Source organism: Cryptomeria japonica, chromosome 7, assembly GCF_030272615.1.
Source record: "Cryptomeria japonica chromosome 7, Sugi_1.0, whole genome shotgun sequence".
NCBI lineage: Eukaryota > Viridiplantae > Streptophyta > Pinopsida > Cupressales > Cupressaceae > Cryptomeria > Cryptomeria japonica.
In genome coordinates, this window is record NC_081411.1 from 107,628,323 (window position 1) to 107,916,680 (window position 288,358).

At 38.6% G+C, this 288,358-nt stretch overlaps 1 protein-coding gene across 2 annotated transcripts; it reads right to left on the reverse strand.

Moving 5' to 3' along the window:
* Positions 1-10,669: 10,669 nt before the first annotated feature.
* Positions 10,670-131,160, reverse strand: LOC131055004 (uncharacterized). Of its 2 annotated transcripts, none has more exons than XM_057989606.2 (11): positions 130,797-131,160; positions 118,389-118,994; positions 117,030-118,250; positions 116,606-116,933; positions 108,933-109,179; positions 108,551-108,767; positions 16,999-17,342; positions 16,142-16,681; positions 11,808-13,122; positions 11,331-11,681; positions 10,670-10,983 (listed from the first exon to the last, which is right to left on the reverse strand). In XM_057989606.2, exons 1-11 carry the CDS (start codon positions 130,914-130,916, stop codon positions 10,885-10,887), a joined length of 5,388 nt encoding a protein of 1,795 aa, XP_057845589.2. In that variant the 5' UTR covers positions 130,917-131,160; the 3' UTR covers positions 10,670-10,884. The 2 variants fall into 2 exon arrangements, with proteins under 2 accessions (XP_057845589.2, XP_059063781.1); XM_059207798.1 differs by lacking the exon at positions 130,797-131,160 and adding an exon at positions 119,618-120,159.
* Between the last annotated feature and the right edge of the window lie 157,198 nt (positions 131,161-288,358).

Consider the following 288,358-nt stretch of genomic DNA (forward strand, 5'->3'; position numbering starts at 1 on the left):
GGGCATTCTTACAATCAGTAAGGAGCTAGTGGTTTGGAATATGAGTCTTATCAAAGATCAAGCACAACATTCGTCCTTCAAACTTAAAACTTAAATGCTATCTCTACTAAGAGTGATTCAAGAAGATAAACAACCATGAAAATAGCCACAAGGATTGCAATAAAACACCATAACTTCAATATTTTATTGATCTCATAGCCAAATAAAACAACAATTGTTCAACTTTCTCTCTTCACTACTTATTTCTCTGCTGCTGACAATATTAAACATAAATTCTAAATCTCTCTCTCTAACTCTCTAACTCCTTGAAATGAAATGAGTGAGGGCTTATATAGCACTCTCAAATATAATGAACGGCCTGGATCAAAAGAAGATCAATGGCTGAGATTTTGACACCTAAACCCTAATTAGGGTTTGTTACAAAAAAGTCCCCCATTTAGATAAACATTATCAATCCATACCCAATAGGAATTGGCACAAATAACGAGGAGACATAGCCCAATAGGAATAAAGTTGCCACATCATTTTATAACAACTTTTCATCTAGGAGTTTGTTCCCCTTTCTATGCTCTTTTCTAGCATATTCAATGAATGTGGACGCAATCGTCTCAATCTCAGCAATGGGAATCTCCGAAAGATTCTTCATTCATTCTTCCAAGTGGAGGACTTGATCAAAAGCAGCGAGAAGAGTCATCTCCCACCCCCTCTAGCCCTTTTGCTTTCTCAATCAAGAACATAGTAGAATACATTTGACCTCGCTGCTCCTCTGTGACTATGTTCTCCTCTTTGCAAAAGATGATCTTGATCATGTCTTCCAACTCTTGGACATCTACATCTGTCTCAATCTCAATCCTTCTGTCAAGGATCGTACACAATACCTCAAACACCTTGTCTTGAATTGGGTGGATGGTGCCTTAAACTTTGGTTGCATCTAGTGTTGATGTCTTCGAAAAGAACTTCCTTCATCTGGAGCAAAGTTGACCACTGCAGGAGGCTATGGGTTCCTCCATCCATTATCTTTTCTTGTGCTAGAATCTGTCTTGGCATCCTCCTTATCACTTGCAAGACCGGGATGATAACGTCTCTAGTGTGAGTGAATGGATCCACAGTTATCATTAGATTATGGATGATCTCAAGGACCTGAATAGCTCGATGGACTGTCTTCATCATTCTTGTTGCAAATTCAATGGCTACCTTGTAAGATACATCAATCCAAGAACTCATGAGTTGGACCAAGCTCTTTACCCTTTCTGCCTCATTTATTGATTCAAGGGGAAGTGCATGCAAAGGAGATATTGCTGGATCCTGTCGTCTCAAAGGTTGATTAAGATGGCTAAAATAATTCCTCCAAGCACTGACCTCTCTTTCTAGCTTCTTATTCTTTTCCATTTCTTCTTTGAGTTTGTCATTAAGTTCTCTCACTGAATCAGTTGCTTCTTCCATAGCCTGCTCGGAGGTAAGTGGACTAAGATCAACTGTCTCTAGATCATATTCTTCTGCTAGAATCTCATCCTCATACTTGTCTACCATTGGTGTAGCTATCTGTACCTTTCTGCATCCTGCTTCATCTCTAATTACCTGTGACATCTTTGTGGCCTTCCTCTTTTCGATCTCTTCATGAGAACTTAATATGAGACTTTCCAAGTCGAACACTCGTTCTTCCTCTTCAACCACAACTACCCTTGTCAGCCTTTCTTTTAGCCAATCTGGAATGGAAGACTTCCTTTCCCTCACTTGTATTTCTTTAGGCAGAGGTCTATCTTCCCTGAAAGGAGATGTTGCTTCATCATCATTCTTTTCTTCTTGTTGTTCATTAGCACCAACCTAGAGAGATTGATTCGATGAATGCTGAGGTGTCTGTCCTTTACCTTGTTTATCATTTTGCACCATGGATTCCATAGACTCATCAATTTCATACACTATCTGCCTTTGATCTTCTCCTTGACTTGCTTCTTTTTCATGCCTAGAAGATGTACTCGGTGGATGATCAGGATTCACCTTTTGTTTCTTCTTGGAAGGCTCTCTCTTCTCAGGTCCTTCTTTTCTCTTTAATCCCTTGGAATGAGAAGTATTCTCGCTCACACTTGCTTCTCCTTCTTTTGTTCTTGTTTCCAAGGTGAATGTCATGGATACACTCTGCTCTTTCAACTTTTGATGTTGTACATCCACCCATCTGTGAGTGCAAGATAAAACAGGAGCCATCAAAGCTCTTAGGTCCGAAACCTTTGGCTCATTCCAATCGATCTTCACTTCTTTATCCTCCTTCTCATAGGACGATTGGGGATATCTACCACTGTCCGGGGCTTGATTGGCTACTCTGTAAACCTTACATTTCCTGATGAGATCCAAGGGTAATCTGGAATGCATCTTTCTTTTGACCTCTACATCATCTTGAATATTCATCCAGAAGTCCTCTACTTGAAACTCATGCTTGTATTTCTTCCTGACTATCTCTTCCATGTGACCATGAGGGTCAAAATTCTCCCTTGAGGCAAAGGATGTGAATGAATATAGAGATAATTCCTTTTCTGCATCCTCTGTGGCTTGAGAGTTAGGGCATACTTCAATTCAACTCCCTAGAAGAATAGGTACAGGGATTCCATTTCCATGCTTATGTCTTGATGCTCTAGCATAGGCTGCCAACTGTCTGGTCACTTCAAGTAGTATTATTCTGTCTATAGGATATCTCGGCAACATATAGGGAGGTGAAGGGCATCCATGGACTCTGATGTATGTGAATTTTGGAAACTGAATGAACCATGCACCATGCTTCTTCACGAGCTCCTGCGCTTCCAGAGAAAATCGGTGATGAATCCCTCCTTGCAATGTCCTAGTGATATACATCATGAAGGTGTCATTGATTAGCTTGTAATTATTCCTTGGCGGATGATGTAGTTGAACATAAGAATCACAAGCCCTTATTTCTCCGAGTCCTCTCCCAACAACCCCTCTGTGAGGTAGCCCTGCATACTCAAAACTCCTGACTAGGGAATATATAACATATGAACTCATGTGAAATGACTTGGTAGGGGTTAGCCTCCTCAACTGCACATCTAGGTTGTTGCTAATGATCCTAGCCCAATTGAGCATTCCCTTTCCTTGGACGATCACTTTTATAAAGAAGAACATCCACTTGTCGAAGAAGAAAGCTTGAGAGGCACCAGTGACCCGATTGAGCATGGTTATCAAGTCCTTGAATTCTTCTTGGAAATCAATTATGTGCGGCGTATTGGGAATCTTGTTCAAGCGAGGTCTACTCTTGAGTAACCAATTCTTGTTGATGAAGTTCAAACATGTATCAGGATCATCTTCGTAGATAGATCTAGCTCCTTCCAAGATCTTGTAGATCATGTCTCTCTGTTCTAGGAGATGAAAAGCTTCGCTTATAGCTTCTTCTGAAAGGTAGGCTAAGATAGTTCCATACTTGGCTACGATCGTCCTCGAATGTGAATCATAGTGTCGGGCACATTCAATCATCAACTCGTGACACTTGACTGCAGGTGGGAAACCTGCGGCCTTGATGATGCCACTCTCAATTATCCCCTTGGCAATAGGCGACGGCTTGCCGATGTAGGGCGCTTCCCGAAACTTCTTCACATTGAAGTTTCCTAGATTGGTGTCTCCGATATTGCTCCCCTTGGACACGATCCTGGTTTCCAATTCCTCATTCTTCTGATCCTCCTTGATGAGAGCCTGTTGGGTAGTGGATCCATTGGCTTTGGGGGTCGTCATCTGATACCTACAAGAAATGCCTAAGTTAAGTTTGAGCATGATATCTTAAGATAGGAGATTTGAGACCTTTCAAGGAAATAAGAAGATTACAATTTGAAAATAATATGATAAATCTTTAGAGTTATGAATTTATAAATTGATGTTACTTATGAATTAAATCAGATTATACAAGACTTATGCTTACAAAGCATTGCCATGGAAAACCAAATTAAATCTTGAATAAGCTTTCAAAAAAAAATCTGATTATACATACCCTTTCCTTTACTTTAGCTATCAACCTTGAAAAAATGGATAAAGGAAAATGGAGATCTGCTGGACAAAGACCCTTAATTTGAATTTCAGGTCCTTCCCTTTGATGGCTTCAACCTTCAATCAACCTTCAAGCTTCCTCCAAAATCTGGAAATTCGCCTTCAACTAGCTCTTAATCAAGAAATTCGCCTTCAACCAGCTGGAATTCGCACTTATAGGTCTGCTCTCCAATTCGCATAAGAAATAATGAATGAATGATTTAAAAAAAAATCAAAACAAACCTTTCCTTTATAGGGCGCTCACCTCATTTTGCCATTAGGCCGACTTGGCAAATAGGTAAATAAATAAAATAAAATAAAACCTCTACAAGCTGGCCGACTTGATTTTAAACAAAAATAAAATGCTTTGAGCACCAACGTGGGGATTTTTTGATTTTTAGGATAATTTGAAACCCTAAAGGTTGATTATTTTACTTTAAGGCTTAAAATTTAATTAATCAATTTTATTAGTGCCTTAGCTCTTGCGAATTTGTCTTATTTTCATAAGTGAGGTTTAATTAGCAATTTAATGGGAGGATATAGGTAGGCCTAGTGGATGCTAAAGTTTGATCAAGGTTTGATGAAGGCACATCCTCCATAGGCACTAGAATGCTCAAAGTATGAGGGAGGCTTAAATTATTCCAAGGAAGCTTGCTTGAACCTCTCACCTAGGTTTATTCACTCCATTAATAAACATCCTCACAACCTTGATTTGTCATCACTTCATGTTCTTATCATCATAATTTTGGAACTTGCCTTTGACTTAGTCCAAACAAGGTGAATAATAGGTATCCTCAAGGATTTCGCTCTGGACCCTTTGGAAGGGTCAGGAGCGATTTTCTTGATTAGGCCTTAATTACCCCATTTTTTCACTCCAAAATTCTCCAGAAGGTGAGCATATGCTTGTTTTAGTCCAACAAAGCCTAGGGATCCATCCTTTTAGCTTCTCACATGGGCAAATTAGGTGATAATGGGAATTTCGCTTTGGACCCTTTGGAAGGGTCAGGAGCGAAATTCCTTCTTTAGGTCAAAACTTACCTTTGCTTGATTGACAACCTTCTCTAAGGCAATCTCTAAGATCCACTCACCTTGATCACTGGCTTGGCTCAACGTTATCTTGGAGGAAAACATGACTTTTTATGAATTTCGCTCTAGACCCTTTGGAAGGGTTAGGAGCGAAATTCACCTTTTAGGCTTAATTTTTAATCTCCTTCACTTCAACTCATCTTGAATCCCTCATTTTGAATCCACCTCTCAACTTGGCAACATTTGTTTGATCTTCACAAGGCCAAAAAAGGAAAATTCGCTCAAAAACCTAGCCAGGGACAGGACCTATCCAGAATTTCGCTCTGGACCCTTTGGAAGGGTCAAGAGCGAAATTCCAGTTTTAGCTCAAAATTTGCATCTTTGGTGATCAAGAGTCTTTCCAAGGCAATCCAAATGGCTTCTCTCACCCTTTTCTAGGCCTGACTTCACTCAAATTTTGGAGAAAAGGGTGGTTTTAGGGTTTTCGCTATGGATCCTTTGGAAGGGTCAGGAGCGAAAATCTTGTTTTAGGCTTCTTCCTCCATCATTTCATCTTGAATCAACTGCAAAAGGAAAGAAAAAACTTCTCCTAACTCATCCAAGCTATAAAAACCTAAGTTTGACTTGATTTTGCTAGGAAAATAAATGATTTTAGGAATTTCGCTCTGGACCCTTTGGAAGGGCCAGGAGCGAAATTCACTATTTGGCTCAATTCCTTCAAATTTAATAATAATTAGCAACTTGAAATCATTCCTAAGGACTTCTTTAATCTTGATCCACACTAGATTTGGCATAAAATTAAGGGAAAAGATAGGTTTTGCACAATTTCGCCTTGGACCCTTTGGAAGGGTCAGGAGCGAATTTCCCTTTCTAGGCTTGATTTTTCATCTTTTCAATCTCATTCTTCTTTACAAGATAGATTTCATCATTTCTCACCTAAGGAACAAAGTCTTGAGCTCAAGCAAGGTCAAAAAACTAGGTTTGCAAGGAATTTCGCTCTGGACCCTTTGGAAGGGTCAGGAGCGAAATTTCCATTCTTGGTCAAAATCCTCACTTTTCAATGCTTTCAAACATTTCCAAAGCCAAAAATATGTCCATTCTTCCTTTCAACATACCTTGCAAATTAAAATTTGGTCAAACAAGGAAGGGAATGAGGTCTGGGTAGATTTTCGCTTTGGACCCTTTGGAAAGGTCAGGAGTGAAAATCATGATTTGGGCTTGTTTGTTCAATTTTCAAACTTTCAATCTTATTTTGGGAGAAAACATAGATCATTCTTCACCTAAGGAGAAAGGTTTCAAGCCCAAACAAGGGAGCAAATGAAGTATTTAATGGATTTCGCTCTGGACCCTTTGGAAGGGTCAGGAGCGAATTTCATCTTTTGGGCAAAATCCTCATCTTTCAAAACATCTAACTCCCTCTCAAGGCAAGAACACACCAATTAATCCTCCATCATGCCAACGCCTAGCCAAAACAGGGAAGAAAATAAGAGCTACAAGGATTTTCGCTCTAGACCCTTTGGAAGGGTCAGGAGCGAAAATCATGTTTTGAGTTTGATCCTTGAATTTTCCAACTCCAATCCTCTTTGGGAGGCAAACATATATCCTTCCTCTTGCATCTCCACTAAGATCCTGACTTTGGCTAAGGGAGAAATGAGAGTTTTCAAGAATTTCGCTTTGGACCCTTTGGAAGGGTCAGGAGCAAAATTCACCCTTTAGGCTAGAATCCTTCATTTTTTCCACCTTTACTCGTTTCCTAAGGCTAGAACATTAAAAAAAAACCTCCAAACATGCCTTAGAAACTAAGAACTTGGCTTAGACAAGGAAGAAATTGAGGTCTCCAAGGATTTTCGCTCTGGACCCTTTGGAAGGGTCAGGAGCGAAAATCACTTCCCAGGTTGATTTTCATCTTCCTTTCAACTCATTCTCATACAAACTTGGTCAATTCAACTTCCTTTCATCGCAATCAAGACAAACCTCCATCCAACTAGGTCCAAGCAAGGTCAAACTAGGTTTTAAGGCCAAGGGAAGATTTCGCTATGGACCCTTTGGAAGGGTCAGGAGCGAAATTCTTCTTTTAGGTTGATTTTCATCATCTCAAGGTCTAAAACCTCCTCTCTAAGGAAAAGTTGCATCAAAACTTCTCAATAATGCCTCAAAAGTCTACAATTTTGGTCAAATCCTTGAGCAAAGTGGAGAAAAGGTAGATTTCGCTCTGGACCCTTTGGAAGGGTCAAGAGCGAAATTCCAATTTTAGGTTGATTTCACACTCAATTCCACTCCTTCTCAATCCAGACTTGATCAACTTCATCTCTCCATAGTACCATCATGTCTACTTGCCATCCACTTGACTCAAAAAACTTCATTCTGCATGCCTTAGGCCAAAATTGGGGGTCAGGTGAGGATTTCGCTCTGGACCCTTTGGAAGGGTCAGGAGCTAATTTCCTCTTCCAGGCTAACTTCCATTATTCTGATACTTCAAACCTTGGGTATCCTTTCAAAAATCCTTCAATCATCATCTAGTGCATTTGCTCATCCACTTTTGAAATTGCCACTTCCATATCTCCCTGACCACTGACTCCACTTAATCGACTCGGACCTAGAGGAAAACAAGACTCTGGCAAGAAAACCATCATTCCAGACCTACCCTGACCTGAGACCTACCTTCTCTTTCACTCAATCTATCCATCTTCATTCCCCTAAAAGGAAAAGCCCCACTAAGGCAAACCTAGGGTTCCAAGCAGACAACTAATGACCTCCCAAAACCAAGCTAGACTCAGCTTGAAAGAAACCCTAAGATGAGCTCTCGGAAGAAACCCTAATCTACCCAACCCAGGCGACCACTCACTCATTCCAAACCTAGCAAGTAGAGAGAAAACCTAACTAAGGGAAAGCAAAACCCTAAGAAAAAAAAAGGGGTCCCCATTCTAATGGGGCGATGTGTGAAATGGTCACAACACTACCCAAAAGTGTTATCATATAGGGATTGATTAGTGCCTTTGGTCATTGCAATTTCCCTCAAAATCTTTCCATTCATATTAATGACAATCTTGACATCAATTCTTTCCTTTGACATCAAAGACAGTTAATCCAACAATCTCATCCATACCTTTTGACATTAATGACAACTTTCAACAATCTCCTGTTATTTATCAATGATAACAATAATGAATACTTCTTGACATCAACGACAACATTTCCAACAGTATTGTCCATTGTGAATTTGCAAAAAGTAGAAAATTTTCAGTTCAGAATATTATACTATTGTCATTCAAATAGTAATCTTATATTGGGGTAGGGTTATTGTGTGTCAATTCCTTCCATACACCAAGTAATTTGTGTTGATCACTAGCTATATTTAAACCTACACAATTATTTCTATAAACTCTAGATTGTGAATTTACTTTTGATTGCTATTGCAATTGATATTCTTTGATATTGAAGAGTTTTAATCGAAAACATCAACCACCATGAAGGATAAAATAAGATCTAAAATATCCATTAGTAGAATGCCCAAGGATAAAGAGGGCAAGTTGGACAAATTTAGGAGGAAGAAGAGTACTCCTCCTTGAACCTTCCATAACATTGAACACTCTATGGCTCATAATATAAACCATATAAAACTGGAAATATCAAATACAAATTTATCCATTAACAACTATTCAAAAGCATTAATTACAATTATTGACAAAACTATTAGAATGCTTGTCATTGATGTCAGAAGGTTGCAGAGCAAACAAATGAATTCATACACAGTTTGCATATAGAAGTCATTGGATTGAGATGACCAAACAAATGTATTCATTCACAGGTTTCGGAAACACAAGATGATCATATTTCTGAGTATCCGTTACTTACAGACTCTCTGAAGATTCTATTGATTTGTTTTCAGGAACGTATTTTTGAGTATTCCATGCTGTTGCAAATCAGGTAACATATCGGGTTCTCAATTGTACATATCCACACAAGAGAAATAACTTATGGAAGTGAGCATATTATAGAATTCTGATGCGTAGAGATTGAGGAGTCATTGCCTGCATCTATTGAAGAAGTTTGCATCGAATCCTTGGGATTGTTTATAATATTTGATCGAACTCTTTTTCAGGTCATTTATATCTGCATCGAACAAAGGAATCAAACAATATGTCTGCGATAAATCATCATGCAGTGTCTATAAGTAATCGGGTTATTTGTGGAATTCATGTAACTATTTTTTATTGGTTTTTGATGATTGTGTTTTGGTTGACAATAACAAACTCATATCATCGTAAGCTTCCTATTGCTATTGAAAAGATGGGCATGTAAGATATACTGAAGACTTGGATTATGTATAACTGATGCAGTTGTTGACAGATGTGTAAGTCAGTTTAAACTTCCCAACTGATTCCAACTTCTTGGTTGGAAAACTTCTCTTTCCAACTTCTTAGTCGGTTGGAAAACTTCTCTCTTTGTTGCCAAGAGAGTTAGAGATGTTTATTTTGAAGTCGATGGTAAGAAGGTAATGTATGTATGTAATGAAGGTGTGAAGTGGGATTGCTGAGAAGATATATTATACAAGCCCGATAAGAAAGTGTGTGGTTGCTGATATAAAGTACAACAAAGACATTATGAGTATCAGTCTAATGAAGGAGTTGTGAATGGAATTCATCACGAGAAGTTTGTTGCATTTCACTTTGTTTCTGTGAATAAGAATCACTATGCAGAGACATATCATGCAGATTATAAACCTGATGAAAGATAGTTGTGCCAAAGTTAATTCTATGAAGAAGATGTGCCAGGATCTATGTTGAAAGGTTTGAGCAGTTTGTTAACAGTGTAAATATGTTTTTGCAGACATCAGTGTAAATAGAAGAGAATAGCGTATATTAGAAAGTTGTTTTAAGAGAGCATTGGTAATGTTTATGAATTGTAATGGTTATTGAAAACAACTGTAATTTGTATATTCTTAAAGTTGGTGTTTTTTGAATACTGAGTGGGTGGTCAGATCAGAAAGAGTTGGTACTCTTAGAATAGGGGTTTGGTGACTCTTTAGGGTTGGTGCCCTTAAACATTGTAATTGAATTTATTCGTTAGGCTGGATTAGGATAGTAGATCCTAGTAGCATTTCTCACCATGGTTTTTCCCATCTTAGGTTTCCACGTATCTTTTATGCATTGGCTTCATTGTGTGGTTGCGTCTCCTTCTGATTTCAGTGTCAATTCCTTTCAGCTTTAAAGCATAAGATTTGATAAACTACATTAAAAGTTTATTTGATAAGAATCTAAGATTTATATCTTTTACTGATTCACCTCCCTCCCCCCCCCCCCCCCCACTTCTCAGTCGAAGAATTGTGTTCTACAAAAATGTCAAATCATGAAACAATGAACTAACACATCCATTCTTACAAGTCATCCATCTATTTAAGAGAAGTGTGCTGCCCCAAAGTATGGGACATTCATGACATTAACTCAATATTGTTGTAGTACTTAAATTTCTCTAGACCAATTTTCTTGCACTACTTCCCTAGAAGGTTGGTTTCAATTTATGGTGATATATATTTCAAATGAAATGAGCATCTCAAGCTCTAGGTTCACATAACCATCTTCACAAATTACAAATAGAACCATGGAATGGTCTATCACATAGATAAACTCTTCTTTATTCTGTCAAGCTTCTTCATGATTTTATTAACTTAAGTTCAATAACAATATTAATCTAATTTTTAGTTGCATTAACCATGTTGGTCAGTTAGGAGCTCACATCAACTTCAATTTCTTTAGAAAGAGGCTTTTGAAGTTGCAAACCAATGCCGCAAAAATGGCAGTTTTGCATATCTTGAAAGTGTGACTATGACAAATCCACTTATGGTAGTTGTTTGGTATAGCCATCAATCAAATATGTGTCTTTCACCATTGAAAATGAGGGAATTTTTGGCATAAGCAACCAAAGATGATGCTCAACCTGCACAATTGTTTACAGATTTGATATCCTCAGTCTCATTTCATTACTTTTTTTTTTCAATGGATATCACTTCTGATTTGATAGTTCTAAATGACAAGATGATAGCATCAAAGACACAAGAAGACATAGTGTTTTGATATCAATATTACAATTTAAACTAGTAACTTCTGCAATAAATCACTTGTTTTTTTGCTTAATGAGTCCTTAAAATCAAATGCCTAATCTGAAACTGACCAAAAACATAACACTACAAAAATTAGGTTTGAAAGAGTATATATTTATAAAAGCATAATTTTAATGTAGACAATATAACCACAGCCAATTGTTCTGTTATGCAATCCACATACCTGAATGCCACGCTGCTTCCAATCATCACAACTACTAACAACATGCATTGATTCCACCATGGACTTGTCCAAACATGTGAATCTTATAATGCCCATTTGTTTCCAATAATCAAGCATTGGTTTAGCATATTGAGGGTTCTCATCATAAATCCACAATCTTTGTCTTGAACGGGTAATAGCAACATATAAATGTTTCACTTCACTGCACAAAAGATTATGCTTGATATTGTCAAACTTGGGATATTGATTTTGCTCACAGCTGTTGAAACCTTTCTGATTCATGAAGTCATATATTACCCGCCACTTCATGCCCAATGGAGAGCCACTGAAAAAATTATATAGCAACACATCCTACAAAAAGTCAAACCAGAATATTAATTTCAAAATTAACTTGTCTATATTTAATACAATGAAGATAAACATAAGTGTCAAGATATAATGTTCTTTCTCATAAATGTACAAGGGAGGAAATATAACCTGAAATTCAAGTCCTTTGCATTCAAGTATAGTCAACACAAGAGACTGCTTCCCCACTTGCTCAAGGACCTGCACTTTCTGATTATCATCTCGTACTAAAATTGCTTGTTCAGCACCAAACTCATACTTTGCACTTCCTATGTTTCCTCCATTACCAAAAATAGTGGTAATAATACTTTCCTCTTCCCTAGTATCCAGAACTGTTGGAGCTTCTCCATATATTAGACTGGTTTCTGGGTTCAATTTATCTACAGCAAAAGGAAAGAAATGATACAGCACCTCCATGACACTTTGTGCTAGTTTGGTTATGCCAGTATGAGTTCGGAAATTTTGGCTCAGCTGAAATAAGTCGGGAACAAATTTTGTTTTGGATTGATCGTTGTCTGTTTCAAGGAACTCTTTGTAGAACAAATTTCTAACATCTTCAAAACGAAAATAAACACCCCTTGCAATTGTTTGGGCAGTGTCGCCAGCAAAGATAAAGCCCTCCCTAACATTTGAGCACACATATTTGAACAAAGAAATTTGAGCCATGGGAAGATCCTGAACTTCATCAACATAAATAAAGTTCAGTTTCTTCCCTAAATATCCAGTAGATCTGATCTGGTGATGCAAGTGATTTACCACATCAGCTATGTCAAAGTTGCCATTCCTTTGTTTTTGCTTTTCATAATACAAGAAAATCTCATAGATTGCTTCTCTTTGTTTCATACATAATGTAGAAACACGACTTTCAGCTATTGCAACGTAGTCATCCCGGCTCATCTTAAATTCTGGATAACTAAGAGATTTTAAACTACCTTTGATGTGTGAAACAATTTCAGTGAATACCACTGAAGAGTCAAGCCCTCTTCTTAACTCGACATTGAAATGAGGCCAATAAACTGAGTCAAAGCATTCATAGTTGACTTCATTTTCTCTAATGAATTGCATATATGCAAGAGATCTTTTATAAGTGGATCCTTTCGCACCAATAACAAATTCCTGATTATCAATTATGTCAGTAGCTTCATCACCATCGCAGAAGTCCTTACACTTCCTGCCTGATTTTTTTGAACCCAATTGCTTGCCAATCTTGTCATTTGAACAATCATCTTTCTTTTCCAACTGGTATTCTTCAGAACATTTATGTTGGAAGAAATGGTTCCGTACACTCCCATCTAACATTGTCAAGAATTTTTGAAATGTGATAACCATTGGAAAATGCTTGTCATCTATATCAATAAAACTATCTGGAATACTCTGAAACTCCTGCAGATTATCACTGCTGTCATGAATTACTAGGCAGGGAGTACAATCCTTTCCCTGTACAAAACTGAGAAATAGAAAAACCCTTTACAGTGAGCACGTATGAAATTTCAATGGTTAGCATGTGCTCAATATAATATAAAACTTCTATTTAGAAGCTTGTTCTAACATAATTGTCAATATGTGAAAGAGATTTTAAGATACATGGTACCTCAACAGTACATGAAAGGAATCTATGTTGTCAATAGCAATGTAGCATGAAGTCAATCTATACATTCAAGGATAAGTTTTTGATATACTTTTAATGACCTAGTTTGGCCTTCCATACGTATACACTCATTCTCCTTTAAATTGGTATATGGGGGGAATAATTCGAGCAAAAATTACTTTATACTTTTCCTTTTACGTTTTAACTTCCAGCACTTTAGTAACAAAGACTAATAAATACCTTTATTTTAAAATACTGTTTTCAACACTTTAGCGTAGACTTCTATGATTCAGTGTTACCCGAAAACGCGTTTCCACCTTAAAGGCACATGTTTCGGAAATGGAAATGGTTTCGGGGATGGGGGGATGGCCGGAAACATTTCCAAGCTATCCCCGATCAAGCAAAATTTTCGGAAACCGTCCCGGATACTCGAAAATGATCAACGATTTAGTTGAAGACCGTTGACTGTCCCCTGGTTGGCTGGGCACAAACAAGCTGTCCCCCGACCCTCCCGGGGACGAACGGCCATTTCCGGCAGCAGTAGGCATTAAAAAACAATTTTTTTTATAAAATCTATTTTTTATTGCAGCGATAGTCAATAGAATTAATAATTTAATTATTAAATTATTAAATTAAATTTTAATATCGATATTTCTTATTTATTTTTTTATTTTAATCAATAGAAGTGATATTCATATGAAAAATGATATTGATTTGATGCAGCGATACTCAAATCAATATCCTAGTGACTGCAAATGCTAGTTGCTCCACAAATATTGCAAATTAGTGTTGTACAGCCATCCAAAAATGCTAGTAAAATGGTTGGGAATGCTGGTTGGTGCTCAATTGTGCGCTAACTTGTATGGTTGTGCCCAAAAACAAACCCTCAATGGTACAGAATTATCTCAGCATGAAAACACTCCAAAAATAAATGATAATTCAGCAACAATAAATGTAGAAAATTTTGAAAATGTAGTGATGATTTGAATCCCTTTAATTACAATAAAATATTTGCTTGCAAATCAAAATGGCCACATTCTTGAAGTATGCGTCAAATCACCAAAATTCAAATAAAAAATTTAATATAATAATTTAATAATTAAATTATTAATTCCATTGATTATCACTGCAACAAAAAATAGATATCCTATGTTCTTATTCTATGATGATTCGGTTTGATTCATTTGATGCTATTATCTTAGTTCTATGATGATTCGATGGATGATCATTGATTCAATGATTTTACATTTAGAATCTAGATTCTGATTTATAAATGTTATTATGTTGCTATGATGAATGTTTACTATGTTACAATGCTATATATATATATATATATAGATATAGATATATATATTCGTCACCTGCTGTCCCCTGCTCCAGGAAAAAAAAAAGTCCCGGAAACCCATTTCCCCACCCCGTGTCCCAGAAACTCGGGGTAACATGGCTATGATTCCCTTAGTCTTACAACTAGAATTTGACTAGGACTTTGACACAGCAAAGATTCACAGGGCAGCATTTAGGTTGTTTTGTTCTTGCCCCACACTGGAACAGGATGCACTTGTTGCTTCCTTTACATTGATTGATTGCATGATTCACTCTTTGATGCTTCTATTTTTCTTTACAATTTTTGCAGGAATTTTCTTCTCAGCAGTCAAGTTCACAACAGAGATATTCTTTCAGGACTAAGACTGCAGTTGAGGCACTTGGTGGGCTCCCGCACTGATCATACAGTCCTTCTAATTTGGCACTCCTCTCAACACAATGGCCTTGAATCACATTGAAACTCCGTTGCCTCTCTATTTCTTCTTCTCAGCGTGCAATTATACTTGTATTCCACCAACAAACTTCTCTGTAGAGTTCAATCTTCACTAAGAGATTTCTATGTTGCTTTTTCTTTGCATAAGGCTTCACAGCTTCTTACAAGGAACGATTGAAGTGCTCTCATACCATAATAAAATTGTTGTGGGCCAACAGTGTTACCGATCAAACAAGAAACAAATACAAAGGATGTCAGTTAAGAAGAACTGGCCAACCATCTAAAACTTTTTATTAAGGTTAATAACAACAATAAGGATTACTATTGTTAATAACTATTATAATGATGTAATAAAATATTTATTGATTTTAACAAACCCTTCCACATCTTTGTGATTTAGTCAGTTCACCCCACCATAAGAATATTTAGAATACATTGTTATGCTTTTAGCTTTAGGTTTCAGCTGTACGCTAGTGTTTCTTTTAAATGTTGGCTCTCATTTGTGTCTCCTCTTGCTATTCTCATTCATCATACTTTTTAAGTCCTGTTGATCTACTTTGGTCATTAGTGGATATTAGTATATTTTCATTATTTCTTTCTTTTCTTGGATGGTGCTTGTAAGGCCTTTCCATACTGCCCCAAGAAATCAACTTTTATTGCACATTAAGAGTTGTACAAAATTCAAAGAAAATTATATTCAGCACTAACGATAGCCAAATTCTCCTCCTCCCAACTTGCACGTTCTTAGATAATTTATTCCTCCTTCACATCATGTTAAATATATCGAGGATATCCAGAACATTTCATGACACAGAAGTCCACTTTCAGAGGAAAAAAAAGCTCATAAATAATTATATGTTCCAAGCAAGCTGAAATCTACCATGCATTAGATGTCAAATTCCACTCTTACAACATTTAACCCAAATCTTGAAGTTGAAGACAAAATGAAGAAACTATTAAAGACCATTTATAATCTTTCTTGAATGACATATTGAAAGAAACGGGTTTCAAATATTTATTATTAGCCATTTAAAAATTTATACATTATTAAGAAGCTTATCATTCTATTTGAGATTGAATGTATTGCCTCTATAACTCATAAATGAAAAAAAGCTAACCTACCTGTCAATGCGACTGATGTGATTCCTTATTGCTGAACAAAGCTTTGGACTAACAGTGACAAACATTTGGCGAAGCTTTGCTGAATCAAGATGTTCTTGTTGCAAATGTTTCCTCCCAATTTTACTTTCTACTTCAGTCTGATTCTCCTGTGAGAAACCATAAGTAGCAAGACTGAATTGTTGTTCCTTCTGAAGAAGTCTGGTTGTAAGTACAGTTGTTTTCCCTGTACCAGAGCGTCCAAGAATAAATGAACTTCTTGGAAACCTGATTATTCGTGATTCTTCCTCATTGACCTCAAACTGAAGGTCAATTTCTGATCCATCTTTGGCTGTTAACAATTGATTTGCAATGCCAGAAGACAGAGAATAGAACTTCATCAGTAATAAGCTTTCTTCAACTTTAGCATGCTCCAATGTAACAGTTTCCTTATCAAGAGCTTCACGATGAAGAGATTCAACCATTTCCGGTTGCTGTAGAGATCTATACCAAAGAAACCCAGGATCATCGTTCCATCGGATTGGCAGTACTCTTTTTTCATCCCTGTAACAAGCTTGCATTCAGATATACAGATTCAGATAAAAATTTGCCAACAATGATCAATAACTCCATATTATCTCATCCTTCTCTTATGGTAATAAAGACATGTCCCAGGGATTAAGTCATTATTTTAGCTTTATTTTAAAAAACATACTAGAAACATGATTTATTTCTAAGCATTATCACATTAGCCACCATTCACCAACCAATGTTATTTCCTCAGTGGAAACCATCTTTTAGAAACATTAAAATGAAATGGATACAAAATTCATTGAGAGTCTTTTGACAAATCAGCCAAGTAACAATAAACTTGAGCATACTTATCCAAACGCTTTGTTTTGCACCGCGCAATGTACTCTGAAGTAAATGTTCTGAAAATATTTTCCAAGCGTTGTCTTAGGGTAGGAACTTTTTCAAGGGTAAGAACATTCCATATTTTTAATACTTGGAATACTCCCTCCCCTCGTTCAACATCAGTTGTCCACACCAAATATAAACCTGACGTTGCATATTCATTTATAAAGTTTTCCTGAGTAGAACCAGCATGTTTCCTACTTTGTCGCCAACCATTAGCCAATTTCAGTATTTTATTGATTATATTTTGCCGCACTTCTAAACCCTTTAACTTGGTAAATGATTCTTTGAACTCATTGCTGAACATAACCTGGAATATTAGAAATGAAAGAAATTAATTCATATTCAAGTAAAAGACTCCTGAAACATGAACCAAGAAATCATCAAAAGGTAAAGATCGGTAAAATAAAGGAAGCTGTGAGAAAGAAAACTAGCAAGACTATGTAATTCTATTGGTGGAACTAGAATCAAAACAGTATCTTTTACAGATCCCTGGAATAAGATATAACGGCCAAATGCAGCTTTCTTGGAAGTCCGTCTCCCCAAGTCACAGAAAATGTCAGGTAATATGTTACAAAAGACATATATAACATTTGTAAATTCAAAACCATTTATTTTCATTATTGCAAATGTATCACACTCCCTTCCAAATGACTCCACAACGAAATAAGAAATTTCACAAATGCTGAAATCATCTATGGTGATGGATAATATGTTAATCAATCATAGACAGTATATATCTTCGAAACCATTTTCATTACTTTGTAAAATCATGCATACAATATTTTGCTTCAAGGTTTTCACCTTCCAAGTGGTATGGCTATTATTTTCAAACTAGCAGAAAATTTTTGTTGCTATTATTTCTCTTGTCAAGGGAAGCCTTTGATCTAAAATTCACCCCTGACTAACAATTTCTAATGCAGTCTATTCACCAAAGAACAATAGAGTCATCACTGACTTTGTTTTCCCGAATTTGTCAAAATCTATGTCTCTATCTTAATAATAAGCCCTAATCTTGATATTTTTATTCCACATATTGGAATGTCAGCTCCTTTTGTTCATGCATCATTATTTCTTCCAAACGCTCCATTGCCATGCATTTAAAGGCATTTTTTTTCTTTTGTTTTACAACAGAATACATATTCCTTTAGTAACTATATCATTCACCTTACCATGGAGTAACCACATCATTTGCTTTATTATTCGGGATTTTATGCATTTTTCTCATCCTTTTATAACTAGCATTTCTCATGTGCTAAAGTTAATTCTTTGTTTGTTACATAAATCTTATTATGTGTATGTCCCCATTTTCCTATCATACTATTCTATGAGCATTGGCTAGTTTTTGAGTTGTGAGTTTTTTAAATGAATTTGGAGAGTTCCAATGCTCTTAAAGAGCTTAGTTTTTGTAATGTCCCCTTTTCCGCTCTAGTTTGTTTTGGGGACTGTTGGCCAATTTCGAGACCCGTTGGTCAGTCAAAGGCAAAATTAGGGCTTCCTATTTTCTAGGAGGATTCCTTGGTGTTTTCAAGGGTGTAATTGTGGGATTTTGACAGTTTGGATTCTGGAGTCCTTCTGGGTTTTTTGAGAGCTTCAAGATGGTTTGACATGCATCTGCATCGGGTGACTTTTTCAGACTTACTATTTTTAGTAAGTATGACTGCTGCTCAAAATGGGGTTAAAATCACTTTGGAAACACTTAGTATTTTTAGCAGTATGTTATTTTTAGTAAGTACTATTTTTGGCAGTGCTATTTTTGGCAGGTTGCAGTGGTCATTGTTCAGATGCTATTTCGAGCAATGCAGTTTCAATATCTTAGCCCAGCTTACTTGGCAGTTTTCTCAGTTTGATCCCCCATTTCCTTGGAGCTCATTTTGGCAGGTTCAGAGTGGATTGAAGACAATGTTGCAGATTTATGTATTAGTTTGTGATTTTTAGAGTGCTGTTAGTGTGTTCAGTTTGCTGGGTTTTGTATGGTTGTAGCATATTTTCATTCATATCTCTTTGCCTGTGCATCCGTTCATTTTGGGTATTGGCTTAATCTCTCTTTATGCTATGGGTGAACTTATTTGCAAGTTTGTAGCGCCTATCTCTGAGTTTCCAATTTTTAAATGCAAGTCGAAGTTCATATCTGGTCATACCATGCTGTAAGTGCCTTGGGTTGTGTGCAAAATTGTTTGGGGTCAGTTTGCAGTGGTTTGTTGTTCTAGGCTTGATCGCCTACCTCCTTGGAGTCATATGCTTTCAGTATCATGTCATTCCGTTAAGATTTGAATGAGTTGTGAGTGTTTTAGTGGGTTTTGGTGTTGCTGGTCTGTGTGTTTTCAGCGTGCTGGAAGTTTATCAGATTTAGAGTTTTTTTGAGTTTGGGGTTTTTTTCTTGTGTGGAGTGTTCTTTGTACCTTGTGGAGCGGATTGAGTAATAGGTGCAGTTGTACTCAATGATTTATCCTTACTTGTAGACATGATGATTATTGTAATGCTGGATAGTAGTACTATCAGCAAGATATATTTGTAATTGCTCTTTTTGTCCCACTGAATAAGTGGAAGAGGCTGGTTTACCGCCTGACATTGTTATTTATCTTTCTAGTTTCAATTCTCAGTTAATAATGTACTGCTCCCACTGCATAAGGTTGAGCGATCTATTTCATTATTGTAATTTCCAGTCCTCCCACTGAATAAGTGGTTGAGTGATTGTTTGCTTACTTTCTTAGTTTTTTTTCTTGGCTGGTTTACCGCCAAGTATTTTTGCATTTCTATCACCCACTGGATAAGCGGAAGGGGTTGGCTTTCCACCCAAGCATTGTAATATTTCCAGTTATTGAAGCTAACGATCCCCTCAACACCGTATACTCCCACCTTCCCATATTGGGCTCTTGGTGATCAGAAAGTGGAAGGGTTACAATTCCAGTCTTATTGTATTTCATTTCCTAACCTTAACGGGTTCTTGGTATGTTCGTAACTGGAATTTAATTGAAAAAAATTGAGGGGGATATTACAATTTTTGGTTCCCTCAATATCCCATGATGGTTTTGTGTTCACTTGGCTCATAGGTTTGTGGTGACACTCTTTGTAGCATGTTGGGCCTTCTGGGTTATTCTCCATAGTTCTAGGAGGACACTGCTATTTTTATTAAGTGCTTGTTTTGGCACCTGGCATCATCATTATTCAATGTCAGTACCTTCATAGCATGTTCAATTTCAGTTTTTGATGCCTTGATGGTGCTTTCGGCAAAGTGGTTCAGATTATTAAATTATTACACTAAAGTTATTAACATTAAAATATTTACTTTAGAGTTTTAATTTAATAAATTTATGTTTTGTCTCCCTCAAGGGAATGTCTAGGGGAAAGAAGAACATAGGCATAAAGTTATTTTTTTAAAGTACAAAAGGTTTTTGAGGGAAAATAATTTATTATGCATTTTAAATTCCCCCTCTTCCCTCCAACTCAACATAAAGTACAACAATCATCTGATAACACACGATATAACAGCTTCTATGAAGGCAAAATAACTTATCTTTTATTGATTTGAGACAGTGTACAGCAGTATACAAGTCTGAAAATTGAGTTACAATACATAGTCTACAAGAAAGACATCATTCCAGGTTACAATACTCACCCTCAATAACAAGAACTAACTTAGAAATTAGCCTAAGGTTGTGCTTTATATTTGTGCAACAGCTTGCTACAACAAAGAAACATGTGCTGAGAAATAAATGACATTTGTTACATTACTTGCGAAGTCAAACTCCTTTGGGCGTCCAGCTAACGAGTGGCTATTTTTGAGGCCTTAAAAGTGCTCCAAAATGGTGGAAAAATGAAGAAAAGTCTTCTACCTTGACCCATTTATTGATGGTGCTCCTAAATCAGCTCCTAGATGCTTTCCAATGGCTCATACTAGGTCAAAATGCCTCCAAAATCCTCTCAACCACTTGAAAAAGTCACCAAACTGCCCATATTCTCTCTTCGACTGCTGCAACTACTTTCCATGATAATAGGCTATGTATTCCTCATGATTTTGGAGTTGAAAAAGTACTGGGGTCAGATGCAAAGAAATGGATCATTGAAGACATCTCAAACTGCCCCAAAATGGTCTTTAATGGTCTAATACTGCTCCATGCATGTGCTTCTATCCTTGAGATGCCCTTATACCAGCAAAAGGGCACCTAAAAGTCATCATACCTCCTTTTCCTAGGTGGTATTATTGCTTTCTTGGACTGTTTTCAGCATTTTCATGGCTGTCCTATATCAACATGGTAGAATTGACTCATCAAAAACTGTCCGTGAACACCAGCTTGATGTTGCAGTGTTTGTGCATGGTGATACACCTTCAATTTCAAGGAATTCACACATGTCCATCTCTTCATATTCCTACATATCATACCACTTGCATTTGTAGACCTTTCTACCTTCAGAAACCTTTGCCATGCATATTCATTCAACTACCTTGTGACATTTGTTTCCACATTAATGATATCTCGTCATTTTCTTCCTCTATGTCTTAGAGGAAGATTATTGTCACACTCTCCCTAAGATTCTTGCTAACATAGTGTTGACGTGTATTTTGTACACTGCCTAACACAGAATAAAATAACCAAGGGTACCTTATCCTCTCTTGAATAAAGCCTCTGATTGCTGAAGATGTCGCGAGAAAGGATCAATCAGGATGACTCCAAGGTTCTTTGATGTAGGGTCTTTACGTGTGGATAAACACCAGTGGTCGTTGTGAATGTTGTTTCATCAAGGGGCCTTACGTATCCGAATTTGCAAGAACAAAATTTCCTAATACTAATGAATTCCTAAAAAGGTCAAAAGGTAAGGTTTGCAAGAGATAGATTCTAATCTAATCCTAAGAATGACTCAATGTAGGCTAGACTTGGCAGGATTCGACCAACTTCAGTATTGCCAAGGAATTACAACTTTACTGAAACTGATGCGATCTTCTAAGGTGAATAATGATTTTCAAATCATCAAGAATCATAGGCACTACCATGAAGGTACATATCAATGATTCAATAATGAGTGAAGGTTTAAGCAATCCAAATATTTCCAATTGACCACACAAGGCGTCCTTACAATCACTAAGAAGCTAGTGGTTTGGAATGTGAACCTCACCAAAGATCAAGCTCAACACTTAGTCCTTCAAATTTAAATACTACTTCGACTGAGAATGATTCAAGAAAGTAAACAACCATGAAGATAGCCACAAGAATTGCAATAAAACACCATAACTTCAATATTTTATTGATCTCAAAGCCAAATGAAAGATCCCTGATAGATCTTTGTTGTTAACCTGCTGTAATTTTTTATTTTTAATTTTGTTTTCCTGTTTATTTAAGTTTTTCTTACAGAACTAGACAGAAGTGCAGAAAGGGTTGTTTGTTTTTGTGTTTTTGATTGTTTTATAGCATAGGAAGGAATAGATAACAGCAAATATGAAGCAATACTGAAATAAATGAGGCATACAGCAAAAGTCAGAATTATTGCAAATCGTACCAGGCAGATTTGTCTGAATTACAAAGCCAAACAATGAATCCAATGTATTTCCCAAGCTCTCATACAAATTCGAAGTCAAACTGGAAGATGAAGAATGTTCTCCAACCCCACATACACTGGAAGTGAATACAAGCAATACCCTATACACCACGTGGTGTATTTGCTGCAAATGGCATTCCTCCAGCTGCAATGAACCACGTCTCCACTGGAAAGATGGTAGGCTATGCTGAAACCCTACTGAGAATTGATGCCTCTGTCCTTAATCACCACGCACAATGCCTTATAAGTCCGGTGCCAAAGATTGTTGAGGGCTACGTCCCAGCCAATCCTAATCCTGGGGTTTGCGTCCCAGTCTAGAAATCGCTCTCCAGAGCAAATTCATACAAGTTGTCAAATATGCAAAAGATAATCATAGAATGAAGCTCCTATCCCCTTATAACCCCTCTCAATTGCAAATCAAACCCTAATTGTCTCCAAGTGGCGTGGGCTAGAACTCGGCCGAATGAAACCCATATCTAATAGTTCATGAATTGTCTTCTCAATTTCATCCTTATAAGCTCTAGGATGACGATATGGGGTAGTAATCACTGGCTTTGCTCCCTCCTCTAACTCTATACCATGCTCAAAACCTCTATCTGGTGGCACTCCAGGAGGTATATCACCAAATACTCTACCATGACGATCCATCACTGACTGAATGTCCACATGAAACACACGGTCATCCTGGGGTGTGGGTGTTTTGGACTTAACCAAACAATGCGTAGCCCAGAGTACATCATTATGCCTGAGGATAGTCTCCATCCTGCGAGAAGTCACTTCCCTAGGTCCACCATCTGAAGCTGCCCTCAAAATCACTTTCTTCCCTCCAGACAGAAACTCCAACTGCATATGGTGGTGATCAATAATGTAACGCCCAATACCCTGTAACCACTGCATGCCCAAAACCACATCATAATCCTCTATAGGAAGCACATAAAAATCATCAGTCAAAGTATAATTCCCCATCTGAATACTAAGCTGTGGAATCCGTTTGGTGCAACCCAAAACTGCACCATCTGCCACCTTCACTCCAAAACCACCAAACTCCTCATACTGCAAGCCACGCCTCTCGACTAATTTCTGATCAATAAAGTTATGCGTAGCACCTGTGTCTACCAAGCTGGTGACCCACTTACCCTTAAGTGTACCTTTCAACTGGAAGGCATGAAACTTAGGATAACTGGAGAGAGTAGCCATAGCTACTTTGGCTGACGCCAACGGCTCAGGGATGTCTAGCTCCAACTGTGTCTAAACCTGCTCAACATCCTCTGTATCATCCTCAATATCAGTATCAAGAACCTCCTCATCTCCTAACTCAGAAGTCACCTCAATCAAATGAACCTTTCCTTTACCTATGCAACGGTGTCCTGGTTCCCAAGGTTCCTTGCAGGAAAAACATAACTTTTTCCTCCTCAATTCATTCCTCGTTTCCTGATTCATCCAAGGGGTTTTCGCTGAAGTCCCTTCTTTGTTCTGGGATGTATTGGCCTTCTGTGCAGGCCGTGAATCTCTAAATGGTTTCTTGTCTGCCTAATAAGAAGTGGGAACAGTATCTAGTCTCAATGTCACCTCAATAGCCTCCTTAAGAGTTGCTGGTTGGAAAGCACGCACTACTCCCTTTAGCCTATCCTGCAAGTCCTCAATGAACAACATCACACTACGTCTCTAGGGCATATCTGGTACCATCACTGCAATACGTTGGAACTCATTAATATAGGCTTCTGCATGACCGGTTTGTCTAAGGTGAGCCAATTCCCTGTAATAAAGTTCTGTATCCTTACGGTCAAACCGTACAATGAGACGCTCAGTGAACTCAGTATAGGAGTGAACTAAGGTGTGATCCTGGGTGACCAATCCATGGTGCCACCAATCATAGGCAATCCCCTCTAAATGCAATACAGCAAACTAAATAGCCTCACGCTTAGGCATGGGCCTCAATGAAAGATATATGTCCAGCTTGTGGACCCACGCCCGTGCGCTAGTGTCTCTTGTGCCATTATATGGGGCCAATGTAATCTTCCCAGTAGCTCTATTCAAATCATAATTCTGCTGCTGCTGGTGTGGTCTATTACCACGATCTCCCCTGAACCTGGTTGTATCTCTACGCTGTGCACAATACTGGGGAAGAGGGAAAACATCCCTAACCTCAGGGGGTAGAGCTCTCCACTCAGCTGTGCCTGCTAAAACTGACTCCTGGAACCCAACCTCTGGTGGTTCCACTTGTGCTGGTTGTTCACCTGGTACGAACTGAGGAAGCAATGGCCTATTCGTAGTAGGTGTACGATGGCGGTGCCTCCTGCTGGAATGATGGGAACTCCCAACTGAAGATTGGGACTGATGGCTGCGGTGACTACCAGCCACTGAAGGTGACCTACCACGCCTACCTCTATGTCCATCCATATCCAAACGATCCAAGGTATCTTGTAACCTATCTAATGCCTGGGCGATCCTGGGCTGAGTAGTGATAAGAGTCCTCATCATCTCTCCCTCTTCCTCATCCTGATTTCTTCTGTCGCCCACCTGTTCCTCAGCCATGACTGGATCCTGTTCTATCCCAAACTCACGCTCGTACTGAGCTCTTCTGCGTGTGAAATACCTATTTATATCCGCTCTACCCGAATGCATAGAAATAAAATCTGATTAACCCCACAGGCTGGCAGAATACATAGCTCTGATACCACTGAAAGATCCCTGATAGATCTTTGCTGTTAACCTGCTGTAATTTTTTATTTTTAATTTTGTTTTCCTGTTTATTTAAGTTTTTCTTACAGAACTAGACAGAAGTGCAGAAAGGGTTGTTTGTTTTTGTGTTTTTGATTGTTTTATACCATAGGAAGGAATAGATAACAGCAAATATGAAGCAATACTGAAATAAATGAGGTATACAGCAAAAGTCAGAATTATTGCAAATCGTACCAGGCAGATTTGTCTGAATTACAAAGCCAAACAATGAATCCAATGTATTTCCCAAGCTCTCATACAAATTCGAAGTCAAACTGGAAGATGAAGAATGTTCTCCAACCCCACATACACTGGAAGTGAATACAAGCAATACCCTATACACCATGTGGTGTATTTGCTGCAAATGGCATTCCTCCAGCTGCAATGAACCACGTCTCCACTGGAAAGATGGTAGGCTATGCTGAAACCCTACTGAGAATTGATGCCTCTGTCCTTAATCACCATGCACAATGCCTTATAAGTCCGGTGCCAAAGATTGCTGAGGGCTACGTCCCAGCCAATCCTAATCCTGGGGTTTGCGTCCCAGTCTAGAAATTGCTCTCCAGAGCAAATTCATACAAGTTGTCAAATATGCAAAAGATAATCATAGAATGAAGCTCCTATCCCCTTATAACCCCTCTCAATTGCAAATCGAACCCTAATTGTCTCCAAGTGGCGTGGTCTAGTGGAAATGTTATAATTTCTTATTTTAAAGTGGTCATGTTACTAGAAAATGACCTTTTTCCCCATAGACAAAAATCTGCTCACTGAATTGCCCTGAGACCAAAGAGAAAGATTTAAAGAATTTCAAGATCTTTCCAACGAGCTATCACACAATAGGATGCGCATCCAGATGAGGCCAAAAATCCCCTTATTACTCCAAAATGGCTAACAACTTAGCCTTATTTAATTATTAAACGCTAACTTAGGAAATATTAAAAATATAACCCAAATAGCCACAAAATGCCCAACTGACATTACAAACCCTAAAATCATCTTGTCACCTGTCTGTGACTGAAGTCGGAAATCAAGGATTCACTGGTAGTCTCATCCCTAAAATCTAGGGATGCTCCTAAAATTTAGGAAACAAGCCCAATCTCTCTAAAACTGAACCCAAAGAGGCATCTCATGGAGACCCAACCTTGGGCATGATCAAACCTCCTAAAAAGTAGGAACTGCCTCCTAAAAACAAGGAATGTCTCCCAACTGATCAATAACTGCTAGAACACCAAGTCTCCAACACTAAATAACCAAACCAGGTCTCTGTCCAACCCTGTCAGCCTACAAGACCCCATAATAAGCTGACTCACATGTCTCTGCTAGATTGAGCTAGAGTGGGGACATGACACCAAAATAGACAACAATTGCTTGGAATTCTTTCTTCAATGCTCAATCTTGCTATAAAACAACTTTCTTCTCTCTAATATCTAATATCTCCTCTAATCTCTTATTTTCTAATTTCTCTTATCACAAAATGAAAATGAGTGAGGGTATATATAGCATCCTCAATTACAATGAACGGCCTAGATCAAAAGATCAATGGCTAAGATTATGACACCTAAACCCTAATTAGGGTTTATTACAAATAGTCCCCTTTTTATTGAACAATATTAAATGCATAGCCAAATATTTAATTTGGCACAAAAATCTAGGAAACATAGACCAATGACAATTAAGGTGCCACATCATCTATAACAACCTTTCTTCTAGAATCTTATTCCCTTTCCAATGCTCTTTCTTAGCATATGCAACGAATCTAGACACGATTCCTTCAATCTCAGCAATTGGAATCTCGGGAAGATTCCTCATTCGTTCCTCCAAGTGGATGACCTGATCGAAAGCCTTGAGAAGAGCCGCGTCCCATCCAGGTTCAAGTTCTTTGATTTTCTCAATCAGAAGCATGGTAGCAAACATTTGATCCCTTTGTTCATCAGTGATAACATTCTCATCTTTGCAAAAGATGACCTTGACTCTTTCTTCTAATTCTTGAAGATCCACATCTGTCTCAACTTCGATCCTCCTGCCAAGAATAGTACATAACACCTCGAACACCTTATCCTGGATCGGATGGATGATCTCTTCAACTTGATTGCATTTGGTGCTGATGTCTTCAAAAAGAACTTCCTTCATCTGGAGGAAAGTTGACCATTGGAGTAGGTTATGAGATCCTCCATCCATTATCTTTTCTTGTGCAAGGATCTTCCTTGATGTTTGTTTGATTACTTGTAGAACAGGAATGATAACATCTCTAGTACGAGCGAAAGCAGCTACAGTTATCATTAGGTTGTGGATGATCTCAAGAACCTGGATAGCTCGGTGGATGGTCTGCATCATTCTTGTTGCAAATTCAATAGCAACTATATGGGATTTGTCAATCCAAGAGCTCATAAGCTGGACCAAGCTCTTGACTCTTTCTGCCTCACCAACTGATTCAAGGGGAAGTGCTTGCACAGGAGACACTGCTGGATCCTGACGCCCCAAAGGCTGATTGAGATGGCTAAAGTAGCCTCTCCATGCACCGACCTCTCGCTCAAGCTTTCTATTCTTTTCCATTTCTTCTCTAAGCTTGTCTTTTAATGCCTCAAATGAATCGGTTGCCTCGTCCAATGTTTGTTCAGCAGTGAGTGGACCAAGCTCAAATGTTTCTATATCATATTCTCCTGCGAGGATTTCACCTTCATACTTGTCCACTGCTGGTGTAGCTATTTGCAATTTCCTGGATCCTGTCTCATCTCTTATCATCTTGGACATCTTAGTGGCCTTCCTTTTCTCTGTTACTCCCTGAGAATTCCCTACAAGGCTCTCTAAGTCAATCACATTATCTTCGTCCTCGATCACAATCACCCTTGTGAGTCTCTCCTTCAACCAATCTGGAATAGCAGATCTTGTCTCTCTAACTTGTATCTCTTTAGGCAATGTTTCTTCTTCTCTGAGAGGAGATGTCACTTCATCACCATCCTTGTCTTCACGTGGCTCATTGACTTGGAGAGACCGACTTGATGAACGTTGAGGTGCCTCTCCTTCTTCGTGCTTATCATTCTGTACCATTGATTCCATAGATTCCTCCATTTCAAGTGTCCTCTTCTCTTGTTGAGAAGATGTACCAGATGAGCGATCTCGATTGGCCTCTTGCTTCTTCTTGGAGGATTCCTTTTTCTCAGGTCTTTCTTTCCTCTTCGAGCCTCTAGGATGAGGATTGCCTTCACTTGCGCTTCGAGGGTTGCCTTCGCTTGTGCTTCTGGGATGAGGATTGCCTTCACTTACACTTGCTCCTCCTTCCCCTGGTCTTTCCTCCAAAGTAAAAGTCATAGATATGTTCTTCTCTCTCAACTTTTGATGTTGCACATCAACCCATCTGCGAGTACAAGACAAAACTGGAGCCATCAAAGCATCTAGATCCAAAATTTCAGGCTCATTCCAATCTATCCTCACTGCTTTGCTTTCTCGGTCATAAGATGATTGGAGATGTCTGCCACTGTCCTGAGCTTGGTCGGCCACTCTGTAAATTTTGCATTTCCTGATGAAATCTAAAGGCAATCTGGAATCCATTTTTCTTTTTACTTCAAAATCATCTGAGAGATTCATCCAAAAGTCCTCTACCTGAAATTCATGCTTGTACTTTCTACCGACTGTCTCCTCTATATACCCATAAGGATCAAAACTCTGTCTCAAGGCAAAGAATGAAAATGAATATAAGGCCAACTCCCTCTCTGCATCATCCATGGCTAGAGCATTAGGACATACCTCAACTGAATTTCCTAGTATGATAGGTACAGGAATTCCATTTCCATGCCTGTGTCTGAATGCCTTTGCATAAGCTACCAACTGTCTAGTCACCTCAAGTAGCACTATCCTGTCTGTCGGATATCTCGGCAACATGCAGGGAGGTGAAGGACACCCATGAACTCTAATATATGTAAACTTCTGAAATTGGATGAACCAAGCACCATACCTCTTTACAAGCTCTTGTGCATCTTGAGATAGCCGATTGTGAATCCCGCCTTGTAATGTCCTGGTGATGTTCATCGTAAAGGTATCATTGACTAACCTGTAGTCACTTCCAGGTGGATGATGCAAATGGACGTAAGAATCACAAACTCTGACTTCCCCGGGTCCTCTTCCGATCACTCCTCTGTGAGGTAGTCCTACATATTCAAAACTCCTGATCAAGGCATATATGATGTACGAGCTCATGTGGAATGACTTGGTAGCCTTCAGTCTTCTTAACTGCACGTCCAAGCAATGGCTAATCATTCTAGCCCAATGAATTGTTCCTTTTCCTTGAACTATCACTTGGATGAAGTAGAACATCCACTTCTCGAAATAGAAGGCTTGAGGAGCCCCTGTAACTCGGTTGAGCAAAGTTATCAAATCTCTCTACTCCTCCTGGAAGTCAATCCTATGTGGTGTGTTGGGAATCTTGCTCAGGCGAGGACGACTCTTGAGTAACCAATTCTTGTTGATGATGCTCAAGCAAGTGTCTGGATCATCTTCGTACATGGACCTGGCTCCTTCTAAGCTTTTGTAAATCATATCTCTATGTTCTGGAAGATGGAGAGCCTCACTTATAGCCTCCTCTGAAAGGTAAGCCAAAGTGTTTCCTTCCTTGGACACGATCGATCTTGACTGTGGGTCATAATGGCGGGCACACTCGATCATCAGCTCATGGCACTGGACTGCTAGAGGGAAACCGGCCGCCTTGATAATGCCACTTTCAATTATTCTCTTTGCGACAGGTGATGGCTTGCCAATGTAAGGGACTTCTCGAAACTTCTTCACACTGAAGTTTCCCAAGTTGGTATCTCCAATGTTGCTCCATTTTGACACGATCTTGGTCTCCAATTCTTCATTCTTTTGATCTTCCTTCATGAGAGTTGGACGACTAGTGGATGCTCCTGCCTTTGGGGTCGCCATCGTGACACCTACACAACATTTCATAATGAGTAACATGTTCTGCAATGTAGAAATATAGACTAGAAAGGAAGATTGAAGTTTTAAATTAGGAAACTTCATGATAAATCTTTGAATTATCATTTCCTAAATATAGCTATGCAATTTGGAATTCAAAATTCAAAATTTCAATATTAAACTAGGAAGATCTCGCCATACCTCCACTTGAGAACTAATTCTAAGAAATAATGCAAAATTAAGAAAGTTCGCTAGGCAAGATGGTAAATCGAAGTCTTCAAAATGTGCTTCCTTTATCAACTTCACCACCTCTAGCCTTCAACGCCTTGGGGAAAATTCGCTCCACCTCTAGCCTTCAACTAAATTCGCTCCTTCTTAGACCAAATTTCGCACACCTTTATTGCTTTTCCAAGTCGCACTTGAGTGAATGGATGAATGGTGGATTAACATTGTTCAAAATACCTTTCTTATATAGGCGCTCACCATTGCAATTTCCCATAGGCCGACTTGGAAAATAGGCCAAAAATAAACAAAAATTAAATAAAAGGAGAGGCCGACTTGATAAAAAACATTAAATAATACCCCAAGCGCTCTAATTTTATTTTTAATTTAATAATAATTAATTCTAAATGCCTTTATAATTAAAAATTTCGATTTTTTAAAGGCTTAAATTAATTATTAAATACCATGCGCCTTTATTAAATGTCAATTTAATTTTTAAAATATCTTGGAGTTTTAGCGAAATTGGCATTTAATGCAATTTGAAGGATATTGGCGCCCAAGCATGGAAAAATAATGGACATCAACAAGATCGCTCTGGTCCCTTGGAGAGGGACAGGAGCGCCTATACATTTAGACCTCACATTCCTTGTTTTTTACGTCCAACACCTCATCTTTGACGTTCAAGATGGCATTTTTACTTGGAATTTCAAGTTTAATTCATGTGATCTTTGGGAGGAGCTTGCCTTAAAACAATTTCGCCCTGGTCCCTTGGTGAGGGACAGGAGCGATTTCATCCTTTTGTCCTTGGTCCTTGTTTTTTTAAATCGCCAATTCAAGTTTGGAGGTAAACAATGATCTTCGTTGTTCGTTCTATGCATGTTCAACTTGCTTTCCAAGACAAAAATGTTCCTTCCAAAGATTATCGCCCTGGTCCTCCAGTGAAGGACAGGAGCAATTTTTTGGTTTTGAGCCTAAAATTGTCGATCTTTGGGGGCAATTCCTTGTTCATCATCTTTTGAAAGACATTTCTCACTTCGTACAACATTGCCTTGGCGTGATTGTGGAGGGATTTGATTGATTTTAGGAATATCGCCTTAGTCCTTGAGTGAAGGACAGGAGCGCCATTTAGTTGATTGTGCAAACTCTTGATCGTATCATCCTTGAATTACTTTCTAGACGTAAAATATCACTCCCCACTTCATCTTGAGTCTTTGGAAATGAAAGTAGTGTTCCGAAATGTCAAGCTATTAGGCATATTGAACATTTCGCTCTGGTCCCTTGGAGAGGGACAGGAGCGCCCTAGCCATTTTCATCAATTTGGTGGTCTTTGTTACTTCATTCTTCCATGAAACCCTTTAAATATCATTTTGACCTTGTGTCTTGACTTGGATTCGTCCAAATTTGGAGAGGAAGGTTAGCTAATGTGTTTTTCGCCCTGGTCCCTTGGAGAGGGACAGGAGCGATTTTGCAATTATAGGCTCACTTGTGTTTTGCTAGCTTCGAAAATCATCTTCAACGAATCGATTGTGTCTTCCTTCACCCACCTCAAACGCGAAACTTGCTTTCCTTTTGCCAAAAACTTGTCTTGAGGGAAAATCGCTCTGGTTCCTTGTTGAGGGACAGGAGCTTCATTTGAAAATCGCCCTGGTCCCTTGGAGAGGGACAGGAGCGCCTTGGCCATTATGAGCTCATTTATGCCTTGCTAACTTTCAAAACTATCTTCAATGGGTTGATTACGCCCTCCTTTATTCATCTCAAACATGAAACTTGCATATCCCTTGCCAGATATTTGTCTTGTTGGAAAATCGTTTTGGTTCCTTGTTGAGGGACAGGAGCTTCATTTGAAAATCACCCTGGTCCCTTGGTGAGGGACAGGAGCGAACTTGTCAATTAGGTTGATTTTCTCCTTCGTAGCCCATTCAAGTTATATTCAACGAATAAAACATAATTCTCTTGATCTCTCCAAGTCGCGAAATCACTTAAATCTTATGAGGATAATGCAAATTTGGAATTCAAGCTCCGGTCCTTCAATGAGGGACAGGAGCGATTTTTGCTCTCAAGGCCAAATCCTTTTACTTTTCACTTCAAATTTCCTTCCCTGAGGAAAATATCATCTTTTTACATGCCATGAATAAGAGCCCAAGTCCAAAAAAGGTCCAAGAAGGTGTGTACAAAGAAAATCGCTCTGGTCCCTTGGTGAAGGACAAGAGTGATTTTGTCTTGTTAGGCAAAAAGTTCAACCGTTCACCGCTTTTGACTAAGTCTGGATATTCAACTATGCTCATTTCATCCTTCCTTGGGCCTTCGACGGTCCAATTTGATCAACCAAGGTCAAGAATGACCCTGATAAGCCATTTCGCCTTGGTCCTTCAGTGAAGGACAGGAGCGATTTTGTCTTAATCACTCAAAATCATCATCTTCAAACCTCAAAAAATCCTTAAAATCTTCAGTTCATGTCCAATTGACTCCCCTGGCAACCCTGCACAAGACAATTTAAACAAGTTAGAGACAAATATGCATTAAATAATATTTTCGCCCTCGTCCCTGGGAGAGGGACAGGAGCGAATTCTCCTTAAACCTTCAAAATTTCATCATTCAATCACTTTATCATGCAGGATTAGGTCATCTTCAAGGCCAGGGTCAGTCATCTTGCTTCCAAAAATTTGGTCAAAACTTACCCAGACAAAATATACAATTTACCCTCAAAATACTAGCACTTAGACAAAACTTTGAATTTACCCCAAACAGAATCCTGACTTGACCTAAGACAACCCTGACTTCAGTAATCCATCTTCAGGAGGATGCGTAATAACTTTCAAAAATCAACTGGACTTGTCTTAAAAACACATTCAAAAGAAACCCTAGGGGTTTAGACCTAGTCCAAACAGACCTCACTCAAAATCCTAAAAAGCAGAGAGAAGAGCGGGCAAAACCAAGCGAAAAAGAGGGGGTCCCCATTCTAATGGGGCGATGTGTGAAATGGTCACAACACATAGATGACTAATAGCCTCTTTTGCAACACTGTCAAGTATTGCTCTTACTATCTTACTCATTGATAGCTGTGGGCTGTTATGGTGGTTCGCAAAGATCCTCAGATAGCTCCTTCAATTACATCACAGTCACTTCAAAACCCTTACATTCTTCAAAATTTTGTTGCTTGTCATTTTAAAGTCTTATCACCTATTAACAAGAATCTATGTCATGTATTCTTTATGTCTGTCATAGATTCTTGTTAATAGGTCTGCCATATTCACTCTCTAAGACCACAGTCTTCATGACCTTGTAGTTTCACTTTGATTGTACTTGGAGATCCCTGTCATGAGACACATCACTCTTGAAGTCACTCATTACTCACTGATAACACTGTCTTGACTTCATACTTTGCTTTGTCATCACTGATAGGCTATCACAGTTACTCTCTCACTGTCATATTCATTACTTTCACACACATCACTGTCATTTTATGACTGTGGCCTCAGTGTGGACTGTTACTGAGAAATTTTGCATCACTGTCATTTTATGACTGTGGCCTTAGTGTGGACTGTCACTGAGAAATTTCACATCACTGTTAGACTCTATGCACCCTTTATAGAAAACTGTCCTTCATCACATGACTGTCTTTTCAATAATGACTGCCTTTATTTGGTCTACATGTTGCCCAAAATCATCCCTTATAATGTCATATATCTAGATAACTTGTCATTACAGTAAGTGAGCAACTGCTCTATCATGTACCCCTTGTCATATGTCGATTGGAGATGGCAATGACTACTATAGGCTATCTTTCACTCTTTTAAAGAGTGCCACAATATGTTGTGAAAACTGTCCTATTGTGTTGCAATCACAATGACTATCATACTGTATATAAGACTCTATTTTCTGCTATAAAACTTTTTTTCAGTGCATTGTCACTGTGGTTTAGAAATGTATTCTATTTATCCACACTACCTTCTCTTCACTTGATTGTGCTTAATTGTTCATGGCCTCTTCACTGTCCACCTAATCTCAACAGCATACTGCTTTCTTTTTGCTTATCATGCCTCTTTCATTGCCAATGCAACCTTTGCTATCTTCATCTATGCTGGCACTGTGCTCCTTAAACTCTGTCATGCTTAAAATCAACAAAACTATCATATTTGCTCTCAAATCATGCATTTGTAATGCTTTATTTCTTTCCATTTCATATCCTTGCAGAGCTGTCATACCTCACTTTGGAAAGTTTCTTTTCATGTCTTTTGGACAATCACTAACATCTCTAGAAAAACACTTACAACTCTGTCTTTTCTTGGGCTTTCCTACCTCTTTGCTGTTACTTGTTGCATACTGTCACCATAGGACTGCCTTTGTTCATATAAGGACTATCATCTATTGCTCTCCCCAAAACTGTCTTTTCAATCTTTTGCCTCTGTCAATTAAAACATACTGTCCATTAATTGTTTGTTAGCTATAGCAGTCTGTTGTGACCTTTTCATACATCACCCCATCGCAAATGGGGACCCCCACATTTTGCTTGTTAGCTTAGTTGTCTTAGTTAGGTGTCAGTTCTTAGTCTTTAACCTTTTAGAGAGAGAAGGCTAGCTCGAGTTGTTATGGTAAGTCAAGGTCAAGATTCAGGCATTGTGGTCAAGAATTTACATTCCAATGACGAAAGACATTCAAATGATGAAGAATGAAGGGGATAAAATCATCAAAAATTTGGGGATGAAAATTTGACTAAGTAAGAATCTTGCTCAAGCCATGGTCTTTAGCTCTGGCTTGCTCATCAAGCAGTATTTGTGCAAATGGACCCTAGAAATGCACCCATGCTAGAGAGGCAAGAACCGTGAAATGATCAAAAGACAATGCTAGCAGGTGATCAAAATTGATGAATTTGGGTGAATATGAAAATTTTGACTAAGTTAATTTTTTTTTGCATAGGGCTCACCAAGGCCAAAGTTGTGTGAATGGAGCAAGAAATGCCACCAAGATTCTATGAATGGAGCAACAAATGCCACCAAAGTTGTGCGAATGGAGCAAGAAATGCCACCAAGGTTGTGTAAATGGAGCAAGAAATGTTGCCAAGGTTGTGCGAATGGAGCAGAAAATACTGCCAAGGTTGTGCAAATGGAAGGCAAAAAGCCGAAATGTTTTAAAACCTTGAAATGCAAACTAAGCAAGACGTGCATATAAACATCAGATTTGTGCACCATTGTGCAAACCAACCAATATAAAGCCATCGAGGGGACGAAGATGAAATGACAAGGAAGGGAAATGGTTTGTCAAGTCAGCTAAGGAAGACCAAAGGTCAAGCACTTAAGAAAGAATTGAAACAATTTTTTTCCTAACCAAATCGACTAGGAGATGAAAGGGACACAAACTTCACACAACAATGCCAATAAAAAAGGAGATGCTTTATTACATTCAAACATCATTCAAGCAGTCCTAATTCTATGCATAGTCAGAGCAGAGGGAAATACTTCAGGTCAAGGGAGCGATTTTGATCATTTCATTGCTAAAATTTTACTTCAAGGTTTGAGGTGTGTGTTAACCCCCCTGTTTTTTATTTTTGAACTTGAAATGATTCTGCATCCTTTCTCACTAGCAGCTCCCTTTATCAGTTATGCTCCCATTGGCAAAACCTCGACGTATCAGAACTATCTCTCAAGTTCTTATTCTCTAGTTAAGCCCGACGTTGCGATCCAAAGTGGAGCCATCGTCTATTGAGCTATCGGGGGTTAATGGAAAGCTTGCTATGTTCAAAGTGTCTAGTTTTTCTTCGATTGTCCCATGCTTATTTGAAAATACTGAGGTCGAAGTATTGGAGATTTTAAGAACTCTTGACAGGCAAGCATCCAAGTCAACTTGTTGTCGTACTTCACACAATTTCCAAGGAATGTATCAAATGAAGATTTGCAAGTACCTTCATTTAATGGTTGATTAAATAGCTACACGCATGTAAAGGTGGCGGCATGTGTCATAACACTTGATATTGTCACCTTTGGCAGAAGAGATTTAATGCACCACCTTTGGAAATGGATCAAAGTAACGCACGCCATCATGAGCTTTCTTTGTCAGGATGGTTTTTCCCAATGATAATCAGTTGCCATTTGAGAATCCAGATTTGAACTGGCCACATAATGAGCAAAGCAATAGTTTCCAAAGCCTATGCACCTTTGCATGGAAGCAGCGGATTGATTTTGCAGAATATAGAAAGGCAATGACACTATTAGATAACATAACAGAATAGGCCAAAACTCACGAGCGATGGTTACAAGAAGAGATAATTGTGAGGACGAACCATAGTAATTCGCTGCTCAGACAACAAAAATCATGGTGCTCAAAGGGAAGAAATGAGTTCCAGTGATACAGCCAGATGTTGAGCACATGCAAGACAACATCCTTTTTGACCTAACTGACCTCACCCGAGAACTCATACAGGATGAAGATGAATTTTCAGAAGTTCTTTGGGTGCTCGTTGAAGAAGAAGAAAAAGTTGAGAGGATCGACAATGCTATAGGTGTTGGTGTGGGCAGGAATCCAGTTCCTGATGAAGAAGCTAATGATTAGGTTTATGTGTGGTTTGAGTTTAGTGTTAATAGGGTTTTAAATAAATCTTGTCTTGTTTAGGATAATTTTGTGAATGGTCATTTTCAAGACAGTTCTCTTCCAGAAACCATTACTTTGAACAATAAAAAATGTTAGTTATAAAAGGGGGTTTCTGAACCTTAAAAGGGGGGAATATTTGGAATACAGACTGGGTGTTATTTTCCGAGAACAAAGATCTTATTTTGGTTTTATTTGGTTACTTCAATTTGAAGTATGGAGGTTTCTTGAACAGTTTATCTGATATGATTAGACTTTAAGCTATCATGGATGAGTTGCATTCTTCCTACGTGAATGTGTTTCAGTTCTAGATTCTTTGCATGCTGAATTGTTAGAGTATCTGTTTCTCTTCTATTGTTATATGATGTTTATCTGTGAATAAATATTGAATGACAATGTTAGATCTTTTGTCCTTCCAACTGAATTGTAAAATCCTTGACATACTTTGAGATGAGAGGGGATGATAGTTTAAGCATTCTTTCACCTTTGCCTATTATTTTCTTTCCTTTAAGGCTTTCCGATCAAAAGTATCACCTTTCCTGCTTCTGGCTAAAAGCATACCCCAGAAAAACCAAAATTCATATCATGAGAGGTAGTTGTACCTCTAAAATTCAGAGGAAAGTTGCAAAGAAAACACAACTTCTCCAACTGTTGTTAATAGTTTGTTCTCTTGTTCGAGGCTAGGAGTCAATATCGTCACATTTTGAAGAGAATAAAATCTGTTAGCCAACAGATATTTAGTGACTTTACTGGGGAAGAGAAAAGATTGGTGCCTTATTTCCTCAGTTACCCAATAGTGCTTCCCCAAGGATGGAGGCTGGTAACTTTGTTTAATCAAGATCTCAAAAAATGGTTCATTACTAGACCAATCAAAGAAATCAGCCCAAAACCAGGAAAAGACCTACACCAACATTTGATGAGATACGGGCTGAAGATGATAAAATGCTTCAGACATTATGGAGAAATTTTAGAGAAAGCATAATTGAAGCTGAAAAGAAAAATTTGCATCCATCAGAAGATTGTAAATCTATACTACTGCTAAGAAGTGTGCATCAAAGATTTTATACACTCCAAGATCTTAGAAGTAAAATTCATCAGTTGCAGAAAGAAGTTGAAAGGTTAAGTTGGCTCAAAGAAGAATCAAAATATAAAGACCAGATCTCTCATATTTTTTCTGTTCTCAGTGAGCAAGATTTTGTGCAAACATGGATTGAGCCTGGTGGCTCGTTGACACCATGGAATAATAATCAAGATGAGGATAAAAAATCAAAATCTTTCTTGACATGCATGCAGATCTGTGAGAGTGAGCCATCATTCATCTCTCCTAAAGAAGAAGTATTGCCAAATGAATGCAATATTCTCTTTATTCCAAATTGGTGCTTGAAGGGTTCATATGATGATTTTCATTGTGGAGTTATGGATGAAAATGGTCACATAACAAAGTTGAAATAAATGCATCTACTGGCAACATAGAAAAAGGTACAGATGACACTATATCTACACCTTCTTGTCCTCTTGAATTTGAAGCTTTTACCTTTAATATTAATGAAGAGGGTCAAAAGGTAGAAGGTGTTTTTAAAAAGGTTGAAAAGGGGTTTTTGAATCATAATTTAGATATGGAAGTTTTTGTTTTTGAGGATTCAATGATTGATTCAACATGCAAGAAAATTGAGGAAAACCCAATTAGTGTAGGGGAAATGTTACAATCAAATCTTTGCATAACAACATATATGCAACCTGAATATTTATCTTTTAGATTTCTTGATGAAAAACATTAAGAGTTACAAAAGGAGGTAATATGTCCTCCTCATTTCAAAAACTCTTTTTATGAAGAAGATGTTGTTTGCCCTCTCGGGTGAATATCTTAAGGCATAAAGAACATAATGCAGAACAATGCCGTAAATATCAAACAAAGTATATCAGATGTTCTATTCATCATAAGTGTATTTTACAAGTTACATTCCGAAGTATAAAAAGGTACCGAGAGGGTGCGAGCGCCAACCGTCTCACCGCAACTTCCACCCCTCGGTTGCCAACTAACCAAAACAATTACACATAATTAACTAATGTTATTCCCGTGTACAATAATGCCGCCAACATCATCCCCCCCAAAAAGAAAAGTCGTCTCCAGGCGACTTACAAAAATGGAGATAATGCAACCTGTACAATATACATATCTGAAAGACTAGGGAGGGGGCTGAGAAAGCGTCCCTGAAGCAAAAGGGTGAGATGTCGGTGTCTGGGCTGCCAAGCGGGCGCGGAGCTCATACACCTACTGGGTGCGTGCAGTCACATCCCGCTCCGCCACCAATACTTTCTCCAAAGCTATCTTCACCATGTGGGCGGCTTCCAACAACTCCTTCTCTTTTGTATCCACTGCCTCCGTCGCGCAGACCAATTGAGTCTGCTCGGCTGCCAGACGAGTCTCTACCTTAGCCTTCGTTGCCCGGTTCTTAGCCATCTCTATGCGGGCCATCTCTAGTTGTGCCAACAATTGCACCTTCTCGACTGCCCATGAGGCCTGCTAACTAGCCACCTCTTTCTCCAACAGTACTCGTGCAGCCTCCTTGACTACAGACTCCTGCTGTGTACGCCTCAATGTATAATAGGCATCCCGGTAGACCTGCTCGATCTCGCGGACAACTGCCGTCACCCGACTCTCCACAACGGGCTGACGCAGCCTCCAAGCCTAGAGCATCTCCGTTGTCTCCATAGTCGGCCACCCTTGAGACTCAAAGCAGGTAGCAAAGGCTGCCGGGCAGCCCACCCACATAAACTGTAAGACCTGCTCTAGCTCCACCACCACCTGCTGCAATGCTTCTGGATGGGCAGCGGCCACCACCCGCCTACCCCTTGTCACCATATCAGCCATGTCAACTAGATAGGTCTCAACATCCTCCCCCGTCTGCGCTAAAGGCTGTGAAGTCCCTAGTGGAACAGCCATGACTGTATCCTGCTGTGAAGGTACCTCCTCCACCACCGAAGGTGTACCATCTTCTGGTGCCTGCCCAGCAGAGGTGACCTCCCCCGCCTCGTTCCCAACTATGAGTCCATGTTGCCTCCCCTGACGAGTCATCCAAGTCGACTACCTCTGCTCTAGTCTCTCGACACTGTGAGAATACCACAGCTCCCTCCGGCTGTGCCAGTGTCATCTGAAACCGCTGTGTGAGCTAGCTCTGCATAGCCTCGAGGTCAGCACGCATATTCGTGACCGGGGGATGGTTCGTTGTCGTCGACTCCTCCAACAAGGAAGCAGAAACAGTCACCACTGCATCACTACCCACGACGTCCAACCGTACATAAGGCTCGCTATCCACCACCTCCGTCAGCCCCTGCTCCTCAGCGACCACTACCCGATGCGGTGACTCCTCCATCCCTGACTCTGCCATGTCCTCGGTAAGTGCCACCGTGGTTGGGCCCGGTGATACTCCTTGGTGCTCGTGCTGGAGGGGACCAAGTGTAACAAGCGTATGGCTCTGCCCAAAGGCCAGAATACAGGTGTCGCCCATTCCAGATGATGGCACAGGCATGCCCATCGGTAACAGGGGTGGGGCAAACAGGACTCGTATAGGTTCCTCCGTCACCTGGCTGCTATTGTCCTCCTCATCTTCCGCCTCTGAATCCTTTGCGCTGCTGGAATCCCTCCCGCTGTCAGGCTCCTCTGAGGCTGAGGCCCTATCTACCACCCGTTTACGCTTCGCGGAAGAGTGCCCAATGTCCAAGTGCCTCCAATACATTATTGGAGGCTCTCTTGCTGTCAGTGGTCCCTGCGGCTGTACCTCCAACTTGTCCTCCGGCACTGCTTCCCGCGTGGCCTCCAGGAATAACCCTATAGCGTAGTGAGGCATATAGAATGTGCGATGCTGGAGCGTCAAAAACTCATACATACGCTCTGCCAGTAACGCGGCCCAATCATACACGATGCCATTCATCAACCCATTCATCAGTATAATCTGAGGGAGGGCAATGTCCGATGCACTACCCGACCCTATCAATCTGCTCTTGATGACATCCATAATGCATCTCTAGTGACCCTCCGCAACAAAAGTCTTACGGATTCCACGACCCTTCGTGGCTCTAGCCACACTGTCCAACTCTGCTGTCGACAAGTTCTGGGAGATTAATTTAATCCACCGCTCCTTCTCCTCCCGCATCATTTTTTTGGACTTCAAGTCTATTTTCTTGCCCTAAATACCTAGAATGCCGAATACCCTCGTGAAATCCCCTGCTTTGAAGGATATAGTAACATCCCTCCGAAGGTATTCAAACGTGCTGGTGCATGTGTGCCTGTCGAAGGTATCCACCATGAAGCGTAGGGCACCCTCGTACTCCCGGATAGGGAACACGGGCATCCGAACAGCCCACTCTACTTGTGCCTTATGGAGGTTTTGCTTTACCAGGTCATTATCGGGGGTGTCCTGCCACCATTTCCGGCATTCTGATCCATTTAGGCCTTCAAAAGTAATATTCTGTGGCGTCACTATGTTTTTTGCACTTATGGCAGCCTGTGGTACCTTCTGTTTTTGCTTTTGTCGGGCGCTGGCATCCATGGTGCCGCCTGCAACACGTACTCCTGACGCTAAAATCCTAATATTGCTATCCCTATCCCTCTGGCTACTACTGGAAGAAGCGTGCAGCTATTTCTTCCAACTTCTTTTCCCTGCTGAATCCATCAATCTCTGTATAACTGATTGCCTGTTAAAATAAAAACCGTACACCTTTGTAATGGCCCTCTTTTTGTGTATGGCTGTCGCTGTGCGGGCTGCTTCTTCTTTTTCTCCCCTGTGCGTGGCCTGCGTGGTGTCCTTTTACGGCGTGTTTCTCTTCCCTTGCTGTGCGTTGCGTGCTTTACCCCTTGCTGTGCGTAAACCTTGCTATGCGGCGTGCTTTATCCCTTGCTGTGCGTGTTGCGTGGTGGTCGGGCTTGTGAGACGTCTTCCTCTTCCCTCGCGTCGCGTGGTGGTCGGGTTGTGCGGCGTGTGCGTTTTAGTGTTGCGCGAGGGTTTTTAATGTCCCCGGCGGTGTGCGATGTTGTGTGGCTGTGCGGGCGTGTGGCGTTGTGCGGCTTCTTCCTCTGCGTGTTAGTGTTGCGCGGAGGTGTTTTATTGTTCACCGGCAGTGTTTTAATATTGCGGGCTGCATGTGGTGACCACCGCACGGTACTTCCACCTTCGGTGGCTCCACCATTGGTGGTTCCACCTTCGGTGATTCCACCACACGGTGATGCCACCTTCGGTGGTCCCACCGTACGGTGGCCACTTTCTTTTTTTTCTTTTTTTCTTTTTATTTATTTATTTATTTTTTTTTTAATTTTTTTTAGCGGACTGACTGACTGGAGGGTCCCGGTTCCCTCCGTTCGTGATAGACCTTTAATTTCGACCCATTGACCGCGTCTGGTATCTCCTTCCCGTCCAACATCCACAACTTTATCGCCCCGTTCGTATTGACCTCATGTATCCAGAAGGGCCCTAACCATCGGACTTTGAATTTCCCAGGTTTAATTTCGTTCTTCCCGTTGAATTTCAACACCAGCTGTCCGAGAGTAAACTTCATTCGCCGCAGGTGTTTGTCGTGCCACACCTTTCGTCTTTGCTAGGCTGCCTCTGTGGCCCATTGTGCCAACATTCTTTTTTCGTCCAACTTACCTAAGGCATACAATCTCTCCCTCAGACTCTCCATATCCCCGAGTCTGTTCTCTAATGCAATGCGAAGGCTTGGCACCATGAATTCCACTGGCACCACCGCCTCCTGTCCGTACATGAGTTGGAACGGGGTCTGACTCGTGGTCACTTTGTAAGTCCTTCTGTAGGCCCATAGTACAAAGGGTAACCTCTCCTCCCAATCTTCCTTTTCTACCCCGCAGGACTTGTAAATTACCGATACCAATATTTTGTTTGTGGCCTCCGCCTGGCCATTGGCACGTGGGTAGTACGGGCTCGATAATGAGTGAAAAATCTTGAACTCTGATGTCAACCGCCATATGACATGGTTCACGAAGTGGCCCCCCCGGTCACTGGTCAACTGAATAGGTATACGATATCGCGTAATGATTTGTTCATAAATAAATTTCGCTGTGCTTACTGCCGAATTATCCAGGAGAGCCCTTGCCTCCACCCACTTGGTCAAGTATTCTATCGCAACTACAATGTATCGGCACCGTCGTGTGCGGCTGGCCTTAAGAGGACCCACAAAGTCAAATCCCCATCGTTCAAAGAGTTCCTGTGCATGCGACGAGTTGAGGGGCATGAAGTCCCGCTTCAGAGGTTTGCCCGCCCGTTGGCAAGTGTCGCACCCCACGACCCACTCCTTGGCGTCGTGATGTACCGTTGGCCACCACAGTCCTGCGAGAAGCACCTTGCGGGCTGTAGTGTCTGGGCCCTGTTGACGTGTATTTTGTACACAATCATACACAGAATAAAATACCGACAGGCATCTTATCCTCTCTTGAGAAAATAGTCTCTAACTGCTGAAGATCTGCAAAAAGGATCAGTTAGATGGACTCCAAGGTTCTTTTAGTGGGGTCTCCACGTGTGGACAAGCCTTTTTAGTGGTATGATGTGATTTGCTGTTTCCTTCAAGGCGTCTTACGGATTCAAAAGCTCGAAGATTTTACTAATCTAAAGGAACTTTCAAAAAAATGAAAAAAGATAGGGTTTAAGGAAGTCTAGTCTAACCCTATGAACGACTTAGCATGAATGAGATTTGGCAAGACTCAACTAACTTCAATTTTGCCATAAGGTAACAACTCAATTGAAATTAGTGCGATCTTCTAAGGTAATAATGGTATTCAATGCATCAAAGACCGAGGACACTACTATGAAAGTACATCTCCTAGATGCGAAAATGCTTGAAGGTTAAGGACTCAAAATGTTTTCCAGTCGACCACGCAAGGCGTTCCTACAATCAGCAAGAAGCTAGTGGTTTGGATAGCGAATCCTACCAAATATCAAATCTCACACTTAGTCTTTCAAATTAACAACTACTTTGATTGAGCGTGATTCAAGTACATCCAACAACCATGAAGATAACTTAAGAAATTTGCAACAAAACACCATAACTTCAATATTTTATTGATTTCCAAGTCATCATATGCAACAATTGCTTGAATTTCTCTCTTCAAGACTCAATCTTGCTACAAAATAAAAATTGCTTACAACTCTAATCTCTCTATTTCACTCTTAACTCTATTCTCTATTTTTCTATTGACTATTCTATTACAAATGAAATGGAAAATGGGGGTATAAATAGCATCCCCAGTTACAATGAAAGGTCCAGATTGAAAGTAAATCAATGGACAAGATCATGACACCTAAACCCTAATTAGGGTTTGTTACAAATGACCTCCTTTTTACTGAACAACATTAAATACATAGCCAAATATTAAATTTGGCACAAAAATCTAGGAGGTATCAACCAATGAGAAATAAGATGTCATGTCATCTGTAACAACCTTTCATCTAGAATCTTATTCCCTTTCCAATTCTCTTTCTTAGCATATGCAATGAATTTTGTCACGATTCCTTCGATTTCTGTGCTTGGAATCTCGGGAAGATTCTTGATACTCTCTTCTAAGTGGATAACCTGATCAAATGCATCTAGAAGAGCTGTGTCCCAAGTAGGTTCAAGTTCCTTTGTTCTATCAATCAGGAGCATGGTGGCATACATCTGATCATACTGCTCATCTGTAATATCTGTGTCCTTGCGAAAGATGATCTTGATTCTATCTTCAAATTCTTGTAAATCCACATCTGTCTCGACCTCGATCCTTCTGCCAAGAATGGTACGAAGTACCTCAAATACTCTGTCCTGGATCGGATTGATCACCTCCTCAACTTGACCACATCTAACACTGATGTCCTCAAAGAGAACACTCTTTATATGGAGTAAGGTTGACCACTGAAACAAACTGTGAGAATCACCTTCCAAGATCTTTTCTTGTGCTAAAATTCTTCTGGATGTATGTCTTATAACTTTCAAGACAGGGATGACAACGTCCTTGGTATGGGCAAATGCGGCTACTGTTGCCATCAATCTGTGGATTATCTCAAGAACTTGGATAGCCTGATGGGTGATCTTCGACATCCTTGTAACAAACTCAATGGCCACCGTGTGAGATCTATCCATCCAACTACATGTACGCTGGACCATATTCCTGAATCTTTCTGCTTCATTGATTGATTGAAGGGGCAATGCCTGCAATGGTGATCTAACTGGATCCTGACGTCCCAAAGGTTCATTGATGTGACTGAAATATGTCCTCCATGCACCGACCTCTTTCTCAAGCTTTCTATTCTTTTCTACTTCTTCTCTAAACTTATCCTTCAATGCCTCAAATGTATCGGTGGCATCATCTAAAGTCTGCTCTGCTGTGGATGGTCCTAACTCAATAGTCTGTATATGATAGTCCTCTGCTAGGATCTCACCCTCATATTTGTCTGCTGCCGGTGTAGCTATCTACAGTTTTCTAGATCCAGTCTCATCTCGAACCATCTTGGACATCTTTGTAGCCTTCTTCTTCTCTGTTGTCATATGTGAACGTCCAACAAGGCTCTCTAAATCAATTGCACTGTCCTCGTCCTCAATTACGATCACCTTAGTCAATCTTTCCTTCAACCAATCTGGGATATTTGATCTTGTCTCTTGAACTTGAATCTCTTTATGTACTATTTCTTCTTGTCTGGGAGGAGATGTTACTTCATTATCATTATCTAAATCATAGTCTTGGAGGGATCCATCGGATGAAACATGCTGTGCCTGTCCTTCCTCCTGCCTATCATTCTGTACCATCGATTCCATGGATTCTTCCACTCGAATTGTTCTATCCTCTGGTCTGGAAGAAGCACCTGGTGCTTGATCTTTGTTGGCACCTTGCTTTTTCTTGGAAGGCTCTTTCTTTTCTGATCTTTCCTTTCTCTTCGAACCTCTCGAATGGAGATTGCCCTCACTGGCACATCGAAGGTTACCTTCACCTGAATTCCTAGGATTGGGATTGCCTTCACTAACACTGGCTCCACCTTCGGCTGGCTTTTCTTCCAAAGTAAAAGACATAGCTATGCCTTGTTCTCTCAACTTCTGATGTTGAACGTCTATCCATCTGCGAGTACAAGACAAGACTGGTGCCATCAAATCATTTAAATCCACGGCTTCGGGCTCATTCCAATTCAAACTTATTGTTTTGCTTTCTCTATCATATGAAGATTGGATGTGCCTGCCGTTGTCCTGAGCTTGGTCGGCTACTCTGTAAATCTTACATTTCCTGATGAAATCCAAAGGCAATCTAGAATGTATCTTTCGTTTCACTTCGAGATCATCTAGGAGATTCATCATAAAATCTTCAATCTGGTACTCATGTCTAAATCTTCTACCGACTGTCTCCTCTAAATGTCCATGTGGATCAAAACTATTCCTCCAAGCAAAAGATGAAAAAGGATACAAGGCTAACTCCTTCTCTGCGTCATCCATGGCTAAGACAGTAGGACATACCTCAACTGAATTACCCAAAATAATAGGTACCTGAACTCCATTCTGATGCCTGTGTCTGAATGCCTTCACATATGCTGCCAACTGCCTTGTTACTTCAAGTAACACAATTCTATCTGTCGGGTACCTTGGCAACATGTATGGAGGTAAAGGACATCCATACACTCTGATGTAAGTGAACTTGGGAAACTGAATGAACCAAGCACCGTACCTCTTGATGAATTCCTGGGCATCCTGAGATAATCTGTTGTGAATCCCTCCTTGCAACGTCCTTGTGATGTTCATCGTGAAAGTATCATTGATTAACTTGTAGTTCTTCCCTGGTGGATGATGCAAGTAGGTATAGGATTCACAAACTCTGACCTCGCCGGGTCCTCTTCCAATCACTCCTCTGTGAGGTAGTCCTGCGTACTCAACGCTCCTGATTAAGGCATAGATGACATATGAACTCATGTGGAAGGACTTAGTAGCCCTGAGTCTTCTCAACTGTACGTCTAAGCAATGGCTAATTATCCTAGCCCAATGTATTGTACCCTTTCCTTGAACAATCACCTGGATGAAGTAAAACATCCATTTCTCAAAATAGAAGGCATGAGGTGCTCCTGTAATTCTGTTGAGCATGGTAATCAAATCTCTGTACTCCTCTTGGAAATCAATCCTGTGTGGTGTGTTCGGTACTTTGCTCAGACGGGGACGACTCTTAAGTAGCCAGTTCTTGTTGATTATGCTTAGGCAAGCATCTGGATCATCATCGTACACTGATCTGGCTCCTTCAATACTCTTGTATATCATGTCCCTGTGCTCTGGAAGATGGAAGGCTTCACTTATGGCTTCCTCTGAAAGGTACGCCAAAATGTTTCCCTCATTGGACACAATTGTCCTGGACTGTGGATTGTAATGACAGGCACACTCGATCATTAACTCGTGGCACTGAATGGCTGGAGGAAAACCGGCCGCCTTGATGATGCCACTCTCTATTATTCTCCGGGCGACAGGTGATGGCTTGCCGATGTAAGGGACCTCTCGAAACTTCTTCGTGCTAAAGTTCCCCAAGTTTGTATCTCCAATGTTGCTCCACTTGGACACGATCTCGGTCTCCACTTCTTCAGTCTTCTGATCTTCTTTCATGAGAGCCGAGCGACTGGTGGATGCTCCCGCCTTTGGGGTCGCCATACCTACACAACATTTCATTATAAGAAATAGATTTTTGCAATAAATAACGTAGATAAGAGAGATAAATTTTAGGAAACCTTATGATAAGTCTCTAGAGTTATTATTTCCTAAAATACAACGATTGAGCCAAGAGAAATTCAAGATTCAAAATTTCAAAAATTTGAAATATGACGATAAATGAATAAAGCAATAACAATTAAATCGCCATACCTCGATAGAGAGCTAACTCTAGAATGCAAAAACAAAATTCGTCTAGGCAAAATTGAGGTATAAAGTAATCTTCAATATGATCTCCTCAAAATTGACTTCGCCACCTCTGGACAGGACGTGATCTTCAATTATTGCCTTTGACGTGGTCTCAAATGGATCTTCAAGTTCGCACAAATAAATCTCCAAGTCTTTAGCAAATTCGCCTTAGGCGTGATCTTCAAATTCGCACCACCTTGGGAATGTCTACGCCACCTTTGGTTTGCAATCGCACCACCTTGGGAATGTCTAAGCACGCCACCCTTGGATGAATGAAACTCGCACCACCCTTGAACACACTTCGCACTATATTCGCCTCCCTTAATTCGCATGTAGAGAAGGTAAAATAATAATGTAGAAATGATAACTTTTACCCCCCTTATATAGCGCTTGCATCCTTTACCCCTTAGGCCGACTTAATAAAAAAAATAAAACCATTTTTTTGAATGATTTGCAATGAAATGACAAGGCCGACCTCCACATATGAGCGCTCAAATCGATTTTTTATTAATTAAATAATTAATTATTAATGCCTTGCGTTTTTTTAATTGAGGATTTCGATTTTTAAATAAAGGCAAAAATAATTAATAAGTGTTTAACGCCATATTAAATGCCAATAAAAAATAAGATTTTCAATTTTTAAATCGATTAAGCATTTAATGAAATTCGAATTGTTTAAATTTGGCGCCAAAGATATGAAAATAAAAGGACGTACCTCATCGCTCTGGTCCCTTGGAGAGGGACAGGAGCGATCCATGATTTTGGTCTAGATTCTTGCGTTTTTAACGTTCAACTCCTTCATTTTCACCTCCCAAATCGATCATCTGGTGGTCCTTCGAATTTGAATGCCTCTCTTGTGCGAGTAAATGCATCTCATGATCATTATCGCCCTGGTCCCTTGGAGAGGGACAGGAGCGATCTCCATGTTTTTGCTTGAAATTCTTCATTTTGGTACGATCCTTTCCTTGCATCAACTTTTGAATGTCATTTAAAACCCTGTGCGCCCTTGATTTTAAAAGAATATCATGCGCTTTGTCTAACATCGCCCTTGTCCCTTGGAGAGGGACAGGAGCGATTTCCATATCTTCACGTTCACTTTGTATCTTTGACCTTCGAAATATTATTGTGAGGCGAACAACATCCATGCTCGTGTCCTTTGAGCTGATTCCATTTGTCTTCATTATGTGTTTGGATGTATTAAAGGGACTATCGCCCTTGTCCCTTGGAGAGGGACAGGAGCGATCCATGATTTCTCCTTGATCTTGGCGACTTTTAAACTTCGATCTCCTTTGCAATGTCTCCCCGACGATGTCCTTCGCATTTCCTATCCTCATTTCGCCTTGATCTTTGAAGGAACGTGAGTGTTTTGATAGGATCGCCCTGGTCCTTATCCAAAGGACAGGAGCGATGTGAGGCCTTTACACCATTTGGCGATGTTTGGACGTTCAAAACTCTTGTTTATCACCTTGTTGTCATACCATGGACCCTCCAGAACATTGCAATATATTGTCCTTACGTGAATTTTGCATGAAATGATCAATACATCTAATATCGCTCTGGTCCCTTGGAGAGGGACAGGAGCGAAGTTCATTATTATGTGCTTGTTCTTGTTTTTACCAACTTGCAATTATCTTCATTGCGTGGAATGATGTCCTTTCGACCCTCTTGGTAACTTGAAACTTGTTTGCCTTTTGAAATTTACGCCATTATGTAGATATCGCTCTAGTCCTTTCCCAAAGGACAGGAGCGATCTGGGTCTTAGAGCGCAAATCCTTCCATGTGATGACCTTTGCAACGTTGCGCTTGATGGAAATGCCTTGAGATGTCTTCGCCACCCTTCGTCTTGACTTGGATCGGCCTTGAACCTTGGAGGGACGACCTTGAACTTTGGAGGGACGTATCATCACCATTGTATCGCCCTGGTCCCTTGGAGAGGGACAGGAGCGATCCTCCCTTTGTGGCCTTTATCTTACTTTGCCAGGTTCCAAGTTTATATTCAACGGAGTCGTCCTTCTTCACTCTATCCACCCATGCCTTTACATTATTTGTAACTTTGCAAGAAAAGCAATTATATCAAAAATCGCTCTAGTCCCTTCCTGAAGGACAGGAGCGAACTAGGCATTTAGCACTGGTATGGACGTCCAAAAAATCTTCAAATTATATTCAATGCGTTCATCTCATGTTCTCCTTCGTTTTTGAACGTAAACTTGCCTTGACCCTTGTCTGGATTTTGCAAAATGGAGGAAATCGCTCTAGTCCCTGGGAGAGGGACGAGAGCTACAAGGTACTTCGCCCTGGTCCCTTGGAGAGGGACAGGAGCGATTTGGTCAATATAGATCATTCTCCTTCGTTTTTGCATATCAAATTATATTCATTTGGCAAAGCATCTTCCTTCGGGCGTCCTCAAATTGTTAAGTTATCAAAATCTTGCAAGGACAAAACGAAATTTGAATCGTAGCTCCGGTCCTTTACTGAGGGACAGGAGCGATTTTCTTCCTGGAGGCCTTTCTGTGCTCATGAAAATCTTCAATTTATATTCAATAGGAAGATCTTGTCGTTCTCTATCACTTCAAACGTAAAATTTGTCTGGACTCTGCAAGGATGATGAGATATTTGAAATTGAGCTCCCGTCCTTCACTGAGGGACAGGAGCGATTTTGCTCCAACAGGCCAAAATAACAAGATTTTTCACATTTTAACACTTCACGAGGAGAAAACAAATCAATTCCAATGCCCAGGATCAAAATTCAAAAAGGTCAAAATTTGGTCAAAATATTCAATCAGACAAAAATTCATATTGACGGTCAACACTTAGACAAGTTTAAGCTCTGTATGAACATTCCAATTGAAAATTAGACCATTTTGGCGAATTCATTGCATTCAAAATTCGCATTCTAGAAAAGAAACTCAAAAAGCTCTCAAAAATGACTGGATTTTGGCTTGAAAAGGCAAAATTTAAAACCCTAAGGCTTGGCCCTAAATCCAGACAACCAACTAACTAACAAAACCCTAAAACGAAAGCGAAAACGAGCGAAAAAACAAGCAAAAAGAGGGGGTCCCCATTTGCGATGGGGCGATGTGTGAAATGGTCACAACAGGCCCATATGTCCACCTGCGGGCCCTTCGTGTGCCTCCCTTAATACACTCGAGACTTCTTCCTCCATGACACAATGCCTTAATATTTGGTCCGGCCCCATTTTGTAGAGTAACCCGTTGATGAGCGAAAAAGTCCTGCTCCTTAATATGAGCTTTCTTCATTCCCCTGGAGGCATACCCTCCGGAAATCGGGACGTCGATAGGTACTCTCCAATCTTCCTGTACCATGAAGGAAGTACGGCTATTTGGAACAAGTGTGCATCTGGAAAATCGTCATTTACTCCCTCTGGAGGTTCCCTTGACTTAATCTGGGACAGCTGGTCGGCTATGACATGGCTTCGCCCTGGTCTTACCACAATTAAAAATGTGAACTCCTGTAGTAGCAATAGCCAATGACTTATTCTCCCCTGGATAATGGGCTTGTTTACCAAGTACATGAGTGCCTGGTGGTCTACGTAAAATGTGAATGGTGTGGCCAGGAGGTAATGACGGAATTTCTGTACGACATAGACCATACCAAGGGCTTCACGTTCTGTGGTACTATAGTTCTTTTCCACCTTTGAGAGCAACCTGCTGGCAAAATAAACGGGGTGGTCTAGCCCGTGTCCTCCTACTTGGGCTAACGTAGCCCCGATGGCATAGTTTGAGGCATCCACATGAACGTGGAATTCCTTATCCCAATTCGGGTATGCCAATATGGGCGCTCCCATCAACCTTGTCTTCAGCTCTTCAAAGGCCTTGCTCTGTGGCTCTGCCCAAATGTATGGTTCCCCTTTCTTTGTCAACTTATCCAATGGGTGGGACACCTCAGCGAAGTTCTTGATGAACCTCCTGTAGTACCCCACATGATCAAGGAAGGACTTTATCCCTGTGACGTCCGTAGGAGGTTCCATTTCTACTATTACCCAAATCTTGTCCGGGTCCGTTTTCAATCCTTCTTTACACACAATGTGTCCCAGCAATCTTCCCTGTGGTACCATGAATCTACATTTCTTCGGGTTGAGGGCCAACCGTGCCCTCCGTCATCTCTCTAGGCACTCCCCGAGAGTTTTTAAGTGGATGTCCTGTCCGTTGTAAATAGACCAATCATCCAGGAACGCTTTGAAGTTCCCCACCGACATCTTGTCGAAGATGTGCAAGATGATGTGCTGAAAGGTGGCAGGTGCATTGCATAGACCGAAGGGCATTAGGTTGTATGCGTACACACCGTCCTCCACCACGAAGGTTGTTTTCAACTTATCTTCCTCCGCGATGGATATCTGGTTGTAACCAGAGAACCCATCCATGAAGGAATAGATTTCATGTCCAGCTACTTCCTCCAAGATGCTGTCGGTGAAGGGTATGGGAAACGGGTCTTTAATAGTGACAGCGTTCAGGCACCGGAAAGCTGCACAGATCCGGATCTGATTGGCCTCTTTCTTGAGGGAAATCACAATGGGAGACACCCATTCGCTTGTCTGCACTCTGAAGATTATGCCCGCTTCCAACATCCGCTCAATTTCGTCGTTCACCCATACCGCATAATTTTTGTTCATTCGGTAAGGCCGCTTCCTCACTGGCTGGGCTCCCGGTACCAATGTTATTCGGTGCACACATAACTCTGGGGGCACGCCCTTCAAGTCCTTGTATGTCCATGCAAAGACATCCTTGTATTCAAGGAAAATTTTGAAGGCTGCGGCCTTCAACATTGGATTCCAGTCATCTCTGACAAGGATGATCTTGGGGTCACTTGTCTCCCCGAGATTCGTTTCCTTTAAATTGGCTTCCTGATACTTAATGGGCTCCCCCTTTAGGAATTGGTGTGTCGGCGTCTCATTCACTGCTGCCTCCCCTTCCTTGTACTCGTCATATTCTGGGGGAAATATATCTGGTTCTTCTTCGATGCTCAATACGTTGCACGAGGGTGTAAATAGTTCATAATCTCCCATTTGCCAATGGAAGAGGCCATTCAAAGAGTCCCTGTCGTCCCCCGAGCATGCCTCCAGTTCTAACACCCCTTCGTCACTAGGCTCCATGCGACATCCATCTCCACCCTCCGCTAACTGGTCTCCCTCAGATTCCGAGTCGGAGGAGGAGGCTAACTCCTCACTCACCATCTAGGTACGGAGATCGATCACGTACTTCCTCCCGACGTTTCCAAAGAAAGGGTATTTCGCTTCCAGTTATGGTTCGCTTTTGCTGCAATGAGCCACCCCCACCCAAGAATGGCGTCATATCCTTTCTGCTTCAGGGGGATTACCACAAAATCCAACAGAAATGGCTGTGTGCCGACCATCACTCGCTGGCCCATGAGGGTAGCAAGGGGTTTAATCCTGTGTTGGTCTGCCCCTAGTAGGTTGAACGTAGGGGGCCACAAAGTTGGCTTTCCCAATTTTTTCCATGTCACTTATGGGAGTACATTTACTCCTAACCCTCCGTCCACAATAGTGTCTGTTAAGGTAGTCCCCAGTATACCCATTTCTACCACCGCCGGGTGGCGTCCGCTGTTGACTACCAACAACATGGGGTCGACTGCGGGGCTCACAACCTCCCTAAACACGGGGTTGGTTGTGGGGCTCCCGACCTCCCTCGTTTTTACTTGTGGGGGTACAGAGTTTAAGATAGCCGTTTTTAGCTAGGGCATGGTCTCCAGGAGGTCTTGAATTCTCACGGGTACCTCTACCTGCAATATTTGCCATAGGATTTCCTCTTCTCCCCTCGTCCGTGGTGGACTTGCTGCCTGGTGGCTGCTCTGTCCTTGTGCAGCCATTTCCTTTGTGATCTCGTCTCTGGCCTCTCGCACTCTGTCGGTCTCCGTGTGGGGATTTGGGTAGGCAATCTTTTTAGCCTGTGCCCTTGTGATTGCCAACACTTCTGCCTTCGTAGGTTCTATGTTTAGAAGGTTTACACCAGGCTTCGGGCAATTTGCGTCCTCATGGTCGCCTGGCCCGCACCATCGGCAGAGGTGCTACGGGTTGGCTTCCTTCGCGCAATCGTGGGCGAAGTGTCCCCACTGATTGCAGGCCCTACATTGAATCATTGGCCAGCCCTTGGCATCATACTGGATCCGGTTTCTATTGTTGTTATTGTTATTATTTCTTCTGCCGCCGCGTCTATTATCCCGATATCCTCCAGATGATGCCGTTGTGTTAGTTTGTTGGCCCGTACCCACTGGTGCGGATGTTGTGGCCTGCTCCGTGAACAGCACCTGGTTCGTGCTTCGGGTTTTCATGTTGTATGGGCACTCCTTGGTGGAGTGTCCCATCACTTGGCAAATCTCGCAGAATGCCTTCTTCGAGCAAGTACCCTTTGTGTGCCCCTCCTCTTTGCACTCGGTGCACCATATATCCCCTTCGGTCTGACTAGTGCTTCTCATTGTTTTGAATTCCTTTCTCATTCACTCCATGTCTTTCTGGAGCGCTTGCACCTGTTTGGTAGCCTCGCTGTCGATGCTGCTTTCCTGTGACAAGTCATCCTCCTCGAACGAGCTCTCCTCCTTTTTCTTCGATGTCTTGGTGTCGCTCTTGAGATCCATCGCTCTATTATATGCATCTTCGTACAATGTAGGTGGAACGATTTTCATCTTCTTTCTGAGGGAATGCTTTAATCCCTCCAAGAACCATCACTTTTTCAACCCATCTGCTGGTTGACTCTCCATTTTTCCCAGTAGTTCCTTCAGCTGCCGACTATAAGCTCGCACTATCTCGTTCTTATTCTGCTTCATTCCATAGATCTCAGCGACTATTTCGTTGTCATCTCTCAGTAGACGGAACTCTATCCCAAACTCCTTCAAGTCGGGCCATGTGCCGACTTTAGCTTTGTCCATATCTGAGTACCAGTCTATGGCCAGTCCGCTCAAGGTTGCTGGGAATTGTGTTACCCATTCATCTTGATCGGTAACACCGTTTGCTGACCATATTGTTTCACACGTTCAACAATGGCAAACGGGATCCTCCTTCCCGTCGCCATTAAACTTCGGTAGTTTCTACTTCCCTGCCATTGATGGGGGTCGTCTCCCCTACGGTGGCTGTCGCTGAGCCCCTACGCCGCTTCCTCCAATGCCCATGGTGTGTCCTGCGTGGGTGACTGGGGGTACCGTGTTTTGCCTGCCGTGCGTTGCACCTACAGCCGTACGATTGCCCTCCCCTTCGCTCTCACCCATGCCCACTCTTGGTTCTTGTTGGTGATCTTCACTCCGTGGTGTAAGGGATAAGTTTCTAAACTGATCCCGCGTCTCCTCGACTAGGTTTCGCTGTATCCTTGTTTCTTCTAGAAACTCTTCGTGGCTCCGCATCCTACGATGTTCTGGCGACGCGTAGAAATTTCCGTCGGCTTCTGCTCCCTCTGTGACACCTCCTTGGTTCCCCTCGGGCCACCCTTCAGTAGGTCGTCCTTCAACCAATTGCCTCAGCCTTTGTCTACGTTCTACTTGTTGCTCCAGAATCAAGGCCCTCTGCACGGCCTCCCACTCGTTCGTTTCTGGTTTTTTATTTCCATCTTTATTCAATAGGTTTGGCATTAATTGTCGCACATTCCCATAACTCACAATTCATAAATCGAAATGTCTTTTATTAATTCATCTGCTCAAATACAACTCGTGTCAATGACACTTTTATTTGAAAATAAGAAGTTCACGGTTCAATTCCCTCCTGGCCTGGCGCCATCTTGTTTCGTTTCCCGTCGGCTGTTCTCTTCGTAGCGTTGCAGGATTTGTTGTCGTCGCTCTTCCTGGGCAATCTCCTCTAGACGGGCCTATTGTGCCAGCGATGCCTATGCAAACAACCGGGGGAGGTGGTTCATCAACCGGTTTACTGCCGGGCTAACCTCCAGCGTTGTCCACACGGCATTTGGTGGGATTTTTGCCTCCGCCACCTCTCGTCGGACGTAGGTCTGAATGGCTACTTGGAGCAAAATTGAAAATTCTCGCGTTGCCGTGTCTTCTCCTGTGTAAAGTTTTGTCCGTGCATCGTCGGCCTCTGGGTTTATTTCACCAACGGGTAGGCCCATTGTGCCTGTGCGCCATCCGTGTCTTCCGTTCCCGAGTACGTCTAGGCAATGGTGCCAAATGTTTGCCCTCTCGGGTGAATATCTTAAGGCATAAAGAACATAATGTAGAACAATGCCGAAAATATCAGACAAAGTATATTAGATGTTCTATTCATCATAAGTGTATTTTACAAGTTACATTCCGAAGTATAAAAGGGTACCGAGGGGGTGCGAGCGCCAACCGTCGCACCGCAACTTCCACCCCTCAATTGCCAACTAACCAAAACAATTACACATAATTAACGAATGTTATTCCCGTGTACAATAATGCCGCCAACAGATGTTATGCAGATTCAAAAGATTTCATTTCAGTTTCTTGCTTCCCAAGGTGATGGTTTAATTGATAGATATAATATTGAAAAACTGATGATTTGATAGTAGGGCTTAAAGGAAGTATGAATCAAATGCATTCTCAACCAGCTCTTACTTTTAGTGATGACTTTATCTGTGTGGAAAGAGAAGAGGTCATCTGTATCAAATTTGACCCCATACTAGAAGAATGTAATATTCAGAAATTACATCTAGCAGTTACATGTATAGAGATTGATTCATTGTGCAGTTCAAAAGATAAGGGCTTGGTTTCTGACGTTTCCTTTCCATATTCTAATAAAATCAATGAGGTCACAATTGATATTGGGTCAAGTTATCATATGGAGGTCATGCATATACAGTAAATTTCTGCATTTTATTAGTTTGAGATTCAGCATTGGAGCTGTCCCCATATGGCTATTATTTTCTGTCACATCATGTGGTCACAATCCATTGTTTCGCAGAGGCTGATATTTCTCCCAGCAGGTCAATGGCTTTGTATGATTCATCTGGAATCGTCTTGAGGTAAGGGGTCTCCCAACCCGTATATATTTGTGAATAATGTTTTTGATGTGCTGTAGGTTTCAGTCAGTTTTGGTTTATTCATTTTTGTTGTGCCCAGCTCCCCTCTGCCCTCTGCAAAGCAGCCCTCTGCCCTTTGTATTGGTTGGTATTTATGTTGACTCTGTAACCCCATGGATAAAACACTGGTCTTGTTTGAAACCCTAGGTCCCTTGCTTCGTCCTTAGCAGTCCTCTTCCCCAATCAGAGCCTGTTAATAACCCCCCCCCTTTTTTTTTGAACTTGAAATGATTCCACATCCTTTCTTGCTAGCAGCTCCCTTTATCAGTTATGCTCCCATCGGCAAAACCTCAATGTCTCGGAACTATCTCTCAAGTTCTTGAGTTCTAGTTAAGCCCAATGTTGCAATCCAAAGCGGAACTGTCGTCTATCAGGCTATCAGGGGTTAATGGAAAGCTTGCCATGTTCAAAGTGTCGAGTTTTTCTCCGATTGTCCCATGCTTATTTCAAAAGACTGAGGTCTAAGTATCGGAGATTTTAAGAACTCTTGACGTGTGTTTACCCTCTCGGGTGAATAACTTAAGACATAAAGAACATAACGCAGAATAATGCCGTAAATATCAGACAAGTGTAACAGATGTTCTATTCATTCCTAAGTGTGTTTTACAAGTTACATTCCGGAGTATAAAAGGGTACCGAGGGGTTGCGAGCGCCAACCGTCGCACCACAACTTCCACCCCTCGGTTGCCAACTAACCAAAACAATTACACATAATTAACTAATGTTATTAACTAATGTTATTCCCGTGTACAAATGCCGCCAACATCATCCCCCCCAAAAAGAAAAGTCGTCTCCAGGTGACTTACAAAAATGGAGATAATGCAACCTATACAAGATATCCGAAAGACTAGGGAGGGGGCTGAGAAAGCGTCCCTGAAGTAGAAGTGTGAGATGGCGGTGTCTGGGCTGCCAAGCGGGAATGAAGCTCGTACACCTGCTGAGTGCGTGCAACCACATCCCGTTCCGCCACGAGGACCTTCTCTAGAGCTGTCTTCACCATGTTTTCTGCCTCCAGTAACTCCTTCTCCTTGGTATCCACTGCCGCCGTCGCACAGGCTAACCGTGTCTGCTCGGCTGGCAGGCAAGTCTCTACCTCCGCCTTCGCTGTCCGGATCTCAGCCGTCTCTGTGCGGGCCACCTCTAGCTGTGCCAACAACTGCGCCCGCTCGACTGCCCATGAGGCCTGCTGACTGGCCACCTCACTCTCCAACGCTACTCGGGAAGCCTCCCTGACTGCAGACTCCTGCTGTGTGCGCCTCAATGTATAATAGGCATCCCGATAGACCTGCTCGATCTCGCGGACAACTGCCGTCACCCGACTCTCCACAACGGGCTAACGCAGCCTCCAGGCCTGGAGCATCTCCGTTGTCTCCGTAGTCGGCCACCCCTGGGACTCAAAGCAGGTAGCAAAGGCTGTCGGGCAGTCCACCCGCATAAACTGTAGGACCTGCTCGAGCTCCACCACCACCTGCTGCAATGCTTGCGTCTGGGCGGCGGCCACTACCCGCCTACCCCTCGTAACCATATCAGCCATATCCGCGAGATAAGTCTCAACATCCTCTCCCACCTGTGCCGAAGACTAGGAAATCTTTGGTGGAGCGGTCACTACTGTAGCCTGCTGCGAAGGTACCGCCTCCGCCACCGAAGGTGTACCATCTCCTGGTGCCTGCCCAGAGGCGACCTCCCCTGCCTCGTGCCCAACTATAAGTCCATGTGCCTCCCTTGACGAGTCATCCAAGTGGACTACCTCCGCTCCCATCTCCCGACGCGGTGAAAATACAACAGCTCCCTCCGGCTGTGCCAGTGTCATCTGAAACTGCTATGTGAGCCAGCTCTGCATAGCCTCGAGGTCAGCACGCATCTCTGTAACTAGGGGAGGGGTCGCTGTGGTCGGCTCCTCCAACAACGAAGCAGAAACAGTCACCACGGCGTCACCACCCATGACCTCCAACCGCACGGGAGGCTCGGTAGCCTCCACCTCCGTCGGCCCCTGCTCGACCACTACCCGGTGCGGTGACTCCTCCGTCCCTAACTCTGCCATGTCCTCGGTAAGTGCCGCTGTGGCTGGGCCCGACGATGCTCCCTGTTGCTCGTGCTAGAGGGGACCCAATGTAACAGGCGTATGGCTCTGCCCGAAGGCCGGAATACAAGTGCCGCCTACTCCAGATGCTGGCACAGTCGTTCCCATCGGTAACAGAGGTGGGGCAAACCGGACGCGCACAGGCTCCTCTATTGCCTGACTACTATCGTCCTCCTCATCTTCCTCCTCCGAATCCTCCGTGCTGCTGGACTCCCTCCCGCTATCAGACTCCCCTGAGGCGGAGGCCGTATCCATCGCCCGTTTCCGCTTCGCGGAAGAGTGCCCAATGTCCAAGTGCCTCCAATACATTATTGGAGGCTCCCCCGCTGCCAACGGTCCCTGCGGCCGTACCTCCAACTCATCCTCTGGCACTACTTCCCGCGTGGCCTCCAGGAATAACCCTATAGCATAATGAAGCATGTAGAATGTGCGATGCTGGAGCGTCAGAAACTCATACATACGCTCTGCCAGTAACGCTGCCCAGTCATACACGATGCCATTCATCAGCCCATTCATCAGCATAATCTGAGGGAGGGCAATGTCCGACGCCTTGCCCGACCCTGTCAATCTGCTCTTGATAACATCCATGATGCACCTCCAGTGGCCCTCCGCAACAAAAGTCTTGCGGATTCCCCGACTCTTCGTGGCTCTAACCACGCTGTCCAACTCCGCTGTGGTCAAATTCCGGGAGACTAATTTAATCCACCACTCCTTCTCCTCCTGTGTCATCTTCTTGGCCTTCAGGTCTATTTTCTTGCCCTGGCTGCCTGGAATGCCGAATACCCTCGTGAAATCCCTTGCTTTGAAGGATATGGTGACATCCCTCCGGAGGTATTGAAATGTGCTGGTGCATGTATGTTTGTCGAAGGTGTCCACCATGAAGCGTAGGGCACCCTCGTACTCCCGGATAGGGAACACGGGCATCCGAATAGCCCACTCTACCTGTGCCTTCCGGAGGTTTTGCTTTACCAGGTCATTATCGGGGGTATCCTGCCACCATTTGCGGCATTCCAATCCATTCAGGCCCTCAAAAGTAATATTCTGTGGCGTCACTGTGTTTTTCGCACTTGCGGCAACCTATGGCATTTTCTGTTTTTGCTTTTGCCGAGCGCTGGCGTCCATGGTGCCGCCTACAACACGCAGTCCTGAAGCTAAAATCCTGATATTGCTACCTCTATTCTTCTGGCTGCTGCTGGAGGAAGCGTGCAGCTGTTTCTTCCAACTCCTCTTCCCTGCTGAATCCATCATTTTCCTTGTAACTGATTTGTTTAGAAAAATGTATCCTTCGTAACCGCCCGCTCTTTTTGGCTGCCGCCATGCGGCTGGTCTACCTATGGCTCTTATTCTTCCCTTTGTGGCTGCTGCGCATAACCCTTGCTGTGGCTACGTAGAATCGTGCGGACTTGGTGTGGCCGTGCGGTGGTAACTACCTCCAAAAAAAACGCACGGCACTCCTCCCATTTTCTGTGTTGGCCAGCGTCTTCTTTCCTTTCCCCTTCGGCGTGGTGTCTCCCTCGGTGTGCGACGTTTCAATCTTGCGACGCTTTATGCTTCTCGCAGCCTTCGGTGGCTACCTTGGTTCCCTTCGTGCGCTGCGCGGGGTGTCTCCTTCGTGCGGTGCGCGTGGGGTCTCCTCCCTTTCCCTTCGGCGATGTCTCTTTCGTGCCTTCCTTTCCCTCGGCGGCGTCTCTTGCTTCCCTTGGCGTCGCGTGGTAATGAAACCTTACGGCTTGCGCGTTGTTTTATTTGTTTGCGGGCCTTCGGTGGCTTCCACCATCGGTGGTGCCACCTGCGTGTCCACCGTACGGTGGTCATTTTCCCCCCCCCTTTTTTTTTTTTTTTCTTCATATATATATGTATTTTTTTTTTGAATTTTTCTTTTATATATACTTTTTTCAAATTTTCGTATATATATATATTTTTTCAAATTTTCTAATTTTTTGGAGCGGCTAACTGACTGGGGGTTCCCGGTTCCCTCCGTTCGTGATAGATTTTCAGTTTCGACCCATTGACTGCGTCTGGTATCTCCTTCCCATCCAGTGTCCATAACTTTATCGCCCCGTTCGTGTTGACCTCACGTATCCGGAAGGGCCCTAACCATCGGACTTTGAATTTCCCCGGTTTAATTTCATTCCTCCCGTTAAATTTTAACACCAGCTATCCAGGAATAAAATTCATTCGCCGGAGGTGCTTGTCGTGCCACACCTTCCGTCTTTGCTGGGCTGTTTCTGTCGCCCACTGAGCCATCATCCTTCGCTCGTCCAATTTGTTCAACGCGTACAGCCTCTCCCTCAGGCTTTCAATGTCGCCAAGACGATTATCGATGGCAATCCGCAGACTCGGTACCATGAATTCAACTGGCACCACGGCTTCTTGTCCATACATCAGCTGGAAAGGAGTCTGTCCAGTAGTTACTTTGTAGGTCGTTCGGTATGCCCAAAGTACTGACGGCAGGCGCTCCTCCCAGTCATCCTTCTCGACAACGCAAGACTTATATATCATTGACATTATTATTTTATTTGTGGCCTCCGCCTGGCCATTGGCACATGGGTAGTACGGACTTGAGAATGAGTGAAAAATCTTGAATTCTGATGTCAACCGGTGTATGACATGGTTCACGAAGTGGCCTCCCCGGTCACTGGTCAACTGAATAGGTATACCATATCGTGTAATGATTTGTTCATATATAAACTTCGCTGTGCTTACTGTCGAATTATCCTGGAGGGCCCTTGCCTCCACCCACTTGGTCAAGTATTCTGTCGCAACGATAATGTATCGGCACCGTCGTGCGCTACTGGCCCTAAGAGGACCTACAAAGTCGAGTCCCCATCGCTCAAAGAGTTCTTGTGCATGCGACAGGTTGAGGGGCATGAAGTCCCGCTTCAGAGGTTTGCCCGCCCGCTGGCAAGTGTTGCACCTCACGACCCACTCCCTGGCGTCGTGATATACCGTTGGCCACCATAGTCCTGCGAGAAGCACCTTTCAGGCTGTGGTGTCTGGACCCATGTGTCCACCTGCAGGCCCTTCGTGTGCCTCCCTTAGGACACTCGAGACTTCTTCCTCCATGACATAACGCCTTAATATCTGGTCCGGCCCCATCTTGTAAAGTAACCCGTTGATGAGTGAAAAAGTCCCGCTCCTTAATGCGAGCTTTCTTCGTTCTCCTGGAGGCATACCTTCCGGAAATCGGGACGTCGATAGGTACTCTCCAATCGTCTTGTACCATGAAGGGAGCACGGCTATTTGGAACAAGTGTGCATCCGGGAAATCATCATTTACTCCCTCTGGAGGTTCCCCTGACTTAATCCGCGACAGCTGGTCGGCTATGACATGGCTTCGCCCTGGTCTCACCACAATTAAAAATGTGAACTCCTGTAGTAGCAATAGCCAACGACTTATCCTCCCCTAGATAATGGGCTTGTTCACTAAATACATGAGTGCCTGGTGGTCTACGTAAAATGTGAATGGTGTGGCCAGGAGGTAATGACGGAATTTCTATACTGCATAGACCATACCGAGTGCTTCACGTTCTGTGGTACTATAGTTTTTCTCCGCCTTCGAGAGCAATCTGCTGGCAAAATAAATGGGGTGGTCCAGCCCGTGTCCTACTTGGGCTAATGTAGCCCCGATGGCATAGTTTGAGGCATCCACGTGAACGTTGGATTCCTTATCCCAATTCGGGTATGCCAGTATGGGCGCTCCCATCAACCTTGTCTTCAACTCTTCAAAGGCCTTGCTCTGTGGTTCTACCCAACTGTATGGTTCCCCTTTCCTTGTCAATTGATCCAACGGGTGGGATACCGCAGCGAAGTTCTTGATGAACCTCTTGTAGTACCCCACATGACCAAGGAAGGACTTTACCCCCATGACGTCTGTAGGAGGTTCCATTTCCATTATTACCCGAATCTTGTCGGGGTCCGTTTTCAATCCTTCCTTACACACAATGTGTCCCAGCAGTCTCCCCTGTGGTACCATGAATCTACATTTCTTCGGGTTGAGGGCCAACCGTGCCCTCCGACACCTCTCTAAGCACTCTCCCAGAGTTTTTAAGTGGATGCCCTGTTCACTGTAAATAGACCAATCATCCAGGAATGCTTTGAAGTTCCCCACCGACATCTTGTCGAAGATGTGCAGGATGATGCGCCGAAAGGTGGCAGGCGCATTGCATAGACCGAAGGGCATTCGGTTGTATGCGTACACACCGTCCTCCACCACGAAGGTTGTTTTCAGCTTATCTTCCTCCGCAATGGATATCTGGTTGTAACCAGAGAACCCATCCATGAAGGAATAGATTTCCTGTCCAGCTACTTCCTCCAAGATGCTGTCTGTGAAGGGTATGGGAAACGGGTCTTTAACGGTGACAGCGTTTAGGCATCGGAAATCTACACAGATCCGGATCTGATTGGCCTCTTTCTTGAGGGAAATCACGATGGGGGACACCCATTCGCTTGTTTGCACTCTGAAGATTATGCCAGCTTCCAACATCCGCTCAATTTCGTCGTTCACCCGTACAGCATAATTTTTGTTCATTCGGTACGGCCGCTTCCTCACTGGCTGGGCTCCTGGTACTAATGTTATTCGGTGCACACATAGCTCTGGGGGCACGCCCTTCAAGTCCTTGTATGTCCATGCAAAGACATCCTTGTATTCCAGGAAAATTTTGAAGGCTGCGGCCTTCAACACTGGATTCCAATCATCTCCGACCAGGATGATCTTGGGGTCACTTGTCTCCCCGAGATTCATTTCCTTTAGCTTGGCTTCCTGATACTTAATGGGCTCCCCTTCTGGAAATTGGTGTGCTGGCGCCTCATTCACTGCTGCCTCCCCCTCCTTATACTCGCCATACTTTGGGGGAAATATATCTGGTGCTTCTTCGATGCTCAATACGTTGCACGAGGGTATAAATAGTTCATAATCTCCCATTTGCCAATGGAAGAGGCCATTCAAGGAGTCCCCATCGTCCCCTGAGCATGCCTCCAGTTCTAATACCCCTTCATCACTGGGCTCCATGCGGCCTCTACTTCCACCCTCCGCTAACTGGTGTCCCTCGGACTCTGAGTCGGAGGAAGAGGCTAACTCCTCGCTCACCATCTGCGTATGGAGATCGATTACGTACTTCCTCCCGACGTTTTCCAAAGAAAGGGTATTCCTCTTCCAGTTATGGTTCGCTTTCGCTGCGATGAGCCACCCCCGCCCCAGGATGGCGTCATATCCCTTCTGCTTTAAGGGGATTACCACAAAGTCCAACACAAATGGCTGCGTGCCGACCATCACCTGCTGGCCGATGAGGGTACCAATGGGTTTAATCCCATGTTGGTCTGCCCCTAGTAGGTTGAACGTGGGGGGCCATAACGTAGGCTTTCCCAGCTTTTTCCATGTCGCTTCTAGGAGTACATTTACTCCTGACCCTCCGTCTACAATCGTGTCTGTTAGGGTGGTCCCTAGTATACCCATTTCTACCACCGCCGGGTGGCGTCCGCTGTTGACTACCAACAACATGGGATCAATCGCGGGACTAGCGACCTCCTTAAACGCGGGGTTGGTTGTGGGGCATACGACCTCCTTCGTTTTTACTTGTGGGGGTATAGAGTTTAAAATAGCCGTTTTTAGCTGCGGCATACTCTCCAGGAGGTCTTGAATTTTCACCGGTACCTCTACCTGCAAGATCTGCCGTAAGATTTCCTCTTCTCCCTTCGTCCATGGTGGACTCACTGTCTGGTGACTGTTTTGTCCTTGTGCGGCCATCTCCTTCGTGACTTGTTGTTGTACTTCACACAATTTCCAAGGAATGTATCAAATGAAGATTTGCAAGTACCTTCATTTAATGGTTGGTTAAATAGCTACAAGCATGTAAAGGTGGCGGCATGTGTCACAACACTTGATATTGTCACCTTTGGCAGAAGAAATTTAATGCACCACCTTTGGAAATGGATCAAAGTAACGCACACCATCATGAGGTTTCTTTGTCAGAATGGTTTTGCCCAATGATAATTAGTTGCCATTTGAGAATACAGATTTGAACTGGCCACATAACGAGAAAAGCAATATTATCCAAAGCCTATGCACCTTTGCATTGAAATAGTGGACTGATTTTGCAGAATATAGAAAGGCAATGATACTGTTAGATAAAATAGCGGAATAGGCTGAAAATCGTGAGCGACGATTACAAGAAAAGATAATTGTGAGGAGGAACCATAGTCGTTAGCTGCTCAGACAACAAAATTCATGGTGCTCAAAGGGAAGAAACGAGGTCCAGTGATACAGCTGGATGTTGGACACATGCAGGGCAACATCCTTTTTGACCTAATCGATCTCGCCCGAGAACTCATACAAGATGAAGATGAATTTTCAGAAGTTCTTTGGGTGCTCATTGAAGAAGAAGAAAAGGCTTAGAGGATTGAAAATGCTGCAGATGTTGGTGTGGGCAGGAATCCAATTCCTGATGAAGAAGTGATGATTAGGTTTATGTATGGTTTGAGTTTAGTGTTAATAGGGTTTTAAATAAATCTTGTTTTGTTTAGGATAATTTTTGTGAATGGTCATTTTCAAGACTGTTATCTTCCAGAAACCATTACTTTGAATAGTAAAAAAATGTTAGTTATAAAAGGGGATTTTTGAAACTTAAAAGGGAGGAATTTTTGGAATACAGACTGGGTGTTGTTTTCCAAGAACAAAGATCTTATTTTGGTTTTATTTAGTTACTTTAATTTGAAGTATGGAGGTTTCTTGAAAAATTTATCCGATATGTTTAGACTTTGAGCTATCATGGATGAGTTGCATTCTTCCTATGTGAATGTGTTTCAGTTCTAGATTCTTTGCATGCTGAATTGTTAAAGTATTTGTTTCTCTTCTATTGTTATGTGATGTTTATCTATGAATAAATATTGAATGACAATGTTAGATCTTTGGTCCTTCCAACTGAATTGTAAAATCCATAACATACTTCGAGATGAGAGGGGATGATAGTTGAAGCATTCTTTCACCTTTGCCTATTATTTTCTTTCCTTTAAGGCTTTCCAGTTAAAAGTCTCACCTTTCCTGCTTTCTGGTTAAAAGCATACCCTAGAAAAACCCAAATTCATATCATAAGAGAGAGCTTTACCTCTAAAATTTAGAGGACGGTTGCAAAGCAAACGCAACTTCTTCAATTGTTGTTAATAGTTTGTTCTTTTGTCCGAGGCTAGGAGTCAATATTGTCACATTTTGAAGAGAACAAAATCTATTAGACAACAATGTGAAAGATGAACACTTAAAAAAGCTAGGAGGAGAACAACATTCATAGTTCACACCATCAAACATTGCAATATTGTAGACAACAATTATGTCGGAACTAAATAAAATGTTTTGATATGTTGAAATGGCATGTAATGGGTAATTAGTTCCCCTAGGTAGTTGGTAGTTACCAACAGTTGGCATCTCCACCAACCGACCGGGTGATATACATTTTGGCATTGTATTGGGAATGGGGAGTTATGATTGAACGTATATTTTGATGTGATTGTACTATCCATTACATGGTGCAATAAAGTTATATCATTCTGCCTATGATTTTGTGAATGTTATCTATGTTTTGTGCATACTTTAGTTCTTTGGTCACTTTGTGAAGTTAGAACACATTCACTGTAGGGAGTAAACATTTTGGCGTCGTTGTCAATACGAATTCCGAGATCAATATGGTGGCAGGTGGTAAGCACTAATGGGCCGATCATTCGATCAGCAATTGGTAGTAACTGAAAGCGATACATGTGAAGAAGTAATGCAGGTGGAAGCACGGGAGGATCAACTGAAGGAAGATTTGGTGGACCTGTGGGAGGATTCGGTCACCCAGTACGTGCAAAGGGAAGTTCGGGAGAGAGTTGTCCCTGAAGGCACGGTATGTGGTGAGCTCACGGTCAACCCTGTTGTATTTGATCTTCTTGAGAGCCTTTCAAGGATGTTGGTGGGGAACCTCATTGAACGGCAAGACCAAAGGGAGGAAAACAACTGTGAATGTCGCCGGCAACAGATATTGCAGCAGTACGAAGAACGAAACTGTAGAGAAGAGGAAGAGAGGGATACGAGTATATGTCGTATCCCTCATAATTAATGCCCCTATGGCCGAACAAAGACCAACAACGTACTAGTACCACTTGAGAGGAAGGGGAGGGATCAGTATGAAGATCTTTCCATATAAGAGAACAAAGTGAGCAGAGACAACGGTTATGAGAACTTGTTGAAGGTTTGGAGAGTCCGGAGAGGAGAAGCAGGAGTCGAAGTGTAAGTCGAAAACGTAGTCGAGAGAGGCAGAAACCGTTGTACGTGGAACCAGTTGGTAGAGATTGCCAGAAACCTACCACTTCTAGACATAGAAGAGGAGGATCTCGGCGACCAGGCTGCACACTCGACGTCCAGTGAAGAATCTGGAACCGAGTCTGAGAACAACCTGTCCAAGCACTCTGAACATGACGAAGAGGAAGTATGGAACCTTGAAGCCAAGGTTGCTGAGATTTTTGAAAGCAACCTATACCGAATTGGTAATCTATCCCTAGTGGAGGAATCAACAATAGGAGGGATAGAGCCAAAGACTCCAGGAAGGAGAGACTACAAGAACGAAGGTGACCAAGGTGCGGAAGACATAGAAGGTGGACACATAGAGGGCTAGGGCGTGGCCGAGAGTGCAAGAGAGGCACCAGAATGCGAGGAGCAAGACAATCCAATCTAGTCAAACGCACACAGTACCTTCCAAGTAGCACACAGTACCTTCTAGGTAGCACATAGTACCTTTCAGGCATCACAAGGACAATGTTGCCAAATCAAAATAGCCCGGAGAGGCAAAAACTTTCGAGGTTCACAGGTGATGGGTTGGAGGACCCCATGTGGCATTGCAAAACATGTATAACCATATGGGAGGCGAATGACCAAGATGACCAGGACTACTGGCTGAAGGCGTTCCCTACCACCCTTTAGGGGATTTCCATTGATTGGTACATAGACCTCGATGCCCAGTACAAGGCGGGATGGACCAATCTAAAGAAGGCATTCTAGGAGGAATTCCAACTCTTGAGGGATGATAATGAGATCGTGGCTGAAATCTACAATACCAAGCAAGGAAAAAGTGAAAGTGTTTGGGCTTACAATCGTAAGCTGAAAGAATTATTGAACAAGATGGAAAACCAGCCTGTTGATGGACTGAAGAAGCGGTGGTTTGTCGAGGGACTGATTCCCTCCCTCAGGAAGAAAATGAAAGTTGTCCCCTCGTCTTCCTATGCTAATGCCTACAATCGGGCGATGGACATTGAAAGTGAGAGTAAAACACGCAAGGGGAAGAAAAAGACAGCGAAGATGACAGTATGGAGGAGAGCAGTGATAGAGAGTCCAAAACCTTACAAGCCCTCCGTAAAGACATGATGCGGATGATGATGGAGTTGAAGGCCGAGAAGGAGAGTGGCAAAGAAGGTAAAGAACTTTGGTGCACCGACTGCAAAGCAGAAGGTCATATGAAGGGAACATGTCCCAAGAAGTCTTTTTGTGACATCTATCAGCTACTGGGACATTCCATCAAGGAATGCCCATACAATTTGAAGACATGGAGCACACAAGTGCTTTTCGCCCAAGGGGAACAAGCTACCCCGCCAACCAAACCACTCAAACCACTAGCAAACTTCGACACTTCACCAAGAGGATACTGCAATAACTAGCGAGGGAACAACCGGTCCAACAATAACACGGCAAGAAGCAAAATATAGTACGATGCGAAGGGGTGACCCATGATTCAGTGCCGCAAATGCAATGAGTGGGACCACTTCGCTCATGAGTGTCAGAGTGGGAACAATAACAAAAGTTTGTTGTGTAAGTGGTGCAATCCTAGGAATCATGAGGACACTAACTGCCCAAAGCAGAAAAGGCTAAATATGTTGGACGTCAAGGAGCCAGATGAGGAGGTACTGGCAATCACGAGGTTACAAAGCAAAAAAGTAGTGTACCTTGATCCCCGTATGGAGAATGAAAGATTTCGAGAGGCAAAGGCAAATGTTGAATAGGCAATTGCGAAGGAGCAAAGGGACTCACATGATGCCACCAGTACTCCACTATAATCGGACTCCAAGAAAATTATCATGAAATAGATGTTGCAGGTTACCGTACCAGTACAGGTATCTGACCTTCTGCAGACTATGTCGCAATTGAAAATGGCCCTCACAAATGTAGTTGGCAACAACATCATTGGCCAAAAACGCCATGAGCCAACAACAAAACCACCTAGCACATCGGCCATGGACCCCATGCTACTCATTGTAAGTATTGGCCGAAAGCCAGCCATAGTAGAAATGGAGATCATGGGACGGAAGCTGACGAATACCATCATCGACGGCGGCTCTAGAGTAAATGTATTGCTAGAGGAGACATGGAGGGGTCTAGGCGAACCAACTCTCTGGCCACCAACATTTCAGCTTGTAGGTGCTAACCAGCATGGTATCAAACCCTTAAGAATGCTTATGGCATAAAAAGTTATTATCGGCACCCAACACTTCTTCCTCGACTTTGTAGTCATCCCACTGGAGAAAAAGGCCTACGATGCTCTCCTCGAAAGAGGTTGGCTGATCATGGCAAGGGAAAATCATAACTAGAGTGAAGGGTGCAAATATGTGATTGACTTGAAACCAAGCAGTCAGTGAGGAATTGGCATCCTCAGATTTGGACTCGGATGACTCTCATGAGTACAAATGGGGTACGAGGGATGGACAACAGAAGATGGAACCTAACAAAAAAGGAGTACTGGAGTTGGAAGGTTGTTCGGAGGATGAGACAAGCTCCCTCAGTGGGCTCTTTCATTGGCAGATGGAGAACTATGAGGTGTTTCACCCCGAGTGCCATATGTTGCAGATTTGTGAGGTTGAGGAACTAGGCAAAGGTATAGAGAGTGCAACCTTCCCTCCAGAGTACGGGGAGTACCAAGAGGGCGTAGCGTGGGTGGATGATACACCATCTCATCGGTTCAAATGACACAAGGCCATCAAATACGAGGAATCAAATGTGAAGAAAGTAAATCTGGGAAATGACAACAATCTAAGGCTGATCCTAGTAGGGGATGACTGGAATCCCGCACTAAAAGCAATGACCTTTAAAATATTTTTGGAGTGCAAAGATGTCTTTGCATGGGCGTACAAGGACTTGAAGGGGATACCTCTGGAGTTGTGCGTACATCAAATACCCCTCGTACCTGATGCCCAGCCCGTACAAAGGAGGCCGTAAAGAATGAAAAAACACTATGCAACCAAAGTAAATGAAGAGATTGAAAAGATACTAGAGGCTGGCATATTTGTAGAGTAGAAACAAAAGAATGGGTATCACCCATCATCATTTCTCTCCCTTTGTAGTTCCAAAAGACCTCATGATTGTCCAAATGCAACCAACAACCTAGCGGGAAGTCAGAGTGTTACATGACAAAATCACCCAATATCAAATGGATACCCCTCAGGACAAAACAACTAACCTAAGACAAAACAACTAAACTAAAAACGAAAACAAAGCAAAAGGCAAACCAAAATGAGAAAAAGGCAAACAAACGAAAAAACAACGAAAGCAAACTAAACTAACTATGTACAAGGGAAGGCCTTAGGCATCTTAGGACTGGAAATAATGTTTGAGATACCTCCCATTGACAGGCAATGGGACGTCTTCTCCTGTTAAAGTCTTCAACCTAAATGCATTTTCTCCCAATATCTCTGAAATTTGATAAGGGCCTTTCCAAAGCTTATCAAACTTATCATGTTCTCCCCTTTTTTTGTGTGCTTTGTCCCAATACAGGACAAGATCTGAAATCCGGAATGCTTTGATTCTAGCTTGTCGATCGAACCATCTTTTCACCACTCCTTGGTGTTTGGCAAAAGTTTCTAACGCTTGATCTCTCTTTTCTTCCAGATTCATTAACTGCGTCAATCGGGCTTGCACAGCATCAATGTCTTCCATGTACTCCTGAATAAATCTCAAAGTCGGGATCCTGAGTTGCATAGGGAAGACTGGATCCTGGCCATAAACCAGAAAATAAGGTGAAATGCCTAATGCGTTCTTGGTCCTGATTCTGTCTGCCCATAAGGCAAATCTCAATTGGGTATGCCATTCTCTCGGACTTCTTTCTAGCAATTTCTTGATAACGCTGAGTAGGTTCTTGTTGGTTGACTCAGCTAACCCATTACCCTGAGGATAATAATTTGATGAAAACTTGAGGGTTATTCCATATTCAAAAGCCCAATTGGAGAATCTCAATGATGTGAATGCCGATCCATTGTCGCAAACTAACGCATAAGGACATCCAAACCTCGTGATTATGTTTTCCTCCAGAAATTTGATCACAACTTCAGTAGTGCAAACTTTGAGTGCTTGTGCCTCCGACCATCTGGTACAATAATCTGTAGCTGTAATGATGTACTTGTGTTGTGCTGAGGATGCGGGGTTGATGACACCAATAAAATCCATTCCCCATTTAGCAAATGGTCTAGCTTCAATTACTGGATTCAGTGGCATGGCAGGATTCCTTTCTCTAAAAGCTGCGACTTGGCATGTGTGGCAAGTCCTGATATGATTAAATGTATCTTTGAAAAGCGTAGGCTAGTAATATCCTACCCTTAGGATCTGGTGAGTTGTAGCGAGGTTGGCTCCATGTCCGGTTCCAAACTTGGAATGGAAATGTTCAATTATCTGTTTAGCTTCATCTTTGCCAACACACCTCAAATATACTCCTTCATGATTTCTGCGATATAGAACAGATCCTTGAACCATGTAATGTTGACACTTCATTCTCAGTGCTCTCTTCTGTGTGGGTGTCATGCGAGCAGGACATCTGTGATTAAGTAAGTATGTCACAATATCTTTGTACCATTCATCATGTGTGACGTCCTCTAATTCGTAAACTTGCTGGACTAATCCTGGTCCATCAATTGCCAATGTCTGCGCCAAAGCTTGTCCTCGAACAAGTTTCATGGGCTGGATTTCAATATCAAATTCTTGGATAATGGCGACCCAATTACCTCTTCTTTCTCCTAATTCATTTTGCATGAGAAGAGTCTTGACTGTTGCATCTGGCACTATTGCATAAATCTTGGCCCTTAGAAGGTAATGTCTGAATTTCTTAACGGCCTTTACCAATGCGTATGCTTGCTTTTCAATGTTGGGATATCTAAGTTCTGCATCTTTCAGCGGGGTACTCATGAATGCAATTGGATTTTCATCCTTTTCTTCACTTCTCTGGGTGAGAATAGCGGCACAAGTATAGTCAGAAGCGAAAGAATATAGATAGAAGGGCTTGAGATAATCAGGACTGATTAACACTGGTGCTTCTGTGATTGCCGTCTTAATCTCCTCGAATGCCCTCTTGGCTTGTGGTGACCATTCAATCTTTGCGTCCTTCTTCAACATCTCGTTCAAAGGTTTGACAATCTCAGCAAATCCGGTAATGAACTTTCTGAGGAAGTTGATCTTGCCGAAAAATGATTTGAGTTCCTTCTTGCTAGCCGGCAAATTGATAGTGGATATGGCTTTTACTCTTTCAGGATCGATGGAGATTCCTTTTTCTGAAATGACATGTCCTAAAAGCTTTCCTTCTGTTACTCCAAATATACATTTCTTTGGATTGAGAGAGACACCGTATCTTCTGCACCTTTGGAAGACTCTTCTTAAGTCGCCCACGTGATCTTTTCTTTGCCTGGAGAAAACTGTGATGTCATCCATATATATAACAATGCATTTCCCAATTAAGTCCCTGAAAGCGATATCCATGGCTCTCTGGAATGTGGCCCCGGCATTTATAAGTCCAAAAGGCATTCTCTTGTATGCAAATGTTCCCCATTTAGTGGTGAAAGCGGTCTTTAGTCGATCTTCAGGTTCGACTAGGACTTGATTATATCCTGAATATCCATCTAGAAAGGACATCATCTGAGACCCGTTGACAATCTGCAATACCTCATCTAGTGATGGTAACGGATAATTATCTTTCTCTGATGCTCGGTTGAGATTTCTGAAATCAACACACAATCTGATCTCTCCATTTTTCTTTCTGACAGGTACTAGGTTGGCGACCCACGTCGAGTGTCTTACTGGGAAGATGATCTTGGCTGAGAGCAGCTTCTTCACTTCTTGGTATATCAAGGGTTCCAATAAAGGATTAACCGGTCTTTGTCTCTGCCTGAATGGCTTGCTTCCTGGCTTCAACGGGATTGTGTGAGTAATAATTGCAGTGTCGTAGGTTTTGAGATCTTCATAACTCCATGCAATGACATCTGGGAAATCTCTCATGTTTTTCAAGATCCCATTTCTTTCGGCTGCGGTACAAGACTTTCCAATAAACACATTCTTAGCTTGTATGTCATCACCTAAATTGATCGTGTTGCACATGTTTCCTTCCATGCTATGGTTCTTCTTTTCTTTCAATTTGTCAGGATCAAAAATTCTTTCCAATTCTACCATTCCTTTTGGAATAGTGTTTGTCTTTAAATTCAGGACACCTTCGGCATCAAATTCAGCTTCTCCCACCTCTTCTTCATCAATGATCTGGGCTATGAAGACATCTGTGTTGGTTAAGAAGTCTAGGATGTGCTTGTCATCCTCGAAAACTTGAAAATTGGTGACGTTATCTGGGACTGAAGGAACTGATATTAACTCAACTGTGAACTTCTTCAATCCTTCCATTGCTAATGGTATCAAAGAACTGGCGGCTTGTGCAAGGGAATTGGCCACTTGATTCTAATGTCTGTATATAGAATTGATGTTGAAAGCTTCAAAACTCTCAATGAGATCCCAGACTCGATTTCTGTATCTGGTCAATCTTTTGTCGTGGCAAACATATTGCTTCCTAATTTGCCTTATAGCTATTTCTGAGTCTCCATATACTTGCAGTATTTTTGCCCCCTTTTTGATGGCTAACAATAGTCCATGAATCAAGGATTCATATTCAGCTACGTTGTTGATGCAAGGAAATTGTAATCTGTGAGCGGCAAGGTAGGTTTCTCCTGTTGGGCTAATCAATTCGAAGCCGGCTCCAGATCCTTGTTTAGACTTAGATCCTTCGAACCTTAATGTCCATATTATATTTTCTTGATTTTTTGTCTCTGGACCTTCCTGACTTTCAGTTGATGTGTCGGATAGGATTTCATCTTCCGCAGGGCTTTCATCTTCTGAATCTTGAATCTCTCCCATAATCAATGTCTGCGGGGCTCTTTTGTATACGTGTTCTAATGCAGTCTGACATAAAGCGCAAGATAGTTCTGAATGGACAGCATTGTGAATTCTACACCAATTTGGAAGAAGCAAATCTCGGACGGACGCTAAGTTGCCAAGTTGCATACTTTGCTGGATGTTTCTATGTACGAACCTCCTAAAATTTTCAAACATTCCATTATCTTCTTGGTCTGATCCTTGATCACTCTCGATGACAATTTCTGTAGATTCCATTACTTCTTGTTGGTCATCTTCGTCTTGTATGTTTTGTATCATCAGGATTTCTTCCAATTTAGGCTTGTATGTCCCTAGATCGGATTCTAAGAACAGGACTTCATTGTCTTCCCCATATTCAGTTATCATAAGTCTCAATCTTGGAGTGCTATCAATCTTGATTTGATTCGGGACTCCTCTCCATGGTAGCCACATGTGTGCGAAATCAGTTGACACATATCCATTCAATTTTCGTGACCAATCTCTACTCAGGAGCATCCCATATGAATCAGGAATATCCACCACTGAAATATCTATGAAATTTTGAACTCTTGGGTCCGCGGCCAATTGCATGTGGATATTGTTCAATTCACCCATAACTGGAACTTCTGTCTTGTCTAGCTGAGTGACCTTTCTTTTAGTAGGAGCGGGAGTTATACCTAGTCTTTGACAGACAGCCAGGGGCATCACATTACTAGAAGCTCCTGAATCATAAAGGCAATTGTGTAATAATTTTCCGAAAATTCTAACTGATAGCAAGAACGGGGCTGGTTCATCTTTCCCTTGAGAAGGGCCTGAAGAATCTTCACTGGGTTCTTGATGTTTCACTTCATTGACCTTTGAATGATCATCCTTAACCAGATTTTCCTCTTTTGAATGATCTGTTTTGTTTATGGATTTTCCTTTCTTGACCACATCTTTCTTAACCGCAACTTCCTTTTCTGGCAGAATTTGGTTAGTGGCGAGGCCTTCTTTGATGGTAGGCTGAATTTTCTTAGTTTCGCCCCTTTTGAGTAATACCTTTCCTTCCAACATGTCTTCCTTTTTAGCTGGGAAGGTTATGGTCTAAACCATGCATTCATTTTGTTCGGATTGTCCTTGATCATTAGTTTCCTCCTGGGTCACGTTGATAGTGGCTTGAGCTCTGTTGGTCGAGTCTTGAATATTTGACCTTACTGTGCTAGACTCACTTAGGCTATTGATCACTGCGTCTTTGATTTCTGAGACTTTGAGCAACTCGTATAGTGGTAGACTAACTTTAACTTTCTTGAGTTCCTCTAACACCAACGCGGCCAATCTTTTCATTTCATTGCCCGCGGGGGGTGCAATATTTCTCTGTCTGTATTCTTGTGTGTTTTGTGGATACTCCGGATTGTTGCTGGCTTGGGGATCCGGCGGAGTAAAGAAATTATTTGGAGGAATTGATGTAGTTAGAGGTTCTTGATTTCTCTGATTTCTATGATAGACTCTTTGGTTCACACCTCCTGAAGATTGGTGAAATACCTCTTTTATCCCTTCTACTAGGACACTGTTGTTCAATGGTGGAAAATAATACTCTGGGTCCTCTATAGGTCCATTTGCAGATGCTGGTGGGAACTGGGATCCTGGTGGTACCATCGGTCCATTAGCAGATTCTGGTGGAAATCTCCCATTTTGTGCCTGACTAACCTCTTCTTGTGAATACTTGCAACTTTCAACAATCATGGCTTGACCATACTGTGTGGTTGGGACCATTTTGTATCCCGTCGTGGGCGGATTTTCGGGTGGATCAGTGCTACGCATTTCTTGTTGGAAAATGTCGGCTGCGATCTTGAATTCAGGACACTGTAACTCAGAGTGTTGGTTCGTATTGTGGAGTCTACACCAACTGGACAAGGTTGCTTCGGCTAGAAACACTTTGCTAGTAGAAGGACTTTCTTGATTCTGTGAATTTGGTGGGTTATCTAGTGGCGTCACCACATTTCTGTTGTTGGGAGCTATATTCCATGGTCTCCTCTGGAAGCCTTGGTTATTATTTCCTTGATAATTACTTCTGAAACCTTGATTGTTGTTTCCTTGTAAATTTTGATTGTTTGTATGTTGGCCATGGTTGATCCTTTGCATACTTTGGAGTTGATTATTCTGGTTCCTCAGGTGAGTCACCTCGGTTGACAGCTTCTTGACTTGTTCAATCAACTCTTTCATTTCATCCTTTTCTTCCTGCGTTCTTGACGAGCTTGTGGCATTTTGCAGGTACACAGGTTGTGCTGGTGGAGCTTGTGAAATTGGAACTCCAGGGTGAAGGACCAATTGGTTTGCTGGCTGTACGCTCGGATATGTTGCTTGTGGAATCGGATTCATGACTGGAGTCTGGTTGGTCAACGCCATACCAACTGACTGCATTTGATTTGGTGCTGCAACAGGTCCCATGTGTAATAGTGGTCCAGTGATATTTTGTCCCATGTGCTTACTAACTTCAATTGCCTTTGCGTATGCTGCGTTTAGATCATTCGGGGTTGGGTGCGTCCTTACAAACATAGCAGTGAGATGATCTAAAGCTCCATAGTAGATTTCCCTTGGATCTGCAATAAGATAAGGAGGTCGTAACATCGTGTATGCGCGGTGAAACCTGTTGTTGAAAGAAGTGATGGGCTCATGTTCTCTCCTTCGGACCTCAACAAATTGTCTATACAACTCAGCTGGTGTGGTTGGTATACCAAATTTTGCAATAAATGCATCTTTCATCGCGTCCCAAGTCCTGATTGACCCTGTAGGCAAGTGAATGAACCAAAAGTATGCCTCTTCTCCCAATGAGTAGGGAAAAAGCCTACATGCTACATCTCCATATTCAATTTGTCTGTTACGAAGAAGGTCCTCAAACATCTTGATATGATCTTCTGCTGTGCGATGGAAATCACTGACATTGAACTTGGAACAGAAATGCTCTGGATTCTTTGGCATATCATGATAAACTGCAAATTCCAATGGTGACGGGTTGTTGATTAGCCAAGTTGCGCCATTAAGCACATGAGGAGGAGGAGGAGGAGGCGGAGCCCGTTGAGCCATCGTACTCTTTGAAGCTTGAGAGTTTGAAACAGGACTTGATGAACTAGTCTGGCCCTTTGTTTGAGAAATTGCCTGGATACTTGATTGGATCGCCGCTTGCACTTGTTCTTGAAGAACTTGTGATGACTCAGGAGATTCCTCCAATCTTAGTTCGAATTCTTTGGGAGTGTCCTCTCTTTTGACTCGCTTTGCCTTTGAAGTAAACTGAAGTTCACTTAGATTCTTGATGCCTGGTGTCGACCTCAATAATCTTTCATGTTTCTCGGGCGAGAAAGAACCAATGCGATCCAACGTGAAGTCTTGCGAAGATTATTGTGGGTTCCTTTGATTGCGAAGTTCTCTAGCTACGATCCTTTGATGTTCTTCGGCTCTATCTTCTTCTTGTTCCAAGACGATTCTGACTCTGTTATACTCAACTTCACTTCTCCTTACGTTCCACGCTAGATGATTCAATCCTGAAACAATATCTTCTTGAGTGTTACCTATCCGCAAATTTCACACATCGCCCCATTAAAAATGGGGACCCCCTTTTTTTGCTCTTTTTTGCTCGCCTTTCGCTTTGCTTTTTTAGGGTTTTGGTAGTATGCCAGTTGTCTGGATTAGGGTCAAGCCTTAGGGTTTCCATTTTGACGTTTTCAGGCCAGAGTCTAGTCAGTCTTGAGAGCTTTTTGAGCTTCCTCTCGTAGGATGCAATTTTGAATAAAGTGAATTCGCCAGAGGCTAAGTGAGTTGGTCTAGTTTCAATTGGAATTTTGAATGCAAAGTCCAAATTTGTCTAAGTGTTGATGATGAGATTTTTTATTTTTGTCCGATTGAATGATTTTGACCAAATTTTGAGAATTTTGATAATTGATCCCGGGCATTAGAAATGACTTGTTTTTACCTTGTGAAGTGACTAAACTCGTAAAATCTTGATATTTTGGCCTGTGGGAGCAAAATCGCTCCTGTCCCTCAGTGGAGGACTGGAGCTCGTTTCTCAAAATCTTACTGTCTCTGTAGGATCAAGACAAATTTCGAATTGGAAATGATAAAGGGAGGCATTATCTTTTTATTGAATATAATTTGAAGAATTTCACAAGTATGGAAATGTGCCAGGAGTAAAAATCGCTCCTGTCCCTCAGTGAGGGACCGGAGCTTGAAATCAAACATTGCCTTGTCCTTGCAGGATTTGAACAACTTGACGATTTGAAGAGATCAAAGGAGATATGTTTTATCAGTTGAATATAACTTGAAGTGCCTTCGTGAAGGAAAATGGACCAAAAATGCAAAATCGCTCCTGTCCCTCAGCTAGGGACCAGGGCGAAATTTAGTGTTAGCTCCCGTCCCTCTCCCAGGGACCAGAGTGAAATTCCTCATGAGTGTAATGTCCCCATTTTGCGAGCATCAGAGTTTGTAAGAATTAGCCTATCATTTGACCCTCGTAGGCTAACAATTATTGATAGAGGGCCTCGTGTGGCAATTACTTGGTGATTAGAGACATTACTCTTCAGCTGGATTTAGGTTTTGGCCTTTGCACAAGTTTTTTGACTCAGATTGGCACACTTACTATTTATAGTAAGTTACTATTCAGGGTTTCTATTTTTTGACAGGCATCCAATCGCATGGAGAACAGGGAGAGTCAACTCCGGGCTCAGACGGCTTAGCAATCAGACAAGTACATCAAGAGATATTAAAGTTTAAGTGACTTAAGTGATTTATTTAATATTTTAATATTATTATAAAGTTCTCAAGTAACTTTATAATAATAAAGTCACTTTAATATAATAAAGTGCGTTAAGTGAATAATTTAATGTGGGAATAAATCTTTTATCCCACATTAGCCAGGAAGGTGTTTGAGCTCTCTTAAGGAAAGAATAAAAAGAAAGGCAAGAGTTCATTCTCGGCATCCAGTTGATGAATAGTATTTTGATTGATTTTTATTGTGGAGCCTAGGGCTTTCGCAATTTTCTTCTTTGATCATAGGAAATGAAAACTTCCTATTGATAGCAATTTTGAAGGTGTGAAATAACACCTGAATTATTGTAGTTGTGGGAAAGAATACTTCAGTTCTTTCATTTGCGCAAATTCGTGAAGTTTTCTACAAGGGTTTGAAGTTTATTGTTGGAGAACATTTATAATTGGTTGTGAATCATCCTTCTTTGGCACATGGAGTTATATCATTCTTGTTGGGAGAGATTATCAACAAATTATTCAAGGTTTTAAGAGCAGATTGCAAGTTTGTTCTTGCTGCTACAGTGCGCGTGAACAGTGTGCATGAACAGTGCCGTGAACAGTGCGCTACAGTGCTGTGAACAGTGCGCGTGAACAGTGCCGTGAACAGTGCGCTACAGTAGTTGGAGTTCTATAGAAGGGGATTTAGGAAGGTTGAACAGCTATATATATTTGACAAGGGATTTGCATATGAAGAGAATCAAACCAATATACCAAGGCAGCCATTGAAATACCAGGTTTTCTATCTATGGTCATTGTATTAGAAAATCATTACTTCATTGCATCATTTTCTATTATGATTATATCATGAAATACTTGGAGGTTGCATATGTTTAATGGAGATATAATTTGCATATTCCACATTCATGGTAACATTTAACATTGATCAACCACTTAGCTTTCATGCCAATTGTTTGCTTAAATGCCTAATGGTTGTAGGTATACATTGGGATGCATGACAAGTGTTTGTCTTAATGTCAACTAGCTGTACTAGTTAATTTCAGTCATTACATATGTGTGGAAAGGTCTAAAACAGCTAGTATATCATTTCTATAACAACTTTGCATTGTTAGAAGCTTTCCATAACTTCATTTGCAGCCTACAAACCCAAAGAAGACAAATAAAGAATTCACTACAGCGGCTTCAAACATTGTATGCCAAGTGTTTGACAATATTCCTTGGGGTTCAAATAAGCGAAACAGGGTCAGATTAACCAAGGGATATTACAATGAGGCATGTTTTGGGCAAAAAGCAAGCAAATTTTGAGTTTGAAGCAAGAAAGGAGGATGTAATGAACTTATTGAAGACAAAATTGAGGATTGCAAGACACCAAATGAGACCAAATTGGCCTAGGCACTCCTGTCCCTCAGTCAGGGACCAGAGCGATTTTTGCCTTAGGTCAATTTCTCGCCAACTTTAAACGAACTCCACGACAAAGTTGAATGAAATGGGGCACAACGAGTCCATTGAAGATAATTTTGGAAGTTGGCAAAGTATAGTTGAGCTTGAAAATGCAAATTCGCTCCTGTCCCTCAGCCAGGGACCAGGGCGAAATGATGATTATCTTGCCTTCCACTCAAGTTCAAACCATTCCAAGTCAGGATACAAGGAGGCAAGGACGTTTGGGGTGTCTTGACGAAGAACGAAGTATCAAAGGTCGCCAATGATGAAAGAATTGCACTATAACTTCAAGTTTGCTCCTGTCCCTCACCAAGGGACAAGGGCGATATTTACCATGTTGGCTAGTTCTTTCAAAAATCACGCTAAGACAAGGTTGTGCGAGGTTGCAAAGTGTCAAAGTGATCTCAAGAAAATGATATGTGAAGAAGTTAAACGTCAAAGGGTGATCAAATTGAATCAAGAAGCTAAGTTCGCTCCTGTCCTTCAGGCAAGGACCAGGGCGATTTTCACATAATCACTCATTATCCTTCAAGATCACGTTAAAGCCAAGGTACACAAGATCAAAGATATCATTTTGAAGGCGACAAACGAGAAGTTAAGGTTAAGAACGAAGAATTTTGGCTAGAACATAGGGATCGCTCCTGTCCCTCACTAAGGGACCAAGGCGATAATCCTTCAAGCATCAAAATGCCTTGTTAAAGACAAGTGAAACAAGCATGGAACGAAAATCTAACGTTGTTTCTCCCTCATGATGAAATTTGGTGATCATAGAAACAAAGGTCAAGGAGAAAACACAAAGTTCGCTCCTGTCCCTCACCAAGGGACCAGGGTGATAATGGTTTGTATCCTTCCACCTCTCCCAATTTTGGCGCTAACAAACATTTGTTTTTGAATTTTATCAAATGCTAGAAAAATCGATAAATTGGAATATTCAATTGATAGCATTTAAAAATTAACGCATGAGCATTTAATTAATTAATTTTTGCCTTTTAAAAAATCGAATTTATTTATTAAAAAGCGAAGGCATTAATTAATTAATTATTATTTTAAATGAAAAATTGGAGCGCTTCGATTTATTTTACAAAGGTCGGCCTTGGTTTTTATTTAAAATTTGTTTTTTTTAATTGCTATGTTTTGCAAAAGTCGGCCTAAAGGGATTGGTGAGGTAAGCGCCTATAAAGGGAATGGTTTATTTTCATTTTCAAACCATCATTTTATCATCTTTCATATGCGATTTTGGAGAAGATAAAGGGAAGTGCGAATTTCCATTTCAAGCAAGGTGTGCGAAGCATTATCAAAAGGAGAGTACGTGCAAATTCAAGTTGAGGTGAATTTGCTATCATCAAGACATTGAAGACCCCCCCCCAACGGTGGCGAATTGCTAAAGAGGATCGTTCATTTGAAGGAGATCACGTTGAAGCCATCAAATTTCGATTTTTGCCTGGACAAATTCCTTTGTTTTGCATTTTAGAGTTAGCTCTCAAGTGAGGTATGACGATATGAACTCCCTAGTTTTAATTTTGAATCTTGAGCGTCACAGTTTTAAAAGTTTGAATTTTGAAATTTTGAATCCCAATAGCTCAATCGTTTTTTAGGAAATGATAACTCAAGGACTTATCATGAAGTTTCCTAAATTTCTTTAATCTAATCTATGCTATACATTGCAAGATCTAGTTTCTTATCATGAAATGTTATGTAGGTATGGCGACCCCAAAGGCGAGAGCATCCACCAGTCGTCCAACTCTCATGAAGGAAGATCAAAACACTGAAGAAGTGGAGACCAAGATCGTGTCGAAGTGGAGCAACATTGGAGATACCAACTTAGGCAACTTCAGCACGAAGAAGTTTCGAGAGGTCCCTTACATTGGCAAGCCATCACCTATCGCCCGGAGGATAATCGAGAGTGGCATCATTAAGGCGGCCGACTTCCCTCCAGTAGTACAGTGCCATGAGTTGATGATCGAATGTGCTCGTCATTATGATCCACAGTCCAAAACGATCGTGTCCAACGAGGGAAACACTTTAGCTTATCTTTCAGAGGAAGCTATAAGTGAAGCTTTTCATCTTCCAGAGCACAGGGATATGATATACAAGAGCATAGAAGGAGCCAGGTCCATGTACGAAGATGATCCAGATGCTTGCCTAAGCATCATCAATAAGAACTGGTTACTCAAGAGTCGTCCTCGCTTGAGCAAGATCCCGAACACACCACATAGGATTGATTTTCAGGAGGAGTACAGAGATTTGATTACGATGCTCAACCGAGTCACAGGAGCCCCTCAGGCCTTCTACTTTGAGAAGTGGATGTTCTACTTTATCCAGGTGATAGTTCAGGGAAAAGGAACGATACATTGGGCTAGAATGATTAGCCATTGCTTGGACGTACAGTTGAGGAGACTCAAGGCTACCAAGTCCTTCCACATGAGTTCATACGTCATATATGCCTTGATCAGGAGCTTTGAGTACGCAGGACTACCTCACAGAGGAGTGATTGGAAGAGGACCCGGCGAGGTCAGAGTTTGTGATTCCTATGTCCACTTGCATCATCCGCCAGGAAGCAACTACAAGTTAGTTAATGATACCTTCATGATGAACATCACAAGGACGTTGCAAGGTGGGATTCACAACAGATTATCTCAGGATGCACAGGAACTAGTAAAGAGGTACGGTGCTTGGTTTATCCAATTTCCGAAGTTTACTTATATTAGAGTGCATGGATGTCCTTCACCTCCATACATGTTGCCGAGATATCCGACAGACAGAATTGTGTTACTTGAGGTAACAAGACAGTTGGCAGCTTATGCGAAGGCATTCAGACACAGACATGGAAATGGAGTTCCTATACCTATCATCTTAGGCAATTCAGTTGAGGTATGTCTTAATGCTTTAGCCATGGATGACGTAGAGAAGGAGTTAGCTTTGTATTCTTTTTCATTCTTTGCTTTGAGAGAAAGCTTTGATCCACATGGATATATAGAAGAGACAGTCGGTAGGAAATTTAAGCATGAGTACCAGATAGAAGATTTTATGATGAATCTCTTAGACGATCTTGAAGTGAAAAGAAAGATGCATTCTAGATTGCCTTTGGATTTCATCAGGAAATGCAAGATTTATAGAGTGGCCGACCAAGCACAGGACAGTGGCAGACATCTCCAGTCATCCTATGATCGAGAAAGCAAATCAATAAGGTTAGATTGGAATGAGCCCGAGGTCGTGGATCTAGATGCTTTGATGGCTCCAGTCTTGTCTTGTACTCGCAGATGGGTTGATGTGCAGCATCAGAAGTTGAGAGAGCAAGGCATAGATATGACTTTCACTTTGGAAGAGAAACCAGCCGAAGGTGGAGCTAGTGTGAGCGAAGGCAATCCTAATCCTAGAAATACAAGTGAAGGCGACCTTCGATGTGCAAGTGAAAGCAATCTCCATCCTAGAGGTTCAAAGAGGAAAGAGAGACCTGAAAAGAGAGAATCTTCCAAGAAGAAGCAAGGGGCCAACCGAGATCGTTCATCCGGCACATCTTCTCGGCAAGAGAAGAGGACACTTCAAGTGGAGGAGTCTATGGAAGGACAGGCACCGCGGGGGTCACCAAATGGATCTCTCCAAGATTATGAGCTACATGAAGATAGAGAAGATAATGAAATAACATCTCCTCCCAGAGAAGAAGAAACATTGCATAAGGAGATACAGGTTAAAGAGACAAGATCGGCCATCCCAGATTGGTTGAAGGAAAGATTAACGAAGGTGATTGTGATCGAGGACAAGGACAATGTGATTGATTTAGAGAGCCTTGTTGGACATTCTCAGGAAGTGACAGAAAAGAGGAAGGCTACCAAGATGTCCAAGATGATTAGAGATGAGACTGGATCCAGAAAATTACAGATAGCTACACCGGCAGTGGACAAGTATGAAGGGGAGATCCTAGCAGAGGAATATGATATAGAGACATTTGAGCTAGGTCCATCCACAGCCGAACAGACGATGGACGATGCCACCGATTCATTTGAGGCCTTGAAAGACAAGCTTAGAGAAGAAATGAAGAAGAATAGAAAGCTTGAGAGGGAGGTCGGTGCATGGAGAACATATTTCAGCCATCTCAATGAGCCTTTGGGACGTCGGGATCTAGCAAGATCACCCGTACAGGCACTTCCCCTTCAATCAATTAATGAGGCAGAGAGATTCAGGAGTATGGTCCAACGTATGAGTACTTGGATGGACAAATCTCATACAGTTGCCGTATAATTTGCAACAGGGATGATGAAGACTATTCATAGGGCTATCCAGGTTCTTGAGATCATCCACAACTTGATGATAACAGTAGCCGATTTTGCTCATACCAAAGATGTTGTAATATCCCTTGGCTAATCTGACCCTGTTTTTGCTTATTTGAACACCAAGGAATATTGTCAAACATTTGGCATACAATGTTTGAAGCCGCTGTAGTGAATTCTTTCTTTGTCTTCTTTGGGTTTGTAGGCTGCAAATGAAGTTATGGAAAGCTTCTAACAATGCAAAGTTGTTATAGAAATGATATACTAGCTGTTTTAGACCTTTCCACACATATGTAATGACTGAAATTAACTAGTACAGCTAGTTGACATTAAGACAAACACTTGTCATGCATCCCAAAGTACACCTACAGCCATTAGGCATTTAAGCAAACAATTGGCATGAAAGCTAAATGGCTGATCAATGTTGAATGTGGAATATGCAAATTATATCTCCATTAAACATATGCAACCTCCAAATATTTCATGATATAATCATAATAGAAAATGATGCAATGAAGTAATGATTTTCTAATACAATGACCATAGATAGAAAACCTGGTATTTCAATGGCTGCCTTGATATATTGGTTTGATTCTCCTCATATGCAAATCCCTTGTCACATATATATAGCTGTTCAACCTCTCTAAATCCCCTTCTATAGAACTCCAACTACTGTAGCGCACTGTTCATGTGCACTGTTCACGGCACTGTAGCGCACTATTCATGGCACTGTTCATGTGCACTGTTCATGGCACTGTAGCGCACTATTCACGGCACTGTTCATGCGCACTGTTCACGTGCACTGTTCATGCGCACTGTAGCAGCAAGAACAAACTTGCAATCTGCTCTTAAAACCTTGAATAATTTGTTTCCAAATAAGGATGATTCACAACCAACTATAAATGTTCTTCAACAATAAACTTCAAACCCTTGTAGAAAACTTCACCAATTTGCACAAATGAAAGAACTGAAGTATTCTTTCCCACAAGTGCAATAATTCAGATGTTATTTCACACCTTCAAAATTGCTATCAATAGGAAGTTTTCGTTTCCTATGATCAAAGAAGAAAATTGCGAAAGCCCTAGGCTCCACAATAAAAATCAATCAAAATACTATTCATCAACTGGATGCTGAGAATGAACTCCTGCCTTTCCTTTTATTCTTTCCTTAAGAGAGCTCAAACACCTTCCTGGCCAATGTGGGATAAAAGATTTATTCCCACATTAAATTATTCACTTAACGCACTTTATTATATTAAAGTGACTTTATTATTATAAAGTTACTTTAGAACTTTATAATAATATTAAAATATTAAATAAATCACTTAAGTCACTTAAACTTTAATATCTCTTGATGTACTTGTCTGATTGCTAAGTCGTCTGAGCCAGGAGTCGACTCTCCCTGTTCTCCATGTGATTGGATGCCTGTCTGAAAATAGAAACCCTGAATAGTGACTTACTATAAATAGTAAGTATGTGGAACTGAGTCTAGAAATAGCTGCAAAGGCCCAATCAAGGTCGACACTGCCAATAAGCTCTGCTCAGGTGTCTTTCTATTAATAGGAACCCTGACTCTCCCAAAATAGTAACTTACTATAAATAGTAAGTGTGCCAATCTGAGTCAAAAAAACCTGTGCAAAGGCCAAAACCTGAATCCAGCTGAAGAGTAATGTCTCTAATCACCAAGTAATTGCCACACGAGGCCCTCTATCAATAATTATTAGCCTACGAGGGTCAAATGATAGGCTAATTCTTACAAACTCTGATGCTCGCAAAATGGGGACATTACAGATGTTATCATTCCTGTCTTGAAAGTAATCAGGCAAAGATCGAGGATGGTCTTAGCGCAGGAAAAGATTATGGATGGAGGACCTCACAGTTTGCTTCAGTGGTCTACCTTACTCCAGATGAAGGAAGTTCTCTTTGAGGACATCAGTACTAGATGTAGCCATGTTGAGGAGGTGATCAACCCGATCCAGGGCAGAGTATTTGAGGTACTACGTACCATTCTTGGCAGGAGGATCGAAGTTGAGACAGATGTGGATTTGCAGGAATTGGAGGATAGAATCAAGGTCATCTTTTGCAAGGACGCTAATATCACAGATGAGCAACAGGACCAAATGTTTGCCACCATGCTCCTGATTGAAAAGACTAAGGAACTTGAACCTACATGGGACGCAGCTCTTCTTGAGGCATTTGATCAGGTCATCCACTTGGAAGAAAGAATGAAGAATCTTCCCGAGATTCCAATTGCTGAGATCGAAGGAATCGTATCAAGATTCATTGCATATGCTAAAAAGGAGCATTGGAAAGGGTATAAGATTCTAGATGAGAGGTTGTTATAGATGACATGGCACCTTAATTGTCATTGGTTTATGTCTCCTAGATTTTTGTGCCGAATTTAATATTTGGTTATGCATTTAATATTGTTCAGTAAAAAGGAGGCCATTTGTAGCAAACCCTAATTAGGGTTTAGGTGTCATGATCTTGACCATTGATCTGCTTTTGATCTGGACCATTCATTGTAATTGAGGATGCTATTTATACCCTCATTTCATTTCATTTTTGTAGTGAGAAGAAGAGAAAATGAGAGAGATTAGAGTTTAGAAGCAATTTACTTTTGTAGCAAGATTGAGCTTTGAAGAGAGAATTCAAACAATTGTTGTATATGATGGCTTTGAGATCAATGAAATATTGAAGTTATGGTGTTTTGTTGCATTTCTCTTGGTTATCTTCATGGTTGTTCATTTTTCTTAAATCATTCTCAATCAAAGTAGTGTGTTAATTCGAAGGACAAAGTGTTGGACTTGATCCTTGGTAGGATTCGCTTTCCAAACCACTAGCTTCTTGCTGATTGTAGGAACGCCTTGCGTGGTCGACTAGAGAATACTTGAATCACTTAACCTTCAATCGTTGTTGTATCTTGGATATGTACCTTCGTGGTAGTGTCTTTGATCTTTGATGTATTGAAAATCATTTGTTACCTTAGAAGATCGCATCAATTTCAATTGAGTTGTTAATTTATGGCAATATTGAAGTTGATAGAATCTTGCCAAGTCTTGTCCGCATTGAGTCATTCTTAGGGTTAGACTAGATTAGACCTCTTGCCAACCCTATCCTTTTGTTATTTTTGAAAAAGCTTGTTTAGTTCATCAAAATCTTCGACGACGTAAGGCCCCTTGAGGACACAGCAAATCACAACGACCACTGGTGCTTATCCACACGTAGAGACCCTACTTACAAGAACATTGGAGTCATCCTAACTGATCCTTCTTGCGAATCTTCAGCAGTTAGCGACTTTATTCAAGAGAGGATAAGATGCCTTTAGGTATTTTATTCTGTGTATGATTGTGTACAAAATACACATCAACAGAATTGGCGCTAGAAGGAGGGCCTTAGTTTCCGAAGTCCAAAGATTTTGAAGAAGAATACATTGCAAACATGATCATGAATCACGATGGTGTTGCCACATGAAGGATTGAATCAAGTATTGCAACCAAATTTGCAGTTAGCGACTTTATTCAAGAGAGGATAAGATGCCTTTAGGTATTTTATTCTATGTATGATTGTGTACAAAATACACGTCAACACTTACCCACTTGACAGGCTGACAAGGAAAGGTGAACCATTCGTGTGGGGAACAGAGCAAAAAGAGTCATTCAAAGAACTTAAGTCTCGATTGGTGAGTGCATCGATCCTAGTGTAACCGAACTGAGACAAGGAGTTCCACATCCACGTGGATGCCTCCAACTATGCCATCAATGCCACTCTGGCACAGGTAGGCATACAAGGACTGGACCATCCCATCTTCTTTGCTAACCACCTACTCTCCAAGGCCGAATGAAATTACAGCACAACAGAGAGGGGAAGCACTCGGAATGGTATACACCATCCAAAAATTTTGTCATTACCTCCTAGTGACACCATTCACGTTCTATGTGGACCACCAGGCCCTCATGTACATGGTAAACAAGCCAATCATTCAAGGGTGCATGAGCAGGTGGTTGTTGTTACTCCAAGAATTTATGTTCACCATCATAGTATGGCCAAGGAAAAGCCATGTGATCACAGACCAGCTATCTTGAATCAACTCCAGAGAACCTTCGGAGGGAGTAAATGAAGATTTTCCTGATGCACACTTGTTCCAAATAGCAACATTACCACCTTGGTATGAAAACATTGGTGAGTATCTATCTACCTCAACATTTCTGAAGGATATGCCACTAGGGGAACGATGGAAGTTGGCACTGAAAAGAAAGACGATCCAGTTAATTAATGGCTTGTTGTACAAAATGGGACCCGACCAAATACTCTAGAGATGCATGATGCAAGAGGAGATTCTTGGTGTGTTGAAAGAAGCACATGATGGATTTGCTGGAGGCCACATGGGACCCGATGCCACCGCACGAAAAGTTCTATCAGCGGGGTTATGGTGGCCGACCCTGTACACAGACTTCCATGAGTGGGTCGTAGGATGCGACACATGCCAACGGGCAGGGAAACTGCTGAAAAGGGATTTTATGCCTTTGTTCCCCTCTCAGCCATAGGAGTTGTTCGAGAGGTGAGGGCTGGACTTTGTGGGGCCATTGAAGGTAAGTAGCATGCATAGGTGTCGATACATCATTTGTAGCTACCAAGTACCTTACGAAGTGGGGGGAGTGGTGCAGGAGCACCTGAGCACCTGAATACTCAAATCACAACAGGTATAGCATTTTGTTGCAAATTAAACATGTGTGTTTATTTTATGCTTCTAGTAGGTTTAATAGGTTTTTTTTGTGGTGTAATAAGGTTTGGAACTCATTTTGTTTAAGAGTTTCCAAGATTTTTGGTTTTTGCTCAGTAGGCCAAAAATTGTCAATTTTGGGTCCAAATGAGCATTTTTGAATTTTTGATGTTGTAAAGCCTTGAAAGGCATTGGAGAATGTTTATTTAGTGTTTCTAAATGATGTTGAGTCATTGGTTTGAGTGCCAAGTCACCGGAAGTCAAAATGCAATTTTTGAGCAACAAAAAGTTGTCAAAAAGTTGTCAAAAGTTGTCAAAAAAGTGGTTTTTGGTGGTTTTGGTTAGTTCCAGCCTGTACCTGTCCGTACAAGGGCTTCAATAAGTTGGCACATGTATAAAAACCATGTTACCATCATTGTATGGGTTGGTCATGTTGGCAAAGTAAAAGAAATACTTATTTTGCTCTCATTTTTTTGAGTTTTTAACTAGTTTTCTGCACTTTTGAGAGTACAGTCCGTACCATGGCTCCATGAGTCCGTACTACTCCTGTTTTTCATTGGTGTGATATCTCTTGATGTTTGAGTAGTGATCTCTGATCTTTTCTTGGGGTTTGGAACAAGTTTTGTTTGGAGTGCTCTTGAGAAAGGCATTGTTTTGTGGTTCCAATGGAAGATCATTCATGGTCCAACTAATTTCTTCAAAGTCTCTTCATCCATGGCTTTGAGGAAATTTGTTGGATCCTCTGTACATACTGTATCATACATCTATTTTCCTTTTCTAGCAATGCACAAGTGTTTGTAAACCCATGGCAAGTATGTGAAGTGATCAACTTGGCTTGGATATTCTTAAAAGTTGTTTGAATGGTACTTTGCTGTTCATAGCACTGTACTTTGAAATGTTGAAGAAGAATTAGGTTGGCAAGAGTTATCATTGCATTTTACCATCCTTGTCTCTCTCATGACTTGGTTGGATGCAAGAAGCAAAGGTGTAATCAGACTGTGAAACAGTGTGTCACTGTTACATTGTTAAAAACCACATTGCCAACCTCCCTAAGGGACAATATGGAATGATGGATTCCTCTTCTATACATCATGGGAATGTATTTTCAAGTGTTTTTAATGCTAAGGAGACAAGGTGTACAATTTGGTTGTAAAGGACCTAAATAAGGATCCTAGGAAAGTGCATCCTCTGTCATAATCTTATGATGCTGTCATACTTTGTGGGGTCTTCCAGTGTACAAATTACAAAATCTTTGAAGAGATTATATGTATTTGTTTTGCCTTGCCATTAACACCTTTTGCAGGCCAGGGACAGAGTAAAGAAGCAAATAAAACAAAGAAAGGAAGTTGCATTAACCTTATTACTGTCAAAAGTGCAGTGTTGACTGTGAATGAACAGCAGTTATAAAAAATTCTTTCCTATATGTTTTTGCAGGCTGTTCAAACTTATGTCAAGTCCTTTTTGGCATCTGGATTTGATTTACTTTCATTATAATTGGTTTGCCAATGTTGAAAATGTATACAAACCCTTGAAATAGTGCTGTCTCAGTCCTCTAGACTGTCATTTTTGTGTAATAACAGCAGCGTGGCATTTGTTTGACAAAATGACAGTGTTCCAAGATAGGGATTGGATCCTTGGGAGTGTTTGGCATATGTCATAGTAAGGTTTAGAGCTTCTAATAGGGTCTAGTATCATCGAGAAGACCTTTAAATTGCAAACCCTCACTAAAACCCTCAAAAACCCTTGAAAAGTGCCTATTTTGTGGGACAGTCCTCAAACAGTCCGTACAGTACTTGCCATAGCAAAAATCCTTGAGATTTCATCATCAAATGACCACATCTCCAAGGGTTTTCCATGAAGTTTAGCCGATTGAGCAGGGTGAACAAATTTCACTAAAAACTAGGGCTAATTCTAGTAGCCTTTTGAGGTCAATTTGACAATTTCATGAAATCGGTAAGGAAGGAGAAGGAAATGATTGCTTCAAATCATCAAAATTGATGAGTTAAGACCTCAGACACCCTACTACAAGCTCCACAACATTACATTAAGTCATTTGATCAAAATGACCATTTGAACCTAGAAGTTGCCTTGAGTAGAACAACGTTCATTGCATCCTAAGTGGATATTTTCACTCTTGAAAAGGTGAGGAACAGTCATCAGACTTTGCAGACCTGTCCAGTTGCTCAATCAACACATTAATATGATTGAAATCCTTAAAGGTGCAAACAAGGTTAGGTAAACCATGGTACTCCAACAGTTGCCCATTCCTGGAAGAGAGGAGATTCAGCCAGTTGGACAACCAAACTTGTTCATTTTTGGTGACACACAAGAGGATCTCATTTCAGATTTGAATGCCTTAGCATGGAAGGTAAGGAGGAGTGATGTACAATACAATAGGGTGCAAGCAGTGTTGAATAGAGAGGAGGAGATAGGAGAAAGGTTTAGAAGAATCCCATTTGTGCCTAGGGATTGATTTGGGAAGGACATTGAGAACAAAAGCCCACTAACCTCAAAGAAGACCAATTTCTATTCTACCTCCTCATCAGGGAGGCAAGAGAACTTCCAAACAATACCATCGTTAATACTGCAAGATTTCTCTACGAGCAGATTGTAACAAGGTTCGATAATCCCATCTAAATCACCAGTGATCGTGGGGTCCATTTTGTCAATCAAGTCATCAGGGCAATGATAGCAGAATTCAAAAAATTTCACAATTTGTCAAGCCCATACTACCCCCGAGCAAATGGTCAAGCAGAGTCAACTAATAAGGTGTTGGTATCAATCATTTATAAATCATGCGGAGTGGAGTAGGAGGATTGGGAGGAGTGTCTTTTAGTAGTAATGTGGATGTATCGTACAACATATAAAGTGATGACAGTCCACACGTCCTTCCAGCTCATGTACGACCAAGAAGTTGTAGTACCAACAAAGAACACCGTATTGAGCCTACCGATAGTGGTGCAGAATTGGCTTGGGGATACCGAGAGCCTAAATGATTGCCTTCTGAATCTTACACGGCTCAACACACGGTGGATGATGGCGTAGTGGGCGACGGAGGTTGCCCAACAGAGACGAAAATTTTGGCTCAACCAACACTTCCAACAGGTGAACTTCTGCCCGAGCCAGTTAGTTCTAAAATATAACGATCGTAACGAACTTCGACCTGGGAAGTTCAGAGTTTGTTGGCTAGGACCGTATAAAATTAGGGAGGTGGAAAAAAACGGGGCAATGAAACTCTCCACCTTGGATGATAATCCCATCCAAGATCTGATGAACAGTTCTAAGTTGAAATTTTATAGAGAAGGAGATAAGCCTGTAATCTCGATCAATATGTTGGGTTACGCTACCAAAGGAGACTGGACAATCGGCTGGAGTAATGAAATCGAAGAAGACCCCATGGTCATAGAAAAACCATACAAACCCGATGAAAACTGGGCTGACCCGGTTATGTTTCTGGAGCAAAGATTGATACCCAAACATGTGGAAGGCATTGCAATACCTAGAAGGCATAAAAATCTCATCAATGCACTTTTTGATACCCCAACTTTGTTGGAAAGGTACGCAAGACATTGGAGGAGAAGGGCTCCGTATGATGGGGTCCGAGAAGGATATATAGCTTATGACATTAATGAGGAGGGTGAGGCATGACGAAAGGAAGAATTGGCTGGGAAAGAAGAAGAGTTCAAACCGAAAGAGGAAGTTGATCTAGAAGAGTATGCCACAACTTTCGGGACATGCCTTAAAATGGTAATTAAAGGGGAAGATTTTTACATAGCGGAAATGCATCCAAGCAAGAGGGGGCTAGCCTCCAACTCACTTTGGTGGATAATTCCCAATCCTAGGGGCCCATTGCAGATTGAAGGAGAAAGAGTGACCTGGTACCAATAGTATGGTGAAAGATACATAGATGGACGATACAAGGGGGTGGGACTAGCACCCCTACTTGATAATTTTTTTGACTTGGAGTATGTTGGCATGTGTTGCGAGCAAGAATGTTACAAACGGCCACTGTTCACCTGTGTATGCTTACATGATTTAGAAATAAAAATACGGTCGGAGGGAGACCCTAAAGGGATAAAACAGGAGATGGAGGAAATTGAGACTGATAATGTTGAGAGGCCCAATAAGAAACAGAAGAGAGAAGAAGCTTGCAAACTGGCAAAAACATGGAAGGGGGCAAAACGACTTGCACGAAAAATCAAGTTGCACAGATTAAGGAAAATAACAAGTTTCGATACAGAAGAGGTGGCACACCCAGAAGCACGAAAAAGCACCCATGGAGAATTAAAAATTGTGAGGTACCAGCGAATGCTAAAGGTATGCAGAATTAAATTCAAATACTCTTGCCAAGGTAAAATATGGAAAAATACTTTGAAAAAATAAGGCAAGATATAATAATTAAAAAGAAGGGGTTAGATGTTATCAAAAAATTAAAAGAAAAAGAGGAAATAATGAAGTCAATAAAAAGGAAATTATGTGAAGCAAAAAAGAGAGTGTTTAATAAAAAATTGATAAAGTATTTAGTTGCAACCCTAACCTTGAAAGCAAGAAGGTATTATAAATTCTCCCACCCTACCGCCCAAAGTTATGTATGCAGCAAAATGAAGCGAAGAATAGTAGCAGTAGAGTCCTTATGAAAAACAGAGGTGGGCAAAGCAAGTCTTTGGCATCACTCATACGAGCCCGTATGCGAAGCAGAGGCAAGCGAAGCAGAAGCAAGAGGTATTCAGCGTCAACCGTACGAGCCTGTACGAAAAGAGGAGTCAAGCGGCAGTAAGAATTTATGCTTGTACGAGCCCGTACGAAAAGCAGAGACAAGCGATAGGAAGGATTTTGAAGTAGAAAGCAAACAGTTGCAATCGTACGAATCCATACGACAAGGATGAGCAGCCAACCGAGAGAGTGTTGAAACACCGGTGTCATACATGCTAGTACAGAGGCCATCGTACGAAATAGTTCTATGGGCACCAACGTCATACGAGTTGGAATCACAGGACAAAAGGAAACTCATGTAGAGTAAGGAAAGGGAATCATACGGATCTGTACAAGGGTTGGAGGCACATCAAAACACACGTATACAAGAAATCCATCTATACACCTCATATGAAGAGTAAGCAGTAATCAATTTGTATGAAGAGAAAGGGGACCTGTACAGTGACAGACAAATTTTCGACACAAGTTTGTACCAAGAACATTTGTATGAGGTCGTACAGAAGGGCTTGTACGACACAAGCATGGTGAGGACGAGCTAGGGGGACCCCAGTCATGCTGGAAAAACGGACCGTTATAATAATGGTCATAACGGAGGGCAAACAAATAAAATTCAGAAACACCAGATTCCCATAGAGATAGTCATGGTAGAAGCTAGCAGTAGCAAAAAGATCAAGGTATGACCGAAGGTGCAACACAAGCGTGAGGAGGTCACAGTAGACACCCTGACATTTGAAAGTATAACAAGGAGTGAATGTCATACTTGGTGGGATGAAACTCCACCAGACCGCCAGCTAAAGAATTCACTCAAGAAAGCCAAAGTCCACCATGCCATATAGATGTTGGTGTTAAATATAAAAGAATTCAAGCCGGTCCTCCGAACCCTTGTAGCAAGGTATGACTCCCACATGCAAAGGTCCATTGTGCAATACCAAGGCTATGCGATCATACTATCATTTAAACTGCATGACTTTTGACAGGTGTTTTGCATTCCAGATAGAGGGGAGTCAGCCACAAAGCCGGCAAGCAAGCTCAAGAAGGAAAGGAAGGAATTTTTGATGAAATTGGTCTGTCACAGTGACCTAACACCGATGAAATGGAAGAGCTTGTGGAGTAGCAATAACAGTAGAGGGTTGAAATGCACTTTCATCAGCAATCCCGATTGGCGGTGTTCAATGGACTTGATAAAAAGTAGACTCATTGGAGTGAGCCACGCATCAAACATAGCTATTTGGATGATAGGGCTCATGAATGGCATCCGCAACGACAAGATTTAGTATCACTTAAAAGATATCTAGAATCACTACAACAACATCAATAAAAACCTGAACACAAACAATGGAAAACTACTCAAACTACTGAAATCTTGAAGCTCCAAAGCAACCTCTAGATGAAGTTTCTCTATGTGAACAATAGGGTTTCGTCCACTCTCCACTTTAAACTCATGGGTTTCCATCCACAAGCCTCCAATCTCCAATAGTTTTGTGTCCACTGAAGGATTTTGCAGAACATGAAGTTCATACAATGAGAAATTGAGTAGAAATGGCATAAAGAGGCGTTTTCTCAAATATACTTTGTATTTATCTTGTCTATGGCCAATTTGGTGGGAAAATCATTAATTAGAAATCTTTCAATTTCCACTCAACTCTAAGAAGCACACAGGAAATACTGAGAGGGGGGAAGGGTAAATCAGTATTTCAGAACCTTTTAAAAAAATAAATGTGTAAGAACCCTTCAAGGCTCCAACTGCTGAAGCTGAATAGTTTGTTTGTTTGTTTTCTTGTTTTGCAATTTTTTCTGTGTTTTTGACAAGGGTTTACATAAAAAGCAATGCAAATACAAACAAGGAAAATTTATGAAAATTCAAAACTAATTATATTTCAGCAATAGATGGTATTCTTTATCCAGTCTTCTTCAATACACAGTACAAGGGTGCATACATCAAGAAAGCATACCATTTATTGACCAAATCTATTTCAAACCCTTGATAGCCGAAAAAGCAAATGGAAGAATGTTCTGAAACTCCTCCAACCAGCAAAAAAAAATTGGAATTATTGATGTCATGTTGTCCTCCAATTTTTGGCCCCACCCTCCAAAATTTGATTCAATTTTAATTCCCTTTCTTTCCCAAAATCGTGCTAGATGTAGATGGTGAGGGTACGGCTAGGTATGAACAGAAATAAGGCAAGGAAATTCAGCTCTTAATGACAGCAATAAATATCCCCCTTCAATACTCTCAATCTGCTATGAATTATGCCCTCAATATGTCAAAGAAACTCTGAAAATAACCCTCCAATCAGCCCAATGATGACTCCTGAATGAAGCCAACCTCACAAGCAATATCAGATGAATATTTCACACCCTCTGACTGCTATTGCAGAGAAGTAGCAACGCTCTCCAATGCCGATAAGCTCAGATTACTGCATAAACCCTTGGTTTTGCACGAACTCCAATTCTCCAAAGAAATGACAAGAAGAAACATCATTAATAATGAAGTTCAATTTCTCTTGCACAACATATTCCCTCAAGAAGTTCGAATTTCCTCAAAAAGCACCATTAATAGCATTTAATGTTATATTTTTGCATTGGCATCATTAATGAATTAAAACTTTTGGAAATGTGCACATAATTTAATTAAAAATGTGGCCCCCTTTTGATGATACTAGGACCCTCAAGTTAAGTCACTTAAGTTATAATATAAAATTATATTCTAACTTTATAATATAAGCTCATAATAATTAATGTTTATTTTAGCCAAATAAACATTAATATCTCCTTTATTACTCAACATTTTTGCACGCCATCTGAACTAGGAGCTAACATGAAGGAACTGTTATCACTTGAACCTGCACCCCTGATTGCTAAGCTATCAACTCAGCAGGCTTGTGACACATGGGAACCCTCCTAGGCCTGCGGGTTGCCTAAAAATTGGAGTGAACCTCCAAAGTAAGCTGGTTCTTTTCAAATTCTGCACCTAAACTAACGGTTTCTTCAGGGAAAAGAGTAAGGAGGAGAACATGTAAAACTGAAATCTAAATCTAAGGTGATTGCACCAGATGATATGTTGAAATCCAACTAAGCAAAAGATACATAGTATAACAGTGATAATAAAGCTCTTTTACACTAACCAACAACCCATGATCTTTGCATCAATGCTTCATAAGAAGGCTGGATAATCACAGTCCTAAGAGGGAAAACTCCTTTCACAACCTAAGACTGATAATTACTAAAAAAGAAACACAGCTTATAACCTGCAAGAACATATGTATTTCTGTATAAGGCATCAACAAAAAGTGCAATTTTAAGGGGGGAAAAAAGCCAACCACAAAGAACTAACTAACACTAAAGACACAATAATAGAAAAGATGAGAAGTAGAGAGGTATGCCAAGCTATTATCCTTGCCAAAAAGCTATCACCAAGCTTTATAATTCCTGAAAATGTGTTACAAAAACATTCCTTCCTGCAGAGAGAACTTAGAAATTACAGTCTGCTAAAAGATGAATGAAGAAGAACCCTAACCAAAATGAAGGCTTCTAGTATATATGCTTTTTTCCAAGGCAGTCAAAAAGGCTCCACCTCCTCTTTTTAGGTCGAGCAAACTCAAAAAACCCACCTTTAGGGCCCCAAACATGTCTGAAAAGGAATGTACTTGAGCCAAAAAGTCAAGCCACCCATTCTTTAACCATAAAACCCCTTAAATGCATCATAAATGACTCTGAAATATCCCTGACAGGCCTACAAGCCCTCATAAATGCAAAAATATCTCTCCCTGACCTCCAAATAAATGAAAATAAATATCTGTTAAAGTGATTTTTTTAAAAAAATCATTACCTAATTGAACATTTGTTTGATCTTATTTTATTTATATTTAAAGTAAAGGTTTTAATAACATAAAAACAATAAAATTATTTTATTTAAAGTGATAAATAAAATAAATCACTTTAATAATATAATTTTATTATCTTTATTTATTAAATAATAAATGTAATAAAAAAAATATATTTAAATAAAGTGTTTTAATTTACACTTTAGTAAATAATTTCCCTTATTTTATTTATTACATTTTTACTATAAATATAAATAAAAAGGGAAAAAACACATGTTTAATTAGGTAATGATTTTTTTTTTTAAAAATCACTTAAAAAAAAAAAACATTCATTTACATTTATTAAAATGCATATTTTTAAAGTGATTTATAATATCACTTAGAAGCATTTGGCGATAGCTTACTATGTGGTCTCTTACATTTCACGTGGCATAGAAAGGAGAAGAATAAAATGCAAAGGCAAACATAGGAAGTTCGATGATATTTTTAGGGGAAATATAACCCTAAAATTCTCATTTCACTCCTCATTTTGCATTCGACCTTCTGGAAACTTCACTTGGAAGCTCTACTGGGCGCCACTAGGGTTTGAACTGGGCATGAAAGGAGGAAAATATCAGTCATTTGCTGTTGCTGGGCGTAATTGTGAGTGCTGGGCCTATGGGGCGTTTACAGCCTGATCTCCTTTCTGTGTTTTTGTTCATTCCGAGCATATTTTAGGGAGCCGCCGTGGAGATTTTCTTGTATTTTCTATGTATTTCCTGGGCGTTCGATATTCATCCCTGCTGCTGTAAACCTCTGGGCACCGCCACGAGCTGGGGTTTGGGCTCTGCTGGAAACAATTAATTGCAAAAACAAAGTGCAATTTGATGACCTTCTGTGCGTGTTGGGCGCCAAATCTGCGAATTTCTTCATTCCTTGGCATTTGAGACTCCCTCCTGTTGCTGCGATGCAAACCTCTGGAAGCTGGGCGCTTTTTTGTCTGATTTCTTGCACATTTTCAGGTCTCCATGGGTTTTTAGAAGGAATTGCAGGTATATTTGCCATTAATGGCTGCCACTGCTTACCCCCTTTGACATTTTCTATTCTGGTTCTGATTTTCTGAGAATAATTTTCTGAAAAATAATGGTTTTAATCTCCACATGTTTCATTCTTCATAACATGCCAATGAAACCCTTAAGATTTTAGAAGTGCGCTATCTTTTGCTCTTTATCCCTTATGCTTTTATGCTTCTTATTCATGCATTGAACATGATTGCTTCTTAAAAGACTCTGCTTTCTTTTGACTATGATATGTTTGTCTTTTCGTGCCTCTTTGGTTACATGCATAATGAAGTTCTTGATACTTTCCATAAACCTGAACCTTTGTCCATACTTTAGCTTGTCAAAGATAACTCTTCACAATCCAAAAATTCTTCAAAGTCATCTTCTAACTGCAATATAAGGAAAAAACACACTTTAGCTTGTCAAAGATAACTAATCCTGTAGAATGCTTTCCCATAATGTCGCCAATAGACTGTTTCCCCTTAACATTGCCACTGTTACTTGTGATTATGGCATCTCATCTTATTAGTGTCTTGAATAAGACTGATATCTCCTTCCTCTACAAGACCTTGTAACTATGCACTCATGATATCAATAATGATAGATCATTTCAGGTTCTTTCTTGTTTCACCACGGAGCTCTCTGTCATGACCTTATGAGTCATATGGACTTTTATTTTTAAAAACTGCAACCTTGATCCCTCTAACAATTATGTTTGGTAGTGTGTTCATTTGCTGTCCTCTACAAGTTTCAGGACTGAACTTTTCTGTGCTTCTTTGAGTTCCTTGGGTGACCTTTAAGTCCTTCAGACTTTCATGTGGACTATCTTCATGCATGCTGCCCTTTTTAAATAATAGTCTTGAAAAACTCTAAATGGTTGTGAGATGTTGCCGTCACTGCCACATTTGTGCTTGTCAACTGTTCTTTGGGTTGCTCCCTGTCTACAGTGAATGCATTGGGCAGGTTGTATCGACTTTTTCTTTTATGAGGGCTAACATTAGATGTTTGAGATCCTCTTCATGTCTTTCCTTTATTGATGCAAGCTTTGACCCCTTTGTAACTGTCACTTGTTACTCCTTTTATGACTGTTCCAAATGATTGTCCTTCTTGATCTGTTGCTGTCTTTGACATCTTTAAGATGCGTTCTTTTAATAATGCTCTGTCATTTTTTTTTGACTATCCCCTGTACTCCTTATAAAGTGATTGCACCGTATTTGCAAAGGTTTGTATGTATCAACAACAACAACATTTGCTTGATAGGATTTCACTATCCTTGCTTACATCTTCTAAGACATGTGACCTGTGGCATGAATGATTGTTGTCCATACTGACTTTATTTCTTGTCTGTATCATTTTCTGAAATATGACTACATGCCTTTGTGAATTGATCACTGTGATTGTATCTGTGATTATATGCATCCCTTCCATAATTGTGCTTAATGGTATCTTGCATTGTGTTAGAAAATGTCTTCGTTATGATTCTGAAAATGCATTGTATTCCTTATTATTCGCTGCCCACTGAGTCTGAAAAACTGAATGTTGCATTTTCTATACTTAGTGTACAGCTTTATGTATGCACTGCATATCTCATTAGCATGCATAAATACCTTGTCCACGTCCTTTAAAAAGGACAGTCTTATCATGCTTATTGGCTGATCATGTGATTGCATACTTGCGTTTTGTTACTCTTTTTCTATCACCAGCTCTGATATAACTTAATCGTATGAGACCCTGCTATCGTTTCACATGAGTTGGGCTCAACCCTTGTGGGAGCCTCATTCATCCCCACTCATTTTTGTGAATTTTATGACCAGCAAGCTGTCCTTTTTCCAAATCCTGCACATGAAGCAAACATGTTAGCAAAAACATGCATATGTATGGTGATTTTCCTTTGATCTAATATTTGCCTTTCAAGATCTCTCTGTGATGCTAGTTATATGCATCTGATGCATGTAGGGATTATATATATATGCGTGCATTAGTACACATGTTAGAAATGTAGTCAGCCATTGCTTAGAACAAAATGTTCTAACGCATTGCATATTTCAACTCTTTTGCAGATATCAGAAGAAAAGCAGATACAGACCAGGGTGAAGCAGCAAGACAAAGGCAACATCGAGTCTACTTCAACTGTTCCAGTCATTCAGGCAATGATTGGTTCCATTCTCAACATTCCTTCTTCATTTTTTGTACTTATGTATACATATCTGTATATTTCCTTTCTGCACTTGATGCATGTAGCTAGTCTCACGACTCTTTGTGTGGGACGCATGTTTGAATATTAATAAAATACTTCTCCTTTTGATGAGATGTCTCTCTTTTTTGTTGTTACAGACTAGAAGTATTTTAAAAAATACCATCTTTAGCTCATTCCTTAGTGCAGTTGGAAACACAAAAATAGAGAAGTAGTACACACTTGTTTCATTTTGTAAAAACTAGCATCTCTTAACCTATTTTTCAGCTAGAAGCGAAAAATAGGTAACAGGAACTGCATATGATCATACCCCCTTTACTAAAAATAGTAGGGGACCATCTCTAACATCCCAAGGCTTACTAAAAATAGGAAGTAGAGCACATGATGTCCGAATGATGCCAAACGAAGACCAAACTGAAGCACTGTACACTGGAGACGATACAAATCCACAGGAGATCCTCTAACCAACCTCATTAGCCTATGAGGGTCAAGAAGTTAGGCTAATCCTTACTGGAGAATTGATGTCAACAAGAAGGGAACTTCAAAAAATGCATGAAACCACTACAACTGGTAAATTAAATACAGAAAATAATAATGTACATGACAATGCATACCAGACAAGACAGTAAAATATATCTTTATTTGCACATTCAATTATTACAGAGAAGAGACCGAAGATGGTCGGCCAAGGATTACAATAGATCCGACCATACCATCCCCTTCCTTGGCAATACATGACATATTTAAAGGACCCTATGGTAGCCGAGAGGTACACAACCGTCAACCAACCGACACATAACTACTCGAGACTGACAACCCACTCAATACAATTAATTAATACCTTGTCGGATAACAAATATTATCAAATATAACAATAGGCAATTTATGTCGACAACATCATCCCCCCAAAAAGAAAAAGTCGTCTTCCAAACGACAAGCAAACAACAAGTAATATTCGAGAAGACTAACGACAGACAACGACTTTGACTGGACAACCCCAACTTGTAGTGTACCTGTCAAATCAAAGGGGGTTTGGGGGCAACGCCAAATTGCAACCTTCAAAACCACATGAAACTCCATGGCGCACATGATTTCCATGATTTTTTAAGACGCCAAAACAAATGTTGATGAAGCCAAAAAAGAGCTTTAACCAACGTCTACAACATGTCATGAAGAAACCACTTTGCTATACAAAACGATGGCATTGAGAGGATTGTACCATATATGACACGATGAGAACTCCACACACAGGCTGAGGTTGATGATGTATGGCTGATTGGTGTTCCCATATAGGATGCAACCACTATCGTACGATGCGAAAGAAATGCTCTAGTCGTACGGTGTCGACTATAGGCTTTGTTCATATGAGATGAAGTATCCTCCGTACAATGTGGGCAATATGATCTATCCATACATGACAGAATTGACGTACAACAATAACTCCTTGGAACTTCAAAATGTGCGTTGGCAATAGGGAACGATGCACTAGGTGTCATACGGAAGGAATGCACCTGTGATGCCGTACGAGATGAATGAACTTGCCATACCATACGAAATGAGTTGGAAGCCGTACAATAGAAAGCAATGACTATCATGAAGTCCATATGATTATTCCACAATTATGTCATACAGTTGGACGTACGGTTCTGAGGTGATGTACGTGGCAAGGAGAAGGTGGCCATACGGTGGTGATTCCCTCATGGCGGTTTGATGTTCGTACGGTGATGATTCCCTCATGGCGGTTTGATGTCCATACGTTGATTCCCTCCTGGCAGTTTGATGTTCCTATGGTGATCCCCTCTTGGCAGTTTGATGTCCCTACGGTGATCCCCTCCTGGCAGTTTGATGTGATGTCATCTTGGTCTTTACTTGCCTTCGTGTCTCCTTCCGTATGGACTCCTCCGTATGGGTTGAGCCTTATTCCCTTTGTCCAACCCCGGACCCTGCCAATGTACGGTTTGTCTGTGTGGCTTTTCTGAATTTCACCTTTGTACGGATTTGTGGTACGGAACTCTTCTTGGGTAGTATTCCGCAAGGCTTACGGATCCTTTTGAGGTAAATGGTGTGCTTCCAAATTCCATACAGATTTTTTGTACGGATGATGTGCTTTCAACTTGTACAACCTTCTCTCATACAACCCCCCTATAGCATACAGATGATGTGCTTCATTATTCTTGCAACTTTTTTTCTCCTTCTCATATGGCCTAACCCCATACAATTCCTTCGAGCCTGTTGGACTTTGCACTTCCTCAATTCTACCAATCTGTAGCATGTTATAGTCAGTGTGGAAGACTTCATAATCCTCCATTTGCCAATGAAATAATCCATTAAGAGAATTCATCTCATCCTCAAAGCAATCTTCCAGTTTGAGCATTGCTTCATCTTTGGGTTTCATGCCTTTCCTCCCTCCGTCCATACCTAACTCTCCACCCTCAGACTAAGAGTCTGAGGGTGCCAGTTCTTCACTCACCACCTGTTTCCTCCCTCCCGTCACTCTCGATCGAGAGCGTGTTTCGCTTCCAGTTATGATTCACCTTGGCAGTAACCAACCATCCCCTCCTGAGGAGTGCATCGTATGCCTTCTTCTGTAACCGGATGACTACAAAGTCCAAGAAAATTTTTTGTGTCCCAATCATTACTTTTTGTGCCATCAATGTTCCCAACGACTGGATGTCGTGCTAGTCAGCACCTACCAAGTGGAAGGGTGGCGGCCAAAGCTTCGGCTTCCCCAGACATTTCCACGTGTCTTATAGCAGTACATTTACTCCCGAGCCTCTATCAACAATGGTGTTTGTCAACTTCTTCCCCATTATTTCCATCTCGACAACTGCCGACTCCCTCTCGATGCTCACGGTCAACAACATTGGATCACTGGACTCATTCCCTTCGGCTGATGGTTTTCTCGTCAGTTCCTCCTCGTGTGGCTTACATTGTTTTTGGATGACTGTGTCGTCACTGACTGTGTTAGCAATTGCCATTCTCAGTTGCGGCATAGTTTGAAGAAGGTCTGCCACCTTGATGGGTACGGTTGTTTGTAGCACCTGCCGAACTATGTTCTTCTTTGATTCCCGCAATGACATACTTGCAGTTCTATTGGAAGTTACTTGTTCCTTCGCCAACACTTGTTCTACTTCGGCTTGTTCCTTTTTCGTACCAGAGTTTGAATATATCGCCTTCTTTGTTTGTGCTCTTGTGATTGCCAGAACTACGTCCTCTTGTTCCTCCACGTCTAGCATATTAATACCCTTCTGATTCAGGCAGTTGGTGTCTTCATGGTCACCTGGTCCACACCATTTGTACAATAATTGTATGTTGTCTTTCTTGTTATGGCAGTCTCTCGCAAAGTGTCCCCATTCACTACATTGTCGGCACTGTATGATAGGATGTCCTCTGGAGTCGTACTATATTTGGTTTCGCCCTCGTTGATTTCCATAACCACTTGGCGATACATTATGTGATTTCGATGGGTTGGACTCTCCCTGTGTGAAGCGTACTTGTGTACTTCTCATCTTCAAATTGTACGGGCACTCCTTGATTGAATGCCCTAGCACTTGGCAAATTTCACAAAACATATTTATCGGACAATTACCTTTCAAGTGCCCCTCCCTTTTGCACTCAATACACCGTATTTAATTACCTTCATTGCTGGTTCCTTTCGCAGCCTTCAATTCTTTCATCATTCTCAACATATCCTGTCAAAGGGCTTGTACGGTTTTGGATTCTTCGTCACTGCTGCCTTTGGTGCTCTCATCATCATCGGTCTTCCTCTTCTCTCGGGAGGGGGTTTTATTTTCACTCTCGATATCCATCGCTCGATTGTACGCATCAATGTATGAGGAGGGAGGCACTACTTTCATCTTCTTGCGCAATGAGGGTATCAATCCCTCTGTGAACCACCTCTTCTTCAACCCATCGGCTAGCTGGTTTTCCATCTTGTTCAACAGTTCTTTGAGCCTACGGTTGTAAGCGCGTACACTCTCATTTTTCTCTTGCTTAGTATTATAGATTTCGGCCACGATCTCATTATCATCCCTCAAGAGTTTGAATTCCTCCTGGAATGCCCTCTTCAGATCACTCCATCTCGTCTTGTGCTGGGCATCGAGGTCTGTGTACCAGTCAATGGCGATTCCCCGAAGGGTGGTGGGAAATGCCTTCAGCCAGTAGTCCCTGTCATCTTGGCCATTTGCCTCCCAAATGGTTATGCATGTTTTGCAATGTCGTACCAGGTCCTCTGACCTGTCTCCTGTGAACTTCGACAGTTTTTGCTTCTCCTGGGTGTTCAACATTGTTTTCACTCGGAAGGTACGTGTGTATTCGCCTTGTGTGCCGGACCTAGGTGGACTGTTTCGACCGCTACATTCCGATGCTTTCCCTACACTCTCAGCCACGTAGGCGTCCTCTACATGTCCACCTTTAGTGTGCCCAACAACCTAAGAACTTCTAGGTGAGTCGAACCTGAGTGAACTATTCCAACCACTATGTTTCAGTGCTTTCCTTGCACTCTCAGACACGCGCGTGTCCTCTACACGTCTACCTCCAACATCCCAACACTCTGAGTACTTCCAGGCTTCTACTCGTCTTTGTGCTCCCTCCGGTCGAGGGTCGGCAGATCACCTAATCGCTTAGTCTTGACCACCCTGTGGCCTCTTCTCACCTTTGATGGGATCTACGGGCATGAATCACTCAAGGCTGACCCGATTTATTTTAAGGCAACGGCGCCAAAATGTTTACCGCTACAACTGGTAAATTAAATACAGGAAATAATAATGTACATGACAATGCATACCAGACACGACAGTAAAATATATCTTTATTTGCACATTCAATTATTACAAAGAAGAGACCGAAGATGGTCGGCCAAGGATTACAATAGATCCGACAATACCATCCTCTTCCTTGGCAATACACGACATATTTAAAGGACCTGACGATTGTCGAGAGGTACACAACTGTCAACCAACTGACACATAACTACCCGAGACTGACAACCCACTCAATACAATTAATTAATACCTTGTCGAATAACAAATATTATCAAATATAACAATAGGCAATTTATGCCGATAACAACGCCGAACAAGAACCTTGCTCTACGCCTTCACACAAACCTTTCCACATCTAGCAGATTTCTATTCATATCAGTAAATTAATCGCCCAACACTTTGATTCATGCACCCAACAGGGTGTAAATTCATAAGCTCAACATCCTTGCATGAGATGAATTGACTAGCTTGTCACCTCCCACGCCTTTCTCTTTCGTACGCCTAGCCTTGGAAGACCATGGCAACAAACAAAACTATATGAATTTCTCCAATATGATAATAATCAATGCCCAACAATATAATGATTTGACTCCACCAAAATCTATAAGAACATTTTCACCCAATTGCAACTCTTTTCTATAGCGTCCAAATTCATTCTATGCACATTTTCCTCAATCTTGTAATCCATCACTACAAAATCAAACAAGCACAGACATTCAACACAATAGTGAACTCCATACAAATCCACTCAATTAGCCACATGCATTTCCATCAACAAAGTTGATGGCCAAAAGGGTTTTTGTCCTTAGGTTGAAAAAGAACCAAGTTCAATCTCCTAGATGAAAAGGGTTTCATAAAAATATTCAGATTGCCAAATGACTCCCTCATCCCTGAATTTATATTTTTTTCTGAAACTTTCTAGAAAGAATATAATTTAAATTCATTTTTGATAATAAACTTTCTAAAGGTACTTTTCTAATAAAGTGACCCATTTATAAATTCCCATTGACATAATATGAAGTCACTTATTAAAATAAGCAAAGATCAACATTTAATTAATTAAATATAAAAAAAAATCCACAAGTTTAGGCCTATTCAAAATTTAATTAATTACTTATTTTTATGACTTTTTAAAATAATTAAAATTAGTCATCTTTTAATTTATTTAATTTTTTGACAACTTAATTTTAATCATTTAATTATTCTCTAGATCAAATAAAGGGGACATTACAGCTTTTTCAATGGAAATTAACATCTTGAAAATGAATTGTTTTATTATATCACACTATACTTGTATTTCAAAGTCGTCAACACTACACCTAACAAGGACTTTTAAGATTCAAATATAGCCAATGTAACAATTGGTTGAAGCTCTACTACATGTTGACGATGTTGAAGAATTAGATAATGAAAAAATTGTATATTAATAAATCCACATTTTGAAGAAAAGAAGAAAGGTAGTGTAGATGAAATTCACTATGGATGGTTGTCCAAATAGTTCAAGAGATTGTGGATCTTGGAAATTATACTGTGACAAGCATTATAAGACAATTTGATAGAACACTGTGGATGCAACCCAACATGGATGTTTGTCCATATTGAGACATGGACCAGCTAGGACTCGAACCTAGGACCTTCCATACGCTGCTGGAGTGCTCTACCACTGAGCTACTGGCCCCTATTGGGCCAATCCATCGTCGGTCCGAGTGTGGCTTATTTCCAACACCAATACCCCCCCTTAAGCCACATCTCTTGTGTGCTTGGGGCTCCTAGCCTGAACCTGGCTCTAATACCATGTTGAGACATGGACCAGCTAGGACTCGAACCTAGGACCTTCCATACATTGCTGGAGTGCTCTACCACTGAGCTACTGGCCCCTCTTGGACCAGTCCATCGTCGGTCCGAGTGTGGCTTATTTCCAACACCAACAGTCCAATAATTCAGGATATCCATAATTTGAGAGTTTGGAGAGATGAAATCCAAGAGTTCCAGAATTCAGCTCGAGAGCTACACCTTGGTGGAATTTGCCCTAGCTCAACAATTGTTTTCAAATAGAAGATTCTAAAGAATATGTGGTTTTGTTATTAATTTTATGTTAGTGTGCTTAGTTCTTAACCTTTTTTTATCTTTTAATTTTGTAAGCTTTAAAATAGGGGGTGTTAGAATAAAAGGCTTAATTTTTGTAATAAAATCCCCTGGTGACTTAGTGGTGTGTTAATAAATAAATAAAATAACATTTTGTTTTGTGGTAGTTAGTTGGGTGGGAAATTTAATAGGAAACCACAAGCTTTATAAGCCAATGCATATCAATGTAGAAGTTACCCATTGAAATTAATATCAATACTATCATAATATTATATTTTGTTATTATTTGTGAAGCATGGGTAGTTTTATCTTTGGTTCCCGTAAAAATTAAATGTCTCTCAAGTTTGTTATACATTATAACTTGCAACTCTAGAAACATGACTTCCATCAAGATATTGCATAATATGTCTCTAGTAACAACCTAAAGAAATACAAATTTCACCTTATAGCTAAAGGTAAACATTGAAGATACATTTAAAAGATAAAATAACTCGTTTGCATGATAAACTTCTAGGAGTGGTAATAATATGTATGCTAGAAAAAACAAAAAAGACTACTAAATATTCTCATTGTACTTGTAGTGAATATGAATGCCTTCAGCATCCAAGTTACCTTCCAAACTGTGTTGTTGAACAAGACAGAATCCTTCTTTAATAGATCTTGAAGTTGGTTCATCTCAGCCTTTGCATTTCTTATTAATTTCACCATTTCACTGTCTACATTTGGATCTAGAAAGCACTTCCTTGCATCCGCATCCTTTGCTATCTTCTCCCATATAGAATCGCTTTTCAGAAACATGGACCCATTCCCAACAATCCAAAGACAGAATCTGTTCATCAACACCCCAATAGCATCTTATTTTGAAATAATCAGTTTCTACTAGTACTCATGCAAGGGAAACAACCTCTTTGTGAGGATAATTTAAGTAAATACAATGAAAGATGCAAAGAGATGACAGAACGATAATCACTAAAGGAACGAGATACAAACGTACCGTGCACGTGTTAAAGCAACATTTGCACGTCTGCAATCAGAAAGGAAGCCAATTTTGTCAGTTCTGACTGTGGAAATTATGATAATGTCCTTTTCCCCACCTTGAAACCCATCCACAGAATTGACCTCTACATCAATAGTGTTCTTCCATTCATCCTTCTTCATTAGCCTTTTCTCCAGAAAACAAACTTGGGCATTATAAGGTGATATCACACCCACACTAGTTTTCAAACCTCTGCTAGCACAAACTGATTAAATTTTTAAAATTAGAGACACTGATTTCAAATTCCCAAATTATTAGTGTTAGGATAGTAATCATACACTATAAATTGCGATATATAATTTTAGCAAAGTGATGCATAACAAAAATACGTTTCTATATAGTCTTGATTAAGAAATATTAAATACTCTTAATATTGGAGAAAACAATTCTAAAAGTAAAAGGAAGTTATAAAGAAATAGTACTGATTTCAAATCTCTGAGCCCAATATCAGAAATGGCATGCATGCAAAAGCTTGTTATTTCCATTTGCTCAGATGACAACCATCCTCTAATTTCATCTATTTTATAAATTATTTATTATAGAAATGTTAATATATTTATATTGCAAAGATGTATCCGAAACAACGATTTGCGATTTCTTATTGAACCAAAGTTGTTTTACCTAGTTATCAAAACCAATGATTAGAAATGCAAAAGAAAAGATTAATGAGAAAACAAATTTCATTTGGTAGTTAAGCCATATTTTTTTATGAAAACAACAAAGTACATGATTAAAAGGGTTAATCATTTGTAATGAACACACTTTTTCAGCCATCTAGGGTTTAATTGCGCAGTACGATTTGAAGTCAAAACCACAAGGTTTCAAGGCAGTTTTCAGCAGTATTGAAAGGAGATTATAACATGCTTATGTAGATACCCACGGCTTATATTTTCTATTAAGATTCGGAGGTGAAATCTTATGGTTCTTTCACTGCCTTAAAGGTATTTTCAGTTGTCCAAAGAAAGATTGAATACCAGCTTTTCAGTCATATTTACTGCTGCCTTTTGTGACAATTGCAGTGTTTTGCGGCCAATTTCATCACAGTAGAGTGCAAGAGTTTTGTTAAATCGCTATCTAACTGTTTTAGCCAAAATTATCAGCATGTTCGAACCCTGGGACTGCAGATTTGGATTGTGAACAGTTAAGGCAGTGACGGCTTGTTTTCAAACATGGAGTTCTTGGAGCGTGTCATTGAGCCACAATCTTTCCAAATGTCATCAATGGATAGGCGGTTAGAGTTTCAAGATTCTTCAAAAGACCCACCTTAATTCAAATTAAAAGAGGTATAAAATTTTTAATAACATTTGTCTATCAAACTAGTTATTTTCATCCATTGCTTTTATAGGAGGTCCTATATTTGTACGATATCTGGAGCCTAGCCGTTTGTTTCAGCTTTGTTTACTTCATGTCCTCACCCTGCTATTTACTTAAAATTGCTTAAAATTAAGCAAATAGAGCGTTCCCATGCAAAAAAAATTATTAAGCCAAAAGGATAAATTAGGGTAGGTCCCCATGCTGCTGTTTAGCTTATTTTGGCTAGCAGCAGCTGTGCAATTTTTTCAGGAGCAATTTGTAGAGCAAGTGGCCCTATAGATTTGTTGGAATTGTGTTGTCATTGATGTCAACCGGTATGGGATGACTACTGGTAGAAGAGATGTATGTGCAACACTGTCATGCAGAGTACAGGTTGAGATATCTTTGACATCACCTTGTGTTGCAGGACACTGGTAAGGTAAGGATGAATGACCACTGGAGTCACTGGTACACAAGTTAGTGCCTCTGGAGTCACTGGTACACAAGTTAGTGCCTAACTTGTGTGGATGAGTTGGTAAGGTGATCGGTACCGGTATAGTGTATCACCGGTAAGGAAAGGATGTCAACTGTTAAGTGATGTGTTGACATGGAGAAGACAGATCAACCAAGTGAGTGGTTGTCAGCCTACAAAGATCATGACCGGTGTACAAGCTGGATGGCCAAGGTGCTTGCGCTGTTGTTTGTGATGAAGAGGCAGAATGTTACCTAAATCACATCAACACCGAAGGAGAAGAATGAACAGATCACAAGTATGTTGTGAAGTTGCAGAACAGTAGGACTCCCACCGGATGAAGATGTAGTCATCATGAGAAGCAATGACTGACAATGAATGTGCCCACACTGGATCACATGTGCCTGTTTTAAGATATGCTGCACAAACAAGGAAGTCACATGAGTACATTGCAGGATGCAGAAGACAAGGTGTCACTCCACCGGTAAGTGGAACTTATCTCCTATCATGCATTGTGTGCATCATAGTTCTGTGAGATAAGGAAGAAGAGGTGTGCATCAAGTGCATGAAATCAAGGATATGCACTGAACCGATTAAGAAGACATGTTGAGATGCCGATACATATCAAGAGTGTTTACGAGTATGTAAGTCCACCGGTAATATGAGCAAGGTGCAGATGCAGATGTCCTCCCACTTTGTGGAAATGTGCATGCTTGGGATAGACATGCCTGAAGACCGGTTTAGGTGTTCCACCGATAGTTCAACAAAGTGCAGACATGAGTCAACTAGTAGAATGTGAGATACCAACAGGGTTAGTAAACCGGCAGAAAAGAGGAACGGGTAGAGTGTTTGATTGGTGATCCTATTTGGACCGACATGGAGAACCAACCTGGCAGTTGGTTGACATGGATGCCACATGGAGTCAAGGTAGTGGACTTGCATGTAGTGGTAGATGGAATGAACACCGATGGAGTAGTTGTAGAGTTGGTCGACATTAATGGTAGATCCCACAAATCACGGGACATGTTCCAGAGCTGTTGTAGAGGTTTGTTGCTCGAGGTCTATCTTCCAGAGCTGTTGTAGAGGTTTGTTGCTCGAGGTCTGAAGGACAACTAAGAACCAGCTCAGATTGTTTGAGAAGATCGAGGCAGATGAAGGAAACAGCAAGACCAATCTAGGTGCTTGACCAAGAGATTTGCCGACAAGGTAAAAAGAAAATTGCCAAAGATAGAAGGCGTGATCAAGAAGGCAAGACAATGGGGTGATGAGGAAACAGCTGCCTAAGTGATCAGATCGGGCAAGATCTGATTGGATTTGGTTTGCCGCGAGGTAAGTGAGGAAACCCTAACCGTCCTAAGTTTGAATCATTTTTTGACGGGAAAACCAGTCTATAAATATGCAAGCCAAAAACAGAGATGGTTGCCCCTGGATGAGAGAGTAGTGTTGCTCAAGAGAAGAGGATAGAGCTGCTGAGAAGTAATTGAGTGTTACTTCTGCAAGTGAGAGCAAATCAATCAAAGTGCCCAATGAACATCTAAGAAGAGACTGTGTGTGAGGGTGAACCAGGTTGAAGTGCTCAATCGGTAGTAGAGCAAAACCAGTAGTGTCCATACCGACAAAGCAGGAGTAAAGGAAGTTGCAGAGTAGGTAGACATAGAACCGACAAAGTGTAGTATCGGTGAAGAGCAGAGCAGTGAGGAGGAGATCCAGCAGAGCAGAAGGAGAGTAGAGGTGAACCGGTAGAGTTTACCAGCAGTGAAGCAACAGATGAGAGCAGCAAGAGAAGTGTACTGGTGTAGCAGAGAAGGTATCTCACCGGTAGAGTAAGGCATATGAAATGGTTTCAAGATTCACTTGTAACAATATAACTACTTTTGTAATTGATGTTTTATTTAGATCACTGAGTTGTAGCTCGGTGCAGGGGTTGTAGCTCCTTTGGGTTGTAGCCCATAAACAAGTTAGGGGTTGGTGCTCCTTGGGTTGGTGCCCTAAATCAGGGGTTGTAGCTCCTTGAGTTGGTGTCCTAAACATTGTAACAGAGTTTTGACAGTGAGGCTGGATTGGAGCAGTAGACTCCAACAGCATTGCTCACCGAGGTTTTTCCCATCTTGGGTTTTCCTCGTACATGTTAGTGTTATGTGATAGCCCTTTGTGTGTGATTACATTTGTGTTGGTCTCCCCACTAACCGATATACACATCTAAGTTGTTAAAGGGAAAAGTTTGAGAACCACTGATTCACCCCCCTCTCAGTGGTGCATTGTGTCTAACAGGATAATAAAATCATTGCTTATTTTTATACAATCTTCTTAAATTATTTTTGTGGAGCAGCAGCAACTTAAAAATTGAAAATAAGCTTTCGAAAAAAGAAGGGCTAGAAATAAGCATCAGCTGCTTATTGCGAAGAATGACATATGGATCCACAATTTTTCCTCCATTTTTATTTATTTTCAATTTTTTCTCCAAAATTTATGTGAAAAATCATTACTAAAGATTTTCTTTAAAAAATCCAATTTAAGATGACTGCTTACTTTTAAGCAGCAAAATTCAACATTCATGGGCCACCAGCTCCACAAATTACTACTTGCCAAAATAACCTAAGCAGTTGCATGGAGACCTGTCTTTAGAGATATTTTTATTACTTTGAAGTACTTCATTCCTACTTTTTCAATAGATTTAAATGTTTTCCTTCAATAACAACGATTTATGTGACCTCTTGGGAAGTCCCAATGCTTCACCTCTGTGAGCATCACCTAGATGCAATGAGTGCTAAGTGTACCATTCGTTCTCATGAGATATGGGTTCTTGTGAACCACTACTCATAAATCATGGGTCAATGAGTTTGACTCGAAAACTACACAGTTGAATCCTGATAGCAATATCACAATTCGACTTGTTGTGGAAAAATATCTCCTACTTATCACTTGATGAGCTAAAGGGGCTCTATGATGAATGGTTCACAAGGCACAACACTTGCTGAAGCTTTTGCAAATGGGGTTGCAAGCTGAGTGGACTTAACCTTGGAGGAAACTTCATGGTTAAGCGTGCTAAAGTTCGAGTAGTACTGGGATGGGTGATCTCCCAAGAAGTCCCAATTCTTCACCTCTGTGAGCATCACCTAGATGCAATGAGTGCTAAGTGTACCATTCATTCTCATGAGAGATAGGTTCTTTTGAACCACTACTCATGAATCATGAATCAATGAGTTTGACTCGAAAACTACATAGTTGAATCCTGATAGCAATATCACAAATTAAAAAATATCATAAATCTTAAAATTGAATTTTGTAATCTTATACATATGAACTTGGAGCACAAAAATTCTTAATGATAGTTGATACCATGCAATTATTCTATGTTACCACTTCATCTCTGAATTTCTTAATGATAGTTGATACCATGCAATTATTCTATATTACTAATTCATCTCTGAAACTTTTTGCGTTCAAGTATGAACCATTTCTGATCTAGATCCTAGTCAAGGGCGGGCAGTGGTGTGGTCCGGGATGGCAATTTGGGGTTTTTCTAATTCCATAGTGAACTTGACGTATAGAGAATATTACTATATTAACGAAAGGATTAACATTTTGAAGACTACTATTTCTTCATTTCTATATTAGCTGAAAAGATAGCCTAATGTCCATTACCATTCTTCCTATTATACCTTGTTTCTATATGCAAGTGGCAAGAGAAAATGCTTTTCAAACTCTTGTTTTTGTTTGCCTCAAAACAATTCCATACCGTGTGAAAACGCATATTATTTAATAAATGGTAGTCAATTGAACATCCCTCAACCCTTCACTAAACTAGTTCCCACGTGCCATTAAAAAGTAACGAGACGGAAAGAAATATCTCTTGTGAAAGACAATAATATACATTAAAATTAAAAATATTTATTAGTATTTATTAAATTAATATATTTTTTATGTTAATAATATTAATAATAAAAGTTTATGTAAATAAATTATTAATATTTTTAATTTATAGTATATATTTATTTATATTTAATTATTAATAGCAAAATTAATAATTATAATTATAATTTATTATTATATTATATATTAATTTTAATAATATATTGTAATACATATATATTGTTTTATATTAAAAATATTAGATGTTTTTTAAATTTCTGATTTTAGGTTGCAAATATGTATATATTTATGATTTTTATATATTTTTATGTGGACAAACTCAATTTTAAAATATGGTTTGATCAAATTTACTTAAATCTAAATGAATGTTAAGATAATCACTTATAATTATTATTCAATCTTATTTTTTTGTGTCTACAACTATTGTCTTCACAATCTCATTGATTGAATTGAAAGAGGATAATATTATCCAGCTTTATATTGATCTTATTGTCTACTTAAATTGTAAATTTGTATATCTTGATTCCTCAAGACACCCAAGGGGAAACTGTATTCAAACATCCAATTTATCTACGAAGACACCTTTTCTGCTTCCACCTCATTTTAGCCTTCCTTCCAATTATTCATGTCACTACTGATGAGTCACTACCTTCCAATTTAGTATGGGAGCTATCATAAGGAACCGCCAGCCTAATCGACAGCTACAACCCTCTTTTGTTTGTTATAAAGCTGCGATCAGGTAGTAGCTAGTAGTTGCAGTACCAAGGCATGAAATAATTCAAACATAACTCATAAAAAGATACGGCAATCAAGTCTGCAACTTATTTCTTTGAAAGAAAAGGAAGCGCTCGTACCAAAAAGGGTACGACCAGCATTAAAGTAAAGGAACAAAATATTATTACCTATAGAAATTGGAATGCAAAGATGCAATCAGATATTCTTGAAATCCCCACACATAAACACTAACAACTAAAATCTTCACACAATAAATAATTGAAACTCGAAAGCTCCGCAACTGATAAACACAATGAGTTCAAATGAATAGGAGGGGTTTCGCCCTCAAATCGTATGATTCACAAATTCTTTTTGGGCGATCCCAAACTTCTTTAGCTATCATCATTATGCTGCAGAGTTTTGATAAAGTTGCTGCTTGTCACAGGCAGTAAACTTGTCAAATGCCACAACGAATGCAATTATAATTCAGTGGATGTAATCCTACCACAGCAAACTCTGCGAATGACACAGCAAACTCATTAAGACTGCAGCTAACACACAACTTCCCTTTGGTGAAACCTGTAGATTTACTCCAGGACAGGCAGACAGTTGAACTGTGAAGGTTTTTGACTGTTCAATTCGACTACATGGCATCAGTTTGTGTTTGAGCATCAAAGAGATTCGAAGAAATCTATATGAAGCAGTTTGCAATGTGAAACCAAAGTTTTGGCTCATGGTTTCTTATTGGGGCAAAGGTTTGCAAGTGGTTATTACCGTTTAGAACAGTTCTTGGAGCTGCATTGCACTTTTAGGATAAAAAAGCTCTCCGACACAGTTGTGGAGTTTGATTGGTCTTACTATGACCGTACTTTGTGACTTGACTGGTCAATGCTGGAAATGAGGATTTTTGTCCCTCTTCCTGGAGTTTTTCTCCTTCAGGGTTTTTCCAGATCAAATTCTGTTACAGTTATTGTCATGCAGTTGCTTCTTGATGTTTTATGTTTCTGTGCTCTTAGTGATGATGTATGAATGCAAACACATGTATGTTAAGTGGATTTACAATTGACTTCACTAACAACATTGTCTAAGGGATCTTTTTGAGAAGTCACGCGAAGAGAATTTGTTCTTGATAAGCCGATTGAGAGTATCCCACTCAGTTAATGGATCAATAAGAGAAGAACATGAGTAGCTGCTAACATCTACATATTTAAACGTGATAAAATAAACATGTGTGTTTATATATTGATAGGCTTATGGGTTAGGCAGGAGAAAACATTACCTTTGTATAGTTTAGAGAGCATATGCAGGACAACAGCAGCCTCAAGAATATTCCATTTGCTCTTACTAAATTCATCTTCCTTTTCTTCTCCATCTTGTATATTAAGAAAAGCATACGTTCCATACATTTTAGACTTGACATATGTAATGCCATCTGCTTCCTTTTCAACATTGGGACCATTTATAATACGGTTTTCATAAAACTTCATATTTGGGAATCGACATATCTCTGGATGCATGCGATACTGTGTATTTAGAAGATGGCATGGATGTCCAAGCTGCTGTAATCTTTCAAAGAGACTTCTACCATATCCCTTTTCTAGTGATATCTGAGAAGCCAAACACGAGATGGAATAAATCTTATAAATTGTATTTATGACAAATTGAAATAAATAAATAAACAAATTAACCTAACAGAAACAAACCTTGCTGATAACTGTTCCAGCCAACTGATTTGGATCTCCTATAAGTATTGCATGTCTCAAACCTCTGATTTGTAATGCAATAGTTGACTCGGCCTCTATAAGCTGGGCTGCCTCATCGATAATCAAGCAATCAAATGGTGCGGCCATACTCATGCACTTTTTGCCAGAAGATATTACTGTTGAAAATACCAATTTCGCCCACGACAAACACTTTTTCTCTATTTCCTCACGTATTTTCTCCTTTTTCTCGAAAGAGGTGAGTTCTTGGGCAATGTCAGCTCGACTGGATAAATGCTTTCTCAACAATTTGATACACTCATTTTTCTTAAAATAAAGAACCTTTAAATCTTTCTTATTGTAAAGCATATTCTCATTAAATTTACTTGTTAACTCTTCTGCCTTCACCAAGCCCTCGTTGTCACTACAAAAACATTCTCTGAGGACTCTGCCATTGACATTATTTTTCTCAATAAGATTTGCAAAAGATTCCACAGCATTCTTCAAACATTTCAATTCCTGTTTTCCTGATAAGGCCCCTGGTAAGTCATTTAATAATATGCTTGCAGCCTCACAAAATTTTGAGGCTAAAATTTGCATTCTCTGTCTAACATACTGTGAAAAATCAAGGCTGTTTGTTTCTTGTGGTGTATCAAGGCTATCTGTTTCATGTGGTGTCTCTTGAAAATCTTCATATTGGGAAACAGCTGATACAAGAAAATGAAGAAGGGATCTCACCCTGTGCCTCCATCCTGTCTTTGGTAGGAAACATTTGGACAATCGATCAACTCGATGTGCAAGGAAAATATCTCCAAAAATGCTTTCACGATCAAATCTCTCCGCATTTCCTACGAGTACAATGTCACTCAAATTCAAGAAACAAGGAAAATTATCTGTATTAGGGCAACATCCAGATGGATTTTTAACAATATTGATGAATCTCTTTGCAACTTCTGATATTGCTGCATTTGTGGGCGCGCACACAAGTACTTTGATTGCCTTATGGAGCAAGATGGAAACAAGTGAAATCAGCATTGAGGTCTTTCCTGTTCCTGGGGGACCCTGGATCAGCTTTATATCAGAAGGAAAATTACATTCAATAGCATCAATTGCTCGAAATACAGCAGAAACTTGAGAACGATTGAACTTATGGGGCATGAAGTGCTTGCTTCTGAATTTCTCGAACCCATATTCTTTCGCTTCTAGACAGGATTCGTAATAATCCTAAAAATCCCATCAAAGTCAGATTAGTGCAAATTTTTCCAGCTTGCCTCCAAGCACTGTTGCTCTAATTTTCATAAACCATGATAAAAAAAGAAAGAACACCATATGCACAAAGCTTAAAATAATTCATGTACACACCTTTGTATTCGGGCATATTGCTTTATGAAGCATGGTACCCTTTTCCTTGACTCCCAAATGAGTATGTAAAGCATTCCAGATTCTCGAACATGTTATAATACTACTGAGATTGAAAGCAAATAATGTAGTATTTATATTGTAATTTGTTGATGTATAGGGATGTCGATACCGCACATATGCCCTCACCGTCGCCGCCATTACCTTCATCGTCACCATCGGTTCATCCGAAGTTGTGTCGTCGCTGTCAGTGCTCTGGACTAAAGCCAACAAGTAATCACCATTCAAGTGATCCAGATCCTCATTCAAGTGATCCAGATCCTCAGGCAATTTTGTGAATAGTATAAGAATGTCCATTGCTTTCAACTCCAAATTTTCTCTCTCTTTCTCTTCTTCTGAATCATCCTCCCTGTCAATAAGCATCTCATATTTTCCTATTTCACCTTCTGACAGGTGTGTCTCTTCCTGAAATTTCATTTTTACATATTTTGCTTGAGCTATAGATTCCAGACTCTTCTGAAGTTTTGCTCGCATCTCTTCAATTAAAGGCCAAACAAATGAGCGAAGGTATTCTTCTACAGACGCAAATCTCTCTGGAATGTGTTTAACCTGAAAAGGCAGGAAATGATCCCATAAACCATTTAAATGCCTCTATTTACTCAATCCAACATAGGAATCATTAAAAGTAAGCAAGTTTATTTCTATTCCCAAAAGCTACTCTTCTGATGGATTGATTACAATTTGTGTGTATAATGAAAACAATAATTAAAAAAAAACATTAAATCGATCAGACTCAATTAGAAATTCTCAGCCACATCAACACATAAGTGCCATTCCTACCATTTGGTAATATCATCAAGCATAATAGAATTTGGGAAAAGACAACTGTAGAAGTACTGCTAGCACAAATCTTTCCTTCTGTTCGGTCATCTTCAAGCATTTAGAAACTTGAGAAAAAACAACTGTAAACGTGATGTCGGTACAAATAAAAGATGGCCAAATAATAAACTTGTTAGAAAATAAAACATTGGCTATAAAGAAAACAGGTATTTTTGTATACTGTACATTCTTTGAAATCGAGAATGATATTTAATTGATAAAAAAATACAAACTAAATAAAATTTTCGACCTGCGAACAAGTATTGCATCTCCCATATTTCTCGACGTACATTGAAATTCATAGAACGATCAAGAATATCTATTTAGTTAGCTTGATTATAATTGTTAATTACCCATTAGGTTACGGGTGGCGACTGACTTAACCAACCCATGTCTTGTTTGTATCAAACTGGGAGATTTCATTGCTATGCACTTTGACTTTCCGACCATGTTTTATTTTCCATCGTGTTGTATGATAGCCATCTGTAAGTTGTGCGATGATGGGGGACAAGTTGCAGATAGAGAAAGCAAATAAAGATTAAATTCTGCCTCTTAATCTGAGAAACGGTGTTCTTGGGGTTCATCAGCGACGAAGAAGCCCTCGTCATGCCGATAAACCAACGTTCATCATCAAAAACAAACAACAGTCCTATTCTCTCCTTGGCGAGCTGCAAACTCCGAGGATTTGACAACTGACGAAGAAATTCTGGAATTTGCATCATTTCTCTCAATTAAGAATTGTTATCTAACAAACTGATTCATGTATTGAGGCTTCTAAAGTAATCCATTCATCATCTGCATTACTCTTGGATTTTGTAGCGTCTGTTTTAGCAGCGGCCCGATCTCTGCATATAGAAGAGGCTAACCGGTGTATGTTTGAGCTCGGTGAAGAAACACATGACCTCAAATTGAAGCTAAAAGCTAAAACTCTCGCAAACGATAATAGAGAACATTTTAGCAAAGGATTATATTTAATGGTGTTCCATGCATATGGTTAGATTTGTTGAAAAGTTTCCCATTCAATTTTGAAAAAAAAAAAAATATTTTAAATTATTTTTTAATTATGTTAGATAGAGAAATTTTGGAAGTAAAATAAGAAAGAAAATATTAAAAATAGAGAAAAATTTGCACAATCACGAAGCATGTTTTTAATTTTACAATAGTCTTTTATTGTTTAATTATTTTTAATTTATAAATTATATCAATTTTTAAATTATCTTTTATAATTATTAAAATTTAGATGAAATTGTCCATTAACAAAGGTAAAGTGGAAAACTTGAATACACCCTTATATGGGACTACCTTATAATCATTAAGTATTATGGGAGCATCATTTTGTTTTTATATTTTTTATCCATGGTAAAAGCATTGTCTTTATATTTTTTACCCATGGTAAGTTGTTCTCATTATTGTTATTATGTAGAAGTTGATGAATAATTTCATTTTAATCTGCCCTAATTTTCACATATCCCAAAAATTTGAATTTGTTTATTAAATATAGCAAATCTACAAATTTTTCTACCAAATTTAGTGAGTCAGTAAATATAATTTTGAACTTAGCTGAAAATGTCAAAACATGGGTCCATGGTAAATTTGGAGACCTAGTGCAAAAAGCAAGTTTGAAGGGAAGGGGTTACAATTTCGTGGAGGCCATACAGGCCACTATTCAAGGGTTTGCAACAAATTCAGAGGTGTACAACTTGTAGAAGGTCTATGGACCTTTTATTAAAATATGCAGGTCATTGTTCAATTGAGGACTAACTTGCATTGTTTTCAATGCAAAACAAGTAGGTGGAAATGATGAAAAGGGGTTTGGAAAGAGAGGGTATGTGTCTTTTGCATAATGAAGATATTGGAAACAAAAAACACTTTATTGTAGATTGTGGTGCATACAAAGACATTCGGATCAAGTACATAAATAATATAGTAGCAATGTCTTTTCATTATTTATTCAATGAGGAGGATGTGGAGAGAATGGGTGAGTTCATTGTCAAATTCAATAGCAGAATTTGAACACTTCACAGATCAAAAATATCAAGGTTTATTGTCCAATAGGCCATCTACAGTCTTATGGACATTAAAAGTTCTCGTCTATTTTAAAAGTGTATGTAGCTTTTAAAATGGTCATGGCTTAATAAAGTTGTTAGCAAAGAATGTTCAATATACAAAACTACCTGTTTTCTTTAGCAAGGAATGTTCAATATAGAGTATAAAAGTGCAAATGCAATGATGTTAACTCACCAAGAAATAATCCCTCCATAATTCAATCTCCCTCTCAAAGTTATTTTATTTTTTATATCATCTAAGGATGCAAGAGAATAGTATACTAGGTTTTCAATATCCTAGATATTCTTAAGAGGACTAACTCTCTAGATAAAGTTCATTCTAATATCATGTAAAATTTGACAATGAAGGTAGCCACCCAAAATCAGCAAATCTTAAAAGTTACACATAGAAAATTTAAAAGATCAATATAACAAAAATAATAGTTTTCTATATGAATGAATGCTTTGTGTAAATATACGTGATGAGAAATAAGAGATCACATATGAAAATAAAAGGTGGACCACATATAGAGGATACACAACCAAAAGGTGTGCATATATATACAAACATTGTGAGGCAATAGGACATGTAGTCACATAACATAACCATCAAAGATGGAAGGTACAAGTTACATATACAACCTACCTTAATAGATATGTGGCTAAATAAGTTTTTCCTAGCTACACACCAATGCAATAAAACAATAAAAATGCAAAATAATTACACACCAATAGATTCTTGAGAAAAAAATATTCAAGAGGTAGTAGAAAACCTTACACTAAATATACTAAAGAAAGGAGATGACAATTCATATTGCAATAAAAATTAAATAAATACGAAAAAAACAAAGTAAGACATTTAATATCACACACCACCAAATGAAAAGAGGTTGAATCAAGGGGATGACCCAAACTATATAACCAAAACTCAAACATAGAAGTAGCATGACTAATAGATCTATTCCAAAACTTCCACCATTAACCTCAAATTTCCATAGAAAATGGGCACTAAAAAAATGTGATAAATGTGATTAATGCACTCTTCATTAATGCTGCAACAAACACAAATAAATAGCCCATGGAATCCTCTCTTTCTAATGTTCTTGCAAGTGAAGCATTTATTCTGACTCAACAACCACATTAAAAAATTACACTTAGACAAACCATATATATTTCACAATTTTCACCACTAGACGCACTTAACATAACCTTTCTACCATTGTAAAGAGTGACTACTAAGGGCAACTAAATATTCAATTTTAAGATTGTGATCTGAAGCAAGGATGTTAAAGTCCTCCAAAGGGCTTCATAACCTTTCTACCATTGTAAAGAGTGACTACTAAGGGCAACTAAATATTCAATTTTAAGATTGTGATCTGAAGCAAGGATGTTAAAGTCCTCCAAAGGGCTTCAAGGTCTAGCTGCCAAAGTTGAAGGATATATCTATCCTTTACAAATCTCTTGGTCAACTCTTGGGGTCCCTCCAATATAGAAGTACTTTATTAATTATTTAGATAGCCCTTCGTTTATGGATCCTTAACGATATAGAAGGATATAGAAGTGCCTTATTAATTATTTAGATAGCAAAGCTCCCATCTTAATAATATTTCAATTATAGATCCTTTCCCATTTCTGAAATGTTTTCATCTGTCGCTACTCCAAAAATATTTATAATTGAGAATTTCAGACTATAGCTGATTTGAACATTTACACCATCTTTAAAATAATGTGCCCACTATAGCTGATTTGAACATTTACACCATCTTTAAAATAATGTGCCCACTAAGACATAGTAATTGAACTCAAGCTAATGAAGGCCAAGGCTCCTGACCCTCTTACATCTACAAACCAAGTCCTCGCACAGAAGACCTCATTTTTTAGAAGAATTTTCTAGAAAGAAAATCAAACTCTTTGAGAAAACTCTTGAAAGCAACTAACATAAACAAATCTGTATCTGTAGATTGACAAATATTGCAAGACAAATTTCAAGAGTCAATCTACTAACAAAGAATAACCATCAAAAGACCCAAATACAAAATCTATCCAAAAATCTTCTTCGATTTTTCTCTTTTAAAACTACTAACAGAAAGGGGACCTCCTAGGCAGTCCAAAAAAACTATTTTCAAAATCCATCGGATAGAAGAACCTCATTTGGTCGTAGTGCTTACTTTTGATAGGCTGCTTTTGGACTATCTTTGAATCGTGAAGGCTTGAAGGAAGAAAAGTATTTTTTCTCTTTCCCTCGGTTAATGGACTAAGTTTCCTTTATTCTTTAAGCTGAGCGCTTACTAGACATATTTCTGGTAAACTTGTGCAATGAGAATATGAATCACTAGTTCCTCTTCTCATTATCGTCATTTGTTAAGAAATGTATGAAAAATGGACATAATTATGTATGTGGAATAGATTAAACAATGGTCTTTTTTGGGTTGTAAATTGGTTGTTGGTCAAGTTTTGGTTTATGTCTTATATTCTCTTAAATTCTCTGCAAATTGAAAGACATAACAAAATGGGACGACACTTATTAGATCTCTATGTCTTGTGTTCTTATGCAGTCTCATTTGCGTTGAACGAATGAAAAATGGGATAATAATATTAGATCTGTATGTCTCAGGCTTGAATGCTTAGTTGTATAAAATCATATTTAAGAATACAAATGGAATGATAGGAGCAAGAGAGGTGTTATGACCTCCTTTAGATAGTCTTGCTTGATGCATTTTGTGAGCAAGAGTAAGAATTTTATGAATACTTTGATAGTCTTACTCGAATAGTTTTGTGATGAGAATTTATGAACTCTTTCTAGATAGTCTGAGGGCAGCAGAGAAGTTTCTATCTTTTAGATAATCTTTCTTGAATAGTTTTGTAAGCAACACAAAAATGGTGTTATGAACTCCTCCAAGATAATCTTGTTAGAATCATTTTATGTTGATAGAATAAAATGGTTGAATAATAAAACCTCACCAAATAAAATGATTGAATAACAAAACCTCACAAAATAGTAAAGTCTCAACACGAATTTAATTCTTAGAATTAAAATAGCTGATTATGCACACATATATCCTCACATCGACTCTATCATGAACAGTACTAAACTTACAAAATCTTGAACAAAGGATTCAACGTGGGGTAATAAATGTGGAACGAACGCCCATCATATGTTAATTCTACTGTAGTGAATAGCCTGCATTTTATTCGCATCATACAAACAACCACCCCAAGTTAGGGAAGAGCCAAAGTCATAACACAGAAACTGCAACAATAGTAGTAAAGGAGAGACTGGAGATGCTGACACGACCACTCAGGAATGTGCTCCCCAAATCTTACATAATGACAAATCTTTTCGCATGATATTATTCAATTCTAACCACGTAGGCATTAAATATTATAGTTTAATGATAAACTAAATAATATTCTGCTCTTCTGAAAAATTATTCTTTTCAATTTTTTTTTTTCATTTTTGTCTTTTAGGTAGATCTATCTATGTCAATTAAATATATTAATAAGAAGAATAACACATTGGTTTAGTAATAATTTAATTCCATCTAAATTAATTATATTAATAGGATAATTAACACTTCTATTATTTTATTCATATAATTTGAGTCAATTATATTAATAAGAAGATTAATATTTTTACTATTTTATTTAAAACTAGTATAGATATCTTAAATAAATCTATCAATTTGGAGTTTATTTATTTGTTTAAAATTTATTTATTATTAGATATAAATATTTTGATGTATAAATGGCTGTCAAATTTGAAATAAAAGGTAAGAGTTTTGTTAATGCACTCACCCCATGACACTCCACCATTTACTATCATTGTATATTTTTTTTGATAAAGTGTAAAAGATTAAACATTAAAAAAGAAACAATATTTTTTTGATAGATATTTGTGTACATTTCATCTAAATTTTGCTAGGTGGTGTTATAGGGCATTTGATCTCATGATTATCATTAAAATCTCTTATTCAAATATTAAAGGAAGAAGTTAGCTAAATTCAAAACAGGTATATTTAGGAATCCTTTCCACAATTTTTCAAGGTAACATTTGGGGAATGGTTGAACAAAGATAATCCATCTTCTCTTTGATCCCATCATGCAAAAAGTTTTTCAAGGTAACATTTGGGGAATGGTTGAACAAAGATAATCCATCTTCTCTTTGATCCCATCATGCACAAAGACTAGGGAAAGTCTTTGGGAGATCCCCTAATCATGAGAATTATTCTAGGACATCTCTTTGGTGTAGTAGAGATTTGGAGATGGGTTGTTGTCCTTGACATCACAAGAATATAGAACATCTCCATCTTTTCATATAGTGAGGAGGGAAAAACAAAAAACAAAAAAAAACGTATGTATCATGAAGGTCCTTGTGAGGCCCTAATAAGGGTATGGTGTTGAGGGTTCCACCCCTCACCTTGCCTTTTATCACAATGTAGAATGCACCTAATATTGTCATTGGACTCCATGAGGAGCATTACCCCCAACCTTACTAAGAGGATACCACCTCCAAACCCTTTCTTTGATATTAAAAACCAACAAATAAAAATTGTGGTGTTGCGTTAAGTGAAAAATAAATAAAAAATTTGTCTCTAGTTTTTCTCAACTATTTAATCCCAAGTAATTGTCTTCCATTTATAAATTTGCTTTGCCAAGTCAATTGGGTTTCTACATAATGTCACTATTATATAAACTTTCCTTCCTTATTTTAACATCATAATTTGACAGTTGGCGTTGAATTGATTATCAATTATATTCTCATCTTTCTATGTAATTTGTACATTCCATCACCAAAATCTAGGTCTTGGTGTCCCTATAATCCTAGAAAATTCAAGAGAAATCTAACATTTCATTTATTATTATTTCAACCCAAAGAAACAACAATTATAAGTAAAATCTAACAACATCTAGAATAAATTTGTTGGTGATTTGAGTTGTAGATCCCAAATCCCTAAAGTTGGATAGTCCCCCAAGTGCCATTGAGGTGTCAAACTTGGAATGAATGCCACAAAACCTATGTTCAAATCACGCGGTTGAGGAGCAATCACTAAGGTGGGTAAAACCTCCTACACTTATGGATCTACTAAACCAAGGGGGGTTTCCCTAAGGTGTTGCAGCAAATATTACCACAAAGACCAAACACTAACCTTGATACAAACCATACCCAAATTGCATGGTTCATTCCTATTTTAATTGTCACTTCATGCTTGTATGTTGGTTTGCAATACTCAAAGTCCAGAACCTTAACAAACCAAATAATCTACCATATATAAATGTCTAGAATGTGGTTAATGTCTAGAATTTGCTCAAAGTCAAGCACCTTAATAGACCAAATTTGGATAATGAGCTTAGGATTGTGTTGGGTATCTAGATTTGGCCATTAGATGAGCACAATTAGTCAGAATTCAAGGGCATGAGGAACAACCACCAAAGTGAGCCCAAAATGAGTGTGAAATTGTATGAGGATACAATTTATGACACTATATATATATTCAACATGTAATGTTTCTTTATTAAATTAGAAGATATTCAGTGGCCTCACTTCCTCAAGAAGAAAACAAAACATAAACACCATAAAAAGGACAACAAGAGTAGAACAAATCCTATGTAGGAGAATGGATGAACAAACAACATTAGAGACTTTAAATTTTGAATATGATTGCAAAAATCTTTGAGATTTCTTTCTTGATGTTTCACGAGACGCTAATGTCATAATTCAAATCATCTATCTTTAGGATCCAACACTCTCTAACAGTGACCTAACCCAATAGGTGTGACTAAAACCAAAGTCACAAAACATGATGTAAAAGAGGAAGAGATTGTAAAGAAGCCATATAAGACAAATCCAAAAAAACATAAACCATAGAGGTCTTTGGTCTCAAAGAAGGCAAAGACAAATATTCCAAAGAGGAAGGAAAATTTGAAACATCTCTAAACATTATCAAAGAGAGAGGAGCCAAAGGAACACCAAACACCTTCGTCCCCCCTTTGGATAAGAAGGGGGCTCCATACCTAAAGGAGGAACTAACTAATCCAAAAGGACCTTCAAAGTTCAAAAAAGGAAAGAAACCATAGACAAAGAAGACAAAACCTTTGGTCTCAAAGAAGGCGAAGACAAATGATCCATAAAGAAAAATCCGAAACATCTCTAAACACTATCAAAGAGAGAGAAACCAAAGAAATACCAAAAACCTCATCTCTCTTTGGATGAGAATGAGGCTCCATACTTGAGGGAGGAACTAAATAATCCAAAAGGGCCTCCAAAGACCCCTCATTGACATCACTAAGAGGAGGAACTAAGGAGGAAGGAGGAGACTTAAGAGAAACCTCGAAAGAAAACCATTGACTCTCAATTGATGAGGCCAAGCTTCTTCCCACCATGAGGCTAAGACTCAAATAATTAAGCATAGCCTTCAAGCAGATATCCACAAGATATCCCAAACTCTAACAATTTGACATAAAAAAGTCATTTTTTTATATTTGAGTAGTTGTTTCCAAATCCAATCATCAACTTTCAACCAGACTTCACCAAATAAACCATTTGAAATACCCAACTCAACTTGATTGTAAGAAAACGTAGGATGAGAAAGCATCTCTTTTTGATTTGTGGATTTTCACTCCCTATTTTTTATGCCATAGCCTATGTGGGGCATGCCTTCAACTTTTTTCATGTGTTAATCTTTTCAACATATTCTCTTTTATGTTTGGGTTCTTATATTTCTTTACCCTGTCTATCTTGTATCTATGTTGTTTTTGTTCATGGGAAAGAGCCAAAGATACAACCTATTAAACGGGAACCAATCCAAAATTGTAACATAAGATACAATACTATGAGGTTGTAGTCCAACGGTGCTCAACTTCCTAAAATATCTTAGCAACAATTGTTGAAAATTTTTAAGAACTTTTATAAGTGGGGTCTCATGGATTTTGTAATAATGACAAGGATAAAAATGTAAGTTCCAAATTTTCAAGAATCTACTAGTCTCATGATTACTTTTTAGCAACAAGGAAAGCTAAATCTATAGTCATATAGCAAACTCTAAAACATTGTTGATAGAAATTTTTTTTTAAATTATGAATGATATGTGGTAGATAAGAAGCAAATGGGAGAAACTTTCAACCCCAAACTAAAGACACCCCTTAAATCTAAAATCTAACAACTAGAAACTCTTATTTTCTTACACAAGATTCTAATTATCCTTGGCATAACTTTTTCTTCTAATAGAATCCTCTAATCCACAAAAAATACTTCATGTAACCCTCCATGAAACCCCTTCCTAACCCAAACAAAAAGCCTGTAAGAAAGTTCAAGGCAGATACCAAGACTTCAGAAGCAAAGCAACCTTGCACTTAAACCACAAGCCATTGTCCAAAATAAACGGCTTTTATCATTCAAATAAATTGAAAAATCCTTTAGCACATGGCAAATGTCAGTAGGCTGTGTAAACGAGAGGGCCGCCAGTGCTGCTAACAGCGAACCCCAAGAATGAAGATCTTGCAAGCTAGGCCAGAAATTATTTTAACTTGTACATTTGCCAGCATCCTTAAATGTTGCAGAAGCTCATTGGACACAACCCGTACTCACCACCGCCAAGCAAATTACATAAGCAAACGAGCGGCGCTTGCGAGATGACCCGAACCCTAATGACGCATTATCAGGGTCATCCTCATAAACAGACACGACCAAAGCAGGGCCCCTTTCAGACATCAGGGGATCCGCCTGAAGCAGAGGCACAAGGAGGGCAAAATTCAAAACGAGGATACAAAGGGACCACCGCACGCGAGCAGAGGCCAGCCCTAGGCGAAGCAACCAAACTCACCTTACACGGAGTAATATGCAACTGTACCCGGCCTATCACTTACCCTGGCCGTTAGAACTGAACATACATAAAAGAATATGTTATACATTCGCAACAAAAGTGCCATACATTCTTTTTGTGATTAGGTGTTCGCCCCCTCGCTGGAATTGTTCATTTTGTTGTTCAGCCCATTTATATTTGTATAGTTTTTCGTAATTTGGCTTTTGTACACTTTTTCTAAACAGTTGTTCCTCTTATAATGTTATTTTGTTCAATTTTTTTTTTAATTAAAGCAAAAATTAGGCTGTCTTCAATTAGATGATTATTTTTTCATTTATTTTAGATGTACAATTTTCTTTTTGAATTTAAATATATAAATTATATTACAAATACAAATATTGAGGTTGTGGCTATTCACCATTCGAACATATATGTATAGTCATCATGTATGCATTCATATTATGCATATTAATTAAAAAAATCAAAGTATTAGTAAAATATATATCATAGGTTCAAATCATAGTTTGTATAATAGGAAAATTGTTATTGTTGATGATATGGAATTGTAAATTGTCATTAAATTTTGGGAGACGATTGAATATTATTTTGGTTAGATTTCATGGTACAAAATCGAATTATGTGCATATCAAAAAATTAGTTTGCCTAGCTTTTGGATTTAAAATTATAATAAAGAACTAGCAATTTTTATGAACACTTTCAAGAAGTCGCTAAGCCAGAATTGGGTTTCCCTCAATTAAACCGCTGAGTGAACTAATTTAACATGTAAATAAAGTTCATAGACAACATGAAACCATGTAATATTCCTAATTTTGCTAAATACAATGCTACTAATGATGAATAAAGTTCATAGACAACATGAAACCATGTAATATTCCTAATTTTGCTAAATACAATGCTACTACAATGCTACTGATGATGCTATATTGTCTCGGAGCTAATGGGACAGAGGCTTCTTAGATCTTAGATGATCATAATAAATTAGGTCTTGTCCTTTTATACAATACCCTCAAATATAATTCAAATAAGTTGTGTTTAAATCAATGAACAACAAATAATAGGATGCTGCTACTATTTTAAATTTTAAAAGTGTGCAGATGAATATAAGAAGTTAAGATCAATCAAGCTTCCTGTGATTTACGAATTTTTACACAAATATATCAATTATATATGATATACCAGTCATTGTTAAAGACTAAGCAATTAAAGTGAATCCAAACAGAGATCATTCCACTTAGCAAAAATAAATAAATAAATAAAAACTGTTACATCATTTAAGCACCTCTATTATTCTGAGGTATGCATCTCTATCCACTCTGAAATCAAATATTTCCCAGTGTTAATTTCTTATTTATGACCTCGTTATACAAGCATCTGCACTGTTTTGAAATACGTAACTCTACCTCTCTAAATTATATACAAGCACTCCATTATTATGAAGCATACAACTCTACCTCTCCAAATTCAAATACATAAACTTCCACTTAAGATATTCACTTGCATTACCTAAAACAGGGAAAAAAGCAATTTTATGTACTAATTTCTCAGTCCCAACCAATTATCAGTGAAGCCTATTAGCGGGAAATTGCCTGCAACTAACCCTTTCTCAAAAGCATTTACATGCAGTTTTAAACATAAAAACATCTCTGTAAATTTAATAAATATCTGACCTCATGACGGTAGAGATCTTCATTCATAATGTCGGGGACAGTCCATCTGAGCACCAATTCCTCGAGATCTTTCGCAATCTTGTGCTGCCCACTACCACTGTAAAATCCCCGAAATTCCATGGCTGCTTTCAACCAGCAAATTTCACCTCGGGACGAACTTACATACACTGCCGCTCCACCATATCTCAGCTGTAACCTGCCTATTGCAGATTAAAACAAAAACCATCTCCCCTGGCGGGTAAGGTTTTGGGTGTATGTCTTACTGGTTAAGCAACGAAAAGTAAAGCATCTGAATATTAAAAGCAGAGCAAATAAGTGATATGATTGATTTGGTAGGGCAACTATACTGAATAAGTACGTTATTTTTCCAATATTCTTATTCATTTTCATCGCAGGCCTCCACTTGTCATCTGCTTATGAATATTCCTGTGGGGAAAAAAATTTCGCACGTACGAACACGGCTTTTGGTTTTTCGCAGCAGAGAATTCTATACTATTCTGGTTTGCAACTGTCCATGGTATCATGGAGCGACAGTCATGAGTACTTTCCTTAAAAGTAATTACGTTGTAAACTGCCTTTAAGGTTTTGTATAATCATATTCCTTAAAGATAAGGTTCTAGAATAAATAATTAATTGGTATAACGATTCTTTAAAAAAAAATTATGTTTCAATTTTTAATAAAATTTTGAGGTTTGTGTTGTTGATTTTTATTGATTTGGATAAAGCAAAACATCAAATGAAAGAGTCAATAGAATATCTACTTTGAATAAATAATTAATTGAGGTAATGATTCTTAAAAAAAAATTATGTTTCGATTTTTATAAAATTGTGTGGTTTGTGTTGTTCATTTTTATTGATTTGGATAAAGCAAAACATCAAATGGAAGTCAATAGAATAACTACTTTGAATGTATGCTCAACATAAAGTAAAGAGACTATAAAGGTTTTTGTTAATTTTTATAGGTGTACGTTAAGTAAAGTGCAAGGTAGAAAAGAAATATTACATTAAGGAGGGTATGTGATCATCAACTAAAATTTTACAAAAGGCTAGTATTCTATGGAGAGTCAAACTTCTTATTGCTCGATTAAAAACTCTCATCAATTTCAATGTGAAACAAGGTGGTGGGAAAAAGAGTGTATAGTTTTTGCACTACCCAAGTGGTGGAATTAGAATAACACTTTATTATGGAGTGTGACGTCTTTAATGACAATAAATATCTTAAGAATTGAATCTTGGTATAATTTATTTAATTGGGGGGCTATTGAGAAGTTGGGGGAGCTCATCATCATCTTGAAAATGAAAAATATTGAAATGTAAAAGCTAAAAATGGCAAGGTTGATTGTCCCAAATGTTATTTTTAGCTTCATGAATGTTAAAAAAATTGTTTCTTTATGTATTCTTTTGATAGTCTTACATCTTCTTGTATATTATTTTTTTATGATTAAATATATTTATTTAAAAATATTTTAGGATAACGAGTTATCATTAGAATTATTTGAATTAAATAAATAAAATTTAAATAAATTATTATAATAGTATTTAGTTATTGGTTTGATGTTTATTTGATTTGATAAATGTTGTTGATTGACTTATTTGTGTATTAGAATATTAGGATCTAATTTATTATTGTTTTGGGATAAAGAAGTTTTTTGCATATTGAAACAATTCACTTTCACATATACAGATCTAAATCTGGAGAGTGGATTTGAATTTGATCCTTCAATGTAACTCTATTGACTATTATTCTTCTACACTTTGAAATAGAGATTCACATGAACATAAGAATATGCAATAATTTACTGGTAATGTTGACAAAAATCTTGAAGGAGCTTCCTAGGTTAGATATATACTTCTTTGGACAAACACTTAGATATACATTTAATGTCTTGATACCATGATTGAGATAGCACAAAATCATGTGATATGCCTAACATGTTAATACAATGTTAATGTCAAAAGATAATATTTTGATTTTCTTTGATGTGTGCAAGAATTTTACTCAATTCTTGATCCTATATTCTAAATGTGTGCTTGATATGCATCAGATCATAAAATGCAAGCAAGACTTTAGGATTACAAGGTGAATGCCACCAATTATCATAAAAGTATAATGGACAATTAGAAAGTAGCATCTTTGGGCCAAATCTTAAATTTAAATTTTACAATGCCAAATCATTTTTACAAATCACAAAATTGAACTAGTTGGATTTTATGAGTCCAAATATGAACCTAGGAGGTGGATGGACAAACTAAGGTTTAGGGTTGGCCTATAGGGTTTAGAATGGGTGGAATCGAGGGAGGATTAGATTATTTTCCAACATCCATGGAAAAATATATCAATTTGCACTATTCACTATATTAAAAATAAATACATTAGAGTGACTGCAAAACAAAGGGGAAAAATGCAAGATATGCAAATTTTTATCATTACACTTTACCCTTGCTCTAAGGACTACTATAAAGATACCAACATAAAACAAATCATTCAGTTCACTCATCTAAAAGTTACTATAAACAATACATGTAAGAATGTTAAATTTATATAATTTCCTCATAATGGATGTTCAAACTAGAAACATTTGAGTATTTAGTTTATACTTTCAATACAACAAAAGATAAATTAATATGTGAGGTATACATCCAAAGGGAAGATCCCTTATAATGTAAAATTAGTCCTAAATGTTAGATTACAAAATCTATGAGTGTTTAAGCATTGGGCAAAATTATTCCATAAGATTTTTGTTGCAAAGTAAAGTAAATTGAATTAAACTTTCCCTATCATGTTGCCTGGTGTAAGAACAAGGCTAAAATGAACTCCTCAATTATAAATGAGATTTTAGATTATATAAATCTAAAATAAATGAATCAATAACTAATTTAAACACAATAATCATTTATTTTACTAGTAAAAAATATAAATCAATAGGTTCATATATATGAAATTTTGAGGAATTTAAATTACACTAACACATATATATAACAAAATATTTTAAGAAGTGAATGACTAGAGATGTGTACTCTTAGCCTTTTGGTTAATTTTTAACAATGCAACTCAAACTATACTAATATGTGCTTGATAAAACCTCTTTGAATTACAAGGCTAATCTAATCACAAATAGAAAGTCTGATGAAAGATTAATTATTAAAAAACAATCATATATATTGAAAAATACAATAGATACATTATAATATAAGATTAATCTTAAGAAAAAGATTACATACTGTAAATATAAGTAGTTATAATACATACATGTACCATATAATCTCTTACAACAAGCACATGCCAAAACTCCTATCTAAAATTCATTTTGTTTCTTTTCCTCCTTGCTATTAAATTTGTTTTTCCTTACTTTAATATGGGTTCTTAAATGTAGGAAGATGGTGTCAACCACAAAGATAGTATTACATGCTCAATTATCCTCCCCGAGACCTTATAAATTGATATAAATTAAAATACAAATGTGTGTAGTCTAAATGTTGCCCCTCCTCATAAAATAACATTTTACATATTATTAAAGTACAAATTAGAAATAACATGTTACTAGTACATTCGGAGATGATTTCTGACGGCCGTTTGTCGAATTTGCGATGAATTTTCGTCGGAGTGCCGACAAAATCAACCGTCGAAAACTCAGTGTCAGATTGGTCGATGATGCCACACCCGTCGGAAATACGACAATTCAATGGACTCTGCCAACGCTATATGTCCGCCGATTACATCGTCGGTCAAAAGCTCGGTAGTCATCGTAATTCCGACGATGATTTAATTTTTATCAAAAAAAAATTATTATTATCGATGTCAGCGTTTCCTTACTTCGATGGCTCTTTTATATCGATGAGACATCACTGGGTCTCATTAATACCTTTTGAATTCGGATCGATGAGACCCAGCGATGTCTCATCGATATAAAAGAGCCATCAAAGGAAGGAAACACCGATGAATTCCAGAAAGGACTCACCGAAGATAATAACTTCATCGACAAAAGATATCAAAGAAAGAAGAGAGGGTCTTCATCAACGAGAAAAGTTCTCGAGGAAATAATACTATCGGTGCAACATAAAAAGGACCCACCGAAAGGAGTGTTTTCATCAAAAGAATAATATTGATCAGACAAAAGGAAGCTATATCGATAAAAGATATCGATGAGGATATAGGTTTCGAGAAGGTTAAAAGGCATGTTCTTGATATGCGTGGTTTTGTCAATGTAACTTTATCGATGAGATAATAGACTCATTCATCGACGCGGCATAGTGATATCGATGAAATAAGTATTTTGATGGAAAAATAAAGGAGCACACCGAAGCCCAAGGTTTGTTCGACATAAGACCCGATGGATATCAAATATGTTTCGATGAGGAGACAGCCATACTGACCGAATACAGTATTTCGATGAAGGGAAAAAATACTTGATCGAAGTAATATTTGAAACAAAAGTATTGTCGATAGAAACAAAGAGATCGATGGACTAAAGAAGCAAATGATCAAAAGACATATCCTCATCGAAATGATTATTGATTGCCATGACAATCAGAAACAAATCCCATGAAAGGTCACATCGCCATTAAATTTGAACATGTGCCCGAGTGACCGTTGTCCAAAACGACCATTACTAACTGATTAAATACGCCATAAGTAGTGGATCAACATCAAAGCACACAGCATTAAGGAGTTCACAGGTGACAAACTGAAAGCAGGAATTGGGCGAATTCATAGATAAAGCTCAGTAATTCCAAGTTGTTTGCACACAGACCTCTTTTTTAAAATTCAAATGGAATCATCATCTAAAACTAATAAGACCAGAAAGGGAAAAGAACCTATCTCTGCAGAAGAAAAACCTAAAAGACAGAAAAGGGAAGGGCGTTCTTTGGCCCAGGACCTGATTGACCAATTCCCATCATCCAGTTTGAGGTCCAAGAAGATTAGAGCTGATGAGGAAGGCCTAGAGGACCAGTTTGAGGATCTTGGAGACATATGGACAGAATTGAGAGGGTATGAATTATTCATATATGGGTACAACAGAAGAGTTGCCCCTCAACCTATCAACAATTTATGGTGATTGAACTTAGGAAGGTTAACTGTGGCTAATTTATTCGTGAATGTGGAGCTCATGAAGGCATTGGCAAACAATTATGACCCTAAAACCAGGACCATATATAACTACATGGGTTAGCCAATTCTTGCAATCAGAAAGGAGGTTATTGACACCGTGTTCAAGTTGGATTGGGGATTTGAAGAATTGATTGATCTCAAGAAGTTAACAAGTGAATATTTTAACCTAGAGCACATTTACAAAACATGGAGACTCCCTATACATAGACCTAGGAATGTAGGGTCCTTAGTGCCACTAGGTCAGGATGACAAAGCTCCCTATGATGTCAACTCTTTCCATCCATATTTCAAGTATACCTATTACTGTGTTGCCCAAGTGCTAGGGATAAAAGCCCATCCTTTGATGGATATTGCAGCCATGGTCATTTGTGTCGATTTGCAGTCGAAGGACCCCCGCTTCTTTGATTTTTCTGCTTATTTGGTTGAGGTTTTGAATCATGGGTTAGAAAAGTTAAAGGGGGATGTCATCAATGTTCATTTCAAGCATTATTCCTTACTTATGCATATGCTATTGTATGTGGGCCAAGATGAAGGGTTATAGCCAGAAGAGTTATGTGTCAGGACATATGACAATGCTGGGGTGAGAAAACTAGTGCAACTATGGGTTTCTTCATGGGACCAGAGGTATGCGAACAATTAATATTGGGATTTTGAGGAGTTCTTTGTCAAGCCATTATATAGACTATTGGGATGCCCGTGCGATCATGCCCTTGCACCAGAGGTTCAAAGATTCCTAAGACCAAAAGATTTCGTTGAAGATCCCTCAATTGAACACAATTGGGGAGATTGGTATTGTTTTTCAGACTGCACACAAGTCAGGGTATACAGGTTCAAAGGGAGACCATACTTACTACCACTTACAGTCCCTAACAGAGTGGCTTGTCTGGAAATTGTGAGGCAACTGTCAATAGTGAGTATAGAACATCTGACAAGCCATGGGAAACAATCAATTGTACTTGGGTTGTTAGTATTTTCAGATTTTATTGTGAAAAGTTCAAAGAGTTATGGCCTGATGTAGACAAAATTGGATTATTATGGCATGGCTATGGGGGATCCAAGGCCCAATTTCGATCCTGAAGGATACATAAGGATAGCCCGGTCATCACAAAAGCTGAAGGCTGGAGAGCATAAATCTTACCTACCAGATGACCTCATTAAGAACATTGGCAGAGAAGAGGCCAAAGTGAAGTGAATAAAGTTTGAGAAAGTAATGCAGGCTTATAAATGGAAGCTTTTTAGAAGGAAAATGAATGAGAACGTGCTACAAAAGATTGAAGACCCCTTGGAGTTGGCCAACAAACTTGTGGAGCATGAATTGGAAATACTTGAGGGAGTCCTGCCTCATGTTTTTAGGGATTACATTGATACTATTAGGAATACAAAGCCTTTGGCTCATATGTCTCCTGCTTCCACATCTGGCATCGTTCCATTCACTCCTTGACAGGATTACCCCCCTGGTTATGAAGAGGATACATCGATAGACTTGGCAACAGGACAACTAAATGTCCGAGAAGTGACTGACATCAAATTCCTGCAGCATGAGGATTTCATTATTGATAGTGACTTCATTGCTTCCAAGGAGTTCACCGCATTCCTCTATCAACATAAAGGATCTCAAATTAGGAATAACATGAGAAATAGTGAAGAAGAGCAGCAGCTTCAAAAGTTACAAGAGGAGATGGATCTTGTGATGAGAGAAATGACACCTGAGAAGGGAAGACAGTTGCTTAAGGAAGCTAGTGTGCTATTATACTCTGGATGGGACATGAACTCTGCCTTGTTGTTTGATGGATTCCTCAAGAAATAGGACCCAAATAGGCAAATGATGCCAAAAGAGATTGATAAACTCTTTTGAGGATCAGGATATGATCTAGATCAGAAGGCTCTTCTATAGTGGGCTATCTATCCCAAAGATAAAAGACCTATATTGGTTGATACAGAAGAAGCTTTTGGACATTTGATGGTGCAGCAGGTTTGAAAGACTGGCCCTAGAACAACTGCCAAACTAAATTTGGATGTCGCTAAACTGAACCAAGATCAGATAGAGTTTCTGGTCTAAGAAAATTCTACATACAAAATCCTATATGAGAAAACTAATGAAGAAAAATAGAGGCTGCAAGCAAGATTGCTTCAGATTGATACAGGTACCAGTCAAACAGGGATGACATACGGTGTTGACAGAGATGCCATGGATGCCTTGACAGACGCTCTATATTGGAGGAATAGGGCCAAAAAGACATCTTGGCAAGTAGAAAAGGTACAACAAAAGATGGATAGGTTGATTCTGGAGATCATTGAACATAGGTCCAAAAGTATGATGCAAGTTACAAAAATCTATTGGAAAACATACACTGGAATAGTCAGAGCTTTGAAAGAGCATGAAAGGCTCAGGTCTCGGTTGGAAGACATGATGAATGACAACAGTCTGATTAATCCAGGTGAGAAAATTGAAGCTGAGGCTTACTTGAAGTCCCATGATGAATTGGAAAATCAATTAAGGAAAGAGCTTCAGAGGCTAGACGATGGGAATACCCCTAGGGTGCCCTCTTTTTACAGTAATGGTGAGTTAGTATCATTCAAATAGTGGAAACAAGAGTTCATTGATGAGAATAATCGAGTAGTAGCAGAGTTGGATGGGGACAAAGAATTGTCACTTTGTGTTAACCATATTCTATCCAATCATTTCCAGATAGAAAGCGACATGAGGACACTAAACAATGACATTCTAATGTATAAAGATGATCAATACATTCAACACATAGGAATTCTGAACTTGTTTATCTTCCAGTTTGTTAACAAAAGTGCTAATTAATAGTTATGTGCTAAAAAGCCACAATGCTTGGTGACAATGTATACCCTCATATAAATGAGGGAACTTTTGTAACAATAAGGATCATTAGAGAAGAAGTAGAATATAGCCTCAGGCTTACTATTGTACCATTTTGCGAACATACATAATATAATCAGTCATCTTTCCTTTGTGTATATGTTGTGGATTACTGCATCTTTCTGTAGGCAGTTGCTTGTGATATTATCTAAAGGAGATAAGGTTACTTGTGTTCTTCCAATAAAACTCTGTGTTTCATATTATGGATTTGAATAAAAGATTTACTTGCGAATATAGTTTGTATATAGTGTGCCTGCATATTATCTCAACCATGGTGCGCCTGCATATGTATATAGTTTTGTTTATAGGTGGAAAGCCTGAGGTTCAATGTCAAACTTGGTTGCTCCGATACCACATGTAATATTCCACATCTGGCATACACTTGAGCCAACTAACTCACTGGTTTACTAACCAACTATCTAGCGAACTACTTAATGTCTACTAAGAATAATGGTCATAAATGACCATCATAAGATAATTAACATACACTTGAGTCAGTTGATTCATTGGTTACAGAACTTCTAGGTTTAGCCGATCCAATTCGTTACATAACAATCTCATGTCTACTGACATTAACGGTTTACAAGGACCTTCATAGGATTGTGACATAACGTAACAAGCCAACTGCTACAAATCCCCTATCTCTAACAAGCTTCAACTGTCATCATGGAATTAAACCTAATACAACATTGGTTCCCTTATTTAGCTAAATTAACACATCATATTATGACTCAACAAAAAATACAGTTCTAATATATTTTTTTGTCTTTCTATATTCCCAAAATTATGCATCTAATTGATGATAAGAATCCTTCTTCAGGTCTTGCAACCATGGAGATTGGTTATAATCTGATTATAACCGATGTGCATTGATTCCAAGATGAACCATATTCAGTTGAACTATGAGTTAAGAGTGGAAAACAAATAAACATAGAAAACAAATAAACATTCAATAGCTACAAATTATAGCAAGGTATTGTGACTATAAGATAGAAACCATCCTAGGAGCCTCCAATATATCAAAAGTTGAGAAAGTAGCAAGCTTACTGTACAAAGACAGTGATCACTATAAAGTTGTAGTCAAGTTCAAAGCATTGATTTGTGGGAACAAAGGGTTTCATATGGGGATAGAGCAGTCTCATGAAATATCATGATAGTCATAATCATAATCTAAAGAGTAGTCAAATCTTCAAGATAGATTGGTGATAGTGCAGTCATTTTGTTGAGCATCAAATTTGAATTAAGTAAAATATCTTGATTTGAGAAATTAAATCATAGAAGCCATCTCTCTTTGGAAGAAATCATCATTTTCATTGATACCGTAGTAACCCATAAGTTATTGAACAAGTCTAAAAGCATTCTATCGAGGTATCTAAGATTCAAACAGTATTGATGAGACCTAGCAATGTCTCATCGATATAAAAGGGGCATCGAAGAAAGCAAACACCGATCAACTTTAGAAAGGACTCATCGAAGACAGTAACTCCATTGATAAAATATTTCGAGGAAAGTGGAGATGGTTCTCATCGACAAGAAAATGTCTTCGAGGATATAACACTATTGGTGCAAAAAGACTCACCGAAAGAGATGGTCCTGTTATCACTATTTTAAAAAATGGATGTTCTCGGTCCATAACTGGCTAATTTTGTTGAAATTTTGAGTCTAGTATTGGCCTTGTTACCTCTATTTTGTTGTAAGCCAATGGGAAGGTTTAAGGGTTTTAAGTTTTAACCTTCAAGTTGTTTGAGTACAAACCTGGTTCTAATTCTGCGTTACTTTTTACCACTTAAGTGATGGGTCCGTTTGTCATGAGAAGTGTCCCCCCATTGTTATTTACCTAGGTGGTCCCTTAAATATTATAAATTTTATACGCCTATTACTTTGCCTTTTTTCTAATGTTTATCGAGCCCTGTAAGTGTCATGCAACTCTTTGTTGATCCAACGGCCCATGTTGATTCGTAGTCGAAAGATGCTCATGATTTACTTATTGCGAAGCAGCGAAAAGATGGTAGGCCCGGGCAAGGTGGTCAATAGAAGGAATAAAAACAGTGCAAGTCCCTGAGATCTAATAGCCCGCGTTATTTCATGGGATGAAGATGATCGTGAGTTACCTATCACAAAATGGCAAAAAGGAAAGTGGGTCCACGCGGTAGTAAAGCTAAAGTTAAAGATCGATCATTTCTCTTTTGATCAGACGGATCGCATGGTTTCGTGGGATGAAGATGATCAAGTTTTACCCTCCGCGAAATAGCGAAAAGTGGCAGGTCCCAGAAGCAGGCAGGTTTTCCAAAGAGTAAAGAGTGATTAGTTTAGAGAATGATCAACGGCCCGCGTTGATTCACGGCCAAAAGGTGCTCAAGATTTAGCCTTCGCGAAGTAGCAAAATGACATGGCAGTCTAGTTAGCGGTCCAGGTGGTTTAGGTGGCAAATCAGAAAGTCGCACGTGGCCTCAAGGTTAAGTAAATCAAAGAATAAACTTGGCGACTAGGTGGTGGGCCCAACAGACAGATTGAATCATACCGCCAACGAAGAGGTGACCTGTCAGGCACAGGTGGCAGTTTAGAAGTGGATCCCATGGAAGTTTTTTAGCAAGTAAGAAGTTGCCACATCAGTTTATTAGAAGATTGAATGCCAGGGTGGATAGCACTAAATTAGAGGGCCCACATCTACTGGATTAAAGTTGTTAAAGAGCGGGTATCTCGAAGAGGATCTAACGGTGGGCGCTATTTCGTAGCTCGAAGGAGCAGGACAGTTACCGTTCATGAAATAGCGAAGACTGTTAGCCTTAACCGCTTGGTGCACGGTTAGTGAGGTAAACTGTTAGGTCAGGACATGATAAAGACCGATCAAGTTCTATTTGATCGGACGACTAGCATAGTTTCGTTGGGTTAAAGTGCACAATGGTTACCATTCGTGAAATAGCGAAAGGAATTTTAGCCCGTTGCCGGATGAGGAAAAGTCAAAAGGTAAAAGCAGTGCAAGTTCTATCTGATCGGACAGTTGGCATGACTTTTCTAGATGAACATGCAAGGGTTTTATGCTCTGCGAAATAGCGAAAGAGCGAAAAGAAAAAATACTCAGGATAGTTTTGACCTGTTGGAGCCAAATTTTTGAATTCTTTCATGAATTCAATTCTGAAGGGACGGTAGAAGCATGCAGTGTTAATGTCACAGTTAAGAAGCTCAATTGTCGTATATACTCTCGCATCAATTGAATGAAGGTATCATTTCAAAGAAGTTGTTGCAGAGAAAGTTGGCGCAAAGCAGAATTCTTCAAGCCGAAATCAGGTTTTCTTGTTTTTTGCTTACCCATTGCTTGAAAATTGTTGAATTGTGGTTTTGTTCTGTTAAAGAACTGCTTTGATTGATAATTGGCATAGTTGCATACTTTCAAAATGGCACCCAGACGGGAATTGATAGGAAAGGTAAACTATCAGGACAGAAACATCTATGATGACTTTCTAGAGTAGTTAACCATGTCAACTAATGTCGGGGCTAGGGCCAAAGAGTTAGTACCAAAAAACCCTCGTTTGAAAATTGGGGATGGCCTGTATGACAAAGGAAATTGGTTAAGGGACCCCAAAATAGGGATATCAGGTCTAAGTCTTTTTAAAGTTGGTTTTGGTCAAAGACATGCCCCTGCCCCTTTGAATAGCATCTGGGAACTGGATGTGGGGAAGCTTGTGGTCCTTGGTGTGTTCATGGATGTAGATTTGTTGACCCTGATTGCACAGAATTATGACCCTGCTGCCAAATGTATCAGAAATATAAAGGGATCAACCCTAGTTGAAATCAAAGATGATGAGTTTAGAAATGTTTTCAAGCTTAGTGAAGCTTCAAATTATCTTGAGCCTATTGATTTTGAAGCATTAGCTCAAGTCTACAATGCACAAAGAGATCATCTTAGGAGTGGCCCATTAAGAGAATTATTTGTTAAAATAGGAGGGTTAATAGTTGTAGGCCCCAGTACAATGGAACCATTTTCCCTGAATTTGTTTACTTTAAGAGCTAAGGGTATGTATTGGACACTGTGTCAGATCTTTGGAGAAGATGCTAAGAAACATATGCCAACCCATTATATGCTGATGATTGCCCAAATTCTAAACCCTTCCCTGGCAATAACATTTGATTTTGCCCCATACCTCACTGATGCTATTCATGCAGGGCTTGTAGGGATTAAAAATGGTAAGGTGGATAGGCCATTTGGATGGTACTCCCTGTTAATGCACATGTTTTTGTTCAAAGGTGCTGATTATTTTGCAAAAGATATGGATTTGGTCAAGGTTAAAGATAAAGAGGAGATGCCTGTGCAACTTTGGAGCACTGTTCTATCTTGGGATAGAGAGGATGCTAGTTTTTTGAAGTTTGATAGATGCTTTGCATCTAAGATTAGAGTTCTTTTATGTGCAGAAAACCCTAGGATTCCTAAGGCTCTTTTGGAATTCCTTAGGCCTAAAGAGTTTGCAGAAGATATCAAGATTGTTCACAACTGGGGAGACATGTATTTGTACCCTGTTTCTACTATTTTCAGAGTATATGGCTTCAGAGGAACCCCCTATCTACTGCCCTATTAGGTCCCATTGAAGATAGGGATTGTAGAAGTGTTGAGACACATTGGAGGAGTACAAGAGGTCGAGCTGACCAATAGGGGTAAAGGGACCATTTTCCCAACTATTACCATGGCCCATCATTTTATAATTACCAAAGGTGGCTAGAAATACTTTGAAGAATTCTTTAAGCCATATATGTTGTCAACTATAGTTTCAAGGTGTGTAGACCCTGAGGATTTCTTCAATGGCATGTTCAGAAAGAGGGCAGTATGTAAAAGTAGGCCTCACCAATTTCAATTTCCTGAAGATTTAATTAGAAATGAATTCTAGTCAGACGAGTAGGAATTAAGAAAGGAGAAGTGGGTTGCATACAAAAGAGGACTTGATTTTATTCATCAATTTGATTCTAGCTATGACACTCTTTCTAGTTTTACCCCTTTTGAAGAGAAGGTTAAATTCTTAATTCTTTATTTTGAAGACCTAATGCAAACCCTGAAAGAAAAAAGGGAGGCTATAATGCAAAATGATCCTGATAGGGCTAAATTGGTCTTAGCTAAGCTTGCCTTTGCTAAGGCTATCCCACTTGGTAATTATATGATGCATAAAAAATCTAAATATACTATGATGATGCTAGTGACAAGTGAGCCTTCCACTTCAAGAGGAAAAAGGGCCATTGAAGATGTCATTGATATTCAAGATTCCCCTAAAAGGCAAAGAGTAGGGAAGGAAGTTGAAACAGATGAGCCTCAATACTCTCCATCTCAATCCCCTATTCACATAGAAGATGAGCAAGCAGTGGCCGAACGATTGCTATAGTTAGGGAGTCTCGGTGAAATTGCATACACCTATGATAAGACCCAAGAGGGAATGTTGGAAGAGCCACCTAGTGCTGAAATGAATATAACTGATGGTGAGCTAAAGGGAAAGGAATTAGACCTCACTGTCAAACAAGCTAGTGAAGAGTTTCTAGATGACAACAATTTTGTCACAACAAGGGCTTTCATGCAATTTGTATGGAAACAAAACATTGAACAATTCAAGGCTAGATGTGAAAAGAGAATGAGTGAGCAGCCTCACAAAGATACAAATTCAATGGAAGAAGAGGTTAAACAATAAATGATGGCTGAATTCAAAGCTGTCACTCCTGAAGCTAGAAGAGAGATGGTGTCAAAGGCTAGTGTTCTAATCCTCCCTGAATGGGATATAGCAGATGCATTGGTTCTTGAAGCAGTTGGAAAAGAAACCAAGCCAATGAAGGAAGTGACATTTAGCAAAGATAATGCTTCTCTGGTCATGTGGTTCCTCAAGAGGGATGAAAGTAGAAGAAGGAAAGGTACCTTGAGATCTAATCTTATAGGAGGTATGATAGTAAAAAGAGTCCAGGATACAGGGGTGATAGAAGATGCCAGTACAGTCTTAGAAACTGCAAAGTTTAATGTGGCAGTAGCAGAGAAAGAAGCAAAGGAAAAAGCTGATCTCCAAGTCAAGTTGGAGACAATTTTAAAGGCTTATAATGAAGCCAAAAAGGAGGTAGCCAATAGGGATACTATTATTGCTAGACTTCAGAGTCAGTTGGTAGGACAACACCAAGGAGGTGAGTCCTCTACCCTAGTGATCTCTTCTTCTCCAGAAAGACCTCCACCTACCAGTCCTATTATAGAATTCCCCCCTTCTCCTATGTCTTTTGGTTTTCAACCAGCTGAGACTTTTCAACATGAGTTGGAAAAAATGAAACAGGCTCAAGCCTTTTTTACAAGTAAGTATGAAGAGAAGGTAAAGGCCACCATTTTGAGTTTTGTTGATAAAGTAGAGGCCCCCACTGTGCACACTAATATGAAAAGAATTTTAGACACTCTGTGTGAGTTAAATGAGGACAAGGCTATTTTAGAGCCTATTTTGAATAAGTGGATGCCAAGAGAAGTGGATTTAGAACTTATGTGTGCATCCTATGATGACGCAGGATTTGATGTTACTATCAAATCCACATGTGAGTTGGAAAAAGGTTTGACCAAGTTAGCAGAAGGAAGAGCCAATGTAGAGAGGAAAGCTAACTTGTACAGGAAAGAATATACTGAGCATAAATTTGAATTATTTCCTGGGGGTTTTGTCAGCCAAAATCAGTTGAAGGACAAACAGGTATGGTTTGATGAGCTGGGAGCTAATTTTTCTTTGAGGGTAAATGAAATTGTTAACAAAGATGACACCTCTTTGTTTGTTAAAACAATTGAGGAGATAGAAAAGATAAAATCACATTACAGTTTTTTGGAATCAGAGGTGAGGAAAATAAGAAACTCTTGGAAAAGGTTACTTAAGTTAGAGAAAAAGATTGTTGGCTGCTCATGGCCTACTGATGATTTGTTCCAAGAGTGGACCAAAAGGTATGCGGTGCAAGAGGAAGATGCTCCAGAATAGTTGGAAGATGCTCTGAGATAGTTAGAAGATGTTGCAGAAGAGTTATCAACCGAAAAGGCCGTTGAGACAGAAAAAGACTTGTAACTGCTTCTTGAAAGAAGCTATGGTTGTAACTATTTTTCCTTAGGGATGTATGAAGCTTGTATGCATCCATAATGTTATAAATGGATACCAGGACAAAGGAAAAATGATCACAAGAATTTGTAAAGAAACTCTGCAGAAATTTATCTGCGTTTTTTCTAGTGTTTCACAGAAAACTATCTAAGTTTTGTAAGATTTTCCAAATTGAATATAAATATACAAACCATTAACTTTGAGCCTAAAATTTGTGTTGTCTTCTGGTATGCTTTCAAATATTTTACTGGTTTAAAAATTGTCTCATAAGTTTACACAATAAGTCCTAAAGAAATATAAAGACTCTGTAGCCCAAACAACGAAGAAAGGCACTGGTCATCTATATAATACAATTCATCAATTCACATTTCATTTTAAAGCAATAGGAGTAGCTAAGTAGGAAATATAGAGTAGACTATAAATAGTGTATATACATAAATTTCAAGCACAAAAATTGAATAATTTCTACAACAACAATCTTGAACTCATCTGCTATATCTCCATCCTGGCAATTTATGCCATTCTGAGAGGCATTAGGTTAGTCTTAGTCACTAGAACACAATTTGCAACATGCATTAGGAGTTGTCCTCCTTACAAATAGTGCAACATTAAAAAGGTATTATAAAAGCTACAACCACAATTCAAAGATGAAGCTTACAAAGATAGGACAAAGCTAGGTACAGTCATAAGTCAAGGCAAATTCATAGTTGAAACTCAATCCAAAATAGTGAAGAAGTGCAACAAATGACATGAGAAGTCTAAAGAAGTATTATAGAAATCATGAGTCAAGGATTAATGAAGAGATTTTTTGCATCCATGATACAATCCTTAAAAGCATCCATGATACAATCTCAAACACACTTTTTATCGTTCTCTTGGTGATTTTGCCCAATTGTGTATGTCTTGCTTATGTATGAAAATGATATTTTGCAGCTTTCCACTGACCATGTATTTGAGATGTCTTTGATTTAGATATGGCATGAGCTTAGTCATAGAGTGAGACTAGGGAGTTGGACCATCTCAACCATGGTGCACCTACATATGTATATAGTTTTGTGTATTCATTAAAGATTTTCATTTAATTTTAATCAACTAAAGAGCAATATTCATGACTTACAAGTAATAAAAAAACTTGCAAGGATGAGGCATATTCATAACTTTTGTAGTCCTACCTTGGATATCAACACTAGAAGCAACTCATATTGTTCATGTACAGACAAGACAATATGGGAGTTCATTATACCCAACAACTTTTGGTGTGGTTGTTTGTGCTGGCTCCACTTGCACCCTGCAATTAAGATTTAATATACATTATTCAACAAGATTAACTGTGCAACATAATGAAATATTGAAAAGTGTGTTACCTTGTTGAGCTTCGCTTGGTTTCGAGAATAGTTTAATATTCTCTACTTAATAGGGCCAACCACGTGAAGGTGGAAGCTCATTTGCCCCCCCCCCCCTTAACATCACTCTAAATTCCCCATTAACATCTTATAACATTCATTCATTAATTCTTTCTATCATTAATAAAATATAGCATTCATTCATTAATATCACATAACATTCATTAACACATAAGATTGATTAACATTAGATTGATTAACATTAATTAACACGCAACATTCATCAATATTAATTAACCCATATCATCCATAACCATTAATTAGCACATAATTACATTCACTAACACATAAAAATCAGTAATTATCAAATTAGTTAGATTACAATCATTTCTTTCTTTGTTTTTTGTTTGAAGCTATGAAAAGACTAAATGGAACATCAGTTTCTTCATCATTTCCCCCCTCTGTAGATGTTCTGCCAACTGCTTGTGATCTCAATGTATGCCTAGTCCTATACTGAGGATGAAGACACTGAAGTGAAGGGGGGTCCTCTGCAATAACAAAGAAATGGGTTAAATTCAAAAAAAAAAAAATATTATTGTTACAAGTATTTCATTAATTTAGAGAACATAATTATTGTGCTCTTTACCTGATGGGGCCACATCATTTTGTGTAGCCTCAACCTCAACATGTTGAACACCCTCTAGATCATCTGGAGTTGAAATACTAAAGGTTACATTAATGTTGAACACCAATTACAATTATATTTGTTTAAAGCAATAACAGTGGTCCTCTTTACTCGAGTGGGGAACATCACGTTCTTGAGGTTGTGTACCCAGATCATGCTCCACTTGCTCACCACCGACTACATGCTCTAAAATATTAACAAAAAAGGTTACATTAATTACTACTCTAATTACAAATTAAGATATATATACTTGTATTAATAGCTAAATAAATAAATTTGAATAGCAAATGAATACCTCCACTACTGGGATGCACATCTGGAACTTCATGTGCAGGTGGTGTTTCACAATTAGCAGGCTGCATTCCAATGACATGCACATTGTTATCATTGCTTGCTTATTTAAAACAAATATAGTCACTTTATGTTGGAACTCAACATCAATTAGATTATTGGTAAAGTATTCAATTTGAAACAACTTCCATTTACCATAGTTACCCGTGTGATGGATGCACTCGAATGTTGTGTATGCCCACTCAATTCTCGTAGCCGATCAGCCACGACTGAATAGCCTTGCTGGTAGGCAATTCTCTTGTCATCTTTTGTGGGCACTCTATTGAATTCAGAGCCCTGCATTTTTGCTTGGTACCATGAATTTTGCTTGCATTGTTTGATAAAAAAAAAATGTTTGCAATTTATTAATATTTTGATGCAATATTTTGTTTACATGAGATACTTATAATTCGTGCAACAAGTTTCATGTAACCACCAGAGCCAAGTTTGTGTTGCCCGTGCTTTTCTTGCCTTGCCTTGGTTGCCTTTGACGTGTCACTTAGTCTATAAAAAGTTTGAAATATGTTAGATTATATAAATATAAAGAGTAATTAATTAGTACATAATTACATTCTTAATAGTATCTCGTACCTTCTTCTGGCGTCTAGTGGTGTATTTCTTTTTTTCCTTTCAATTCTCTCCTTGGCATCCAAAATCATGTCCTTCCACTCCCTCTCTGGAATCATGGGGGACACTCATACTTTAGGTTCCTCTCCAAATGGGTCCTGTATTGGTCCCTCACATACGTTAGATATGTGCCATCTTTTTCAAGGAGCTTGGTTTTGTCAAAGGTGTCATTTCCAAACCACTCAACCATTTGGTTTGTCAATTCATCTTTTAACCTTATTTCTTGGTCATTCCACCTTTTAAAGCAAAAACAAAACTGTTAGATTCAAAAATGAACTAAATCTACATTTATTACACTTCAAGAAATGGATCAAAGGAAAACTATTCTAGCAATGATATGAAATCAAAAGTGGATAAGGGTTAGTTCATATATGATGTACCACCTTTTACGTATGGTGGGCCCAAATATCTGCAATGCAATGTTTAAAATGTTTATAGAAAATATCATTGCCTGCAAAAAATTCATGGGATCATTAGTCCAAAACAAGTGATCATAAAGTAAATTACAATTAGAGTATATATAATAATAATTTTAAAGTACCTGGAACCTTTTGTATCTTTAAGGGAAGCATTTCTTCGTTGCTCACCACCAATGTGGCCTGCAACATTCCCGTACTAGCAATACAAGAAGATCCAGGAAATGATGGTATGTTATCAGCAATAGTCACCTCTGGCACATCCTCATGTGCATCTCCTCTTGCAAAAAATGAATCCACTATGAAATGGCATTAGAATTCAAGGAAGAACGCTTGAAGGGAAATAAACACATGACAGAAGATAGAGAAAAAGAGGGATCTACCAACAGTGGGCAGGCCAATATGATGTGCACTAGAGGATGTCTGCATGCTACGTGTTGCTGACATTGCAGTCGGCAATACAAGTAAGGGTGACCTCTGATGAGGCGGTGGCAGCATTTGCACAATAACATTGACAACACCTAAAGAATAATACATTAAATATATGAAAAGTGCAAGAATTGTAAACAAGGATGAACATTTATTTTGCAAATTGACAGTATCAAGTATGATGTATTTTGGGTACTCAGAGTGATAAGCCAAGCAAGTGATAATACAAGAAAATCATCATCACCTGAAGATCCTGCAACACCTTGATTGTGGGAACGACTTTCATGAGGGCAGATAAATTGCTGTAAAAACAATACGTACATGTTTTAGTTAATGACATAAAAGAGACTAAAATGTAAACCAATATTGAACTTTTGTTATAATTAAAGCTTTCATTACTGCTTACTTGCAAGTTTTTTGCTGTCTTAAACAATAATTCCACCCTCTGTCATATCTCATCAGTGGTAGGATGGATGGCTGCCAAAGCAACAATCTCTTTTCTAATTTTTATAAGAGGCATTTTAAAGAATTTCACAAGGTCTGTGGGATCTTTAGGGTCATCATTTCTTAACCCTAATGATTCCACATCCATAAAAAGGTGCTCAGGTACTGTAACTCCCTTTCCCTTTCCTTGAACATCCGTCTGTGTCAAGAATATCATTAATAGTTACAAAATTAGTATAAATCACTAAAAAAAAGAACATAATAATGTAACAATTTGCTTCTATCTAATTTGTACATTTACAATGAGGTTTACCTGCTCGGTAGAAGTGTCGTAAGCTACATCTCTATCTGCAATATGTGATGGATCCGTGTCGGCCTGTGACAAAGAAAAAGTATAAAAAAAGCTAGCGAAATTACATAGTACACAACATGAACAACATGAACTTTGCAGACAAAAAGAGCATTAAATAATAAAAAGATGTTGTCATCAAAATCATTGTAAATTTTTTAATTCCTTACCTTTACTTTATGTAGACTATGCAGGATCCTCAACTAAATGGTTGATGATGTCTGTAGTCAACGACCTATTCCCACCAAGGGTGACAACATCACACAGGGACTATACCTGAAATCAACACCATCAATTGAGCATCATAAGCATTACTACATTTGTATGTTGATAAACAATAAATACATACATATCATAAGAATCAAAAGCATCACATGATGTGTCATCATATATGTAATTGAGCATCACAATTAGCATCACATATCATGTGTCATCATAAACATGTAATCCATCACATATGTATCATAAATCACCATCCATCACATAGGTAATAAACAATCGCCAACATCATCATCATCATCATCATCATCATCATCATCATCATCATCATCATCATCGTCGTCGTCGTCGTCGTCGTCATCATCATCGTCGTCGTTGTCATCATCATCATCATCAACGTCTTCGCCATCATCATCACCATCATCACCATCACCATCACCATCACCATCACCATCACCATCACCATCACCATCACCATCACCATCACCATCACCGTCATCATCATCATCATCATCATCATCTTCTTCTTCTCGTTCTTCTTCATCGTCATTGAGAAACTATCGATTGTGATCATCATCCACTTCATCTTCTACTTCTTCGGTATCTTCTTCTTCCATCACATTATACTTTATTGGCCTTCCTCTTGGATCATGTCTAACAACAAATGACCAACCCGGTTTATGTGGAACCTCTGAGTAAAATACTTGCTCACATTGGCTTGGAAGAACTTAGGGCTCATCCCCAACTGGTTCAAATGACCTTGTATTTAGCATTATAAAACCATTATCATGTTCAATAACAGTTCTATCAGGATCATTTTTATTCAATCGTAGCCTGTACCATTTGACGACGAACAAAACTAATTTGAAGGAATTAAAGTCACACTCAAGCATATCATCCAAAATGCCATAGTATTGATTTTGAGAATGTTGAGGATGAATGTCATTTCTCGATGAAATATTTGTCACCTCAAAGACTATAGTGATGCCAGAATCACAAGTTTTCTTCATGTCATCCAACTTTTTTATGCGAAATTTATGACCATTGCAGCACATAGCATTGTGGTGTTTGACCTGTGATATGTCAAACATGTAAAATTTATTGCATTGTGAGTTGATAAACATATGGGTGATTAATAAATTTATACGTACCTATTTATCTCTTAAACCATATGCTAAATCAATTTCCCTTTGCGTAACATTGGAATCTCCATTACGATGTGCTTCTTTAACCAATGAAGCCACACCTTCCCATGTTAACGTGCGTCCAGAATGTTGACAACGTTCAATCCATACCGTCATCCAATCAAGATTGTTTGCAATATACAAATGTAGTGCATCCCACTCTTGACTAACTATACAAAAAATAAATAGACGTCTTACAATTGATTTATTTTGAAGATTAAGAATTAATTAACTACAATAACATCTTATAATTACCTCTCACTTTCCTCAATCTACCTTTCCCCATCAAGTACTCCCCTTCGAATTTGTTAATGGTGTTGGGATCCCAAATGTGATCCACGTGGATCTTTGTTGCAAAATTAGGAAGATATTCAGAAATGTATACCATAGTCTGGTATACCATATATCCCTCCACCATAGAACCCTCAGGATGTGCTCTTTGTCGAACCAAAGCCTTCAAAAATTTCAAGTGCCTCTCAACCATCCACATTGACCTAGTGTGTACAAGTCCACACAATTCAATCTCCTCAACTTGGTGTATGAGGTAGTGTTCTTGTGCATTGAAAAGAGTTGGAGGTAGACACTTTTGCATTTCACACATTAAATGAGGAATTTTTCTCTTCCAATATTTTATATCATCTTTATGGATTTCTTTACATGACAACCACCTACAAGGTATTCAAGATGCAAAAAAATATATTACATAACAAGTAAAACAAATCACAAATATAATATCTATACAACAAAATAAACAAATATCACTACTTACCTCATGTATTTTCCAAGATCATATATGACTTGCTTGACATTATTGTCGAAGTTGTTTGGGAGAGATAGAGGTAGAACGTACTGCAACAATTATAAAATTATCTTTTCATTTTTTTGTAACATAATGAAAAGTACACGTATGTGCAATACTTAAATACATACTAAAAACACAAGAACATGAATTACCTTAATGAAGGTATGCCAATCATGCATTTTCATCCCTGGCCCAAATTCACTTTTCTTTGATATGAGATTGTTTATGTTCGCAGCAAATCCTATGGGAAATCAAATTTTTCGTATGACTTATTTTATAGCATTGCTTTGTTGGTCCGTTAATAACCAAGGAAGCTCACTTATATTAATTTGGTCTCCATGGCTATTTGATTGAATGACATTTATTATTGCATGATTGGAATCCTGAATGTCACTAAATATTTTGACAATTTTTTCTTTGTCACGCCTTCCATCCAATATTTTCCATACTGTGTCTTTGTTATATTCTTTCCAATATGCATACTATCAAACAAATGAACAATTTGTAATTGCTCATAGTAGGGCAACCTACTAAATTGTTGGGGATAACTTTTTATTCCCTTAGGAAGGTGGTCATTTATGCCTTCATGACCTTCATGATCATCAATCACATCATCAGTAAACAAAACAAAATAGAAAAGATGTTTTATGACAAACCTATAGATGGAATGGCATTACCTTGATGATTAATTCTATTATATTCCAACTTCCACAGGTGAGGTGTCATTCTTCATGGGTTTGATGTATTCTCTTCTTTCCCATTGAAAAGATGTTTTTCAGTATTTCGATACTTATGATTTTTGTGGAGAAAGTGCCTATACTCATCAAACACCTGCTTTCCTAAACTTTTTGAATGACAAGATTTCATCTTTGGACCACAAACAGGACATGCAAATTTTCCCTTTGTTTGAAGACCTACAAGATAATGTATAATTGGATTAAATATGATAATTTTTTAATTATAATGTTCATGCACAACTTAAACACTATAACATACCACAAAAATGTGTTAGCCCTGGGGCATTGTGTATTGTCCATAGAAGCATCACATGGAATTGAAATTGTCTTTGTCCTATTGGTCTAGAGGCATCGTACATAGTGACACCATTCCCTTACTCCAACAAATCATCGATAAGAGGCTCGATATATACATTCATATCTTTAACTTGGTACTTACCTAATCGAATGAACAAAAACATTATATAATTATTATGACCATTTTACTACAATATTTATAATTAAATTTAGACGACTATATTTAAATGATAAAATACCTGGAACAATCATTGCCAACATTATGTGCTCCCTCTTTATTGACATCCATGGAGGAATGTTATTGTTGATAACAAAAATAGGCCACACTGAGTAAACAGATCTCATCTCTCCAAATGGATTGACACCATCCGCTACCAATGAAAGCCTGAGATTACGAGGTTCTTCTTTAAAGTGTGGCCACTTTTCCTCTATGTCCATAAATGCTGAACCATCCACAGGCATTCAAATAATGTCATCTCGACTTCTATTGCATGCATGGTAATCCATAAATTGTGCCAAGCTAGTGCACTTGAATAATCGTTGCATACGTGGAATAATGGGAATATACCGAAGAACCTTGCGAGGAACCCTTTTTGTTATTTGATCTATTTGATATCTACTCATATGACATTCAGGGCATTCAGTTTGAAATTCATGTTGTTTGTGATATATAATATGATCATTGGGACAAGCATCTATTGCTTGATACTCCATTCCAATATCTTTCATAACGGCAGATAATTCTCGGTATGAGCGAGGTAGAATATTTGATGGTGGTAACAAAAACTCACCTATCAATCTACAACGAAAAAATATAATTTGTTATAATAAAGAATATTATTGGTACAACATGATTCACAGTTTATTATGACATATATGACATACCTTAACATACGTGACATGGTTATGTTGGATAAACCATTCATAACCTTCAAGTTCACCAACAACAATATAGCGGAGAGAAGAGTTGCCTGCGAGCCTTCATAAAGGGCCTTAGATGCCTTCTCAAGTAGAGGGACATCATGAACAACATCAAGGTCATATTCATCATCATGATCAGCTACATGAGTACTAAATGAGTCATGGATCAATGTATTTGTACCATCATCTTCAATTGTGTTTTCTGGCTCATGATCGTCATCTTCCATGGGATCATTATCTTCAGCTTTGATATTCACACCTCCATGTTCGTCCACTTCGAAAACCATATTCTCAGGGTTGTGTTGATCCATACCATGTGCTCTGGGGTGCTCGACCTATATAAAATTGATAAACATAAATAAACCATGATCATGATCTCATCATCACGTGATTTATTATGTATATAAATTGTCGCCATGATATAATGAAAAAATTACCAATGGATGATAATCATGTCCACCTTCAATGTGACCATGCAGCCTACAATGTTTCTTCGTTGTTTTGATTAGAAGTCTTCTAGTCTTTAACCCCTTACAAATTTTGCATGGACAAGAACATTTTCCATCACCTTTTCTTTTCAAGTTAGACCACAATATAGCAATTGTCTCCTTGTTTTGTTGTTCATTGATATTGTCTGACATGGTCTTTCTTCACAGGCAAGAAAATAGAAATTATCATCATTGAACATAGCATCTTATTGAATTTAGATTTATAGTTTGCTTATGGTACATCACACAACATGGAAAACAAGAAATACTCAATAAATAATAGGATTCATTGATCTAGTATTATCACAATCTGCACTTGGCCTTCAATATTTTCTCGTCCTAACACTGTCTATCCATTACCTGTCAAGTACAGAACTCTAAAACCCATGGCTATTAAAATACATAAGACAACATTGCAGCATCTTATAATCATATGTTATAAAACCAAAGCACTTGGGAGTGATTCTTTTGTTTGTCACAATCCAGGAAAACGGTGTCTACTGGAGCCTTGAATAACTGACTAGAAAGATTTTTCATTCCTTTTCTTTTTCCTTTTGATTTTTTCACTGTCACTTCCATCCTCCATGTCAGATGCCCTCGACCTTTTCTTTCTTCTTATTTTTTCATACTCATAGTCATGCTTTGAATTATTTTTCTTTCTTGGTGACTCCTTACTGCTCTCACTGTCAGTTTCACTCTTAGAATCTGAGTCTGAAGTATCAAAATCTGACGAACTTGATGAACTAGAAGAATCGTCACTAGAGGTAGATTCATCTGACATAGGAATAAAATTTTGATGCTCTGGAATGATGTTCTTAATGTTAGATGCATTTACCTTGTTTACTAACCCATTGACACTCTTCCGAAGGGCATCCCATGTCATGCACTGGTATTCCACACTGCTCTTGTCTTCCACATCTTTCATCATTTGAGCCAGCTTAAATGGGGGAATGTAAACACCCCCACTTCTTCCAACACCCTTCTCAGCTCCTCTTACAACACCTTCTCCATTCCCATTCTGAGATGGAGCAGACACAACACCAGAAGTTTTCACTTCCACTGCCTCTCTGTCCCTCTTGTTTCCAGAAGCCCCTTTACCACTTAATTCGTGCTTATTTCTGTACATAAACCCATCAGGAAGCATGAGTTTTTGCATATAAGCTCGCCCAAATATTTTACAGTTATTTTTCATCAAGATTCCCTCAGGAGCTGGCAGATCCTACTTCCATACTTTAATTTTGTTTTCTCAAAGGACAATCCTAAAAATCCATGCATTGCAAACAACTTTTTACACCTTTGTTGGTTGTGGTGGCATCACAGAGAGTTTACATCAATAAATGAAGAACATGCCAATGCTTTTAATGCAACAATAGAAGTCTATCTCTTATTCAATATCTCTAGTGAAACCCCCATGATCTTTTGTTGGAGTAGAATTTGTTATATTCTAGAAAGGGTCTTGTCCTTTGTTGATGTGATATTCATCTACCTCAAGAAATAACTGTTCTTTTCTCCAACAAGAAGTGGAACTAAATGAAGATCTAGCACCATGAAATGAATCCTCAAAAGGATTACTATAGTTAGTTTTGGTAGATAATGATTTGGGTAAAATACTGGTAGATAATGATTTGGGTAAAATACTAATATGGCTTTAGGAAACATTATGTACTAGCTTAGCATACTCTAACAACTATGGTGCGACATGCTGCATCCAATTAAGTCTCCATCGGTATCTCTATTGTGTTTATGGATTGGGATTCAATGTACTCTTTTTATACATGGATTTTACTTTCAACTGAGGAGGTTTGTATGTACTTACTTGTCTTTTGATTGTATTCCTATTTCAAGAATTTCTTCTATCAACAAATTATTTGTTGTAAGTTGTACAAGTGGAAGCTTGAACATGCCTTCCATGCTAGCCTTGTTGATACGTTCAACACCATCTTGTGCAACAAATCTTTAGAACTCCACTATTTCATTGAAGAGTGAGTAGTAGGGACAATCTAGGACACTTACAGAGGTCTTGCAAGAGAGATAAATAGACCTAAATATTATGGCTTAATAATGATCAATAGGTAAACAGATAAGAAACTCTCAATATCAAAATGACTTTCTCAATTGTCTTTACTAGAAATGGATAGATCTGCTAATAATGGCTTTATGACTGTATGTCAACTTTAGACTCAATCCAAGAAGAGCTAGAACTAATATGCGATATCTAGATTTATGATCTCTATAATATAACAATCCCATAATTATGTTTCCATGCATCTATACCACAACACAAACATCATGCTAGTGTTCAGCCATAGCAATTGATATCCTAATTATAGAATGTGAAATATGCACATAACTATGAATAAAGATTAAGAAAAACAAAGAAAGATGCTTATTGCAAACATAAATGACTAATGGACAAGAATTGAATTCATTTTAGATAGTTTTGAATATCAAATTCACTTATTTGTGTGCATTTACTAACTCATGTACTTTTGGCCAACCATTTATCTCTTTCATAAATTAAACACTTATTAATAACATTAAATGGCTGAGTAATTATGTTTTAGTTGAAATTGAAAATAAAATATTTTATTTCAGGACAGCTCACACTATTCCCTATCATATTTTAGACTCTCGGTTTTGTTAGTAATGGTTTGATGTCTTTGGAGCTGATCATTGCATTTCTTTAGTTACGTTTGCCAGCGTACTCCCAACCTGTGCCAAAATGGGAGCTTTGGAACAGGGTATGGACATCCATCAAAGCATAAAAGATAGAGGAATTTTGTCAGATGTAGTTGCAACTGCACAAAATGGATTTGTTGAGAAGGATTTAGAAACTTTCAAGCAAATGCAATTGGCAGGTGTAAAGCCAAATTCCACGACCATTACTACTATCCTCCCTGCCTATGCCAAAAAGGGAGATTTGGAACAGGGTATGGACATTCATCGAAGCATAAAGGATAGAGAAATTTTGTCAGATGTTGTACTTGTAACTGCCCTGGTAGACATGTATGCAAAATGTGGAAGCATAGACAAGGCACATGAACTGTTTGATAGAATGCCTGAAAGAAATGTTGTCTCGTGGACTACAACGATTGCTGGATATGCACAAAATGGATTTGTCGAAAAGGCTTTAGACACTTTCAAGCAAATGAAATTGGAAGGCATAAAGCCAAATTCCACAACCTTTTCCAACATCCTCCCTACCTATGCAAAAATGGGAGCTTTGGAACAGGGTATGGACATCCATCAAAGCATAATGGATAGAGGAATTTTGTTAGGTGTTGTTCTTGCAAATGCCTTGCTTGACATGAATGCAAAATGTGGAAACATGGACAAGGCTCGTGAATTGTTTGATGCGATGCCGCAAAGAGATGTGATCTCATGTGAACAATCAACACATGCATATACGGGAGGAAGGGATTACTGCTACAAAATTGAATGCTCACTCCTCAATCATAGTTCTATGGTTTTACGAGATTAAACTAGGACAATTAACCAACACATGTATATTTTTTGCAACATGAAATTAAAAACTAGGGCAATTTGAATCTACCTCCTGTGCGGGATTGCCTTCGACGTGAGTTTGATGTTCTTGGGGGTTGAAGTCACCACGGATGCCTACGTGGGATTGCAATTCACAAATGAATTCCCCGCCTCTTTTTCTATTTTGTAATGGCCGTTGTCGTCGGAATTACGACGAACTCGAGCACTTTTTTGAAAAAAAGAAAATTCTCATTGCTAATGCCTTCTTCGTCGAAACCAAATGGGAAATTTCTATCGGAATTACGATGAATGCGGGATTTTTTTCAAAAAAAATCAAATTTGGCCACAATATACCTTCTCCGTCGGAAACCTCAGTCGAAAATCAAGTCCAAATGTATTAGTATTACAAAGTTTGATTTCAATTTAAAGGCTTCAAAGAGTAATATTGAATACTACACAAGTTGATTGATTGATTGTATCTTTGTTTGAGTAATTAGAGGTTTATGATAAGAACATGGATCAAAATAGTAAAAACAAAACACTTATAAAACAAAAGAAAAATTAAAAAATTTAAACAAATGTTAAGAAAATATTTTTGGGTGTTGTAGGATTATGGAAACCTTTATATAATTTTATGTTATAGGCAAAGATTAATGAAAACCAATCTAACCCTATAAACTATAATATAGACAAAATCTATAGTTAAGTTAACATTGTGCATGAGAATTTTGTAAAGTGAAATATACCAAATCAAAATTTTCTTATATTATGGATCTTGAGTATGAGAATTGTGAAATTGGGAGATTAGAATGAAATTAAAAATAAAAGTAGAATGCAAACACAAAATTGTATTCAACATGTGAAAAACAATGTAAAATTTACCAATAAAGTGTGATTATTTAGTCTATCTCCAAATGATTATCCAATTCATCTTTAGGATAATTATTTACATTTATGAGAAAATATCAATAAGACCTAGGATTGTTTGTATAATATTATTGTTATCAATGAAGTATGCATCCTTACTATCTGTTAGAAAATGGGATGGTCTTATAGAGTGTGGGCTCTGATGACCGACACCAACCTCGAAAGGAAGTTGGTTCCCTTGGAGCTCACCTAAACTACTCTTTGTTGGTAAAAGAGAAAGAAACTACTAAAAAATTAAAAACTCTAAATAGGAGATTCCCCAAATGTTATCTAAGACCTATGCACATAAAATACCATCTTTGTCTCAACTATGTTTACACAACTCAAGCTCCAACATACTCATGTATTAATGTTTCATGGAAATGTTATGTTTTTTGAAAATCCTTAGAGGAAGAGAATGAAATGTTTTCTTCACAAATATAAATATTTTCATGTTAACACAAACTATGACCTACACAAATCATGTTTTTTTGTCTAAAAGTGTTGAAGGTAAGACATTCATTTTGACGATTTATATAACAAAATTATAAAAAAGAGGATCAATCACCGAATTTCAACATAATACAACAGGTCTTTGAAGGTAAAAATGCAACAAGCTAAAATATTATAGCTAAACAATAATGTAAACTAACATTCTATATCTACTCAAATTGATGAAACATAAAACTGTAATTTTTTTGATCTATAAGTAAAAGAAAAATTAACTTTTCTATAAGTAAGCAATAATATCAACTATTCATGGATGAGTACAAGTGCATAAAAGAAATTCAAGATCTATTCTATCTTTGAGTACATAACTATTAAAGTACAAGAGGAGTTTATAGTTTATAGCATTCGATAAACCATTTTGATTCCTGTATTATCCCAAGTAACTAACCAAAGGGAAAGTATCATTAGGGTGATACTACCACCCAACCATAGACCTGCTAATCTCTTGCACATATTTTTGTTGAAAGTGGCCCCGCCCTTCGCAAGGGTGTAAGCAATTAAAATGTCTAATGCCATCTAAGCCCAACCCTAGTTGATCGCACACTATAGGTACCTCCTAGCTAGTATGACATTTGACTAGGTAGTGCATCTAGACCATGTGAACTAACAAACGCTTGTAGGTGACAGTGTCACCTTGGCCAAGGTTTTCATAGTTGTAGGCATGATTTAACGTGTAGTCAATGTTCACCACCCTACTTGGCTAGAACATCATTCTAGATTCCCGTCATCTTGACAACTAAATTGTCCTATATGTTGACTACATACTAACAAGGTTATAGGTTCTTATTTGACTTGTGTAAATGATACTTCCTTGCCTAAACTTGACACTCTCTTTTGTAGAGCTATGACCATGGCAACACCATTCATATAAAAAATTTCATTTAGTGAAATTAGAGTTGTAAATGTCCTTAGACATTTTACACGTAAACATAGTGCCTACATGCTTGAAGTCCCATGTCTACGAGCAAGTGCCTATAGCTTATGAATTACAAATTGTAATTTACTTCATAAGATTTTCTCTTAAAACAGTCTTAAAGTTTTAAAGTCCAAGGAGTCATTTAGCTTAACTAAGCTCAACTTAATAAATGTTCTTAATATATTGATCTAGGACCCATAATAATTGGGTATGAACATTGCTCTTCAACCCATAGTTTAAATTAGAAATAACTCTTCCTTGTTTTTGTTCTTAAAACAAATAATTAGTTAGTGCTTCAAACCAAAATACTATACCATACATACAGGCATATACAAGAACATGCTTCAGTTTTAGCTACTGAATTCTGTAAATTTTCTCAGCTTATACAATTTTCAATCTTCTAAGGAGCATTTAGCTGTTGTTACTTAATTTCATAATATACAGAAAAATGATTAGTTTTAGAACGTAACTTAGAACTTGCCTCTTCAATTCAAGTTCGATTGAGCATATTTGTGATCCTTCAATTCACTTTCCACAGAAAGTCTATGCTTCTTATTACTATACGTATCTTTTATATTTTTCTCTTGTCGGAAAAGAAGAAACCAAAAATTGGATTATGTAAGTGTGTCTTTGAAACAAGATTTGCCTTCCATATATATCATACAGACTTCAAATATTTAAGCATTTTCCTCTAATCCAAACGGTTATAGTTATTTCGATGCATTCCAAGAATTTTCAATTCATTTTATTGAGTTTTAATGATTTTACATGTATTGGATTCTATTACTCATGCAAGTGAGTTAAACATATCCCATGATAATAGGAAAGTGGTGGCAACTTTCAAATTGATTTATGTGCTAATAAATATCCTTTCTCATTGGCTATGATAGCTAATAGTATATCATAAGTGTTTGGAGCCTCATTAATGTTATTTCTCATTCTTTCATACATACATACATACATACTGTAGACACATAAAAGAGTCTGTTTATTAAATAGATATTTAATATTTATTTAATGCACTAATATTCCTCTATTAATTAAATTCACCTTAGCCTATTCCTCTAACTATAGTCCTAACTATTAAATAAATTAATAAATTTACTTAATTCCCCCTTCCCTTTCATTTAAATAAATTAATATTTATTTAAAAATCATAAATCAAATCCTCTTTTAAATAAATCAATATCTATTTAAAATATCTCATCCACTTGCATTCTCCTACAAATGCAAGTTGCACAATTTAGTTGAAATAAATGAATTTTATTTTAATTAAAATCTCCTTTATCCTCACCCACTTGCTCATTAATCTCCTTCTAGATTATTCTAACCTCCTTCTAGATTCTTCTAAGCCCTTCTAAATTAGCCTAACCCCTCTTCTAATCATTTGCACAATCCTAATTAACCCTCAACCTATCATCTCACCCATGAAGGAGTCTTACAGAGTCTTAAATGCTTTGCTTCTCCAACACACTAACCCACATGGGTCTTGACCCTTTAGTCAAGGCTTAACCATGGGTAAACCTTGCATAAATGTTTACCCATTGGATAAAAAAATTACCCTTATATAAAAGCTTTATCCATTAACCCCAACCATGGAGGGTTACCCTCATGTCCTCTCAAGCATTTAATGCTTCTTCCCTCTCCTCTCAAGCCCTCTCATGTTGCCACTTGTCAACATGGCATTGGTGCAAGTTACAAACATGGATTGAGGATCATGCTCCTCTCATGCAATCCTAGCCCTTACTAAACCAGATCAATCTTGACCATCCAATCCTCTATTTTGCCTTTAAATAGAGCCCTTCTCCTCAAGCAAAGGAGGAAGCATTTTTAGTATTGTTATTATACTTGCATAGATACTCACACTTAAGACTTTCTCATAGCAACACTAGTTAAGCATTTGCATAGCATTAGTGTTTCATTTTCAACCATTTCAATCCTCCATTGGCATCCATGGTTTTACGCTAAAATTGAGGGCTACACTCACTCATTTTGATCTTGGAGAGGAGAAGAACAAAGGAGGAACAACACAAGCATCATGGGAGCAACTTAGGGAGGAGTCTCTTCTCCCTTCTTTTCATTGTGTTTGGCTTCATTTGTATGATTTTTAATCTCTTTTGGTATGTATAGGAAGGTTTTTAAATTTTATTATGTTTATTTAGTTTTTGGTTGAGACTAAGAACACTAACTCTTTGGTTCTTTTGTTTGTCCCATTTTCCATGCATCATTTTGGTGAACCCGACGTGAATCAACACTAAAAAAGTTAATTTTTTTTAACTAATCTTTTTAACTTGGATATTTTCATGCATAGGTTGCGCTTCGACACTTTTGTTGAGCGGATTAGCACTTTTGTCGCTCATAGTAGTACTTTAGCGCTTCATTTTAGCACTTTCACAACTATAATTTTTCTTTAAAATTGTCTTTGTTTTTAGTATAGTGCTTATGTTAAAAGTTTAGCGCTTTAGTTGCATTTTAGCGCTTATGTTGCCTAGTATAGCTCTTTTGTGTCAGTCCAACGCTTTTTCTCTTTGTTCTGATGCTTTTGTGTTTTTACTAGTTTAGTGCTTTTGTAACAGACAAAGAGCTAAATTTTGTAACCTCAAAGAAATTTTTAGGCTTTTGAGCACACCATTTGAACTAACACTTTGAGGGTTTTGCCGGTGCTAACATCTTGTGTAGGTTTTGAAGGAGGTAGCTTAATTTATTTTACTTATTTACAAAGGGACTAAAAAGAACCTCATTTTCACTTTGGTCAAAGTTAAAAAGAACTCCATTTCCTTTGGTGTTTAAAAAGAACTATACTTCTTGGTTTTGATACAAAAAGGTTAAAAATAACAACAAAAAAACTTTATTTTGCAAGGTTAAAAGGAATCTCATTTTCACTTTGGTGCAAAGCTAAAAAGAACCTTTTTTTTCACTTTGGTGCAAGGAAAAAAGAACCTCACTTTTGGTTTTGCTACAAAGGGGTTAAAAAGAACAACAAACAAACTTTCTTTTTGCAAGGTTAAAAAGAATTTCATTTCTTTTGGTGCAATCTAAAAGAACAAGACAAATTTTCTTTTTTTACTACAAAGGGATAAAAAGAACATCTCACATTTCATTTGCAAGGTAAAAAGAACAAATCACATAGCTATTTGCTATATGACTTTATTTTGTTGACCAGGTTTTATTTCTAAGTTTTTCAAAAGTTTCAAAATATTGCAATTGTTTGTTAAAAAGAACAAACTCATTTTGCTATCTTGGAAAAAAAGAACCCCATGTTTGTTGGAGCAACATCTCCAAAGTAGCATTTAGATAATATTGCAATAATTGGATAAAAATAACAAGTGTTCATTGTGATTTGAAAGTGATAGGCATATGCTCCCCCCTTAATTGGGTGATCAAAAAGCCAAACTCACTCTTTTTGCTTTCTTTTCTTTATTGCAATTAGGATAAATCCTTTAGCAAGTCTTCCCTCCCGAGAATCCCATAAGGCTGGTGAGAGGGGAATGACCTAAGTGGGGAATGACTAAAGCCAAGTATTCCAACTCACTATAAACAAATGTGGATGTGATGAAAATCATGTCCAATAGTTTTTCTCATTAATTAGCCTTCCCCCAGTATCCTTGAGGTACGTAAAGCCTTTGTTGTAAAGGTTGGGAAGCCTCCTAAGGGAGGTTATCACTGAAGACAGAACTAAAGCCTGATTACGAACCTTAGGAATTAGAAGCCTTGTCGAGTCAGTAACCAAACATTTATAATATCATAGTGCAAGGGTGGGGAAGAATCCGCCCCCAAGACACTCACCATACGTCTCCCAAGAAAATGATCCAATTGAGGAGAAATCCTCTTTGGTTCAATTTCTAGCAAAAGGCAAAAAAAATGGGTGCACCCTCGGGTGTGACAAGGCTATTTGAGCTGAAAGAGTATCAGGATGTGGGCTATGATATTAGGAATGACCTTTTTGACCTTAGAAGGGTTTGATTGATTTGTATATTCGTTTGTTCCAAACCTATGAAAAACAAAGGGGATTTTAAAAGATCCTAAAACATACACATTTCATTGGATTCAAAAGAAAGGAAGAGTTTTACATGTGCTTGTGTGCTTGCCATGTTTTCTTGTCAAAGAAATCAAACAATTAAAACAAGTTACATCACCACAATGATCTAAACAACCAAAACAACATTCTTGAAAAAGCCATCAATGCTTCATATTTGAAAATCTCTCAAATACACCAAGAAATCAATTTATTGACAAACCAAAAATAAGCAAATTGAAAATAAAATCCAAAAGAGAAGAAGTTTCTTGTACAAAAACCGTAAGTTGTTGTTAAAGCACTACACCTTGATCCATCACTATCATGATTTTAGCTATGGTTTCACCGGCAATTTTGAACTAGAACCCCTCACATCACAAGATTTCTTTCAAAGAAGAGCTTTATCATATAGACACAATCACGGTCAACTCATTCATCCATCATACATTCCACAACCCGCAATCACCTATTAGAGATTCCAACATTACACCTCTTCCATATTTCATCTTCTTAGGTCATTGTCTAATCTTTCATATTTTATAAGTCTTCTGTATTTCATCCTCACTCATTAATTTCAAATCATTTCCAAAGCTCATACATTTCATCTTCCATATCTTTCTCATTTTCCACACATATCATCCACATCTCATCATTTCCATAAATCATTTCCCAAATCACAATTTTCTCCAAATTTCCTCTTAATCCAAACATTCTCCATAAAGTCAAACATACTTCATTTTTAACTCACATTTTCCAGTCAAGTCGTCCAAACATCTCTATATCTTATCTTCACTCATCAAATCCTAGTCATTTCCAAACATCTTCCATAATCATTCCCAAATTCACATATCTTCATAATCATTTTTCAATTCACACATTTCCAAAACATATTTCATAAATCACACTTCAAATTCACACATCTTCCATAATCATTTCCAAATTCACATATCTTCATAATAATTTTCCAATTCACACATTTCCAAAACATATTTTATATTTCCAAATCACACTTCAAAATTTATACATCTTTCATAAACCCTCTTCTAAAATCTTCCATATTCCAAAATCAAGTCATCCAAACATTTCCATATTTCAATTCCACATCACTCATCAAATTCCTTCAAATTAAATTCATCCCAAAACACTCATCATTTTCATAAATACTTTTCTAAAGTCTCCCATATTTCATCTTAATCCATTTTCTAAATTCACATCTTCCGTATCGTTATCATTTTTCACATATATCTTCCACATCTTATCATTTTCTAAAAAAATCATTTCCATACTTCATTTTCATAATCATATCTTTCAAACTCAAATCTTCCATATTCCATCATCTAATCTTACATATATTTCATAATCATATATTCCATAATCATATCTTCCATAATCATATCTTTATCTTACATATTTCATCAACATTCAAAAGCATTTCTAAAATTCATACCATCTTCCATAACTATTTTCAAAATTCCCATATCTTTCATATTTCATTAAATTTCAAATTCACACATGATCCATAATTCATCTTTATTATTCCAAAATCAATCATCAAATTCATAGTCACCTATTAGAAATTCCAATATTTTTGCATTCATTTCAAAGATTAGTCCAAAAATTCCATTCAACTCTTAACACAAAGAGGTTTTGTCCTTAGTTCTTTCAGATATTGCTAATAAAAAACAACCAAAACTTTCTAGTGTGTTTCTACATCTAGGGTCTATAAACCTAAGAGACATTACTAAAGCATCATAGATAGGTTAAAACTATCTTTTGAGTGCATCCTCTCAAAGTTAGGTAGCTTGTGATTTTTAAACACACACCTTGCTACAGCTCATCTCACAATTGTTGAAAATCAAGTAAGCAATCTCAAATAGGACTTTGTAAACATCCAACCTTTAATAAAGGAGATCACTCATCCATAAATATTTCAACCCATCATCACCATCATCAAATCTTGGAACTATAAGATGAGGTCGACCACCCACTTTGTCATTCATCTCATTTCTAGAAAAACAAAAAAAACCTCATTATGGCTACGACTAGATCTCAGAGTCAGAGATGCAAGCAACCAAAAATATTTCTCGAATTGGATAAAGAAGAAGATGTCAATCCCTTTCATATCGAGTATGAAGAGGAAGAAGATCTAGACACTCCTACACAACAAGAAATAGAAGAAGCAACTAGTAACCCTAGGTTCAATAAACTCTTTGAGAAGGCTCTCAAGGGTAACGCTGACACCCATTTCCTAAGGCTTTCTCAAGAAGGTGCAAAAATCCCTTCATATTTTGACATATCACAACTTAGGGATGCACTAAATCAAGCTCAAAATAGTCATCAACAAGACCAGACTCTCAATGAGAGATGGTCAAGAAATACTTACTATAACAATGATGACCAATATCAACAAAGGAACCACACATATTCCCCACCTCCTCCCACAGAAATGGATGGCTTGAGACAACAAGTACAAGACATTGCACACTAAGTAACTTCAGGAAGGTCACAAAAGATATATGCTCTCAAAGATATATGTCCCTGTCCATTTGATAAGAACATGATCGTTGTTAATTAATCTTCGAGGATCCGATTGATACTGAGAGGGGGGGGGTGAATCAGTATTAACAATAATTTAAAACTTAAAAATTGAACTTATAAACTTCACCAAATCAATCATAAATCAGTAATAAACTCTTTACCATTACCGGTAATCACTGATAATCATCTATTAAACTGATTTATAAGTCTGCACATTAAGTGTTCATTTACCATGCATAAACTAAAAGTTAATCATTACAACACATAAAAACATTCACCATATGAACACCATGTTTTTCATATGGAAACCCAAATAGGGAAAAACCACAGTGGGAATTGGTACCCACAAAAATTGTACACTCTTTTAGAATGTACCCTGTTAGGAGCCAAGCCTAGTTAGAAACTTACAATGATGCCCTATTAGGAGAAAACCCTGTTAGGAGTCACTTGGTTAAGGGATTTAGATAATGAGCCATGTTAGGAGCTTTGACCTGTTAGGATCAACCTTGCAAGAGGATTTAACACTTACATGTTGAGCTACCCGGTTAAGGATTTACAATGGTGTATTAGGACCTACACGGTTAAGGGATTTTATTTGTTGCAACTGTTAGGGAACAATACTGAATGATCTAGGTATAGCACTTAACTGCTTGCTTGATCAGATCCAATTCTACTCCAAATCTGCAACACTCTGGCAGATCTCTCACACTCTGGTTCGGTTTCACACTCTTCTCAAGACCACCGACACAACAAATATTAACTGTAGCGACATAAATAACCTTTACAACTTAGTCGGTTACAAAACCCTAAGACTTACAACATAGATCATCACAAATCTTTACAACTCATCACAGATCATCATATGGATCATTACAATTAATTACAAATCAATATCAACTGTTGAGTGATCGTAACTCACCAAAACAACTCGATTTGATACAAATTCAAACCCTTAGCTCATTTCGCTAAGCACTTTACACATTCCCAAGAAATTCCATCTTGATCACACTAAAACATAATTCAAACACTTCATGTGGGTTGTGCCACGTCACCTTGATAGGGAGATTCTCACCAAAGAGTTGTAAGTTGGTTTGTAGGTTGGAAAGAGGTATTATTGTGTGCTTCCATTATTGTTTACACCCTTCTCTCCTCTTGAATCAATTCCAACACCTAAACTCTTTTGGAAGACTCTCTACCAACTAGATTTCTTCAGTTATTCAAGATCAAGGCTAGAACTCACTAGAGTAAGTTCAACCATCAAGATGTCAACTTCTTTAACCTTTGATTGCAGGGGACTAGGAGGAGTCTGAGATGGTTTAAAAACTCCTACCATGTGGTTTTGTAGCTTGTTTCCCTTCATTTCCTCATTGCTTTCATAAGTTCCTATTTTCAAGACCTAGTAGCCCTATGAGCCCCTTTTAGCCCTACCTTCACGATTTTTGCTCATCTACTCAAAAAACTTCCAAAGGACCTCCTAAAATATTTTGTGATCTGGATACCCATTTGGACATTATTTAAGATTCAGGAGGTTAGATGGTCTGATATGTCTGTACAGGTATGACCCCCAAAATGGCACTTTTCAAGGGTTTAAGGTTTATGAGCTTTCTCCAATAGGGTTTACTGATCTCCACACTTTTTATCACCTCCATACTCACACTGAGACTCTAATAGAGAACCATCTTCCATACCAATCACTTGTCCCAATCACAATTGATCATCCCTGCAAGCAATAATGAAAATAGCAGTCATGTTCCCTAGTCAGGATATGGCAGAGCTCTCCTAGGACATGATATTAAATTGCTCCAATACAACTTCCAGGACACAATAATGACTATTTACACTATAAATAGACTCCATTACTTGAATCCCAAAGGCCATTGAGAAAACACAATGGGAATTCAAGTCGGAGCCATTTTTAGGGCCTTAAACCCTTTTCTCAGGCCGAAAGCAGTACAATCAAGAAAGATTTCAAACACACCACTAATCCCGCACAATGAAAGAGAACAAGTACTTGTAAAGCACCAAAACAATAAATCATAAACCACCATGAAAGAATAGTACCGAAATCAATCCATCTAGTACGAACTGCTATAAGCAATTTTAATAAATTTTTATGCAAAATCTGGAAATCGCCTCAAGTGTTATTCAAAATTTTCTCTTTTGATCTTCCAACCCCCTTACAATTATTTGAAAGGCCTTATATATGGCTACTTACTCACAACCAACCACCCATCAGTTCTCTAACCACCGATTTGAGCATTTTTCAAAAATTGCTCACATTGTTGCAAAAAGTTGTCAAGCAAACATGACAACTTTTTCTCCACAATGCATTTTTGAAACTTGTGCATATCTACACAATCTAAACCTCCTAGGATGGTTCCCTAACATCAAACTAACATTTCCAAAAGCCTTATGAGGCCTTTCAAGGATTTTTACCCAATTTTACTAAATGATGCCATTTCAGGCTTACAAAGGCACATTGGCCAAAACTGAGAAAATAAGTTAACACTAGAGACAATAAAACTACAAATAACCTTAAAAAAAAAATTGGACCTTCCAAAAGTCCTTTATTCACTCATTGATCCAAGTGAGGACCATTCACTCCAAGATTGTGAAAATTCATCAAGAAATCTAGGTGCTCCTGCACCATACTCCCCCAATGAGAAAGAAGTCAAGTGACTCCTTTTGGCAACAAAGAGAGATCGATTCCAAACTTTTTAAATTCTTCTTTAGGTATCCAAGTGGCCTTGGATTCTGGAAAATGTTGCCATTTAACCAAATGCTCCATGTAGGTGGTATGCCTAGTCTTCTTGAGAATTCTTGAGTCCAACACCTTCTTTGCTTGTAGCATGGTTGGAGGTGGCAAAGGAAGGTCTAAAAGTGATTGAGAGACATCTAAGACTCTATAAATTCCTCTAGATGTGTGCCTTTGTAGTGCACCAATTCTGCAACATTAAAAATGGGAGACAAAGCTATGTCCCTGGGTAGATCAATTTTGTAAGCATTTTGCCCATACTTCGCCAAGACCTTACAAGGTCCAATCCTTCTCATTTGAAGCTTTCTAGGGACACATTTTTTAAGCCTTTCTTTATTAAAGTGAACCATTACCAAGTCACCAACAAAAAATTGGACATTCTTCCTCTTTGTCCTTGACTCTTTGAGAGTTTTCTTGTAAAGCCTGCCTAACTTGCTCATGAATCTTCTTCATGGACTGAATCATGTCAACAACATGTCCAATCCTCTTCTCCATACTTCCAATGTCTCTAATCTCCAACACACCTCTTGGATGAATCCCATAAAATACTTCAAAAGGACTCTTATCGGTTGATCTATTCACACTATCATTGGAAGAAAATTCAGCTTGATGGATGATTTGATCCCAAGCTTGTCCATACTCCTTTGTCAAACATCGGAGAAGGTTCCCAAGTGTCCTATTTACCACCTTTGTTTGGCCATCCATTTCGGGATGATATGCTGAGCTAAAAGACAAGTTAGTACCCAATCTCTACCATAAAGTTTTCCAAAAATGACCAATGAATTTGGTATCTCTATCTAACACTATATTGATTGATAAACCATGAATCCTAATGACTTCCTTGAAAAAAAAAAAAAGAGCAATATGGCTAGCATCATGAGTCACCTTACATGGAATGAAATGGGCCATTTTACTAAATCTATAACCTACCATAACATAGATGCTATCAAATCCATATTTGGTCTTAGGTAAACCAACAACAAAATCCATACTCACACACTCCCATGGCTGGTTTGGGATAGGTAATGGATGATAGAGTCTAGAATTATAAGAGGTTCCCTTTTCCTTTTGACAAACAACACATTGTTCAACATACTTTCTGATATCCCTTTAGATCTTTGGCCAATAGTAGAATCTTTGAACAAGTTCCAAGGTTTTATTCAACCCAAAATGACTACTTAAGAAACCATTGTGCTTCTCTTTCATCAAGTTCTCTCTCATGGACCCTCTTGGCACACAAAGCTCTCCTCCTTTAAATAAAAGACCATCTTGCAAAGTAAAATCTGCATATTCACTATGAAAATGATTCCTAAACTCTTGGCAAACCTTATAGATGGCAGTAAAATCTTCATCATCTTGATATAGCCCTTTGAAACTATCAACTCCAATTATTTTGAGATGCACTTCTTGAACTATTAGCAACCTTCTACTTAATACATCAGCAACCTTATTACATTGACCTTTCTTATACTTAATGGTAAAATTATAAGATTGCAAATACTCTACCCATTTGTTATGCCTATGATTCAACTTTTATTGGGAGTTGAGGAAACTAAGAGCTTGGTTATCAGTATAAACCAAAAATTCTTTAGGTAATAAGTAATGCCTCCATTTCCTAAGTGATTGAACAAGTGTATATAACTCCAAATCATAGGAATAATACCTTTTCTTGGCTTCATTGATCTTTTCATTGAAAAATGCAACTCGTCTATTGTCTTGACTGAGGACTGCTCCAACCGCTATGTTGCTTGCATTACATTCTATGGTGAAGAGTTTGTCAAAGCTTGAAAGAACAAGGACAGGTTGAGTAGGCACCTTTGTCTACAAGAGTTCAAATCCATTTTGTGCCTCTTTTGTCGATTGAAACTTAGCCTTTACACCTCCTTTGATTGTATCAAGCATAGGTGCACATATCTCACTGAGCCCTCTGATGAACTTCCTATAAAATTGTGCCAAACCATGAAAAATCCTCACTTCACTTGATGTTTTAGGTGTAGGCCAACTAATTATGGCTTCCACCTTTGAGGTATCCATCTTCAAATCACCACTTGAGATTACAAACCTAAGATATATCAACTCCCGTTTCATGAACTCACATTTCTCCAAATTGATAGTTAGTTGCTCATCACATAATTTCTTCAATACAATCTCTATATGCCTAAGATGTTCTTCTTTAAACTGACTAAAAACCAAGATGTCATCTATGTAAACAATAAAAAATTTACCAATGTAATCCTTGAGTACTTCATTCATGAGTCTCATGAATGTGCTCTGGGCATTTGTGAGTCCAAATGGCATAACAAGCCATTCATAAAGACCTTCTATTGTTTTCAATGTTGTCTTCCATTCATCTCCCTCCTTGATTCTGATTTGGTGGTAGCCACTCTTGAGGTCTATCTTGGTAAAATACTTAGCACCCCCTAAACAATCTATCAAAACTTCAATTCTTGGAATATGAAACCTATACCTGATTGTAATCCAATTGATGGCTCTTGAACCAGTACAAAGCCTCCAAGTACCTCCCTTCTTAGGTGCCAAAATGGTGGGAACTGCACATGGGTTGATGCTCTTCCTTATTAGACCATTATCCAAAATTTCTTGGATTTTCTTAGCCACTTCTTTATTCTGCTCTAGTGTCATTTTGTAAGCTACTTTATTAGGCAATGAGGCTCCGGGTATGAGTTCAATTTGATGACTTATGGCTCATTGAGGAGGTAAAGTAGCAGGTGTTCCATCACTTATTATTTTCTTGAACTGATTGATTACTTGTTGCACGTCAACAGGGATACAAACCTTCTTCTCCTTCTTTTCTTCTTTTGGTTTCACAACAAGTGCAAACCCCACTCCTTCTCCTTCTTTGAGAGTTTTTATGAGCTCCTTCTCATCAACTAATAGCACATTGGAACCTTTAGATATTCTCTCTTCTTGATCCCCTATGGATTGAATTTTATAGGTAATCCATCTTTTTGAAAGGTATATGAATTCTTTTCTCCATGGTGTATTGCCTTTCTATCAAATTTCCAAGGCCTACCTAGGAGTAGGTGACATGCATCCATTGGCAATATATCACACAAAATATTATCTTCATAGCCTCCTATGGTGAGCTCTACCCAAGTTTTCTCATTCACCAAAACATGTCACCCCTTGTTGAGCCAAGTAACCCTATAAGGATCACTATGTGGGATTCTTTGCAGTTTGAGTTTGCTTACTGCTTCTTCAGACACTATGTTATCAGTGGATCCTGAATCCACCACCACTCTACATACTTTACCCATGATCTTGCACTTTATCCTAAACAAGGTTGTTCTTTGACTAGGTTCCTCCTTTACCGGTTCTTTGATCAAATTTTTTTTTATCATGAGATTCTCTCCAACCTCAGAATCTAAGCTTACTTCTGATGTCTTCACTTTTTTGCATCTTCTTGATTATAACTTACTCTCCTTTCACCTCCTTGGGATGAAGAAGACTTCTCAAGGAAGCTATAGGCCGAGTGTCCAAGTTGATGACAATTGTAACACTTCATTGTGGAGAAATATGACCCTCTTCCTAATCTACTATACTTTCCTCTATTAGATTTGCTAGATCCCCTTCCTCTATATATGCTCTTTCTATTGGAATCCCCACTTTCTCTACCAGCTTGGATTCCCCTTGGGATATTTGGTCTACACCTCTTCCACCATAGCTACTTCTATGACCTCTACCATCCCTTCCCCTACCTCTACCTCTATTACCTTGCTCTTGGTTCTTTTTACTCTTCTCTTCCACCTTGAGTGCCAATTGATAGCACTTGTGGACAATACTAGGACACAACAAACTTAACTCTTCTTGGATCTTCCACCACAAACCATTAAAGTACCTGACAACCTTGATGCTTTCATCCTCTACCACCTTGGATCTCAAATGAAACTTTTGAAATTCTTCAGTGTAGCTGCTCACATATAATTCTCTTTGTCTCAAATTTTGTCTCCTCTTGTGTAATTAAATTTCATAGTCTTCAGGGATATAGGCTTCTCTCACCTTGGCTAGCATTCCTTTCCAAGTGGCAATTGGGTTCTTACCCTCCTTTTGTCTTTCCTCTTGGATGAACTTCCACCAAGTCAAGGTTGCTCCTCTCAATCTAGATTTGGCTACCTTTACCTTTTGTGCTTCACTAATTCCATCAAATTCAAAGCGATTCTCTAACCCTTCAATCCACTCCATAACCACTTCTGGGTCCATTTTTCCATAGAACAATGGAACTCCTTCTAGGGACTTACCTCCTATGGCTTTGATGGCTTTAAGGAAAGGTTCTTCAAGCAAAATAGGATCTGGTTCAGGTGTGCCATCCTCTTCTACCACTTCTTTACCCTTTTCTTCATTGATTTTGATAGTCACCTTCTTGGTTTTGTCTTCTACTTCACCTAGTTTGTTCTCCAATCATTGCAACTTGCTCTAATACCACTTTGATAGGGAGATTCTCACAAAAGAGTTGCAAGTTGGTTTGTAGGTTGGAAAGAGGTATTATTGTGGGCTTTCATGTTTGTTTACACCATTCTCTCCTCTTGAATCAATTCCAATACCTAAACTCTTTTGGAAAATTCTCTACCAACTAGATTGCTCCAGTTATTCAAGATCAAGGCTAGAACTCACTAGAGTAAGTTCAACCATCAAGATGACAACTTATTTAACCTTCACTTGTAGGGGACTAGGAGGAGTCTGAGATGGTTTAACAACTCCTACCATGTGGTTTTGTAGCTTGTTTCCCTTCATTTCTTCATCGCTTTCATAAGTTGCTATTTTCAAGGCCTAGTAGCCCTATGAGCCCCTTTTAGCCCTACCTTCACGATTTTTGCTCATTTAATCAAAAAACTTCCAAAGGACCTCCTAAAATCTTTTTTGATCTGCATACCCATTTGGACATTATTTAAGATTCGGGAGGTTAGATGGTCTGATATGTCCATACAGGTACAACCTCCAAAATGGCAACTTTCAAGGGTTTAAGGTTTATGAGATTTATCCAATAGGGTTTACTAATCTCCGCACTCTATCTCACCTCCATACTCACACTAAGACTCTGATAGACAACCATCTTCCATGCCAATAACTTGTCCCAATCATATTTGATCATACCTGCCAGCAATAATGAAAATAGCAGTCATCTTCCCTAGCCGGGCTATGGCAGAGCTCACCTAGGACATGATAGTAAATTTCTCCAATGCAACTTCCAAGGCACAAAAATGAATATTTAAAATATACAAAGACTCCATTAATTTAATCCCAAAGGCCATTGAGAAAACACAATGGGAATTCAAGTTGGAGCCATTTCTAGGGTCTTAAACCCTTTGCTTAGGCCGAGAGTAGCACAATCAAGAAAGATTTCAAACACACCACTAATCCTGCACAATGAAAGAGCACAAGTAATTCTAAAGCACCACAAAAATTAATCCTAAACCACCATGAAAAAATAGTACCAAAATCAATCCATCTAGTATGGACAACTATAAGCAATTTTAACAAGTTTTAATGCAAAATCTGGAAATTGCTCAATTGTTATTCAAAATTTTCTCTTTTAATATTCCAACCCCCTTACAATGATTTTAAAGGCCTTATATATGCCTAATTACTCACAACCAACCACCCATCGGTTCTCTAACCACCGATTTGAGCATTTTTCAAAAATTGCTCACATTGTTGCAAAAAGTTGTCAAGCAAACATGACAACTTTTTCTCCACAATGCATTTTTGAAACTTGTGCATATCTACACACTCTAAACATCCTAGGATGGTTACCTAACATCAAACCAACATTTACAAAAGCCTTATGAGTCCTTGCAAGTAGTTTTACCCAATTTTGCTAAACGATGCCATTTCAGGCTTACAAAGGCACATTGGCCAAAACTGAGAAAATAAGTTAACACTAGAGACAATCAAACTATAAATAACCCTAAAACACACTTTTGGACCTTCCAAAAGTCCTTTATTCACTCGTTATCCAAGTCAGGATCATTCACTCCAAGATTGTGAAAATTCATCAAGAAATCTAGGTGCTCCTGCACCACACCTCCAACATTTGAACTTGAGGTAGATCACAGTCAAACCAAAAATCATTACTGGTTAAGAAAATTATTTACCGGTCCTTAAACCCTTCTTAAACCCTAGCAAAAATATAACATAAATCATAAAGATGACTTCTAGTAACCAAATCATGATGTTGTTTCTGTCAGATACATATGACAATGATACAAACTCACATTCCAAACTGCAACACTGCAATCTTAAACAATCTCCAGAATCAATCAAAGCATATCTTCGTTTATTGGTTAAGGTCCTAATTCCTATTTCACTACTTCTTTACTAGTAAGACCTTTGTAGTAGACCAAAAAGACGTAGATGACAAAATACAACATAGTAAACATCAGTTGCCATCAATGACAACACAAATAACTTATCAAAGTCATCCAATCATGCAATCTCAATCTCTTCATTACAATGTCATCACAAACAGTCCTTTACCAGTTCAGTTATCATTCTTTATCTAAATTGGTTATGCCAATCATGGCACTATTCTCCCCCTTTGGCATTGATGGCAACACCAATATAAACACCAACATATTCAACTAAAATCATGTTGCTCAATTTTGGAACTTCTCTGATACACTTCACACTTCTATTGGTTCTACTCCACCTAGAACTAAATCTTCTCCTCTAGATCATATTACTTCTCCTTCTTCTTCTCTTACAGTTCTTATCTTTTGTCTATTACAGTTCTTCTCCCCCTTTGACAACAATGCAAAAGGTGCATACGCATCACCGGTCATCAAATCTTCTACTGATGTCTTCAACATGTCTGCAAACTCATCTAAGTTACTCCCCTTGCAGAGTAGCCACCATTTCATCAATCCAAAGTGAAAAATATTCATTAAGTCCACTAGACTGATGCATCTCATGTATCCTAGTTTTTCACGTGTAGGGATCTGACCCCTAATTTACCTCTGAGGTACTCAAAGGTAGTCTTTGGAAATGGTTTAGTAAAGATGTCTGCTAACTGCTCTTTGCTTGACACATACTCCATTCTGACTTGCTTTTCTTGTACTCTCTCCCTTCGAAAGTAATATTTCAATTCTATGTGCTTTGTCCTTGCATGTAACACAAGATTTTTTGAAATATTAATTGCACTTGTATTGTCATAATAAATAGTTACCGGTTCAGACATATCAAGTTTAAAACCTTCTAACACATGTCTCATCCAAATTGCCTACGTGCAATTCATTGATGTTGCAACATACTCCGCCTCTATTGTTGACTATGAAACACAAGTTTGCTTCTTACTTGTTCAAGCAACCAATCTACCTCCAAGAATAAAAGCTCCACCGGTAGTGCTTTTTCAGTCATCAACATTGCCTACCCAATCTACATCAGTAAACACCTTCAAAGAAAAATCATTTATATAAGGATACCATAAACCATAATCTATTGTGCCTTTCAAGTTCTGAAATATCCTTTTCACCACCACCAAGTGATTCTCCTTGGGATCTTTCTAAAATCTAGCAACCAAACCAGCAACATATGCAATATCAAGCCGAATGTGAACAACATAATGCAACTTACCAATCATGGACCTATATTATTTTTCATCAACAAAGGATGAATCATCTTGTTTAGACAGTTTACAACCTATCACCATTAGAGTAATAACCAGTTTACAATCCTCCATGCCAAATGTTTTCAACACTTCCTTTACATACTTACTTTGACATAAATATTCCACCATCCAATTGCTAGACCTGCAACCCAATGAAAAACTTAATCTCACCAATAAGAGACATCTCAAATTATTTCTTCATCTCCTTAGCAAATGCCATACATAAATCATCATCACCTCCAAAAATTATATCATCTACAAATACTTCAGCTATCAACACTTTGTCTCCATCACTCTTAAGATATATGTTACTCTCCTCATTGGTACGTTGGATTCCTATCTTGATCAGGTGTGCATTTAATCTTTCAAATTATACTCTCGATGCCTGCTTCAATCCATACAATTCTTTATGTAACTTGCAAAACATATCTTTATCTTCAAACAAAGAAAACCCATCCAGTTTTTCTATGTATACTTCTTCCTTAAGGATGCCATTAAGAAAAGTTGATTTAACATCCATCTAGTAGACCTTAAAGCCTTTAAATGCAACATAAGCAAGTAACATTCTTACTGTTAGACAAAATGTACCACTAAGAGGGGGGTGAATATGTGGTTCTCAAATTTTTCTATCTAGTTTTCCTATGTGAGCATACTGGTTAACAGATCTAACACAATGCAGACTTGCCGATTAGTGGGGAGATCTACACAAGAGAAATCATACAAGGAACATCACATAACACCAACATATATGAGGAAAACCCAAGATGGGAAAAACCTCGGTGAGGAATGTTGTTAGAGTCTATTGCTCCAATCTATCCTCATAATAAAAACTATTACAAAGTTTAGGGTACCAACCCCTGACTTTAGGGCACCAACCCAAGGAGCACCAACCCCTAAATTTATCAACCCAAAGGAGCTACAACCCCTTCATCAATCTACAACTCACTATTCTTAATGAAAAAATCAATTACAAAAGTAGTTGTCTTGTTACAAGTGAATCTTGCAACCAGTTCAAATATCTTACTTTGTCGGTGAGATAGCTTCTCTGCCACACCAAATCACTCCTCTGCTACTCTCACCTGCAACCTTGCTGCTAGTAAAATCTACTGGTACATCTCTCCTCTTCTTCTTCTTCTCTAATAAATCTCCTCCTTACTCTCTACACCTTATTGGTACTATATGTTGCAGGTTCTCTATTTGCCTTCTTTGCAACTCTCTTCGCTTCTTCTTTGTTGGTATAACCACTATCGGTTCTGCTCTGCTCTGCTACCGGTTGAACACTTCAACCTAGTTTACCCTCACTATCACTCTCTTCTCAGATGCTCGTTGAGCACTTTTCTAATTTTCTCTCACATGCAGAAGCATACACTTCACAATAGCACAATAATGCTCTCTTTAGTAGCAGCACCAACAATGCCTTTTGCTTGCATATTTATAGCCTAGGTTTCCCGCCAAAAGACAATTCAAATTCTAGGTGGTTAGGGTTTCTTCACCATCCTCGAGGCAAACCAAATCCAATCAGATCATGTTCCATCTGATCTTCCAGATTGCCAACTGCACAACTCCGCCATTAATGTGCCTTCTATCTCTGGCAATCTACTTTTTATTCTATCTGCTGGTCTCTTGGTCAAACACCAAGATTTGGTTATGTTATTTCCTTCATCTGCCTCAATCTCCTCAATCACTCTTAGCTGGCTCATAGTTGTCCTCCAGACCTTGAGCTTCAAACCCCTGCAACATGTTTCGTGACTTTTGGGATCTGTCATTAAAGTCAACCAACTCAGCAGCTACCCTGTCGGTGTACATTTCTCCTATTGCTGCATGCAGATTCACCACATTGACTCCATGTGGCATCCATGTCAACCAACTACTAGCTCAAATCGTCACGTCGGTTTGGATCACCGACTAGAAACTTTACCGATTCCTCTTCTTTGTCGGTTTACTAACCCTATCGGTTAAACCCTCAAGTCGATCTGTCATCCAACTTGCACTCAGCTTCCCTTTCGGTGGTCAACTCAAATAGTCAACACACTTGCTAACCTGTCTTATATACAACATCATCACATGAGGAGTCATTTGCATCTACACCTTGTCCATGTTACCAGTGAACATTCATACTGGTAAAAACCCTTTTGATGATATCATGTCATCAACCTTCAACTAACTCCATCTTTAATTCGGCCATTCACCTCTGTTTGCATCTACTTTGGCTTGCCTTCTCCCTGATCAGCTCGTACCATATTTCTATTGACTTAACAGAGTGATAAACCAATCACTCTTCAGCTTTACCGACACAACAATATGCCTTCTCAGATAGTCCAATGCATATTCATGATATCACACTCTTGAGGCATTCCTTTTTTTCACTGGTAGATCCGGTGTGAGCCTTTAAACACTTTCCTTTACCTCTTCTTCCTTATCTCACATGACTATGATGCACATTATGCATAATAGGAGATAAGTTCCACTTACTAGTGAGAGAGAGTTCTTGTAATCTACATCCTGCAGTGCACTCATGTGACATCTCATGATGACTACATCTTCATCTGGTGAGAGTCTTGTTGTTCTGCAACCTCACAACATACTGATGACTTATTCATTCTTCTCTTCCGGTGTTGATGTGATTCAGGTAACATTCTGTCTCTTCATCACAAACGACAACTCAAATACCTTGGCCATCCAACTTGTAAACTGGTCATCATCTTGTTGGTTGTCAACCACTCACTTGGTTGATTTGACTCTTCTATGTCAACAATTCACTTACTAGTTGACAACCTTTCCTTACCAGTGTTACACTGTAACGGTAACCTCTGTCTTATCTTACTGGTGTTCTGCAACACACCAAGATATCAAGGATATCTCTTGTTTCTCTGTACTCCTCCTTGACAGTGTTGCACATACACCTCTCATACCGGTAGACATCCCATACTAGTTGACATCAATGACAACACAATGCCAACAATCTCCCCCTTTGGCATTGATGTCAACTCATGTAGTATCCGTCATACTACATAATCTTTCTCCCTCTTTCTCTAATCCATGGATTCTTAGCACATGTAGTATGTTGTATACTACTGAACCTTCTCCCCCTTTGAAAACAATGACAAAGGGATTTGTCAGAGTATCATTCCTCCTTGGATTTTCCAAGCACTGATAGAATTCTTTCTCCCCCTTCATCTTTATGCAACATCTCCTTTGATACTGCTTGTTATATTGGCACCAATTGTTACATCTTCTCAAGTCACAACACTTGAGATGGAGATCTTAACCTTTAACTGACACTAATTGAGCACGTAGACCTGATACAATTTGATAGAGCACTCAATTTGTAGAAAGATTGATACCAATTATTTATGTGTTAGTGAATAATACTCACCTTTCAATTTTAAGAAGGTCGGATCATCATTATGAGAACTTGAACTCCCCCTGAGTCATACATCTCAGGTCCTTATCTCCTGACATGTACAATACTGAGACTCCAATCTCCTACAAATGTTGGTTTAGCTATGCATTTGTGATCATCTAATTATCCTTCAACTCCATTGTATCCACCACAACTTCTGACATGATCCTGAAACCATGCAGTGCCATACAATGACATCATCATGCCACACAATAAACCGGTTAGCCCAAAGACATACATGTTTGCATGATCAATAACCGGGCCAACATATGTCATTCAGGGCTTTTCCAATACCACCTGAGACATAGACACCTCATTCCATACTACCAGGGCTAATGCAATGAACTCCCAACATCATTGTCTTACATAACCTACAAGTACTTGTTAGAACATATTGTTGGTATTTTTAGATTGTTGGCATTTTGCATATAGATTGCATTAATGATATGTTGTCATTGATGTCAATTGAACCGGTGAATGGTATTCATGATTTTGTTGATGTTATTGTTGTTATTGCTTTTGTATTGTAACTAGTGTGATAAACCTTGAAGATGTTGTAAACCGGTATATGGTAGTTTGTATGTTGAATTGGTGTATAAGGTTAAACATTTCTATGTTTTATAATTGGTAAACCCTACCACTTATTTTTGTTAAACCCTAACCGATCAAGTTTGTTGGTTTAAGATGTGATGGTCGAGCAGTAATGATGGTGACACATGTGGTCATTGTATGAAGATGAGTTCATGTTATTTTGGCGTGTTTGATTTTCTTGGAAAAGAGCAAGTGGATTGCATCAAATGCAAAGCGCATGATGAGTTACAAGTCCGATGAAGTGGTGATTATGGAGTGGTTGGAATTATCTTGTTAAATGTGAAGAGATTGTTATGATTTCTAACGATCAATATTGTATCGACTTGTTTGTAATCTCGATGATGAGAATCAGGTTTTTGTTGTGCTACCGACCTATTTGATTTGTATTTAAGGTCGATGATGTTGTTTCATTTTGGTGTTCGCAAAGTTGGAAAAAATTAGTTGAGTGTAAGGTTTCCTAACCGAAGGATGGATCTGCGGTTTGAGTGAAGGTAGATTTGAAGCTTAAGAAGGATCTAATCAAGCAAATGTAGTGCTATTCAGACAGATCAAGAAAAACCTGTTGTTTTCTAACAATCACAACAGAAATAGAAATGCCCTAACCGGGTAAGCTCTAACAAGCTTGGTTACTTTCTAAATCCTCTCACAAGGTGATCCATTAGTTTGGATTCTCAAACCCTCTAGCGAGGTTACTCGTAACAAGGTATTGTGCTTTTCATCAAGGCATATTTGTAAAATCCTCTACCCAGGTGATTCCTAACAGAATTAGTTCTTAACATGACTTATTGTAAAGCTTTAATAGGCTTGGATCCTAACAGGGCAAACTTTAGAAGAGTTTAGATAGCTATCCTTGTGAGTCTCATCTCACCATGGTTTTTACGTATTTGGGTTTTCCATGTATAAATATTTGTGTCAAGTGGTGAATTCTTTTTGTGGTTATGATCTTATTTGATTAAGCATTGTTGATGTTTACAAGTTTGAAGTTGTTTTACTGTTAAGTTGGTATAACAGTCAAACCGGTTGGTGTTGATATTGATATTGGTTGATGTTGATAATCTTTGAGATATTATCTTGACTGAATTATTTTGAGTTTGGGAGTTTGTATCAATTTTTTAGTATACTGATTCACCCCCCCTCTCAGTATTCTACCAGATACTTATTCCTTCATCATATCATCAATTGGTATCAGAGGATCTCAGGTCCTCTTAGATCTCTAAGTTTAACAGCGTGAGGAAAAGACCCTGTAGATCATGATGAAGAAAGAAGGTCCTAAGTTCAACAAAGAGAACTGTAGAATCTGGAGCAACAGAATGAAGATTTATATCAAAAGTCTTGGTAGTCAGTATTGGGAGCATGTAGAAACTCTATATGTTGCATGTAATGGTACTCTGATTGATGATCAGAAGAAAGAACAACAAGAGAATCATCAAGCATTAGAAGCTATCATAAGTTCTCTATCTGATGCTGAATATGTAGATGTTCATGGTCTTGAAACTGCATATGAAGTGTGGAAAAAACTTGAAGAGATTTATAGCGGTGATGAACATGTTAAGATTGCTAAAGTGGAGAGTTTAAGAGGAAAGTTTGATGACATGAGAATGTTTGAAGGCGAGAATATCCAGCAGTATGGCCAAAGGATTAAAGAAATAGTTGGTGAAATAAAGAGTGCAGGAGGGAAAGTGGAAGATGCCACAGTGATCAATAAGGTACTGCAAACCCTGCTACCGGTCTATGTTATTCAAGTTACAACTATTTAGGAGCTGAAATCCACTGACAAGACAAAGGTAACTCTTGACTCTATCATTGGCAAACTTACTGCTTTTAAGTTAAATGGCTATGATGGTAGTGTACAAAAATCAGAATCTACATTCAAAGCTTCTGTCCCTAACCCATATGGGAGAAGAAGTAGAGATACTGACCATAGCTATGAATCCAGATCCAATAGAGATTCTAATGATGAAGACAGTTTAGTGGAGCTTGAAGCATTGTTGGGAAAATGACTACCTAGAGGTACTGGTAAATACAGAGGTAAGCTACCATTGAAATGTTTTGCTTGAAATAAGATTGGTCACATATCAACAAATTGCCCTAATAGTGAAAATGAACACAAGAGAGAAAAATTTAAGAAGTATAAGGGTAAAGGCAAGAGAGATTGTCTTGTAGCTATTGACAGTGATATTATTGATGATGAATCTGATGATGATGCTAGTGAAGATATTGTGTTTGTGGCTATTAAGGAAGAGAAATCTGACAAGAAGGCTTTAGTGTCCAGAATGGATAACTCTGATGATTGGATCATTGATAGTGGTTGTTCACATCACATGACTGGTGATCGGAGAAAATTTCTTTCCTTGAAAGAGTTTGATGGCGATGTTGTCAGGTTTGGCAATGACTCACCCTTTATGGTTAAAAGTAAGGGAGTTATTTCTCTTAATGGGAAGAGCAGTGATGACGATGTTTATTGGGTTGAAGGTCTTAAGCATAATCTTCTGAGTGTGGCACAACTGAATGACAAAGGATACCCACTGGAATTTAGACATGGCATGTGCAAAATAGTTGACAACAAAGGTGAATTGATCGTAACCGGTAAACAGACCAGAGGTAATCTATTTCATCTTAATCCTAAAGTTAGCAACTGTTTGATTGCAAAGATAGCTGATAGCTAGCTTTGGCATAGAAGATTTTGTCATATAAACTTTGACAATATTGTTAAAGTGAGTAAGTCTAAGATTGTAAGAGGTCCACCTTAGATAGACAAACTAGTTAATGCTCTTTGTAAAGAATGTCAGTTATGGAAGATGACTTCTTCTACTTTCAAGAGCAAGTCTTTGTCAGTGGAGCACTTGTTAGATTTGGTTCATACAAATCTATGTGGACCAATAAGAACCAGAAGTATTTCAGGTAATAGATATTTCATGATCTTCACTGATGACTGTTCAAGGATGATGTGGGTCACATTCTTGAAGGATAAGAATGTAAATTCAAGGCATTCAGGGCCTTAGATGAGAATGAGAGTGGCAAAAATATTAAATGTCTGAGAACAGATCAAGGCAGTGAATTCACTTCTAAGGAGTTCACTAAGTATTGTGATGAGAATGGTATCAAGTGGAAAATTTATGCACCAAGGACACCATAGCAGAATGGTATAGCAGAGAGAAACAACCGGTTAGTGGTTGAAGCTATTAGGACTATGTTTATACAAATTGGTGTGGCAAAAACATTTTGGAGAGAATCTGTAAGAACAATAGTCTACACAATGAATCGGGTTCTGGTGAAAAGAGGTAAGGACAAGACACCTTATGAGTATTGGTATGGAAGATCACCTAATGTTAGTTATTTTAAGATCTTTGGTAGTAAATGCTTTATTAAAAGAGGTGATTACATAAGCAAGTTTGAAGCGAAGAGTGATGAAGGCATATTTCTTGGATATTCTACCAAGAGTAAGGCCTATAAATGTTTCAACAATCGGACTCAGAGAATTGTTGAGAGTGTTGATGTTCATGTAAATGAATGTCCTAAAGTTTCAGAAGGAACCAGTTCTGAGAAAAATGATGAAGATCCTTGCATTTTGCTTTTGGAACCTAAAACAGTTAAATCTGAAACCGGTAAGGCAAATCCTAATGTACTTGTTCAATTGGAATAGATGATTTCAGAAGAAGAAGATGATGAAGAAGTTGAACCTAAGGAGAATGATCATGTTATTCCTAGATATTTGAGACTGAATCACATTCCTGAGCATATTATTGGGGATAAGGATGTTGGAGTACTTACTTGAAGAAGAGTTAGAGAGAAATCTTGCATGATCTTCACCATTGAACCAAGAAGTGCTAAGGAGGCTTTTGGTGATGATCATTGGGTTAAGGAAATGGAAGAGGAATTGGATTAGATTGAGAAAAACAACAGTTGGACCCTGGTACCCCGATCGGTAAACAAGAATGTCATAGGTACTAAATGGGTGTTCAAAAACAAGTTAAATGAAGATGGTGTTGTAGTTCACAATAAGGTAAGATTAGTCTGCAACGGTTATGTACAAGAAGAAGGAGAGGATTATGGTGAAAATTTTGCACTAGTAGCAAGACTGGAAGGAGTTAGAACATTACTTGCATTTGCAGCTCATAAAAAGTTCAAGGTATACCAGATGGATGTTAAGTCTGCATTTTTGAATGGGATATTGGAAGAAGAGGTTTATATAGAGCAACCTGATGGTTATGCATCAATAGATAAAGAAGAAATGGTATGTAGATTGCATAAAGCTTTCTATGGATTAAAGTAGGCACCTAGAGCTTGGTATGAAAGACTTCATACACATCTGATGAAGATAGGATTTGCAAGAACCAGTGATGACAACAACATTTATCTCAAGTATGAAGGAGATAAAATACTAGTTAGTGAAGTATTTGTTGATAACATTATATTTGGAGGTAATGATGTCATGAGCAACAGTTTTGCAAATGAAATGAAGAATGAGTTTGAGATATCATTAGTAGGGGAAATAAAAAATTTCATAGGCTTGCAAATACAATAGATGAAGAATGGTATTTTCATTACTCAGTATAAGTATGTGAGAATTTTTGAAGACTTTTGGCATGAGTGACTGTAAACTAGTTGGAACTCCAATGGTTATAGGTTGTAAATTGTCCAAGGATGATGCAAGTAAGTATATAGATGAGAAAGAATACAGGTTAATGATTGGCAAGTTACACTATGTTGTTCACGGTCGATCAAATATTGCCCATGCAGTTGGTATAGTTGCTAGATTTCAAAAAAATCCAAAGGAAGCACATCTGATAGCAACCAAGAGATCTTTTAGATATCTGAAAGGTATAATTGATTATGGGTTATGGTATCCATATGGAGGAAATTTTGATTTGAAGGTGTACACAGATGCTAATTGGGCAGGAAATGTTGATGACCGGAAGAGTACTACCGATGGAGCATTCTCTTTAGGAGGAAGGCTAGTTTCATGGAGTAGTAAAAAGAAGAGTTGTACTTCACAATCTACTGTTGAAGCTGAGTATGTAGCAGCTTATATGAATTGCACACAAACTATTTCGATGAGGCACATTTTGGAAGGTTTTAAGATGAAAATATTAGAACCTATAATGATTTTGTGTGATAATACTAGTGCAATTAATATTTCTAAGAATCCTGTTTTGCACGCAAGGACTAAGCACATTGATTTGAAGTATCATTTCTCAAGGGAGAAAGTTCAAAGCAAAGATGTTATCTTAGAGCATGTTTCAACCAAGGAGAAACTTGCAGATATTTTTACCAAACCTCTGCCTAAGACTACATTTGAGTGTCTTAGAATATGATGTTGATTCATGAGGTCAGTTGAATATGATGTTGATTACATCAGTCCCTGAACTACTTGTATAATTTTACATGGATTGATGTTTTTGGAGTGGATGTATTCCACAGGGGGAGCATCCAGTTGCAGTTTGTCGATGCACAGTGAGATTTTGATATTACATATTTTTACTTTCAATTTGGCATTGTTGTCAAAGGTAGAGAAGAATTATGTAACTGGTGAGAAGAATTTTGTGTTTGATTAAGTGAACCAGTGACAGGATGATGATAGACAAAGCATGGTGAATACTTGGTATGTAAACTAGGATTCCTATTCACTAATCACAACAATAGAAAATCATAGGCATTGATATATGTATTGCCATCAATGCCAAAGGGGGAGATTGTTGGTATTTTTAGATTGTTGGCATTTTGCATATAGATTGCATTATTGATATTTTGTCATTGATGTCAATTGAACTGGTGAATGGTATTCATGATTTTGTTGATGTTATTGTTGTTATTGCTTTTGTATTGTAACTGGTGTGATAAGCTTTGAAGATGTTGTAAACTGGTATATGGTAGTTTGTATGTTGAACCAGTGTATAAGGTTAAACATTTCTATGTTTTGTAACCGATAAACCCTACTAGTTTTTTTTGTTAAACCCTAACCAATCAAGTTTGTTGGTTTAAGACCTGATGATCGAGCGGTAATGATGGTGACACGTGTGGTCATTATATGAAGATGAGTTCATGTTATTTTGGCACGTTTGATTTTCTTGGAAAAGAGCAAATTGGATTGCATCAAATGCAAAGCGCGTGATGAGTTACAAGTCCAATGAAGCGGTGATTATGGAGCGGTTGGAATTTTCTTGTTAAATGTGAAGAGGTTGTTATGATTTCTAATGGTCAAGATTATACTAACTTGTTTGTAATCTTGATGATGAGAATTAGGTTTTTGTTGTGTTACTAACCTATTTGATTTGTATTTAAGGTCGATAATATTGTTTTATTTCGGTGTTGGAAAAGTTGGCAGAAATTAGTTGAGTGTAAGGTTGCCTAACCAAAGGATGGATCTGCAGTTTGAGTGAAGGCAGATGTGAAGGTTAAGAAGGATCTGATCAAGTAGATGTAGTTCTATTCAGACAGATCAAGAAAAACCTGTTGTTTTCTAACAATCACAACACAAATAGAAATCCCCTAACTGGGTAAGCTCTAACAAGCTTGGTTACTTTCTAAATCCTCTTACAAGGTGATCCATTAGTTTGGATTCTCAAATCCTCCAACGAGGTTACTCCTAACAGGGTATTGTGCTTTTCATCAAGGCATATTTGTAAAATCCTCTAACCAAGTGATTCCTAACAAAATCAGTTCTTAACAGGACTTATTGTAAAGCTTTAACAGGCTTGGCTCCTAACAAGGCGAACTTCATAAGAGTTCAGATAGCTATCCTTGTGAGTCTCATCTTACCGTGGTTTTTACCTATTTGGGTTTTCTACATATAAATATTTGTGTCAAGTGGTGAATGATTTTTCTGGTTATGATCTTATTTGATTAAGCATTGTTGATGTTTACAAGTTTGAAGTTGTTTTACTGTTAAGTTAGTATAACAGTCAAACTAGTTGGTGTTGATATTGATATTGGTTGATGTTGATAATATTTGAGATATTATCTTGACTAAATTATTTTGAGTTTGGGAGTTTGTATCAGTTTTTGAGCATACTGATTCACCCCCCTCTCAGTATTCTACCAGATACTTATTCCTTCATCATATCATCACATATGTCGATAACATCCTGCACATATCAGTTAACATCTGATACCATTTGCTAACTTCCACTTATTGACACATGCAACAGTGATCCATCACTGATCTATAGGTGTGTAGTCAAAGTAGCTTCTACACACACTTACCTTCTCTTTTCCATCCTTTATACCGGCAACATCATGTTCTTCCATGTTGCCATCTTCATTGAGGGGGCGAATGATAAGCTCAATGTGCTACTCCCCCTGAGATCCTGCATCTCCTTTAGGCCTTAGGAGATATCACTTGTGTAATGGATGCACAGTGCCGATCCATGGTCTTCTTCTTCCATACCTGCTTGGTTTCATTCTTCTTCCCATTTCCAGACTTGGGAGCAGATCTTTCCTTTTTCTGCTGGTGGGTGTTTTCTTTTCCAACCTCCACATCACAACTAGAAATAGTGCTATAGTAGCACATATCCTCGATCCCAACTTCATGTTTGGGTAATCTCCTGACATACCAGTTTGACCATCTTCTTCTTGTCATGTTGTTGTGACTAGCAACTGAAACTGGTGGACCTCTTGCTTCTGCAAGGACATTTCTCCCTTGGTTCCATCCAGGTTTCTAACTTTCATATGCTCTGTATTCATCTTTCTGTAGAGAATACCTGTTATACCGACCTCCACATGACTGCAGGTTCCTTTTCCTGCACTCAAGCTCTTTGTGGCGAAAACCATTGCAGTTATGATAGACAACATTTGCATAACCGGGAGAGGGGACATGAATGTATCTACTCCTAGATACATTTTGCTCATATGTTTGTTGTTTATGAGATCCTAGATTATTACTTCTAGATCTCTTTCTACATTCTTCTTCCCTTTAGCCATAGCCATTACATGCAAAGAAGTAACTGGTAAAGGATGGCATATGACTTACAAATTTAATTTTCCATACATGAGGAGATCTTATCGGTTTCACATCTCCATTTCTTCTTCCTTGAGAATGGATCCTTGATTGTCCTTTCTGTGCAATGCTTCCACCCGATCTCTTCTTCTCCCACACTTGCTTCGTCTTGTGGGTGGTAGCATTTCTTCATCCTCTATGGGTGGAGGGTCTTCTTTGCTACTTCCTCATCTTCTTGCTTCTGATGAAGCCGTCTTCTCCCATCTTCCCCTTACCTTTGGGATCTGCATGATTCTTCCTTATTGTGGCACTAGTCCTTACCCTTGTGTGCAAGTCCTCACTAGTTATGGTTAGGTCAACCTTCTTCCAAGGAGAATTTCTAACTGGGAAGGTCTGGCCTTTGTTTTCTCCATTTGAGGAGATAAATAGAATGTTATTGAGGGGGACATTCTTGCTGGTAGAGCATTCACTGACACCACTTCCTGATTCTTCAGTGTCCTTGTTATGCCTTTGCTTCTTCAACATTTTGTCCAAGACATCACTACTACCATCAGCCCAGATTCTCACCTTGAGCTCCTCCTTACATTTCTCAAGGTCATTTTAGAGAACCTTCATTTCTCCGAGCAACTTCTGGTGTTCTTTGTCTTTTATCTCTAGCTTAGAGGCTAGATCTTTGCACCAACACATCTTTGTGTTCTCTGCCCGAGACTTCAACATTGAGAAGCATTTATCAGTATCTTCAAGGCATTTTGTTAGTCGGTTCTTCTCCACAATAGAAGCATTCTTGAATATCTTGTATTCCCTTCTAACTCTGTTGAGTTCTTCAAGTGCATTCACAAGCTCTCCCTCAAGATCAACTTCTGTTTCATCCTCTTCTTTCCCTTCCTCATCATTCCAAACACATATTTCTAGTGGGATCTATTTGTCCTGGCACTTTAAGATGTGTGCTCCTCTTTTTCATATTCTTGAGCCATGAAGAGGTGGGTTCCTTCTTCATCACTGCTGCTACTGCAAAGAGTTATATCTTCACCATCCTCACAAACATGAGATGAATTTCTCACATTTCCTTCACATGTTGATTCTGCAGTAGTGGGCTCATTTCCATAGAGCCAATTCAATCTTTCCTATAAGCTTTTTGTTGTTGTGCATTTGTCCACCTGTGAGGAGACATCACTGGTGAGTCCACTGAATATAGCCTTCATGACTTCTTCATTGCATTGGTTTCTTCTTTCTTCTACAGATCCGGTAGGAAGACTAACCTTTCTAGGGAGACCATCAACTACTGACATCCATACATCAAACCCTAAAGAGGATAGGAAGACTTCCATTCTACAACTCCAAATAGCAAAGTTTGAACCATCAAATATAGGAGCAAATATTGACACTAGACAAACCATTGTGTCCTTAGGCCTGAATCTACCCAAGTTGGAGAACACTCTTCTAACTGGGAACCTCCACTCTGATACTAATTGTTAGACACAATGTACCACTGAGAGGGGGGTGAATAAGTGGTTCTCAAACTTTTCTATCTAGCTGTCCTATATGAGCATACCGGTTAACAGATCTAACACAATGTAGACTTGCCGGTTAGTGGGGAGATCTACACAAGATAAATCATACAAGGAACATCACATAACACCAACATATACGAGGAAAACCCAAGATGGGAAAAACTTCAGTGACAAATGATGTTGGAGTCTATTGCTCCAATCCAACCTCATAATGAAAACTGTTACAAAGTTTAGGGTACCAACCCAAGGAGCACCAACTCAAGGAGCACCAACCTCTGACTTTATGGGCTACAACCCAAAGGAGATACAACCCCTGCATTGAGATACCACTCAGTTTTCCTAATGAAAAATCAATTACAAAAGTAGTTGTCTTGTTACAAGTGAATCTTGCAACCAATTCAAATATCTTACTTTGTCAATGAGATACCTTCTCTGCTACACCGAATCACTCCTCTATTGCTCTCAACTACAACCTTGCTGCCGATACATCTCTCCTCTTCTTCTTCTCTGCTAGATCTCCTCCTTGCTCTCTGCACCTTACTAGTACTATACTCTACAGTTTCTCTATCTTCCTTCTCTGTAACTCTCTTCGCTTCTTCTTTGTCAGTATAACCACTACCAGTTCTACTCTACTCTGCTACCAGTTGAACACTTCAACCTAGTTTACCCTCACTATCACTCTCTTCTCAGATGCTCGTTGAGCACTTTGCTGATTTTCTCTCACATGTAGAAGCAATACACTTTGCAATAGCACAATAAACTTCTCTTCAGCAGTAGCACCAACAACGTCTTTTGCTCACATATTTATAGCCTAGGTTTCCCACCAAAAGACAATTCAAATTCCAAGTGGTTAGGGTTTCCTCATCATCCTTGAGGTAAAACAAATCCAATTAGATCTTGTCTGATCTGATCTTCCAGACTACCAACTTCACAACTTCGCCATTAATGCGCCTTCTGGATCACGCCTTCCATCTCTGGCGATCTTCTTTTTATTCTATCAACTGGTCTCTTGGTCAAACACCAATATTTGGTTCAATTGTTTCCTTCATCTGTCTTGGTCTCCTCAATCACTCTTAGCTGGCTCGTAGTTGTCCTCCAGACCTCAAGCCTCAAACTCGTGCAACATGTTTTGTGACTTTTGGGATCTGTTATTAAAGTCAACCAACTCAGCAACTACCCTATTGGTGTACATTCCTCCTATTGCTACATGCAGATTCACCACATTGACTCCATGTGGCATCCATGTCAACCAACTGTTAGCTCAGATTGTCACGTCGGTTTGGATCACCGACTAGAAACTTTACCAATTCCTCTTCTTTATCAGTTTACTAACCCTGCCGGTTAAACCCTCAAGCCGGTCTATCATCCACCTTGCACTCAACTTCCCTTTTGGTAGTCAACTCAAATAGTCAGCACACTTGCTAACCTATCTTATATACAACATCATCACATGAGGAGTCATCTGCATCTACACCTTGTCCATGTTACCGGTGAACATTCATACTGGTAAAACCCTCTTGATGACATCATGTCATCAACCTTCAACTAACTCCATCTTCAATTCAGCCATTCACCTCTGTTTGCATCTACTTTGGCTTGCCTTCTCCCTGATCAGATCGTACCATATTTCTGCTGACTTAATAGAGTGATAAACCAATCACTCTTCAGCTTTATCGGCACAACAATATGGCTTCTCAGATAGTCCAGTGCATATTCCTGATCTCATGCTCTTGAGGCATTCCTTTGTTTGTTTCACCGGTAGATCCGGTGTGAGCCTTTAAGCACTTGCCTTTACCTCTTCTTCCTTATCTCACATGACTATGATGCACATTATGCATAATAGGAGATAAGTTCCACTTACTGGTGAGAGAGAGTTCTTGTAATCTACATCCTGCAGTGCACTCACGTGACATCTCATGATGACTGCATCTTCATCCGGTGAGAGTCCTATTGTTTTGCAACCTCACAACATACTGATGACTTATTCATTCTTCTCTTCTGGTGTTGATGTGATTCAGTTAACATTTTTCCTCTTCATCACAAACAGCAACTCAAACACCTTGGCCACCAGCTTGTAAACTAGTCATCATCTTGCCGGTTGTCAACCACTCACTTGGTTGATATGACTCTTCTATGTCAACACTTCACTTACCAATTGACAACCTTTCCTTACTAGTGTTACACTGTACCGGTAACCTCTATCTTATCTTACCGGTGTTCTGCAACACACCGAGATATCAAGTATATCTCTTGCTGCTCTATACTCCTCCTTGACAGTGTTGCACATACATCTCTCATACCGGTAGACATCCCATACTAGTTGATATCAATGACAACACAATGCCAACACTTAATCCTTCCAATCTTGCCACAAGTGCAAAGGTTTCTCCATAATCTTCTCCTTCTTCTTATGCATAGCCTTTGCAAACCAAGCTTGCTTTATTCCTCACAACCTTGCCTTCTTCATTCAACTTGTTTCTAAAGACCAATTTAGTGCCAATCACATTCTTGTTTTCTAGTCTAGGAACAAGTGTCGATGTCTTGTTCTTTTCTATTTGATCCAATTCATCATCCATTGTATTAATCCAATCATCATCCTTCAATGCCTCTCTTACTATTTTAGGCTCAATAGTTGAAATCAGACATGAGTTTTCTCTGATTTTCCTTCTTGTTTGTACACCAACATTCTTATCTTCAATAATTTTTTCTTCTGAATGATTCAATCTGACATACCTTGGTATTACCGGTTTCGGTGTTGTGCCTTCTGCTTCATGTTCTTCATCACTTTCTTCATTTTCTGGTTCAACACTTATTTCTGCATTTTTCTGCTTATCATTCTTTTGTACTTCTGGTTCGATAAACACAAGTTTTTATTTATCTTTCTTATGTTGAGTTCTATTGGTCTAATTAGATTTGTTAGAGAGTTCATCTACCTTCACATTTGCACTCTCAATAATCCTTTTTGTTCTCTTGTTATAACATTTGAAAGCTTTACTCTTCGTAGATTAACCAAGAAAAATACCTTCACCACACTTTGCATCAAACTTTCTAGTGAAATCATCACGTTTAATGAAACATCTACTCCCAAATTTTTTTAAATTAACTTGTAGTAGGAGTCTTGCCATGCCATAATTCATAAGGTGTTTTGTTGTTACCTCTCTTTACAAGTACCCGGTTCAAAGTGTAAACAATAATGCTAATTGCTTCTCTTCAAAACATTTTCGGTACTTCCCCTTGAATCAGCTTCAATAATTGTTCTATTCATTCTCTCTACTATCCCATTCTGTTGTGGAGTTCTAGGAGTTGACATCTCCCTCTTGATTCCCTGCTCATCACAGAACTTTACAAATTCATCAGAAGTAAATTGTCCTCCCTGGTCAGATCTTAAACATTTCAAATTCTTCTCAGTTTCTTTCTCAACTAAAGCTTTGAATGCTTTGAATTTACTAAATGCCTCAAACTTTTCTTTGAGAAAAGTTACCCACATCATCTTGGAAAAATCATCAGTAAAAATACAGAAGTCATCTTACCCATCTGGAAGTCCCTACATAACACATTATCCGGTTTAACAAGCTAGGGAAAACCTCTTACAATACTTGACTTACTAACCTTTATCAAATTGTCAAAATTCACATGATAAAATCTCTTGTACCATAAACAGTTGTCTTCAATATTTGCCACTAAATAACTATTCACATTAGTATTTAGATGAAAAAGATTACCTCTTGTCTTCTTTCCAGTAGCAATCAATTCTCCATTATTTCCAAGAATCCTACACACTCCACTTTTAAATTATAGAAGATAACCCTTATCATTTAATTGACCAACACTCAAAAGGTTATGTTTTAATCCATCAACCCAAAAGACATCATCTGCATTACTTTTTCCATTTAATGAAATAGTTCCTTTACCTTTAACCATGCAGGGTGAGTTGTTACCAAACCTTACCACACTGCCATCAAATTCTTCAAGGGATAAGAACTTGTTTCTATCACCGGTCATTTGGTGTGAGCAACCACTATCTATTATCCATTCATCACTGCTATCCATGTGAGACACCAATGCCTTTTCATTAGTCAGATCTTCCTTCACAACAACAAACACTATCTCCTCACTGTCATTGTAATGCCCCTTTTTCTACTCTAGCTTGTTTTGGGGACTGTTGGTTAGTCAGAAGTAGAAATTAGGGTTTCCAACTTTTGCAGAGGTATGCGGGAGCCGTTTGATGATTGACGAGTTGGAATTCTACAACTCAGATTGTGGATTCTTTCTGGGTTTTTAGAGAGCTTCATGATGGTGTGACATGCAATTGAATTTAAGGACTTTTTCAAAATTACTATTTTTGGTAAGTGGGGGTGAGGACAACTTACTTTTCTAGGTTTTTATGGCCTTTCAAAGAGCCTCGTGATGGCATGACATGCAAACGAATCTAAAGATTTTTCCGGACTTACTATTTTTAGTAAGTTGTGACAGCTACTCAATATGTGGTTAAATTGCATTTGGACACACTATTTTTAGCAGTATGTTATTTTTAGTAAGTGTTATTTTTATTAAGTGACATTTGCTTCCCGGTTTGTGCCCTAACGGAGTTTGGAGACACTATTTTTAGGGTTTTGAGTTGAGCTAGTGCATCATAGACTATTTATGGTAGTCCAGCTTGGCATGATGATCCAAAGATTCATTTCTATTTTCAGTAGGCTAGTTCAGATGACTGTTTTCGGCAGGTCAGTTTGAGCAGTTTGTCTTCCAACATTCTTGGAGCTTATTTTGGGCGATTTATGCTTGGGGAAAAATATTTTACAAGTGAATTATCTTGAAGGCATGATGGACACCTTAGAAAGAAATATGTTAATTTTATGAAAATAATTCACTTCATTTCCTTGGACGCAATATCTCAGTTTATGAATATTTCATAAAGTATATTTGCTACCTTGAAGGGGTCGATTTGAAGAATTAAGAATTATTTTTGGCTTATGTTGGGTTGGACGTCCCTTTTGAGGTATTTTCTCATTAAAATTATATCCTAGCAAACAACTTAATATTTGTCTATGTGGGGCGGCCACTAAAGGGAGAAAATACTTTGGTTCTAAATAAAATATTATTATCCCTTGGGCGATTTATGGAGGAAGTGAACTGAAATGAAATGAGTGAAAATTAAAGGAGATTTGAATGTGGATATTTAATCCCATATTGAAGGGAAAGGAAGTTCGACTTGAGGAGAAAGCTATAAATATGCACCTTGACCCTCATTTTTGGTATCCAAGAATTTTTATAATGAAATGTTGCCGAAATATAGAGTGAAAGCTTCGGGGAACGCTTACCTTCTAGCCATAGCTTGATTTCTTTCTTGCAATACATCAACTAGTCGAGCTAGAGACTGCTCTTCATTCAGAGGAGTGGATTAAAGATAATGTTGCAAATTTATATATTAGATTTATGATTTTTGGGAGTGTTTTAGTGTGTTCTTGTTGCTAGTCACAGAGTGTGCTGAAGTGGATTTTGGGTTGCAGGCCTTTGTGTGTCATTCTCCTCGTTCTGGGTATTTCATCTATCTTTCTTTATCATTTAGGCGATTTATTTTGCAAGTTTATAGAGCTTAAAATGGTGTTTTGGATTTTATTTTTGCAAAATCATACCTTAGTTGGTTGTACCATGTGGCTGAGTTCTTTGGAATGCGTGCATATATATATATATATATATATATATATATATATATATATATATATATATATATATATATATATATATATATTATTATGATCAGTTTGCCATGTTTTTTTGTCTAAGGAATGGTCGGCTACTTCCTAGTGATCATTTTCTTTCAGTTTCGTGTCATTTGGTTAAGAATTGGGTGAGTTGTGAGTGTTTTAGTGGGATTTAGTGTTGCTGGTCTGTGTGTTTTCACCATGCTGGGTGTATATCAAAATTAGAGTTTTTGGTGTTGGAGTTGGTTTTGGGGTGTGTGAGTTCATTGGTGTGAAGAGAAAGGACTTGGTTTCATTTGCAGCAATTGGTCATGTTATTGCACTTGGTTCATCACTCTTATATGCTATGATTCATATTGTAATGCGAGTAGTACTACTAATAGCAGTTTCTATTGTTCTTTCTTGTCCCACTACATAAGTGGAAGAGGTTGGCCTTGCTGCCTATCTTTGGAATAGTGATTTCTCTTAAATTTTAATCCATATTGTGCATTGTAAAGCTAGTTAGTATTACTAACAACTATCAAATTGGATTATTGCTCGTAGTCCCACTGCATAAGTGGAAGAGGCTCGCTTTAATCCCATTGAACAAGTGATTGAGTGATTTTATTCTTCAATTCTTAAGCTTGTCCTTGGCTGGTTTACCACCAAGTGATTACATTGTTGTTATTATCCCGCTGTATAAGCGAAAGGGGTTGGCTTGCTGCCCGAAGATTGTAATCATTTTTAGTTATTGGTATCTAGCGATCCCCTCAACACTGTATGCTCTCACCCTCCCGAATTGGGCTCTCGGTGATCAGAAAGTGGCGAGTTACTTTCAACAGCATTTGGTTTTCATTTCCTAACTATAACAAGTGTTGTGTTGAATGTAATTGTAGAAAAAATTAAGGGGAATATTATACTGGTATCAAAGCTAGTTTTCCTACTAGCCTGTGCATTAAGTTGATCAGAGATCTGCATGACCGATAAAGAAGTTTGTTACTACATCAAAGAATCAACAATGACACTATGGCAGAGAGAATGACATAATGGAATGAGTTTGCAGAAGCAAGAGTAGAAAGAAAATTTCATACCATGATGGACATGATGTCCCAGTTGCTGGCCAAACTTAACCAAAATTATGGTGGGACTCATAATTAGCCCACTAATGGAGCTAAAGCTACCATTTCTAACAACCCTAGACGAACACTTGGAGGGTCAATTTCAAGACCTTTGCAACCCATCTTCCTACCCAAGGAAGTGCCTCAAGCTGAAATTGAGATATCATCAGTGGATGAAATAAGGAATAGTTACATGGAGTATGCTTCTCTCCCTGCAGAGATCCAGAATATCCTTACCTTTGACCAGTTCATGAACCAAAAGAAGAAGAGAGGTGGAAGATATGATAAGTGCCCTTATGCTCCATGAGATTATCAGCAAGCCCTTGGAAAGGTTACTCTAGCCCACTTTGACAGGAGTGATAAGTGTTCTGCTAGATCGTGGGTTCAAAAGTTGGGAAATTATTTGCCCTTGAGACCAATGTGAGAAGAAGATGAAAAAATAGTAATTGAGGTTGTGCATGATGAATCTCTTAATTTTTCTTATGGAGCTAGTAATGGTGTTGAATGCACTCATGTGCTTCCAAAGGAAGAGAAAATGAAGATTGAAGAAGATACTGTCATTGAGATTATAGAACCAGCTATGATAGATCAACCACAAGGAGATATGAATTCTTTTGGTTTCCTACTAAATGAGTCTAGCATTGTTTCATCACCTTCACCTTATCTTGGCAAGGAGTCAAACCATAGTTTGGGATCTATTGAGTATGATGATGTTCAACAATTAGCTAAAAATGATGATGAGACAAGCTTTGAAGAGGAGGTACATGAGACTTGGGGAAGCCATGAAATCACTGCTGAAAGGTATGACAAAGATTCTGATTTTGGTATTCATCATAGCAATAGTTCACTTTCTTTGGAAAATCAATTTGTGGTTTCCAACGACAACTGATTGTTTGAGATGGGTATAGTGAAAACATATGACAATCCACTTTTTGAGTGGGAAGATGGAACATCACTTGGTTCTAGCTTTGCACTTGGTGAAAATAACAATGTGTGGAAACCAAGAGAAGATTCAATATCTAAGTTGGATGGTACTTGGAGCCATGGTGAGCACTTTTTAATTGAGCAAAGTAATCAACCTTTTAGTATTTGGGATCCAGGTGTGAAGGTTGGTAAGGACGACGAGGAGATCATGTGGGATGAATTTCCCTTTGATCAGGATGATGAAATGGAACTTGACGAGGATTCTATATCAGCAAACAATGGTGACATTACACTTGATCTTGGGGTTGCCTTCTCATTTGATCAAAGTGACAATGGGGTGGAAGCATATTTAAAAGTCTATAAGGCTCCTGATATTGAATGGTTTGATGGTGTTCTTGAACATAAATTAGATTTATTAGTGCATAGAGCTGATCATGATCTTGATGTTGAGAAATGTAATCACATGGATGGTGTGGGGGGTGAGACTAGGGATAACCAGGGAGTAGTTGAAGATACGAATGGAAAATTTGATTGTAATCAAAGGCTTGAAGAATTGGTGAAGTCTAATCCTATTTATGATATTGAGCATTTTCAACTAGTTGGTGGAGTTAGACAAGAGTCTTGGAGCAGCTATGGGAGTAGCAATTGCAAGAAACAAAGTTTTGATTTTTTTGTGTAGCCCATCAACAGTACACCATCTTTGTATTCTTATGAGTGTGATGGCTTCCAGGTTCTTGATAACCCTTTCTTTGAAGTGGGTATTGAGAAAATTTATGACAACCCTCTCTTCATGATGGATGATAAAACGTGTGGTGAGGTGATCAAACATGAGACTAAGTATGGTTTCTAGTGTATGGATAATTTCAACATCTTTGGCATCAAAGTGTTGTCTAAACACAATTCAGTTGATGTCCAAGGTTTCCTTCCAACAACAAGGAGTAAAGAAATCAAACTTGTTATTGATGAAGTATGGGAGAAAGAAGGACCAAAACGTGGTGGTTGCATGCTTGATAACATATTCCTTAGGTTGAACATTAATAAGGCTCATACCAGTCCATTTTGGGAGTTGGATTTGAGAATAATATTTGTTCCATACTCCAATATTGTTGAAACTTTCATGGTTAGGCTTCAAGGGTTTTCTAGAAGAGAAATGAATTTCTTAAGTATGCACTTGGTCCTTACTAGCACTTCGGGATGTGTTGAGTTTTATTTTCAGTGTGTTGAAGATCACTTTCAGTTGGGTATCCAGGCTCAAGATCATTAACATGGTCTGATGGAGCTTATTACATGTGGGAAGAAGGATCTTTGGAGGGATTAAGAACAAATTTTCAGTCTTGATGGTGTTGTTCCCTTCTTTATGAGCTGTAGACACTCAAAATTGTCATGTCTAATTAAATAAATATTTTATTTATTTAATTATCTAAGCCTAATTCTTCTATTAATTAAATAAACTCTTATTTATTTAATTAATTCATTTATCCTCTTCTAGCCTTATTTCTCATTTAAATATATACATTTATTTATTTAAATTATCCTTTTCCTAAATGTAAAGCGAAAAATCGCAATCGAACCCTAGTTGCTCTCCCCTCTTCCAACTCCAAGGAGAGAGAAGGGAGATTCACTAGGGTTGATGGTTTTCACTTAGGGGAGAGCCTTTACATTCAAAAGAGGGGTTGAAACCCACAAGATCCAATCCCACGCAATGCAAGATTGGATGCTAAATGCGTTTCAAGGGTTAAGAAAGCAAGGCTACCCTCTTTTGTAAAGAATGTTGATAGAAGAATTAAGCTAGGAATGCATAGAAAGTGACAAAGATTCGCTTATAAACTGAGATAGGGATACAGTATGAAGCTGCGGACCTGGAATTAGCAGTAAAATGTCGATACGGCGCTGTCCTGCAAATTTGAGCAAAAGTTGTCGGGACGATGGTGCCCGAGCGCCACGGTCCTCCGAAAAATCCGCGAAACGAAGGGGGATCTGTTCGTCTCTGCACAAGGATTCGAGATCTTCAATTTCAGCCGCGTACCTGCAACCTACACACAGAAAAGCGAAGACGATTGGGGGGTTAGGGATTAGGGGTTTGCCTTTAGGTCAAACCCCGGTTTTGGAATTAACCAAGAAATGAGCAAGTGCTGTAAATGTAAATGTATGTAAAATAAGTACTAATACCTTGTTCTAAGGATGTTTGTATCCTTATGTGCGAAGGTATAGATGTTGTATGTTGTTGTAATATGTAGTATGTGATCTCCTCTTCAATGGTTGAATCCTTGACTTGAATGCAACACTTAGCCTTGAATGGAGACTTAGAATGATCAATTGCTTGAAAGAATGCTTGAATGCTTGAATGCTTGAGTATAGTTTATACGCCTTTTCCCTCATGTGTGTCTCTATCCAAATGAGAGAGGAAAATGTAGTTTATATACTTGTCATTTAGGGCTGATAGACTGATTTTCCTGACCTTAGGCCGACCAGGAAAGTTAATTTCCAAATTGCAAACAAAAAGACCCGAGACCCCTTAGGAGACCGGGCCCAAAATAGGACCCAGGGCCCAGGGCGCCCTGGTCCTGAAGGACCAGGGCGCTGGGCGCTCTGGTCCCACCTCCCGGGACAGCAGGGTGCAAGGAGGTTCAGGCCAGGGTGCTTGAAAAATGCAGTTTTCAGTGTCATAATCAGGTTTCGGGGTCTCCATTCAGGTTGCATGTTGCGTCGCCATCGTGAAGACCGAAATGTAGTCGAAATTGCAAGTGTCGCAATTTTAGGACGCTACATTTAGCCCCCACTTTAGCGGGAGTATGTATGCTCATACTTCCGGTAAAGTACAAGGAAACAATATTGAAAGACTTTCACCACGTCAAGGAGGCAAGACACACCAAGCCCCCAGTGGACTAAGGATCTTACGACTTCGATTGACAAAGTAAAAGGGAAGATCACGAGGGAGAACCATGACTGTCAGTAGTAAGGTTCCCTCACTATGAGTCATGCAAGAAAGATATCAAAAATTTTCAAGGCAAGGCTAAATTTGCCAAGAAATTTTCAAGTATCTTGAAAAGATATGGACGGGATGTATGCCCCCCTACGTTAAAGCGATCTCACATGCCTCACCGGGGGTGATTGCTTTAAGGTAGTGATACATATAAGAATGAGAAAGGAAAGGAGCACGTTATCACAAAGATTTAGCCCCCAAGTGTGAGATAAACCCAAGGATAATAGACACAAAACACAAAGCACGAAGTGACTTCGCTTTCCTCGGGGTCAGTATGCTGTATGATAATTCATGTATATCATATGTATGTATGCATAATTGTTCTTCATTCCCCAATCAAGGAAGGTCACCTAGAAGAAGGGAACACATGTGTCTTTTGAGTCAACATGAGAGAGATCGAGAGATCTCAATGCTTTGCATCGTCCTCAAGTAGACAACACTAAGGACAACAAATAGAAGAATGGGAATAACATATAGAAGAAGTAACAAAAGAGAGGAGTAGAGAATCTGCTATGCTAATGTAACTAGTCTAGCACGTCATCTACCCCCCGATCTTGCTGATCAATGTTTCAGGAAGGCAGGGAACACGCTAGAGGAGGAACATCCAACACAGCAGATGGAGCTATCACAAGATCCAAACAAGGGCTATGTTCATGTTCCAAGCCACATTGTTCTTGTCTAGGAGCTAGGATAAGTGCTTTAGAAAATTCATTATATAGATGGTTATCAATATCAACAAGTTCATATTCACTATCAGAAGCAAGAGGAGTAACATTTTCATCATGAATAACATTTTCATCTACATCATCATCAAGATTTATAAAAATAGGATCTTTAACTCGCACAGGATCAAGACCATCATGCATCTTATGTTTAGGAGATTTCGGCTCAATCATCGGCTGAGGAGAAAATGGAATAATGCTTGTTGAAGGTGTTTTTGGGGATTGCAAAGTTTGAGCTCTAAGACAACGCTTTCGCCGGTGTTCACGTGCAGAACGATTTCGTCTAGTCTTAGTAGGAAGTTGAGAAGATTGAGGAGAAGGAATATTCTCATCCTTATCACTTGGGTGTTTAGGTTGTGGTCTCTTAGGCTGGATAATAGGAGAAGAAGAAGGTCTCTTCTCTCTATAAAAAGGAGAAGGAACTGCTCCATATAAGGGAGGAATTTTTGGTTTAGGAAGGAGACCAAGTCCATCATGACGAGGAGGTATAGGTCTACTTTTAGAAGGTTTATTAGGCATAGACATAGTCACATCCATAGGGATGGGTTGGGAATCTTCTTGAGGAAAGACATTAGTTTTATCTTTCAAAGGAAGAACTTCCTTCTCAAGAACGATAGGAATGTCAAGTTTAGGTGTTCTAGGTTCACTTAGAGATAGGATCATATCCGTTTTCCACTTTTGATAAGATTTGAAAAGATGATCACTTCGCGGAGGAAGAGATTGGAATTGTTTAGGCCAAAAGTAATCAATAGGAATGCTAGAAGTTCTTTCAGCTGGTTTAAAGAGACTATGATTGACAGTAACAACTTCACCATTATGGGGAAATTTCAAACACTTGTGAATAGGAGAAGCAATAGCTTGCATGAAAGATAGCCAAGGATAGCCAAGCTTCACACGAAATTGTTCGGAAGATGGAATAATAGCAAAGTTCACATCAAGGGATTTGTTATGGACCTCAATAGGCAATGTAATATAACCAATTGCAGGAGAAGAAAATGCATCAAATAATTTCACAACCACATTTGTTTCATCATAGATCACATGATTCAATTGCAAAGTAAAAAGAAATTCTTCAGTAATAACATTAATCATGCATGAAGGATCAATAAGCACTCCACGGCAAGGTGTATTCTTGACTTTTGCAACTATGTATAAAGGACCATCAGGTGCCCTAATGGTTTCACTGGAATCAAATGTGATGGAAGGTTCTTTAGGGTTTTCTTGTTGCTCTACAAAGTTAATCACATTCGGAGTCATAGACACAAGACCAGCAGATGAGAGAGAGGAATCATTAGCCTCAATCGCATTAGAGGTATGAGAAGGTAATGGATCAGTAAAAATCTGAAGATTTTGGTTAGGAGGAGCTACAGATGTGTTGCCTTTATCATTCACTCCGGAAACAAAGATAGTATTATTATCAATCAAATCTTGAATTTTCCCCTTTAAAGAAAAACATTTTTTAGTATCATGCCCAGGTTGACGATGAAATTGACAAAAAGCTTTGTTATCAAAATAAGGTGAAGTAATCTTTGCAGGATCAATTTGCCTTATAGGAGGAAGAGCAAGCACATTTTGTTCCAATAACTTATTCATAATACTATGCAATGATTCATTCAAAGGAGTATACTTTCTTTCTTTCTTGAAAAATTTAGAAATAGGAGGCACACCTGATGCTGCATTCACATTGTTGTTGATGATGTTTTCATTGAATTTGATGGAATCTCTATTCGGTTTAAACTTCCCAAATGGTTGTTGACTACTATCACCCTTATCACTCGGAGCCATAGGATGTGATTGTTCCATTTGACTCACAGTCAGTTGATAATTGTGAAGAGTTGCACACAACTGTTGGAAAGAAGTAAACTCAGAAAACAGAAGTTTGTCTCAGATATCTTTTTGTAAATTAGAAATAAAGATTCTTTGAATATCATTGTCAGGCACTGGAAAAGAAATTTGAGCATACAAATGCTTATATCTACCAATGAAATCAGTCACTTTTTCTTTAACACCTTGTTTACAATGCATTAAATCAATCAAAGTAACTTTAGGACTTATATTGTTTTGAAATTGTTGAATGAAAGCATTTGCAAGTTGTTCGAAAGAAGTAATAGAATAAGAAGGCAACGAGCAATACCATTGTAGGGCTTTGTCTCTTAATGTTCTAGTGAACAGTTTTGCAAGCAACCTTTGGTCATAAGCAAAATCAGTACATATTGTTTGAAAAGTCTTAACATGTGTTAGAGGATCACCTTTACCATTATAAAGTTCCAAATGCGGGATTTCAACATGTTTAGGAGGGATAGCTCGAACAATGTCAAGAGAAAGTGGGCTCGCAACATCAAATGTGGGCACACTAAACTTAGATTGATTCATAGAGGCAATTTGTTGCTGTAAAGAAGAGACAGTTTGTGCAAGATTGTTAATGGTCACTTCAGTCGAAGAATTCATATTAGATGTGTTAGATTGAGATGGAGGTGTTATGTTATTGAAAGAAGGTAGAGAGTAAGGTGGTGGGACACTATGATAGTTAGTCATAGGAGATGATTGGACAGGAGGAACACTACAAGGAGGAATGGAATGGTTAAATGAATTGCCCCCTTGCATCATGTTCATTTGTGGAGATGTAATAGGGACACTCATTGAAGGAATGAATGAAGAAGTCGGATTGAATGAAAGAAGAGGGTTAATTGAAGAAGAAGGATTGCCCCCATGACTAGTAATCACAGGAGGAATGTCTTGTATAGAAGTGGTCATTATGTTTGATGTAAAAGTAGGTATGCTAGCAATAGAAGTTGTCAAAGGAATAGAATGATTGACTTGTGTAGGAGGTTGTGTATAACCCAAATTTTCAGCACAACTCTTCATAGGCATCACATTCGAATCCACAATGTGTGCGATACCACGCAAAATATCAATTCCATTCTTATCACTTTGAAGCATACGTTTTAGACCCTCAATTAAAGGAAGAGCTTGACTATCAGGGTATTCTTGAGACATCCATTGTCGAAAATCATCAAATTGGTTATCCAATTTCGAAAGTTGTTCTACAGAAACCTCATGGAGAGCTTCTTCATCATTAGGAGGATTAGAGGAATTACCCATGTCCTCGTTAAAAAGGCTATTCAAATTAGGTTCCATCTCCTTAGTAATTAAACCTCGGAAAGACTTAATTCTACGGCTTCGTCTAACGGGAATAGTGTAAGTAGGGCTTATTGTTGTAAAACTCATGCACTAGAAAGAGAAAGAAGATCTTGAATTTAGAGGTAGCAATTTTCAGTAAAATCAGCCAATCTTCTGGATTTAAGCTATTAAATGCAATCACGACAGTCTCCTGAAATTTCGAAAAAAATGTCCAGGACCGTGGCGCTCGGAGTGCAACACGGTCCTTGCAACTTTTTTCGAAATTTGCAGGGATGAAAGGTATGATGATTTTAAAGCTAATCTGAAAAAATTGAGTGATTTTACTATCTGTAGATAGGCCAAATTAAAGTTGCAATCTCGAAATTGAACCCTACCAAGATTGTCAAAAAATGCAAAAATTTGAATTTTGAAAAAGAGAGGGAAACTGAAATTTTGAATGTTATGATTTTAGAGGGAATGTCAAAAGCAATGCAAATTTTGAAATTTAAAAATTGACTCAATTTCACGCAAAATTCAATTTTGAAAGCGGAAATTGAAGTTGTTGTAATTAAGCACTTAATTTCAAAAGTCACAAATTGCAAGAATTTAAATAAAGCACTGAAATTTCGAATGAATGCAAACACACTTTTCAGATTTAGAACAGTAAGAACACAATTTTGACACAAAATTTCAATTTCGATGATTTTTGAATGTTTAGAAGCCTTAATCCAAGCAATCACAAGACCAACTTTGACTGTAATTTTGAAAGTGTTAGATTTGATAAAATCAACCAAAATTCTGGATTTTAGCAGGAAAATACAGTAAGATCTAGCTCCCAAAATTTCGGAAAAAATGTCGGGGACGATGGCGCTCGGAGTGCACACAGTCCTCGCAACTTTTTTCCAAATTTTCAGGGATGAAAGATATTGTGATTTTATGCCGGAATCCAAAGTTACAGCTGATTTGGAGATGTTTTGATCAGTGAAATTGTCGGACAAAGGTTGAATCAAGAGGGTTTCAACAATTACGGTTTTGACACTTAACCACTTAATTTTCAAAATTAAAGCATAGATATGAATTGATAATTTGTAATAGAAGGGTAGATCTGAAACAAGCATTAACATTTAGACATTTCACAAGCTTAATTACTAAAAAGAAAATTTAGGGTTTTTTATGCAATTAACCTCTAAAATTTGCAAAAGATCAAACATGGAAATGTAATCAAGGAATCCAATTTTCAGATCTAACCATGAATAATCAAAAAGGATGTTCACGTCGGGTTCACCAAAATGTAAAGTGGAAAATCGCAATCGAACCCTAGTTGCTCTCCCCTCTTCCAACTCCAAGGAGAGAGAAGGGAGATTTACTAGGGTTGATGGTTTTCACTTAGGGGAGAGACTTTACATTCAAAAGAGGGGTTGAAACCCACAAGATCCAATCCCACGCAATGCAAGATTGGATGCTAAATGCATTTCAAGGGTTAAGAAAGCAAGGCTACCCTCTTTTGTAAAGAATGTTGATAGAAGAATTAAGCTAGGAATGCATAGAAAGTGACAAAGATTCGCTTATAAACTGAGATAGGGATATAGTATGAAGCTGCGGACCTGGAATTAGCAGTAAAATGTCGATACGGCGCTGTCCTGCAAATTTGAGCAAAAGTTGTCAGGACAATGGCGCCCGAGCGCCATGGTCCTCCGAAAAATCTGCGAAACGAAGGGGGATCTGTTCGTCTCTGCACAAGGATTCCAGATCTTCAATTTCAGCCGCGTACCTGCAACCTACACACAGAAAAACGAAGACGATTGGGGGGTTAGGGATTAGGGGTTTGCCTTTAGGTCAAACCCCAGTTTTGGAATTAACCAAGAAATGAGCAAGTGCTGTAAATGTAAATGTATGTAAAACAAGTACTAATACCTTGTTCTAAGGATGTTTGTATCCTTATGTGCGAAGGTATAGATGTTGTATGTTGTTGTAATATGTAGTATGTGATCTCCTCTTCAATGGTTGAATCCTTGACTTGAATACAACACTTAGCCTTGAATGGAGACTTAGAATGATCAATTGCTTGAAAGAATGCTTGAATGCTTGAGTATAGTTTCCACGCCTTTTCCCTCATGTGTGTCTCTATCCAAATGAGAGAGGAAAATGTAGTTTATATACTTGTCATTTAGGGCTGATAGACTGATTTTCCTGACCTTAGGCCGACCAGGAAAGTTAATTTCCAAATTGCAAACAAAAAGACCCGAGACCCCTTAGGAGACCGGGCCCAAAATAGGACCCAGGGCCTAGGGCGCCCTGGTCCTGAAGGACCAAGGCGCTGGGCGCTCTGGTCCCACCTCCCGGGACAGCAGGGTGCAAGGAGGTTCAGGCCAGGGTGCTTGAAAAATGCAGTTTTCAGTGTCATAATCAGGTTTCGGGGTCTCCATTCAGGTTGCGTGTTGCATCGCCATCGTGAAGACCGAAATGCAGTCAAAATTGCAAGTGTTGCAATTTTAGGACGCTACACTAAATTAAATAAATATTTTATTTATTTAATTATCTTATTTCTTCTATTAATTAAATAAATCTTTATTTATTTAATTAATTCATTAGCCTTTTCTACACATGACACATGTCATTCATCTCTTAATTCCTACACTACCTACCTCTTTCATTATTTCATTATTTCTTCTACCTACCCTCTAATCCTAGCCGACCTCTCTTTTTACACCTCTCAATCTTATCCCTCCATTTCATATTGTGTCTTCTATTTAAGAAGATGCTTCCTTCATTATCAAACCCTAATCAGTGATTCTAATGCCCTAATTGCTAACTACTTGATCAATTGACTACACTACGATCCTACTTGCAACCACATTCGGTTCTTTATTGAGCTCTTGTGCACATAAAATCTGAGAGCAAATATATCAAGCAAGATCAATGGAGATAGGAAGAATGGAGATCAAAACCCTATTGGACATGTGATGGTATAATCTTTGTGATTTTGTTTTATTTACATTGTCTTAGGTAATCTTCGTATGTTATGGTGGATCTTTGTTGTTGTTAGGCTAGGGTTTTTGTGGTTGGATTCATTTAGCCTTTCAATCCTGTTATTATTGTATCCATTTTCACCATACACATTTTGGCACACCTAGTGGGACTCTTGTCCCTTTGCATTTAACCTCCTTGTTGCAGATTTTGCATTTTTTTGAAGTTGCAGATCAGACATTTTTGGACAGCATTTTAGGTTTTTCCGCGTCTGTGAATTTTCGGATCGCGTCTTTGATTTTCAGGCGCATCTGCAGAATCTGGAATCGCGTCTGTGTTCTCAAAATTTTTTATTTTTGCAGGTTTTAGACAGGAGCGTCTGTGTTTCAGGAGCGCGTCTGCGTTATTTATACCCGCGTCTGTGTCAGTAAAAAGCGTCTGTGATTTTTAGCCACGTATGTGCATCACAGAACCGCATCTATGTCATCCAGACGCGTCTGTGTTGAGGGTAACAGTGTCTGTGTATATACTGTTTCAAAATTTTGCAGTTTTCATTGATTCAATTTTCGGATTTCGCACTTAGGGTTCTAGATCTGGTTTATTTTGGACTAACCCTTTCAGATCTAGCTAACTAAGTTGGTGTAGCTTGTCTTGGTAGCAAAACGTTTTTGTTGAAGGCCCCTATGTCACAAAGTCTTTTGGGTTTTTAAAAATGTACCTAACTTGTGTGTTTGCAGGAAGGGGTGATTATGTCAAACAACCCAAACTACTAACAAATTTTGTTGGAGGTCCTTGGCTAGGGTTTTGAAATTTTGTTGTGTGCCTTGTTTTCATAGATTAGCAAACACTTCCATTGGTGCACTAAAATTGAATCATTGTCTTTTGTGTCTTGAGCAATAGGCTCTTTTTGTTTGATCTTTAGAGGGCCTGTCTTCCCGTGTGGTCATTAGGACTACTAGTGAGAAGAGAACGACCCAAGTGGTAGTGAGGAAAACCCACCTCTTCCAAACCACTATAATCAAATGTATTCATGGTGAAAACTATGAATAACGTGTGCTGATTAGTTCATACCGACACTATGTCTCCCCATAAACCCGTTTGATCAAATTTATTTGATCATTTGTAGGGCGTAACCCCTACCGGCTGGGAGCCTTCTGTATTTACAGAGCTGAAAGTGCCGCATGTATGGCCACATGAGCAGATACCCTTACTAGCACCTTTTTGTTTTAGAAGCCCAAATCCTTCTAGTTGTTGGGGCAGGAGGTCGGACCTCTGGTAGCGGCCCACACACATACGGTTCTTAGTAGAGATACAAAGTTTGCCATGGGGAGTTTTCATGGGGACTGATGCTTGGCTGACCCGAGAAGTGAGTGCCGAGGGTGGAGCCAGTGAGGTCAAGCATCTAAGTATCCGCTTTGAATAGCATAGCCTCGAGGGTAAAACCCTATGTGGGATCAACAACTATTGTCTTGGCTAGCCATAAGAATTGTCCTTGTCTTATGTTAAACATTCAAACAATCAAGAACAAACAACAAAAAATTGTGTCTTTTGTGTCTTCAAGTGTATGCCAAACATTTTACATCAAACAACACACTTTTGGAGTCTAAACACTTGCAAACATTGTGTCCTCTTGTCATGAAAAATAGTCAAACAGTCAGATTTGGTCACAACAAAATGACTTCACAAATTGGAAAAATTGCACAAAGTTTACAGAAACGCGTTTGTGTCTATTTTAACCGCGTCTGGGTCATATAAACGCATCTATGAAGGGCATAATAGTATCTGTGTGTCTAGAAGCGTCTGTGTCGAACAAAGACACGTATGTGTCTAGGAATCGCGTCTGTGAAGTATACAGAAGCGTCTGTGTCCAGAATTGAAAAATTTCACAGTCTAGCAAACAACAGAAATCAGTTTTGGAATACTTGAGCTTCCTAGGTTGTTTCTTCAGGTTTCATCTAGCATTCAACCTATCTTTGGGTCTCACATAGTCCATTATTGCTTCACATCTCATTTTACATTCATACTTGTCTAAACTTGAGTCAAAAGGTCACTTGCTTGTCCTCATCATACTTTGTCAACACACTACATACAACTACACTTTGCTAAGTGGTCCCTCATCAAGGTTTCTTACCTTTGGGTCTCATTTGGTCTTACTTAGAGTCAAGGTCAGCTTACCTCATCAAGAGAAACTATCCTCTCTTTGGAAGTCACACCTACTCTACTACATACATACTTGGTCTTACACTTTGGACATTGCAAGTACACCTCAGATTCATCTACACTCCATACAACTCTTGGTCTTCCATACTCTTTCCATTTTTCATCTAGTCTCTCACATCTTGGTCAATATCTAGTTCACGGTTGAAACCCGTCTTCAAAAATCTAGGAGAAAAGCTAAAGAGGCTCAAGAGTCCGCAAACATGAGTTCTTATGAGTATGATAACGATTTATTTTTCAATCTTGAGCACACTACATTACCTGACATGGATGTTTATAGAAACATTCCAAATGTGGAAAACGCAGACACTACAAACAACAATGCTACACACAATGACAATGTGGACAACTTTTCAATACATTCAGTAGATGTAGAAGAATCCATTATGAATCCCCATTTCAATAGATTGGTTGAAGAGATAATGAGGAGGGATAGACAATACTTCTTACACATGATGGCACAAAGTGGAGCCAAGATACCTCATGATTTTGACATGTCTCAACTTATGGAAAACCGACCCTCGCAACAAACTCACTCCAACATGGATCAAAGGAGACCTAATAGTGGAGGAAACAGAGGACCACATATGGTACCTGAATCACCATCAGCTTTGCTTCAAAAACCAGGAGTCCCACATACACACGGTCAAACATATGATACTTACCTTCGAAGACCATTATGGAAGTCTTATGCAGATAGATATGCTCAAGCTATGGATCAACCAAAACAATTGGACATTCAAAGGCATGCTCAAAATTTGGACACAAGGAAACCCCGTGTCAAATTTGGGGGCAACACAATAGAACATGACATGCCTGTAGAATATGGTATACATGCACAAAATAGATATGGGGTTCCTCAACACGAAGCTATACCAAGTGCTCCATATATGCCGCATCAATATAGACCTCCTCCATATGAACATGTGTATGATCAATATCATCCATACATGCAATATGCTCCTCCTCCAATTGGTGCCTCAAACATGGGATATGGTTCAAGAAGTCGATCTCCACCTAAGAGTAATTTGGAGCAACAAATCAGAGATTTACAAAAGAAAATGGAGGACATAAATACACCAAAACCAACATACACAATGAGAGACATATGTCCTTATCCATTTGACAAGAGCATTCCAATGCCTCCATTTCTTGCACACTTTGTGACGCCTAAATTTGACAAGTATAGAGGAAAAGGGGACCCCAAGGCACACATAAGACAATTTTTCACAGCCTGCATTGAGGTAGCGGCAGAAGAAACATATTTGATGAGATTGTTCCCACAAAGCTTAGGTGATCAAGCTATGGAATGGTTCTCCCAACTACCACCTGGTATTAAGTCATGGGGTGACTTAGCAGAGGCATGTATTCAACATTTCTCCTACAATATAGAGACAGACATATCAATCACTACTTTGTGCAATACCAAGCAAAGAGAGGGAGAGTCTTTTGCATCATTTTTGCAAAGATGGAGAAATCTAGCTAGCAGATGCTCTTGTGAAATTCCATAGAAACAAATGGTAGAAATGTTCACACAAAATGTTAACAAAGACATTGGCTATGATCTAAGGAAAGCTTGTTTGTCCACCTTCAAGGATGTTATTGAAAAGGGCTTAGCAACAGAAAAGGTTATAATTGAACAAGGAGTCATTAAGATATTCAAGGAAAACAAAGATGACTTTAAAGGAAAAGATAAGCCGAGATTTTGGAATAAAAACAAGAACACAGTCAATTATGGTGTTGTTGATGCCAATACAGTACGACCTAAATTCATCTTTTCAGGATCAAGTTCTACAAACAATCAAGTAAATACTCAAACAACTTCTAGACCACGAAGGAAGTATACCCCATTGGGAGAACCACTTGAATCAGTCTTCAAAAAGCTTGTGGCAAACAAAGTGATCACAGTTCCAGATTTTCCTCCATATGAACCAAAGGTCAAACCAAATTGGTGGAATGATGATGAATATTGTGAATTTCATAAGAGCAAGGGTCATAAAACAGAAAATTGTCATCGACTAAAGAACATTGTGCAAGATCTCATTGATAAAGGCGATATTGAGATTGAGGGACACTCATCCAATCAAGAACATGAGATGTTTAAGGAACCATTCCCAAAGCATGACAAGGGAAAAGCCAAAGTCATAGATGATCAAGCCAACTATACTAGAGCACCTTATAACTATGACTCAACTATCAATCACATTTCGATGGACAATCATATCTCTACTATTACCATCAAGAACAAAAATCCTGAGAATCCTCCTCAGAGACCCAAGATTGTCCTAAGAGGTGTTGTATCTTCTTCCGAACCTACCTCTGAATGTCATGTTACAACCCGTCGAGGTAGGATTACATTGCCAGGTGCCTCTACTAAAAATACCACTTCTTCATCAACCAAGCCTGAGTATGATCTTGTAGAACAGATAGGGAAGACACCCATGCTCATCTCCATACTTGAGCTCTTACGCATATCCCCCGCTCATAAAGCCATTCTTGACAAAATCTTGAAAGACACTGCCGTTCCTACTGATCTGAACGTGGACCAGTTTCAAGCCATGGTGGGATACCTTTCCATTCCACATTCCCTTACATTCACAGAAGCCGATGACGCCTCCGTAAGTCAGCCACATAATGCACCATTACATGTTGAAGCCTTCATACACAAACATCGAATAAAGCGAGTCCTGATAGATGGGGGAGCTGGTCTAAACATTTGTACATTGAGCACCATTAAAAAATTGGGATATTCTGATAAAGCTGTGAATTCAACAAATCAAATCACCATCAAGGCATATGACGATGAAGAGCGCTCATCCAAGGGCACAGTCACCTTACCTCTAAGAATTGGGCCAGTCACAAAGGATGTGGTTTGTCAGGTCCTAGATTTGGATCTCACTTATAATATATTGCTAGGACGTCCTTGGATTCATGAAATGAGGGCAGTCCCATCGACCACCAATGCATTAAGTTTCCTCACAACGGAGTCGAGGTAACAGTTAACAGTGATCCTAATCTGTTCATATATTGCAATAACTTGAGATCACATACTGAGACCATCATTCCCAGTAATCGTGAGGCTGTTCCTTCTTCGGCATACATTGACCCTGAGTCGTTGAAACCTTCGACATCAAAACAAGGTGAACTTAAAGGCAAATTTCAGGACAAAGGCATGGGAGAATACACTTTAAATCAGACCATGTATTTACGACAAGTCATGAGCTCTCCAAAAGAATATGGAAGGCCACATCCTAATAAGCAAATATCCATTATGCTATTCAAATGGGATCCTGCTACCTTTCAAAGATGGGGTGAACTAGAAGAGGAAGATTTATACAAAATGCTCTACAAAGACATTGAAGATGACACACAAGATCAGATCAATATACCCTATGAGAAATATGGTAAAGGCTTCAAGATTCTACAAAAATTCCGGTATGATGGAAAAAGCCCTCTTGGGTTACGCAAAGAAGGCGTTATGGAGCCCTTACAACCTGAATTGACTATAAAAAGGGAACGCTCAAAAGGACTTGGTTTTCTGACTTCCAAGATCCACACTAAAAGGACAGAAAAGGCATCACAAATCAAAATTGCCAAAGTTCAACAAGAGGATTGCTATTCCACAGATTCCAACAAATGGGAATGGGGTTCAGACAAATCCTCCAGCGACTATGAGCTCACCGAGACATTCAGAGAGCCAGATGAACCCACAGAAGAAGAGGAATTTTATAAAAAGTTCAGAGTTGGTCAAGAAACAACCCATAAGGATTCCGCACAGTCTTCGTCTCAAGGTTCTAGGTCGAAATCACATAGGATGAGAACACCTGTCCCAGAATGCACTACTAGTGATGACAATTTGGATTCGCTCACGATCAAAACTGATGAGGAAAGTGCCATCGATGACCTCGATGATTGCCTTGATATACCCGAATATAACCACATCTTCACTCTTAGCTCTGCAAACTCCAAAAACATTAAAAGCCTTCCCCTTGTTCACCACCAACTCATTGACTGGGATTATGAAGGACCAACACAATTTGACACATTTCAAAATGACGAAGCTATTATTGACTATCTTGGCATTCGAGATGATCTTCCCCCTGGGGACCATAAAGTAGGATACACCATAGAACTCAACAACATGGCATATTTTGGTGAGGGTGTCGGACCTTCCAGTCGCAAAAATGTGAAAATAAGAACAAATCAAGGGTCTTATGGCGAAAACCACACTGTGGCGCTATCTGATCCCAAAAAAGTAAAAAGTAAGACGTATCTGAGGGTGAAAACCTCTCTGAGGCACCCAAAGATGGAAGGCTCGACATTCTCCCAGCCTTGTATGGGGAAAAGTCATCTATGTTGGTAGAGGATACTATCAAAACAAACATTGGTACAGAAGAGGTTCCACACAATATATTCCTGGCTCAATCATTGACAGAGTCGGAAAGGTCAAAATTCATGAGCTTCTTCAAGGAACGACAAATCAACTTTGCATGGTCATATGCTGATATGCCTAGACTAGATCCGGATTTGGTAATGTATCATTTGACAGTCAAACCAAGGGCAAAGCCAGTGAAACAGAAATTAAGAAAAATGCATCCACAAGTGGCATTACTAGTCAAAGCAGAACTGGAGAAGTTATTAGATGTCAGATTTAGACGCCCAATTGATTATCCCGAATGGATCTCCAATTTAGTACCTGTCAGTAAACCAGATTGCAGCATCAAAATATGTACAAATTTCAGAGACATCAACAAAGCTTGTCCGAAAGATGACTTCCCATTACCAAATATTGACTTGATCGTTGATCTTACAGCCGGTCACGAAATGTTATCTTTAATGGATGGATTTTCTGGTTATAATCAAATCAGGATTGCACCCGAGGATCAACACAAAACATCATTCACTTGTCCGTGGGGAACTTTATGTTGGAATGTCATGCCCTTTGTGCTAAAAAATGTAGGTGCTACATATCAAAGAGCAATGACCACTATCTTTCATGATCTCATGCACATAACCATGGAAGATTATGTTGATGATCTCTTGGGTAAATCAATAGACAAAGATACACATTTGGACATACTTTCAGTCATCTTTGATCGGTTGGAAAAGTACAAAGTAAGATTAAACCCCAAGAAATGTGTCTTTGGAGTAACCTCCAGGAAGCTCCTAGGATTCATTGTGTCCAAAAGAGGAATCAAAGCCGATCCAGCAAAAGTCAAGGCTATCTTGGACATGCCACCACCTAGAAATATCAGTCAACTTAGATCCTTACAAGGGAGACTCCAGTCTATACGAAGATTCATAGCACAACTTGCAGATAAGTGTAATCCTTTTCAGCACCTGCTACATAAAAATATCAAGTTCAAATGGGATGATAACTGTCAACAAGCTTTTCAGATGCTCAAAGATTATCTTTTGAATCCGCCAGTTTTGATGCCACCAGCTCCAGATCAGCCTTTGCTACTATACATATCAGCTACTCCAACAGCACTGGGGGCACTCCTAGCACAACAAATTGCTGACGGTAAGGAAAAAGCAGTATACTATATCAGTCGCACATTGGTGGGATATGAGCTAAACTACACACCAATCGAGCGTGCATGTCTCGCTGTGGTCTTTACTTCACAAAAATTACGACATTATATGCTCACTCATAAGACTAAGTTGATTGCAAGAATTGAGCCATTAAAATACCTTCTCAATAAAGCAACACTTACTGGGCGACTAGCCAAATGGGTAATGATCTTGAGTGAATTCGACATCCAGTATGTGGATAGAAAAGCAATAAAAGGACAAGAAATTGCAGATCAATTAGCAGATGCCCCCATGATTGATGATGTTCCTCTAAATTCAGAATTTCTAGACGAAGCCATTTTAACAATATCACATGCAAATTCATGGCAACTGTACTTTGACGGCTCATACACACAACATGGGGCAGGCGCTGGTATTCTCTTCATAACTCCTCAAGGCGACTCTATACCAAAATCATACCGCTTATCATTTCCTTGCACTAACAATATAGCGGAATATGAGGCATTAACAACTGGATTACGAATTGCAGTTCAGTGGAAGATCCAAGAACTTCGTGTTTTTGGGGATTCTCAACTTGTCATCTGTCAAGCAACTGATGATTACCAAACAAATGATGAAAAATTAATGCCTTACAAGCAAATGGTGGATGATTTGAAACAACACTTCACAAAGATAGATTTTGAGCAGATACCAAGAGAGCAGAATCATGCTGCAGATGCCATGGCTACAATTGCTTCACTAATTGATCTACCTCAAAATGAGACCTGCTATGAGTTCTTGGTAGACAACCTGTTGGTTCCTTCATATGAGATCACTCCTACTGAAATGATATGCGTTGTTGGTCCTGAATCCCAGTTATATGGTTCCATCTTCACATACCTTTGCGACAATATCCTACCTCCTAATCTATCAAACAACCAACACCGCACTTTCATTTGCCAATCCTCTCGATATGTCATTTTAGCTGATATCCTATACCGGCAAAGTCTAGATGGCACTCTTCTTAGATGTTTAGAAAGTGACGAAGTTCAGATTGCGTTATGTGAAGTGCATGAAGGGATATGTGGTCCGCATACTAGTGGTCCTACCTTGGCCAAGAAACTCATCAGGACTGGATATTACTGGCCCAATATGGAAAAAGACTCATATCAGTTTGTCAAGAAATGTAAGCAATGTCAAATTCATGGAGACCTCATACATGCACCAGCATAAGAACTACAACCACTTGCGTCTCCTTCGCCCTTTTGTCAGTGGGGACTTGATCTCATAGGCAAGATTCACCCTCCTTCTTCCAATGGTCATAAATTCATTATCATAGCCATAGAGTATTTCACAAAGTGGATTGAAGCCGTGCCTCTCACACAAGTCACTGGAAAACAGATTGCTACCTTCATCCTTAACTATATCATATGCCGATATGGTATTCCTGTTTCTATTATTACTGATAATGGATGTCCCTTCAAAAATCAGGATGTTCATGAACTTTGTGACCGCTTCCATATTTCCCATCATTTCTCCACACCGTATTACCCCCAAGGTAATGGCCAAGCTGAGGCGTCTAATTAAACAATTCTTAAAATCCTCAAAAAGACAGTCGACGACGCTGGCTGTAATTGACATATCCAACTCAATCCTGCACTTTGGGCCTACTGCACAAGTGTCCACACACCTACAGGAGCTACACCCTACTCACTTGTCTACGGCGCTGAAGCCATCTTTCCTATCGAGGTCGAGTTACCTTCTTTACGGGTCTCTTTGCAAAACATAATCACTGATGAAGATTACAGGGTCTCTCGCTTACAAGAACTAGAACTGCTGGATGAACGGAGACAAATTGCTTTTAATCATCTCAAGGCTTACCAACAATGAATGAGTCACAGCTACAATCACAAGGTCAAGCCTCGCACATTTGAGGTAGGTGACTTGGTTCTCAGAGAAAACCCCAAAAATCAGCAAGACAGAGAGAAGAAGGGCAAGTTCGAACCAAACTGGCTTGGTCCTTACATTGTTACAATAGCCTATGGATCCAGGGCATATCAACTCTCAACTACAGAAGGTGAACCTTTGGAGGATCCTATCAACAACATGCACCTTCGCAGGTTCTACACATAGCTCTTCGGGATATCCTAATTCAAAAATACAAAAAAAATCAAAAAAATTCAAAAATACAAAAAAATCGTTACTTGGTGAAAACCTGGCAAACAGGCGCCTTGTGACACAAAAAAAAATTGAAAAATAAAAAAAGTAAAGAGAAATAATTTTGTCCAACGGTGAAAACCACTTCAGTGGCACCCTGGGCAAGTACCATGGTGAAAACTGGGTCACCAGCGCCATGCGTAGAGACATTGCTCCTCCCTCCTTCAGGATTCACTTTCATCCTTTCACTTTGCACACACTCACGACCAATTCATCCATAATAAACTTACCCATTCCCATCATGGCTTGTTATTGATCTACCCAAGATTGGTTAGCCATTCATAATAAACCTCCCTTTTCACCTCCCTTTTCACCTCCCTTTCCATCCATAATAAATCAGATCCTATCTATGGCTAAGGCAAATCCTATGTCTAGTGATGGGTGTGGAACTAAGAACATCACATGTTTCGAGGAGTACAGTTTCTTCCAGCTTCCTCCAGTCTATTCGTGCACAATCCGCAATAAAGCAACATTTGCATCACAGATCCGCAATAAAGTTTCGTCTTCTCCGCAATAAAGTATCAGTTTCATGGATTCGGTCAGTTTCAGATGAGACAGCAGCAACAATGGGCTTCAACAAATCAAATCTTTCAACAGACTCAGACAACATATGGTTCAGTGCTATCTATCCTTTTTGTGAAAGTAAACATTGTGACCACAATCAAATAAGACTTATACAAGTGACAAGAGACACTAAACTTGAGGACTACAGTGGATGTTGGTGTCGAGTCTTGGTTTTCTTTTGATTTCATCTTTATTTTGGTGACATGTCTTTTAGCTTTTCCAGGATGTCTTTGACTAGAGATTCTATCTCCAGGATGTCTTTGACTAGAAAGGCGAGGATGGGGTATCGTCACCTATTTTTCTTTGTTGTCTGTAGATTGTCTCTTAGTAATGCTATGACTTGTCCAAGGATATGAGGACACTGTGAGTCTAGTATGAACTGGGGCATTCCTTGTTTGTGACTATCTTATCTCCATGCACACAGGTACAATGACTTTCTGGGTCGAACATATGCCTCGATTGTCATAACCTATCTTGCCATAATAAGCTCAATGATGATAACGCACAAGAAGCTCTTTCACATTCATATCTTCTATCTTCCATCCCCCTTTCTTGATTGACTTCCATCATCCTTCTCGAGTCCGCGTAGCCTGCTATCACATGACTGAGTATAATGACACACCAAAAACATTTGCATTTCATGTAGTTGCACCTGCATTACCACATATAAGCATTTCATACATACATATAGATATCACAATTGCATCACATCTTGCACACAACACCTGTTAGCACAATTTACATTTGCATTATTATATTCATCTGCATCACATACATTCACATTTGCATCATGCATCACATATACAACATAAAAGAACAAAAATATTGCATTGCATCATATACATATTTGCATCCATATCATAAACATACATCAAGAAACATCTCATCACATAGGTACACATGCATATAGCTACTGCAAAAATGAATCATCTCATATATATAATCAAAAGTGTCATGATACAATGATGTCAAAAACAATCATATGGCTACAAAATCACCCGCAGGTGTCTACAATACAAAAATGGTACAAATACTGATACAAGGGAGCCCTCTAAGGCTATGATGAACTCCCTCCCTCGGAGCCGCCTGGCCTCGACGGAATCTGAACCCTCGAAGGACCCACCCCAGGATCATCCCTCCTATCCCCTCTATCTGGTGGTGATGGAGGACCCATGACCCCACCACTCGATGCCTGTCTCCTCCGGCTCCCTCCCGTAGCTGTCGCTGTACGCGATGGTCTATGGAAGCTCCTCGCCCGCTGATCTGCTGGCACGACACCATAATAAAGGTCCCTCCAGTAGGCAATCTCCTCTCTGGTTCGCAGGACATATGCATAGCCTACTCCTGCATCCTCCGCCGCCTGACTCCCTGCCCTCAGCGCTGTCTCAGCCTCCGTATAGCGCTGAATCACCTGATCCCTCTCCCGCTCAGTATCCCTGAGCCTCATCCTGAGTCGGTCTCTCTCCCTTTCTAGATCCTGGATCTCATCTGCCTGGCCCTGGCATATCTCCCTGAGCTCAATCAACTCATCCTCCTCTAGATCCCCACCCTCTGCCTCCGCCTGTGGCTCTCCCTCTGCAGGTGCTTGTCCCTGTACCTGTACCTGTACTGGTGCCTGAACGGGTACCTGTCTCTGTACATGTCTAGGTCCCTGTACCTGTCTCTATCCCTGCTCTTGTGCCTGTACTAGCACCTGTCCCTGTACCTATCCATGTCTCTGTCCCTGTGCTCTAGGACCCTGTGTTGTTGGTACCTGGAGGGGCAATCCACCGCGACCCCTCACCACCTGGGCCTGTCCCTCCTATCCACCCTCCCTCCAAGGTGCCACTCTCCTCTCCCCAACCACTCCCCTCCGCCTCTGTCGGCCTCGGCCCCCATCACCCCCACCATCATCATCATCATCTCCTCCTCCATCTCCCTCCAGTAGCTCTCCTGGATCTGTCAATCAAGGGAATGGATGCTCGGCCCAATATGCTGCATACGCTGCATCCATCCTGGCGTCCTCGATCTCTGGCCACATATCCCAGGGTACGGGCACCATCTCTGCCAGCTGTGTCAGCGCCTAATCATATGATAATAAAGGCCCGAACTGCACCTGATCCCTAACCGTACAGGCATACATACTCGAGCCTCATGGCATCCTCTGGATCCTGCCATACTGCCTGCATACTCTGTCTACTAGCTGTCTCTCCAGTATATAGGGCGTCCACCCAATCAGGTACCTGCTCTGCAAGGTGTAGGGTAGCTCCACTGCATCATCCTCCCACTCCTCGCATCCCAGATACGGCCTCCAGATGACTACATCAATGTCATCTATCACTCGCCGCCAATGCTCTAACCTGCCAATCCACGACTGCGATGTAATCATGTCATATAAATGCACAAAACTCCGTCCATGACCTCTACCTCTGAAATGTATCGGTCGCGTAATAGGTAGATGCTCATACGCCCAAACCTGCAGCAGTGTCACTCCGCAGCCCAATCCTACTGACCCATGGTATACAAACTGATGAAGCTCATAATATAGGTGGGCCAACACACATGGACCTCAAGCATATCTGGTGTGCTATGTCACCAGTGTCTCTAGTGCTCCTCCTCAGCCCACTGCCAATCCCCGTGTCACCCTATCCGGACATAGGAACCCACTGATAGCTCCTCCGATCACAGCTAGCAAAGCTAGCCCTGTGGCTGTCATGGTGTCCCATGCCACATGTCCTACTCTCATCTCTAGGCCGGGATCCTGAAACACCCATCTCAATGCCTCTCTGTCTCCGTCACGATCATATGGAATCAAATCTCCATCAATTGGTATATGCAGAATCCGGTAGATATCCTCCAGGGTGACTGTCATCTCACCTATCAGCAAATGAAAAGTGCAAGTCTCTGAATGCCATCTCTCAGCCAACGCAGTCAGCAAACCCATGTTTGCCTGAAACTCAGGCACATATAGCACGTGTCTCAAACCCATCTCCTCGATGGCAGCTCTATCCTGAAATGACAACTCAGGTCGCAACCTCTGCGTCGACGGGAATCTCTCCCGTGACTCTAGCATCGGCAAATACTCCTGCAGTCAAGCAAATCAATCATGTCGGTCATGGTGGCATTCACTGTTCATCACAAAATGCTACTTTTTATCTAAATGCATATGGTTATCTATCCTAGTGACACTCACTGTTCATCACAAAGTGTTGCTTCTATCCTAGTAGTACTCCCTGTTCATCACAAAGTACTACGTGTGTGACACTCACTGTTCATCACAAAGTGTTACTCACATTTGCACTCCCTGTTCATCACAAAGTGCTGCTCATACTTTGGGTACTCCCTGTTCATCACAAAGTACTCTATCTTGGTACTCCCTGTTCATCACAAAGTGCCTTGATCTATCCTAGTCTTCCTAGAGGACCTGCTTGAGTGTATCCTCTCAGCAGCTTATCCAATCGACAACATATGTTTATCACAGAACTGCCGATTTGACCTAGAAGACAAAACCTTGCATTTTTCGGACACAAACATGCTTTTAACTCACAAACGCGTCTATAGACTGCACAAGCACGCCTAAACAACACAGACACGCCTGTATGACATAAACGTGCCTATATTGTGCATAAACACGACTTTGCAACATAAACGCCCCTACATGATGTAGACGTGCCCGCATTTGACATAAATGCGATTCTAGACACAGACGTGCCTGACACCGACACAGACGCGCCTATTGGACACAGACGCGCCTGACACTGACGCAGACGCGATTTCACGGTTTTGCATTTTTTTTGTACCCTATTCCTAAGTGCATTTATTGCTCTAACTAACATGCATTAATGACAAAAGCAAATGCGTCAAAGTACGAGGAGGTTTGGTGGTACTTACTGGCTCTCCTGCCTCTGCTGGCCTCTGAAATCGTCGAACGCGGTCAAATCTTATCCCTCCATTTCATATTGTGTCTTCTATTTAAGAAGATGCTTCCTTCATTATCAAACCCTAATCAGTGATTCTAATGCCCTAATTGCTAACTACTTGATCAATTGACTACACTACGATCCTACTTGCAACCACATTCGGTTCTTTATTGAGCTCTTGTGCACATAAAATCTGAGAGCAAATATATCAAGCAAGATCAATGGAGATAGGAAGAATGGAGATCAAAACCCTATTGGACATGTGATGGTATAATCTTTGTGATTTTGTTTTATTTACATTGTCTTAGGTAATCTTCATATGTTATGGTGGATCTTTGTTGTTGTTAGGCTAGGGTTTTTGTGGTTGGATTCATTTAGCCTTTCAATCTTGTTATTATTGTATCCATTTTCACCATACACACCAGCCATTTGATGGTTACGTTTTCTCATCAACTAGTGGATTACGAAGATATTCTGAGCAAAGGATGGTTCTATATAGAGTTGGAGTCACTAGAGAGGATATTTCCAGCCTTGGACGTTAGCAAATGTGTTATTTGGGATGACAATTTCCTATGTTGCATTCTTGGATGCTGATTTTCCTAAAATCAGATCTCAAGTCAATCATTTCCGACTTGGTGGGCTGCTAGTGTACTCTTTTTCGGACTTCACAATCTCCTAGCAGGACGGGTTTATGGTCTAAGATGAGAGGAATGGCGAGTTGGGGAAATCAGAAACTATGTATGGGAATTGTTCAAGATCTAACTAGTGGTTATTCTTATGCCCTCTCCTCTACTTATGATTGGGACAACAAACCTTTGCTTTCTATGGTTCATCATTCTAAGGTGCTTGGAGTGGGAATTATAAGAGATTTCAAAAGTCTCCATGGTTGCATCAGAATAATTCAATTGAGGCCTAGTATATTCATGTGGAGTTATTAGAATAAGTTTGTTGAGCTCATGCAAAGGATTGTTTTACTCCTTGCAAGAAGATTTGTAGAAGTCAAATTCATAGTCATGGCTCTGCTTGACACCTTGGGGAGACATGTTGTGGAGTTTGATTGTGAGTTGAGTAGAATTTATTTCCTATTGCCCAGGCTTGTGATAGACAATGGCATTGTTAATATTGATTACTCAGTGCTTTATGGGCATGAGATACCACATGATATTGATTTCAGTCCTTCAAGATTTTTCAGTCTGAGCATCATGGATGGTAACATTTTGTAGTTACAAGGGAGGTTAGTGTTGTTGTGGTGTGATGTTTTCTTTTGATGTAATCAGAGTGGCGCAACATCAACATGGTGGGTTCTTCGTGTGATAGACATCAAACTTTGGGATCGTACTTGCTTAGGTATGGATTAGTTTAAAATTTCCTAGAGTTGCGGTGGTATTTCTTGAGGACAAGCCATTTTGGGAAGGGTGAATTGTAATGTCCCTTTTTCCACTCTAGCTTGTTTTGGGGATTGTTGGCCAATTTTGAGACCCGTTGGTTAGTCAGAAGCATAAATTAGGGTTTCCAACTTTTGTAGAGGTTTGAGAGAGTTGTTTGATGATTGACGAGTTGGAATTATACAATTCAGATTGTGGATTCTTTCTGGGTTTTTAGAGAACTTTGTGATGGTGTGACATGCAATTGAATCTGGTGACTTTTTCTCAAACTTACTATTTTTAGTAAGTGGGGGTGAGGACAACTTCCTTCTTTGGGTTTTTCTAGGTTTTCAAAGAGCCTCACGATGGTGGGACATGCAAATGAATCTGAAGACTTTTTCGGACTTACTATTTTTAGTAATTTGTGATGGCTACTCAATATGTGGTTAAATTGCATTTGGACACACTTACTATTTTTAGCAGTATGCTATTTTTAGTAAGTGTTGTTTTTATTAAGTGATAGTTGTTTCCTGGTTTGAGCCCTGACAGAGTTTGGATACACTATTTTTAGTAAGTACTATTTTTTTGGTTTTGAGTTGAGCTAGTGCAACACATGCTATTTATGGCAGTCCAACTTGGCATGATGATCCAAAGATTTAGTTCTATTTTCAATAGGCTAGTTCAGATGGCTATTTTCAGTAGGTCAATTTGAGTAGTTTGTTTTCCAGCATTCTTGGAGCTTATTTTGGGCGATTAATGCTTGGGGGAAAATATTTTACAATTGAATTATTTTTAAGGCATGATGGATGCCTTAGAAAGAAATATGTTAATTTTATGAAAATAATTCATTTCATTTCCATGGATGCCATATCTCACTTTATGAATATTTCATAAAGTATATTTGCTACCTTGAAGGGGTTGGTTTGAAGAATTAAGAATTATTTTTTACTTATATTGGGTTGGATGTCCCTTTTGAGGTATTTTCTCATTAAAATTATATCCTAGCAATTGACTTAATATTTGTCTATATTGGGCGGCCACTAAAGGGAGAAATAATTTGGTTCTAAATGAAATATTATTATCGCTTGGGCGATTTTTGGAGGAAGTGAAATGAAATGAAATGAGTACAAATTAAAGGAGATTTGAATGTGGATGTTTAATCCCATATTGAAGGGAAAGGAAGTTCAACTTGAGGACAAAGCTATAAATATGCACCTTGACCCTCATTTTTGGTATCCAAGATTTTTATAATGAAATGTTGTCTAAATGTAGAGTGAAAGCTTCGAGGAACGCTTACCTCCTAGCCATAGCTTGATTTCTTGCTTGTAATACAACAACTAGTCGAGCCAGAGATTACTCTTCATTCAGAGGAGTGGATGAAGATAATGTTGCAGATTTATATATTAGATTTCTAATTTTTGAGAGTGTTGTAGTGTGTTCTTGTTGCTAGTCGCAGAGTGTGCTAAAGTGGATTTTGGGTCATAGGTCTCAGTGTGCCATTCTCCTCATTTTGGGTATTTCATCTATCTTTCTTTCTGGTTTAGGTGACTCATTTTGCGAGTTTATAGAGCTTAAAATGGTGTTTTGGTTTTATTTTTGCAAAATCATACCTTAGCAGGTCGTACCATATGGACGAGTGCTTTGGAATGCGTGCATAAATTATTAGGGTTGACTTGGCATGTTTTGTTGTCCTAGGAATGATCGCGTACCTCCTAGTGATCATTTGCTTTCAGTTTCATGTCATTTGGTTACGTGGGTGAGTTGTGAGTGTTTTAGTGGGAATTGGTGTTGCTGGTCTATGTGTTTTTAGCATGCTAGGGGTATATCAAAATTAGAGTTTTTGGTGTTTGGACTTGGTTTTTGGGTGTGTGATTTCATTGGTGTGAAGAGAAAGGACTTGGTTTCATTTGTAGTTATTGGTCATGTTATTGCACTTGGTTCATCACTCTTATATGCTATGATTCATATTGTAATGCTGGTAGTACTACTAATAACAGTTTCTATTGTTCTTTCTTGTCCCACTGCATAAGTGGAAGAGGCTGGCCTTGCTGCCTATCTTTGGACTAGTGATTTCCCTTAAATTATAATCCATGTTGTGTATTGTAAAACTTGTTAGTAGTACTAAGAACTATCAAATTGGATTATTGCTCTTAGTCCCACTACATAAGTGGAAGAGGTTGGATTTGCTGCCTATTTTGAATATTGTAATATTGTCCTCTCGCTGCATAAGTGGTAGAGTTGATTGTAAATTCATTTCTAGTCCTCCCGCTGAACAAGCAGTTAAGTGATTGCATTCTTCTATTCTTTAGCTTGTCCTTGGTTGGTTTACCAACCAAGTGATTGCATTGTTTTCATTATCCTGTTGTATAAGCGGAAGGGGCTAGCTTGTCGCCTGAAGATTGTAATCATTTTCAGTTATTGGCATCTAACGATCCCCTCGACACTATATGCTCTCAACCTCCTAGATTGGGCTCTCGGTGATTAGAAAGTGGAGGGTTACTTTCAAAAGCATTTGGTTTTCATTTCCTAACTATAACAAGTGTTGTGTTGAATTTAATTGTGGAAAAAATTAAGGGGAATATTATAGTCATCTTCTTCTGATTCTTCATCAGTTACTTCTTCATCCACTGCAACATAGCAATGTTTCTGTCCTTTTCCTTTAAATTTCCTGAACTTTTCTTTCTTGTTAGTGTTAGGACAATTAGTAGCTATGTGTCCATTTTTATTGCAATAGAAAAACTTCAACGGTAATTTACCTTTATACTTACTGGTGCCTCTAGGAAATCTTTTAGCTAATAATGCCTCAAGTTCCATCAGATGATCTTCATTATCATCTCTAGTTCTACTACCGCCATGACTAGACCTGCAGTCATGATCATGACAAATATCCTTTCCTTTCCTAACAGATGTACTGGTTACATAAGCTTTAAAAGAAGATTCGGATGGTTTTGAAACACTATTATCAAAGTTGTTTAACTCAAACGCAGTTGACTTTCTAATAAGAGAATCAACAGTGACTTTATCTTTAGAAATAGATTTCAGTTCTTGAATTGCAGAAATTCTAATAGCATATTTGTGGGCATTGAGTTGTCATTGATGTCAACTGGTATTGTAGGCTACTAGTAGAGGTATATCAACCCAGTATGAAGAAGATTGATTAGGTATAAGGAAGATTAACATGAAGGCTTGTCAACCGGTATCGTGGAAGACAAGTAGGTATTGAGACTATCAGTGATATCATTAGTAAGAGGTGATATGAAGTTGTGTGTTGGCATGACAAGTTGTAACCAATATAAAGGATGGATGTTTGCTTGTGATAATTTTTGTGATAAAGAGGCCGAGTGACAAAGAGATCACAAACCATCGGAGGTGAAGTTGTGCTACCGGTGTAGTGTACACTACCAGTTAGCAGCAAGAGAAGGTCTCACCGGTAAGGTCTTGTTCTGGTATGATTTTGATGAATGATCAAATTTAAACCAACCTTGTGTCGGTGAGTTGAATGTATGCCAATATGATGCCACATGGAGTTGAGCTGGTGAGCATGCAGAGGTCGATGAAGTTTCCATCGACATGGTTGTTGGAGCCATTAGTCGACATTAAATAAAACAACCACAAATCATGGGTCAATAAAAAATTGATGCGGCTCAAGGAAGAATGGACGACATAGAAAGATCAGGGAGTTTTTGGCACTTGGATCGAAGCAAGGAAATTGGATTGCAAGAGGACCTCAAGAAGGAAACAATTGGGTCATAAATGAGTCGATACATTTCAAGGCCGAAAATCATGGTTGGGTTTGATATTTTTGGTACATATTTTGGATAGATGGAAAATGTGTGATGGATTATTCCTCCAATGCAGGTGTGTGATCCAAGGCGGATCAGATCAGATTGGATGCAGGTTTGGTTGGAAGAAGGAAACTTTAGCCACCCTCTGGTTGAATTAGTTTTTGGTGGGAAAGCTTTAGTTTAAATATGGTGACCTAAGATAGATAGAGTTGGTGCTGCTAAAGGGAAAAGAAGAGAGTGAAATTGTTGTCTGAGAGCCGAAAAGAAAAATACTTGAAGTGTTTGTGAGTGAAGATTGAACCGGTAAGGAGAAGAAGAGTAAACTGATGTAAGGAACAAACTGACAAAGTGAGCATAGAATGTAGAGGTGACAAACTGAAAGAAGCAATACTTGATAGAGAGTGACCAAGTGAGATTTGAATTTAGTAGAATAGAGGGAGAGAAGATTTAGGAGAGTTAAGACCAGTAGAAAGGATAAGTTGCAGTTTGTGTTGAGTTGATATAAATGGGCAAGATAGAAACTGACAATGCAAAGCTTTGAAAGGTTGCAAAACTTCATTTGCAGCAAGGATCCAAATTGTTTATTTGAGTTTTTCATATTGTTGAGTGCAAGGATTGTAGCTCCTTTAGGTTGTGGCCTATAAATTGTGTAGGGGTTGGTGCTCCTTTGAGTTGATGCTCATAAATCAAGGGTTGGTGCTCCTTGGGTTGGTGCCCTAAAATTTGTAATTAGATTTTTTCATTGTGAGGCTGGATTGGAGCAGAAGATCTCCAGCAGCTATTCTCACCGAGGTTTTTCCCACATTGGGTTTTCCTCATACATCTGGTGTTATGTGTTGCATCTTCATGTGTGTGATGTATTAATCCTTTAGTTATTTCTACTACACACACTATTTGCATTTCTTTGGTAACCAGTTTGCATCTTGTGTATCTCATATTGAACCGGTATAGCTTTGGTTAAGTAAAAATTGTTCAAATCACCGATTCACCCCCCTCTCAGTGATCCATTGTGTCCAACAATTGGTATCAGAGCCTAGGTACCAAATTTTGTGAAAGCGTTCTCTAGCTCGGGTAGATTTTGTCAAGTGTTCACAATGGCAAGAAATGAATCAACCTCCTCAAAAGCCCCTATGTTTGATGGTGTCCACTATGCCTTTTGGAGTAGAAAAATGGAAACCTATTTGTCCTCACTAGGTTGTGATGTATGGATGTCGGTTGTGAATGGGTATACTATCCTTAACAATCCTCCTACTGATCCAGATGCTAAGAAGGAATATGAGAACAATGCTAAGGAAAAGAATGCTATTATGATTGGTCTATTTGATAATGAGTTTGTTAAGGTCATGCACTGCTCATCTACCAAAGAAACTTGGGATAAGTTGCAAAAAATATTTGAAGGCAATGCTAAAGTCAAGGAAGCCAAGTTACTGACATTGAGAGCACAACTTGAGGGTTTGAAGATGAGAGATGAAGAGAATATTGCTTACTATCTCCAAAGGATTGATGAAACAACAAACACCATTAGAGGGATTAAAGAAGAAATAATAGATGAGGTGGTAGTGAAGAAAGTACCTGGATTCTGATAGCCTTGAAAAATGACTGCATAAGAATTTTCATTTTTGAGCTTAAATATTGATCATTATGGTTTTATTGTGTCCTCTGTCAAAGTTCAAAGTCTAGGGTTTAGGGTTCATCAAATTTTCCTAAGCCTTGTGAAGAAAAAGCCTTAATATTGTTATATTTTGTTGTTACTTTTTCCCACTTAGGCCGAGGGTCGGTTACCATTTGCGGGGCCATTTTATTTCCTAAAGTGCTAAGTTGTGTTAGACTAGTCCATCTAATGATTTTCCTTAAGTCACACAAAATGTTTCCCCGTGGTCGGTCCCTTTTCAATGTTTGTGCCCACGCCCATAAAATTTTCCTAAATAGAAATTTTAATTCTTCAACCAATTGATAAAGGCAGGATAGATCTAATGGTTTGTGCTTCCCTGTGGTTGAAAATGCAGGGAAGATAAAGATCGCGACATCATGAGATGATGCCACATGCCTTTGGCAGAGAGAGGTAAGATGGCGGTCTAACTTTTCAAAACCTCATGTTACCTATTCTCAGGAGGTAAAGACTGGTTTACTGATAGCACTATCAATTAGCACATGTTGCAAATGGATGGTGATGTTATGTTCAGGGCAAAAAGATGCTCGACTTTTAAAATTGAAGAGATTGGCGGCATTGTGTTGAAGCGGTAAAGTTAGAACATATTTGATGGCCCATCTATCCCCGGGATAAAAGTTGCAAGAAGTTTATGGACCTCAGAATCATGAGATGATGCCACATGTCCTGGGTTGACCTGGAAGATTGACAGTTGGGTTACTGACAACGTTGGGTTAAGAGATGATATGGCACTGATTTGTCATGATTTTTGTGGGTCCGTAAGTACCAATTGAAGGTCAATTGCCATATCGATCAATAATGATCATTTGATATGCCAGGATAGGTAGGATCTGCAGCTGAGTTTCAAATTTAAATTTAAAAAGGGTCATTAAAGGTATTGGTTGTAGCGCACGCGGGAAAGATAGGATGAGCAGGATGTAGACTTGTCGGCTTGGAGTAGATAGCGACAAGTTAGGAGACTTAAATGCCGACTCATTCCAGAAGGATTATTTTGAAATTTTCTATTGATTTGAAATTGATTAGACAAGGAAATGACAATGTCTCAAAGGTGTGAAAGGATTGGGATAAGCTTCACATTTAGATATGATAGATCATGGGTTCCCTGATGAATTCAGAGATCGCTTGCTAATGGGGATTCTGAAGTAGAAAATGTACACTCATGGAAGAATAAAATAAAAACAAAATCGTTCGCACAAGATGGACCTTGCCAGTAAAATACAGTGGATGTGATAGGCATGATTTCTAGAGTCCATAGCTAGCAGGTTGAATTGAAAGCATCGGAGTGAGGATTCTTCATGTGAATTTGAACCACCAGATAAAGTGTTTTGATTATAAATGCAATAGGATGGTGATTTAATTGGTAGGAAAAAAATGAAGCCTTTTTATTTTCTGAGTGTAGTTCTTTCTTCCGCAAGGAAAATGATGTTTGAGCAAGGTCGTAAATGGAGTTGTTGTATGCTCTATGATACTGGATGGATGTTTTCTCTCCTGTGTGAGTATGTTTATTGTCAGAGGGGTTGTGAAAGTGGGGAGGATTTCTAGAGGGAGCGTGAAATATTTTTCTTATGAAGAAAGGTCATGCATGACACAACCTCTTCTTCTACTCTGCCATTGGATGACAGGGGGTTCTAAGAGAGAGCCCGCAGAGGAATGAAAGAAGAACATGTTTGGGTAGGGAGTGGCAACTAATCATCCATGTGACTGCATGGAAGCTATGACCCCACCTCAACATATTATGTTTCTCCTATAGCTCCTCCTTCCACTTTCTCTGATCCTAGGCATGAAGGCTTGAGACCCTCTTCTATTTTGGAGGTGACTTTTCTTCTTGCCGGGACCCGGTATCCCTTCCAGGAAGGGAAATTCTCTTTAGGACAGAAGCGTAACATCTCACACTCCATCTGAAGGTGCTAGGATGATAAAGACATGGTTCAAGCAGTTTTGTTTCTACCAATTTTCAGTTGAAGATAATGATTCATAGGTGCCAACGCATGGATATAGAAATATCTATGTAACAGAATTGCATATGGCCTTTTAGGCCTAATTGTCGAGAATGAATCTGCTATTGACGTGTGTCTTTTGGCCGAAAGTGTTGGCAATTGACACTCTACTAGTTAGGTTTCATTATGTTGTCATTGATGGCAACATATTTTTGGGTTTAGGCTTCATATGGTGTACAAACAGGCACTTCACAAACTCTAAACCGACACCGGCACCGACAGGATAGAAGATTTCTTTGGTCATCGGCAATGCAAGATGACATGGTATGGTAAAGGATATCGGTATTGGAGGTCAACACATCTTGGATCTGGCATCAAAAAATTGTTTTAATTCTTATTCATTTATGTTATAAGGCCGACATGTAATATGTAATTGTATATATCCTTGTAAGCCAACATAAGGCATGAATTTGTATAGGGTATATAGGGGAGATTGATTAGATCACTTTTGATATGGATGGATGGATAAGGTTATGGATGTAATGTAATGCGAAATATATCAGAGAGACTATGTATGTGAGGAATTCATTGTAAGGGTTATTCTTGTACTAAGGTTTACGGTTTTAACTGGAACAGATAGAGCTTAAATCAGAATTATATTCTGGCATAGGAGCTGCTTTACTAAGCAGTGCACTATTCTCCAAATTATTGTTTGGATTGTTATGTAGTCAGTGAGGCTCCTTTTGTGATGAGCAGTGTGCTCGAGGTTGTAAGCCTTCCTGCAAGTGCAGGCCCATCATATATTGTAATATCTCTTCATATGGCCAGTGAATTGATATTGTGGGTCACAAATCCCACCGTGGTTTTTCCTCATTGAGGTTTTCCATGTATAAATCTATGTGTTTGGCTTTTTGGTTGCATTACTTCTTTCAATTCTATTTATACCAGTTGGTGTATGAATGTTTTGTTAAGGCTGAAATCTTCCATTCCGGTATAACACTGATTCACCCCCCCCTCTCAATGTTATTGGTTTCCAACAATTGTTATTAGAGCCTTGTGCCTCAAAGGAAATTTAACAGCTTGAGGAAGATCGTGAAACCAGATTCATTGAATATGGCTTTGGAGAAGCAGCTTGAGATTGCACTTGAATATTATGATGATGAAAGATTGAAGAAATTAAAGCTACAAGATGAGTTGACTTCTGCTAAAGAATTTATTCTTGTCCTACAAGGAAGACTATCATTAGTTCAAGATAAGAGGAAGGAACTTTTGCAAAATCAGGATGATGAAGATGCACTTAAGGAACAATGTCACAAATTGAGTCAGGAGAACATGGTTATAAAGAATGAAATGCAAACTATGACTATGAGGTTGTCTAAGGATATTGAGGACAAAAAGAAAAAGGAAGAAAATCTTGTTGTATCCCTGAAGAACAAATTTGAAGAATGTGGTAGGTTGATTCATGAAATTGAGATATTAAGGTCTAATTTGGTACAATCTCGAAGCAATGAGAAAGAGCTTGAGAGACAAATGACAGTACTAAGAGATGATTTAACCGCTGCAAGTGAGTACAAAGAAAAATTCAAGATTATCTCAACACAGCTTGATGAGTTACTGAAGAGACAAAGGCAGATTGGAGATTCCAGTGGACTTGGATTTGAGCAAGGACAAAGTTTTGGTACTTCTAATGAAGATCAAAACCATAAGGCACCAATAAGGAAATTCAATGCTTATAAATTCAATGGTAGATTTTTTGTTTGCAATAGATTTGGTCACATGGCTAGGCAATGTAGAAATAGAGCAAATTAGAACCCTGATTGTGCTCCCGATAAATTTTCTAAATGCAATTAAATTGGTCATAAGACAAAAGATTGCAGAATGAATGTAAAATGGTATTCTTGTGTAAAATTTGGACATATGGCTAATCAGTGTAGGTCAAACAATTTCACCAATTTTAGCAAGGCGATTCAAAATAACAATGTTACATGTATGCATGCAATGAAGTCAGACATATTGCTAAATTTTGCAGAAGCAAAAATCCACCGGTTGGCAATGGAGGATCAAATGATAAAGGAAAAGAGAAGGTAAATGAAATCCGTCAAGATCATACTCAGAGATGGGTTAGAAATACTGAAGAGGAATCATCAGATGAGAATGTCCCGGTTACCTATCCAACAAAAGAGGTTGCTCTTGCACCAGCAGTGATCTCATCCGGTAACTAAGGCAGATGCCTTAGGGGTAGGAAAATTTCATGAAAGATGATGCATATGCCCTTGGAGGAGATTCTGGAAGATGTTCTAGATTTTGGAGAGGATTATCCGACATTGATATATTCATAGTGAGATCCGGTATCATTCACCGATAATCATTTATGTCAACAAAAAATTAGGGTTTTCTTGATGGATAAAAGGCCGCTTACACTTCACCCAACATTCAAAGAGATTTTAGAGAAATTTTAGAGCAATTTTAGAGTGATTCAAAGTGACTTAGTGCAATCAGAAGCTATTTAGAGGTGATCAGATTTCATCTTGAACGATCACATAGACGTCTGGAAGGATTTCATAAGAGGTTTTCACTGGCAGCGTTCTAAAGGTATTTTTCTTGAATCATGAAATTGGGATCATCTTCTTCTCCTATTTTCATTGCAAATCCAATTGTAGTAGAAGTTAAGGACTGTCGCAGGCCAATTTTCAAACGATATCCACATGTGGCTACCAAGGAAGATTAGGTTGGAGCGTTTTCTCACATCCTGGAGGGAGTGGTATATGTAGAAGATGTTAGGGCCTATATTCATTGTCATATAGAGGACTTAGGCACTTCAAAGATCAAGGGGATGCATATGAATGAAGTCATGGGAGAATCTGGTAAAATCAAATCGGCATATAAACACATCGAAGATCTAGGGTTCATTGATATTCTGGATATTCTGGAATTCAAGGATGAGATTGTCAGATATGTACTAAGTAAACTACATGGGGAATTCATATGGCTGGACTGACCCTACAAAATCACTAAGGAAGCCATTTGGGCAATTATTAGTTTGCCATCAATAGGGAAACATTCGAATAAGAAAGTATCAAATGAATTTATAAGGAAGATCACTGACGCTACATCAGATAAGAGATCGATGAAGGTGAGCACTATCACCGATACTGACATCAAATTTGGAAGCGTGATCATAGGCTACAAGGTAACTCAGTCTACCTGACTGAATTCAGTTTCCAGTTCATGTATTTTGGCTGCATATAGGATGATGAGAGAAAATATCAAGTTAGATCTTTGTGGTTAGATTCTTGAGGAGTTATTGATCAATTTAGGGAAGATTAAAGGTGAGAAGAAGGGAACCTTTCAGTATGGAAATCTGTTAGTATGCTTAGTATTATACTTTTTGAATCATACCCCTGGTTCTAGAAGGAAGAAATGGGATTTTGACATCTCGGTAGGAATACAACTTAAGCAATCAATTGATGCATTAGGAAGTCTTAGAGATGATAAGGTATGGGGTTAATTCAAGGCTTTTCATAAATCTATGAGGTCTATAATAAGGATACCTGAGAAAATAGTAGAGAAATACTCTACCAACATTTATTTCATGGTTAAGAAGGATGTGACTCTCATGGAGGCAGTCAAGCCACAAAAGATTTGGATAGAGGAAATGGGATATGAGGTGGATGCATTAATTATGGATGCATATGAAAAAATTCTACTTGATGTAGAAATAGATGAAATAGAAAAACCTTGTGGAACAACACAACAAAAGACTTTTGAGGTTGAAACTGAGTTCAATCGGAAGAAGAGGGAAAAAAAAGAAGGCAAGGCAAGAAATTTTGTACAGGAAGTTTCTAAAGATATTAAGGCACTCATTGATGTTGTCACGGAGAAAAGAAGAAAGCAGAAGGATCCGGTAGTTCACATTGAACCTATGATTGTTGATTCTGAGACTGATGATGAGACACCATTAGCTTTCAAAAGGGTTGTAAGGAAGAAACCGGAAGAATCTAAAGTGGAACCAAAGAAACAATTGGTTAGGAAGGTTACCATCAAATTACCGACACAAAAGTAGGCACCCAAGGCTACACCATCAGCTACATCTAGTACTACCAGAAGGAGGAAGAAGAGTGATACTGATTTGGCACTAGAAACTGGTAATGTAACAATTATTCTGCCTAAGACTTGTGCTGAAATTGTAGATGACATAACTAAGGATGTTATGCTGAAAAATGTCAAATCTTATTATGATACATTTAAATTTGATGAATAGAGAGAGGTAGAGGAAGCAATTCTTCTATATTTAGACATCTATAAGAAAGCATTAATTAAAATAGAAAATCAAATACCAACAGAGCTATACAAGATATTAGATGCTAGAAAGGTTATCTGCAATGCAAGAAGACAAACACATTAAGATGCAAGAACTTTTAGCTATATGTGTTGCTATAACTCAGATGAGATGGAGAAGACAATTGAGGCTTAGAAAAGTTTTCAACAACAAACATAAAATAACTAGCCTGATGTTAAGAAGGATGAATGAGATAATAAAGGAAACACAGAAGGGTTGGATACAATTTTTGGGAGAGCATAGAGGATTCTTCACTTCACCAGACATAAAGACTGATATTGTAGATACACCGGTTGAAGGGAAAGGTAAAGGAATTATGGGTACTCCACCCTCAATTTTGAAGAATATCAAAATAGTGGAAATTGAACCACTGGTTAACACAAATGCATAGACAAATATAGAAACACCGATTAATGCAGAGAATATTGTACAAGATACTAACATTGAGGACACTTGTCCTCCAAATACTAATGTACAGGTTGAGGATACTATTCCTAGAGAGGAACCAACAGTTACACAGACTGCACCAAGTGGTGAAGCCACCGGTGCAAGTGAGGAGGTAATAAAGGATAAATCACCAGAGAAAATAGGAGAATCTGGTAGGGAACTAGTTGCTAGCACATCATTATTGATAATTGACACTTATCTAGTGGAAAAGAAAAACATCACAGAGATGAGTCCCACAAAACTGATGATGATGGCTGCTCAGAAACTAATGAAGGAAGGAACCTTAGACAAAGGGATTATAGATCAATCCATAACTATTTTGCACAGATTCATCTTGAAATGTAAGATTGATAATGAAGCGATCCCTTCTGACAAGCTTAAGATAATAACAAAACACATCTCTAAATATTTTCAATCATTACGACAGATCTCTAACCGACTAGCACTTGAAAAATTCACTTTGGCTAAGAGAGTTGCTTTTGATCATATCATTGACAGAGAGAAGAAAAAGATTGAGGAGAAGTTAATTTTGATAGAAAATCATTTGAAACAAGGTACTAATATATACAGGGTATGTTGCAATACAAAGATTCTTACATCAAAAGTGGATGAAAAGATAAAAGAGGTACAAGACAAAATTGCTAGTATTGCTAACTCTTTTGATGGACTAATTTTATTGACCACATCTATTGATGGAGAAATTTTGACTTTGGAGAATCAAATTTCTTCTCTTGAAAAAGAAAGAGATAAGATCATTCAGAGAGCCAGAAGTCTCATAGGTTTGGTGAGTCCAAGATTGGATTCACTTGGTGTACATAAGAGGGAATGCATGGATATGCTTGGTAAGCCCACACCGACAGAGGTTAATGAGAAAGAATCACTTGCATATTCACTGAGTGGACTTGTATCTATCTCCGACACATTCAAAACTTGTTGGGATATTTATGTGGAGTTATTAGAGAAATCTTACCCGAAAATCTTGAAATTGGTCAAACTCCGGTAAGACATTTTTTTTGAGGTATTCAGTGTACAGTTATCATTCTTTGACATTCGTTTTACAATTTTTGGGCATTGATGTCAAATGGGGAGTAGTATACATGTGAAAAAGAATAAAGGGTTGCATACATTAGGGGGAGTTATAGAGTTTTTGTAATTTTGGAGTATTGGAGCATTTTGCATATTCAGCTCAGGGGGAGCAGGGAAGGATGAAACCGACAGTTGAAATCATGACCATTTTTTACATGAGTGTTTCCATCAATGCCAAAGGGGGAGATTGTTGGCAATTGATACTCTACTAGTTAGGTTTCATTATGTTGTCATTGATGGCAACATGTTTTTGGGTTCAAGCTTCATATGGTGTACCGACAGGCACTTCACAGACTCTACACCGGCACTGGCAGGAGCATCGGTAGGATAGAAGATTTCTTTGGTCATCGGCAATGCAAGCTGATATGGTATGGTAAAGGATATCGGTATTGGAGGCCGACACATCTTGGATCCAACATCAACAACTTGTTTTAATGCTTATTCATTTATGTTATAAGGCCGACATGTAATATGTAATTGTATATATCCTTGTAAGCTGACATAAGGCATACATTTGTATAGGGTATATAGGGGAGATTGATTAGATCAATTGTGATATGGATGAATGGATAAGGTTATAGATGTAATGTAATGCAAAAGACATTCACGGTGAGCAAATATACCAGTAAGAAGACATATGCAGATGTTGTCAAGAATCGTCACACAAACTGATATACACAAACAATGAACCAGAGACCATACTCAATGCACTGACATGTAGATCCAAAGAGAAATGGAAGAATTGATCATGAAGGGCTTACCAAAGTTAGTAGAATGAAAGGAAGACCCCCGGCGAGGCAGTCATTTGCTAGACCAAGACAATCTAACTGGTATGTTCCAAACTTTTATGGTTATTGTCACCGGTGTAATAAGTTTGGTCATAGAATGGAAGACTGTGAGAAAATGAATGTAAATCCCAGTTTTGAGAGTAGAAACTCATTTGCTGCATTACAAGGTACAAATGTCACTTGCTACAATTGTAATGAGTTTGGTCATAAGAGTTATGAGTGTAGGAAAAGTGTGTAGATGTCCTACAAGAATGCTTTGGATACATCTTTCAATACTAATATAAAATGTTATAAGTGTCAGAATTTTGGTCACATAGCAAGGCATTATAAAATGAGAACTGGTGAGCAAAAAATAACTATACCGGATTAGAAGATAGAGACTAAACCGAAATGCAAGATGACAGAAGAGGAGAAATAGGTTTGGATAGAGAAGGAGAAGAACAAGAAAGTGTCAAGCTTGATTGTGTAGACTGCTCTACATGTTGAAAGGAAGAATTTATGGGTAGTTGATAGTGGTTGCTCAAATCATATGACCGGAGAGAAGAAAAAGTTTATCAAGCTTGATGATTGGAATGGTGGTTCTGTTCATTTTGGTGACAACTCCTCCATCAAGATTAAAGGTCATGGTACATTGAATATTGATGGAAATCTTAAGGCTCATGATGTGTACTACGTGGAAGTGTAGACACCCAAAAATGGTCAACGCTTGCGAGGTCATACTTTAACATTTGCGCATTGCCTCATTTTAGGTTTTTGTGTCGCATTAACATTTCTCCTATGTCACGCACTTGGTCTTTATCATTTGCGAACATCGAGTCATTCTTCTACATTTTTCAATCATCTCATCCTTGAATTTGGTCTTCTCGACAACATTATCCAGTCATGATTTTGATCAATTTTATCCTGTCGCATCAATGCGTGTATTTATTTGTCATCATTTTGGACATCGTCAATCCTAATTAGGGTTTTGTCCTCCTAGCAATCTTATCAATCTTATCATCAATCTTATCATTTTGGACATCGTCAATCCTAATTAGGGTTTTGTCCTCTTTTCAATCTTGTCGATTTATCATCAATCCTTCAATCTTGTCATCGATCGTTGTCATGTTCAATCTTGTCATCTTGTGATCAATTTGTCATTGATCGTGGTCGTTATCAATCTTGTCATCTTGCAATCTATTTTATCATTGATCCTTGTCCTTTTGTCAATCTTGTCATTTTGTGATCATTTTGCTATCGATCATTGTCTGTCTCAATTATGTCAAGTTGGATCAATTTGTCATTGTTCCTTGTCAGTTGGCGCATCTATCAATCAAATCATTTTGTCGTATTGGTCATTTATCAAAATCAAATCATGACATTAATTATCTTCAATCAAGACCTAATTGTCATTTTCGCATTTCTAATTCGTCTTCTAGGGTTTTATGATTTAGTCATTTAACCTGATTCGCCATTTCTTCCTCTAGGATTACTAAATTACTTGTTAATCCTAAGTCTTCTTATTACAATTAAATCTTTATTTAATTGGCTAATCATTCCTCTTTGTGAATTGATTAATAAATGAAAAATTATTAATTAATTCACTAAATCCTAATCCTATTTTTCATCAATTTCTAATTCCAATTTCCTAATTTGTCATCAATTTCAATTTCCTATTTTTCAAATTTCTAATTCCTTTTCCCTCCTAATTCATCTCCTAATTCTATGGGAGTGGCATGTCAATTTGTCATGAAATTGTCATAATTGATAATCAATCAATTTTGACATAGAATGTGTCATAATTTGTCATCAAATTGTCAATCAATCAAATTGTGCATGGAAAGTGCATGATTTGTCATAATTTGTCATATTGATTTGCAATTTCCATTTGAATTGCATCATGCCAATTTTGTGACTTCTCCAATTTCTCTATAAATTGGATAATTTTTCTTCAATCAGCCCCTTCAATTACTTCTTGAAATCCGAATTGCTGTCAAACTATCAAATTTTAGTTCTAGTACTCTTGAGCTTTTTGCTTTCAATTGTGAGAGCACTTGTAGGTGAGATCCACAAAACTATTGAAGAGGAAAGAACAACAATGGAGCCGCATGGAAGGAGTATTCAATCTTGAGTCTGGTTTGCATAATGTTTTCTTTTGAATGCTTCATTTTCATACCTTCATTGAATGTGCATTGTGATTAGGTTCATTGCAATGAGTATTTCTTTGATTGAGCTATCATGTTTAATGTTTTGATTTGATCTACTTATCTTTTGATGATTCCTAATTTCTATACACCATTAAATGGTGAACCCGACGTGAATACTAACCTTCTAACCATCTTACTGTGTTTTGGAGTCCTTCTAAGCTGATTTGCAGGTCAAAAACTCAAAAACAGGGCCGTGCAGGGTATTCTGGACACTTCTGCGCCTGTGTTAAGCATCTTGCGCCTGTGTTGAAGAGTCTTGCGCCTATGTCAAGACATCTTGCGCTTGTGTTTGACAACCTGCGCTTGTGTCCTGTCTTCTGCGCCTGTGTAAAGTCCAGATCAGAGGGTAAAAAAATGCAGTTTACTTGAAATTTTTGATGTTTTTGCATTCTGTTTTCTGTGTTTTGGATTTTGGTACTGATTATTTGTGCAGGATCTTGGCTTACGCATGACAAAGACTAAAAATCAAATTACTAACGTGTGTTATGCAGATTCGATGGTCAAAGACTACAAATCAAACTTCTGACATGTGTTTTGCAGGTTGCCTTGGAGAAACAACCAAATTGTGTGTTTGAGTTTTCTAATTAGGCACTTAGTGATTTTTTTAAAATAGGTTGGAAATGAACCCTTGTTTGCTTTGTTTTCTAAGTATGACATTGGAGTAGGAGAGTATGCTCTCATCCTTCATAGGGTGATCAGAAATCTAGATCTTCAATACCATGCTTGTCTTGTTGATTGTTTGTCTCCATTAGAGGGCCTGCCTTCCCGACCACTTTGCTTTAGCAAGCAAGTGATAATCGTGAGAAGGGAACGACCCAAAGTGAGTACGGCTAGAATTCCTGGGCATTCTAACTCACTATAAACAAATACCTGATGAGCGAAAGCTTTGAAGGAAGTGTTACGTGGGAATTGTAGTTACTTGGGAAGTGATGCCCCTTGAAACTCTTTCTCATATCAACATCTAAGTAGGGCCTCTTGGTCTAAATCGCGCTTGCGTGACTACATTTGTTGGTATCTTGATGGGCTTAATGTCTCAATCATGCTTGCATGACATCAAGGAGTAATTCTTAACAGAAATCCTTACTACATACCTTGTTTTTAGAGGCCAAAAACCCTTCTAGTTGCTTGAGAAGGACAAATTCGGATACTTGGAAGAGATACTAAGTTCGCCATGGGGAGATTCCATGGGGACTGATGCTTGGCTGCCCTGAGAAGTGAGTGCCGTGGAGGGGAGCCCGTGGGGTCAAGCATCTATGTATTCTCCTTGAATCTCATAACGAGTCTACCTCTCAAGTACCTAATGTCTTTGCCTACCATAAGAAATGTGGAAATGAGCATGATTGTCTTGAGTCTAAGTTATAACATCTTGTATTCTTTGATTGTCAAAAGTTGAATACCATTTCAAGAACAAGCACATTGATATAACATAAGATCAAACACCAAAGACATTCATCCAACAAAAAGTTCAACAAGATTCAAAGATCATCTTCCTAAAACATGGTTGTCAAACATTGGTCAAAAACTTGTCTCAACTCTTATGTCACTTGCATTTAGGTTCATCCTAGTTTGCATTTTGCAAGTCATTATCAAGTATCAAAGTTAGGAGTCACCTAAGTCATACTTCTTTTGCATATCAATAAAATTCATCCATTTGCATATGTCCTCTTGCATAAGAGTAATATCATTTCATAATTAAACCTTAGGTTTCATCTTAGGTTGACATTGTCATATCCCAAGTCTCTTCATTAAGCCTAAGTCATTGTCATATCATAATAAGATCATTTGCATATCTCCTCTTGCATAAGAGTAATATCATTTCATAATTAAACCTTAGGTTTCATCTTAGGTTGACATCGTCATACATTTGCATTTGCATATCCCAAATCTCTTCATTAAACCTAAGTCTTTATCATATCATATTAAGATCATTTGCATATTAATTGTCCTTTTGCATATAGTGTCAAACCTAGGTCTTGTCATCCTTGAGTAATCCAAATCTTTGATAAACCCTAAGTCATTGTTAGGAAGTCTAGACCTTATCAAATCTTTTGTCCTTTTGTCATCAATATCATTTCGTCAAACCTAGCTTAGTATCCAAGCATATAGGGGAGACATTGTCATCTTGTCCTTTGTCAATTAAGTCCTTTTGTCCTTTGAGGTCTAGACATCATTTCAATTTCCTAAGGGTCTCTCTTAGATTTGCATTCCAAAAGTTTGTCAAAATCTTCAAAAACAGCAAAAACATAGATTGCATTTTCATTTATTTAGTTTGCATTTAGTTGCATATCATATATTACCCTTGAAAAATTCCAAAAATATTGCATTTGCATAAGTGACATGTCTATTGAAACAAGGTTCCAAGCACCAATGATGCAACAAAGTTTGACATATCAACCGACAATGCAATCAAATTTTAATCCAAGGCAATCACAATTATATCCAACCCAACAACAAGGCAATATTGGTCAAACTTATCATGATGATTTAAATGTCCAAATACAAAAACTAGAGGAGAAACTAGCTCAAGAAAAGGAGATATTGGAGCAAAAAGTGATAAACAATGAGAAGATAAGATCTCAAATGTCCAAAATGTTTCAAAAATTTCCAGGTCAAAATTTTGAGCCAATTAATGTAAGATCTCTTCTTGAACGATCAGACATACCAGCTCTCCTCTCCCAAATAGAGATGATGAAACAATTACAAGAAAGGAGACAACATCAATTTCAACATTATGTGCCTCCACAACAAGAACAAGAAGGTGTTTATTATCAATCATATTTCCAACCATCACAACCAATGACACAACCAATTGTTCAACATATGCAACCAACACAACCAATGGTTCAATTTCAACAATATGTCCAACCAACTATACAATGTCAACAAATGGTTCAACCAATGGTGGAATATCAATGTCAACAACCACAATCACCAATTCAAAAACAAAACTCTCAACACACACCAACCCAAGTTTCAAACATGTCAAACTAATCTGATCAACATCAAGTCCAATATCAAAACATGACATCAAATCAAAAACAAGTTCAAATTCCAAGTCCAATCATGTCAAAACCTAAAAAGAAGGGTGGCCTTATTGCAATGCTCTTAAGGAAACGACTAAGTGAGTCTTTTGAGGAAGATAAAGATAATACAATTTTGTCTAGCAATGCCTCATCTCCTCGTAAACAAATTGATTCTCCAGTGGCATCTATCCTTACACCTTTAGAAGTTTCAAAAGAACCTTCCATATTGTCCTCAGCAAACAATACACCCAAGGATGCAATTATCCAAGAGCTATCCATAATTGATTGCCAAGATAATCCAACTCGTGACGTATATCCTTGTCATGTTTCAGAAATACAAGACCCAATGCCACCATGCACTTTATTGCCATTATATATTTTAGAGGACCCCATTCCAAGTCCCTCTTCCTCATGTTCAAGCATTGATTCCTTGCCAGAATCCATCACAAATATTCAAAGTGCATTTCCTACATGCCAAAGCATAGATTCATTGTTAGAATCTCCCATGCATATCCAAAGTCCAACCCCATGTCAAGAGGATAATTTAGAGCATGAAGAAATGAGTCCTAAAGAAGATCAAGATCAAGATCCTGAAACCTTATCATCCCATCCAATTGTTGACCAAGATCCCATTTCCCCAGACACTCACGATGATTCCCCTATTCTTGTCCATCATATCCAAAGTCCTATTGACACTCCATTCCCCGGGCAAGATCAAGATATCCCAGTTCATCCAATCCCAAACGATCCCATTCCATGTCATGAACACAATGTCCTTTCAAATCCCATTGGCATTCCACTTCCTGAGAAAGATCAAGATATCCCTTCCATCCTTTCTGATGATCCCATTGAAAGTCCAAAGCAAAGCACCTTTGAAGAGGATTCCAATGATTTTCCTCCTTGTCAAGATCAAATAATTCCTTCAGATCCTCCACAAGATCCACTTGTTCCTCCATCTCCATGTCCTAATCCCGCATATCCACTCCAAGATCGTATTTCTTTTGATGATCCCATTATTTCTCCCATTCCATCTCTTGAAGAGCCTGTCATTGAACCATGTCCACTACACAATCCTAGTCCCCCTCATGATCCTAATCCCCCTCATGATTCTAACGTGTCAGTGCAAGATGGTCATGAACCCTCGACATGCATAATGGGTTCTTCCACTTTGGTGCAATCCGATCCACTTCAAGATCTCATTGTTTCTCTTATATCACATCCACCTCATAATGAACTCGTGTCTTCTTCCCAAAGAAAAGAGTATCCTACAAGTCAAGATATTCATAAAGGCAAAGGAGTAGATCTCCATAAGCAAGAATCTCTCCGTATTAAAGAATATACTAATGGTCATGGCTACAGAGCTCACACTCAAGGTGTTGGTATCCATTCAAAGTCAAACTCCAAATGTCCACCTTCCCCATCATCGCTTCCATCCATTCTAGGTCCCTATATCCCTCCATCTCCTATGCAACATCAGCAAAGGCACACATCTTGGAGAACCTTCCATCCATCCCACATGCCTCCATATCATTCCCATCCACACCAACATTCATTCCCTCCTCCAAGCAATTTGGATGCCAAGCATAAAAGTCGTAAGTCTAGCAATCCACATGTATTCAAAGATCAACATGTCCAATATAATCGACATGTCAAAACAAAGAACAATATGATCTATAAAGAAAAAGAAATATCCAAAAGGCCACAAAGGCCCACTGAGCAAAATAAAGCAAAGTCAAAATATATATGGGTTCCTAAATCCCTTGTGCAAGCAATGCACTCCAAGGAACCACAAAAGCATGAAAAATCAAAAACCATGTGGATCCCTAAGAGGCTCCTTGAATCACAAAAAGAAACATCCAACTTGGCATCCAAAATTGCTATTCCTCCATCCAAATCGTCCAAGTCTATTCCTCCATCACCTTCTTCATCTATTTTGGGCCCTTATGTCCCAAAATCCCAAGCCTTTCTTCCGTCAAAATCTCAATATCCAAAATACATCTTTCCTCCATCAATCCATCACCCCTCAAGGTGTGTGCCAATGTTGATCTTGCCTTCATTTTCATCCACTCAAGCCCAGTTCTTCCAATACCCTATCCATTATCCAATGCATATTTTCCATCCTTCCATCCCTTTGATCCAATCCTTTGCGTAAATCCTTGCCTTAGTTTCATCTCATTTTCCATGTCTTTATCCTACCAACGTCTTTGAGCATACTTTTAAAAGGTCATGGTCCATTTTTTTTCAAGGCTACTATCCAAAACAAAAAGATGCTTGAGTCCTTCTTCCATCCCCTATCATGTGTCCATCTTCTATTGAAAAAGTCAAAAAATCAAAAAAAAAAAGAAAAAAGTAAAAAAATAAAAAAAGAAAAGTGAAAAAAATAAAGAAAAATAATTCGTCCACTGGTGAAAACCTGGCAAACAGGCGCTTTGGACAAGTACCATGATGAAAACCTAGCAAACAGGCGTCATGTGTAATCGATGAACTTCTTGCACATCACACTTGGGGGCAGATTTCCTCCTTCATATCCTTTTGTCCTTCATTGTTCCATTATCCTATCGAACCCCCGTCATTACCCTTCATATCCTATTGTCCCTCATGTCCAATTTCCCTTTCCACCTTTGATCTTGACAAGGCTGACGATCGTCATGAGCATCATGCATCTTGTTTGCAGCTTTTAGTCTATCATAGCTTTTGGTCATTTATCCATTTGCTTATTATAACCTTTCATCCATATTCCCTGTCTTATTGCAACCTTCAGTCCATGTCCCTTATCCATTCTTGGTCTTGCTTATCCTATCCATATCTTATCACTATCTGTACACTCTTTCTGTCCCTTGATCTTGATCTGACAAAAGGACATAAAATTTAAACATGGTTTCACAAACCTCTTGACATGTCCCTCATGCCATGTCACTGCTATACATTGTCATATCCAGTCTCTTGTCCCATCACGCAATAGCCCTTGGAAATTGCATCCGTATTGTCTCCATAATAAAAGGATTTTATCTTCCCTCTATCCACCATCATTTCAGCAAGCCTGTTTATTCACCTATCATATTCCTTGCCTTGCTAGACACTGGGGGCAAAATTTGAAAAAATCATAAAAATTGAAAAATGTCATGAAAAAATTCTTAAAAATTGAAAAATGTCCTGAAAAAAGTCATCAAAAATCCAAAAATGTCATGAAAAATCTCTAAAAATCAAATTATGTCCTGAAGAAATCCATAAAAATCGAAAAAAGTCCTGAAAAAAGTCTAAAAATCAAATAAAGTCCTGAAAAAAAAAAATGAACAAAAAAAATTGTAAACCTCCAAAAACCAAAACACGCATTTTGCAATAAAGTATTCCCTTTATGCATCGACAGATCACTGAGCATTCCTCCAACGACTTGTAATCAAACATCGTGCTTTAATGAAATCACGCATTAACAGATGAACCTTTTCAATCAACTCAAACATTCAAACTGATCCAAATTGTCTTATCAAGCGAATATCAGCATTAAAATCATTTGTCCTTGTCACATTATCATGGGTCTTATACAGGGTGTGGTATACTCGAAACCAGACTGTGTCCTGTCTTAGACAGGGTACCGCATATCCTGAAACCAGACAGCATGATCGTCCTATCAGCACGTTCAACTTTTGACAATGAAGATCAAGATGTTTGTTTGATTTGCTTGAATTTGTGAGTCTTATCTTCTTATTGATTTATCTTTGGCTTCGATCATGTCCCTATGTTGCTCGATGATGTCACTAAGTGATTTAGAGTGACCGGGATGGCTCCAGATTCAAGATTGAATACTCCTTCCATGCGGCTCCATTGTTGTTCTTTCCTCTTCAATAGTTTTGTGGATCTCACCTACAAGTGCTCACACAATTTGAAAGCAAAAAGACTCAAGAGTACTAGAAACGAAGGTTCGGTAAAAATTCGAGATTCATGAAGGGATTGATTGAAGAAAATCATCCAATTTATAGAGAAATTGGATAAATGACAAGATTGGCATGATGCAATTCAAATGGAAATTGCAAATCAATATGACAAATTATGACAAATTATGCACTTTCCATGCACAATTTGATTGATTGACAATTTGATGACAAATTATGACACATTCTATGTCAAATTGATTGATTGTCAATTATGACAATTTATGACAAATTGAAATGTCATTCCCATGGAATTAGGAGATGAAATAGGAGGGAAAAAGAATTAGAAATTTGAAAATTAGGAAATTGAAATTGATGACAAATTAGGAATTAGAAATTGATAGAAATTAGAATTTAGGAATTTAGTGAATTAGTGAATTAATTAATAATTTTTCATTTATTAATCAATTCACAAAGAAGAATAATTAGCCAATTAAATAAAGATTTAATTGTAATAGGAAGACCTAGGATTAACAAGTAATTTAGTAATCCTAGAGGAAGAAATGGCGAATTAGGTTTGTAGACACCCAAAAATGGTCAACGCTTGCGAGGTCATACTTTAACATTTGCGCATTGCCTCATTTTAGGTTTTTGTGTCGCATTAACATTTCTCCTATGTCACGCACTTGGTCTTTATCATTTGCGAACATCGAGTCATTCTTCTACATTTTTCAATCATCTCATCCTTGAATTTGGTCTTCTCGACAACATTATCCAGTCATGATTTTGATCAATTTTATCCTGTCGCATCAATGCGTGTATTTATTTGTCATCATTTTGGACATCGTCAATCCTAATTAGGGTTTTGTCCTCCTAGCAATCTTATCAATCTTATCATCAATCTTATCATTTTGGACATCGTCAATCCTAATTAGGGTTTTGTCCTCTTTTCAATCTTGTCGATTTATCATCAATCCTTCAATCTTGTCATCGATCGTTGTCATGTTCAATCTTGTCATCTTGTGATCAATTTGTCATTGATCGTGGTCGTTATCAATCTTGTCATCTTGCAATCTATTTTATCATTGATCCTCGTCCTTTTGTCAATCTTGTCATTTTGTGATCATTTTGCTATCGATCATTGTCTGTCTCAATTATGTCAAGTTGGATCAATTTGTCATTGTTCCTTGTCAGTTGGCGCATCTATCAATCAAATCATTTTGTCATATTGGTCATTTATCAAAATCAAATCATGACATTAATTATCTTCAATCAGGACCTAACTGTCATTTTCGCATTTCTAATTCGTCTTCTAGGGTTTTATGATTTAGTCATTTAACCTTGTAGCATCGGAATTAGGAATCATCACAAGATAAGTAGAAACAATCAAAACACAAGATATGATAGCTCAATCAAAGAAATACTCATTGCAATGAACCTAATCACAATGCACATTCAATAGAGGTATGAAAATGAAGCATTCAAAAGAAAACATTATGCAAACCAGATTCAAGATTGAATACTCCTTCCATGCGGCTCCATTGTTGTTCTTTCCTCTTCAATAGTTTTGTGGATAGAATGATAGTATGTTAATGTTTAATGTTTTGATTGGTTAGAAGACATGCTATCACCACTGCTATCACCACACATCGCTGCTCATACTCGGCTGCCATCGTCTCCCAGCGAATCTCCCTCTCGACAATGTCTAGATCCTCTGCATCACACTCAAACAGTCTGCATAACGCGTCTCTCCCTGTCACTGGGTCGTACTCTATCATCTCCCCATGTATAGGAATGCGGAGGATGCGCCATACATCCTCTAGAGTCACTGTCGCCTCGCCAGTCGCCAAATGGAATGAGGAAGTCTCCAAATGCCATCGCTCTGCCAATGCGGTAAGCAATCCTGTGTTTGCTCTAATCTCGGGCATATATGTGATGTAATACAATCCCAGTCCAGCTAATGTGTCTCTCTCTGTGCTCCTGAGTCTATGTCGTAGCATGAAACAGTCCGGTCGATTCTCCCGTGCGATCAATGGATATTGTCGACTCTGCATCACAATCGGGGCATCATTTTGTCAGTTTTAGGGTTTGTTCCTACGGGTTGCATGTCTTCATTTTCATGATCAAATCAGGGTGTTTTTCATCCACATTACCCTATCCTATCCTTCCCACCCCCTGTCAGGTCATTTGCATGCAATTTCACCTCAAAACTAGGGTTTTTTGACAACTTGCGCCTGTGTTGGAGAAACTTGCGCCTGTGTTAGATGAATTGCGCTTGTGTATTCATACACAAGCACAGAACTCCTTACACAAGCGCAGGTTTAGATGACACAAGCGCAGATGTCCATTTTGGTGTCCCCTGTGGGCCCCGCAATGTCCCGTAAGCCATCAAAATTCATGAAATCAAAAACATGGGTTTTCGAGATACATACCGCTGCTCCTGCATCCTCCGGTCATCTGAATGTGCGTACACATTCTCCAAGGTGATCCGCCATTGGAATGTTCGCCATCTATCTACAAGTGTCCTTGTCCAGAGCAACAAATCCTCCTCTTTCGCTACTGCAAATGAGTCATTTTCACCCTCTTGGTCCCATTTATAGCTCTTTGTCATTGCATAGATGGACATGCGTCCTCTCCATCTTATGTTGGTCGCGGTCTTATGCACATTAAATTGATTGTTTGTCATGCATCCGATCTCCGATTGTCAGTCTGTTCGATCCTATCATTTTTATCGATCAATTGGCCTCTTTTCCGCATGTTTCCGGCCAATTCCTCGAGGGGGCATGCATATGTCATTGTCAGTTGTCTGGGGCATTTTAGTTATTGTTCTTTGAAACAACACTCAGAATCGCATTGTCTCAAAGAGGGGCAAAATGTAGACACCCAAAAATGGTCAACGCTTGCGAGGTCATACTTTAACATTTGCGCATTGCCTCATTTTAGGTTTTTGTGTCACATTAACATTTCTCCTATGTCACGCACTTGGTCTTTATCATTTGCGAACATCAAGTCATTCTTCTACATTTTTCAATCATCTCATCCTTGAATTTGGTCTTCTCGACAACATTATCCAGTCATGATTTTGATCAATTTTATCCTGTCGCATCAATGCGTGTATTTATTTGTCATCATTTTGGACATCGTCAATCCTAATTAGGGTTTTGTCCTCCTAGCAATCTTATCAATCTTATCATCAATCTTATCATTTTGGACATCGTCAATCCTAATTAGGGTTTTGTCCTCTTTTCAATCTTGTCGATTTATCATCAATCCTTCAATCTTGTCATCGATCGTTGTCATGTTCAATCTTGTCATCTTGTGATCAATTTGTCATTGATCGTGGTCGTTATCAATCTTGTCATCTTGCAATCTATTTTATCATTGATCCTCGTCCTTTTGTCAATCTTGTCATTTTGTGATCATTTTGCTATCGATCATTGTCTGTCTCAATTATGTCAAGTTGGATCAATTTGTCATTGTTCCTTGTCAGTTGGCGCATCTATCAATCAAATCATTTTGTCGTATTGGTCATTTATCAAAATCAAATCATGACATTAATTATCTTCAATCAAGACCTAATTGTCATTTTCGCATTTCTAATTCGTCTTCTAGGGTTTTATGATTTAGTCATTTAACCTGATTCGCCATTTCTTCCTCTAGGATTACTAAATTACTTGTTAATCCTAAGTCTTCTTATTACAATTAAATCTTTATTTAATTGGCTAATCATTCCTCTTTGTGAATTGATTAATAAATAAAAAATTATTAATTAATTCACTAAACCCTAATCCTATTTTTCATCAATTTCTAATTCCAATTTCCTAATTTGTCATCAATTTCAATTTCCAATTTTTCAAATTTCTAATTCCTTTTCCCTCCTAATTCATCTCCTAATTCTATGGGAGTGGCATGTCAATTTGTCATGAAATTGTCATAATTGATAATCAATCAATTTTGACATAGAATGTGTCATAATTTGTCATCAAATTGTCAATCAATCAAATTGTGCATGGAAAGTGCATAATTTGTCATAATTTGTCATATTGATTTGCAATTTCCATTTGAATTGCATCATGCCAATTTTGTGACTTCTCCAATTTCTCTATAAATTGGATAATTTTTCTTCAATCAGCCCCTTCAATTACTTCTTGAAATCCGAATTGCTGTCAAACTATCAAATTTTAGTTCTAGTACTCTTGAGCTTTTTGCTTTCAATTGTGAGAGCACTTGTAGGTGAGATCCACAAAACTATTGAAGAGGAAAGAACAACAATGGAGCCGCATGGAAGGAGTATTCAATCTTGAGTCTGGTTTGCATAATGTTTTCTTTTGAATGCTTCATTTTCATACCTTCATTGAATGTGCATTGTGATTAGGTTCATTGCAATGAGTATTTCTTTGATTGAGCTATCATGTTTAATGTTTTGATTTGATCTACTTATCTTTTGATGATTCCTAATTTCTATGCTACAGGAAGGACTAAAGCATAATCCACTGAGTGTATGTCAGATGTGTGACAAAGGGTACAAGTTCACATTTAATGCTACCAGTTGTCAGATAAGAAAGAAGAGTACCAGTCAAGTTGTGGTAGAAGGAAAGAGAACAGATGGTAATACCTACAATTTGAGGGAATGCTATGAGTCCCAATGTATGATGGGATAGGTTGATGAAAGCTGGTTGTGGCACGAAATATTAGGCAATGTGAACTTTGACAATTTGGTGAAAATAAGCAAGAGCTAGTGTGTAAGAAACATTCCATAAATAACTAAACCAACATGTACTTTTTGTGATGAATGCATTAGAGGCAAGCAAATAAAAGTGAGCTGCAAAACAAAAGAGTATAATACCTTAAGACCTCTCGAGTTAGTACATACATATTTATGTGGACCATCAAGGACAAGGGCCCTAACTGGTGAGAGATACTTCATGCTATTCATTGATGACTACTCAAGGATGACTTGGGTGACATTTTTGTATAAAAAATCACAGGCATTTGAAAGATTAAATATTTTTAGAAGCATGGTTGAAAATGACAATGGACACTGGTTAAAGTGTTTAAGATCAGAGTGGGGTGGAGAATATTCTTCAAATGAGTTTATTGACTACTATGAGAAACATGGAATTCGGAGACAATATTCAACAGCAAGAACACCACAATAGAATGGTGTGGCAAAAAGGAAGAATAGGACAATAAAGGAAATGGCTAGAACAATGTTAAGTGAGGCTAGCATACCAGATACATACTGGAAGGAAGCAATTCATACTATTGTCTATACATTAAACTAGGTACAACTAAGAGTAAACAATAGAATGACTCCCTATGAGTTATGGTACAACCGAAAACCATCACTCAAGCATTTTAGAGTGTTTGGAAGTAACTTCTTTATCAAGAGAGATGCAGATGGATTAGGAAGTTTTGATTCCAGAAGTGATGAACGAATCTTCTTGGGTTACTCAACCAAGATGAAATGCTACAACAAGAATTTTAGAAAAAAGGTTGATAGTATAAATGTGAGAATAGATGAAGACCTACATAAGAAAGTGTTAGAGTTATCTTTTATTAGCTAATAATTATTTATTTAATTATTAGTCTATTATACTCTATGCTTAAGCTTGTGAGAGTTGAGAAATACAACACCATAAGAGCTTAAAGATCTTCTGCAAGTTGAATAATCTGTTACAAGGAAAAGAAAAATAACCTCTAATAGGTCAAGAAACCCTAAAAGGGAAAACCTAGGCTTGTACATAATAATTAATAAAAAAATTAATTATTATGCATCTAATGTTAACTTAAGTGTAAAAAGAGATAATAGGGAACTTAAAGAATTAAACAAATATTGTTTAATTAATCAAGTAAAGACCTGATTACTCTAACACCCCCCTTAAGCTAGACTTAGGGAGAAGCTAAATCCTAGAACAACTATTGAAAGCTAAGAAAGATGGGTCCTGACAAGAAGGCCTAATCAGGTACCCAAATACAATGAAATCTCTATGAAACGAAGAAAAAGGAGAAAACCCAGTGGGAAAAAAATCCTCTCCAAAAAGAGATAAAAGAACATGCTGAAAGAAGAAGGAAGGAAGGCCTCATAAAGACCCCCCAAGGAAAAATTCCTTCACCCCAAGCATAGAGTGCAACTGAAGATAGCGTGGAGATGCAAAAGGTTTTGTGAAGATGTCTGCAACTTGCTTGGCAGTGGGAATGTACTCCAGAATGAAAGAACCATCTTGAATCAACTGGCAGATAAAATGCATGTGAAGCTCAATGTGCTTCATCCACTAATGCTCTACCAGGTTGCGGGAAATATGAATATCACTCTGATTGTCATGCTAAAGAATAGTGGGACTATCAGGAGGAAAACTAAACTCAGTCATCAACTGTCGAAGCAATAAGATCTCCTAACTGGAGAGCACAATAGCTTGGTACTCAGCCTCTGTAGATGATAATGCACGAGCAGTCTGCTTCTTGCAAGACCATGTGATAGGACCACAGCTAAGACAGAAAACAAAGCCAGAAGTAGACTTCTAATTAATGACATCACCAACCCAATCTGAGTCAGTGTAGCCAACAATGTGAGGTTCCCCTGATGTGTAGTGAATACCATGAGAACTAGAGCCTTGAATGTACCGCAAAATACGTTTGGCAGCTTGCCAATGACTCTCATGAGGATCATGGGAGAATCGAGAGACAAGGCCAACCGTAAAGGAAATATTAGGACGGGTGTGAGTTAGGTACAACAAACTGCCTATAAAGTGTAGAATTTATGGAAGGAGTGGAACAAGTAGTAATCAAGACAACCCTTGACTAAAAAGGAGTGGGAGAAGGCTTGCAATCAAGCATGCCAAAGTGCCAAAGCATGTCAAGAGCATACTTCTTATAAATGTAGATCCCATCAGAGGACTGAATCACCTGAAGACCAAGGAAATAGTGTAGAAGACCAAGGTCTGTCATCTCAAACTGGTCCATCAAGGCTCGCTGAATATGCTAAATCATAGAGGATGAGCTATCTGTGATAAGGAGATCATCAACATAGAGCACAAGAATTAGGATCGCACCCTCAAGAAGCTGAATATACATTGTGTGATCAGAATGATTGCGGGTGAAACTAGTGGAGAGCAAGAAAGAATCCATCTTCTCATACCAAGCCCGAGAGGCCTGTTTGAGACCATACAATGAACGCTGAAGTCTGCAAACCAAAGAACTGTCCTGCACAAATCCCTGAGGCTGCTCCATGTAGATTTCCTCTTGTAGGTCCCCATGCAAGAAGGCACTCTTCACATCCATCTGAAAAATAGGCCATCCCTGAGAAGCTGCAAGAGAGAGTACAAAGCGAATAGAGTTCATCTTGGTGACAGGGGCAAAGGTCTCAGAGTAATCAATACCCTCAACCTGTGAGAAACCCTTTGCAACAAGACATTCTTTGTACTTATCAATGGAACCATCAATAGCATACTTAGTGCGATACAACCAACAACACCTAACCATCTTTATGCCCTTAGGAAGAGGACAGAGATCCCAAGTATGATTCCTCATTAAAGAAGAATACTCCTCCTCCATGGCACAATCCCACTCAGGGTGTCTTGTAGCCTCTGAAAACTTTTGAGGGTCATTTGAAATGACATGACTCAAAAGACTAGAACCCATAGTATGAGAATGAGTACGATGAGTATCTAAAGGATCATCAGCCAGAGAACCTGTCGCCTCAACAGTAAAGCGAACCCACGTGGGCATCTAAGGTGGAGCAGGTGGAGGTGGGGATGGTGGATCATCAACACCATAATCAGAATCATCCTCAAAGTAATATGGAAGAGATGCAGTGAGAGGAATAGGTAGAGGAGTAGACACTGGAGTCAAGGTATCCATTGTGGGAAGGTGCTCATCAAATTGAACATCCCATCGAAATAGGACCTCTCTGGAATCAAGATCAAACAACCTGTATGCTTGAACATCCTCACAATAGCTGACAAAAATGAGGGGTCGGCTCTTCCGCTCCATGGCTTTCCTCTGAGCATCAGGGATAAAAGCCCATGCCTCACTACCAAATACTCAGGAAAAAGAAACATCAGGCTTGTCATGAGACCAAGCCTCCTCAGGAGTCATATGTTGAATAGCCTTGTGAGGCATCTGATTCTAAATATAGTTGGCACAATTGACTACCTTAGCCCAAAAAGATGAATCCATGGACTTGGACTGAATCATACAATTCACCATCTCCCATAAAATTTTGTTCTTGCGTTCAATGACACCATTCCGTTGAGGGGTGTAGGGAAGAATAAATTGATGCTACAAACCATGCTTAGTGCAAAAATCTATGAAAGCCTGATTCACATACTCCCCCCCATTATCTATACGTATCCACTGAATAGAACAACTAGACTGCTTCTCTACAAAATTCTTGAAGATTCGAAATGAATCAAAGACATCAGACTTGTACTTAAGAAAGTACACCCATGTGCGTCTGGAGAAGTCATCAATAAAAGTGAGTACATACTTGGCCCCAGAAAAAGGAGTGGGAAATGAAATGAGATCATTTTGAATCAACTCCAAGGGTGCCAAAGCACGAGGGGCTCTTCCCTTCGAAAAGGGATCTTGGTGATGCTTGTCAAGCACACAACCATGACAAACACCATCAGTACAGGAAATCTGTGGGAGCCCAAAAATAAGTGCCCATGTACTCATTTGCTGAAGATATCTGTAATTGACATGGCCCAAGCGCTCATGCCAAATATTACTCACTGAATCTGCATGTGCTATAAGAGATGAACCTGCACCCGCAGAGGGCTCAAATCCATCAAATCTGTACAAATGAGATGCAGTATCAACACTCCCAGTAGCCACAACCAAATCAGAGTCATGGAGGTCCCAAATAAACACATCATGTGGTGAGAACTAAACTATCTTTCCAGAGCCAGAATGACAAATCTGATAAATGGACAAGAGGTTCATCGAGATGTCAAGGACAACCAGAACATCCTGCAGAGTACCCCTATCCAAAGAGATAGAACCTGAAACCAAGACTAAAAGCTGAACTGAGTCACCCACTACAATCTGTGAAGTACCACAAGAGGCAAGAGAAGTAACCAACTACTGAGTGTGAGTCATATGGTGAGAAGCACCGAAATCAAGTATCCATGTGGACCCATAGGTCAAAGCTTGAGAAGTGAGAGCATGACCTTTTCCTGTGGAAGGAGAAGACGCCTGAGGTGAGGAGATGTGATGCTGCTGTATGGCTTCCTCTAAAACCTCTAAGCATTTCCAACACTTGGAAATTGGGTGTCCTTCCTTGCCACAAAAACAAGTGTCTCTTGATTTCTTCTTAGTCTTGGAGGAAGACTCACCAGACTGTGAAGATTTCCCATGTTTGAGAGGAAATGGTGGTTTAGAATCAGACTTAGAGTAGGCTTGGAGGAATGCTCATTACTTGCAAAAGGCTTCTTTGGCTTCGATTTCTACTTTTGTTTCTCCTTAGAAGATTGAGCAACCAATGCTTTGTTCTTGGATCTCGAAAGCATATCCATCTGAGAAAGATGAGATTGCTCATGAGACAAATGCTCACAAAAGACATCAAAGGTAGGCATGGTGAAACGAGCACCCAAGCCATCCATGGTGGAGTAGAAAGCAGAGGCAAAAAACTAAAAATGACCCCGAAGCTTCGAAAGAATCAAATGAATGCACTCTGTATTTGTCTTGATCTTGCCACATCCCTGAAGAATAGATTTGGTAGTCTTGAGCTTGTTCAAAAAATCCTCAATGGTGGGAAAGGAATCAGGTGACAAGGAAACCAACTTTGCCTCAATATGTAATGCCTGAATCTCATTAACCCTCCCGAAGAGAGACTCAAACTTCAACCAAATAGCCCGAGGAGTGAGAATTTCATCAAAGTGAAACAGAAGACTGTCAGAGACATGCAAAAAGAGAAAACCCATAGCCTCATCCATCTTGTTTCTGTGCTGAAGAAGCTCATAAGGATGCTACAGTAGAGGTTGAATCTCATCCAAACAAGACCACAACCCTCAGGCCCGGAGAAGCCTTGTGATGTGGGGCTTCCAAGTGTGATAGTTGTGTGATGTCAACAACTCAATTGAAGGATCTGCCATGAAAAAAAAAATGCTGCACCTGCACCTACTTGTTGGTTTTTTTTATTATGTGATCTTTCAGAATAGATAGAAGATGCAGAAGGGTTTGTTTGTTTTGAGAGTTTTGGTGTTCTTGATTTCTGATATAAATGATAGAAAGTGAGAAAAAAACACCCCCTACAATAGATAAACCCAAACACTAGTACATACTAATGAGAAGGAAGTAGTGCATAAGCAAAAAAACTTCAAACTTATATCTCATGTACCTGATGAAAATTATGAGAAACAAGATCACATATCTAAATAGATCATGCTGAGAGATTTCCAACGCCTATTCATTTTCAAAAAATGGAGTCCGTTTGCCCATTCTATGGCCCCAGAAGTGCAGAAAAGAGTCCCAACTTTGACTAGAAAAAAGTACAATCAAACGGCAGATTCGGAAAAAAAAAATCTAACACCACAAGGTCCGGCTCGGAACTAGCTTTCCGACACCTATTCATTTTCCAAAAAATGAACCCCCCCTCAAAAAGGCAAGAGGGTGGTGGTCCGGTGGAGGAGCCAAGTGGCAGTGGCACATGGGCGATGCTCCGATGGCACTCTGGGGAGGAGTGATGGAGTGGCGGGGCTGCGGAGGAGGTGGTTGGGTGCAGGGAGAGGCTTGGCAGTGGCGACAGTGGTGGAAAAGGTCAGGCAGTGACGGTGGGGCCGATAGGTGTTCAGAGGGCGGGCGGGGCTGAGGCCGGTGGGAGCCGAAGGGCAGGGCCAGCGGGGGTCGGGACTGACAGGTCTGGTCTACCGTATGACGGCTGGACTGTTAGGTGTAGTACCTCGATGAAAAAACCAATGCCAAAAAGATTTTTTTTTTTAAACTCTTTTTCCTTTTGCCTTTTTTTGATTTTTTTATTTTCTTTTTGAATTTTTTTAAAAAAATAAAAAAATCGACCTGCATGCCATAAAAAGGAAAAACAATTTTTTTTGAAAATTTTTCTCGATTTGCATGCTAGGGCCGTACGGTTTGTTACTGAAGAAAAATTACCCCCAAATACTCAAGAGTCAAAACTAGGCAAATTTTATGTGACTATAGGGGTTTTTGGGCCTTCTGAGCACGATGGTGAGGTCCGTTTAGGCCCAAAGTGCTCAGAAAAAGGTCTATCCCTAAGTAAAAAAAAAAAATTGAAACCCCAGATCTGCTTCCAATGCAAAAATTCTCAAAACAAGAATAGATAGCTGGAGATCTGAAGCTCTGATACCATGTGAGAGTTGAGAAATACAACACCATAGGAGCTTAAAGATCTTCTGCAAGTTGAATAATCTATTACAAGGAAAAGAAAAATAACCTCTAATAGGTCAAGAAACCCTAAAAAGGAAAACCTAGGCTTGCACATAATAATTAATAAAAGAATTAGTTATGCACCTAATGTTAGCTTAAGTGTAAAAAGAGATAATAGGGAACTTAAAGAAAATCAAGTAAAGACCCGATTACTCTAACAAAGCTAAACTTAGGAATCTTATAATTCTTTAGGGTTTTCACCTTTAGGGTTTCAAGTATCCTTTTATAAGGATTCTCTCTTTGTATTTTCATAACAACTGTAATTATTGAATCACATTCTTCTTGCACAATCATTACGACTCCTCTTTTCTAGATCTCTAAATTCTGGCCTCCATAGCTTTTTTGCTTCTCTCCTTCTGTCAAATAGGTTTGCATGCAGGTGATCTTTGGGAGTTGTAGAGTTGATTTTTCCTCAACTCCAATATGGTATCAGAGCTCTAGATCTGCATGCCCCTGTTCTCTTCATGAGAGATTTTGGGCCTTGTTCTTTAGATTTGTGTATTCGGGGGTTTGCATAGTTGTTCTTTTCCATTTCTGGGGGTAGCTGATTTTTGGTACATTTTGGTGCCAAAAGGACCTCACAATTGGATTCAGAAGGCTCATTCCATGAATTTTGATATATAATTTGCCTATTTTTGGTGACAGGGGCTTCTAGAGCATGATTTTTTATTGGCACATTTTTCAAGGCACAAAAATCCTTACGGATGTACCTGCAAATGCGTTAGAAAATTTTCATAAAAAATAAATAAAACATAAAATTATATATATATATATTTACCCTCTTTATGCCCTATAAGAGGGGTTTTTTTTCTTTTGGCCGTAACTTGGTTATACGGAGGCACTTTTTTAAAAACCTTATATCGTTGGAAAGCTCTTTCTGAGATCTATCCAGATATGGAGGTTTGAACTTTTGGTTTTTCTTTTCTAATGGAATTTTTTCTGTCAAATCTAGAGGTTCCTTTTTGCACTCCGGGAAAAATCACTTGAGCATCCGAACTCCGTTTTTTGAAAACTTTATATTGTTGGAAAACTTGTTTTGTGTATTTTCCAGTCATATGATTTTTCTTTCCAGATTCTTCTCTAGGTATATTTTATTCTGGTGTTTTCTTTTCAGCACTCTGGTGAATATCTTGGATGTTTCAGGTCCTAGGATCTCTTTCTTTGTTTCAGGGCTCTGATCATTGTAGCATTTTATTTATGCAAACACACTAAGATAAAGTGTCATCATGCATTGTATACTTGGAATCTTGCACATCTTGTGTCTTGTTGTACATGCACTACTTATAAAGTGTCATGGGGGGGTTGATGTTTTCCTTTGTTTTCCATCTACCTTTGTCACATGAGTGTTCCTTCCACGACATTAGCCTCATGATGTGCGTCAAGTGAGTGTTCCTTCCATGACACTATGTACTTTCTCTACACCTTCGATGTTCCTAGTTCTTCATCATGTGGTTCTTGTTGGCCATTCATTTCAGTGTACCTATCCCTCTCCCTTTTCAACATTATGGGGAAGTTTGTCCTATTGTTCTAATGCTTCCTTGGGTCAATTGATCATCTGTTCAGGCTTTGGTGTTTCATGTCATCTGTATCTTCGAGTTCAATTGTTTACCTTTGTTTACCGTCTGATTCGAGTAGTGTCATTTGAGGGCACTCATGCAAATTATAGTCTTCTCTACCTAGTCATGTTCTATTTCAGTGGAGGTTCTTCAGATCAGTAGTTACTCTTCGACAGTGTTTGCATCTATTTCATGCTTCAGTGGTGTTCTTCATTCTCTTTTTTTTGTTCCTATCCTCTCGAACACTCTTGTTTTGGAGGCTTCTTAGTCCTTCACTTGAGATTTCATCTCTTATCAAGGTTTTTTCCTTTTTCTCCACTTTATAGAGATTTTATTGTACTTAGGCACCCCATCAGGCCTAGTTGCTGGGACCCATTGTTGCTTTCCTGCATTTTTTACATGCTTTTTTAGTCCTTAGTTGTTTTTTAGATACTCCCTAAGTTCATCTTAAGGGGGGGTGTTAAGAGTTATCTTTTATTAGCTAATAATTATTTATTTAATTATTAGTCTATTATACTCTATGCTTAGGCTAAACTTAGGAATCTTATAATTCTTTAGGGTTTTCACTTTTAGGGTTTCAAGTATCATTTTATAAGGATTCTCTCTTTGTATTTTCATAACAACTGTAATTATTGAATTGCATTCTTCTTGAACAATCAATATGACTCCTCTTTTCTGGATCTCTAAATTCTGGCCTCCATAGTTTTTTTGCTTCTCTCCTTCTATGACAGGTTTGCATGCAGGTGATCTTTGGGAGTTGTCGAGTTGATTTTTCCTCAACTCCAATAGAAAGAATCTGCACTAACTCCCTATATTTATGTTTCAGACAATGAGCATGAAGATCAATCTAAAAATGGACCAGTAGAGGAAGCACCAAGCAATAATTTCAACCGGTATGTGCAAAAGAATCATTTGACATAACAAATCATAGGAGATAAAAGTGAAGGTGTGCAAACTAGAAGAAGACTAGCCTAGAATGATGAGTAGGTGAATTTCAACCTCATGATAGAACTTGAACCCAATTTTTTTGATGAAGCTAGCAAATGTGAGAAACGAGTAGATGCCATGGATGAAGAGTTGACACAAATTGAGAAGAATCAAACATGGGAACTTGCTCCTTGATCGGCAGACAAGAGTGTCATAGGTGCCAAGTGGGTCTACCAAAATAAGATGAATGAAGAAGGCAAGATAATCTGACATAAAGAAAGGTTAGTTTGAAAAGGGTATGCTTAAGTGGAAGGTATTGACTTCGAAGAAACCTTTGCACTGGTTGCTAGGTTAGAGGCAATAAGAATGTTTTTAGCTTTCTCTGCCTATAAAGGTTGCAAAGTCTACCAAATGGACGTCAAATCTGCCTTTTTGAATGGTAAAGAAGAGGTATATATGGAACAACTAGAGGGTTATATTTTACATGATGATGAGAGTTTTGTATGCTGGCTGAAGAAAGCCTTGTATGGTTTGAAGCAAGCTCCCAGAGCATTGTATTCCTGATTGGATAAATACTTGAAGGAGAAAGGATTTTATAAAGGAAATACAAACAGTAACTTGTATGTCAAGGTAAATGGAGTTCACATGATTATAGTGGTTGTATATGTGGATGATATTATCTTTGGTGGAGACAAGGAGATCATGTGCAAATAATTTACAGATCAGATGAAGACAAAATTTGAGATGTCTATGCTGGTTGAGTTGTCCTATTTTCTTGGTTTGCAGATCTCACAATAGGAGAAAAGAATTTTCATCTCCCAAACCAAGTATGTGAAAGACATGCTGAAGAAATTTCAAATGGAGGACATCAAACCAATAAGTACTCCCATGGTTACCGATTGTAAGTTGAGAAAACTAGATGAGTCACCAGAAGCTGACAAAACACTGTATAGGTCTATGATTGGTAGTCTGTTATATTTAACAACATCTAGAGTAGATATTGTAGAAGATGTTTGCATGGTAGCAAGATTCCAAGCTGCTCCTAAGTAGTCTCACCTAAATGTCGTCAGAAGAATCTTTAGGTATCTATAAGGAACTATCAGCTATGGTCTGTGGTATCCAAATAAAAGAGACTTCTTTATGCAAGCTTATACTGATGCAGATTGGGCAGGAAGTATTGATGAACAAAAAAGTACACATGGAGATACTTTCTACTTAGGAGATCGGTTAGTATCATAGCACAGTAAGAAGTGAAACTTAGTGTGATTATCCACTGTTGAGGCCAAATATATAGTTGTTGCTACATGTTTCTCATAAGTGCTATGGATGAAGCAAACATTGAAGGACATACAGGTGGAGATAAAGGATCCTATTCCAATTCGGTGTGATAACTGAAGTGTAATCAACATCTCCAAGAATCCAGTCATGCACTCAAGAACAAAACACATTGCAATCAAGTATCACTTCTTGAGGGAGAAGGTAGGAGATAAATGTTCCAACTGGTGAGCAGATCACTGACATATTTACCAAGCCACTTCCTTTAGGTCCATTTGAGTACTTAAGACAAAAGATGGGAGTTGTCCCACCATCCGACATCACTTAAATGCATAGGAGGATGCATGATTCAGGGGGAGTCAATATTTTTTACTCTCTTATGACTCTTGAATCATGAAGCATGGACATAGGGGGAGATTGTGTCCTAACCGGGTATAGCCAAGGAAGAGATTATTGGTGTCAAACTAAGGTTTTCTTTGCCATTGCTGTCAAAGGGGGAGAGAAACCAAAATAGATAATGTTGACATCAATGCCAAAGGGGGATATTGTTGGCATTGAGTTGTCATTAATGTCAACCGGTATTGCAGGCTACCAATAGAGGTATATCAACCCAGTATGAAGAAGATTGGTCAGGTATAAGGAAGATTAACATGAAGGCTTGACAATTGGTATGGTGGAACACAAGTAGGTATTGAGATTGTCAGTGACATCATAGGTAAGAGGTGATATGAAGTTATTTGTTGGCATGAAAATTTATAACTAGTATAAAGGTTGGTTGTTTGCTTGTGATAATGTTTGTGATAAAGAGGCAGAGTGATAAAGAGATCATAAACCACCAGAGGTGAAGTCTTTCTACCAGTGTAGTGTACACTACCAGTAAGTAGCAGGAGAAGGTATCACCGATAAGGGCTTGTGTCGGTATGAGTTTGATGGATGATAAAATTTAAACCAACCTTGTGTCGGTGAGCTGAGTGTATGCCGATGTGATGCCACATGGAGTTGAGGTGGTGAGCATCCAAATATCAGTGAAGTTTACATCAACATGGTTGTTGGAGTTGTTAGTCAACATTAAATGAAACAACCACAAATCATGGGTTGATAACAAATTTATGTGGCTCGAGGAAGAATGAATGACAAAGAAAGATCAGGGATTTATTGGCGCCTAGATTGAAGCAAGGAAATCAGATTGCAAGAGGACCTCGAGAAAGAAACAACTAGGTCATAAGTGAGTCGACAGATTTCAAGGCCGAAAATCATGGTCGTGTTTTCTATTTTTGGTAAACATATTTTGGATAGATGGAAAATGCGTGATGACTTATTCCTCCAATGTAGGTGTGAGATCCAAGGTGGATCAAATCAGATTGGATGCAAATTTGGTTGGAAGAAGGAAAACCTAGCCAACCTCTAGTTGAATTAGTTTTTGGCGGGAAAGCTTCAGTTTAAATATGGCAACCTAAGACAGATAGAGTTGGTGCTGCTAAAGGGAAAAGAAGAGAGTGAAATTGCTATTGGAGAGCCGAAGAGAAAAAACACTTGAAGTGTTTGTGAGTGAAGATTGAACCAGTAAGGAGAAGCAAGGTAAATCGATGTAAGGAACAAACTGACAAAGTGAGCATAGAATGCAGAGGTGACAAATTGAAAGAAGCAGTACCGAATAGAGAGTGACCAAGTGTGATTTGAATTTAGCAGAAAAGAGGGAGAGAAGATTAAGGAGAGTTAAAACCAATAGGAAGGCTAAGTTGTAGTGTGTGTTGAGTTGATATAAACTAGTAAGATAGAAACCAACAGTGGAAAGCTTTGAAAGGTTGAAAAACTTCATTTGCAACAAGGATCCAAATTGTTTATCTGAGTTTTTCATATTGTTGAGTGCAGGGGTTGTAGCTCCTTTAGGTTGTAGCTTATAAACTATGTAGGGGTCGGTGCTCCTTTGAGTTGATGCTCATAAATCAGAGGTTGGTGCCCTAAAATTTGTAATCAGATCTTTTCATTGTGAGGCTGGATTGGAGCAGAAGATCTCCAACAGCTATTCTCACTAAGGTTTTTCCCATATTGGGTTTTCCTCGTACATCTGGTGTTATGTGTTGCATCTTTATGTATGTGATGTATTAATCCTTTAGTTATTTCTCTTACACACACTATTTGCATTGCTTTGGTAAGTAGTTTGCATCTTGTGTATCTCATATTGAACCAGTATAGCTCTGATTAAGTAAAAACTATTCAAATCACTGATTCACCCCCCCTCTCAATGATCCATTATGTCCAACACATATTGTGGTAGGAGAGTTCAAAGCATTTTACTAACAACAACATCATCATCAATCTTACCTCCAACACTCTTAATACCACCTATGACTTCTTTAACCCTTTGACCATATTGTAAAATGTTCTCACCATCAACCATTTTCATGTCATCAAATTTGCCTCTTTAAATTTCTTCTTTTTCTCTTTGAACATGTTCATCTCCTCCATAAATAAATTTTAATTTCTCCCATACCTCAAATGTAGTTTCTAATCCATGAACATCTATATACTTAGAATCAGATAAAGTACTTATAATTGCTTCCAAGGCTTGAATGTTTTCTTGTTGTTCTTTAAGCTCATTCGATGTCAAGGGGTTGGTAGTAGGAACACCATACTTGTTTACCACATGATTCCAAAATTGAGAACCCAATCCTTTAATGTATATCTTCATCCGATCTTTCCATATCTGGTAGTTGTCCTTGGTAAACTTGGGACTCTCCTTCTTCATCATCTTTATTCAGGATCTTTCCCTCAATCTATTAAGCTTTCTGCACACAGAGGACCAATGCTCTAATACCAATTGTTAATATTAGACGATTCGGTTAATACTAAGAGGGGGGAATGAATTAGTATTAACAATAATTTCAAACTTAAAACTTGAACTTATAAACTTCACCAAATCAATCATAAATCAATAATAAACTCTTTACCATTACCGGTAATCACTAATAATCATATGTTAAACTAATTTATTAAGTTTGCACATTAAGTGTTCATTTACCATGCATAAACTGAAAGTAAATCATGATAGCACATAAAAACATTCACCATATGAACAACATGTTTTTCACGTGTAAACCCAAATAGGGAAAACCCATGGTGGGAATTGGTACCCACAAAAATTGTGCACTCTTTCAGAATGCACCTTGTTAGGAGCCAAGCCCAGTTAGAAGCTTACAATGATGCCCTATTAGGAGTCACCCGGTTAAGGGATTTAGATAATGAGCCCTGTTAGGAGCTTTGACTCATTAGGATCAAGCTCACAAGAGGATTTAACACTCAGATGTTGAGCTACCCGATTAAGGGATTTACAATGTAAGCCCTATTAGGACCTACCCGGTTAAGGGATTTAAGTTGCTACAACTGTTAGGGAACAACAATGAATGATCTAGTTATAGCACTTAACTTCTTGCTTGATCAGATCCAATTATACTCCAAATCTGTAATACTCTGGCAGATCTCTCACACTCTGGTTCGGTTTCATACTCTTCTCAAAACCATCGATACAACAAACATCAATTGTTCCGACATAAATAACCTTTACAACTTAGTCAATTACAAAACCCTAAGACTTACAACATAGATCATCACAGATATTTACAACTCATCATAGATCATCATATGGATCATTACAATCAATTAAAAATCAATATCAACCATTGAGTGATCATAACTCATCACAACAACTCGATCTTTTACATAGTCAAACCCTTAGCTCATTCCACTAAGCACTTTGCACATTCCCAAGAAATTCTATCTTGATCATGCCAAAACATAACTCAAATATTTCACGCGGGTTGTGCCACGTCACCTCCAACACTTGAACTTGATGTAGATCACTGCCAAACCAAAAATCATTACCGGTTAAGAGAATTCTTTACTGGTCCTTAAACCCTTCTTAAACCCTAGCAAAAATATAACAGAAATCATAAACATGACTTCCAGTAACCAAATCATGATGCGGTTCCGGTCAGATAAATATTACAATAATACAAACTCACATTCCAAACCGTAACACTTCAATCATCACTAATATCTGGAATCAATCAAAGCATATCCTCGTTTATCGGTTAAGGTCCTAATTCCCAGTTCCTTGTTTCTTTATCGGTAAGCCCTTTCCAGTAGACCAAAAAGACTTAGATGACAAAATACAACATTGTAAACATCAGTTTCCATCAATGACAACACAAATAACTGATCAAAGTCATCTAATCATGGAATATCAATCTCTTCATTACAATGTCATCACAAATAGTCCTTTACTGATTCAGTCATCATTCTTCATCTGAATCAATTATGCCAATCATGCCCACAATCATGCCTGCTTTCTCAGGTAATTTCAAAACTCCAATATTTGATTAATACAAGGGAAAAGGAGATCCAAGGGACCTTGTGAGAAAATTTTACTTCCCATGTTTAGAGGTGGCATATGATGAGACCTACTTAATGTGTCTCTTCTCCCAAATTCTAGGAGGCTCAGCTATGCAATGGTTTTCATGCTTGCCCAGCGGAATCAGGACATTTGATGATTTAGTGCAAGAATTTATCACTCATCATGCACACAACATATAAAGAGATGTCTCAATGATTGATTTATGCAGTACTAAACAAAAGAATCCAGAGTTATTCTCCACATTCTTGCAAAGATGGAGACACCTTTCTAGTAGACATTCCTTCCCCATTCCTGAAGAACAATTAGTTGAATTTTTCATTTCAAACTTAAATGAGGAAATGGAATTATACTTAGACATCAAATGCTCAAACACTTTTAAAGACATGATAGCCCAAGGGCTCAAAATCAAGAAAGCCCTTATCAAGAAGAGACTTGTCAAAATATACAAAGACAACAAGATTGTCCATGACCAACATTCAATAGTGACAAACCCAAATTTTGGTCCAAAAACAAGAACATAGTTAACAATGGTATTGTAGATGCAAGGGCAGTTAAGATCACCCAACCAATGGTCAAAATAGTAGGGCAAGTTGATAATTATAATAATAACAATACCAATCAAGGTAACTCCCAAAATAATCAAGGAAATCAAGCTCCCCACACACAACAAGAGATACCTAGGAAAAAGTACCCTACCTACAAACTAAATCAGACATATACACCCTTAGGACAACCTCTTGAAATGGTATTATGACAAATCATATCTTTCGATCTTATCATGTTGCCGAAAACATCAAATTACGAACCTCAAGTTAAACCGCCATGATGGAGGGATATGAATATTTTGAATTTCACAAAGGAAAAGGACACAAAACAAATAATTGTCATCAGCTAGAGGATATCGTTCAAGACCTCGTTGATCAAGGTGATATAGAAATGGATGGTCATAATACAAAAACTTCCAACATGGATCACACCATGTTAAAAAATCCACTCCCATCATATGAGAAAGGAGGTTCATCCCATCAAGGTAAGAGCCAAGATAGTACGACCAATTATACATGCGCAACATATACCTATACCATCAATAATATTTATGATGCTATTGAAAAAATTGTCACCATTACTATCAAAGGAAAAGAACCTACGTGCAATGTTGTTATCCGTCGTAGCAAGCTTACCTTACCAGGAGCACCATCTAGAGAGGCATACATACCCAAGAAATATAATCTTGTGGACCAATTGGATAAACTGCCAGGACTCATCTCCATACTAGATCTTTTGCGCCTATCACCCTCACATAAAACTATCTTGGACCAAGTTCTCCAAGAAGCGTCAGTTCCATCAAACCTAAACACAGATCAATTTAAAGCCATGGTTGGAAGTCTCAAATTATCACCATGTCTCACTTTCACTGAAAGTGATGATGCATCCGTTCAACGACCACACAATGCTCCTCTCCACATTGAAGGATTCATACATAAACACAAAATCAAGTGAGTCTTGATTGATAATGGAGTAGGCCTTAATATTTGCACATTGCAATTAATAACAACATTGGGATAATTAGAAGGAGAAGTTGATGCCATAAAGAAGATCACTATCAAGGCCTGTGATGATATAGAATGCTCCTGTAAAGGGTGCATCACTCTACCAGTAAGGGTAGGGCTTGTGGTGAAGGATGTGGTTTTCCAAGTCTTAGACCTCCCTCTTCCATACAATCTCCTATTGGGGAGACCATGGATTCATGCCATGCAAGCAGTTTCATCCACTTACCATCAATGTATCAAATTTCCACATCACGAAGTGGAAATTACTATCCTTGGTGATGCTAACCCATCTATCTATTGCAACAATATAAGGCATCAACCAAATATCACAATACCCAACAATAGAGAAGCCAACGCTTTGTCATCATATGGCCACCTATAAAATCTCACCAGTACATCAATCCCTACACCAAAATAGGATAAAATGAAGATGAAGGTAAAGGATGAAGGTCTAGGAGAATATAACCTTAGCCAACAATTTTGTGTTGGCCAACTACCTCTTTCACCCAGGACTCATGACAAGCCACAAATTTCACTCAAGACACCTGTTATAAAAAATACCTATACACTTGATAGATTCACCCTAGGAAAATCACAAGAGAAAGAAACTATTGATGAAGACTTGGCAGGATGGATTTACATAGATCCTTCAGACAAAGGTAAACAAAAGATAAGGCTCCCTACAGAGAAGTATGGAAAAAGCTTCTCAATGATGCAAAAGATGGGCAATAATGGCCATAGCACTTTAGGATCCAACAAGCAAGGGGTACAAGAGCCATTACAACCCTTGTTAAAACCAAGAGATAAAATAGGACTCAGATTTAATCCAAGTTCAGAGGGCTCTTCTAAGCTCAAGCTTACAAACAGACAAAAGCAGTTAACTTATAAGTCTATCACTCCACAAATCAGGTTGATGTCTATGGCAAACAAACCTATTACACTAGAAAATCCAAGTCATGCAAGTACTTCTCAATTAAAGTCTGCACATGAAACAAAGCCAAAGGATTTTGTGGCACAAAATTCCATCACTCCAAGGGTAAAATCTTTATCCATTTCAAACACCCCGGCAACATCAACAATCCCATCACAGACAACACCTTCAGTACCTATTGCCATAACCTCCACACTTGAAGATATCCCTATTAGATACAGTATTACAAAGTGATTCTAAGACAAATTCACATGAATACGAATGGGATTATTCAACATCACATGAATATGATAAGGGTTCTTATGAAGTTAAGAAAGTTGAGGGAGATGCATGGATTAAAACCTTTTGGACTCTAGATGACGAGGATACTTCTAACAGAGATAGGTCACCTCCCGAGCCTAATTATGAAGGGGAGAGTACCGAAGATGACCTGGATACCTCCATACTCACCATAACTTCCACATCCTATGAGATTAACCTAATTGATGAAGGCATGCCAATGATTCACCCTGAAATCATTGACTAGGACCAGTAAGATCCCCCACGCCTTGACACCTTCCAAACAATGAGGTGATAATAGACTTTCTTGAATTATGAGATAACATACCAAGTGGGGATCACAAAGGAAGGTTCATTTTTGAACTCAATAGCGCGGCTTATTTCAAAGAGAATGCCAAACCTTTTAGTCACAAAAATATAATAATAATGAATGGATCTTCTAGTGAAAATCGCACTACTGGACTTCTAGATCCCAAAAAAGTAAAAATAAAGGATGTATCCAGAGGTGAAAACCTCTGTGAGGCACCTAAAGATGGAAGGTTTGACATTCTCCCCTTTAGCACAAATTGAGAGTGATCATCCATTCTCATAGAGGAGACAAAGGAAGTCAATCTGGGAACACCAGGAAATCCACACATAATACATCTAGCAGAATCATTGTCTCCAGTAGAAGATCCTAATTTCATAGAATTCTTTTAGAGGAGACAAAATAATTTTTCATGGTCCTATGTAGACATGCCAGGGCTGGATCCAGAGCTAGTAATGCATCACTTAACAGTAGGAGAAGGAGCAAAACTGGTAAAACAAAAGCTCCGAAAAATGAACCCTTAGATTTCACTGTGAGTAAAGGCAGAACTCAAGAAGTTGTTAGATGTTGGTTTCATAAGACCAATTGATTATGTAGAATGGATCTCCAATATTGTTTCAGCGGCCAAACCAAATAGGGAAATCCGTATCTATACGGATTTTAGAGACCTAAATAAAGAATGTCCTAAGGATGACTTCCCTCTACCCAACATTGATATGATTGTGGATCTCACAGTAGGGCATGTAATTCTATCACTCATGGTTGGTTTCTCAGGATACAACCAAATCAAGATCACTCCAGAGGATCAACACACAATAGCTTTCACATGCCCATGGGGTACATACTGCTAGAACATGATGTTGTTTGGTCTAAAATATGTAGGGGCCACATATCAATGAGAAATGACTACCATCTTCCATGACATGATGCATACACTAATGGAAGATTATGTGGATGATTTAATGGCTAAATCATTAACAAGAGAGGGTCACCTTGTAGTACTAGACAAAATCTTCAATAGACTGGAATAATACAGTGTCCACCTCAATCCAAAGAAATGTGTCTTTGGAGTAATCTGTGGGAAGCTCCTAGGATACATTGTCTCAAACAAGGACATTGAAGTAGATCCTGCAAAAGTCAAAGCAATCATGGAGATGCCACCTCCTAAAAATAATTAGTCAATTGAGGACATTACAAGGGAGGCTACAATCAATATGTCAATTCATTGCACAATTGGCTGATAAATGTCATCCCTTCACACATTTTCTACACAAGAATGTTCATTTCAGATGGGAAGAGAACTGCCAGCAAGCATTCTAGTAGCTAAAGGACTACTTGATGACACCACCATTGCTAACACCACCATCTCTTGATAGGCCTTTATTACTACACATATTAATTATAGCTATAGCCTTAGGAGTATTATTAGCACAATATAATGCAGAAGGAAAATAATGTGCAATATACTAAATCTCTAGGACATGAGCATGGTATGAAATCAATTATACCCCTATTGGACGAGCCTTCCTAGCAGTAATTTTGGAAGCCACCAAGTTGAGTCACTACATGCTGACACATAAAATACAACTCATTGCCAAGATAGATCCATTGAAGTACCTACTCAATAAAGGACCACTAACAAGTCGCTTGGAAAAATGTGTTATGCCCCTCAACAATTTTGATATAGAATATGTGGATCAAAAATCAATCAAAGGGAAAGTCTTTACAGATCAGCTAGCTGAAGCACCACTCATAGGAGACTATCCTCTCATCTCAAATTTTTCAGATGAAGATATCTTCACAGTCATGCCAACACAATAATGGAAGCTCTATTCTGATGGGTCCTATACTCGACATGGTTTAGGCACTGGCATTCTTTTTATCACACCCCAAGGTGATTTTATTCCCAAATCATATAGGCTCACATTCCCATGCACGAACAACATAGCAAAGTATGAGGCCTTGATCATAGGACTGTGAATGGTCATTCAATGGAACTTAAAGGAGCTACAAGTATATGGTGATTCATAGTTGGTAATCAGACAGGTCAACGATGACTACCAAACTAAGGATGATAAACTCATGGCTTACAAGAAAATGGTTGATAGTTTCAAATAATTATTCACAACTATCACCTTTGAGTAGATTCCTCAAAACTAGAATAGAGTTGCAGATGCAATGGCTACAATAACCTCTCTCCTCGATCTTCCACAAAACTCAACACACTACGAGTTATTAGTGGAACAACTTTGGATCCCTGCTTATGATATCCTAGAATTTGAGATGGTATGTCAACTCATTGGTCCTGATTCCCCATGCTTTGTTGAGTTTTATGCTTACCTACGTGATCAAATCCTTCCACTGAACTAATCAAAAAACCAATGTAAAACCTTCATACACCAATCCACTAGATACACCATCAGTGATGAAACCTTATATCGAGGTAGTCTTGATGGTACTCTCCTCTGATGTTTAGAGAAAAGTGAGGTGACTAAACTTTAGAAGAAGTACATGAAGGAATCCATGGGGCCCACTCAAGTGGCCCTTCATTGTAATAATATCATGAGAATAGGATACTATTGGCCCTCTATGGAAAAAACATCCTACTACTTTGTCAGAAAATGCAAGAAGTGTCAAGTTCACAGAGACCTTATACATGCACCATCACAAGAACTGCAACCCCTCACAACACGATGACCCTTTTGTCAGTGGGGACTTGATGTTGTGGGTAAAATCCATCCATCTTCATCCAGTGGTCATAAATTCATCATTACTGCCATTGAGTACCTCACCAAGTAGATCAAAGCCATTCCACTCACCCAAGTCACCAACAAGTAGATCTCTTCATTCATCCTCAATTAAATCATCTGCCGATATGGTGTACCCATGTCCATCATCACAAATATTGGGCTTCCCTTCACAAATCATGATGTTTAAGAACTTTGTGAGAAGTTTTATATCCAACACCGTTTTTCCACCCCATATTACCCACAAGGAAATGGTCAAGCAGAAGCCTCAAACAAGAACATACTAAGAATCTTAAAGAAGATAGTCAATGATGTTGGTCATGATTAGCACATTTGTTTGAATCCAGCAGTATGGGCATATCAAACTAGCATTCGAACCCCAATAGGCACAGCCCCCTACTCACTTGTTTATGGAGTGAAGTTGAATTACCATCTCTACGAGTCTCCTTGCACAATTTAATTAATGATGAAGAGTACTGAGTCTCTCATCTTTAGGACTTGGAAATGCTTGATGAGAAGCGACAAGCTACCTACAACCACCTTAAAGCATATCAACAACGCATGAGGAGAAGCTACAATTATAGGGTCAGACCTCACACATTTGAGGTAGGAGATCTTTTTCTCAGAGAGAATGCTCGAAATCAACCAAACAGAGAGAACCAATGAAAATTTGAATCTAATTGGCTAGGTCCATATGTCATCACTATCGTCTTCGGGTCTCGAGCATATCAGTTAGCAACTTCAGAAGGGAAACCACTGACAGATCCAATCAACAACATGCATCTCAAAAAGTTCCATACATAAGTTGTGCAGAGAATCAGGCTCGTAAAATCTCAGAAAATACCATAAACATTCAGAAAAAATCCTTAAAAAAGTACAAAAAGATGAAAAAAATCAAGAAAATAGTAAAGAAAAATCATTCATCCAAATGATGAAAACCATTTCGGTGGTGCCTTGGATAAGTACGATGGTGAAAACCTGGCAAATAGGTGTCATTCATAAGGGTTTTGGATCCATTATCTTTCAAATTTGTTGCAATTACATCCATTGCATCCACTGATACATCCTATCTACCATGACTTGTTATTGCTCTACAACTAGGGTTATTGCCCCATGTGTCCCACATCATGCTTTTACACTGACACCTAACTGGGGGCAACATGATGGTATGATGAAAGAACAAGGATCCGATCAACTACTAAGAGGGGGGGGGGGGGTGAATTAGTAGATAGAAAAAATGACAAACTTCACCAATCTCAAAATCAATCTCTCAAAGTAAACTTAGAACTATCAATGCAATATCACTGTCAAGATAAAATTGTAAAGCTAAACCGGTTGACTGTTACAATAGATTAATAGTAAACAACTTGAAACTCACAAACATCCAAATAATTTTACTGACATATAAGTAAAACTTCATTTCATGTTGCTGCCAGTTATCATGACTTATCAAAGTGGATTAAGTAGTTAAGGAAATCAACCATCGAAACATAACCACAAAAACATTCACCACTTGACCCATTTTTTTTGACGTGGAAACCCAAATGGGAAAAAGCATGCTGAGATGAGGCTTACAAGATAACTATTTGAACTCTTATGAAGTTCACCCTATTAGGAGCCAAGCCTGTTAAAGCTTTTACAAAAAGTCCTGTTAAGAATAGATCCTATTAGAGACCACCCGGTTAAGGGATTGACTATAATGCCTTGTTAGAAGCAATACCCTATGAGGAGTAACCTTTGTAAAGGATTTAGAATCCAAGCTAATGGATCACCTTGTTAGAGGATTTGAATAGCACCAAGCTTGTTAGAGCTTACCCAGTTAGGGGATTTAACTGTTGTAATTGTTAGAAAACAAAAGGAGTTTGTTGATCTGTTTGAATACCAATACTTGCTTGTTCAGATCCTTTTCATGCTCCTATCTTCCTTTACTCAAACTGCAGATACATCATCTGGTTTGGCAACCATACACTCTACTAACTTTTTCCAACTCTGAAACTAAACAACTCATCGACCTTATAAACAAATCAACTAGGCTGGTAACACCACAAAAACCTAATTCACATAGAGATTACAAACAAGTCGGTTCAAGTATGACTGTTGGATTACATAACAATCTCTACACATCATTCAAGAAAGCCTCAACTGCTCCTTGATTATTGCTTCATAGAACTTAGTAACTCATCACGCGCTTTGCATTACATGCAATATACTTTCTCATTCCCAAGACAAAAACTATTACCTCAATGCACCAAAAACACTTTGAAACTCTCTTCATACAATATGCATACATGTCATAATCATTACCGCTCATCATCAGATCATAAACCAATATAACTAATTCACCATACTTAATAGATTAGGGTTTATGAAATCAACCGGTAGGGTTTACCAATTCAACTCTCCAATACTTAGCAATATCGGTTCACTCCACAAACTTAACTACCGGTTACAGTTTCCTTTCACTATCTCTTCCTACCACTTACAAAACAACATTAAAACAATATCATTATTGGTTAATTGACATCAATGACAACATAACATTTTAGTAATGCAATCTTCATGCAAATTCCAACACAACGTTCTTATCCTAATGATGGGAGTGGATTCTCAAATACTAGTGGTTCACCAAGATACTCATTCGGAAAATGTCCTGAAAAAATCCAAAAACATTTGCAAAATCTCAAAAATCCAAAAACATTAAAAAACAAATCAAAATCCAAAAACATTTGAAAAATCTCAAAAATCCAAAAACATTAAAAATCAAACCAAAATCCAAAAACATTCAAAAACATCAAAATCAATCCACAAACATTGCAATAAAATTGTTCCTTGTACATAAACATTGAATCAGACATAAAATAGTATTGGAGCAAAACTCAAACATGACCACCTATTAGATCCACAAACAATCGACATCTACATACAATTGTCACATGGATACATCTTTCCTTACAACAAGACATGATGACATATTTCTTTGACAAGAAAATTTGGTTTGACTAATAGGTACTTGGTTAGATTATTGCTTTTTATATTAGGTTCCTATGCTACTCCAGGATATCCACAAGTGATTAGAGTAGCTGGGATGGTTCATGATATCTTTTTCTTTGTTTTCTATTTGCGGATTGTTCCAATGAAGTTTTGGGGCATGTACTAATGGTGTCTATGTAACAAGATCACTAAGCTTTGAGATCCTATGCAAAAATACAGTCATGGATCACTATGGCTTACTAACTATAGTGTATACTTCAACCATTTGTATATAAACCATAATGGAGGGGAGCCTTCCTTGCGATGTTTGTTTATAGGTGGAGCATTCAACCTTGGTTTCTGATACCTTGGGCAAGATTAGTACTACTGTGCTTGAAGAGGAAATAAAGCATTATGAATAAACCATGGATCACCATTTCATCTCATCTATCTATATTGTATTCCGTTGCAGGTCGCCCATTCATTTGTTCATTCATACATTATAAATATCTTTTGTCAACATGCATCTACAATTAAATAGGGTTTCTCTGAGGAAGCTTAGTATAAAGGATTATCTTGAAAATAATTAGATGGAGTATTTTGATACATCACCTCACATTTGCATTTCATATTTGCATTTTCCAACACATTTGCATTTATACATCATGTAGGATAATTGGCATTATAGATAGTTGCATTTCACTTTCTTATATATAACCATTCGCATCAGGGACATTCCTTTGCATTACTTATCCTTGCACTAACCATTGCATTTTAGGATACATTTAAATTCATTTTAGTACATTCATTGCATTTAATGTCATTTTCATTTTAGTGTACTCATTACATTAAAATTCATTTAGTACATTCATTTAATGCCATTATCATTTAGTGTGTTTATTATATATAGTATCATTTCAAATGCATCATCATATTATCATCTCTCTGTAATGTCCCTGATATTATTAAATAATTGTGTGTATGGCCCTGAAAGTTAAATTGATTATATCTCAGGCGTTTTTTACTTTTGGCGGTAACATTTTGGCCGTGTCGACACTTTTTTTAATCCTTCGAGAAGTTTCCTCGAAACCATATATATGGCTAAGTTAGTCATTGTTGTAGGTATGCAAATTTGGTAATTTTCTTTGTATGTCCAAATTCCTATTGGAGTTCTGTTGTCTACCATTTCAAAGGTGAAAGATCCTCCCTACTTGGTATCTACAGTTTTGGTGGGAGTAATTCCCCACCCTATTCTGCTCTGCTCTTAGTTCAACATTATTGTAATCTGGAGTACCTATCTTTATCAATTTGAAGGGATACTATTATTTCCTCTTGAACGTGGTTATTCTTTCTCCAAAACTATTGTTCGTTCATCATTTCCTCTTGCATGTACAAATCTCTATCCCGATGCAATAAACCATCTCCATGACTTGAACTATATTACTTTCTAGCGATTATATTATCGACGAAGTGGAAGAGAGTGCAGGTGTAAGGCATGCAGAAGGAGAGAAGCCCCCATACGGGTGACCCTAGTCACCGTACAACCCCAAGACATGATACGCATGACCCTAGTCACTGTATGACCACCCAACACTGTACAAGTGACTCCTAGTCACCGTACAGCCACCCAACCACCGTACGGGTGTCCCCTCCACTGTACGATAGATCAGTCCTTGGGCATCGTACAGGTTCAGAACATTACAGTGGTATCAGAGCTGGTGATCTTGCCAGCCTGTCGGGTAGTGGATGCAGGTGTACACCAGAAGGAGGTATTGTTCCACCGACCAAATGGGGGAGCCACGAGATCCTGCCAATGAAGTCATGGCACTATTAAGGGAGATAACCAGAAGCCAAGCTCAACTCAACAACATCATGGTCAGAGGGGAAGAATGACAAAAACTCATGGAAGATACATTACGACAATTGGCCATGGGAAAAAAAATGGAGTGTTGGCAAATGACACTCATCCGATTTAGTTGTGTTGTCACTGATGGCAACACACACCATTTTGGGTTGGTCACTTAACCGGTATTCATTGTTTGGAAACCAACATTCAAGTCATCTGACAAATAAGGAACCAACACCGACAGACAAGGGAAATTGACAAACTAGGAACCGGTATATGATGTTGACACATGAGATTGATCCGACAGGTTTACATGAAAACGATCAAAGGCATCGGTCTTGAAGTTTAATGAATTTATTTTTGTCTAGGCTAACATGTAAATAAATTATAATATCATTGTAAGTCGACATAAGGTATTTATGTTTGTGTTTGGGAAGGGTATTTAAGTCAGTCCGGTTAGGTTATTTTGTGAATGTAAGAAAAAGGTAATGGAATATAGTGATGTGATATTGTGTGAGCAATCTTAATCGACAGAATGCGAATATAATATTCTACAGTCAGTCTTGAGTATTGGTTTAGAGGTTTGGGAAGTTAATCAAGATATCGGTAAGGGAGGACATAGTGTAAACCGGTACAAACTATGCTTTAACTGAAACTCATCCAGCATAGCAGATGCACCTTCAAAGTTCAGAATTTTGTATGTAGCTCCATATTTGGTGTTTGTAGTCAGTGAGGCTCCTTTTGTGATGAGAAGTGCACTTTAGGCTATTGACCTTGCTACATTTGCAGGCCCCTATTGTAATATTTATTCATTTGGCTAGTGAATAGATATTGTGGGTCACCAATCCCTATGTGGTTTTTCCTCTTTGAGGTTTTCCACGTATAAATCTCCGTGTTATGGTGTATGCTCTTGTGGTTGCTTCGTTTCTATTTGATGTTATATTCTTTTATGGTTACCGGTTATTGAATTGCATTGTTAATAAGGTTAAAATTGATTATACCGACAAAACATTGATTCATCACCTCCTCTCAGTGTTCTTGGATTCCAACAATTGGTATCAGATCCTGGTGACTTGGAGTAAGTCTAATAGCTTAAGGAAGATCCTAAATCTAGAATCCATGGAGATGAGTCTACATAAGGAACTTGAAGTAGCACTTAAGGACTATGATGCTGAAAGGTTGAAGAAATTGAAGCTGCAAGATGAATTGAACTCTACGAAGGAATTCATTCTTACCCTGCCGGAAAGGTTGTCATCTGTTCAATCTAAAAGGAAGGAACTTTTACAAAATCTGGATGATGAAGAGAAGGATGCCCTGAAAGAACAATGTTAGAAGCTGAGTTAGGAGAATGGTGTGACGAAGAATGAAATGCAAGGCATGACTATGAGGATGTCCTAGGAGATTGAAGACTGGAAGAAGAATGAAGAAAATCTTGGTAGATCTTTGAAAGTCAGATCTGATGAATGCATTAGGTTAGTGCATGAGAATGATGTGTTGAGAACTGAGTTGGTGCAATCATAGAACAATGAGAAAGAGATAGAAATAATGATGTCAATCCTAAGAAGTGATCTAGATGCTACAAATGAATACAAAGAAAATTTCAAGGTCAGTTCTGCAAGGTTTGATGAATTATTGAAGGATCAAAGAGACACGAGAAAAACTAGAGGTCTTGGATTTGAGCATAGAGAAAGATCTGGTACTGCAAATCAGGGGAATCCACCAAAAAATCAGAATCAGAAATAACCGCTAAGGCAACCCAATGCACATAAGTTTAATGGTAGATGCTTTGTTTGTAATAAGTTTGGTCATAGAGCAAGTCAATGCGGGGATAGAGAAAATAAGAATAATAATGTTGTTCCTAGTCAGTGTTCTGTTATTGAATTTTCATACTGATTGCAATTTAGTGGAAAATTCAAGTGCCAGGAAAAAGATTACAATTACACAGAGAAAATCCTAGATCTTTCAATTGTTTTCAATTTATATATTTCATTTTTATACGATTGGAAAGATTAAGAGAAAGCAATCTACTGAATAAATGTTTCTCTCACACAAGACCATGAGAGTGATCTTTATTTTCCTATGCAAAGGAGAAATGCAAAAACTAAATAATACAAATGCATAGGAAAAGATGAGAAGGGAACCAACCATTGCTTGGGGGTATATGGCTGGCATAAATCTGTTTCTATTGGTGTAGGTATGCATACCCAGTGTCTATTAGCCTCCAATTGTCTCCTGGCCCTGAAAAGGAGAAAAGAAGTATGTGTTAGATCCAAGGGATCCAAGCAATGACTGATCATTTGCTAACCATGCCTATGAATTTATACTATTCAATCATGATCCTTTTTGACAGAAAAAAAAAGCATCAAAGAAAAAAGAAAGGAAAGATCATTCTCATTGCATTAGAGAATCAATTTTTTTTCTAATTATGTTTGCTTAATGTGCAGAAGCAGGTTAAATAAAAAAACTGCAGATTTCAGATTTCATGTATGAGTGGGATTAAATGAGGCTCCCACAAGGGTTGAGCCCAGCTCATAGAAACTATATGACTATTCAGAGGAGAGTGTTTTGATATGCTTGGTCCCAATGGTGCTTGGAAGACTACCTCCATTAATGTGATGATTGGACTTTCAGCTACTACTTCCAGAACAACATACATACAGGCTTGAGGGCTAGGCTTAAAAAAAGGAACGTGCATATTTTGAGGCTTCTATTCTAAAAGAGCATGGTTAATTGTGCCCAAAACATGTTCCAGAAGTGTATCATTTTGATTCTATAATGGCCATAATTTTTATGCACTATGTGGAGCCTCCACACATCATTCTGCGCAAAGTCTTGATCAAAGGCACCGAGTACCCATATTTGGTAGAGCATATATCAGATTATATTTTTAAAACTCTTTTCCATATCTCTCTTATGTATGTTTCTACTACAGAGCACAAGGCTGCAGTTGCTCGATTCTGCAACAATGTGGAGATGGGTAGGCTTACATAGTAGGTTATATTTTGAGATCCCTATATGATATCCCCAATCAGTCGTTTGACTTCTCCTTACCTTGATGAAGATGTTAAGGCTATACGGGAAGATAATCAGTTGAAGTTGGAAATTTCTGAATTGAAATCAAAGTTTTGTGAAAGAAAACAAGCACTTATTCATGGAGACTTACATATTGGATCAATTATGGTAAAAAGTGACTCAACTCAAGTTATAGATCTAGAGTTTACCTTCTATGGACCTATGGTTTTGGCATAGGGGCCTTTCTTGTGAACTTAATTCTAGAATATTTTTCACAAGATGGACATAGAAGATATGCAAATGAGCGTGAGGACTATAAACAGTGGATTCTCAGATGCATACAAGAAACATGGAACCTTTTTGAAGCAAAGTTTATTGCATTATGGAATAAAAACATAGAACACTGTGGAGATGCTTATCTAGAAGCTATATACAACACCCCCAAACTCAAATTGATTGTGCAATAGAAAATACATGAAAGACTTATTCCATGATAGCCTTAGATGCTATGGTACAATTGGACAAGCAGTTTTGTATGTGGGAGATCTTTCTTATGCAAGTAACTATCTGTTGCATGACAATAGGAGACGAAAAACCCATTAGCGTAGTTTCTTGCATGAAAAAATTTGAAAAGTCAAGCAAAGCTCACGAACCTATTACACACTGCTGAGATTTCAAAAGAGAAAATGGAAAAAATTGCAGAGATTTCTTTAAAAATGCAGCTCAAAAATACCTTTTTTTGATTTCATAACTGAAAGAATGCGACGGTTTATGTCGAAACCCTTGCAAATTCAAAATTTGAACAAACCAGTTGAAGTCATGGATGACTGCCAAAGGAGGAGAGTCAGCTCGCAGTTTGCATCCCCCATCTTCCTATTCAAACCCTAGCATGGAGGCGGAAACTCTTCTACAGTGATAAAAATGCAAGAATGAATGATAAAAATTAGGTTTTACTACTGCCTATATTTCCTTGTCTCGCCTTTTCCCATTTTTATGGGATTTCATTTTATTTTTAACAATGCAACTAATGCATAGTGGTCAAGTCCCTAGACTCCCAGTTATGAGATGTCATGCCTAGCCGTGGGGAGGCTATAAAACCCTTAAGTCTTTTAAAAGACTTTTTAAAATCAAAGATGTAATTAATTTTAATAATTAATTATTATAATAATGTTGACTAAAATAAACTTCTAGCAACATTAACATAATAACTAATTATTAAAATTAATTAGTTTTATATATAAAAAAGAAATTTCCTATCATCATATCCTTATGAGGAAATTATTAATTTTGCATCTTTGTAGCCCTTTTTGAGTTCAATACTTTTCACCCATAGACACATTGAAAAATTGTAAAATGAATATTCTAATTGGATGAGTTATAAATCCAATTAATATTTATTATAATTGTGTCTTAAATATTTATTCCTAATATGCATATGGAAGAAAAATATTGAACTCAAAGAGGATGGAGTGATCTCATGAGTTTGGGGTCGGATTTGGGCATAAGGTGCAGTTATACATGGGTTTGTGCCAGTTCTCCAGTAGTTGAAGCTTGATTTTGAGTGTCACATGGGTCAACCTTCAGTTGACCAAGAGTTTGAGCCAGATTTCACACATTTATGCAAAATTTGAAGCCTTTTTTGGTGGTTTTCCTTCTCTGCTCGGATTTTGAGATCTTTTGAGTTGGAAATCACTCCAGTTCACTTTCAATTGACTTAGAGTCATCTTATACTTTCTTTTGGAAGGCCCTTTTGTATAAAGGGGAAAAAGGTTTCATTTTAGGTGGTTCTAGATTATTATTCTCATGCTTGGTAGAGAATTCTTCTTGTAGCTCACATTTACAGTTTCTTGACAGAAAATTCAATAAAGCCATCAGTTTATACCTTATATTTCTGAGTTTATTATTTGATATGTGATTGAGAGTCATTTTTATATTATGTTATTGATTAAATAACCTTTTTGAATTTCTATCTCATGCATGAATCATAGGTTATGCATTGTGATTTATCAGTTAATTGTTTGAGAAAGCCATTTTTCCTTTCAATATTCTGAGTTAAAATCCCTTGCATAAATCATTTTTTGTGATATAAATCAGAGGTGCTTTTGAGTAAAATAGGTGATTTTAGAAATTTTTGCTGTCATTTTTCAGATCAATTTGGGGTATCACTTTACTGAAGTTATTAGTTTTTTTCTTTCCATCTTTATTTTTTACCTTCTCCCTTTTCCAAGCAAAAACTCTTTTCCCAAAGTTTTATTAGAATAGGTGATCCATCATTATTAGGAACCAACCTATTCGGAGGTCCAATCATCCCATTAGTTTACCCACAGACTCATGATTGTTCCCATGTTATCCCAAAGTGATGAGTTTTAAGGACTTAGTTTTCCGGTGCACTTTTGGGCCTTAACAGTTTTGGCATGCCCGATGGGACCTTTTTCCTACTAAGGTCAGAGGTTTTATTGTTGTTTTTGATATGCATCAGTAAGTTGTTTGCCTGTAGTAAGGTCATATTTGCATATCTGGTGACTCTGTTTGTATGAGGAGTGAAAGGATCAATGTTTTTCATATTTTATGAGACAAATCTAGACTAGGAGCTCAAGTTCTTTCGAGTATTTACAGCTAGAGCCTCCTAGGAGAAGAGGAATAACACTTGCAAGGGCTTAGCCTTTGAGTTGATTTCAATTATCAACACCTGATTTTCAGGTATATAGAACGAGAAGAAGATCATCTAAGAGAGAGGAAATCAAGCATTCAGCAAGTCCAACTTGTAGATCAGGGCCATTTGATCCTCAAATTTCAATATTTCCAGTACTGACAACAGCCATTATAAGTACAACATCTATTACAGCACCTGCTTCACTTGTTGTTCCTTCATTTACAGTTGTTGTCCCTCCTCCTTATCCTATAATGGCCCTTCCAAGGGTGCATGCATTTGTGCCTTTTGATCAAGGCAGCCCCTTAAATTGTGTTCAACATCATGATGTGCCATTGGCAGCATTAAAAAGTTTGCCTGACTTTACTGGTGAAATCCAGACTATGACAATTGATCATATAAGGGATGTTGCTTCCCTGTGTAGTGTGCATCATGTTATCAAAGAAGATGTGGTTGTTAAGTTATTAGTAGCATCCTTCAAGGGTAAAGCTTTAGAGTGGTACAGAATATTAGCTGTAGCTTCAATTAATTCATGGGATAGGCTTGGCGAATTGTTTACCAAACATTTTGAAGACAAATCTGATCACCTGTCTTTGGTAGAGCAGCTGACCACCATCAAACGTGCTCCTCAAGAGCAAATTATGGATTTCAATAGCCATTTTCAAAGAATGTGGAATAGGATTCCTATTTCGATAAGACCTTCGGCAAACCATGCTTTTTTATATTATTTAAAAAGTTTGAATAGTGATGTAGCAGTAATCATACAATCTATGGGGGGTGTTTCTTTGCCCCAAGCTTTTGGTATTTCAGTTAGAGCTGAAAATAGTCTTATCCAAGTGGGTAAAATAGCACCTAGGCCTCCAATACCCATCTTTCCAAATATCTAGTCTAACATGTCATTAAGTATACCACCTTTCAACCCTTTTCCAATTGTTCCTAGCCAAGAAATAGTGGTTACAGGTCCTTCTCTGGAGCTGTAAGATATTAAGAACAACCAACAAAAGATTGAAGGTTTTCTACAAACTTTCAACAATGAGCTAGTAAACCTTAACTTCAATAGTTCCAAACTAGGCAGCCTTATTAGACTCAAAACCAAGTTATAATTCAGCCTTTCCAGCAACCGAACCAAGGCCAATACCAAGGTAACAGGTAGCCATATCAGAATAATAGTGCTAGAAATAGGTAGAATGTCAATCAAAGACCTTATAGGCTTTATGCACCTACACCTGTGAATGCAGTCAAAGATATTGTTCCTATGCAAAACAATCTTGCCACAGAATATGACTAGTGCTATCCTTGCAACCAGCCTCATAATCAAGCTACTTGTTCAAATAGGGTCATTAATCAAGCATTAATGGTTCAAGGTACTTTGACTTCACAGTTTGTTCCTGAGGGTGAACTCGAGCAACAACGGGATACAATTCTAGCTGATGCTACTTACATAAATTGGCAAGGAGATGAGTTTTGTGCTATAGGCAAAGATGATCCTCATGTTTTTGTATACAATAGAGATAAGAAAAGAGCTTTGGATAATGATTCTGCATCAAAAAATAAAGATACAACAACAACAGACTCATCTATGCCTAGAGTACTACATATTATACAAAGAAGTCCTCCTGTGGCAACTCAAGAGAAGTGACAACAACAAGTATACCCTGTTGTTGCTAAGGTTCAACCAAAGGTACATGCCACTATTCCATTCAATATAGTTGAAAATATGAAGAAAATAAATGTGGCTATGTCTATGTGGGACTCTTTAGCCATTCCAGGGAAAATTGGCCTGTTGAAGAAGGCCTTATCTGATGAGGTAGCTCCTAAACAAGTTGCTAATGAACCCCACAAGGTTGTCTTGACTAATCAAGAAACTGTACCTCTCAACAGTAACAACAAAGGGAGTAAAATACAATGTAAAGATGTGAAACCTCCTCCATTCTATGTCTCATTAATCATTGGGGATAAGCTGGTTCATAATTGCATGGTTGATAGTGGAGCTACGAGCTCAGTCATGCCAAAAAAGATAGCAGACCAGTTAGGATTAAAATATGAACCTCTTGAGAAAGGAGTAGTGTAGTTAGATGGCTTATCTATTAACACAGTGGGTCTCATTAAGAAAGCAAGTCTAACCCTTCATGCTTGCCCCAATTTTTCTATATCCCAAGATATTTATGTGATTGATTCACCCCATACTTTTCTCTTTGTTTATCAAGGGAATTCATAGCTAAAATAGGGGGTATCTTTCCTCAGACTAGTCTCATATGCTTTTCTGAACTAGGTATAGGACAAAGGTCACCATAAAGTCTGATGTTATTGCTAAGGATCACATTGAAACTTATGTGCCTAGCCCAATAAATGCAAACTATTTAGTTTTTGAGCATGATGATCATTCTATTTCTACCCCTAGTACTCAAATCGAAGATATTCTAGACATCCTATTGGATGAATGGGCAACAAAAGATGCTCATAGTGCACAAAACAACAAAGTGGAAGATGCTAGTTTTGGGACTTATATGATTTTTGAACCATATTCCGTTATGCCAAATCTTGTAAAGGATACAAGTCAAGTTTCAGAGCAGCAAAATCAAGTTTGGTAGTTGTTCTTTGATGGATCAAAAAGCAAAAATGGGGTAGGTGTAGGTGCAATGCTTGTATCTCCACAAGGTGAGAGATATTTTTCAGCTTTCCATTTTGCATTTTCTTGTTCTAATAACAATGTTGAGTATGAAGGCTTGATTCAAGGACTGGAGTGGGCTAGAAAAAGGTAGATCAAATGCTTGCAAGTGTTCAGTGATAGTGAATTTATTGTCAACCAAGTCAAAGGTTTGCATATTGTTAAAAATGATGCATTAAAGTTATACAAAAATAGGGTTTGGGATATCATAGAAGAATTTGACGCATTTAATCTTGTATCCATCCCTAGAATCAAGAATCAGCATGCTGATAGACTTGCTGCTATAGGTGCACAATTCAATATAGTTGAAAATGTTAACCAAGAGAATGTGCAGCATCATGTAAAAATTTTTGTTAGGCCTTCGATTCCTGATAACAATATTAATTGGCAATTTTTTGACAACGATGAGCAGATTTTAAGTTTCCTCATGGAAGAGGATGTGTTTTCAATCTCTAATCAGAACAAGTTGAACCAACAGTGCGGTGATTAGATCATTCAACTGAAATCAAATAAGTTGCCAAGAGGATTGGTTACTTTGGAGACAATCTTTAATCTTGATGACTAGGCAAAAAGGAATAAAACCAGCATACTGGTTAAGGAGAAGCACTATGAAGAGGTTGAAATATTCAAAAGAAAACTCCTCAAAATTGGTAAGATTAATTCTCAGAAAGAAAGAGAATCTTTTATTGCTTTGTTTCTGGAATTTAATTATGTATTTTCTTGGGATTATCCTGACTTGAAAGGATTTGATCCTCAACTTACCCAGCATACCATTGAGTTAGAGCCCAACACCAAGCCAATTAGGCAAAAGTAGAGACCCATCAATCCCAGATTAGAGCCCCTTATGCTTAAAGAATTGAATAAACTCTTAGATAGTGGCATTATTTTTCCTATCAAACACACTTCATGGGTTTCTAATCTAGTTCTAGTCAGAAAAAAGAATGGAGAGTTACGCCTTTGTGTGGATTTCAGGGACTTGAATAGGGCTTCTCTGAAAGATAGACACCTGTTACCTTCTATGGAACAAATCCTGCAGTTTGTTTCTAGATCATAGAGGTTTTCCTGGTTAGATGGTTATTTTGGTTATAACCAAATTCTTGTAAAGGATGAAGATCAATTCAAAACTGCTTTCACTACGAAATGGGGCATGATGGCTTATAGGAGGATGCCTTTTGGGTTGTCTAATGTTGGCGCTACTTTCCAAAAGGCTACGGATATGGCTTTCAATTATATTATGTATAAATTTGTTATGGTTTATTTGGATGACATTATTGTTTACAACAAATAGGTTGATGATCACATTGATCATCTCAGACTAGTGCTTCAAAGATGTAGAGAATTTGGTATTTCTCTTAATCCTAAAAAGTCTATATTTGTTGTTCATAAGGGGAGACTTCTAGGATACTGAGTTTCTAAATATGGTACTACAATTGACCATGAGAGAATTCAAGCTATTCTAGATCTGCCTCTACCAAGTCATAAGAAAGGGCTACAAAGTTTTATTGGAAGAATAAATTTTGTAAGGCATTTTATACCAGATATTGCTAACTTGTTGAGGCCTTTGACAACAATGTTGAAGAAGAATTCTCTTTTCAAGTGGTCTAAGGAGGGGAGGAGCACTTTTGAAGAAATCAAAAAGGCCTTATCTGCTGCCCCCACATTGGTAAATCCTAATTTTTCAAAAGATTTTATTTTGTATGCTTATAGAGGATTTGACACTATTTCTGCTATGTTGGTTCAAAAAAATGATGATCGACTTGAACAACCCATTGCTTTTTTTAGCAAAGGATTAGAAGAGTATGAACAAAGATACAGTTTTGTTGAAAAACATGTGTTAGCAGTTGTTAAAAGTCTCAAGAAATTCAGACACTTGGTTTCTAATAACAAAATTCATTTGATGGTTGCTCACCCAAGTGTCAAAGATTTCTTGCTAAGCAGGGATTTAAATGAAAAGAGAGTAGGATGGATTACTAAAGTTATGGAGTATGATGTGAGCTTCCATGTTACCAAGCTGGTAAGAGGGAAAGGTCTATGTGTATAGCTAACTGATGGAGAAGTTTCAAATGCAAAATTTGA

Coding starts and splice junctions, on each gene's coding strand:
- LOC131055004 (XM_057989606.2), bottom strand. CDS start 130,916: ATGGAATTTCGGGGATTTTACAGTGGTAGTGGGCAGCACAAGATTGCG. Junction 109,180..116,605: donor GCTCTCTAAACTATACAAAG/GTAATGTTTTCT, acceptor AAATTTAATCAG/TTTGTGCTAGCAGAGGTTTG. Junction 108,768..108,932: donor GTTGCTTTAACACGTGCACG/GTACGTTTGTAT, acceptor GTTGATGAACAG/ATTCTGTCTTTGGATTGTTG.